The 212,019-nt window shown below is 48.3% G+C and overlaps 9 protein-coding genes across 22 annotated transcripts in view; 4 read left to right on the forward strand and 5 right to left on the reverse strand.

Moving 5' to 3' along the window:
* TAOK1 (TAO kinase 1) overlaps positions 1-18,835 on the forward strand; it is a 70,332-nt gene extending 51,497 nt beyond the window's left edge. Inside the window, exons 16-20 of one of the 2 annotated variants that reach the window (XM_027744466.2) lie at positions 117-320; positions 834-1,073; positions 4,613-4,825; positions 5,897-6,079; positions 9,700-18,835. In XM_027744466.2, coding sequence (XP_027600267.1) covers positions 117-320; positions 834-1,073; positions 4,613-4,825; positions 5,897-6,079; positions 9,700-10,161 — 1,302 coding nt within the window. In that variant the 3' untranslated portion in view covers positions 10,162-18,835. The remainder of the gene's footprint in view (positions 1-116; positions 321-833; positions 1,074-4,612; positions 4,826-5,896; positions 6,080-9,699) is intronic. The other variant, XM_027744486.2, reaches the window with a different exon arrangement.
* Positions 18,736-21,371, reverse strand: ABHD15 (abhydrolase domain containing 15). The gene is made up of 2 exons (XM_027744608.2): positions 20,510-21,371; positions 18,736-19,355 (listed from the first exon to the last, which is right to left on the reverse strand). The coding sequence occupies exons 1-2, from the start codon at positions 21,343-21,345 to the stop codon at positions 18,878-18,880; spliced, it is 1,314 nt and encodes a 437-aa protein (XP_027600409.1). The 5' UTR covers positions 21,346-21,371; the 3' UTR covers positions 18,736-18,877.
* Positions 21,372-21,606: 235 nt separating this feature from the next.
* GIT1 (GIT ArfGAP 1) lies at positions 21,607-30,253 on the reverse strand. Of its 4 annotated transcripts, XM_027744493.2 has the most exons (22): positions 30,138-30,252; positions 27,068-27,201; positions 26,874-26,986; positions 26,685-26,790; positions 26,523-26,609; positions 26,284-26,414; positions 26,111-26,205; positions 25,982-26,024; positions 25,771-25,797; positions 25,426-25,474; positions 25,273-25,345; positions 24,568-24,665; positions 24,349-24,460; positions 24,143-24,270; positions 23,919-24,071; positions 23,613-23,837; positions 23,447-23,500; positions 23,089-23,175; positions 22,914-22,987; positions 22,638-22,820; positions 22,429-22,492; positions 21,607-22,327 (listed from the first exon to the last, which is right to left on the reverse strand). In XM_027744493.2, the coding sequence occupies exons 1-22, from the start codon at positions 30,187-30,189 to the stop codon at positions 22,115-22,117; spliced, it is 2,301 nt and encodes a 766-aa protein (XP_027600294.1). In that variant the 5' UTR covers positions 30,190-30,252; the 3' UTR covers positions 21,607-22,114. The 4 variants fall into 4 exon arrangements, with proteins under 4 accessions (XP_027600294.1, XP_027600303.1, XP_027600314.1 ...); XM_027744502.2 differs by lacking the exon at positions 25,771-25,797 and having other exon boundaries at positions 30,138-30,253; XM_027744513.2 differs by lacking the exon at positions 23,447-23,500.
* Positions 30,254-32,116: 1,863 nt separating this feature from the next.
* ANKRD13B (ankyrin repeat domain 13B) lies at positions 32,117-40,101 on the forward strand. The gene is given in 15 exon segments (XM_027744531.2): positions 32,117-32,286; positions 35,664-35,799; positions 36,038-36,162; positions 36,241-36,286; positions 36,542-36,685; positions 36,808-36,997; positions 37,096-37,162; positions 37,253-37,334; positions 37,403-37,467; positions 37,548-37,678; positions 37,771-37,928; positions 38,009-38,161; positions 38,409-38,569; positions 38,760-38,868; positions 38,871-40,101. Coding segments are annotated over 15 exon segments (1,944 nt in total). The 5' UTR covers positions 32,117-32,175; the 3' UTR covers positions 39,137-40,101.
* A 116-nt stretch (positions 40,102-40,217) lies between these two features.
* CORO6 (coronin 6) lies at positions 40,218-46,510 on the reverse strand. Of its 3 annotated transcripts, none has more exons than XM_039381051.1 (11): positions 46,474-46,510; positions 44,258-44,457; positions 43,499-43,621; positions 42,933-43,062; positions 42,680-42,861; positions 42,439-42,558; positions 41,592-41,696; positions 41,368-41,513; positions 41,233-41,290; positions 40,920-41,150; positions 40,218-40,806 (listed from the first exon to the last, which is right to left on the reverse strand). In XM_039381051.1, exons 2-11 carry the CDS (start codon positions 44,453-44,455, stop codon positions 40,687-40,689), a joined length of 1,413 nt encoding a protein of 470 aa, XP_039236985.1. In that variant the 5' UTR covers positions 44,456-44,457; positions 46,474-46,510; the 3' UTR covers positions 40,218-40,686. The 3 variants fall into 3 exon arrangements, with proteins under 3 accessions (XP_039236985.1, XP_027600355.1, XP_027600390.1); XM_027744554.2 differs by having other exon boundaries at positions 40,218-40,809; XM_027744589.2 differs by lacking the exon at positions 46,474-46,510 and adding an exon at positions 42,094-42,213 and having other exon boundaries at positions 40,218-40,809; positions 44,258-44,976.
* Positions 46,511-52,539: 6,029 nt separating this feature from the next.
* Positions 52,540-143,391, reverse strand: SSH2 (slingshot protein phosphatase 2). Of its 2 annotated transcripts, XM_027744366.2 has the most exons (15): positions 143,249-143,391; positions 113,195-113,238; positions 82,084-82,187; positions 77,384-77,448; positions 73,136-73,257; positions 70,345-70,413; positions 69,493-69,558; positions 68,247-68,441; positions 66,375-66,468; positions 66,119-66,247; positions 63,375-63,421; positions 61,826-61,972; positions 60,997-61,197; positions 55,783-56,626; positions 52,540-54,503 (listed from the first exon to the last, which is right to left on the reverse strand). In XM_027744366.2, exons 1-15 carry the CDS (start codon positions 143,309-143,311, stop codon positions 52,548-52,550), a joined length of 4,146 nt encoding a protein of 1,381 aa, XP_027600167.1. In that variant the 5' UTR covers positions 143,312-143,391; the 3' UTR covers positions 52,540-52,547. The 2 variants fall into 2 exon arrangements, with proteins under 2 accessions (XP_027600167.1, XP_027600171.1); XM_027744370.2 differs by lacking the exons at positions 113,195-113,238; positions 143,249-143,391 and adding an exon at positions 100,848-100,923.
* On the forward strand, positions 143,035-180,179 carry EFCAB5 (EF-hand calcium binding domain 5). 7 transcript variants are annotated; one of them, XM_027744419.2, is made up of 20 exons: positions 143,603-143,733; positions 144,235-144,303; positions 150,558-151,133; positions 155,159-155,315; positions 155,590-155,653; positions 157,423-157,493; positions 160,940-161,095; positions 165,769-165,868; positions 166,567-167,121; positions 168,213-168,427; positions 169,644-169,800; positions 171,836-172,125; positions 172,976-173,154; positions 173,894-174,122; positions 174,831-174,983; positions 176,136-176,227; positions 176,986-177,239; positions 177,791-178,020; positions 178,212-178,305; positions 179,747-180,179. In XM_027744419.2, exons 3-20 carry the CDS (start codon positions 150,568-150,570, stop codon positions 179,872-179,874), a joined length of 3,690 nt encoding a protein of 1,229 aa, XP_027600220.1. In that variant the 5' UTR covers positions 143,603-143,733; positions 144,235-144,303; positions 150,558-150,567; the 3' UTR covers positions 179,875-180,179. The 7 variants fall into 7 exon arrangements, 6 of the variants coding, with proteins under 6 accessions (XP_039237008.1, XP_027600194.1, XP_027600220.1 ...); XM_039381073.1 differs by lacking the exons at positions 143,603-143,733; positions 144,235-144,303 and adding exons at positions 144,344-147,156; positions 147,249-147,555; XM_039381074.1 differs by lacking the exons at positions 143,603-143,733; positions 144,235-144,303 and adding an exon at positions 143,035-143,057.
* Positions 180,180-180,760: 581 nt separating this feature from the next.
* On the forward strand, positions 180,761-195,830 carry NSRP1 (nuclear speckle splicing regulatory protein 1). The gene is made up of 7 exons (XM_027744456.2): positions 180,761-181,011; positions 182,041-182,128; positions 190,070-190,126; positions 190,286-190,417; positions 191,368-191,575; positions 192,152-192,260; positions 194,203-195,830. The coding sequence occupies exons 1-7, from the start codon at positions 180,992-180,994 to the stop codon at positions 195,239-195,241; spliced, it is 1,653 nt and encodes a 550-aa protein (XP_027600257.2). The 5' UTR covers positions 180,761-180,991; the 3' UTR covers positions 195,242-195,830.
* A 1,287-nt stretch (positions 195,831-197,117) lies between these two features.
* On the reverse strand, positions 197,118-208,927 carry SLC6A4 (solute carrier family 6 member 4). The gene is made up of 13 exons (XM_027744445.2): positions 208,285-208,927; positions 207,405-207,539; positions 206,568-206,787; positions 206,044-206,182; positions 205,529-205,663; positions 203,905-204,008; positions 203,086-203,213; positions 202,650-202,762; positions 201,766-201,897; positions 200,623-200,722; positions 200,172-200,272; positions 198,624-198,791; positions 197,118-197,841 (listed from the first exon to the last, which is right to left on the reverse strand). Exons 1-13 carry the CDS (start codon positions 208,745-208,747, stop codon positions 197,767-197,769), a joined length of 2,013 nt encoding a protein of 670 aa, XP_027600246.1. The 5' UTR covers positions 208,748-208,927; the 3' UTR covers positions 197,118-197,766.
* Between the last annotated feature and the right edge of the window lie 3,092 nt (positions 208,928-212,019).

A 212,019-nucleotide genomic window follows, 5' to 3' on the forward strand; every position in this document is an offset into this window, starting at 1 on the left:
GAGAAGAGAGGGTAGAACAGCTTTGAGACATTGTTTATTAGTCAGGTCTGTCCAGTTGCTCACGGCCAAGGAGGTTTGTGTGACGGTTTCACAATTGATTCTCTTGCTGTTATCAGGAGCTGAATGAAAACCAGAGCACTCCAAAGAAGGAGAAGCAGGAGTGGCTCTCCAAGCAGAAGGAGAACATCCAGCATTTCCAGGCAGAGGAAGAGGCCAACTTACTGAGGCGTCAGAGGCAATACTTGGAGCTGGAGTGTCGCCGCTTCAAGAGACGGATGCTCCTTGGCCGCCATAACCTGGAGCAGGACCTGGTTCGGGAGGTAAGAGAACAGGCAGAGATGAGACCTGGAATCATGTGTGTGAAGTGCATCTCACAGGAGCACCTGCAGTCCAACTCCAATCAAACAGAAGTGTTAGTTACCACATCCAAAGTGTTTTGGTAAAACAATGGTTCGATGCTTTGAAATGCCATCTGGTAATCCCTGTGACATTTAGGGATCATGCGGCATCAAATGTTCAGATTAGTGCCCTATTGCAGGAGAATTGTTAGATCCAAAAAGTTATCAGACACAACAGTTACAGTCCTTTCCAGAAAATGCTTACTGTGAATCCTGTTGAGCATCTAGAACAGGAAGAAGAAAAGTGAAATGAGGAAGGAAAAATTACCGGTGGCGTTGCTGTCTGCTGCTGATAAGACGAAGAAACTCTGTGCTCTGTCCTCAAATGCCTTGGAAAGAGAGAAATGCCCTTGTGAACAAAGCGAAATGTCACTTTGTGAACGGAAATCCAAGTAAGTACAAAGAATCTAATAATTCCCTCTGTCCTCCTGTTAGGAGCTAAACAAAAGGCAGACACAGAAGGACCTGGAGCACGCCATGCTGCTGCGTCAGCACGAGTCCATGCAGGAGCTGGAGTTCCGCCATCTCAGTACCATCCAGAAGATGCGCTGTGAGCTGATCCGACTCCAGCACCAGACCGAGCTCACCAACCAGCTGGAATACAACAAGCGCCGGGAGCGGGAGCTGAGGCGTAAGCACGTCATGGAGGTCCGGCAGCAGCCCAAGAGCCTGAAGGTACTAAGGGATGTGGGAACTCTGGGTGCGAGCTGGTGGTGGTGGAAGAGGGGTCTGTTACAGCTCAGTTCTTGTTTGCACTGTGGGCAGGGCCAAGGTACTTGGAAGCTCGTTAGTTTGAAAGGTGTCTGCAAGCACCACAGCAGGGGTGATCAGGGTTGCAGTGTATTGCAGGCAGGCCACGGCAGCACTATTCCCTCCTTTTATTTGGAAAGCTCTTCTCAGCAATGTCCCTCCCTTTTTGGGGTATTTAAAATGCATTTCATCTTTGCAGAACCCTTCCCCCCCCCCTTTCTTTTTCCTACACCATTTTCTGATCCTCTTCTCCCCCATAGACAAGAATAAAATCTATTTTTCTGTAATGAAGCACTATAATTTAAAAACCAAACCCAAAAGCTTTTGTGTTGCTGTGTGCATCGAAATGAACTGCACTATCAGGCTTGGCTAACTCACCTGGTTACTGTTTTTATATTAAGACTGACATAGTAGCAAGTGGGGGGAGGGGGAAGAGAGAGGCTCCGGCCAAGTGCAGTGTCCTCAGGAAGCTCCTGGCACTGACCTTTGCTGTGTTGTCTCTCCTGGGTTTCTCATGCTGCCCTTGTAGCTGTGGTGGCTGACCAGAACTATGAGGCCTCTGTAATTGAGGCTTTTAGTGTTTTCATTGTAAGCCTTCACTTCATCCAAAGAAGTCCAGTGGTTTATTCTGAAGTGTCTGAGAAGGGAGTATAAGGCCTTTCACAAAGCTGCCTGGTACATTCCTTTGAGGAGGCAGACTTCTTCTCTCCACCCAGTGTTCAGCTGTGCCAGTAAAAAGAGTGTATGGCATACTGAGCATGGGGTTTCTTTTTTGTTCTAGGTCTTTCCTCTTCATATTTCCCATCTGATTTAGTTTTTCACCACCTGCAAATTACCTTTTTACAGAGAAAATAACCAACTTGAAAATAAAACTTCAGAAAAGAAAATATTACACCTGATTTGTCAATATTAGAATAATATTAAATAGTGAAAACCTGGCTTGTAAGAACAAGGGACCATCTGATCGCTGTTGAGAATCTCCAAGGATATAGTGTATAAATAGCTGATGACTTCACAGGGAAGCTGTGCTGCACTCTGAGCTGAATAAAACTGAAGCAGCTGTATTAGGTTGATCCTTCTGAGATTAGCATGAATGAGTTCTGCCTCCCCAAGGTGATGCGGTGCAAACACGAGTGGGCAGCATGTCCGTTCTCCTTCCCTGGACAGCAGGATCCGTGGTCTCTCTGGGCTGCAGGGACTTGGCTGCCCTCTCACCTCTGCAGACTCTCCAACCCCTTCCCTTTTCCAGGGAGGACAGGGCTGGAGCGTTTTGCAGGGAGCATGGAAAGCTTGCACTTCGCTTTGCATGGCTGTTCTGTGATTAGTGAAGGATTTCAGGCTTGAGCTGTCAATCCTGCACCTTTGCGTACACACAGTGCTAATAATGCAGCCTGTGGACAACCGTTGGGTTTGTAGCACAATCCCCTCTTTATTGAGGCTGTTCTCTAGCATTAACTCCTTCTCCTGCTTCTGACTAATGCAAGCAAGTATTCTTAATTGAATAGATAATTTGACCATTTGTTCAGTTTCTCTCTCCAGCAACGTTTTCCCTCAAGGGCACATTTCAGGCTTTCCCTTTGTTATTTAGTGAGGCCCTTTGTCCTGGAAGCAGGTTTTTAACGGTCAGTGTCTGTTCTGTGACAGCACCAGAAGGACCCATAGCTAGAATTCACCCTTCAGTGAAAACGGCTGTTATTGTTTTGAGTGTGTTAATTGTGATGCAAATACCCTCTTGCTGGTATTTCACAATAATAGGTCAAAATGATCTTGTCAGAAGTCTGACTGGAAATCTTACCCCTCCCTTCTGTTTCCTGTTGTTAAAGCCTTTGGATTGGAAGCCTGTAAACAGAGTCTGGTGTCCAAGCAAGACTTCACAGAAAATGAGGACAAAATAGGTTGATAGTGTTTTGCTGTGACCAGGTCCCTGATGGGAATGTGTAACCTGCTGACACTTCCCTTAAGGGCAGGGAGAAATAACCTTAAAGGTTTCCTGGAGGGAAATAACTTCCTGTGAAATTTAGAAAGGTTAAAAGCAATGCATTCCTCTCTGTGATACATGTTTTGGTTTGAATGAAACCCGTGTCTGTCCTGTTTTCTGCATCAGGTTAGCAAAATGTTATTGTTCTTTTATGCAGCAAAATGTGCTGGTATCTAAATTGGGCTGGATACCTTTCGAGGTGGCTTCAAGTGCTGTGCTTTCCACCTGCCCTGCTGAGTCTTGCATTAATGCCAGGAGGAGCAGTGGAGGAGCTGATGTGAGGCATGCACAGGTTCATATCCCAGAGCTCCTCCAGCTTACTTGAAGGACAGGAATCTGGTTGTGTATTCTGTTCCTGTCTCCAGTGCTTCAGGATTTGGCAATGGTGGCCAAGGGGAAGGTCCAGTCAGTGTATACTGACTGCCTGGTGTCTGATTTTAGTAATTGGGGGTTATTTATTTATTTATTTATTCTTACCATGGTGAACTTGACCATCTGTCAGTTAACCACCATTGCTCATCACTTCTGGGTTTTGCTTAGTTAGAAGTATCCTTGCCAGCCCTCCTGCAGAAACAGAGAACCCCAGAACACCCTCCTTTCCAGGGTCTTAACATCTTAATAGATGTTAACCCTCACGAGCTGCTCTGGAGGCAGGTAAAAGGAAAAAAGTAATTAATTTCCTCAAGGTCCTACAGCAAAATCAGATCCTGATACCTTTTCTAGGACTGGTGTTTGTCAACCCTGTGTGCAATCACAGTTAAGTCTCTAAACAACACAGAGATGGTAGCAAGTGCAAAGGGAGGAAAACTCCATCTCCAGTAAGCCTCCAGTGGGACCGGGGAATTGTTTTGTTTGCTAGACTCACACAATACTAATGTTCTTGTGGTGTACATTTTTAAGCATCTAATATTTCCCAACTGTTTTTGAGTTTCTTTATGAAAACCAGGCTCTTAATATCAAGGGTTAGAATACATCTTAATTTCATCAAACCCTCAGTGGAAAAAGTGTCATTCTTTTTCCCTGTCCCTTCCCCATGCACCAGATCTGCTGCTTTTCATAACATTAAGTGCTGTTCATATATATGTGCCATACAAGCACAGTCATGTGTAAGTATGGCTTTTGGTGCTAATAAATATTAGTCCTGTCCCTCAAGAACTTTTCTTGAAAAGCAACACACCCAGGACTGGATCCAGTCCAGTGACAAATGTGAGGCTCTTTGTGCAGAGACAGCTGTATTTAGGCTGGAGCTTTGTTATAAAAGTGTCTGTATTGTAATTGTTTCACACAGTAGCAATGTCAAAGCAGCTGCAGCAATAGTCATTGCCTCTTGTGTATTTTGCTTCCCTCCTTGCACTGTAGATGTTAATATACATTTGTGGATTCTTGAACTCATATCCTTAATGTAATCCTAAATATCCATTTGAATGGATATTTCGCTCATTTGAAACATGCTGGTTTTTTCTTTGTGTCCCCTCCATCTTTCCAGTCAAAAGAACTACAGATAAAGAAGCAGTTTCAGGATACATGCAAGATCCAAACCAGACAGTACAAAGCACTGAGAAACCATCTGCTGGAGACCACGCCAAAGAGTGAACATAAAGCTGTCCTCAAACGGCTCAAGGAGGAGCAGACCCGGAAGCTGGCTATCCTGGCTGAGCAGTATGATCACAGCATTAATGAAATGCTCTCTACACAAGCTGTGAGTCGCCTCCGAGGGACCCAGGGTTCCTCAGCCAAAGAGGGATGTTTGCATTTTAACGGCTCTGTATCCTGACAGCAGGCTTTCTGCTTCCTTGCTGCACATGCCATACCCTGCACAGTCCTTCCTCTGTGTTTAAAAAGCAGCATTCAAATGCAGAGGAAAGACACACTACCCTCCCCAGGCAGGCTGAAGCTGAAGCTGCTGTTGCAGAGATGCAAAGTGATGCATCTGTGTGGCCAGAGGACTGCTTTTGCATGAAATGTGGCAACATAAACATCCCTGTTAGAGCATCATTAAATAGTGTGCATCTGGCTGTCATAAGTCATTTAGCTTTTGATTTGTTGATATTACCAACCAAAACATGTCCCACTGGTGGAAGATGCTCATTGTGAGTCATGGAGGAGTCCAGAGTTTTGGCTGTAAATCTGAGGGCAAAATGTTGTGAAAGTTCTGTGATTCCTTCTTTAAGGAATGACCACATGAGCAATGCTTCAAGTCCTTGCTACAACTGAATGTGCACTTTTCTTTGCACTTCCTGCATATTGCATCCTGCTCACACTGCTTTCTACATCAATTTGATGCTGTGAGGCAGGGTAGCTGGCTTCATTTATGATGGGAAGGTTAAAAGTTCAGTGTCCTATTGCTTTTAGGTTTATTTCATTATATTCTTTTGCCCAAGTCCTGCATTGGCGGGACTGTGGTCTTAAGTCTCCTGTGTACAGGTAATTGGTTAATCCGGTTGAACAGAGCAAGAGAGCTTCTCTTTGCCTCTAGCAAAAGGAGAGCTGAGGATGTTTGCACCTCCAGCAGTCTGGTCTCTGCAGTGTGGATCGCAGTTCCTGAGGCGCCACTGCTCATCAGCATCACTTGCATCAGTGCTGTGGGCTCACTGTCACCAGTCTTTGTCACTATAGGTCCTCTGTTCAGCGAAGCGAAGTACAATAGAGACCAATTGTATTGCTGAGAAAACAATGTCCCATCCCATTCTCCCCCTCCCCACGGTCCTTCCCTGGAGTGTCAGCAGTGGTTACCCCATGGTGAAACGTCTCTATTGTCTGTCCTTCCCAGCTGCGTTTGGATGAGGCGCAGGAAGCAGAGTGCCAGGTTTTGAAGATGCAGCTGCAGCAAGAATTGGAGCTGCTGAACGCATATCAGAGTAAAATCAAGATGCAGGCAGAAGCCCAGCATGATCGGGAGCTGCGTGATCTTGAACAGAGGGTATCCCTCCGTCGGGCCCTCCTTGAGCAGAAGGTAAAATGGGCATGTGAGCATCCTTAGCATGCTCCATATTTCAGATCTTAAATTGCACTTATCAGTGAGAGAGAAACTGCTTTTGCCTTGCTGTATATAGTAACACAGATCATTTGGGTATTTGTCTCTCTGGGGTGAAAGCTCAGTGACACACAGACTAAACTTTTTGCCAGCTCAGCCCTCCTTTGTGAGCAGCTTCTGGCTGGGATAGAACTGCCTGAAGTGTGCCAGAGGGAGCTGTGCCTCTCTGGGCAGAAGGGAAAGTGAACTGTTCTCTCTGAGCTGCAGATTAGTTTCCCTGGCTCAACAGAGAACAGACAGTAACAACCTAAAGCTGGGGTGGGGGCTTTGGGAATTAGCATAATATCAGTAGTAGGTCTTTGAGGAGAGGGGAAAAAAGCTAAAATGTATTTGAGACTGTGTGTTTTGTGGTAATAATATTTTACTGCAGATCTACTCCATTTGTCAGTCTGTGGAGACCAGGCTGCAGCTTCCCTATGAAATTTTGTGTCTCTGAAGCAAACTGAAGCAACCAGAACCACAAGCATGGGGGACAGTTGCTCCTTGTTGAAGTTTGTTTTTCTATGCAGTGTCAGACATGTGGTGTGTATGGAAGTGTAAGTGGCCTAGACAAACCAAGGGAAGGGAAATGCATCAGTCGGTGAAAGGAAATACACAATCACCCTTCCTCCTGCAGTTCCTTTCCCCTTGGATTTGCCCTGTGGGTGCCAGCCATCACCATTCACACTACAGTTCCCAAGTTTGTTGACCAGCGATTATTAAATTAGGGCAATTACTCTGTGGCCTCGAGGTTCTTTACACTTCAGTTCTCCCAGAGGCTAATGGATGGGTACTGGGGTAGTCCACATAACACTGCTCCACCCCATGGCCAGCCGAGGGAGCATCCCCAAGGATACAGCACAGTCCTGTTCAGCTTTGGTCTCCTGCAAGTGGACACGACTCTCTGAAAACAGCTGAATTTGTGAAAGAAGAGTTCCCGTGTGACACTGACGTGTGCAATAGCTGTCTTTAGACACCATCTCTAGTTATTTTGGTCCCAGCTCCCGTCACAGCCTGGCATTTGAGCATGGATTTATGCTGGAGGTGCATTGCCCTCTGGTGGCATGAGCTGCTCTGGGAAAGAAGTGTGCCACAGTGAGCCAGTGCTTGTTCTGTGGGAGCAGCATGTGTTGCAGATAGTGTTATGTTAAAAGTTGCAGTGAGACCAGTGACTTAAGGAAACTCACATCAACCAGTAATAAAGTTGTAAGACGTCTTTCATTGTGGACCAGGATTGAAATCTCTGTGCATGGAAAGCCCCTGTGGAGCATTTGGCATCAGTAATGGTGGTAGGAAGCTTGGCAATGCTATTGCATAGAGAGGAAAAAAAGGATAAAAATAAGACCTAGCATGATCTTTTGTGTGTTTGTATTCCCGTATTGCCTTAGAGTAGCAAAAAGTTTGATGGGGCTTCAACTTCCATGGGTTCATTTAGCAGTACGTGCAGTCCTGGCACATGCAAATCACAATCATGGACTAACAGTGAGACCTTGGTGGGGTTACAGTCACTTGGCAGCAACTCAGGGGAAAACATGTGGGTGCAAAGGCAGACACATCCTTCTTTTGCAGGGGTGTTTCTTGGGAGGAGAGGTGGTGTTCTGTTTTTGTAAGAATTAAGAGTTGAGAGTATTCTGGTGTGGGTCCCTCAGCGATGTCACCTGGTATTTGCTGGCATGTGCTAACTGAAGCTGGCAGCCAGAGAAAGGGCAGGTATGTGCACAAGATGAGTGTCTGCATTTATATGCGCAAATAAATGTGTAGCCTGTGGCAAAGTCAGTCCCTGGTGTTCAATAATAAACCAGATTCCAGAAGGTAGTGTGTGCATAGGACTCTGCTTCTTTCTCAGCAGACTACTCTTAATTTTTAGTGGTGCCCATCTCCATAATTCACCAGAGCATAAGTGTCCAGGCCTGGAATAAAGAGGGAGTAACCAAGCCCCATCCATGTGAGTGCCAGAGGCTGAGGCACTGTACAAGCCATACCCTGATGCGTTGTTGTTTGTGTTGCACCAGTAATGAGCATGTCCCAAGAGTGTCTTTAAAAGACTTCAGATTTACTCATTTCCTTCCCACATGCCTCAGACACTTCATCTTCAGTCCTGCATCCCGAGGCCATTTGAGGGATGTCATTTTAATGCAGTGTCAGGCCTTTCAGTGAAGTTCAGTTGCACTAAGTCCTGTGTGTTACCCTGTCACAGAGCCTGAAAACAGTGACATGCCGAAGACATTGAAAAAGGAGAATTCTGCTTAGATAGCAGGAGTGGGAAAAAAACAAGTGGAGCATTTTAAAGAGCTAATGTTAGAGAAGGCACCTTCTTCCTCTTCTGCCTTCATGGCTTTCAGCGGGAATAGTGAGCAAGGCTGCTCCATGCAGAGTCTGTCATTCACCTAGAGCTAAGAAACAGGCAAGTGGAGAAGGAGTTTCTGAAAGCCCCAAATGGCTCAGGAGATGACTCATGCTGGAGCAGATTGTTTCCGAAATTCCAGATGAAATCACTTTGCATATTCCCTGACTCAGGCAAGAGAGCGCTTACAAGTACAAGGCTCTGCCCAGTACCTTCAGCACAGACCAAGATAACACCTCTTGGCCACATTGCTGCTGACAGCAGGGAGATGCCAGTGAGCTGTGCTGAAAGTCTTGGCTGCTGCTTTTTACCCATTTGGTCTTTTTCAACAAGGCCAAAAGTAGCTTTTTCAGTGCTGGCAAGAAGATAATGGTTCTTTGGTTTTCCACCTGACTGCAAAACTTCTAATAAGAAAGGCTTTCATCCCTGTCTGGTGGGTGTCAAGAGGCTGTAGCCCCGTGTTTTTGGTACTTAGAGTGCTGATGCCAGTGCCTCTACCAAAGTACTCTTGGAAACCAATTTGGAACAGTGTTATGGGGAAGAAATTGGAGTTGCCAGCTTGCATATCATCTAGCTAATAACCTGCCACACAACTCAAACAGCACTGCCTACGTCCTTCAGCCACACACCCTGGAGAAAGTACCAGGGTAGTGAAATATGAGAAACCAAATTAGGAAAGGGGTGGATAGGAGGTGATAAATACATGAGCTAAGAAAATCTGGCCAGTGAACATGAGAGAGGAAGCTGAACGTGGGCTTGTGCATTTAATCCTGGAGAAAACAGTAGTCATCATCATCAGATTCAGCTACAAATGGTGAAGGTCACATTAGGGCATTGGCAAGTGTTTGGCTGCACCTGAAGGTGCTTTCCCAGTAGGCTTTTATGGAAGCTGTAGACTTTGCTGTATCTTAAAAGATGAATCTATGTCAAGCTGTTGGTATGAGTGCAAACTTTGTATTCACCTCCCTAAAACTTGTATATTCACCAGGGAATGGAGACCAACACCCTCCAACTGGTGTTCAAGATGCTTTGGGCTGTGCAGGTCTGTGGGACTGAACCCTTTTGTGTTCAGAACGGGTCGCATGCCCATGGACATCTGATCTAGAGCCAGTCTCAATGACAAACACAGGGAGAAGGTCCCTCAGTAGCTGTTACAGGTCCTCCAGAGGCTGTGCCTGTCCTGCTGCTACAGACTGTCTCTTTTTTTCCTTCCTAGATTGAGGAGGAGATGCTGGCATTGCAGAACGAGCGTACTGAGCGGATACGAAGCCTGCTGGAGCGTCAAGCTCGCGAGATCGAAGCCTTTGACTCAGAAAGCATGAGGCTAGGTTTTAGTAATATGGTTCTTTCTAATCTCTCCCCCGAGGCGTTCAGCCACAGCTACCCGGGAGCTTCTGGCTGGTCCCACAATCCTACTGGGGGTGCAGGACCTCACTGGGGTCATCCCATGGGTGGCCCACCACAAGCTTGGGGCCATCCAATGCAAGGTGGACCCCAGCCATGGGGTCACCCCTCGGGGCCCATGCAGGGGGTACCTCGAAGTAGTGCTATAGGGGTCCGCAACAGCCCCCAGGCTCTGAGGCGGACAGCTTCTGGGGGACGGACGGAGCAGGGCATGAGCAGGAGCACAAGTGTTACTTCACAAATATCCAATGGTTCACACATGTCTTATACATAACTTAAACAATAACTGAGGGTGGCAATTCCACTGGAGCTGTCTGCCAACAGAAACTGCCTACAGACACCAGCCCAGCAGCCTCCTCAGTGCGGTGCTGACGTGTGGAAGCTGGGTGCACATGGAATATTGTATTCATTTTGTAAAGCATTACGTTTTGTGTTTACTAACTGGGATGTCATAGTATTTGGCTGCAGGGTTTGGGGGGGTGGTTTTTGGTTTTTTTGTTTTGTTGTTGTTTTTTTTTTACTTTTTGGAGGGGTCTTGGGAGGGCATCTGAGAAATATATGCAATTAGTCAGAAGAGTTGGCTGGTGGTCGTCACACTGACAGGACAGAAGGGCCTCAGACTGCCCTCATCATGCCATCCATGTAGGAAGTCTGAGGGAGAATGGAGACCTCCTCCCATGTCCATAAATTTCGAACTGCCACCCTGCAAAAACCAGGCGAGCTGCCTTTAAACCAACATCCAGGGGAGGAACAGCTGGATCTTCTGTTCCATTTTTATTTGTCATTGAATTGGATAAATTTCTAGGGTATTGCCTCTGCCAAGAGGCATTTTTAAAGAATTGTAGATGAGGAAGAAGGGTGAGAAGAGAGGCCAAGAGACATCAGGGCTCATCAGGGCCCTTCTACCCAAGTGCCCGCTCGGTGTCATGAAAGAAGTGATGTTCTCTCAGAAGGCACTGGTCAGCTTCCCGAGAACTCTGTAGGTAAACCTGTCTGGAGGGAACAGGCTAGGAATGTTTGAAACTGTAAATCTGCTTTGGCACTCCCTGACTGTGCTGCTGGTAGCTCAGATGAGGTTGGGCAGAGGAGCGTAAGTAATGCACTTGTACAGCTAATACTGTGACATCTCATTTTAGCTAAGCATCAGAATAATTCTTGGAGCCCAGCATAGTCCTTTTTGCTCCATTCAGAAATGTTTAGACTTTCAGCCAATCAGTCTCAAATGCCAGAGGTATTCTGAAGGATGCCATAGTCACAAAATGCCATTGATCGGGTTTTTCATTATTACACTACATCCACCAATTTATTACCTTTTTGGCTTGTTGCAATTTCCTGTTTACATGTGGTGTGTAGCCAACTGTTGAAATGTTTAGTTGCCACGGCGTACCAGGAGGAGCTGAGCCAATGACTCTTTCCCAGCTGATGACTAACCCACATCACCACTGTAGATCTTGCTGCATGTGAGGCTCCTTTTTATTATTTTCATTGCTGCAATACTTCACAACTTTTACAGTCCCTTGAGATGCTGTGATATTTTGGCAGCGTATCACACCGTGTGAGAAGGCACTACTTCCAGAGGGCTTGTTGGAGCTGCTGTACTACTGAAAGGAAGCAAAGGAGGTTGTGAAATCCATACAGTGATAAGGGGTCAGGGAGTCTCATAACTGAATGACTTTGTGACATCGTGTCATCCCTTCGTGCTGGGAACCAGAGATGCCCCCATGCTCTCGTGCCAGTGCCAGGGCAGTCTGGGTCAGATAGGACTGTGGGAAGAGCAGGTAGATGAAATTTGGCTTGGGGCAAAGATTTCCGTCTTGGGGACTGACCAGCCAGGGTTCTCTGCAAATGTTTTTCCTTGCACACTAATCATCTTGAAGAAAACACTAGCTGCTAACTCTAGGATTTGCCTTTAATATGTTTATAGGGCTCAAAAGCGAGGTTTTCCGAATGTGTTTGTCCATGTGACATATTTATATAGTAAATACTCCGGTGTCTCGCTGCTGTTCAGTGCTCGACAGGGCGACGTTCTTTCGTTAGCTGAGTTACCATCCACTCCCAATCCTTAACTCTCTGCCAGCGTCCGGTGAATCCAGCTGGGATTTCTAGCATCTTGACGTAGCATATCACTCTAACTGAAGATGGAAACTCTACCAAGATGTTTGAGCAGCCCCTTGGTAAGGAACTCTGTAGTATTAACAGTCGATGGAAGCCTGGGATGAGGCAGGAGTTCCATGGAGGTACCCTCTGGTCACCCCCTAGGGCAAGTGGTGGCTGTGAATTGTCCTGTCCTTTCCTCTGCTATGTTTTTATGTGGAATTGGATGTTTTGGGGTCATTCTTTTGCATTGCAGTGTTGTTGAAATGCAGCAAAACTGATTTAGGAAAGGTACCTGTGTTTTCCTGGTGTTAGAAAGACAGACAGAACCGAAATGAAAGGCCAAAACTGTTTTGGGGTTCACTGTGTGAGTGTGGAGGGTGTGCCCAGAGCATGGTGCTAACACAGCATTTTGAGTTCAGCTCCTTTATCCCAAACAGCAGCAGCAACAGCGGGGACAGGCTATACCTGCAAGTTCAGTGGGTTCATTCTTGCTTCTGTTATGGTTTGAATTTGGTCAAAGTCTCTGGCTTAAATTGAGCTACTTAACAGAATTCTCTCAACCCGTCTCTTTGTGTAATGTCAAGCATGACTGAATGCTGAATCCAAATGATGGCTATCCCATATTGGCTTTTTTGTATTCAAAAAGAAATGTGTAGTAACCATTTTTACATGTATATCATGTGCAGACCTGGACTATTCCAACAAGTTAAGATTTTAATTAAAATAGTTTGCAAAAACTGATTCAGATCAACTGGTCTAAATGTGTGTGTCCCTGTGTGTACGTGGGGGAAGAAAAGCTGTCAAAAAAAAAAAACCTGATCTCAAGAGAAAACACCCCATTACGTAGCTGTAGCCAGAGGGACTCAGGGTCAGGCTGTGCCTTGAAGGTATTTGAGGAGGCCCTTGGTGTTGAGAATTTTAGTGTATCTTGGGCTTATTTCTGAGATACATGAACAACTGTGCACTAGAGAAATGCAAACACTCTGAATCAGTTTGCAAACTCTATTTTTAAAAGTAAGACCAATTACTCCATATTATACTTGTTGCAGTCATGCCCTAACTTTGGTTTTAAAATTACTGTAATCTGTAAATTGTGGAAGCTACTCCAGTACCTCAGCAAAGATGTTCTCTTGCATCTTTTATGTTTGTATTTAACACTGGGGAAACTCTTCTGTGTGGACTACTTTGCAAACTTTATTGCAGTATTTTCAAATCACCAGCTTGACCCCTGAAATCTCTTTCCTGTGGTTATTTTTCTCTCCCCTTTGCAAAGATCTAAGGTTCTGGTGTAGTTTAGCCCAGAGATGGAAAAAACAGAGCAGCCAGCATTTTTACCTCTTTTCTGATTCGAATTTTCTTTGATTTTATTTAAAATCAGTGAAAGGGACCACATTTTTCCTTGTTCTCCATGGTCCCAGGGAGCCAGCAGCCACCTCTCCCTTCCATGTTGAACGTTACCAGCTTTCTTCCTCGGATGCAGCACTGAAATGGAGGCCACAGCCCTGTTTCACCTGCATTCCCTCCAAGCCTGTGCGCTTCAAAGAGGTTGAAGAACTAAATGTGGTGTGATACCAAACTTTCCACAGAAAAATTCCCTGCAGCCATTCCTTGCCTGGCTTGGGGCCAGGCTGGCATCGCTCTGTGTCCCACCCAACCCTCCCACGCCGGAAGAACGTGCGTTGCACACTCGCTGTGACCTGCACGGGGGTGCAGCCTGGGCGATCCCGGGGTGATGCTGTGTTGTTTTAACCCCCCCAGGGCCCCTCGCATCCAGGCTCCCCACCCCTCGACCCTGCTTACGTGCCATTTCTTGAGAGGCAATAAATCCTATCGTACCACTGTCTACCATTACTCTGTTGAATACGCACATCTCTCTGGATATATATATGGTATCTCATTTGTATATATTTATATACTCTGTACGTACGTGTGTGTGGGTATAGGTGCACACACACCTCATGCTGTGCATTTCTGTCAGGGCACTTCAGTTCTGCTGTTCCTTAGCGCTCCTGTTCGTGAGCAAAAGCAACCCCTCAGCAGGGCTCTCAGGGCGAGGGCACCGACATGTGCAGAGGCCGTGCTGGGGCTAAGCACAGCCGAACACCCTCGCTGAGATACAGCCCTGCTAATTGCAGCTTGCTTTTTTCTGGGGCGCGGGAGGGTAGGTGGCTGCTGCGGGTGTGCTGTGAAGGAGAGGAGGGAGCTCCCAGAGGGTACCAGAAAGTCAGAAGGCAGCAGAGAAAAAAACAAGAGGGTTTAGCGATAGGCAAGCAGTGGAGGCACTGTACGGATCTGCTGGGGAGGCGGCGAGTGGGCCGGTGAAGTGCTCAGCAGGCTGAGCTCAGAGTCCCCAGCTGCGTCTCGCCATGAAAGATCACAAGCCCGGCACGGTCTTGGCACACTGCACCGGCACTGGCTTTTGGCATTCCTGAGTTCGAGCCGCCGCCAGCTCTGAACACCGTCTACCTTTGCCTGTGTCTGATACTTAGAGGTTGTTTGGTTATGGGGAGGGGCAAAAGAGAAGCTAAATTGGAAGATTTAAAATACATCTGTGTGTACAATATGTACACGCATATATAGACACACAGATGCTCTTGGTCCATTCTTTATTCTGCTTAGGCCTGCGTGCTTTGTCACTTGAGTCCAGCCAGCAGTGGATGGCCTTGTTCCTCTCCTGGGTGCTTGCTCTGCAGTTCTAGTAAATCTTGGCTCTGGTCTTTCTTATAGTAGAGGGGTGAGTGCCATGCTGGACACCACCAGCTCCTCAAGCTGTGAAGACCCTTCTGACCCTCTCCTTTGTCCTCTGCAGACCCCATCTTAGGGAGGCATCTGGCAGTTTGCAGGATAGATGGTTCTTGCAGGTGTCAGGCCACATATTTACCCCCAGGGATGCCCTGCCAGCTCAGCAACATGCCAACCCCGGGCTCTCTTTGTGCTACCAGAAAATTTGGAGCAATTTTCCCCTCTGTCCCTTCTGGAAGGTCTCCTGCGAGTTTTTTAGGAGAGGCTCGGGTTTGGTTGGGCCAACCTTACGCTTTTCCAAGAAGTAGTGTTGTCTTTAGCTGTGCTCCTGCCTGTGGGATGTTCCCACCCCTGTGCTGGCCGGCAGCGAGCCCAGAGCCACGTGCCAAGGATGGAGGAGCGCTGGATGCCCCGACAGGGATGCCGGTTGCTGTCCCTCTGCTGTGTTTGTTTCAGTTTGCACTTTTACGAGTCGATTGAGCTGGAGTCCGGAGTCTGTTGAGAAATACGTGCAAGGCGCCTTGGAGGGTTGTGGATCATTGTTTACAGCCAGAAAATAAAAAAATCTGATAGATCTAGTGGTTCTAGTAAACATCACCCCACCGGGGAGTGATGGTGGCAGATAACCTGGGTTCCTGTTGCACAACACAGTTCAGCCAGCTGAGCTGTGATGATGCTGTCTGCTGCATCCCTACCCCCTTCTTCGGGGGAAGGAGAGCCTTTTGTCAGCTAGAGAGGGACTTAGTAAATCAGATTTGCCGGCAAACAAGCACCTTAACCACCAAGCTGTGGGTCTTGATACTTGCACTTCACCTAAAGGCTCCCCGGGGGGAGGAAGGCAGTTTGGTACGTGACCATTGGCTCTGCACCTGCCTGGCATCCTCAAAACATCCTAAAGCCATGTCCTAGGGAAAACAGACCCCAACGTCAGCTCCTGCTCTCCTTGCTTTCTCTGAGTAGACACACTGAGTCCAGGAACCAGTAACCAGGAGGGCTGAGCGTTGCCCCCACGGATGTGAACAAACCCAGGGGGATCTTCCCCCCACCTCGCCCCTCCGGCCCCTGCCCCGCTCCCCACCCTTGAGTACGGGTACCTCAGAACATGCACAGTTTGAATTTTCACTGACAATTAGTTTAATTATTGTCAGTGAAAAGAATTGTAATTATCTGTAAATATGTAGTTAACAAATTGACCTAGTTTCTGTATTTTTTAAGTTTTTGTACTAAAATTTATAGATACAGTATGTGCCAGCTAGCAGAAAGCTACTGTAATTGCCAGTCGTAGTTCAGCATGCACCTAATCCCCGAGACTTGTCCAGTGATGCTGTAAGGAATTTGTGCTTAAATATTTCGAGCTGGGGAGGCCAACAGCCAGGGCTTTCGGCTTCCAGCCTTCGGCCGGGTTTTCCGTGTTGGCTGTGTGGAATCTCCTTCCCTTGGGCGTCGTGTGCCGTACGGAGGGCAGTGCGAGGGACAGAGCGGTGGCTTGGAGCTTGCTCTGGAGCTGAACTCAATAGGAACCGAGTTCAGGTTCTTTGCTGCAGTTTAATACCGGCTTGTTGACTATATTTTTCAATCTCTCTAGAAATGATCTGTTTTCCCCTTCCAACTGCTTTTGTCTTTAAACCGAGTTCATCTAAGTCTACTGGAGGAAAAAAACAAAACAAAAAAAGACTTTAATTTGAGATCGTTGCCTGCTTTTAGTGCCAGTATCACACATTTCTATGGCAACTCTGAGCTCAGCAGAGTGCAGAAATCAGTGCAGGGTTGTTGATGAGCTGAAGTCAGTGGCCGCTGCCTCTGCACAGCTCTGTCAGAGCCCATCTGTGGTCGGTGGCAGCCACCAAGGGCAAGTTCGGGGGTGCAGCGCGGTGGCTTGTGGGGGTCCCGATGTCCCTGCCCTGCTGCAGTTGGCTTGCACTGCAAGAGCTGCTGCTGAGTGAGGGGTGGGCTCCTAGGAATGGTCAGGACCTGTGCTCTGTGTCAGGTAGCAGAGGCAAACCTGTGAGTTGAGAAAAGCTATGCTGAACATCCCAGGAAGCTGCGAGCAGAGGAGTTTGAGCGCCAGTGAGGCCGTGCTCTCTGGGTCTGGTTGTCCTGGAGGTTGTAGGGGACAGGAGCTTGTAAGGATTCAAGGATCAGAGAAGGAGAGGCAGACGTGCACGTACGGGTTTGGCTTCTGGCAAGCAAACCACCCGCTTCCTTTCTTCAGCTTTTCTTCCCTCCTAACCCCCCACAGCTCTTCCCCCTGCTTGCTTGGAACAGGATCATTTTTTTTTACCTGCCTAGAAACAGCTAAAAGATGGGGGGGCAGCCCTGATTGTAAATAATTAACGTTACAAAGTGAAGTGTGTATAACATAAAAAGTCTACAGCCCTTTGGTGACTTGTAAATGCTTGAGAAGGTTGTGGTAAAGATGTGGAGGGGCCAAGGACCTGCCCGGCCCCACAGCCATTGCTGCCCCACCGCCACCGCGGGGCCGGCAGGATGGGATGGGGGGACCACCCTGTGCCCCTCGGCCATGGGACCCCCCCTCGGTGTAGTGGATGGGAGGGTAGCGTAACGTGTGTAATACGGATAGGAGAAGCTGTGTGAGGTGTGTATAGTGTATATTTTTTAAAAATAGCTTGCTTGTATTGTGAAGATTTTAAAGACAAACTTGAGAATTCTAGCCTAACTATTAACACAAGTTTAACATCAGTTACCCCACTGGGTTCAGAGCCTCTTGAATGTATATTCCTTTTTGTAACCTAAATGACCTATTCTTCTACCAGTCAGCCAGACATCCTATTTATATTTTTAATTTTATATATTACTTTCCATTTGTTTTCATTATTTCCAGCATGTTTCTGGGTTTGGGTTTTTTGTTTGTTTGGGGGGGAGTTGTTTCTTTTTGCACAAGCATTGTGTGAAGTCAATGAAATGTTAACTCTAACCTGGTATTTTCCGACCTGTTCCCCCCTCCCTTTCCTCTCCTCCACCCCTGTTGTGTTTTTTTTTTTTTCCTTTCTTCCGCCAACAGTTTGGGATTTTTCTGGGCTAGGATGCAGCGGGTGGGAGGAGGGGATGGCTCTTTTCCATTTGCAGCTTTTGTGCAAATGCCAGGTCTTTTTGCCAGTCAACTAAAAAAAAAAAAAAGCTTCACTTGCTGATTGCTTTAAAAAGAAAAAAAAAATAAAATAAAAACCACAAAAATGTAACCTTATCAGTGCATTGTAGACCCCGGCAGGAGGAGGGGAAGTGCACACCTGTAGCCACACACCTCTGGCTTTGGCTGCAAAACAAAAGCAAACCTTTCCTGGCAAGGAGGTGACCACAGGGCAGCTCCTGCCCGACCCCACGGAGGGTTTGCCGGGCTCGGAGCCGTGCCGGGGAGCGCCGTGCCTTGGGCTTGCTCTTCCCCCCTCGGCACCCGCCTGTCCATGTGCACAAACCCAAGAGCTGCCTGCTGATGACAGCAAAGCTGTTGCTGCTTTTCCTCTCCTCCTCCTCTCCCTCTCCCCTCCCTAAGGAGGTCCAGCTCCCCGACAAGAGCTCGCCCAGCGCCCGGCCCCAGCGCCGTGGCCGTCTGCTCTGGGGCATCATCCAGGTATGGCCAAGGCCATGCCGGGGGAAGGCGCCCGGCCCCGCCGTGCTGTGCCACAGAGCATTAGTTAGAAAAAACACACACATATCTGCTGTTTTACTATGAACACTGGTCTGAGGTTTCCATGCCCAGCACCACGGTGATGGGCCACGAAGGATTTAACCAGGGGAATTAAAACTTCCTGCTTCCGTGTCTGGTAGCACCAGCTGGTATGAGTGAATCTACAGGTGTGCGTTTTCCTTCTTGTAGAAAATGCCACGAGCACTAACTGGTAAGGCTTAATGTACAGTATATTGTCAGTATTCTGGTATTCTTCTGGTTCAACATACATTATAGCTCATATATAACCTGTATTAATTGTATAGATTGTGCATTTAAAGCTGTTACCAAGTTGTCAGAAAATAAGAGAAGAGAAAAAAAAAATAAGGTCATATGTAATATTTTGTTTGTAAGTATCCTTTGTATCATAGCAAAGGAAATGTTAAAAAAAAAAAATCAACTGTAATAAAGTAATTTTAGTACACGGAGTGTCTGCCTGCCTTTCTGAGCCCCCCGGGAAGGGGGACTACCGCGTGTAGGACCTCTGCCAGGTGAACACGGGGGGCTCGACGGCGGGGCCCCCCCACCTGCGGAGCCGCGGCTGCCCCTTCCTGCGCTCCTCCGTCCGGAGGAACTCGGCCATGGCCCTGAAATACTCCAGCACGGCCTCGTGGCCCCAGCAGCGCCCCGGTGCCCGGCGGGGGAAGCCGCAGTGCCCCCCGCGCGGGGTCAGCAGCAGGAAGAAGTAGGGGCTGCTGCGGAAGAGCTCCATGGGCAGGCTGCGGGCCGGCGGGCCGCGCACGGGGTCGTCGGCGCTGCACAGGCACAGCACCGGCACGGCCGCCTCGTCCGCGTCGCGCAGGGGCTCGTTGCGTTCCCAGTAGACCTCCCAGCTCGTGGGGCGGCTCCGGGTCCGGCAGAAGAGGGATTCCTCCAGCTCCCGCAGCGAGCGGCTGCCCAGCAGCCTGTCCATGTCCACCGCTTCGGCCAGGGACCCCGCGTACCTGCGGGGACGGGGTGGCCGCAGTGGGCTGGGGGCTGAGGGGATGCCGTGGGGGACTGCGGGGATGTTGCCGTGGGCTGGGGGGACACGGGAATGCCGCAGGGGCTGGCTGACACTGCTGAGGGCCCCAGGGATGCACCCGGGGGCTGGGAGCTGCGGGGGTGCTGCCATGGGCTGTGTGCCAGCCGCGGCCCTGCACATAGGAACTGGGGGTGATCTCAAGCACGCCCCACCACCCCCTACCCCAGAGGTGGTTTGGGGTTCCCATTCCGGCACCTTGCCGAGGATGCTGGAGGGTCCCCACAGCGCAGCCCGGGTGCCATGGCAACGGGAGACAGCCAGCACTCTGCTCCGTTGCCGTGACAGCAGCATTTGCAATGGGTATTGGGAAATGGGGAGGGGGGGCAGACACCCTACTGCCCACCCCCCAATCCTCCATCCCCGCAGTAAACACTGTGCCTTCTTCACCCATCTGAGCCTTGCTACAGCTTGACTTGCCACCTGTTTGCCCCAACATTTCAGGGTTTACCTGCATTTTTTTTGGCTCCCATTTGCCCATCAGCAGGGCCCCGTTGCCCCCACAAAGGTCTCAGCACCGCCCAGGGAGATGCCACTTGCTCAAGGCCTTGGCCCAGGGTGGTGTGTCTCCCGTCCTTGGGCTGCTCCAGCCTGGCTGTGTTGGGCAACAGGGGACCTAGATGCCTTAGGAAGGGAGGGCAGCAGTCACAGCCCCCTATCCAGCTGTGGGTTGACATCACGGTCCCTCCCAAAGCCCTGCAGGGCCAATAAGGCGGTGTCAGTTGCTGGGGAGAAGCGACAGTGCAGGGAGAGTGGCCAGCCCCACTCACCCCCTCGGGGTCCAGCACCACACAGGGGCTTCACCACCCCCCACAGCGGTGACAGATTTCCCAGCCCAGGGACGCTGAGATGCTGCCTCAGCCTCAGAAGGGCTGGGAACACACGTGGTGGCCCGGTTGGCCCCATGGCAGCTGGTTCCAGGCTGGTGTTCATTAACCAGCACGTTTTGCTGCCCTCAGCACCTCTGCCCCGGCGCTGGGGCTCTGGGTGCTGAACTGCACGCACACCCCCAAAGATAAATGAGGGGTTCCCGGGATACCCCCCTCCACCTTCCCAAGCCCAAGGGACCTCACTGACCTGCTTAATCCCTGCTTGAGGTGGAGGAGCAGCGGCCACTCGTAGAGCCAGGGCATCGCAGCCTCAAACCAGTCCCGGCCACGGAAGATGGGGGAGAGGCAGGCGGCGGCAGCCAGGCGGCTGGAGGAGCCACTCTCCCCCAGGTAGGCGAGCAGCAGCCCCGAGCCTGAGCCCTCGCTGACAGCCAGCAGCGAGGCAGTGGGGTGCCGGCACCGCAGGTAGGTCACGGCCTCCCGCAGGTCCCCGGGGTCTCCAAAGGGCTGGAGCCGGGGGGTGGTGAGGGGGCAGCCGTTGTGGCCCCGGCGGTTGAAGATGACGGGGATGAAGCCCCGCTCCAGCGCCCGCAGCCCCAGTTGCAACAGCCCCCCCGTCACCTTCCCAGCAGCGTTGGGGATTAGTAGCAGCACCGGGCTGGAGACCCCCCCACTGCCACCCACAGCCCCCCAGGGTCCCACCAGCCAGTCCAGGGCCACCAGCCCAGCATCAGAGAGCTGCAGGAGCTCCCTGGCCACCACTGGCTCCGGCTCAGGCGGCTGCAGGAGCTGCTGCAGCATCTGGAGCTGAGGCCAGCGTGGCCACGGCCACCGTCCCCCCCGCAGCGCCGCCGACCGCCCCAAGCTCCGCACCAGGTGCTGGGCCAGAGCAGAGGGCTTGCACAGCAGCCGGCAGCGCCCTGAGCCCTCCTCGGCCATGAAGGGGATCCCCTCCTCTTCCTCCTCCTCCTTCTCTGCCAAGTCTCCAGGCACCTCCAGCCTCCCTTCCCAAAGGCACCAAGCCAGGAGGCCCAGTACCACGAGCACTGTGGCTGCGGCCACCAAACCCTCTGGGGACAGCATGGAGGCAGCAGAGCCCCGGCCGGCAGCCCCGGTGCTCTGCGGGTTCGCAGAGCGATGGCAGGGCCGTGCTGAGAAAGCCCAGCCCCGGGGCTGGGCAAACAGCAGGGCTGTGCTGGGGATGGCGTGAGCAGCCGCCAGCGGGGCCAAGGGGACTGGGTGAAACGGGAGAGACACGTGGCCAAGTCTGCCTGGCGCCGGGGAGGGGTGAACCCACGGTCCAGGGGGACGGGACCCTCCATGGGCATGGGAGCGGGGCAGGGGGCCCGTGCAATGCTCACAACTTTATTGATACAAATTTACAAGGACACATCTTACAGTGGGGAGCGCAGCCCCGGTGAGGGGCAGGACACCCGGGGAGGGGTTCAGGACGCCCGGGAAGGGGGGGCCCACGGGCGTCCCAGTCCAGTGTAATGCCGTGGGTGGCCCCGGGGGTACCGGCCACCCAGAGAGGGGCTTTGTGGGGGGTGGGGGTACAAGGCCACCGCCGCCATGGACAGCTACACAGGCTATGTACTGTACAGGATAAGTTAGGCGCGTGCCACGGGGCGGGCAGGGGGCTGTACAGGGGGACACAGGCACCTACCCCGCAGGCCGAGCACCAGCTCCTTTGACAGCGCAGGGGGCATGGTCAGCTCGCCCCGTGCCCCAGCTCCCCAAAAAGGCCACTTGCAGCCACGCTCGCCCCAGGTGGTGGCTGCTGCCAGAGGGAAGGGAGAGAGAGAGAGCGTGGGGGCCGGGGGACACGCGGGGGAGAGGCGCAGGCTGGCGCTCACTGCTTCTTCTCACGAGTGGTGATGGTGACCAGCTGCTTGGCGGCCTTGGCGATGTCGTAGGCACACTGGATGACCTGCTGGGTCAGGAGCTGGTAGTCCACGGTGGCGCCTGGCTCGGGGGGCACAGTCTTGCGGCACTCGCTCTGCAGCCGGTAGGCGCTGGCGTTGAGCAGCCGCAGGGAGCTCCGCACCGTCTCCAGAGCCGGCTTCTGCATCAGGGCACAGGACCAGCATCAGAACCCATGCCCAGGAAGCTGACAGTGTCTGGGTGGGGACCATCCTCAACCCAGGGACACACCACCCCTCTTACCTTAGGGAATAGCGATGCCATCTCTGTCACAGCTGAGTGGATCTTCTCTGAGCAGGGCACGAAACTGGGGGCAAGGAGAAAGGGTAAGCAGTGAGCATTGCAGGAGACCATGACTCCCGACCATAGAGGGTGCCAGGGATGGCCCTGTGTGACCACAGCCCCTTGGTTTGGGGGTCCAGAGGGACCCCAAGGCTGTGCACCAGTCTCACCTGTCATGTTTGGACTCCTGCGCCGCCCGCAGCAGCTCCTGGATGTTCTTGGTGACCTGCTCAGTTTTGAGGATGACGTCCTCTGTGCTGGGCAGTCCAGGGTCCAGTTCCCCGTCCAGCGGGTCCAGCTCATGGGGGAAGTCCTCATCCTTGCTCAGCTCCACAAACCGCTTGCCCTCCATGCTGCAGGGACCAACCAACCCCCTGGGGTCAGTGTCAACTGCATTTCCATGTGTCCCCACGTTCCCTGGCGCAGTCCCCAGCCCCAGCACTGACCTGATCAGGACCTCACCCCCCTGCGTGTTGTCGTAGTCGCTGTCGGTGCCGCTGCCATGCCGGTCTAGCTTGCTCTGCAGGGCAGAAGAACAGTGTCAAGCCCTGCCCAGCCCAAACCCACGCAGGGCCAGGGGTCTCCCCACCCCAAGAGTTACCCCCCTCCCCAGTACATCACCATGTGCCGGGCACCATCCGGTTGGCAGGAGAGCAGCGGGGAGGATGGGGGAAAGGGCACTGAGGAGCCAGATGGACCTTTCCGGATCTGGAGGGGGAACAGAGGGGAAGCCGGTGCTGAACATGGTGCAGAAGGGTTTGGAGCCGACCTCGGTGATGTGCAGGGGAGGACGAGCACAGGGGACACCGCCACCCTGCATGCAGGAACATCCCACAGCCGCCGTCCCTTGGGGAGGTCCCCGGCCTGACCCAGCAGGGTTCAGGGCGGTGGGGGGACAGGACATCCCAAAGGTCACATCCTGGGCAGGCGACAGCCACCACATCCCATGCAGGAGCCGCCCCCGCTGCGGCCCCCTTACCCGGTACACGCTGGCCGGGATGTGCATGGAGTACAGAGCCTCGTCCTCCACCTCCTGGTGACACATGAAAGGTTACGGCCCCGCGGGGACAGGACCCAGCACCCTGCAGGGCTGGGGAGGTGACTGCACCCCAACCCCACCCGCCTGCCTGCCCCAGCACACTCACACCAGGGCCGAAGGGCAGCCGTGTCACCAGCTCCTCCACCGGCTGCCCGAAGGGCTTCAGCACCGAGCCCGGCTCGTACATGGAGAAGGCCTGGCGGTCCCGGCGGTGTGTGGGGGCCGTGCCAGGGGGGTGCCCGTGCTCTGGCCGCTCGCTGGGGGCCGGGGTTGGGTGTGCGGGACCACTCTGCTGCCGGATCTGCGTGTTCTCTGCCTGCAGCTTGTGGATCTGCAGCCAGGAGGAGTGGGGGGAGGCTTCAGCAAGGAGTGGAATACAATGAAGGGGGGGTCCTGCCGGCCCCAGACCCACCTCACGCTGCAGCCGGCGCAGCTCATCGCTCAGGCTGTTGTTCACCTTCATCAGCTGCTGCACCTTGGCTTCAGAGGCAGCCAGAGCCTTCTTCACCTCCAGGTATTCCTGCAGCGTGATGGGGCCGTCCGACAGGTCGGAGGAGTCCATGCTCTGTGGGGAAAGGGGCTCAGCATCGGGATCCCACAGCCGGGGCAGAGGTCCAGGTGGGGTCCAGGGCTCACCCTGGCACGGTTGTTGCGGGAGGCGTTGCGCAGCAGCTCCTGGTCCGTGTCCTCGTCGGACGCGACGCTGTCGTAGTCGTGCTGGTCGTCCAGGTCACTCTGGCTCCGCAGCGAGTAGTCGAGGGCGTCTGGGGGAAGGCAAGGGGGTGCTGAGCACAGGGTAGGGAGGGATGCTCAGCTCCCCCTTGTTGCCCTCTGTCCCTCACCTGTGGGGCTCAACAGACTCTTCCCTTGCTGCCGGCGCTTGGCTTCCCCAAGGATGTCAATGAGCAAGGTGGCAAACTCCCTGGCATTGAACCTGGCCAGCTTCTGCCGGCCCTGGGGGTAGGAGGCAGGGAAAAGGGGGTAAGCAGAGATCTGGGTGCACGGGGGGGGTCACAGGGCCTTGTGGGGGGGAACCATGAGGCCTGAGGGGAAGGGTTCACCTGGTTTCGTGTGGCCGAGTACTCAGGGTTGACAGGGAGGAAGGGGACGGCACTGCGCTCTGTCACCAGCGTGCTGTGGTTCTGCGTCGTCAGCCAGACTGCAGGAAGGCACCTGGTGTCAGACTCCGGGGGGCTACAGGGGCTGGACCCCCCTGGACGAGCAGGCTGCGGGGCCTGAGCTGGCAGGACGCAGGCGCAGGCGCGGGGCCAGCCTGCTGGGGCTGGGAGCGTAGCCCAGCTGGGCTGACAGGAATTGCCTCCCTCAGCCACCCCGCAGAGCTGGGGTCCCCCCCGCACCCCCCAGCAGGGACCCCTTGCTCCTCACTCCTTGGGGCACCAGCTCGCCACCCCGAGCCAGTGGGGAGAGGGTTTGTCATTTCTGTTGGCACCCACCTCGCCATGGAAACGGGATGGCCCCCCCCGCCATCCCCCAGACCAAGGGCACCCCTCCAGGCTGAGTTCCCATCCTGGGGGTCCCAGCACCCACCTCCGGCAGCACCCCAGCCCCAGCACCCAGCGGCGGCCCCTCGCGCTGAGCAAACCTCCCCGGCCAGAGGAATGAAGAAGGAGGGGCCTGCGGTCCCGGCGGACGCATCCAGGGAGGGGGGAGCGAAGGGCTCAGCCACGGCCCCGCCGGCTGCTCCTCCCCGCGCCAGTGACGCCCGCCCCAGCCCTGGGGGGCTGCACCCCCCACCCGCCGCTCACCCGCGTCGTTCTCCCGACGGTCCACTTCGTCGTAGACGTCCATGGCCAGCTCCTCAAAGAGGCGGTTGCTGAGCTGCAGCAGGACAGGGGACGGTGTCAGGCAGGATGGGGGGAGCAGGCGGGACCCCCAGCCCTGCCCCAGCCCCCACTCACCGCCTGCAGCTTCTTCTTGGCTGCCTTGGCCAGCTCAGAGAGGTCCAGGCTGGGGGGTGCAGGGAGGGGGGGAGAGACGAAGTGGGGGTTATTCCTGTCCCATTCCCACCAAAACAGTCCCCAGCTGTACCCCACCAGGACAGGGACCCCCCCTCAGGCACTGGGGGCTTCACCAAGCAGGGCTGGCGGGCAGGCACAGGGGGACAAGGTGGCAGAAGGCGAGCGGGACCCCCCCTCCCCAAGTGCCCCCCAGGTGCTGGGCTGGGCCGAGCGGCCGGGGCTGCAGGGGGGGCCCATGCCAGTGGCATGGGGGGCCCCCGGAGCCAAGAGCCGAGCGGACAATACCTCTGTGCCATGCACTTTGGGCGCACCCTGCGCTCCGGAGAAGGCAGCGGAGGGAAGAACAGGATAAAGGCGGACGTTAAACGCGTGGGCACGCTGACCCCCCCCACCCCACCAGGGATGCTCCAGTGACAGGGGTCCCCCCCTCAGCCCAGCGGGGACGCCGGGGGGGACATGGGACAGGGTGGCAGGGCCGCGGGCACCAGACACTCACCTGTCAGCCATCTGCGGGATGATGTAGTGCCCATTCTTGTGGTCTGTGCAAAGAGAGGGGTGTTGAGCGGGGCCTCGTGCCCCCCTTGCCCCCAGGGTAACCTCCCCACTCCAGGACTCGCACACTCACCTGGCTTCCTGCCGCAGAGGTAGAAGGCCAGCCGGTCGGTCAGCTCGTACTGGCACTCCACCAGCCGCTCTGCCAGCTCGTGCTGGGCTGCCTGCCTGTGGGAGGGCGGGCAGGGGTAACGCCCACCCTAGGTGGGGGTGCAGGCAGGGGTGACCCCCCTTCCCCGCCCTCACCTGGCGTAGTCAATGGGGGTCCGGCCGTTCACGTCGGGTGCCCCGGGGTCGGCGCCGTAGACCACCAGCAGCTCTGCCTGCAGGATCTGCCCGGCCTTGGCGGCCACATGCAGTGGTGTGGTGCCCTTCTCCTGCGGGCATGGGCAGCCTCAGACCCACAGCCTGCCTGTGGGACAGGGCTCTGGGGACCTCTAAGCCCTGCACCACCCCTAGAGCCTCCAAGCCCCACCAGCGCTCACCGGGTGGAAGAAGTTGGCCTGGGCACCCAGCGAGAGCAGGCGCAGGCAGGTCTCCAGGTTGCCCGTCCGCACGCTCGAGTGCAATTGCTGTGGAGGAGAGAGCTGGTAATGGGGCAATCTATCCCCCTGGCCAAGGGGGGGGTCCCTGAGCCCCCACCCCACCTTGCTGAGGTCCTTGGCAGTGACACCGTCGTCATCCCGGCAGGGCAGCTTGTGGACAAAGGCCAGCATCTGGTACTTGGCACGGATGAACTCCGACTTGGTGGGGCTGAGGGGGGCAGCAGGTTTTAAGGTGAGGAGTGGGGTCCCAGACAGTGCTGACCCCCTCCCCACAGTACAGGGGGCACTCACTGCACTTTGTCCTGGGGGTTTGCCTTCCGGCGCCCACTCTGCACCTGCGCCGGATCCAGCAGCGAGTGCTCCCAGATGGAGTTGGCCCCATTGCTCGCCAAGGTGTGCACCATCTGCGGGGGACAGGCAGGGCCCAGTGGGCACGGGGGGTCCCACTGTGCATCTCCTCACATTCCTGTGTCCCCAGAACCCACCTGGAGAAGGGTGGCGGGCCAGGGGCTGTGGCGCAGGTGCTTGACGATGGAGATGTGGCGGCCCAGGCTGCGGTGCACGCTGCAGCACTCGTCACAGATGAGCACCCCGCGGTTGATCGACGCCCAGCCAGGGTCTGAGGGTGGCATGGGGTGTCAGCGGGTGTCCCCTCCCCAAGCAGTCCCCTCCCCATCCATCCATCCCGCAGGGGGGATGCGTTGCCACAGCAACCATTTCCCCGCAGATGGAGAGGGGCTCAGCCCATCACCAGGGGAAACCCACAGGTTTCCCATAGCAACCACAAGCCAAAAGGGGGGCAGGGTTTGGCCCCCCACCATCAGGAGGGTGGCCAGTGGCAGGGACGATGCCAGCATACCCTGAGCAGGGGCCCTCTGGCTCACTGCGATGCCACGCACCCCTGAGCCCCTGGCTGGGTGTTTGGGGGTCCTGGATGGGGGCAGTGTGCCTCCCCAGTAGGTGGGCACCCCCAGTTTGTGGGTTCCCACATAGGGTGGTCACCAAATCTGCAACCTCGGCGCCCCAGTGCAGATCAGCCCCCCAGGGCACCCTGGCTCTGGGGCAGGTGCCATGGCCCCCCACACTGCAATGCCACCCCAGCCCCGCCGCTGGCCCCGGCCGGACTGGAGCCCTTTGTGTCCCCGCCGGGAACAAAGGACCGTTTGAGCAGCCGCGCTGGCCCCGCGCTGGCACCAACCCCGGCACTCGCGGGGGCACTGCTCCCAGCCAGGCGGCAGCTCCTCACACCCGCACTCCAAAAATGGTCCTGGGGACTGCGGGGTCTTACCCCATGGGGTGGTTGTGGAGCTGTAGCTGTCCACAGCAGCATGAGGGCAGGATCTGGGGACCCCCGCGTTGGGTCACAGCACTCCCCTCCCGTGAAACGCAGCCAGGCACGGGGTGATGATGCCGAACCGCTCCCGGGTGTCCCCTCTGCGCCACGGGGCACCACGGGGGAGCTCTGAAACCCACTGCCCAGCCCCACCACCCCTTGTTTCTGTAGGTCCTACACAAACACCATGCTACCCCATAGGAGGGAGATGCCCCAAGCCCGGGAGGTACAGGGCCTGGGGGGGGTGGCAGCAGTGGTCGGTGCGATGGCCCTGAGGGGTGACAGCGGCCCCACGACCCCCCAGAGGAAGGCAGGCAGGCAGGCGGCCAAGCCTCCTCCACTTCCTTCCTCCCTGCGGAGTCCTGGACCCCTCCCCACACACCCCCCAGAGCCCTGAGGACACCGTTTTAGGGGGGCACGGCACCCTGCCATGCTGCAGTGCCCTGGGGCTGGGGTGGGGTGGCCGGGGGAGGGGAGTGGTGGCCCCCCCAGCCTGGCAGCCCCGCGCACACAGATGGCAGCGCCTTGGCAGCCGGTGCGGCGGCATCTGTGCCTTCACACCCGCTGCCCACGGGCACCGCCGGGAACAGGACGCTCTGTGCGGGGGGAGCCGGCCCGCGGCCCCCCATCCGGGAGGGTCCAGAGCACCCCTGGGGCAACAGCCCCTCCCGCTCTGGGGTGGGATGTGGTGGGATGTGGGTGAGCATTGCAGCAGCTGGGGGAGCGCTGGCATGGGGACACCCCAAACCCTGGGGAGATCCTAGAGTTGAAGGGAGCTCCTGGCACCTCCACCCCTGCACTGCAATGTGGACTGACACTGGGACCCCCAGCACTCAGCCCCGCAGTGATGATGGTAGGGCTGGGGCCAGGCAGCATCCCTGCATGGGGCCAAGGGAGCTTGGGCACAGGGATCAGGGCACCCCACGGGCACCCCACCATGCAGGGCAGGGCAGCACATCCCTGGCAGTGACAGCGGGTGCTCCCGGTGTGGTAGGAAACGGCCTCTGGACTTTATAACTCATTTCCTCCCATGGCTGCCAGGCGATAAGAGATTGGAAGAAACTGGTTTCCATTTCCCCTCGGCCGTGGCAGGGAGCCCCGGCACCGCCCCGGGAACCCCTGGCCCCCCGCTTGCCCGCCGGCACGGGGGACGCCCGGAGGCAGGGCAGCCTCGTGCCCACGCGTGCCGACAGCTCTCCTGGCAGGATCCGGCCATTGGCACGTGGCCGGAATAATTTCGGCACAGCCTTGGCCCGCGGGCAGCTTTCCGGGGCCGGCTCAGAGACCCGTTCATTCATTGCCGTGGGGGCCACCTGCACTGGCCACGGGCAGGTTTGGGGTCCAGCCCTACCGCGGGCAGGGTTTGCGGGGGGGCCAACCCCGCCGTGACGCCCACGGGCGCGTGCCCAGCGTGGGGGCTGCGGGCACCGGCACCGCCGGGGAATGGGAATGGTCTTGCCCAGGCTCGGCTCTGGCTTGCAGCGCGGCGGCCGCCCGGCTCATCCAGCCAGCACCGCCAAGTCCGGATCCAGCTGGGGTGGGTGCTGGCTGCGGGGTGCTCGGGGGAGTAGGAGAGTTTCCCCCTCTCATCCTGCCGTTTTCAGGGTCATCGGTGCCTCTAGCACCGACCGGCGCGTCTCCAGCCTGTGCCAGCAGCCCCCGCGCTGGGGTGTGAGCGCTGTGGGTGGTGCAGGGGGGCGGTGGGTGAACGCGGGGTGCACTGGAGCGGCACGGAGGAGGGCATTGGGGGGCATCGGGGTCATGTTTGGGGCGTACTAGGAGATTCCAAAGGAGTAAAGGGGGTGCACCAAGGGGGTCACGGGCTTCGGCAGGGCGTTGCACTGGGGGCACATCAGAGGGTTCCTGGGGGGCAGAGCAGGGGCTCCATGGGGGTCCCTTAGATGTGCAGCGCGGGGTGCAGGGGGGAATCACCGGGGAGGGTCCTGGGGGCACCCAGGGGGGCACAAAGGGCCCTCGATGTGGGGTGCAGAAGGCGAGGCAAAAGGGTTCATGGGGAGCAGACCGGGGGAAAGCACCTCGGGGCGCAGAGGGGGCTGACCGGGGTGCGGGGACGCACCGGGGGGTGCCTTGGGGCGCAGAGGGGGCTCACGAGGGTGAGGGGAATGCACCGGGGGGGGCGCAGGGCAGGCTCCGGGGGGGCGCAGCAGGAGGTGCGGGGGGCTGGCGGGGCCGTGGCGGGGCCGGTGCGGGGGGGCCCTTACCTGGGGCGCTGCAGTCGGCGCACACCTCTGCCCGCGGCGCCTTCCGGGACATCCTCAGCGGCGAGGCGGGCCCGGGCCCGGGCCTCTGCGCCAGCGTGGGGCGGCGGCGGCGCCCCCGGGCCCGCCGGGGGAGCGGCGGCGGGGAGGGGGGGGCCGGGCGGCGGGGCGGGGCGGGGACGGCGGGGCCCGGGGCGGCGGGGCCGGGGGCTGCCGGCTGCTCCCAGCGCCCGGCGGCTCCGCAGGAAGCGGCGCAGGCCCGGCCCCGGCGGAGGAGGGGCCGCACCGCCCCCGCCCCGCCACCGGCAGCGCCGCCGCGGCCGCCCCGCACCGGCACCGGCACCGCCCCGCACCCGGATCCGCACCCGAACCCGCACCGGCGCCGCCCCGCAGCCAGACCCGCACCCGAACCTCCACTCGCAGTCGCGCCCGGAGCCCGCACCCGAATCCACACGGTCACCGGCACCGCTCCGCACCGGCACCGCCCCCGCCCCGCACCCGCACCTGCGTACGCCCCCAGGACAGCCCGCTCCCGGGCACACTACACCTGCTGCTGGGCATCACCCTGGTCCTGTTTCTGGTCCCGGGCGTCCATTAGTCCTGACGCCAATCCCCGTCCTCAGTGCCTTCCCGCTCCCCTTTTCAGTCCAGGGCACTGCCCTGGTCCTCCTCCCAGCCCTGGTCCTGTTCATCCCGGATGGATGGTTCTGGTCCTGGTCCTAGTCCTAGTCCGGGTCCTGTGCACTCCAGTCTCAGCCCTGCCCCCCCCCCCCCCCCTTCACTTGCTTCAGTCCTGCTCTGGGCACTCGTCCTAGATCCAGCACAGCCCTGGGCACTTCCAGCCCATTCCCAAAACCACCTCTGGCACTGTGCACCCAATCCTGTGCACCCTCCCTCCTTGTTGCCCCATCCCGGATACACCCCGGGGTGCAACATGGGCAGCCAGGGGCAGACCAGGGGGCCCAGAACACGGGGGTTACCTGCGTGCTCCCCAGGACACTGCAGTGGGGATGTGTGGGTTGGTCCACAGCCCTTGGCTGTTCAGCAGGGGATTTTGGGGGTGGGTGTGGGAACTGGGGACCATTTGGGGTCTGTTCCCTAACTGTGACCCTATAAGCACTTGGAGCAGGGGGGACACCCCAGTACCATGGGGGCCCCCCAAACAGGTGTGTGGGGGTCAGAGCCCTGCGGGAGCCAGGGAGTGGGGTCAGATCCTGCCCCCCAGCACGGTGGGGCAGGCGGGGTGACCTCACCGTGGGTGACCGAGGAGATGGCTCATGACGTCATGGGGCAGCGGGGCTGGCAGGGGGTGGGGGATGCTGTGCGGGGACCGGGGGTGGGGGGACGCGACCACTGCCACCGCCGTGGCAGAACGGAGAATAATGATGTCGAGGGGGGTTCCCCCCGTGGGAGGGTGGGGAGCAGCGGGGCGGGGGGGCCGGGAGCGTGGCGCCGGCGGAGGCTGAGGCGGTCGCGGAGGCCCAGCCTCGCATTGTTCTCGGGCGGCAGCCGGAAAACGCGACGCCCGCCCGGGAGAGACGCAGGCGGAAAAGGAAACGGGGCTGGGGGCCCGTGCCTGGTGCTGCGGGGGCGAGAATCGGGGTCCCCCCACGACCCCCGCACGGCCCCCACCTGGTCCCCACCTGCCGCCTTCGCCCCTGTCCCACCATGTGCTCGTGCCCGCTGCCCCACGGGGGGAGTGCGGCTCATCTGGGACAGGGAAGATCAGCCTGGGAAGCGGGGGAATTTGGGGAGGATGCTGATTGCCAGCGGGGTGTCCCTTTGCAGCCCCTCTGCGGGGTCGGAGGCCGCGGTGATGGGCTGAGCGGTGCGGGAGAGGGGCCACAAAGGAGGAGGATGAAGATGAGGAAGAAGAAGGGGGCGATGCCGGGCAGGGCGACTACAAGTCCCATGAGGCCGGGCGGTGCGGGGGGGCCGGGGAAGCACCGGGCGGGAGGTGGTGGCCCGCCCCGCCCCGCGCCCCCCCCGCCCCGCGCCGCCCCGCGCCGCGCCCGCCGCGCCGCTCCAGCATGCACGGAGGATGCTCGCGTCTTGCTCGGGCAGGAAGGGGCCGGAGGGCAGGTACCCGCTGCACTACCTCGTCTGGCACAACCGCGCCCGTGACCTGGACCGAGAGCTCAGCGCCAAGCAGGTGGGGCGGCGCGGGGACACTCCCGGCACGGCACGGCCCGGCCCGGCTCCGCTCGGCTCGGGCTGATGCAATGCTCGGAGCCGGGATGAGGATGAGGATGGAGATGAGGGGGGGTGATAGGGATGGCGTCGCTCTCTGCGCTGGCAGAGCTCCGGGAGTGTGGGGTGTGTCCCCACCTGCACCCCGCGACTGTGTCTGCTGCCCCCGGGGCTGGCACGGAGCAGTGGGTACCACCCGCGGCTCCCCTGCATCCTCCGGCACACGCAGCCCCGAGCATCCCTCCACACGTGTCCCCAGCTCCCTGCTAGGCCTCTGCAAACCCCCGAACCCCAACCCGCACCCCACTTCTCAGGGTACTGCCGCCTCCCTGGGGTGCAGTCACCAGCTTGCCACCGTCAGGTTGAGCCCCTCTGAGGGGGGGGACGAGGACCCTGATGCTGCTGGGGTGCAGCCCCCCATCCCCACGAGGCCAGGCAGGCTCTTCTCAGCGTGAGGGGACCCACTATGTCCCTCAGCCCGGGAACCTCCCAGCCGCCTGGTCATGGAGCAGGGTGCGGGTGCATCCCCGGCGGGTTCCCAGCCTCCCTCTCCCCCATGGCGTTGCAATTCAGGTAATTAAAACCCAACCCTGAAGATGCAGGAAACCGCAGGCGCTGGAGGGAGGCTGGCGGCGGGCTGTGCTGAGCATCCCCACTCCCTCGGCCCAGGTCCTTGCACCCCAAGGCACTGAGGGCCATGCTGGGTGGACTCTGGTGGTGCAGGAAACGGAGGTCATTGTGCCGCGATGCTCCCGCCGAGATGCAGGCGATGGCTCCCGCCACACCCGCCTCCATTGTGGGGTCCAGCCGGAGGCTGCGCCAGCATCGCCCCGGTCCCCCACCCCACGGCCAGTGGTTTCATTTCCGTGGTAATGTGGGGTCAGTTTTCCCAGGAGCCCGGCGCGGCAGAGATCAAAGCTGGGCTCGGCAGGCGCGGGGAGATGGAGGGGCTGCGAGGGGGGCTCTGACCCGCTCACCTGCAGAGAGGCTCTCTAACCCCCCAGCCTGGCCAGTGGAGGGGCTCTACCATGGCCCCCATTGGCATTTGCAGGGTCAGAGCAAAACCAGCCCCGTGAGCACCACAGGGGTGCATGGGGGGGCCATGGGTGCTGCAGGCCAGACTCTCTGGCAGGTGGGGGCTTGGGGGACAGAGGTGGGGGCCAGCCCAGGCCCCCTGCTCTCTCCAGGGCATCCAGGGACACAGCTCAGCCCTTCTTACTGCCAGAGCATCCCCTGGGTACGTGGTTGGGGCTGGGGCTGTGTGTGATCCTGGGGGCTGGAGGTCCCCCTGTCTTAGAGCTCTGCCCTTCTCTGCCACCCCAGAGACCCACACAGGGCAGTGGCTCCACACCCCCCCAGTCGAAGTGCAGGTGTTTGGGGTTGGGAAGCACTGGGGCAGCATTGCTCCTCTCTTCCCATAAGAGCCCTGTGTGGGTCACCCCCAAATTGTCACCATGAGCTCCTGTCCACAGTTTCCTCCACCAGGGAGAGAGGGTCAGCAGGTCTCCAGGGCAGGGACATCACGAGGATGTGGCAGGCAGTGACACAGAGCCTGTTGTGTCAGGACACCCCACGCCACAGCCTGCCCCATAATGCATGACAGGGACCCGAAGCTGCACAGGGACAGCAGTGCCTGGCACCACCTCCCCATGCTGGCCCATGTCCCTCACTCTCACCCAGGAGCAGGCACTGGGGTCCTCCAACCCAGGGACAACCCCAGCAGATGGGACGTGCAGTGCCACGTGCCCAGCTGGCACAGGAGGAGTGGCCAAGCTGCCATCCTGCGCTGCTCCACTGCCACCCCAAAGCCACCGACATCCCTGTCCTCATCCCCGGGGGGTGTCACACCCCCATGATGGGCAGCACCTGGAGGTCTGTGCCGCAGCCCCCAAGCTGGAGCCACCCCAGCACCAGGACCCAGGACTGAGCTCTTGCTGGCAAAAACTGGGTCACACCGTGTCCCCTGGGGTGGCTCCAGCGCCGTGTCCCCAGAGTGGGGACCCTCATCCCACCCAGCGCTGGGGCCAGGCTGCAGCTGGGGAGCCCTGCTGAGCCTGCAGCACCCGCCCCCAGCTGGGGGGCAATAGCTTTAATTAGAGTCATTTCATTAACACAATTAAGAAGCAGCAGTTGCCTGGAGAGCGCTGGAGCAGCACATTGACTCCCGAGAAACTGGGGGGCTGTTTTGCTCTGGCAGTGTGGACACACTGGGGGGTCCCCCTGCCTGGTGAGTCCCTGGGGATGCAGCCCATGGGAATGCCCAGCGTGGACAGGAATGGGGACGTTCCTGGGACAGCAGGACTGCAGGACATGCCTGGAGAGAGGCAGGGACATGCTGTGGGTGAGACCCTGGGCACCGGGGAGCCCACACCCCATCTCTGCCCATGCCAAAACACTTCTGTCTGCCCAGTCTCACCTGGCCTCTTTGGGTCCTGCACCCCCAGTTTGTTCTCCTGGAGGTGGCCTCCCCAAAACCCATGATTTGGGGTTTGTCTCACAACCTCCCGCCCTGGCAGCATCGGAGTGCCCCTCTCTGGGCACAAGGCTTCTACACCAGCTGGGTGCTGGGGATGCAGAGGGTGGGCCAGGCCCCCCTGAGCTGTGTCCCCTGCCCTGGGCACGGGTGTGATGCTGCTCCTCACATGGAGAGCAGGGCCCGTGGGTGTTGGGGGTGCCCACCGCCACCGCTCAAGGGATTCCTCGGGGCTGGCTGGGTGCCAGGCTCCGGGTTTGGCACAAACAACGGCAGCCCCAGCGGCGGCTCCCCAGGGCCCCGGGGATCCTCCGAGCAGCCGCTCCGCTCCCGCAGCCGCCCGCCCCCGGCTCAGGCAGGGGAACACGTGCGCCCGCCGCAGCCCACGCCGGCGCCCGCCGCAGCCCCCATCGCCCGCCGCGCTCCCGGCCCCGGTGGAGGGGGGCTGCCGGCAGCTGCTGCCTGGCAACTGGGCACAGCCCCCCCCAAATCCCAGAGGTGCGAGCTTTTCCCGAGCTTGCAGCTGCATCAAGATGTGCAGAGCTGTGTGCACTGCGCCAGGGGCTGTGTGCCCCTGCTGCCATGCCATGCCCCTGCTCTGTGCCTGCGTCTGGGGTGCAGTCCAGCCTGACCGTGCCGAGCTGTGCTGGGTGCTGGCAGCCACCACCGTATGGCAGTGGCTGCAGGGAGCAGGAAGAGGCTTTTGAGGTGCATCTCCTGGGGGGAGCTCAGGGGTGGGGATGTTCTCTGGGATAGCGTCAAATGTTGGCTGCTTTCTCTGTCCGGGAGCTGCACATCTGTGGGAGGCTGCTGGGAGCAAGGTGTGGCCACCCTGGTGATCCCAGAGCCCCATTCCCTCCTGGCAGGCTGACATCGAGCAGCTGGACCCCCGAGGACGCACCCCACTGCATCTGGCCACCACACTGGGCCACCTCGAGTGTGCCAGGGTGCTGCTGAAGCATGGAGCTGACGTGGGCAAGGAGAACCGCAGTGGATGGACAGGTAAGCAGGTGGCTCATTGTTTCTGTCCTCCCTCAGGCTCCCCTGGCACAGGCACAGAAATGGGCATAGGGACAGACATGGGCACAAGCACGGGCATGGTCATGCTCACCTTGGTGCTGCAGCTCCCCAGGGGACCGTTCACATGGTGGTCTGTGCCTGTGGCTCCTGCGCAGTGCCCAGCTCTGCAGTGCCATGTGTGCCGTGCCATGGCCCTGGGCACTGCCCTTGTGCCCCACAGTCCTACAGGAGGCCGTGAGCACCCGTGACCTGGAGCTGGTGCAGCTGGTCCTGCGCTACCGCGACTACCAGAGAGCCATCAAGCGCCTGGCCGGGATCCCCGTCCTGCTGGAGAAGCTGCGCAAGGTACCTCCCTCCTCCCGCGGGGGCTGCGGGGGGGCTGCCAGCCACAGGCTCCTCCCGACCCCTCTGTGTGCTCCACAGGCCCAGGACTTCTACGTGGAGATGAAGTGGGAGTTCACCAGCTGGGGTGAGCTCAGGGCAGAGCGTGGCTGTGGGAGGAGTGGGAGTTTCCCAGCAGAGTCCCCCAACCCTGGCACCCATCCCCATCCCCAGGTCAGGGGTCCCCTGCCCCTTTACGCCCCAGACACCCCAAGCTTGCAGACCCCATCCTGCCAAGGCGTTGGGTTCCCCAGGTGCATCCACCACCCAGCTCAGCGCTGGCAGCCCACTCGGGGGTGCAGGTGGCCCCATCCCTGGCTGGGCTATCGGCATCTCTCCCCAGTGCCTCTGGTGTCCAAGATCTGCCCCAGTGACACCTACAAGGTGTGGAAGAGCGGCCAGAACCTGCGGGTGGACACCACGCTGCTGGGCTTCGACCATATGACCTGGCAGCGGGGCAACCGCAGCTTTGTCTTCCGAGGACAAGGTGAGGTGGCCCCAGGGCATCCCCCCACCCTCAGCGGGGAGCGCTGGCAGAGTCTCGTGGTGCTGCAGCGGGGCCAGGTAATGTGGTGGGGACCGTGGTTGTCCTGACCCTGCTCCCTGCAGACACCAGCGCGGTGGTGATGGAGATTGACCACGACCGGCGGGTGGTCTACTCGGAGACGCTGGCCCTGGCCGGCCACGACCAGGAGGTGCTGCTGGCTGCTGTGCAGCCCACGGAGGAGCAGGTGATGGGGCGGCTGACAGCCCCCGTTGTCACCACCCAGCTCGACACCAAGAACATCGCCTTCGAGAGGTGCGGAGGGGTGGCACCAAGCCCACCCCCAGGGGTGCGGAGCACCTTGGGCTGTCCAAGCAAGCCCATCCATTGCTCACGGTGCTGTGTTGCTCCAGGAACAAGTCCGGGATCCTGGGCTGGAGGAGCGAGAAGACAGAAATGGTGAATGGGTACGAGGCCAAGGTGAGGGGCAGTGGGGGTTGAGCCGCCCAGAGGGGTATGGCCAGTTGCAGGTGGGGGTTACCCACCTCTGCCATTCCCCTCCTCATCCAGGTCTATGGCGCATCCAACGTGGAGCTGATCACGCGGACGCGGACTGAGCACCTCTCGGACCAGCACAAGGGCAAGAGCAAAGGTGCAGCTGGCACGGGCTGGGTGGGCAGGGCCCCCCTGGCTCTGCCCTCACCCCCTCCTGTCCCACAGGCTGTAAGACCCCTCTACAGTCCTTCCTGGGCATCGCTGAGCAGCATGTGGGGCCCAACAACGGGGTGAGTGTCCCGGAGGTCTGGGAGGTGGCCCTGCAGTCAGACCTCCCCTCCTCACCCCACCGGGCTGTTCCCCCACACAGACACTGATCACGCAGACGCTGAGCCACGCCAACCCCACCGCCATCACCCCTGAGGAATATTTCAACCCCAACTTCGAGCTGGGCAACCGGGACATGGGACGGCCCATGGAGCTCACCACCAAGACACAGAAGTGAGAGGGGAAGGAGCAGATGGGGACCCCCTTGCGTCCCCACCCCCAGGGAGACAGGCAGGGATCTGCAGCCCAACGCCTGTGCCCGTCAGGTTCAAGGCGAAGCTGTGGCTGTGCGAGGACCACCCGCTGTCCCTCTGCGAGCAGGTTGCCCCCATCATCGACCTCATGGCAATAAGCAACGCGCTCTTCGCCAAACTGCGGGACTTCATCACCCTGCGCCTCCCGCCCGGCTTCCCTGTCAAGATCGGTATGGGGGGGAACTCTGCTGCTGGCCCAGCTGGCACAGCCAGCTTCCCTCCCTGCTTTTTTTTCTTCCCCTTCCTGCAGAAATCCCCATCTTCCATATCCTCAACGCCCGCATCACCTTTGGCAACCTCAACGGGTGTGACGAGCCCGTCAGTTCCCTGCGGCACAGCCCCAGCAGTGAGGCGCCCTCACCCAGCAGCGACTCCTCCAGCGTCAGCAGCTCCAGCTCCCTCAGTATGTGGGGTGAGAGGGAGGGGTCCCAGCAGGATGAGTCAGACGTGGTTGGTGAGGCGGGGTGGGAACGGGTCTCAGCGGGGTCAGGGGGACACGGCTGGTTGAGAGGGAAGAGGTCCCAGTGAGATGAAGGGACCACGGCTGGTGGGGCAGGAGTGGGTCACAGCAGGGTGAGGGACATGTGACTGCTGGGGTGGGAGGGGGTCCCTTGGAGTGCCCAGCCGTGCCGGCTCCTGTCTCCCCACAGCCTCGTGCCGAGCGTGCGAGATGGACCCGGCGCTGTTCGAGGTGCCGCGGGGGTACAGCGTGGTGGGCACCCACCAGGATGCCCTGAGGGAGGATGAGGATGACCTGCTGCAGTTTGCCATCCAGCAGAGCCTGCTGGAAGCTGGCAGCGAGTACGACCAGGTGGGCACTGCCACCCCCCTGCCTCCTCCTGCCTGCCTTGGCTGGGGGACTCTGTTCCTCATCCCATCCTAGTGTTGCCCAGGGTGTTCACCCCACATTTCCCCATCCCTGGTGGTGGGGTCAGAGCTCATCCTAGGGGGCTGGGTTTTGGGGTGCCACTCTCCAAGCACCCCTCTGCCGCCGACCACAGGTGACCATTTGGGAAGCACTGACCAACAGCAAGCCGGGCACCCACCCTATGTCGCACGAAGGCCGCCGGGGAGACAGGTTGGTAAGGTCCGGCCAGTCCCCCTGGGGGGAGTGGGAGTGGGCACCAGCTCCACAGGGACCCCCGCTGAGCTCCTGCCGCCCCCCAGGACTCCCCAGCACACAGTGGCCCCCCGGCCCCCCGTCGCCCCGTCCCCGGGGGGGGGCAGGGGGCCCAGCGCCCTGTTCCCCAGCTACGCAGAGCAGCTGCGTCTGGCCATGGCCCTGTCGGCGCGGGAGCAGGAGGAAGCGGAGCGCCGGACGCGGCAGGAGGAAGAGGATCTGCAACGGATCCTGCAGCTCTCGCTGACGGAGAAGTGACCCCGCGCCCCCACTGAGCCCCTCTCCCACCCCAGTGGGGATGGGGACACGGCCAGTGGCATGTCTGGGGCCACAGAGGGGGAGCGGGTTGGGGGGAGCCAGTCCAAGAACTGCAGAGGGCAAATGGGGAGGCGGGGCAGGATTTGGCCCTGGTATGGGGGAGAATGTCGCCAGAGCTGGGGCAGCACTGGGTGGGGTGGGGGCACCCCACAGCAGGACAGGTTGGGGGTGGGTGTCAACCCCGCACCTGGGGTGGCAGGAACCAGGGAGGGCAACTGCACAGACTGTATCCCCTCCCCAGGACAGCCCTGCCCCCCCCCAACTGCCCTATGGGGTGCTGCTCAGCACCTCACCCCAGGAAGGTGGTGGGGGCACATCCTGCCCCAGATGGGTGGGGCTGCCAGTTGCGTGGGGTCCCGGGGTGCCCCCAGAGCCAGGGGGCTCTGCCCACTCCCCTCTTCCGCCCCTTGCCCAGGCGCTACCAAGTGCACTTACCCGGGAGCTGCTCTGCCTGCAGAGGGTGGGGGGGCTCAGCCCCATTGCACTCCATAGCCAGTGTGGGGCTGCACAGCTGCCCTCCACCGCAGTGTGGGGGTTCTGCTGGGGCAGCTGAGGGGGTGCCTGTGAGAGGCCGCCCGGTGTCACCCCCCCTTACCCCCTGCTCACACCCCTCTACCCTGCTCAGATGCCCCCCCTTGGCAGCGCTGCACCCCCTCGTCCCGGGCACTGACCCTGAGAGAAACCTTACGTCAAATGGTGCTAACCCCGGCCCCCCGCCCCGGCTGCTCCCCCTTTGCACACGGGGGGCCGGGGGCTGCGGGGTGGGGGGCTGGGCTCACTCCCCTGGGACTTTTCATAGCCCCCCACCCACCCACGCACCCCACAGCAACATCTGGGCCAGGGCCGGGGGAGCCCGAGCAGCTCCAACCGCGGCCAACACCAATAAATGCTCTTTAATGTTTGTCTCTCTTGGCTTCCCTCCACCTGTGCAAGGGGTGTGTGGGCAGCAGATGCTGGCAATGGGGTGCAGGCAGGACCCTCTGGCATGGTGGTCCCTTGTCCCCAGTACCTGCCACGTGGCCAAGGGTGGCTGAGCCCTTTATTAAAGGGGTCCAGGAGCAAAGAGCTGGTTGGGAGCACCTGCCGAGGGGGCAATGGGGCAGGGGGAGGTGAGGGGGTGATGGGATGGGGATGTAGCACCGTACCCAAGCACATTCTGGCCAGGAGGGCCTGGCAGCTCCCCATCCTGGGAGGATGCTGGTGCCCAGCATGCAGGTCCCCACAGAAGGATGCTTGGCAGCCCCAGCCTGTGGGCACTGAAGTGGGACCCCCTGGGGTGCTGCAGTGGGGTGCCCATATGCTGGGGCACCCCAGGAGCAAGATGCAACTGATGCTAGTGGAGGGGGGGTGTCAGGGTCCGACCTCCTCCCTGCCCCTTCGACTCCTGGGGAAAGAACATGGCTCTGGGCTCCTGCCCAATGTGGGGACTTGGCTTTAATCCCCGGCAGGCCGGGGCAGTCCTTGCCCTGCCCGTGGCCTTGGCCACCGCGCTAGTCCGTGCCATTGGTGAACTGGCAGAGTTTGTTCTCCAGGTCGGAGATGCGCTTCTCCTGTGCTTGGACCATCTCCTTCAGGGCACGGATCTCCTCCAACACCTCCTCCAAGGCTGGCTGCTGCAGAGAGGGGAGACACAGGGTCACCAAGGAGTCCCCTCTGGCCCCTCCAACCCACCCTGGACAGGGGGACAGCCCTGCTGCCATGTCCCTGTTCTCAGGACACTCACAGAGAAGTCAGACTCGCAGGTGGAGTGGCTGCGGCGGGGGCCTGGGGGAGGTTTGCTGTCCAGGATGTTCTTCTTGACCACCTTCAGCTCTCGGTTCTTGATGGGGACGTACCCGTCCCGCAGCGAGATAAGGATAGGCTCTGCATCCTTCCCTGACAGCCACTCATCTGCCTCCAGGGCCGGCTCGGGGCCTGGTGTGTCAGGGTACAGGTCATCCTGGAAGAGGTCTGACTGCGGGAGGGAGAGACCAGAGTGAGACATGGAGTGTCCCCCCCCCAGACCTCCCATCTCCCCTGGGCCCCCCCGAGCTCACCTTGCGTGGCACCGTCATGACAATGGGCTCACACTTGCGCTCATGGAGCTTGAAGAACCTGAGTGGGGCAGAGGCAATCAGGGTCCAGCTGAGCCCCTGACCCCTCTGGCTCCCCCCAGGCCCTCTTGCTCTCACCTGGCAATCTCACACTTGCTGACATCCAGCCCACGCTTGGGCATGAAGCCCATGCCCCGCTGGGGCTCCTTGCTGCTGTAGGTGTTCAGGTAGTGCACGTAGGGTGCCTCGTCCGTGATCTCAAAGTACCGGATGCTGCTGTCACCCTGTGGGTGTGGGGATGGGTGTCAGCCAGCCCCCCTGAGGGGGGGTGGCATGGAGGTGCACCCTGGGTGGGGGGTTACCTTCCCGCAGAGGTAGACAATGCTGGAGTCGGCGTCGTAGAAGGGTAGAAGGACCCCGTTGCTCGTGTCCATCTCCTGCAGGGCGATGGGCTCCTCAAAGTTATTCTGCAGGGCCGCAGTGGTGGAGGGGTGTGAGCAGTGGCCACAAAACCCCCACCCTGGTTAGTCACACACATTAGCCACAGCACACTGGGGGACAGGGCTTGTCCCCCTCCCTGGGGTACACAACCCCCGGGCAGGCAGCTTGGCATGCCCCCCCCAGACCCCCGTCCCACTCCTGTTTACCTGCATGGCTGGGTACCCCCCAGCCTGGCTGTACCCGCCTCCCCCAGCACTCCCTGCCTCCCAGCCCCCTCCCCACCCCAGCACAGCACGGCACACTTGGGAACTTGGCATCTTTTGGAGGGGGGATGCTGCAGGCACCCCATCTTGGGGTGGGGGAGGGTGGCAGGGGGTCGGGGGGGCCAAGTTCCCGGGGCAGCACTCCATGCGGCCTCGTTACCGGGTCCCACAAGCCCAGCTCCCGCTGGCTCATTCTGGTAAAGCCCGTGGTAAAGATGTGTCCTTCCCGTGTGAAGATGGCCCGCACGGGCCTCAGCCCTTCGTGGGGGGCAAACCTCTCCTGGGGGGGAGGGAGGACAGTCAGCATGGGGCATGGGAAGGGGGGGAAAATGGAGGGAGTCCAGATCTGTCCCCTAAAACAGCTGCTGAGTCCTACTCCAGGGGAGCACACGATGCTCCTGGGGTACACACGCTGCCGGAGAGTATCCCCAGCACCCAAAGCATTCCTGGCTGGGCTGAGCTCTGCAAGGTCAGTGCTGGCTGGGCGGGAGCCACCGTCTCGTACCAGGTCCCAGAGGCCCAGCTGCCGCTCACTCATCTTGCTGAAGCCAGTGGTGAAGATCTTGCCATCGGCCACGAAGATGGCGCGGATGGGGCGGGTGCCGTCGTGCGGTTTGGTTTTCTCCTGCGCCGGCGTTAGCAGGTTAAACCAAACACAGAGACGCGCGGTGTGGGGGTTAGTAGGGTCAGGCAGGCATCGAGGGGACCCCGCGGCGGGCTGGGGGGGACATGGCAGGAGCACTCACCGCTATGATCTGCTGCTTGCGGGGGTCGATGACACGGACCTTCTTGTCCTTGCAGGTGGTGACGAGGAGGCTGCCGTTGCGGTTCCAGCCCACGTTGTAGATGAGGTCAGTGTGCATGTCATCCAGCGCCAGCAGCATCTCCCCCGTCCCCACGTTCCAGAGGATCACCAGGTTGTCACAGCCTGCGGGGGCACGTGCTGTCACCCCACAGATCCCCTCTGACCCCGGGGAGGGCAACCCGGGACCCCCTTACCTGCACTGAGCAGGACGTTGCGGGCGGTGGGGTGCCAGGAGATGATGCTCACCCGCTTGGAGTGTCCCTCCAGCGTCACCACTGGCTCCGTGATGTTGCGCACGGGGACATAGTCAGGGATCTGCCACACCTGGGGGAGGACAGAGAGCGGGATGTTGGGGATCACCCCGCATGTGAGGGCTAAGCGGATGAGGGCCTCAGAGCCAATTAACCTCATCGTTAATCTCAGCTCAGCCTGCAGGGAGGGTGGCGAGGAGACTCCAGAAGCGCCTCCATCCTGGGGTGCACCCTCAGCATTCGGGGTGCTGGTGGGCACAGGGCGGGGGGCATGGCCGGGGCGCAGCCCTCAGCCCCCCCCAGCTATTCCTGGGTGCTGAGTCGCCAGGGCGGGTATATTTAGCACAAACTGCTGCATCATGGAGCGAGCAGCCGCCGCCAGCGCGAACGCATGGCACCGGGGCTAAAAATAGGCCAGTGACACTCCGCAGGCAGCGAAGGGGGGGGAATGCTCTGCACCGCTCCCCCAGCGCCCGCTGCCCCCCCCCACTCGGGGTCCAGCCCCTCACCATGACGGTGGTGTCCTCCGAGGCACTGGCGATGACGTTGTCGTTGTGGGGACACCAGTCGATGTCCAGCACGGGCGCCGTGTGTCCCGTCACCAGCGGGTGGTTCTTGTCCACCCGTCCTGTCTGCAACGTTGAGGTGTATGATGAATCTCCAGAGGCTGGGGGCAATCCTGCCAGGTGCCCTGGGAAGCCAAGCCCAGCCCAGCCAGGGGTTGTGGCACAAGTGGGGACATGCAGGGGATCCCTGGTGGTGGCCAGAGATTTGCACCTGCCTTGAAAGGGGGAAACCGAGGCACGGAGGGGGAATAGGGTTCACTTGGCATACAGCCCCATAGGAACACAGAGGGGAACAATGTGCCCCTGAGACTGGTTTGTGTCCCTTCTGATGGCCTGGAGGGGGTGGGGACCCCCCTTCCAGTCTCTCAGCCAGGGTTGGCAGGGCAGACCCCACCCCACTGGGTGCTGCTCCATGGGCATCATTTGTCCCTGAGGAACTGGGGAGAAAGCACCTGGGGATTTCCCACATCACCTCAGTTACCCCTGGGATGTTACTTTTCACAGGTGCTGATGATCAGCCAGGCTGTTTCTGCCCTGAGCCCCCACGTGAGGAGGGGCTGTTGTTGGGGCAAAGCTGGGGGGCTCTGGGGTCACCCAAAAGCAACACCCACCATGCAACCCCCCAAAAGCAACACCCCACCAGCATGTCCCCCCCAGTATATCCCAGGGAGGTAGCCAGACTTCAGCATCCTCCCCACTCACCTTGGCAAGGGGCAGGACAATGAAGGCCCCCCCGCCACCAGACTCCACAATGATGGCCACAAACTTGGGGTTGACGGCGCAGAAGGAGCTGTCACATGTCACCTTGGAGACACGGATGTCCTCGTACATCTGGTCGGCCTTCACCGGCTGCCCGAAGACGTGGCGGAACTTGCTCTGGCGCACCACGCGGCGGCTCATGGCTGGGGGGCACAGGGTCAGGCCACCACCTCCCCACCCTGGCACAGCATGGAGGGGTTTTGATCCCCTCAGACCTCGTGCTCCGAGTTACACCCTCTGCCCTGGGCACAGCGAGAAGCCTGGGAACACCGAGGTGGCCAGGGGTGAGGATGCAGGATGGTGCCTGATGTGGCCCTGACCTCATGGCAGGGACTGGAGGCAGCCCTTGTGCAGGGATGTGGGGGTGCTGCAGGTGCTGAGGGTGGGCAGCTGGTGGCCAAAGCCACTTGACACTGAGCAGGGACACAGGTGTGCCATGATGTGCAGGTGTGCCATGTGCTACCACTGTGCCATGTGCCACAGCTGTGCCATAACCCACAGCTGTGCCATAACCCACGGCTGTGCAATGCTCCACAGCTCTGCCATACCCCACAGCTGTGTCGTGCCCCATGGCTGTGCCGCGTCCCTCAGCTGTGCTGTGCCCCGTGGCTGGCACTGGGTTTGGCACATGAGCAGCTGCAGTAGAGAAGCAGGCTTGAGGGGACTTTGGGGTGGACCTGTGACCATGCACCGGCTCACAGCTTGTCCCCTTGTATCCCATCCTGCACTAGTGAGGCTGCCTGGCCTGACCCAGCACCCAGGAGGGAGGCTGTGCCTCCAGCGTTGCCTGCTGGTGGCTCACGCGTCCCTCCATGGGCCCCTGTCCCGCGGCTCCACATGTGCCACCCACTCTGCACCCCCACCTGGGCAAGGGCTGGACTTGGCATAGCCACACAGCCCCGGGGCACACCAGAGCCTGGAGGAGCCCCCCATTCTCAGCATGGCTCTGGTGGGGTCTCCAGCCCTCAGCCACAGCCAGGCACGCTGCCCATAGTCACCCATCACTCTCCACGGCTCTGCTGGTCCAGGGACCTGCCCAGGGTGGGCACTGAGACACTCAGGATCCTGAAACCACTGGAGCTGGGGCTCTGCAGCACTCACCACTGGCTGCCCTGGGGACTGCCCTGGTTCTTTTGGGTCCACAGCCATTGCCAGAGGCCACATCCAGCCACCAAAATGCAGCTGGAGGGCCAGGTACCGCTGTTCCCAGCCCACGGGGCTGGTGTGGGCAGAGGCAGGAGCAGATCTGCTCCTCCTTGTTCCAGGAGGTAGCTTTTGGACAGGGCACATGCAGTGCCCAGCCAAGCTACATCTGCCCAGTCCCTGGGTGTTCCCGGAGTCCTCATGGCACTTCAGCATCATCCCTGGCCCGGCTGAACGGGTTGGAGCTGGGTGCTAAGGGGCCCGGAGCCCAGCTACCAAGGGGGGCTGGACACTGACACCGCTGGTGTCACCCCCATGGTCCTGAGCACAGTCTCCGGCCCTGGGGAGGAGCTCTCCGGGGATTTTGCAGCACGTCAACCACTGCCAGCGGGAGCAGAGTTTGGGGTGTCAGCATGCAGGCTAAGGGGGGCCAGCCAGGCTGGCAGGGCAGGGTGCAGGCAGGGTGTGGGGTGCAGGTGAGGGGTGGATGTGGAGCAGGCAGAGTTGAGCAGGGTGCCGGCAGCGTGTAGGGTGCAGCTGGGTTGGGTGGGGTGCAGGTGAGGTGCAGGCAGGGCTGAATGGGGTGCAGGTGGGGTGCAGGCAGGGCACTAGCAGGCTGCAGGCATGAGAATTGGGTGGGGTGCAGGCAGGGTGCGGGTGGGGTTGGATGGGGTGCTGGCAGAGAGAGATGGGGTGCCGGTGGGGTGCAGGCAGCATGAAAGTGGGGTCAGGCAGGGTACGGGTGGGGTGCAGGCGGCGTGCAGGCAGGATACAGGCAGGGTGCAGGCAGGATACAGGCAGGACAGCCCCGCTCCCCGCTCCCGGCCGTGCCATTACGTTGCCACAATTGAATCCGCAGCGGCTGCTCGGGAACGACCAGAGGTCACTGTCCAAATATAGCCATCTCCGCCGGCGGGTGGCGAGGGGCCGGGGCCCGGGGGGCTCAGCCCCGCTCCCCGCGTCCCCCCGTCCCTTCCCACCACGGTCCCGCCGCCCCCCCCACGCCCGGCTCCCACCTGCGCTCGGCGGCTCCTCCGCGCCCGGGCGCGCCCGGCTCGGCTCCGCGCCCCGCTCGGCTCCGCTCCGCCCGCTCCGGCCCCGCTCAGCCCCGCTCCGCTCCCCCCGGCCCGGCCCGGCCCCGCTCGGCTCCGCTCCGCCCGGCTGGGCTCGGCTCGGCTGGGCTCGGCTCGGCCCCGCGCGGTGCCGCTGCCGCAGAGAACAGCTGAGCCGAGCCGGGCGCGGGGCCGGCACAGCCCCCCCGCGGCGGGCACCGGAGGGGAGGGGAGGGGGGGCCCGGCCCGGCCCCGCCTGCCCCCGCACCCTGCCCGGCCCCCCGCTCTGCCCGCGGGGATGGGGGCAGCCCCCGCACAGCCACCCCACACTCCCGCCCCAAAACCGGGGGGGACCAAGGGTGCCCGCAGACCCCCCGGCGCGGTGCGTGGGAGCCCCTCTGCCCAGCGCTGCGGGGGGCTGGTGGGGCAGGAGAAGCCCCTTGAGTCTTCCTAAAGCACTGGGGGAAAACGAGGGGAGGGTCAGCTTCGACAGCCCCAGGCTGCCAAAATCCCAGGGGTCACCTCTGCCCAGGGTTATGACCCTGCCATGGGTCCCCCCGCACCCCGGAGCCAGCCCAGCACCACAGAGACCATGACCATGGGCTGCCCCTGGGGCTCCCAACACCCACGACACCCCACAGCGTCCCCACCTCCCCCAGGAGAAAGGGATCTGCAAACCCACGGAGTGAGCCCACGTCAGCCCCAGCCCAGGACGGCAGGATGGTTGTACAGGCACATCCAGAAGCCAGATTTGGGATTTAGTGAAGCTCAGCCCCGGAGGGATGCCCTGGCCCAAGGGGATTAAGGGATTGTAGGGCTCAGGGACCAGAGGGAGGGGAGCGGTGGTTCCTGGAAAGGCAGCAAAGCCCTGGACCCTACAAGGGCACCATGTTGAGCTGGACGAGCATTGGCTGAGCGGGCAGGAGGGGGCAGCTGGCAAAAAGGCAGGGAAAACGTGACATCCTTGTTCACCCGGCCAAAGGGGTGGCAGAGAGGGATGGAGGTGCAGAGGCACCCCTTGCCTGCCCCGCCCCACCATGGCCCTGGTTCATTCTGCCTTTGGGGATGGAGTGAGCCCTGTGTCCCCAGCTCCAAGCCACATCCTCAGCAACTGGAGAAAAGGCCATGGGAAGCCTTTCCCCAGCTGGTGCTGTGGGGAGCAGGAAGGAATTGGGCACCCTGGAGACACTGCCCGCCCCACAGCAATGGCCCTGCACCCCTGGCCCCACACCCTGATGCCCTGGCCCAGTGGAAAGCTTCCCGGAAGATGAGGCTGAGCCCGAGGGATCTGGTGCTCTCAGCATTCCCTTGCTCACAGCAAGGGCAGTGGGAGCCCACAGAGACCCTTGTGCCACTTTCTTACCACAATGGGACAGAACAGTGTGCAAAACCAACTCACCCAAGATGGGCTGTTTCCCAATGAAAAGGTCCACTCATGCCATGGTTATTTGGTGCTTGGATTTGGCTCAGCTCCTTGGCCAACCATGATGGGTCTGGTTCGGTGTCTGGCTAAAACCTCACATCCTCCTTGGAGCTTAAACCCCAGGACCCTCCCCACAGCTCTGCCTGCAGCAGTGCAGGGAGGTCACCCACAGCATCCCAACAGCTTTACATGCACAACCCCTGGCACCTGTCCTGCAACTGCAGCAGGATCTGGAGGTACATCTTGCTTGGAAGCACAGCTCCATCACTTGGGACAGGACAGACCCGTTCTCAGGGTCTGTCAGGGGATGTAAGTGAACAACCCCACTCTGGCTCCCCAGCTTCCCACCGCTGCCCCGTGCTCTGAGAGCAGCACGGATCACTCCTCACCCCCAGCCCTGATCCCCCCAGACAAGGCCACACACCCACGTCATCTTCAAAATAAAGTTTTATTCATTCGGTAACAATAACATTGAATCTGCACATCAGTGCACAAGTTCACATTTAAAAACAGCTGAGCACATCGGTCATAGAGTCTTTAGGGGAAAAGGGGACGATCCCAGCCACCAAGGAAGATCCAGGAGGGGCAGACAGAAGCGCTCCCCTCCCTGATTTGCAACCCCACCACCAGCTGCCCGGCCCTGGGCGATCCCTACAAACCAGCGCACGGACGTCACATCTCCATAAAGGAAAATAAAAGGCACTGGCACCTTCTCTTGTGCCAACAGAGATGTCTGCAGCACAGGCTGGCAGCACCTCTGGCGGCACTGCCGGACACTCCTGCGCCAAGCCAGAGCCTCTGCCCCGTGCCAGCAAGGGCTTGGGGGTCCCTCCCTTAGGGAGAAGTGGGGGGGCCTTGCGTGGAGCCAGGACCAGATTAAGGCAGGATGCACCGTGCGGGGAGCAGGGACCTGCAGCGGGTATGGCTTCCTCCTGCCAGTGGGCCGGGAGAGCTGCGAGGCTCTTGGAGCCCCCTGGGCAGGTGCAGTGCACCGGTGCCCACGGATTCCAGGCAGCTCACTCCTTCCAGGAGGTCCCCGGAGCAGCTGGAGCTGGGGCGGGTTCCCTTCCACCAGGCCTTTGCTGGCAGACAGACACGGAGCCAATCCCTGCTCCGTTCAACATCCAAGTGACCCCGAAGCGGCGTCACCTCCTGCCACCCGCCGGGACCATGCCCCAGGAAAGGGCCAAAAGGGGGGAGATTTGTACATGTCACAACTTCTCAAGCAGACCAGACACACACACGCACACACACACACCACCGAGTGCAACAGAACGCAGTGTAGAACCAGTTTCACGCACACGCAGTCCGTTTGTGCAAGGCTCACACGTTACAGTACGGCCGAGACGGGAGGCGATGGCTGGGATATTGTACAGGAGTCAATGTAAACAATAAAGCGTCCTCCGAGAGGCTTCGCAAGAGACCAAAGAACAGTTGCTTTGTACAAAAATGCCCTTAAAACACGTTTTCTCCTAAAACCCCTCCATCCGCGAGGCTTGGCGGCTGCTGAGCACCCTGGAGGTGCAGCTCCTCGTGGTGCTCTGCAGGGCACAAGCAGCTCTCATGGGGTGGTCACGGGAAGCAGGAGCGAGTCACCACCCTCCCATGAGCCACCAGCATGGAGAAAGGGACAACTGTCCCCAGGCAGAGACCTCTGATGCCAGGGGCTTGGTGGCTTCATTGCCCAGACACTGGTCAAGGAGGTTCAGGCCCCTCCAGTCTGCCCCCTTCCTGCCATCCTGCTCAGAGCCTCCAGACCTCCAAGGCCTTCATCACTCTGCAAGAGAACCACCATCCCTGACTCCCTCTGCCTGTCCACAGCCTTCCCAGAGAAAAACCAGTTGTGCTGGGCCAGAGCCCAGGACAAGGGGACAGCAAAGCACCTCCCTGCAGGGGCCTCTGCCCCTTCGCTGCTCTCCCCAGCTGAAGCACCCAGAGAGCAGCTGAGTATTGGAAGGAAGCAGCATTTCTGGTCTGCATGGAAGACCCTTCCTAGAGGGCATTTCTCCTGAGATCAAGCTGGGCAAAGAAACCCAGTCCTCTTCCTCCTCCTCCTGCCTTCTTAAGGGAACAAATTTTACAGAGGGCTTTCCCCTCCCCAGCAGATCCTTGTCACCAGGACACGCTGACAGCCAAGCTTGTTCCCTCCAACGCAGGGCAGGCTTGGTGGCAACCCATCCCTTCCGCCTGCAGAGGGGCAGGCAGGCATGTCCTTGGGGCCAGGAACAGTGGGCAGCAGGGCCTGGTGATGTTTGTGGGGGAGGCAAGGACTGAATCTGTCCTTCACCAGATGACATGAGCCACTTGGCCTTTGCACAGTGTCTGCCCAGCTCCGGAGCCAGCTGGAGCAGGCTAGGAGAAGCCACATGTCTTTCAGTGTCCCAAAGAAGTAACTGGCCTCCCAGGCCAGGGGCTTAGGTGACTTCTAGTGACTGAAATGGCCTGGGGCGACGTGGTATTTGACCCCAGACAGGGCTGCGCTCCAGCCCGCAGCGAGCATGGGCAGCAACATCCTCCCAGAGCTCAAGCTCCACGGAAAGGGAGGGACAGTGCTCGTGGCTGCTGGAGCACAGACCAACTCACAGACCTGTGCCCGGGCTGCAAAGCAGCACAGGAGGATCCCTGGGAGCTACAGCAGGGCAGCAAGGAGGGATTACCTTGCCAACTGCCAGGCTCTCCTCTGCTGCCAGCTGAGGTGTCACAGACACCCCTCTCCCAGGGCAGGCACATGCTGCTTCCCAATACTCCCCAGCACTCCGGTGCCGGGCACTCCTCTCCAGCTCAAGATGAGTTTGTCCCATCAGAGTCTACAAGGCTCTGCAGTATCAGTGCTGCTTTCTAGGCACAGCCTTGGCTGCTGCTCCTCCCACACCGTGTCCTCTCCATGCTGGGCTTCAGCAGCTGGAGCCATTCTGCATCTTCCCTGTGCTTCGTTCCTCCCCGGAGGGCAGGTCTGGGCCCAAGCCAAGCACCAGCTCAGACAGGACCTGCCATGGGACTGCAAACAGGACCCAGAGCTCCCCTGCCATGGCCAAGTGCCTTTCCCTCTGCTCCTACAGCACAGGGACAACTTGCTGATACATGCAGCTGGAAAGGAGGACCTTTGATTTAGCCAAACTGCTCAGAAATCACTAAACAGTTTGCTAGAATTTGGAGCAGACCCTTCCAACGCAGTTTCTCCAGGGAAGCAAGAACCTGAAGAATGGCTTGGAACCTGCTGACAGCTTTCCACATCTGACTGGCACTTCTGTAACCCAGCTTCCAGCAGGAGGGAGACAGGCAGAGACACAGTGCTCCTCCCACAGTGGGGTAGTAATGGGGGTTCACACAGGACCAAAGGAGAAGGGACACATTTGGCAAAGGCTGGCATCGAGGCTCACTTTTGGAAAGGGAAGACAGCTTACAATGTCAAATCCACTCCCATGTCTGTGCAGATCACAATGAACAGCACTGAGTTTGAGTCAGGTGGGTTTGTTTTCCAGTTTACAGAATGCAGTCTTGCCCTTTTTAAAAAAAACAAAAAAAAACATAGAAACAACAACAAAAAAAACCCCCCTCATATAAATATCATATATACAATTTAGGCAAAAAAAAAAAAAAAGAAAAATTCCAGAAAACATCTTCCCTCTGGGTCAAGAGTTAGGAGTGACAGCAGAGAGGACAAAGCTTTGCATTAAGGGCAACAATTGTTGTGTAACAATGGTAACAGGTTGAGGTTTGGGAGCAACCAGAAATGCCTGTGAGCACAGCAGAGGGGAGAGGAAAACTCAGGCAGCACGAGAACAGCTTTTGGGCAGAGGGGAGGCAGCAGGAGGGCAGAGGACAGATGATATGGCCATGAACTTAGAAGGCCCACAGCAGTATTCAAGTAATGGGAGGGTTAAAACCCTAATGAGGTGTTTGTTTTAAAAGAACACGCTGGCTTTGGGGGTAGAGGCGAGCTTGGCAGCTCATGGAGGAGCTCTGCCCTACCTCACCACAGAACAGGGCTCTGTGTGCCCCATGCTAGGTGAGGAGTGCAGGTCTCAGTGCTGCCCATCCCTTGGGAGGATTTACCCCTGTGTGCTCCTTTTTGGGAAGCACCAGCTGAACTGAGCCCGGGGGGGGGGGTTTGTCCTGAAGCAGCTTTGTGAGGGACCTGCCAGCATGGTGGAGTTCCAGTTTGCAGAAATAAAAGGCCAAACAAAGGGACCTTGGCACAGCCTTCACATTTACGGGGGCTCCCACCCCACCAACTGCCCAGCACCATTTCAAGGCATGGGGAGAATTCAAGTTAGGAGCTAGGATCTGGTTCTAAGCAAAACTCCACCTTGCCAAAGCTAGCCAACATCAATTTTCGCATGATAAAGGTGTTCTTTTAAAACAAACTAACAAAAAAAAAAAAAAAAGAACATTTGAGGTTATCTGAGTTAAAAAACTTAAAAAAACCCAAACAGTCCTGCAGTCAGAGTCACACACAGAAGAACCAACCCACACCTACATGCGCCAGGAACAGTAAAATGACAATATATATAAAATTAACCAGTAAAGTGCATGTTCCTTATATTACACCTTCCCCTTGTGTGAAAGCAACACCACGGGTTCTGAGTAAGAAATCACAGCCAAGGGCCCGGGATCACATCGTGTTGTAGAGGGGATTGGTTGTCCGCTTTTTCTCATTGGTCTTTTTGAGCCTCCTCAGAGGGTGAGTTCTCCCGTGCTGCTGCCGAGGTGCGACAGCCAGACCTTGAGCTGGAGACAAGGAGTCCAGGACCTGCACCTGGAGCAGCGGAGGACCCTCCTCGGAGCTAGTCCACGTCGGATCCGTGCTGGAACACAAACTCTGCTGGCTGGAGCCGCACTCTTTGGCGTACTGAGCCAGCGGCCTCTCCACCGGCTTGCTCTGGGCAATGCACTCGGCTGTTCTGAGCTGTTCCACAAAATGCTTAGTGGGCTCCGGGGAGGAAAGGCGATGCTTTCCACACGTGCTTTCCGAGCCCCTCTCCAACCTTCCCTCGCAAAAGCCTCGACCGAGGGCAACGCAGGTGAGAAGCACCGGGTTGGCATGGGAAGAGGCTGAGGCAGACTCCCTCTCGCACAAGTCGTCCTTGGAGAGGTCCAGGCAGTCCAGTTTGGCCAAGGATGCCGAGCGTTTCATGTGGGAGGGTGTGGTGAGCCCCGCGTGCCGGATCCGAGCCTCTATTTCCTTCGCTCGCTGCTTGACCAGCCCGGGGCTGCTGCTGCGCTCCTCCACACTGCGGCTGCTGGGGCTGTGCGGGAGGCTGTAACACAGGAACGAGATGTCCAGAAGGTCCATGTTTTCGGCATCCTGGCTGGTGAAGTCCTCCCTGCTCAGCTGCCTTGAGATGCTGTCACCGCCCCCGCAGAGAGGTTTGGGTCTGTCCCTGAACAGCAGAGTCGTGTCTCCCTCGATGCCACACGGCATGACTGGCTCATCGTCTGTACCCGTGCTCTGCTCAGTGACACCTTCCAGGTGGATTACATAGGGATAAGGAGAGCGGTCGAGGCTGGCTGAAGGTGTAGAGGTCACCTGGGCAGAGGGAGGGGCAGCACCGAGGTGAACAGATAACCCACCACCTTCCACGCTGGGGCTGCCCGCAGTGAGGGTGGCCTGCTCGCGTACCGCGTGCTCCGGCGGGGGGAGATCCGCCAGAGCTCCGAGACAGGTTGGAGCCTCCTCCAAGCACACTGAAGGGTTCAAGTTTTCATCTAAAGATGGGATGGCCGTGGCCAGCCAGCCCTGCTCACAGCTTGTGTCAGGGTGCTGCTCTGCAGACTTGACCATGGGAGTGTATTCGATGATTTCGACTCTCTTTGGGAGGAGGGAGGGCAGGGGTGGCTCCTCCGTCCCATCAAACGAGACCACTGTCCTGTGCTCCTGCACCGCTCCCTCCTGCCTCAGGCTGGGCTCTGCAGCAGGGGGGGTGAGGGGCGCAGGCAGCTCTGCCCCAGGAGGCAGCAGAGGCTCCTCAGTGCCCGGTGTCTGCGCCCTGTCACCCTCCGGAGCCAGCTCCAGGGGCGGCTCCTCACTCTTCCCCCGCGGCAGGAGCTCGGCAGCAGGAGAGTCGTTCCTGGAGTTCTTGCGGGTGGGTAAGGTGCAGACGGGGGATGTGTGCTGGTGCTCCTGCTCCTGTCTCAAGCGCTCCTCAAACTCCAGCGTGGCTCGCCGGACGGAGCCGGGGCACCACTTGGGCTCAGGGTTGGTGGAGCCACGAGGCTCTTGCTGCTCCCCCGCAGAGCCACTTTCCTCCAGCTCTGATTTACCAGATGGCTGCAGGGAGGGGGCAGCTTCTTCCTCAGCCAGCAGAGGGTCCTTCTCCTTTTCCTGGTGTCCAGCACAGGCTCCTTCACTCTGTTCCACCCTTTCCAATGCCCAAATGGCCTCCACTGGCAGGTCATGCACCGTGTTCCTCTTTGGTGTCTGGCTGAGGTTGGCTGAGCCCTCTTTCTGCTGGGCAGGTCCTGCTCCCTGGTTGATTGACTCGATCTCTGTGATAATTTCCTTCACAGAAATGGCATTTTCCGAGTGGGATCTCGTGAGATGACCTGCACTAGGCAGCTCAGGGACCTCCTGCAACACACAAACAGGAAAATTACAAAGTGGATCAGCTCTGCCAACACAGCGCAAACAGCAGCAGCTTAAAGGAGACCGGGGTACACATCCCAAAGGAACAAAAAAGCATGTGCCAGTGTGTGGAGATGGATCACAAGAGCAGTGATCACTAATGTAGATGCATTAGTGCCTCTGGGATTGAATTTAACATATTCTAGGCTGGATTTTGACTAATTTCACTTACACTGAGATTTAAGAACTTCTATTTAATCATCACAAACTCCAAGGAAAATTTAGTCTTTTCTTTTTTTTAATAAAGAAAAATCCAGCTAACAAAAAGAATCCTAATGCTGCTAAAAGTGCAGTTCTGAACTGAAAATATGAGAGATTCTGCTCACGTACAGAGCAAACAGAAGTACAGCAAAAAGAATGACCAAGTGCTGAAACGCTCTGGTTTCCTGGAGGAAAATGGCCAGAGAGGCTCTCCATCCCCACAGACACTGCCAAATCACTGGAGAGAGCGTTGCCCTATTATATTTGGAAGAGCCTTATTGCCTCACATGGAGATGGAAAGGATTCAAGCAATGCAGCGTGGAATTTAAATAAGAGAGGCTCCCAGAAAACGATGGCCCCGGACATCATCAATCCCTGTGAGAGTCCTGGAGGCTGAAAAGCGATTACCTAAATTTAGAGGTTACTAAATTTTGTTCAGGACCATCTCTCTATTCAGGAGAGAAGTGAGCCATGACATGCCCAATGCCATCACTCTAGATCTGGACAGGCTCATTTCTTCCTCCAGCAGTGGAAGCTGTACATCTGCCTTGATTTACTACCCCAGTGCTGGTGCTTCCCAACCAGGGAAAGGCACTAGTTTTGCCCCATTCTTTGGTGGATTTCTCAAGTCAGATAAATATCCGTGCAGGTTTGGGACATTAGCTGGGTTTGGCTGTGCAGGGTCCAGCTGTATTAGTGGGTCAAATCCCACCTTTCTGCTCTCCTGATGCAAAATTCAAAAATAAGTTTCTCACGAGAACAGCACAGCAGGTCAGGTCAAGGTCAGCTCAGCCAGTGCCCTGCCAATGCCAGCAAACTGATGTTTAAGGAAAAAGTGCAGAAAAGGGCAAGTATCTAAAAGTGAAGGAAGAGTGAAGCATCCAGCAATCCTTTCCCAAACAGCCACCCTGTCCAGTGAAAGCAGGGCTAGAAAATCCTATCCACAGCACCCCCTACAACAGGAGAACTGCCCAGGGATAGGTTTGAACAGCAGTTCCTAAAAAAACAAGCACGTTATTTTAACCTTTTGTTGTTCTTCATCTGTGGAAGAGTCATCTGATGCCTGAGGAGAGTTTCCAGGGCTGTTCCTTCGAGCATCTGCACCCCCATCAGCAGCAGGTGGCACTTCCAGCACGGGCACCCTGGAGACCCCGTTCCTTCCACTCCCTTGCTCCTCCGGCCTGGAATGGGAGCAGGTGCGTGACCGGCTCTCCTGGGAAAGCTCCACAAATTTCTCCAAAGCGCTGAAGAAATCGATCCTGTCTGTACTGAGGTCTGTCCCTTCGGGCTGAGGATTCTGCTGGAGACTCGGGGAATTTTGGTTTGGGGATTGAGGAGAGTCTTTTAAGCATGAAGTGAATTCTTCCATGGGAACCAAGTGCACGTTCATATCAGGCTTAAGGGCATCTTTTTCTAGATCGTCCACTGTCAAATCAGGAAACTCCGTTATTTCCAAGGGGTGCTGGAGCTGCATTAAGGCCTCAGAAGAATGGCAGTTATCAGGGGGGACAGAGTCTACACAACACCCCGTCGTACAACCATTGATATTGTTCAGGTTCAGCTTGTCCTCCATCTGCTCAGCGTGGAAGTCTCGGCATGTAAACTCTAAGTGGATCCTTCTCTCCTTTGCACACACATCCTCGATCATATTTGTGTCCTCTGGAGGCTGCTGCTCCCTGTCCAGCTCAGCTGAATAGATGGGAGACATGGGCTGCTGGTTGTCGTTGGTCTTTGCCTCCGAGATCTGGTCGGCTGAGGTGGTGATCTCCTTTTTGTTCAGCTCCAGCCCAGACTTGCAGATGGGCTCGTGGTGATCCGAGAGGTCGCTGTCGGAGTGCGAGCGCCACAGTTTGTTGTGCCGCTGTTTGCTGCGGGCAGGGAAAGCAAATGAAAACACTGAGTAGTTTTCACGTACCAGACCCAGACCCACCTTGTTCTAAGGGGATACAACCTACAGGAAAAGCCATGCCAAGTACTGGAGTCATTAACCACAACTGCAGCTTCACCACAACGGTTCAGGGCCAAACCTGCTGCTGGAGAAGTTGGTCCGATAACGAGTCACTTTCCAGGAGCTAAATCCCATGGCTCTATTCTGTTCCACACCCCCCTATTCCCCGGCAGCGTTGGATCAGTCCATTCTACAAATGCAATGTTTAATCAGCTATTTGGGCCTTTCTCAGCCAGGAAGCATTTCCCATTTTCTAGCAGGTGAGCCATGACCAGAAGAGACAGGATCCCTTGTCCTGGATGCAAGTGGGTGGCGGACATTGAATAAAGTCCAATTTCTCTTATGGTTCCTTCTTTTGAGTAGCTTCAGTGATCAATAACTGGCTCTGGTGACCAAGGGCTAGGGGGGGTGAGTGGGCGTGGGTGTGTGTAAAACGCACAAGATATTCTCAACAGCAAACAAACAGCCCAAACCACCACCCACCTTCTACAGGAAGGAAGCTCAAGAGTTCTCCCGCTCTTGGAAAGCCCCTTTAGGAAGGCCTGAGCAACTGCCTGTGGCATTGCATCACCCTCTTCATCTCCACCTGCCAAAAACCCCAGCCCACACACCCAGGCTTACAGAGAACCCCGGAGGTAACTTCTCGCCCTGAAACCCCAGAGCTACCCCAGTCTACCAGGGTTTGCCGAGTGGCCACAGCCACAGGGATGTGCTTCCGCCCACTGCCCCTAGGAGGAACACAGAAACCACAGAAACCTCCTTGGATCTGCAGGAGACCTTGCAAAACCCCTCAGTACCTTACTGGCGTGAGCAGGCGCTCCCAGACACATCCGCTGGCTGCAGTAAGTTAATTAACAGATGCTATTGAGCTAATTAAAATGTGTCAGTGTAGTTGTGGGTGCCCAACAGCTAAGGAGAATAATCCATTGCAGATTTAGCTTTCCAACCCCATAATCAGTGACAACCTTCACGTGTGACACAGGGCAGAATCAGGTCCTTTCAGAGGAGAAGAGGGTCAAGATCAGAGGCCGAATACACTGCTCTGGGTTGCACGAGCTCTCTGTTGGGTTTTGGAGCACAGTTTGACACTGGCAGCAGGAACAGGCTTCTCCCTGAGGCAGGTTCTTGCTGGGGCTCTGTATGGGGTGTCAAAGATTTCTGCTGATATAACCCCAGGAGCTGCTGATGTTTTTACAGGGCCCTTCAGTGCTCAAACCCAGCTCCCTGTAGCACATCTGATTTCAGAAGTCAAAAGCGCCCTTGTGTGTGAGCAAACCAAACTTGCCTGGCACCAATCTGAGAATCAAAAGAGATGTCAAGCACCACTGGGAGAGGTGTGCTGTGTTAGCTTCCAACCTCACACTTCCTCCAGTCTTACAATGTGCAGGAGGTGCCTGAAGCAGGGTCAGAGACCAGGAGCCCACGTCCCTTCCTAGAGGCCACAGCCACCTCTTGACTTTCCTGGGCAACATTCCTGGTGCTTGTGCCCACACCAGCTTTAGACCAGGAGCCCCCCACACCTCCCACCAGCTCTCCAGGCTCAGATATAAAACTGCTGTTGATTCACAAGCTGCACAAGGCACGGGAGATCACAGACACTGTTTTCCTGTAACTTATCCATAACTAATAACAGAAACAGGCTTGGCTCAGCCTTGCTGTGTTTATCAACAGAGGGAGGGGACAGTTTAACTAACCCCAGGAAGTATGACAGTCCCAAAGAGCAAAACATGCTTGTTGTTGTGACTAAAAGCAGGCAGGGGGTTTTCATTTTACAGCTGGAAAACATATCCCAGTTGCTGTAACCCCAACACAAAACCGTAACCAGATAGTGCGAGCACATGGCTGCCCTCACATACCTTCCCCCTGAAATCGGAGCAGTCACATGAGGGTCAATCTGTTGTGGTTTTTTTTTTTTGTTGTTTTTTGTTTGTTTGGGTTTTTTTTACCTGTCCTGGAATACCACAGCAATAAACAAGGTAGCCAGAGGCCAGAGGGCAAAGATAAATAACACAGAGAAGAAAGATGAAAAAAAAAACACAGTTTGGAGCTGAGAGAGGAAATAAAGAGGGACCATTCCTGCAGCACGTAGGGGCCATTCCTTGCTTCAGCGAAGCTTCATTTACTGCAGCTTTTTCATCCTACACAGATGTAATGCACTGCTCTTGCATTTTTTAAAGCCTCACAAGTAATCCTGTTTGTGCCATTGTACAGGGACCTGCCGAGTAGGTCAGGAGCAGTGGTGTGCTTCAGTGGGAGGGGAGCCACACACCATATAAATGATGGCAGCAAGAAAGATTTACCTCTGAAAAATACTAGAAAACAGGGAAAACAATAATCCTTAATCAAAATGTTTGTAACAGTGTGGCTTTGCAGGTGTGCCAGACTGGCAGATTACCTAAACCAACCCCAGCAGGGTTGAGATCTTTAAAGATCACAGAACATTCTGACTTGGAAGGGGCCCACAAGGATCTTCAAGTCCATCTCTTCAGTGAATGGCCCCTCCAGGGATTGAAGCTACAACCCTGGCACTATTAGCACCAGGCTCTAACCAACTGAGCCAATCTCAGGTCATGCATATGAGACACCACCTGCTCCCAGCCCAGGGCTCCTCACAGGTGTTCACCAACCTGTTATTGGTGTGTTTTTCACACCTAAAAAGGTTCTTTTTCTCCATCCAGTCCATCCCAGTGAGATCTAATTTCCAAGTCTGCTCAGTGCTGGTCAGGTCATCCCTAGCTCAGAGTTAGCACTGACCTTTAGTGACTGGTGCCAGCAGCATGTTTGGTGTCACAAGGCACCAAAGGAGGTGTAGTGTCTGTCTCAAAGGGTTTCAGTCCAGAAAAGCATGATTTTTAAAAATATCTATTCCACTGTCATCTATCCTGACACTTGATAATACTTGGCTGCTTTTAGAGAGAAAGAGGGTCATTATTGCAGTCAGTGTTTGAGGAGCAGGGGGAGAGGAAGACGGGCACAGGAAGAGGTGGGGAATGAAGATCCTGTGGATGCACCTGGTCAGGGAATAAGCTGGGAGGAGCTCTCAGGTGGCTAATCTGTGCAGAGAGGGAAAGAGGAAGCACACTTCAGTGATGGGGGAGATTACACCAAAGGTTTGATGTAAAAATTGAGAATCCAAACCTGTCTCAGCAGAAAAGACAGTTGGATTGCTGGGAGCAGGTGGAGAGCAAAGAAGGAAGAATATGTCATGAGAATGAAAGTGAAAAGAGGTATTTGTAAGTGGGTAGAACAGACATGAAGGGACAAAACCAAGCAGGGGACAGAGGTGAGAAGCATGCCCTAAAGGGAGCACCTGAGTGCCCGAGCTGCTGTAAAGAACAGCATATAAGACATGTAGATGTGGTACTCGAGGACAGGGTTTAGTGGTGGGCTTGGCAGTGGTAGGGTATTGGTTGGACTCCATGATCTTAAAGCTCTTTTCCGATCTAAATGGTTCTAGAATAAGCAGGCACCTTCCAACAGCACCCTGAAGCTTCAACATTTATTATTTACTTTGGTCCAAACCTGCCAAGAGCCACCCCCTGTGGCAAGAGGCTCAGCTTGGGTAACTCTGCTTGCTGCAGATCTGCTCCCTGGAAAAGCACACCAGGATCCCAAACAAAACACCGTAATCTGGCAGAACAGAGTATCACTACCTCCTTCCAGCTGATCACGTGAAGACATTGCTTAACACAGCTTAGAAACATGCAGTATTTATGTCTTTTTGCTAGTCAGGTGATAGGCTTGGGATTACAACACACTTGCCCATACCCAGGCCCAGCTCCAGACCAGCCTCAGGACTCCAGGCAGGAATAAACACCACTGTTGCAATGCACAGAACATCCTGTCCCCTCCCCTCACACCAACACTTACCGAAGGGATCTAAATAAAACCAGACCAGCTGCTGAGGAGGGGCATGTTCAACAGGGAACTGCGAGGCTGCGACGGAGACAAAGCGAGTTCCCTGCCAAGTGATGTTACAAGCAATAGGGACATCATTTATCTCTGCTGGAGTCTGCACAGCTCTGAATGCTGCACTCGGATGGCACTTCATAGGATGCTACTCTCCAAAAAAACTGACATCCCAGAAGTCAGAGAGCCTCCTAAAAGCTCTTTATTACACCTGTTTTCCCAGGCTCGGCTGAGACAACCCATGAAAACAGAACACTGTAATTCCCAAGACGATTCCGAGCTTACACAACACCGCGATGGAATCTCCAATTAAAATAACGGAGTCAGCCATTTAAGCGTTATGCCTTAACGCGGATAATCAGGATCACTCCTTCCACTCACCTGGCCAGCAGGATCCCTTGGTATTCCTCCAGCTGCCGCATGAAGCTGGGGTTGGGCTTGGTGACGGTGCGTCGTTCCTTCACGTAGTCGTACGCCCTGTCCAGGTTCCAGCCGTATTCCTTCATGGCATAGGCGATCACCGTGGATGCTGAGCGGCTCACTCCCATCTTGCAGTGCACCAGGCACTTAGAACCATTTTTCCTGAAGCAGAAGAAAGACAAAAAGAGGATCATTAAACATAAAAACGTGGCTTCTGAGAAGCTTAAGAAAACAGCAACTTCTTTGTCAGAGCATTATCAAATGCATTTTCAACTCTCTGGCCACAGACGAAGTCTGGGATGTGATCTGATAATCCAGTTTACAAACTAGAGCAAGACCCGCAGAGACAGTGAAGAACAAGGTCTTATTAATATTCTTAACAGATTTTTTTTACAACAGCTCTTCTGAAGCTGTTATTGCCAAGTGGACAATCATAGATTTATGAAGGCCTCTAATTATTTCAAATAAAAAGAGCACCTATACCACAAACATGGTGTCACAGTTTAGAAACACATCCCTGGAAGCTACTGAGCAGTTCAAGGAAGCCTCTAGCAGAGACATGTTCTTCTACTGCACACTTCTGACAGCATATTATTAGGTTTGTCAAGTGGCTGAACGAGACCAACATTGCCTTAACCCTCACCCAGCTAGGAGACAGAAAACTACAAAATGAAAATGTTTTGATTCTAGGTAGGCAAGAAGGAAAAGTAGTTATGAAAATTGGCAGGAAAATACAAAATGCTTAGTATACATCTCCTAAATGTGTGGGTTCTGTCTGGAAAAGACTTACTTTGCCTTGGAGATGAACTTGTAGGTGTCATTCCAATAAGCCAGAAGATCTGTTGCTTCTTCATCATAAACCCGAATATTGTGGTATTCAAAGAGCCCAGGGAAGAAGTTGTCTATCTCTCGAGTCACATTCAAAATATACCTCACCCTGCATGGAAACAGAGAGAGAGAAACACAGCAAGTTCAGAGAGATGTCACACTGCTCCACTGCCCTGCCTGGCTTTGCAAGGTCCATTTGAAAGCAGTCTTGAACAAGCTTCCTGGGAAACCAGGAATTAATGTAAAGAAGCAGCAACTAACACAGACAAAAGGTTTTGCTGAGCAGTTTAGAGCCTGATAACAGGGTTGCCGTCCATGCTGGACAGAAACTTCCTCTGCACTATGTCAGGTAACACTGCCCACCACCTCTATTCTTCATGTCAGCAACACCTGTGTCACAGGAGCCCCAGCACAGACTCCTCAATCACATTTTCTTAAAACCCCTTTGTGAATCTCTCCTTCTGCTCCATCAAAAACACAGGAAGATGGAAGACAGAAGCTCTTAAGTAACACCACAGCTAAACAAATGCATAAAATAACTACAGAGAGATGTAACAGACAATAAGCCCTTGGGGAAGATTTATTTCTTATCCTTAAATTTTCTGGAAAGGAAACTGCTTGAGAAAGCACATGGTATTTATGTATACTACATTCAGTATTTTGAGCCCTGAGGGTTACTCGTAAGATGCTTATGAAATGCACTCATGCTGGGATATCAGACAGAACAAGGGCACTTGCAAGGGAGTGACATCCCTTTTTCCCAAGCAGGTATGAGATTGCTGGCAGCCAAGTAGGACCAGCTGGACTCAAGGAAACAGCAGCAGACCCTGAGCTCAAGAAGAGGAGTCACTTTTGCCAGGCTGAATTTCTGTGGTACAGAAGTATGTTATCAACTCAGCAGCACGATTACTTTTTTCCACTGGATTGGCACAAATAAGCCAAACCCATAAATAACGGTTTAATTGTGAAATCTTAGTGCTTAGTTCCACCTGGCCCTAGAGAAGGACACTCTAAGCTTAAGCTTGAAAGGCAGAATGGGCAGGAGCCAGAGGAACCCATCAGTGCTCAGCTTGAGAGCTACAGGACTTTACTTCCCACTGGGCCCCACTCAAAGCAAGGAATGCTCTTTTCCATATTTTCCTTCCTGCCGCAGTCCAGAGGTCCAGACTCCGAAGCACCTCAGTAATCAGTCCAGAACAACGGGCTGGGGCCGAGGGCACGGAGCCAACTGTGTTCAGTAATTGTAGCTTTTTACTACTTATAGCTGTGAGATTGCTGCCTTCCTTTGTTCTCCTTGGGGACGTTAGTCAAGGTCAGGGAGGAAGGTTTTTGTACTTTAAGGGTGCCTGTTTGTGGGACATGGAGCCTGCAGGAAGCAAGAGCCTGTTTGGATCTGTAAACCCCTCAGTAAGACTGAGGTTACACACAGCAGGTATGGAACAGAGCTTGTTGCTTAGACAAGTGTTAAGGCCAGGCTCTTGCTTTTAAGCTGATGGCCTGAAGCTACTTACCCTCTGTTCTGCAAGTCTTCCAAATTGGAGGCGTTCCACTCTGAGCCCTGCAGGGAGAAGATGCAAAGGGATACATCAGGCAGCAGGAAGGCATGGCCAGGCAACTGGTGGAGGGAGAGATTGCCACCACTGAACTGGAGGAGGAAGCTGGCCAGCCAAGTGTTGGATAACTGGGCGTGTTTTGAGTACAGGGGTACACAGAAGAGCGGTAACAGGGCTGATGTTCAGCACCTTCCCTCGCCCCATTAACCAGACCTCTTCTGAAACAAGAAGCAGCTCTGCAAAGCAGGAGCCCAGCACCATTTGCTGGCACTTCCTGCAAACTGCTGACTAATCAACCTCGGCAAGACAAGACACACTCCACCCTTTCCCTGGAGGCTGCTGCCAGCTCTGCCCCACAGAAGAGAAACTGCCTGCATTTAAAAGCAATCCAGGTGCTCTTTATACGTGAAACACCCATCTCGCACATCAAAGGCAGCAACACCATAAGCTCACTTGGGTTACACCTCTTCAAAGGCTGTGCGAGCAGAGAAATGAACACATTTAACCCTGGCTAGCTAACCCCTCTTCTCTGCAGCACACACAGGGCCTCCAAGTTGCTTGCTTCCTGCTCAAACACAAACCTGACTGAGGACAAAACCACTCTTCCTTCAAAATTTAAGGTGCGCAAGCATCTGCTTTCCCAGCTTTAAAATGGCTCCCAAATGGAAAAATGGTTCAGATAGAGCAAGCAACAGGGATCCAGGCAACAATACCATCAGTGCAGAACAGTCCTGCTCATGGTTGCTCCCACGGCACAGGCTTCCACATTGCCCCAGGGCCAGGAGAGGCACAGCCAGACCCTTGGAGCACACCCACCATCAGCCTGAGAGCGAGAACGTCCCAGGCCTGCAGCAGCAGCAGTGTCCACCCAAAGGATGAGTTGCTGCTTGCCCAGAAAGTCTGCACAGGCACCCCAAGTCTGAGATGGGGGAGGCTCCAAGAGCTCTGACTCACAGACACACACTCACACCCCGGGCAGCCCTTGCAGGCAATTCCAAGCACTCACAGTCTGTTCAGGAGAACACACACAGGAAAGGGCCATGGTACTGTTCTGGTAGCTACGGGGGACAAGTCTATGGCTTTTTCTTGGCATTTAAGGAATACAGCAAACAAAAAGCAACTGGTTCTTCCAAAACTGAACTACTTCCTAAGAGAAATCATCGTAATGAAGACACCATTCAAGGGTTCAGCATAGATTTGAGCAGAACAAAGGGGCAAATATTACATGCCATGGTAGCCCAGATTTCAACAGAATCCATTGCCTTCAGCCACAGATCAGGTCAATCCCAGCACAGTCCAGAGCTGTGCTTGATCTGAAGAAGGACTATATGGGTTCTTGCTATCTGCCAACATATTTTGATCATATTTACCCAAGCCCCCCAGACTTCTTGTTGTCTCTTTCTAGACTAGCAAGAATAATTTAATTCAGGCCTGGGAACCACCAGTTTCCACAGGTAAGGAGAACAGTGCTTTAGGGGTGAAAGCCTTTTCTCCTGTCCTTTGATCCACAATTACCAACATCATCAGGTCTCTCATTTCCTGCTTAGTTGTTTCAGCACTCCCAAAGTGGGATCCCACAGGGCTCTTGCCTCCACTTGGAAAGGAACAGCTCCTTGCCTTCCAGAGCCCTCACAGGCAACAGACACGCTCCTGAGTGAAGGTGGTGCCCAGCCCCAGCAGCACTGTTCCTCACTGCAGCAGCTGCTTTGCAAATACTTCTGTTCCACACATTAGCCACAGCTCTTCTCCTTGGTGCTGCCTCCAAGCCTTGTTTTAAGGTCTTCTTCCCATTAAATGCACTCAGAGCCAAGACTCCAAGCCCTGCAAGGGACCAAACTGCCTGTACAGCTTTTGAACAGCACCATAAGCCTGTAACAGGTCTCTCTCTCCTTATAACACATAGTCTGCAAAAAATAAAAATCCATTACATCGTAGGTACTTAAAGTTTTCTGGCTCTACCCCAGCGTGATATCCTGGGAGTGCTCACGTTAACACACACCATCCCTTCTGAGCTGGAGACTGGGAGAGGCCCTCTCCACTTGGAAAGACCAGCTGGTCCAAGAGGAATGGCTTTGTGTAAAGCTGAGCCAACCTCATAGGCTAGACAGCCCAACCAAACCCGCGTCCGTCGCTCCGGGGCTGGGAAATCCAGCGGAGCGCTGACTCACCAGAAGGAGCTGCAGCGATTAGACAGGCCCCAGCAGCAATGAAAGGCAACTAGGCAAGCAAAACATTAAACAGCAAAATGTTTACGTTTCCTTAAGTGACTTATCTCCAGGATTCTTTGTTAGGCTCCTCTGTTCTTCCCTGGATCACACAAACTCAAGAGTTTTCCGTGTTACAAGAGCATCATTCCACCTGAATGTCACACACATATAATGCAAGAACCAGGGGTGTGGGTACCCTGGAGAGTTAAAGCCACACAACTGGCCTTATACCAATGGAAACAGCCCTGAAAAAGTTAGAATTAAGATTTTTTCCCTTCCATCCTCTAGTGACAGGGTCTACAGCTTGGCAAAGTTTAGTACAGCTGAAAAGCCAGGCTGCTCTTGTTCAGCAGCACTAGTGTCTTGTTTACGACAATGTGACCCCAGGATCTACCATCTCTCCTTCAAAAGTCCTTTAACTTCCTCCAGAGGCCCCTGTGTCAACCAAGACACAGAGAGAAGTGTTAGGAGTGTTGAATTCACTGTTAGACTTACCAAAAAGACATGATCAAATATCTGTGTGGGGCTGTCCATCTGCCCGAGGATCACTATCATTTCATTGTCGATGAACTCTTTGAACTCCCGCAGGTTACACACCATCTGCATCTCCAGCTCGGTGCGTATCTGCATGGGGAGGAGGGACACAAGGGAGCCACGTGAAGCTTTTGTTCTGACCTTTCCCTGTGGCATGAAGTACAGAGCTCTCTAGTTTGCACAACAGCGCTTCCAGTGCTGCTCCCTCACCACTCACCTCTTTTGATGTGATGTTCTCCAAATCCTTCTGCATCATGATTTCCCTTAACTTGGTCTTAATTAGCCGTTCCGTGCGTTCCCGCTCAGTTGGGCTAATCAGAAGGAAGCAACAGAGTCACTGTGAGGGGAAACAAACTGGACTCATGGCACTTATAAAATAGGTATTGTACAGACTGGATGCTCTGTGGAGTCTCAGATTCCCACTCTACTTCCCCCCACCATGTTCTCAGCTGCAGGGAATTCAGGTGACTGTAAAACCCGGTTTAGATTCCCAGTTGTGTATGAAAGACACCAACTGAATGCCCCTAATCCATTGTAGTCATCCAGAGAACCTCTGGTATTTGGTAAAATTTAAATTGGGAAGGCTGCATTATACCCTCTGGAGCAATATCTAAGCCTCTCCCTACCTTTCTTGGAAAGGTAACAGCTCCAAAACTCCTTACATGGAGAGACGAGGGCAGCTAAGCCTCTGCATTCCTCCCGCCCCTGCTGCCAGGGCCTTATCACCAGCTGCAAAAATAGCCTGACTAACACCAGGGGAAGCTGCAGCAGAGCAGCACCACAGAGCTGGCTCACCCAGCATCTCTACAAGAGACCCAGCAGTGACATCTTGCACCACCTTTCCCTTTCTCCGGAAGGCTGCCAGGCTGAAGATGGCACGGGCACTACAGAAGTGTTCAACTGGTGGCTCACAAATAAAAACCAAAGTTCCTGGTCCTTTTAACCTCACTCATTATTTCAGGACTCAATTAACAGAATGCTGTTTAAGTGTCCCCAGGAAATCATTCAACTGCTGCCACCAGGGAAAGGGTGGGTTAGATAAAATTTATATATGAAAAGCTACAAGAAAATATTAATCTGACAGCCTGCCAAAGCTTTTCAGCCACCCTCCTTGCACATTAAAAAACAATCAAGTGTGAAGACTTGTTCACAGCTGAACAACTGCTTAGCATCATTATTCACTCACTGAACTCCAGCAACAGGAAATATCTGGGAGCATAAATCAACCAAAGGCACAATTATGCTGGGAAAGCAGCTGGGGCCAGTGAAGTCATTTCTTCTACAAACTGGGCAACTTAAGCCCTTCACACTTGGCATAACATCTGGACACCGACTACTTTTGAGGTTATATGGTATCAGTACCATCAGGAATGACTAATGACACGGGTGGTAAACCTTGAATGTCTACAAATTTTGCCTTTCCAAATTGCCTACCCGTCTAACTCAGTCACTGTTTGGACCATCCTATCAGCAGATATCCAAGCATATAGCTGGAGGCATCTTGGGACCTATACACTGTCCTGTTCCACACTTTCTGAGCTCCTCAGAATCACAAAAAACTGCATTGCTCTTTATCCCCATCCTTAGGTGTACCAGATGGATGCCATGAGGATGTTTTTGAGCTCACAGGCTCAGAAGTTAATACACAAACACTTCACATTACAGCAAAATTACCCGAGTAAAGATAAAAAGACCATGTTAGTCTAAACATGAGCAAAGTCAAGAGAAACCGGTTCCTTCCAGGCCTGGATATCAGAAGACAAATCCAGCAGAGAGGAAGGCCTAGGTACACACACCTCTCTCACTAGGAACACAGGATTTATGCTGCAGAAACAAAGGTCTGGAAGCCTAAAGCCCAAAGTAAACAACTAAACTGAAAACAGAGGCTGAAGAAGAAGCAAGGGAGCCCCAGGAGGGCTAAACTTTCAGTGCTGGGGTTTACCAAACCATGAGTCTGCTTATTACCTCTGGAACAGGAAACCTCTCCTTATTAACACCTAATTAAGAGCAATCTCTTGTGGAAACTGTGTCCTCATTTGGAGAGCTTGACAGTCAAACACTTTGTCTCAGCAGAGCCAAACCAACTCACACGTCTGTGAAGAGGGCAGGCGAGTCGGGCCGGTGGGACTGGACATCTTGCATGGCATTCCACTCGTTGACCGACGACTGGTCCGAGTTGATATGGCTCTCATAGTAACTGACCCACGTGAGGAAGAGGCTCCCTGGATAGTAATTGTTGCTCCGTGCCACTTCACAAGCCTTATGTAAACTCTGCAGGGCAGACCTGGGAAGGGAACAACACCTGCAGGTTTGTAATTTCTTCCTCAGGCTGGTACTGAGCACAAAGCAGCCGCCAAATCCACGATGATGCTCGTGTTCCATCAGTTGGTACAAACCCCAGTGCAAGAGCCCTGGCACCGAGCAGGAGGCTGTTCTGCAGGAGTGTGGATAGCTACACGCTGCCAGAGCTTGCATGTCTTAACTGGCGTATGCCAAGGCAAGCCTGGATAGTGGTGAAGGTGCCCACAATTCAGAGGGCAGAGGCACTCGTGTCTCTGGCTCCAAAACGTGCTGCATCTACCCAAGCCCTAAATAAGACGCACAGAGTTTGTGTCCAAGACAGGGTGCTGACAGCTCCTGCTGTGCCACCAGCTCCCCTGCGTGCAGGGCAGGGACACCCAGGACTCAGAGCTGGACAACCAAGGGCTTAGGACTGTACCGAGGTGTTTAAGTGTCTGCTCTCTCTCACTGCATGAGGGATGTCAGAAGTTTCTTCAGCTGCTGCTGGGAAACAAATCCCCCTCTCCTATTTTTAGCTTATTTTAAATCTTTGACTGTGATCAGAAGGATCCAGGTCAAAATCACTGGGGTGACAGTAGCATGACACCCTGACAGGCAATGTATTTCTGCAATGCAAAGAAGCTCAAGCCAGAAATACTTACATGACCACTACACGAACCACCCTAAAAGGGAAGAGAAATGCAGGCAGCTTCTCTGTCCTTCTCGCTATCACAATGAACATGTCTCAAAATATTTCAAAACATAGACTCAAAGCAATTTTACTTTGGGGAGACTCAAAGCAGCAGCCCTCTGCAAGGAAAATTGCCCTATTCCTTCCTGCCCCCAGCTGAGACAAAGCTGCTGTAGAGCAGCACTCACACAGGGTTTTTTTCTTTTGGTATCAAACTTCCTTCCTTGTCCCTGAAGGAAAATTCTGGCTGCTGGAGTAGGTTTCAAGACACCAGTACCGTAAAGCAGCACCTGCTTTTTAAAAGCTCAAGCAGCCAAAACACCTGGAAAAAGGATCACTGGGACAGCTGATAGTAAGTACTTACCACATTGCTTGTACAGACACGGGCTTGAATATGTGCACCCTGTTATCTGTTGATACGCTGAACCCTCTGGTGAGAAGAAAAAAAGGCACAGTAAAAATGCATCCCAAAAGTCACTTTTTAGTTAATAACTTATAGTCTGCAGCACATTAGAACAGCAAAGGTCTAGCCCTATGCATACACTGCTGAGTTCAGCTAGCAAACAGATCAAAATAGCATGCTAAAAGCTCTAAGATAACTTTTTTAAGCAGCTGCTGTTTGGGAACGAAACTAAGACAGTGGGACAGTGCTGGGCTGTGCTGTTTACCTTGGCAACACAAATTCAGTGCCACAGCTGGGAGCAACAGAGTCTCAGCTAAAGTGATCCTGGGGCAGCTACCAAGGAAAGAAAAGTCATTCCACGCACTGCACTGGACAGCCTGTGTAACTGGCACAAACAGGAGTCTGCAAGTCAGGTGTCTATTTGGCAGAGAAACATCATTCTTGTTTTATGTTCTGCTGAGCGCTGCCTGCTGCAAGTGTGATGGGGGAACACATAATAGGATCCCTTTAAGGAGCTTTCACTACACACCCACTCGCCAGTAAAAGCTCCTTTACTCCAGCTTAAACACACACATAAGCCACGGTCTCAGTGCATGTTTATTCACAGATAAGTCAATTATTGGTGTTCCCTGCCACAACCACTGTGATTTAGGGCTTTTGAGCCTACTCACCCTATACAGGTCAACAGAAGAGGTCTGCTGGACCTGTAAGGGGTCTGCAATCACTGGAATCCTTCCCCATACATCACGCTGCAAGCTCACACACAGAGACTGACCCTCTGCTATCGACCTACAACATACAAAAGACACTCACCCATCCCCGTCCAGGTGGATCAAGGTGTCACTCCACAGTGGCAGCACCAAGCCCATCGTACAAGTGCTACTGCAGTAAGAAAGAGCAGGTCAGTCTATTTACTGTGGCACCATGCTGTTATTCTAATTTCATGGCAATAGTTGTGTATTTTTGTACTCATTAGGAATGAAAAGGAAAAATCTCACTGTTGCTTCAGGGAAAAACAATGCCAGTGTTGTTCTACAGGGGTCTGACAAGGATCACTGATCAGATTCAGGGTACAGCAGTATCCTTTAGACAAGCTTAAAGGGTTAACACACACCCAGAGGAAGAGCAAACAGGATCCAGGAGCATTGAGCTCTGTGCAGAAGGTCAGAGGGGGCTTGCAGTCTTTGGTCAGCTTGAGGCTTTCTTTACAGATTAGTCCCTCTCAGGCTCAAGTGGTTTGGTTCTAGCTCTGATTTTGCAATCCCCAGCTTTGCTTTCCTGTTTGTTCCCCAGCCACAGCTGCTGGCAACTGGGAGCAGTGCAGTGCAATCACAGGGTGACTGGCAGCACGGCAGGTTAGCAATCACTGCCTATCACTGCCTATCACCTGTGGTGACTCCTGACCCTTCTTCACCCTCCCACATCTCGAGAATGAGTCCAACAGCCAGCCCAGACAGACACTTCTTGGCAATCCCACTCCTCTCTCAGCTGCTTTGCCCTCTTTGCCCTCACAGTCACCTGCTTTCTGTAGGGCTGAGCAAAAAGCCAAGTTAAAAGTAGAAATCAAGTGACGGAAAAAAGGCAGGGGAACCCAACACAACCTGCACCAGGTTACAGAATCACAGAATACACCAAGTTGGAAGGGACCCAGAAGGATGATCGAGTCCAACTCTTAACCCTGCACAAGACTATCCCCAAGAGTCACACCATGGGCCTGAGAGTATCATCCAAATGCTTCTTGAGCTCTGGCAGCCTTGGTGCTGTGACCACTGCCCTGGGGAGCCTGGTCAGTGCCCAACCACCCTCCGGGGGAAGAAACTTTTACTAATATCCAACTTAAACCTCCCCTGACACAACTTCAGACCATTCCCTTGGGTCCTGTCACTGTTCCCCGCAGAGAAGAGATCAGTGCCTGCCGCTCCTCTGAATCTCATAAAGCTGCAAAAATCGCTCCATAATCAAAGCAGCATCTTGAAGGAGAACTGAATTCAACCGCCTCCTGCTCCTATGCTTTGCACTAGGTGCTCTCAAATTTCCACCAGCTCCAACGCCCCCGCCAGTCTCCAGCTCATGAGAAGTGGGGGAAGAGGGTGAGACCAGGCTTTGGAGGGTCAGCAGACACGGAGCCCTGGCCATGCACACGCCTCGGAGCGCCTGGTGCCCCGCACAAGGAGACACTGCGGCACGCAGCTATTTCTGTTGACAACATGGGATGAGCTCATGGAAAGATGTGTTTTTAAAAGGCTTCCCAAGGTGGCCGGGGTATTTTTAGTGATACTGTGCAGCGAGCGCTTATCAGAGACCATAGCAACAAGTCTACACTGGGTTATAAATACCGAGTGGGCTCGGGGAGGGCGTATCAGAGTGACCATCCAGAACCTCAGTAACTCCAGCAGAAAGCTGAAACGACCCCGGTATGTTATTAGAGGCTGAATACCAGCGAGCTCTCAGTTATCAAAGGTGGCTGTGCTGCTACATCACAGCCAACAGTGAGCTGCTCCAAGCTCACAGCAACCTGTGCAAGGACAAGTTATTCTTACCCACAGCAAGAGCATCCCTGAGCCACAGCTGTGCACACCCGTGCAGGGAGACAGGAGCCAGGGGCAGCATCAAGCTGGCCCCCTGTTTTAGCAGCAATCACCCAAGCCAAGCGTCCAAACTAAGCCACACCTGAGACAAAGCATGGTGGCTGCTGTGACCAGCACGCTGTTTAGGAGGCAATTTCTTAGCCAAATAGTTCAAAAATGTTTTCTAGTGACCCCGCTAACTACTAAAGTAATTTATTCCAACTACTGTCAAGACTCATTCCTGGAACAGCTGTGCTAGAAGTAAGCATGAGTACGAAAGCTTCCAAAATAGGTTAAATATCCAGGTGATTTTCTCCCCATGTAGGCCAAGATTTACTTAGAGCTCATGTGCTTCCAAGCCCTCTTCGAAGTGCCCAATGTCCCCTTCTAAATGTGAAGCTTCTGCCCCTGAAGCTGCAGGGGTGCTGCCTCCTGGCTCACAGGCCCTCCAGCAGCAAAAGCTGCTTCCCAGCCACATTCTGCAGCCTTGTGGAAAGGTCAGCAGGAATTTAAATGAATGAAGCAGAAGCACTAAACCCTGGTGACACACTGCTGTCTGGGGAGAGCACACACTGTGCGAGATCTGCCATCTCCAACCCTGACATTCCCATCAGGCCTTTTTTGCCCTGACCTTGGCAAGGGGCTGCCTCACACTCATTGTCTTATTACCTGCTCTCCTGAACCCTGACAGCTTCTCTAACTGCAGCTTTTTCTTTCTTTGCATGCAAATTGTCCCTGTCCCTGGTGTGCAGATGCAGGACTTAAAAGACCTAAGAGGCATTTAAGGGCACTGAACACCCTCACACAAGCCTGAGGCTCAGAGGAATCAACAAAATGCTGACCTGCACTGTTGCCTTCCCATTTGCCATCTCCTTTCAAAAAATAAAAAGGGAATTCTGGATCTCAAAAAAGGTATTAGACTGGAAAATCTGAAGCAGTCTATCCCCAGAAAACACGGACACCAGACAGTGATTTCTGCACTTAACTCGATGTGTGGGTGAACACAAGGACTTCCCCCCCTTGGATCCTCCGAGTACCTGTCATTGGAAGAGAAATCCATCCCTAGGACAATGCTCTCTTCGGTGTCTTGTCTGCCATTGGTGGACACCACCACCATGTATCTAGTGCGGTTCTGGTAGGTACTTTCCAGTCTTACAGCCTGAAGAAAAGAAGGGGAGAGATCAGCAGTGCACTCAGCAAAACACACATTATTACCTTCACAAGCCACTTTTTCATGCTCAGTGACAGGTGCAGAAGCAGTGATGCAGTTTGGACTAGTACGGATGTCCCACGCTCCTCAGCTGGGTAAGAAGGGCCTCACTCTTCCACAGTGCCTTCCTCAACAGCTGGGATGTTCCTGGTGCCCTCTGCACACCTGGCTCCAGGCCTGCTCTGTCCCACTAGGGTTGGTTCTGAACAACCTACAGCCCTCTGACTGGTCCCAGCCCTGTGAGCTTCGTGGACCATCACACGTTTGAGCAAGACAGAAGGGTGTTGAACATGCTCTTCACCTCTCCGAGGACTTTGCCCAAAGAACTAGAACTTTCCTTTGAACTACTGTGTGCTACAACAGCTCCAACAAGACCCTTCCACCACCGCCAGACAACCAAGATCTAATTCATAGGACCTAATTCATATGTGGTTTCCTGCTGGTCCTTTGAATTCTCCTGGCAACTTCCCCAGTGCAGATGCAACTTTGCTGCCCTACACACGGCAGGAAAAGATGACTAAGTTGTATCCACCACTGGATTCAGATTGCCTAGAAAAGGTGAAAGTCATTGTGGCTCATTGCTCCTGCCACAACCACATTTATCCCAGTGCCAAAAGAGAGCTCTAGCAGGACTGCAGTTCAGCCCAAACTCCCCCAGATCAAATACTACTGACAGCATTCAGAGAGCAGCTGTGGAACTTCAGCTGTGAATGTCAGACCAACACTGAAGCTCCTGAAGTAAGAACTGAAGTGACTCCAGTAAATCTTACAGACAGGCTGCTGGTTAGCGAGGAGCCTGGGAAAGGGAGCCCTGCACTGCCTATAAACATCTGCAGCAGGCAGCTTTTACTTGCAACACTTTCTGGACTCTGGACTAAAATAATTTACAGTTATTTTAGTCACAGGATCCCAAGTAGAGAAATTAGGACACGCCTAGAAAGGAAGTGTCTTAATTCTGTATACTGAGCCTTAACTTTGGACAGCCCCATCCAACCCCAAGACCCTGCCTGGCCTCAGTGTTTACCACACTGTTAAACTGCTCCTTGAACTTTGAGCGGGGCCTGCAGAGAGCAAACACAGGCGAGAAGGAGCCGTCCCAGTCCAGCCTTGCCCCGTGCTCAGCAGGGAAAGCTTCCCAGTGGAATTGTAGGGAGCAGCAGCTCTAGTGATGGGACAGAACAGCAAGTGCAGGCAGGAGACGGTGTTGATGGAGTCTTCTAGGCTTGTCCAAGGGACCAAAGACCAACAGAAACTACCCAAATGCTGATGCCAGCAGACAGCCGTGCTCTGTACAGAGACTGTGCCCCACCCCATCTCCTTAGGATAAGTCATGCTAAAACCAGCCTTATTTTCCTTCTTGCTTCTTGAGTCACTGGGATTCCTTTGGAAACACGGAAGATCAAAGCGGTCAGTCCTTCAAGGTGTGAATTCTGCCAAAGACAGCTGTTTCTACCACTAACCACTTGTGGGAAAACAGAAAGGTGCTCTTCCACCTAGAAGAGCAAGTAATCATCAAGGGCTTGGTGGTTAAACTTATTATCTACATTAGGAACCAAACCTCAACAAGAAGCACAGACTTGCCTAAAATGGGAGCAGACGGATGCAGCTGCTCCATGTCCGGGGCATCCACACACAAGTTCTGTTCTGCTTCTCTTGAGGACAGTCCATAAGCAAGAGGATTAACATAATCTAACTTACTTTGCTAAACCAATTTGGCTGGCAGTAATGGGAAGTCTTAATGCAAGACCCTTTAGAACAAGGCGAGACAAACAGTGAGCAAAGGTCACGTAGCTACACGTCGGTGGGGTGGGATTTTCAGAGGCCACTTAAGAGGAACAGGGCATGGCTTAGTGTGGCTCTCTGGGCTCAACACTTACACCCTTAGCACAAAGAACCACGAATGGGGTAGATAATGTGTTTTGCTACATTTACTGGAATAATAAACCCGCAAATTTGACACTGTAAATCAGCCAACCTCAAAGGTTACTACTAGAGCTCCAACATGCCCAACAAATCACAAATGAGTCTCCAACCTTGCCATTAAGTGCTAGTTCATACGCTCACCTGACAGCAGGAGCACACCAAGTGCTCTGATGCCTTTTAAATGAAGGTATTTGAAAACCCAGTCACTTTAGAGAGGATGGCCTGGCTTCAGGGACTGTGATGAGATGGGAAGTTCTTTCTCAACAGCTCACCTATATAGAGCTAGCTTTCTCAATTTGGGAAGGTTATCTGTGGTCTGTTCATGAACAAATCATCACCTGTAGTGCTCTCAGGGCCAGACATTTTTTTACTTTCAGGCTCACCTAAACACAAGCCAACTTTATCTTCTGCTGCATTCTTGTTTCATCAGAAGTATGATTTGATATTTCACCAGCCCTTATGAACAGCACATTCCAAGAAGTTCATACTGACCTTTCATCTTTTTCATTCTCTCTGATAGTGTTTCATCCAGGAAGACATTTCTCATTGAGATACTTGATTTAAAGACAAAAAAGTATGTCCAACTTTCAAGTCCCCAGCTCTGCTAAGCTACAGAAACATGTTCAATCACTTTGTACTCTTAACTCCTTTTCCTCCTTTCTACTGATTTTACACTGGTACCGTTGCTCTAATCCTGCTCTCATGGAGGGCTAAAAACCTCTGCCAACAGCTCCAACAGAGACAAGGGTTGTTCCAAATTTTAAGTGTAGGTTTTTAGAGGATTAGATTCCTCTGCTGCCCACTGAATGACAGCAGCCAACGAAATGAAGAGAATGCATTTCTCTCAGTACTGTTTGTATTTCAAATCTCATTTGTATCTACTGTCTTGTGAGAGACTTCACTGCAGCTCTGCACACCCTTCGTTCGTCAAGAATCAATTAAATTCAAGTAGACTATCGAACTTAACCTCACGCTACATTTCAGCATTCCAAATGTAGCTCAGAACAAAAGGGTTTATGTCTCAGCCCACAAAGTCCTTATTCAGCTGTTAAGGCTAATTTGTCCCAAATCACACAATGTAGCCAGTGATATTGCTGAACAATGCCTTGTTCAATGGCTTCCAACACCCCAGCTCAGATTCTGAAAAGCATTAAAAACCCCCATTCCCATCACTTTCAGCGAAATTTTAGTGACAGCAAGGTGTGCCTGAAAAGGTTTAGGAGCAGGTCCTTTAGTTTGCTTATGGCAAATTATTTTCGGTGGTCATTTTGGAAGTTTAAGCATTCCATATCAATCTTGGCTGTTTCCTAGCTATACTCATACAACCAGTCCATCCTCAGCACGGCTCAGGAGGATTCAGCAAACCAGAGGTGCCAGATAACACTTGTGGTGCTGGCAGTCCTTCTTTGGGCAGACGTTGCTAAGATGCACCAAGACAACACAGGGAAGAAACTTCAGGCTACTGAGTGATGAGAGGTGCAGATACACTTGCAGTCATGCCTGGCCTTGTAGAGCACTTCAACATGTCCCAGACAAATTCCTCACTGCTCACATTTGGCTTCTGGAGCTCTTCAGGACTGCATGACAATGCTATGAACAGCAATACCTGATTGCATAGTTGTAGGAGGCAACAGCCCAAAAAAGCAGAAGGCCAAGGTTCAGTGTAGGTGTATGGCTACATGGGGGTCCTACCTGCTCCTTCCTGATAAGCCATGGCTTTTTAGGATGCCACAAGTGAGGAGAGAAGAGTGAGGTACACAACTGAACTACTGTAGGAAGGCAGGTGCTCACACTGGTCAGACATAAGTCATCTACTTTTAACAGGGTACCAAGATAATTTAAACAGGGTACCAAGATAATTTACCCATCTTCTCTGGCAATTGTTACAGGACTTTAAGAGCACAGGTACTCAGTGCTCGGTTCAAAGACAATCTTCCAGCCATACAATTTGTCTCACTGAACAACCAAATAAGCAGGCCTTTCATAATTAGCTGCTTTTCTACCTTTGTGGTTGCAAAGACTGCCCAGACCTGCTGACGATACCACTCAGACACACACACAGCACTGCTTTCATGAGTTCCACAGGTGTATTTGTCAAGTGGCACTTAACCTTTACATTGGTTCCCAGCAGATAAGCACAAAGCCGACCTACCAGTCTGATGTTGTCTTCTGGGCGGAGCAGGATGAACATGGCCTGCAGGTGCTGCTGGAGATCCCCTGCGGGCAAGAGGGAAAGGTGAGTGCACAAAAATAGTTTTAAATCACATGCAAGTTCCTGGCTGTCCAGCCAGAGCAAATGTCCACTGAGAAACCCGACACGTCACCGTGAGTGTCGTCACTCCCACCTCCTCAGAGATGAGTTGTCATCTCTGAGTCAGCTGCTCTTTGCTCCGTGTGCTCACCTGTTCCTCAGTTACTATGCTCTCTCCTGCTAAATCCTGTTATCTTTTTTAACAGAAATTAACAGTGTTTCGGTGTTCTTAGTTCTTTTAATAGACAAGGCAAACTAGGTAGAAATGGACCCCACCCCGTGGCTCAATATCTCATTCTACCATATGCTTCAAACCAGAAATCTGCCACTTCTTTTATACCAACTTCTTTTTATACCAACTTCTTTTATACTCAACTTTTATTACCCAGTGCAGAACTACTACCCAGACAAAAGTATCCTCCATGAAGTGAGATTTAGTCTCACCTTAGACCAGCACGTGCCCACGTATGGTTGTGTACCAACCCCTCCCAAAAGCAGCTAAGAATTGCCACCTGAAAAATCAAACACCTGTAATTTTTCTTCTTAGAAAACACTTGCAACACTTTCACTGGTGAGGCTGAGGAAAAATAAAATAAAATTAAACTTACTGCATGACTATGATTTTGAGTCTTTTTAAAGAGTCAAGTGTCCCAGGTTCCTAAAGCATCAAGTACTTGAAAGACAACTGAGATGCCTTTCTGCCAGCACTGCTGCACTGACTTCTCAGCACTACTCCCTGGCCTGCAGAGAGCCAACATCACCCCGAGTGTCAGTCAGCAGCAGCATCTCCTGTTTCTGCCATCGTTGTATGGAAAATTAATCTGCATTCCCAGAAAGGAGAGTGCAAGGCTGCCAGGTGGGTGGCACCCACCTGGCAGAAGAGGAGCCTTTACTCTCCCACCCTCTCCCACTCCCCCACGGCCAGGAAGCTGAGTTTAGGTAACACTGCAGGGAAGACCATGAAGCAGGAGCAAATATTCAGCAGGAGTGGTTACAAGAGCATTTTCTAGGAAGGCTGGCTAATCTCCCTGAACTCCTTTCCTAATTCATCAGTGGTTCTACAATCCATGCTATTTCACAGACTCTCAGAAACCAGGAAATCTTGGACATGGAGCAGCATCCAGAAATGCCCCAAAAGGGGAGGGAAAGAAAGGAAAAGCTGCCCAGCAAGAGCACAGTACCCAGTTTCCTAATGACTTTTACAGTTGGTGGAAGAGCAGCCCCTCTCTAGATGGGACAGAGGCAAGCTAGTGTGGAGTGGGCTACACAGGACACAGCATTCCCTGCTCTCTTCCTTCCTCCTTGAAACACATTTTAGCACATGGAGAATGACTCAGTGCTCTGGGATTGCATTTTCAACTGGGGGTGGGAAAAACTGAGGCACTCTGCACCGCTGGGGAAGTCAAATACAAAGTACCAGCGGCTGAAGCCGCTTCCTGCCCAAGGACATTGTTCCCAATGCAGGAGTGGCTGGCACGTGCCTCCATAAATAACAACTATTTATGGAGACAGGTAACTCAGGAAAGGCCAACTCATCCATCAGGTGCTTGTCCTCCCAGGGGTGCAGCGACAGGACTTCCCCACATCATCACCAGTGCAAAATCCTGGCAAACACCGCCCAGTTCCAGCAAGTTTCAGCTGCTCCCACAGTGGGAATTGCTGAGAACAGTCAACTCAACAGGTGAAAGTCCCTCTGCACCTCCTGTCCACTGCCTGGAAGAGCCCTGTAAGTGCCTGTCTCATGAAGCATCCACGTCTTAGGCAGTTTGAAATGAAAGATGCTTCACCTCAGCTTTTCTCTCCCCAAAATGTAACGGTTCCCACCTATTGCTGCCAGTAATTCAGGAACCAGCTTAAGAGCCAAAGTTTCCAGAGTTTAAAAAAACATCACCAGGAATACTGGATTATCTCCATACTTAAAAACGAGACAAAGTTTCTACGACAACCCTTTCTGCAAGGCTCAGTCAAGGAGCTCCATTATCCCTCATCCTCAGAAAGTTTACCACACTCCTCCCTGTTCCCCTGCCAGCCTTGGGAGCTCCAGAGCTGGAAAGTAAAGGATTGCTTCCTTGGCCAGCTTTAATCGACTTGCAGCGTTTTCAGCCCCAAACACACAAGGCATTTTGTAAGCTTCCTGGATTAAGAAAAACCAAAGGAAAGGTTTTAACATGCCAGAATCAGCACAAAGATACCACATCCTGTCCTGTGAAGAGCTGTCAGCTTTGCTGGCATTCATGGCAGGGCTGCTGCTTCCTATCACATTGTCCTGCACTGAGCAGATGCTTTTGTTTCCCTGAGCTGGCAGGATAGGTGCAAAGCATCAGAGTGGGATCTGAAAAGTGATTCACAGCGTTCCAGAGATGGCAGAAGCCTCAGGGAAGTTACACTGTTTTCTGGCCTGTGTAGTTTGTTGTGGAAAAGCAAGCCCACCATCCCACAGATCAGTTTTCCAGGTGGCACAGGACCGCCCAGCAAGAGGAGTGTGGACAGGTGGTGCCATATCTAGTCAATCTGCCAATGATTCCATCGCTGGAGATGCAATTAAAGAAACGGGTGGGAGCATTAATTACTTCCTGTTACCCATTTACTCTTCCCGCTGGATTCCAGTGCCTCTGATGAATTAAAAAAGCAGGTCAGGAAGGTTAGTGAAGCTTCCTAGGAAATGCTCTTGGAGTCACTTGAAATACTATTGCATCCATAGGCAGCAATTCCATACTGGAAAGTTATGTCCGCTCTCTACCCTCTTCTAATTTTGTGTGCCAGAGATAAGTCACGACATACAAGGGAATGGAAGCTGAGCATGGAATATCAGTGTCCCAGAGAGGAGGCAGCTGCACACACTGTGCCAGCTCAGTGCCAGCGGCCAGTTCACCACTCACAGCCACGCTCTCTACATCACTGATTTAATTTTGGTGGCACAGATGTTTTGCTCAAGAAGGCGACACATTGATCCCTCGGTCTGCTGATTATTAGAAAAATCCACAGAAAAGAAAGCTGGTGCACACGCAGACAAGGGACCCTCTGCAGTGAAACCTCTAAGCACCATACAGCATTCCCATCACTTGACAAGCAGGGAAAGTGAGGAAAGGACAGTACTGATGCCTCGTTAAATCTCAGGACAGGAATAAAATACACCTTCCAAGAACAAAAACCCCAGCCCTTAGGCAAGCCAGCCTCTCCAGTACCAAACATCTTGCTGTAAGCAATTACAACACACCGGATTTGCTTCCTTGGCAATCTGGCTTCCAAGAGCTCTGGGCTGATTAGACAAGCAACTATTTTTCCACCAAGGTCTCCAGACCTCATGCAAGTCAGCCGGAGCAAGTGGATGAGGGAAGGAGAGAGACTCAACAGCTGTTTGTGCTGCCTTGCAGAGGTTCACAAGGAAAACTATCCAGTGGGTCTTCTCTGGAGGTAAAGCCAAGGCAGCAGCTGTCGGGGGGAGACCTGGGCTTCAGCAATGGTCTTTGGAGAGACCAAAAACCAAGACAGGCCAAGAGAAACTTTTAAAAGACTGCTGACTACTTTCACACTAAAGACAATTTCACTTCATTCTCGACCAGAAAGGCCAGCTTTAAATTAAGCTTCAGAACATTTTCTTTCGACAACTGGTAATTAATGCATCTCACCAAAGTAGTTTGAATCCAAGTATGTGATTAACTGCCTTCTGACTTAAACCTTTTCTATAAATATACTTGTAAACAGATTTTTAGGTGGCCAGACATCAGGTACAGAACTCTGCCAGATGTAGACCTGGATGACAAGTCTGCTGGTCTCAAAGTACAAAGTGATCTACACCTGGAATCAAATCAAATCACGTTTTGCTGGTCACTTCCTGGCAAAGCACATTGACTCCTCCTCTCTGTTTCTATTTCTGTCCCACATGCAAAAGTCTGAAGGTTTCCACGTTTTTTTTCTCCTGTCAATTGCTCAGTGCAAGGGAAAATCCCCACACTATCTGATCCCTGTAAAACACCATAGCCAATGAAAAACAACCTACCCTGAAATGTTTGAGTTCCATTATTCAGGTCAACTTTTCAAAGAGAGTCAAAGCAAAAACACAAATCAAACTTGGAGCAGATAAAGGAGGCGGAATTATAACCGACTCTGTATTACTCACTCTGCTCACACCTCTGAGAAGTCACAGTGACTTTGCTCAGAGGTTTCCTCACCCCCACACAGAGGTAAATATCCTCCCTTCCCTCCATCATAACCGGTTACTTTCAGATTAGAAACAACAATTACTCATCCCATATCACAACCTCAGGTTTCCCAGTGCAATGCCTGAAGGTTTTCATGGCAATCCTCCCATCCCCCCTCTCATACAAAAATTACAGGATGGTATTTTGGTTATTCTGAAGTCTCCATGATGTCATGACTACTGCCTCGATGTCCCTCATTTTCACAGGATAAACAAGAGTTCTGAAACCTTTCCATCTAATCAGCATCAATCAGCACAGCCTTGAGACTGGCAGGTCAGGCTTTAACAAACACCAGGAGCAGACAGAAATGTGTGTCATGAGGTGAAAATGAACTCGAGAAAAGTGGACTTGGAAATTAGAGGGAACAGACAAGCCCCAGTCACCGATACACCACTTTACCTGCATGTTTGTTGCGCCTGTGACTGATCCTGGGAGTGGATGACCCATTTCCACGTGGCAGGAAAAGAGCTGCACCTTTCACAGTGAGGAAGCTTTCGCTGATACTGCAAGGGGAGAGACAAACAGAGAGTGAGGAAAACCGTCTTGTATTTAAAAGGAAAAAAAGCAATGAACAAGAGAAGTTCAAGGCACTGAATGCACGCTCTGTTCTTTTGCAAGGAAGTGATTTAGACCAAATTATTCTGTTGGTAAAGAACTTTCCCCCTCATGTTAAGTGCTGCAAACACTCAAAGCATAACTGAGAACAACACAAAAAGAGAAACACTGAAAAGCAGAACACATGCCTGGTGCCACTCTGCCTGCAGAGGTGGAACCTATGGCTACGTTCTGGATTTGGAAGTCAAGATGAGACATCCACATTTCTGAACGGTGACGAGCAGAGCGAGCCCACGCACCTCGGTAATTACGGACTCCGTTAACCCCGAGCTCTGTGGTTCAGACACAGCTGATGCCCTGCAGAAACAAATGTCTCCCTTCTGCAGTTAGCCAAAAGAAAATTAGTGTACACAACAGACTAAGAAATCACGAAACTACTGTCTATGAGTTGCACGATAATTAACTCTCAATGACTTATAAATTAAAAACAAAACTGTAATGCTGTTGAAATCAGACACCACTTACTGCCCTGATTTTGCCCTTTCTGAAGTCACATGAGGAGAGAAGTTTGTAAAAAAGGGGCAGTAAAGAATTCCCAGATTCTGAGGAACAGCTGGTATTTTAAGCACATCTTCCAGTAGCTTTCTTAGAGATGTTGTGGTTCGTGGAAAAAGCAAGACACACTCCAGGTTTTGCAATTCAGCCATCCTGTTGCATACTTGAGGGTTCCTGCTTTTCTCAGAATTGATAAGACAGTCATACAGGCTTTGAAGAAAGCCAGAAGCAATTCTGTAGTCAACAGGATGGTTGATGAATATGGTAAGACAGAACGGGAGAGTCCCTGGCATTGTGCATTCCAGCAGCTCTCGGCCTTGAAAAAGATGTTGGCTTGTCCTTCAGCTGAGCAAAGCTTAGGAACTTAATTCCTTTAGCTCCTTAAACAAATATCAAACATAATTATTTATTCCCTGCTTTTAAGAGACAAGGACTGGGAAATTACTAATAGAGTAAAAAGCCCTGCCACGTATTTTCATTATTTGGGGTTGACTGCTTTAGCAAAGGCCTTGCCAACTACACTTTTATAGGCACAAGAATTACACAAGCTTGTGTTAAAAAGTTGGATTTCCCTCTAAGCTCAGGCACATTTCTGGGCACCTCTCCATTTTGCTGCTGGGGACATGAAAAAATGAAGTTTTCCAAGCTCCAGCAAAGCAGATGCACAGATTCAAAAAGACCTTTCTAAAGCCTGCAGCATATCCCAATGTTTAGACCGTGCTGTCATACCCTCAGCACTCCTCGCTGACAAAGTTTCTCCCAGAAATTTCTTTCTGAAGTTGAACCAGATGTCAAACATGCTCTGGATGTTTCAACAAAACAGAATTTCAAAAAGGAGAAAATCACTCATCCCAAGTTAAAATGGATCAGAGATCTTTACCTATACTAAAATTAAAACCAAAACATAATAAAGTCATTGGCACACCAAGCACAGATGTTTCCTCAGACTCACATTAAAAAATTTGACTCAGCCTTTCTAGCTTTTGGTGACAAATAAATCCTCTGAAAGCTCTCAAGCTGCACAATTTCCTCCAGCCTGAACTGGAGAAACACTGAGTTATCTCGAAGATACTTAAAAAAATAGTAATATTATTATTAATGATAAAAATAAATTCTTCTCCTCCCTTTATAATCTCACCATAGAAGAAAACTGTTAAAAGATGTTAGGCTGCACAGGAGGAGAAAGAACTCAGCACTCACAGCCACTTTTCACACAGTTTATCAGCAAAGCCGACAACTAATATTAGCAATCCTTTAGCCTGTGCCTGAGGTTCCCCCAGAAGGTGGAATTAGAAACTATTTTTAGTGGATACAGCAGCACGTAGCTGGAGGGCTGGGAGGTTAAAAATCTTCTCAATTCCATCACTTTCTCTTATCACCAGCTCTCAGCCACCGGCCTGGAAAGGAACCAGCGGCAGAACTGAAGAGATTCCCATCAGGTGCATCCTTCCAGGAGGCCACCTTCTCTTCTAAAGCCAGGACAGCCTTGTTTTGGGCCATTAACCACAAGCACTAAGTTTGACTTGGTAAGACTAGGGAAAGGGAATGTGATTTCCCATACAAAGGATTGGAAGAGCTGAAGAATGTGGCAAAGCAGATCGTTCTTGTGGAACCGGGAGGTCAAGCAGGGAGGGCAGCACCTCCCCCAGGGCAGGAGCGAGGGCAGGAGATGGCCATCAGCACTGCTGGGACAAGGGCAAATCTACAGACACAAGAGCCCTGGTCCTTCTGCCAAATCCAGCTCTGGGGACACTCACTGTGCAGATGAGGGCACGGCACACCCTCGGCATGGCCCACCCTGAACTCCCAACACCAAACACACATCGATACCCAGCACAGCATCTCAGCAAAAAAAAACAACAATACACACACACAACACCAAGCCCTTGCCCTGAGATTCAAGCAGCACAGAAAATCTTGGGAGGAAAGGCCACAAATTAATAGGAAAGTCCAAGGAGCTCTAATAATAACTACCAGCAAAGCTTAACACTGTTCTTTCAGGAGATGCTTATTTTGGTGCACAACAAGGGGAAAAAAAGCAATCAATCACCGGCCTGACATCCTCTGTGCCACACAGAGATGGCTGCTCAATTTGGGTCCATCCTGTTTGGACAGTCCCTGCCATGACCTTTCCCAAAAACTCCATATTTCAGGGCAAGATCACCTTTGGATACTACCCCTAATACAAAAGGAGAGAGGATTCCTTGGGTGGGATGCTAACAGGCTCTACCCCAGATGCTTCAGAAACACAGAAGGTAGAAAAGATGTGTGTGAAAAGGGCAATTAGGGCTCAAAACAACCCTCACAATGTGGGACTGTGCTCACCATACCAGCAGAGCTGTGCTGCCATCCACTACTGATTTCACCCTGCTGACAGCTCAACGGCTCCCAAGAGTAACCTGGGCTTTGAAGTACTCCACAAAATCTGGTTTGCCAAAGCCTACAGGAGCTTCAATGCTCTTTGAAACTATCTCCTGGGACAGATTGGGTGTTAAAAGACACTCAACGTGGGAGAAGTTGAGCCCAGGACAGCAGAAGACAAAGAGCCAACTTGGCAGAGGTAACAAAGCTGAGCTGTGTTTTATCAGCACACCAGGCTCGTCATCAGCCCTCTGGACTGCACAAGGCTTTCTTCTGGAGCAGACTTACTCGGGACATGCCTATAAAGGAGTGATTAAATCCATAAGCACTCCTCAGCACTACTGCTGGGGGGAAAAACCCCCTTCTGTTCCATGTTCAGCCTGCTCACTTCTACAGTGAAGCAGTAACCCCAAGGCCACCAGTGATGTGCTATTTGTAATTCCCTGCTCACTGGGAAGAGAACCAACACAAAGTGGAAAATTTAAGGAACTCCTACGGAAATCGCTACTTGTACTGATTTTACTCCCAGGCAGAAAAGATTTTGTAGAAACTGTACAAGTCACATCAGATTATTTAAAGCCTTTTGCACAAAAAGCACGGACATTCCCCTCAGAAGACTCCATTTCTAACAAGCATTAACAGCAGGAAACAGAAGTGATTCCCGTGCTGCCTGACTTGCTGCCCAGGGGCTGAGCTCCTCGTGCACGAGGAAAACACTGCACAGTTCATACCAAATTCTCATTATGCTACAAAATGGGATCCACATAGAACTTACAGATGGCAAACAAACAGCAAATACCTTCCCAGCTGCTACCCTGCACAGCTCCGTTCATGAACTGCAAGGACAAACACCAATAAACTGGTCTGAAGACACAAAAGTGTTACTGGTTTAGGGACTATGCCAAAGTGATGCAACAACAGGAATCACTGGAAGCTTTGCCATGACCCTCCTGGATGATGCCTTCCATCAGAGGGGCTGCTCGGCTGGGGAGCTGCCCCACCTGCCAGGAGACAGGTGAATCTGCACCACCCACCAGTTTCGATGAGAAATTCTCAGTCCTCAGTGTAAATTACTCAAAAAGGAACCTTATAGTTTTCTTTTGAATCTGTTGCGTAGAGGAAGAAGAGAAAACCTTTTTAAGAGCACGGCAAGGAAAGCAAGGAGGCACCTGAGCAGCTGCTGGCAATGTTTTATCCTAATAAACACTTAATTAAGTTATTGCGAGCCTGAGGACGACTTTCCAAAAGTCAGCTCTACATACTCATCAGAGCAGCTCCTTTACAGCAGGCTCTGTCCTGTCCAGCCCAGCCCTTAGTCAGGCACTTGCCAAGTAGCACAACCAGAGAGCTGGCACCATTCCCTGTCAGGAGAAGTTCTTCCACCATGTCCCCCTGCACAGCGCACAGGAACTGGTCAGTGCAGTGAGGAGCAAAGCTCCCCGTGCTGTCACCTCCTCAGAGCCATGCCCACGGCACACAGGCACTGCAGGGAGGTCATGAACTCCTGCCCTGTTCCCCTTTGTCCTTAGAAGAAACAGGGACGTTAAAAAGTGATGGTAGGGGAAATGAAGATTTCAAGGTACTTCACATTTGAACAGAAGTCTGTATTATTTACAGAAATATGAACATGATTTCTGTCAGCTGTAGGTATTTATTAAGCAGAACCCTGCAGAAAAGTGCTCTGAAGCAGCATCCTAACACAGCTGAGAGACTACTCTGGGATTTCAATGCCAACCCTAGCTCGAGCTGCAGCTCCCCATGACAAGAGAGTTGTGGAGTTACCACAGACACTTCCAACTCCAGAGTGAAAAGACATTTCCCTAAAGGGCATCTCTTGGAACACAACCACCATCCAGCACAAGCTCTACAAACACAAGACACTGCCTGGCAGAATTGGGCACCACCAGGAAGGGTCTCCAATCCATTTGCAGGACATACCCTTCCCCCCTAGCAGCTGCTCAGACCAAAGGCAAATGAAAGAAAAGCACTGCACTGATGAAAGCAGACAGGCCTGACAGTAAGGAATTACACAAGTTAACCCTGGTGTTGACTAACTGCAATCATCAGCAGCCCAAGTCCTCAAAATGGGAAGTGTCAATGCAGACTAAAGCACTGGGGACATCAGTCAGGACCCCGCGCTACCAAACGCTGCTCACGTGTGCAGGGAAAGGTGGCCCCTGTCTGAAGAACCAGCAGCTAAACAGGACAGGGAAGAGATGCAGTACAGAAGGTGTCTATCAGGAAGTGAAACAAAATCATGTCCCCAGCTCCCTTCTGTCATTTTTGAGCCAGGCTGCTCGCTCAAGAGTCCCCCAACATTCTGCCCTAACGCGAGCAGCCGATGCTGCCTTGCACATCTTCACTGCCAGCTCAGCTCTATCATCCTCCTTTAATCCACGGGCTGCAAAACACAAAAGCAAGAAGAAGACCCGAATTCCAAGGCTGGCAGGAGCGCACAGCAGGCGTCAATACCGAGCTCATTCCCGAGGCTGTGGAGCCAGGAGTGGAAGGAGGGAGAGAGGGCATCCGGGGCCATGAGAGCGAGCTCTGGAGCAGCCAGGATGCTCCCTGCACGGGCTGCAATTCCCCCACAGCTTGCTGTGCCTGCAGTGGAAGAAGTTACAGGAGGGCAGGCCAAGCAGCCTGCTGGCTTTTTCAGCACCTCAAGCCATTTCCCTCCCTCTTCCTGCTCTCCCTCCCAAACTGGCTGTTTCCTTTCCTCCACAGGCAGGCCCGGGGCCTGGCATCACACCTGCTGCAGGAGCGGCTCTCACCGCCAGCCTCCCACTCACTTCCCCTGCCCACAAGAAAAGTCCTGGTTAATAACCCAGCAGTCCCCCAGCCAAGGGTGCAACAGCAGCTGGGTGCACAGCTGGATTATGTGCAGCCTGGCAGCCCAGGGCACTTCTCCAGCAAACCACCAGACAAGAGCACTGCACTCCTCCAGCATCCCTCCTCTGAGAAGTACCTCTTTCACCTTCACTGTGGTTTGTTTTTTAACAAACAACACCCCTACTTCCCTTGTTTACTTTTTAAAGCACTGTTTAATAACTGCCAACAGCATTAATGAATTAAAAAGAGGGAAGCAATGTTTGGCTTCCAGTTTAAGCCTTTGCTCCCAGACAAGTGCTGAAGGACCGTTTCTCTTCACACAGAGGCCAGATCTAGAGCTGTGTAAAGCACAGTACCACATACTAATAAAAAACCCCACCAAAACCCTACCACAACAACAGGGAAATGGAAAAGGCAAAGATAACTCAGGACTGCCCTACAGTGACATTTGTATTAACAGGGTCAGCTGGCAGCACACACAGACATGTCCAGGCTTCTCTGATACCCAAAACAGAAACAAACCCAGTGCTGAGCAAAACAAGGGCCACGACTTACCGAAAAAGGATTCGGCAGAGGTGACACCACTGAAGGCAGGGAGAGAAAGGGGAAGTGGTTCTCCACCAAAGGCCATCTCTTGCCACTCAGCACTTTTGCAACTTAAGAAACAGCCAGAGGAGAAAAACAAAGCAAGCGTGGGAACCTACTCGGGCTCAGAGGCTTGACGCAAACTGCATTTTTAACAACATCTGCATTTGTGCCTTTTTCTTTTTTTTAAGAAGGAACTGTCTGCAGGCACTTCCTCTGCTCCAAGGTGGGGCTCCCTGGAGAGAGAACTCAGCTGCAGTGACACAGGCAGGCATCATCACAGAAAGATCTGCAATGCCAACCGTTACTCATCTGCATGAACTGATGTACTGATCCCTTCTCATCATCACCAAGTCCCCTTTTCTCTTGCTTCGGGCTTCAATATGGGCATATTCTGAAGCCAAACTAAGACAATAGGAAAAACTCAGAGTTTGCTAGAAGACAGCCAAAGGCAAGGATGATGGGTGTGAATCTGAACTCCCAAAGGCCTTTTACTTGCTCCAAGTGAGGAGAGAATTTCTGGTAAATTCAGAGAGAATTTGCCAACTTGCCAAAGGGAATGCTGATGAGCATGGCTGTGTCTGCAAGTGAAGTGTGTCTGCGTCTGCTTCAGACACGTGAAACAACCACAGTCAGAAAGTTTCAGAGACGGAATCTAACCAGCCTCAGGTCATCCCACCGGGCTGGGGGGAGCACTGATACCCACTCAACACTCGAATGTGTTACCAGCCTACAAGTCAAGCCCTCTGCTGGAACAAACCATCATGCACATGCCATCAGGGCTCTTCTGCCACCAGGAACAATTACTGAGCTCCAGAACCCACTTTGCAAACTTCAGTCAGAGCCTGGGCAGCCTGGGTACGCTGGAGAGAGCAGCGGTGTCCTCTGGAGACCGCACGGACGACGACAGCTCTGGGCTGAGAAACTTATCCCTGCCAGAAACTCATCCCTGCCTTGCTGCCAGCAAGGGGAGCAACAACAGCTGCTGTTTGCAGGCGAAGTGTTCAGCCCACGCAGCTGCACGGTGCCGAGACAAACCCAACCACCTGCAGCATTCCTCTGCCTCCCAGTGCCCCCAGCCTCGCTCTGCAGGGCTGAGCTGACCTTCCTATCAAATGTATTCCCTCACAGGCAGGGCTGGGATCGATTTGTTACAGGCAAAAGAAAGCAGATTGGGTTTTAAGCCGGACAACATTTTATAGTTTCTGATAAAACTCAAAGTCCACACGGGCTTCCTGTTCCCCTCACGTACTCCTGGCCTATGGATGAACCAGCTCAACATATAAACTCCTACAGTAAAGGCAAAGCACGGGCACCAGCTGTCTCCTCTCCATCCCACCTGGCAGAGCTCAGTGCTGCTTCCCCCCCAGCCCTGCATCCATGCCTGTGCCGACAGCTCCGGATTAGGTTTCACTGGGCTGCTGCTGGGCGCGTGCTCATACAGTAACTCTCACACAACCCCCCCCAGTCACTTCATGCCGAGTCCATCCCTGGCGCTTCCTGCCAGTGCTCAGCAGCCTCAGAAGGGACCAACGTGCCGAGGTTGGGCGGCTCTCAGGGTGGGGGAGATGTGCCGAGTGGAGTTTCAATTGCCAGAAACGCCGAAATGCAGCACGAGCTGGGACACTCCACTGACGCCAGATCATCAGGTAATGATTTATTTCAGGGAATAAGAACCTGGGAACAGGCTGTATGAGTCACCATGGCAATGAGGAACAGAGTTAAGCAAGGACGGATGGAAGGTATCACAGAGCATTTTCCAGGCAGCACACTAATAACAAAAAGTTTTATTGCCCATCTCCCTGGCTGTGCAACACCGAGGGAGGCCCAGCAAGCCACGTGTTAGTGGCCCACGTTCAGCCTCCCAGTCGGCTCCAGATAATCTACCCAGAGAGAAGGAAAAAGATTCCAAAAAGCAACAGCAAAACAAGTTGTGCAAACAAAGCTCTGATGTCTCTGGAATTCAAGACTGAAGATACGCGCAAAATCGTCCTTCCTGCAGTCCGACCACGGCAGCTCATGGACTAGAAAGGGGGTGGCTCACACAATTAGGATGCTGATTAAGAAATCCAGGCACTGGGTGTTTACAGAAGAAATCTGATTCTGTGCACTTTTTAAAGCAAGAGACCCAGACCGGAAGCAAGACCATGAAAGGAATTTGTTTTACATGACAGTCCCCAAAGGCTTCCAGGTCTCCAAGTCAAGCCATTCCCAGATTAAAGCTCTACATGACATTCTTGTTGTGCTCTATACTGTTTAAACATTCTTGGGCATTTTTAACGCATACCACTGGGTTCACAGAGCAGGACAGCGATACCCAGGAGAACACTCCACAGTGTTTTACCACCACGTGCCACACTCCTGCCACCTCAGCCTGTCCAAAGCGAGCCAGCTGCTGCGTACCAACAAAATGTTTTCACAAATATGTTCTTAAAAACACTTTAATCGACGTGAGAAAACTTCATAAGGGGAATCTATCGCATCAAGGATCAGAGAAAAATAACCAGCAGCTTTTTGATTAGCTATCCTCAGGAAGAACAGCCCTCCGATTGACATGTACTTATCTTTTTTCCCTCCAAATTAACACAGTCCATGTTGATTATCTCTAAACCACACAGTAATCTCCTCTGCCACCAAAGTTTGAAAGTGTTGCCTTCATCCACAGCACATTTCTTTTTAAACCTTAAACAACAGCTGCCAGACCCTTGAGCAGCTGGTTAGCAACCAGGTCTCTACCCACTACACTGAAATATGTATAAGACAGGATATTTTATAACTAATTTTTACTCCCATCTCCCTGCACGTCACTGTCACAAACCTGACCATGTTTGGCCTGACTGGCAGTGCCCTGCAAGAAGGACCCCTCAGCTTTAAATATGACTGTAACACAAGTCACAGGAGACACTCTGAGGTCAACATACTGTCCCTCCTCACTGTGGCCAAGTCCAGCGTCCCCTATATTTAGACAAAGTATGTCCAGCACTTTACAGATGGAAGGGGATCACTGACTTGCCTGAACCACGGCCAGTGCTGGCCCGTGGAGCAGAACTGTGCCAGGACTCGGCTCTGCAGCCACCCCAACCAGGGCATGGGACAGAGGAATTATGCTGGAGAAGCTGCCTGGCTCTGATCACAGCCTTGCTGCCTGCCCTCAGTAAATACATTAACAGACCCCTGTAAATAGAGCACCAAAACAAGGACCACTCTGTCTCTACACAAAGAAATCAATGCTAAATAATAAGCCTTTTCCTCTGTGCTAAAAAGAAGCAGATGCTTGTTTACCAAAAGCATCAAAAATCATCAAGAGGCTGTTGGATTTGACTCATAAAAATATAGGAGGAAGTTATTTGTTCAGTATTTTAACTTCTGCTGCACTCAGCACTTTCGATTTTCTCTCATTTTTACTGCATCCTCCCCATGCACGAGGGGTATTTGATCCCTGAATGACAGTTTCCAGCAGGAACAGTAAAATCGGTTTAGGAACGACTGTCCCTTTAGATTAGCAAAAAGGACAGTCAGCAGTAGCCAGTGATGTGAGATGGTTTGTGAACTGTTTCAGAGAGAACTGCCACGTCCCAGGTTTCTTTCAATAGGTTTTGATTTGAAATTGGAAGTCACAGGGAGCTTTACCTGTTGTGCTGATACAGCCCGTAATTGGGCTTATTGATCTGCTCCCCCTGGCAAATACATCAGAGACCTCATTTTATGGAACAGGGAAGCTGCAATTAATGGAATACAAAATTTAACATGGTTGTAAATAATAACTTGAAATTTTAATCACTTAGAAGTGAGAAAACATCAAAGACAAAGGATCCAACTTTATAGCTGGAATAGTTTAATGGATTCTGTGTCTTCAAGGCAACACTCGGGACAGTTCTTTGCACAAGCAAGGTCAGTACAAACTTCAGACTCAATTTAAAGCTGCAAACCAAAGAAAAAACACAGTATCCCTTTGGGTTAAACAACCCAGCACCACAGGGGATGAGGTCCCTCATCCTTTAAGGACAGGCTGCTCCCCAGGTGAGAGGCTGCCTGTTCCGGGGGCTCAGAGCACACTCCCCCCAGCACAGCACACCTCCCCCAGCAGCAGCCACAAGAAACAGTGACAATCAGCCTCCAGAGCTATCAGGAAAAGCTCTCCAAATCAGACCATGAGATATAATTATGAGGCCTTTCAAAATGCAAACTCAGCATCACTTTCCAATCCAACTCTTCCCCCCGCGGATGTTACAAGTTCTTCCTGGAGACAACATCCCTTGTGACTCTGCTTTTTCTTTTGGTGCTCTGAATAGGGATCAGCTTACCAGGAGTCCTTTATTCCTGAAATAATTTCCATTAATCACTCACCATACACCACTTTAAACAGAAGCTGACAGACTGTGGGATGTCTAATAGCAGCACTGCATCTCCCAACTTAAATAAAGGCTGAAATGAAGGGCAGCCCAAGAGGCAAAAGGAACTGGGAGATTTCTATGCAGCAGACAAGGAAACTTCTTCAAACCACTCTTGAGAATTGCAATGTTTTTATACAGCTACTTTAAATAAAAGCAGGGAAGCAGTACTGTTTGAACCATCCACTCTTCATGGTATATGCTCACAAGAAAAGTAAATTAAAGGAAACACAGCAACGTGCACCATTTTGAAACATTACCCCACAGTTTTGCGTTTGTGATTCCTCAGCACAGCTGCAAATTAACCAACTCTTTTAGCACCTTAATGCGACTTTCAGTTAAAGGAGATGTCAGTGCTTTACTTCAAAATGCATTTTAAGGAGTTTCAACATAAAAACTCTGCAAAGTTTTGCTGACTAAGACTCAGATTGAAAACACATTATTTAAAGTTTTATTCCGAAGAGTAGAGATTCCAGATGTGTTTATCCCTGCAAAAGAAAGGTGCTAAATTTCAGCAGAATTAGCACTTTAAGCAGTTTGGCAGCCAATTTTCTGTGGTTAACTCAGGTCTTCATATTTCCTAAAAGCATGGAAACTCCTTTAAAAACCACACATTAAAGTAGAAAGACCAACAGAATACTAAATGTTGCTGTGTAACACAGATCCAGAGAAGTCTCTCACAAGAACACAGTGTACTTTAGGGAACAGGCTTTTAAACAGCTTTTAAAGAGGCTCCAGAATAGATATTTGCTGAATTTCAAGCTAGAGAGCCTCTCATAAAACATATCATGATGTACTTGAAGGAACTAAGGACAAAAAAGTCAGGAAGATTACAGTGGTGTCAAGGTTTTGCTCTGGTGACTGTGCTGGGAACCTGGGTGGTGGCCTGTTCCATCTCCTTGATGTCCTGCTGAGCAGACCCTGCCCTCTGAAACGCTGAATGCAGCATCACCCACCCCTGGGATGGACGTTGGTATCACCCCTGCTTGCCATGGAGGCACACAGATAATCCTCCTTTGCTTTCTTGCAACTTTCTGGTTGTGGCAAACCAACAGGAGGGGTAGAAATGGTGCTGACAAATGATTTGTTTTTATTTAGACTAACTGGCTTTCGGTCTTTGCATCACAAAGGAATGCAGCTGTTCCACTTTACATTTGTTTGTTTTTTGTTTTTTTTTTATGTCTCTGTCTCTTTTACAAAGCAAATAAAAGGGGAAAAAAACCAAAACCTAAAAACAAACAAACCAACACTAACAATAACAAAGCTGGTGACAAACTCTTCACACACCACCATGACACGAGCCCTAAAGAAATCCAAACAAACTAAACAACCAAAAATCCCCAATGAACCCGCCCCTCTCCCCAATTCTGGGTTCATTTTAATTCAGCATCGAGTTGCAGAAAGCAAGCAGGAGACTAACAGGAAGACAAAGGTAAGACTAATGATAGCTTTTCCCATCTGGATCGTTGTGCAAATGAGGCACCCCCTTAAATTATGACCTGACAAAGGTAATTTATCATTTGCTAATAAAAGTGACCCTACTCCTGTCCCACCTGCCATTTGGAGTCTCACAAAGCATCAGCAACACACCCAGAGCAGGGCCTCCCACACCCGTCTGTCACCTACAGGTGGCTGAGCCAAGACACAGGTAACAGCCCACTCCAAAGCAACCCGTTGGAACGCTGTAAGAACAGAGGCTGCAGGGCAGCAAGAGGCTCAGGTGAGCAAATTCATTCTCTCCACGCTGGCAAACAAATCACAGGGAGAGAGGAAATCCAGCACAGTCCATTATACACAATAACACCCCAGTACAGACAAGTCCAGGCCCACGCTGGGCACCTCGACACAATTCCGGACCCAGGGCTGAACTTACTCCGATCCAGCTCGGTGCCTCCACAAGAGCCATCCTGCCAGAGCCAGATGTAACAGATCTACACTCTTCCAGTGAAAAGCTGGAAGTTTAACAGTGTGACCCAGCTGCCAACCCATGGCACTCCCGAGGAGATCCCGGGCAGGAGGCAGCCCCGGAGGTGGGACAGTGTGGAGCTCATTGAGCCTTTGTGAGAAGTGTGTGAACAAACCAAGGACTTTGCTAATAAGTGACAAAGATCATTTGTTTAAAAGAAAGGACTAAACCATTTCTGGTTCAGCAGTCTGGGTTTAGCCTACTTGTAACAAAGGTGTTTTGAGCAAAAGCATACTGCTTAAATGGCTTATTGCAAGGAAACCCAGAGAGCCCAAAGGGCTGAATTCGATGTTGGTGAGGGGCAGATGAGTACTGGATAAACAGGAATATGCACTGAATGAGGAGCCCGTGGCCTCAATGTACCTAGAAATGCCCAAATTTAGACAACTGCCAAGGCCAAGAAGTCCCAACCCTACACAGAGATCTCCCCAGTTGGATTCCTGTGTCACCCCCAGCCTTCACCAACTCTGAAGTTTGTCTTATCGTTTACCTCTACAGGCTTTTCTCCTCCCCAGCCTCCCTCCTCCACAGGCTGATGTTCCTGAACCAGAAAACTCCTGTTTGTCACAAAACACTTGGTTAATCCCACACAACCCAGCAGCAGGTGGCTACAGAACAACTACTGCCAGTCTCCAACTCCTTCCCAAGCTGCTCAATTCAAGCTCTGGCCCAGGTGCACATGAAAAGCGAAGGGGTGTCTTCAAAATACTTCAGTAAAGGCACAAGCATTCAGAAGTAAGGACAGGAATGAGTTTTGTTCCATGTGTTTGTGAAAATAAGAGCATTCAACCAGCTGCTATGAAACAGCATGGCTGGAAACTCAAGTTGCAGATTTGCTCTGTACACATTACATCCATTACCCTGGAGAAAAATATTTGCTGAACTAGTTTTAAGCCCATACAGGCTGATAATTTAAATGCTGTTTATTAGACCAATGCAGAGGAGACAACAGCTCTTCAGAGCCTACTGCAGAATGGGATGCAGAATTTTAAACTTTCTCTGACCCCACAAACACTAGTTAGAAGAAACATTTCAAGAAAGTTAGCCTGAAGTTATTTAAAAAACAATGAAGCAATATTTTAACCAGGGGCTCTGTGATAAAGGTACAAGGAAGTACAGTCCTGCAAAAAAATCCCAGCCAGCCCACTCACTAGCCCCGAAAGGTCTTTTTCTGCTGATAATCTCACTGGGGTCCTTCTGCTTTGAGGTCTTTAGAAAAATCCCAAGCATTTCCAGAGACAGGAACATCTGCAGATGTTTCCAGACAACACAGAACCTCAGAGGCAACTCTACCATTCGCAGCCTTTTAAAACATTAATTTGGCAGCCCAGCAGCGTGGGCTTCCTAACTAAAACATATTGCTTGAAAAGGGGTGGTGGTGTGGGGGGTTTGTCCTTGGAACACTGGTTTTGATTTTATGTCCGATAACCATCTCTTGTCTCTCTTCCAACCCCTACCAGGAAGGATCGGTGAGACAAATACCCACAGCTTCCAGGGGAATAAAAGGAAAAGCCAAACAGGAAAAGGAGTTATGAACAATACAGCCCTGGCTCAGTTAATGATCAACTCTGCACACACCATACTACTTTTCCCCAAATACCACAACCTATTTGAATGGAGTTTTTAGTAATCAGTGGGTAGTTAAGAGGCCTCTTAAGTGTTGCATTTGTGTTATCACAAGCAGCAAAGAAATAAAAAAGATGAGAAATCCCCGACGACTCTGCTCTGTCAACAGGAAGCCCATCCAGTGCGCCGGGTGAGCTCAGCTGCGTGGAGGGGTGGGCAGGAAGGGTAAGGGGTCAGGTTCCCCTGCCTGCACATTCCCATCACATCCCTTATGGAGCATGAGGCTGCCTTCTGCAGCCGGACAAACCCTCAGCACACAATGCACGCTTAAATGGAGAACACAACTGCTGCAGTCCATCCTGATCCTGCCGGCCTCTGCATGAGACAAAGAGCTAATCAACTGCTTTCTGTATTGCAAGCACCTCCAACCAGAGCCACCCTCAGCTGTCTTAAGGCAACTTCAGCAAGAACTGATAGCGGTAACTGGAATCACTCTGCTGATCTTCCAGTCCTTTGAGCAGCAGTTTCCAAGCTCAGCTCTTAAATATCATTGACTCTCAGCACAATGGTAAAACACTCACAAAGCTACAGTGCTTTACAACGGCACAGAAGCAATTAAAGATTTCCAATAACACGCTGCTCGGAGGATTGCGGTCTAATTGCTGAGCGGTCAAGGTTTTTGGCAGCAATAACATTGTAAGGAGATAAAAAGGTTTCCCATCTGAGAAATAAATAAACATACAGCTCTCCAAACAATGGCAGCAGCAGCCACACACCTATCTAAGTTCCTGACTCGGCACTTGGCATAATTCAAGATTAGGTGGTCATGAAATTTTCTAACACAGAGGCCACGGCTGCATGACAGAGGTAAATGAAAGGGGTGGGGAAGGACAAGGGCCAAGCAGGCCGGGCACAAAGACAAGTTACAACACTGAGGTGGCAACACAATGAGCCCAAATTACCCGGTGTTGTAATTTACTGCACAGTTTGTAATTACCTGCACAGCCTGGAACTTCCTCTTACACTGTAAAGTGTGGTTTCTTACACTACGCTGAAGGGTTGTCACTTAGAAGAAAACTGATTATGGGAGGGAGCAACAGGCTGCTAAGCCAAGTCTGCAAGGACATTTTGTGGCTACCTACTGCTGAAAATAATTCTGTTTAACTTGTGGGGTTTATTTTTTTTCCCTAAAAAAACCTTATCGTGTTTTTTTTCCATGATAAACCCACAACACTGTGAAGAAACTGCCTACTCTCTCTCTCTCTCTTCTTTTTTCCCCCTAAAGTTTAAAATACTTATAAAAACTATGAGTTAACAGCTTATAATAGAAAACAGACTGGTATGTTGCAAGCACGAGAACCATGGAGAGCAGTGAGCATATTCGAGTTTTTAGATCCATCTGGCTCCCGAGTGTTGGAGGATGGAGGAGTAAACAGTACAGGAAACCTTTAACATGTGCTCGAGGTGCACCCAGGGAGGGCTCGGGTTGGCAGAAAGGGAGCCCAGGCAGAGACAGAAGTATTTAAACACAACAAAAAACGCCCAAAAATGCCAGGAGGATGAGGGCACCAGAGTGAGGTGGTTAATCCTCAGGTTCAAAACATGCCTCTGCACCTCCAGGCCCCGCTCCCTGGCTGGACACAGCCTGGTGGAACTCAGCCACGGTCTCACAGGAAGGATGTGGTGCAGTGGGAGCAAGAGCCGAGCCTTCCCAAATCCCAAGTGAGTGCCCTGACTGCTGCGTCACCCTGCTTTGCCACTGAGATAAAAGAGGAAAACTGGGAGGAATCTGGCATTATCAGAGGGACATGGAAAAACCACTTCAGGGACACCAGCAATGAATTAAACAACTAAAACTTGGCTAGAGGCAGAGGAAGCAACTCTAGGTAGGAAGAACTGATCCATGGCAATTTCTCCACGTTTCTTGTTAAAAAATCTTTGATATTTGCAGACTGCCTAAAGATTTGCTTTTTTCCTTCTATTTTTTCCATCAGCTGCCTTAGAGTTTTAGTAGACCAAATTAAATTTTGAATCCTACATACAAGTAAACTGGTAAATCAGCAGAATTCCCCCTAGGTTCAGTGAGAGCAGCAAGACTTTCTGGAATGGGTTACAACTATAAATTCTGAGCGTTTTGATAAACACAAGTCTCCCGGACATTATTTGAATCCTTGTGAACCTGAAATGAATTAGACCCAGACCAGCTGACTACATTACTGTCTAAAAGCGTCAACACAAGAGTAATTTCTGCTGATCTCTGAAAGTCAGAGCTGATCAGCCAAATACATCTACTAAAGAATACACTGAAACAGAAGTTTCTGATAATGTTTGGGTCACCACTGCCCTTCCCATTCCACAGAGAACACATTTTTGGCATAGCGAACAACTAAATCTGGATTTTTAGGCCTTGCCCACGATGAAATAAGGACATTCAATATTAATCAGCCTCTGTGAACTTGTAACTAGGAGCATAAACTTTAAAAATTGGCCTTTATTACACCAGCCTGAAAGCCACAGCACCGTCCTGATTGAGAACACCAGCAAAATATTAATCCAGTGTTCAGCCTGTGAGAACACTTACGTGTGGGCCAAAAGCTCTGTCATTCTCATGCTTATTAATCTTCCCTTCCAGAAGGCAAAGGACAGCGTAAGCTCCTGTGATAACTCTGTTATCTCTCTCCCCAGAAAAGGAAAGGGTGGTCCTTCCAACCCAGCGCCATTTAAACTACCACAAGATCCTCCACCACAGGGATACGTGCGATGGAGGGAGCAGAGACAAGCATTATTTCCCCTTTCTTTTGATCCCTTTCTGTACAGTCTCCAACTGTGGGTTAAGTGTTTGAGTGGTGTACAAAACAAACACCTTAAAAGCACTTAAACTGTTACCTGGCTACCTGCTCTAGCTCGGCAAATCATCCAGAGCTCGAAGGAAATGTTCCGGCCCAGAGCGTGTTGGGTTTTTTCTCCACAATTCCAGAATTACTGATACTTCCCAATGCCCAGGGTATATCCAGCTTGCATTCTTGCCTCCACAGAACAATTCAGGTACATCCCTGCTAAACCCACTTTATCAGCAACCGCAGGGAAATCCGTGGCGTTTACAGGCAACAGTGCGAGCGGAAAAAAATTACTAACTACAAACATTTTGGGCTGAGTATGAAAGGCTCAGAGAGACTTAACTAAACTGATTACCAACTACAGTAGTGATTGCTAATGCTCACAAAGGAGGCCACAGAGTCCAGGGACTCATTTCCATATCAAGCCTAAGCAGAGATATCTACTAAAGACCTCGTAAGTGCAAGGCAGCTGCAATTCTAGCAGGAGCTTCTTGCGACAAGAACACAGTTCCAGGTGGGACCCAGCATTTATCCTACTATCTTGAAGTCTTTCATGATGTTTCCAAGAGATAAAACAGTCTGCTAGCTTCTTTAAAGAAATATCAAGCATGGCTAGACCACAGCGACTATCTCTCTGAACGCCTTATCTACCACCCCATAGCTGCCATTTCCCTCCTTAATCCTTCCAGCCAAACCCCACGACTCAGGCAGTCGCTGTTAATTGTCTATAAATTAAATGATTATTCGTATCTGCATTTCAAAGGGGGGTGTGCAGCTGGGGAGACTGATTTTTCCAAGCGGCTTAGTGTGGGGCACAGAGACACTCTGCACTTCAGAACTGCCCAAGACTGACAGCACTTAAAAACTGGCACCAGCTCATGTCTCTGCCTTGTGACCCGCAGGTGCTGCGCGTCAGGTCTCAGACCTGCAACACCCCAGCCCCGCAGTCCCTCTCTGTCGCTTTGAGATAAGCCAAGAGATCAAATAAAGGGCCTAATCTCTGCTTTAAGCCCAAAAGACGGCCAGGGCACGCGGGCAGGGGAAGGCGGCACCCCGCTCTCAGCGCCCAGCCCGGCTGAGGGTCCCGCACCGGCCCCGCACGGGGAACCGGCGGCTCCGGCGACAGGAAGCGCAGCCCCGAGCTCCCGGGCAGCTCCCGTGAAACGCTTTTCGAGGCGCTCGGATGGGACCCGCAGTACGTGCAGTGAAAAAAAAGAAATCAGGGGAGCGAGCGGGGAGCGAGCAGCGGCCGCCCCGCGGTGCCGGTGCCTCTCGCCGCCTCCCGGCAGCGGTGCCGGCTCCGCGGGCAGCGGAAAGTTTGCCCGGAGGCAACGTGTGGCTGAGAGAAGTACGGAGAGCGGGGAGAGTGAGGAGATGGGAGAGCGAGGAGAGAGGGGTGAGCGGGGAGAGCGCAGAGCAGGCGGCAACCCCGCACGCCCGGGGAGCCGGGGCAGGCGGAGCGGCACCGGGGAGGGGAGCAGAGGGGAGGCTCGGCGGCGTGTGCCCGGTACTCACATCTGGGCGATGGCGCCCTGCGAGATGACGGCGTTGTCGGAGAAGTAGGGGATCATCGCTCCCCGGCGCGGCGGCCGCCCCTGCCCCGCGGCATCGGCCCCGCGCCCCGCTCTGCCCCGCGCCCGCCGCGCCGCCCCCGCCCCGCCCCGCGCGCAGGCGCGGCCACGAGGGGCGGGGCGGGGCCGGGACACGCCCACAGACACACCCACGGCCCGCACGTGGCGGCTGCGGGGACGGGCGGGACCGGGACAGGGGACACGCGGGACGTGGACAGGCGGGACCGGGACAGGAAGCAGGGATACCCAGAACAGGGACACGCGGGACAGGGAGCAGAGACACGCAGGACGGGGCCAGGCGGGACGGGGAGGAGACGGGGACGCGCCGGACGGGCACAGGGAGCAGGGACACGCGGGACAGGGACAGCCGGAATGGGAACAGGGAGCAGGGACATGCGGGACAGGGACAGCCGGAATGGGAACAGGGAGCAGGGACATGTGGGACGGGGACAGGCGGGACAGGGACACGCGGGCGGTCCGCTCCGCTCAGGGGTGGGGGTTCGCGTGGCGGGTGTGCTGTTTTTTTTGTTTTCCGTTCCCTTTTCCCCCTCGTTTTCTCCCCCCAGATCTAGGCCGGGGAGGCTGCACGTTCCGAAATCAGGTTCGTAGCGGCAGCACATCAAAAGGTGCTTTGCGAAAGGCAGTCAGTGACAACTCGGGTGCTTAGGAAACGACCTTAATTTCTCTCCTGCAAGAGACGGAGGGAAGAGTTCTTGGCAGTAACTTTCATATGCAGAGACTCGACAACTCAGTTTCTGCCAAAGGAGAAGAGAAGCAGCTGCCTTTTAGTGCTGTTTAATCTTTACCTTCATCACCCCTCAAGAGAAAAGGAAGAAAGGAGGATATTTAGAACAAAAATCTTGTCCTCTGGCTGCTGGGAATTCAGATCTTGTAGCACGAGGGAAACTTAATACAGTTTTCCACTGGGGAGAGCCGGGGGCAGTGCACTCGATCCCACCCTGCACTGCCCATCCCACATCGGCATTCTCCAGCCCCTACACCCACAGTGCGGGAGAACAGCCGAGAAGCCTTGGAAGCAAGCTCAGTTTTCTGTTTCCCATAGGAATGCAGGACATCCCAGCACAGGGGAACACGATACACCAGCCCTAAGTCATCTGCTATGGGTGGCACAAGCCCAGTAAGGAGGCACAAGTGAGCTGGCAAGGGAAGATGACAGTTTAAACACATGTACTTGTTAATGACATCTACTGAAGAGCAAGAAAATACCAAGGCATCACTGCAGAGCTGCCCCTGTGATCAGGCAGCAGAACTGGAAGCCCAAAAGCTTCATCAGCTTTATTTCCAACTATTAACTAAAACTATCAGAGAAGCAGAGAGGGGTTGAAAAAAGCAACACAGCGTGATGGCAACTGTTTTGAGTCTAAGACTTGGCAGAAGCAGGACAGACACTTGTCTGAAAGGTCCTGACCATCCCCACTTCAGAGACTCACAGGAAAAGGGCAAAGCAGTGGAACTGGTGATTCTGCAAGATTTGCTAAGATATGGTTTGGTTGCATTAATTTAAGCAACGTCATCTTATATAGCCAAGAGTACAGCTCTGGTAATGGTGCCTCACAGCTGTAAAGAAAACGCAGTGCCAGCTTGCTGCAGTGCCAAAAAAAATCATTTTGTTAGGCAGAAATGAAGTCAGTTGCAAGAAGCAATGGAAAAATCAGGACATTAGAGAAATGGAGGGTAACTCAATCCTTCCAGGGGTCAAGAGACTGGCAAGAACCTCATATTCAGTAGTAACACATACCACACATTCACAGACTGAAAAACAAGCCCAGAACCTCTATTCTATTCTAATTAATAACTTAAGGGCTTTATTCAAGCATTGTAGAAGACTAAATGTACTTAGATACTGTCCAGACACGTCAGATTTCTTACACGCAACATTACAAGGCAAGCCCTTAAAAACTGCTGAAAACAAGTGCAGTGATTAACTACAAGCAGCTACTCATAACATATGGATAATAGATTTGTAAATGAATTAATCCTGGATTAATACAATCACACACTGCATGCCCATATGCCAAGAGACCACATGATAGAAATATCACCAGCTTTTTTCTTTATGAACCTTTGGAAATCAGAAGAAGGAAATCCTCAAAGAAATTCATATGTAGAAATCTGCACTAATAAAAGGTATTTGAACCTGGTTTTATTGCCATAAAGATTGAAAAACCAGCCTGAGACTGGCACTGCCTTCAGGTGTATGTTAGTGAGATTAACATTTCAGTTCCCACTGCCCATCTGTGTAGAATCACAGATTCATTAAGGCTGGAAAACAACTCCAACCTTTGACCGATCACCACCTTGTCAACTAGACCACGGCACTGTCACGCCCAGCCGTTTCTTGAACACCTCCAGGGAAGTGTTCATCATATCCACCATTCCACCACATCCCTGGGCAGCCTGTTCCGATGCCTGACAACCCCTTCTGAGAAGAAATTCTTCCTCATGTCCAACCTGAGTCTTCCCTGGCACAGCTTGAGACCGTTTCCTCTGGTCCTATTGCTGTTTGCCTGAGATAAGAGGATAACCCCTACCTTGCTCTAACCTCCTTTCAGGCAGTTGTAGTGAGCAAGGTCTCCCCTGAGTCTCCTTTTCTCCAGATTAAACACCTCCAGGTCCCTCAGCCACTCCTCACATGACTTACTCTCTAGACCCTTTCCCACCTTTGTTGCCCTTGTCTGGACATGTTCCAGCACCTCAAAGCCTGTGTTATTTTCGTATTTTGCTTTTTAAAACCAGACTTAAGGAACAACGCTATTTCTTTGTCAAAGCTCCATCTTACATTTAGACGTGAGCAAAAACACTGACCCAAAAATTTCATCTCCCAGCACACAGGAGCAAGGAGCAGGCAGAATGAAGGGGCTTCGAGGGGATGAACAAGATGGGAGTTGAAGGCAGCAGGTCACAAGACAGACAAGAAACTGCTCCTTGCTGGAAGCAGGTGCACTCTGCTGGGACACATACATGAAGAATTTAAAGTGCACGAAATTGCAGCGATGACAGGTAGCAGCCTAAACCACCGCGGTGCCGCAACAGAGCATGTGAGCAGAGCCATTAATCACTGTATGACAAGTTGTAAATACGCCTGTCTGGGGTCTCAAGTGCTTCTCAGCCCAGTGCACGAAATTACACTTTGCTGCAGGGAAAAGGGCACTGCCTGTCCGAGTTCTGTCGGCGTTTCACGCTCCCCAGGAGGTCACAGGATCAGCAGGGCCGGGCGGAGCAAGCTGCGAACACACAGCACGGGACTCACAAGGCTTGTGGGGCAGCAGGATTCCATTTAACCTTTGAACACCACACACTAATAAACTACAGCTACACACAGCACACACGCTGTAAAAACACCCATCCCCAAACCTTTGTAACACTAACAGCTACTCCAGCAGCTAGAACCAGTTATGGAAGCAGTATGGAAAAAAACTACAATGAAGAGTGTTAGGGATGTCTGAACAGGCACTTCAGGAGGAGGGAGCAGAGGAAAAGCCACCCGAGCTGCCTCTAGAGAGAAGTTTAAGGGAGTGGAAGGAGAACACATGCACAAACCTCTCCTATGGACTTGCAGTGTTTGATCTGGCAGACACCAAGGCTGACAATATATTGTTTATTCATACAATCATCATCTCCCCCGGTGTCTGCATCCCAAAGCTACAGAGTCACAGCAGCTTGCACCAGCAAGTTCAGCTACTCCACTTTTCATGTGCATCCTAGCACATTTTGATCCTGCAGTGATGTAACAGAGTGTTCTGTGTTCTGCACAGGACTGGCAGCTTGCTAATGGCATTCTCCTCGTACAGCCCAGGCCTCAGTCCACAGGTCACGAGGAAGGGCTGTGGTCAGGTTTGGCACTGACATGCACAGATTTGACACTTGCAGGAGGCATGCTCACAGATGGACACCCAGTCCTGTCAGTGCACATAGTCCACATGCAAAGAGGGCATTAATCAAGCTTCTGTTTCCATCCAAGATCAACAGCTTAAGGCTGAATTGCTGCTTCTTGTCAGACCACACAAAGGTGTGGGTGTCACCGTGTTCCACCCACTCCTATCCCACAGGGGCTTGCTGAGTGTCTGCTCACGCGTTAAGATGATTAAATCTGGAGCATGATTGTCTTATTAGGCATGTTCAATTCTTAGTCTGGTGACCTCTTTTCATTTCAGAGTATGTCTACCAGCAAGACTTTCTCTGGTCCTGTCAGTTCTCTCCTTTTGAAGAGCTCTAATGAACACAATATACTGTTCTTAGTCTCTCTAAAAACTTATTCCAGTGGATATGAAAGGTTGGGCATTATTTTAAATCTGTTTTGACTGAAGTCCAGGTACTCTCTGCAAAAGCAAGGAATGTTCTTCTCTTCTTCCAACTGTGGGAGGTACTACAGTAGTAACATTTGTCATGTTCAAGGTAAAAGGGACAGTGGGAGGCTGTCAGACATAGGAATTTTGCCCCCAATCATTTGCATCAGTGTCACAGATAAGGCAATGCAAAACCCAGACCCATGTTTTCAGGGGATTGTGAAAAAAACTGAAGCTGCTGCGATAGGCAAACAAACCTCCCCCTCATCTCCAGCACATCCTCTCCCTACCGAGAGAGGTGCTACGGCCGTGCCTGCTCAGCCACCTTTACTGCACGTATGGAAAGTTTGTTCTTTACTGTTCAGCAGCTGTTTCCGGCCACGTTTGTGAAAAGTTACCGAATTTTGAAAACAACCCACCTCTGCCCGCAGCCGAGCACTGGAGTCTCGCACAGGCACCGCCGGGGAGCAGAGGTAGCAAGTTCATTTCCGTGTGCAGAGGTGGGGCTTTGTTTTCCTCACCGAAATTACACTCAAGCTTTGCCCACAAAGGCAGCTGTCTCGGCATCAGCTCTGATGGGGAAAAAAAGGTCCTGAGGGGTAGCTTTGAAAAATCTGGTGCCACATTGAGCTGCTTGAGGGTCAAACGACCCGACGCCGCTGCTTTTTTGGTGGGAGGTTAATTCATCCTTTTGCTCTGAGGACACGTGGCTTTCAGCAATGAAGAGTCCACGGATGAGTCTGAATGGATTAAGGTCCAAACAGATGATTGATCTGGGCAGAGCCTTAAATTAGTGCAGCAAACCTGTAAATAGGTAGAAACCGATGGGCTGAGAGCAGCACCTCCTGTGCTCCTCTCCTGCTGCTGCCTCCCCGCCTCGGAGGGAAATCTGTCAAAAGTCTTCTGGATGTTTTTAGCATGGGAGACAAAGCCTCATGTACTGTGCAGTCCAATTTATCAGGACAACATGAAGCCATTTCAGTAGCAGCGATCATAAACAAGCCAATGCATGCAGGGCACAGCGAGATTGAGTACAGTACAGAAACAAAGCTTTCCCAGTGATTAAGAGACATACCACCCACCAAGGCAGGGCTTACATCCACCAGCTGTATTGCACAGAGCCAGGGGAACTTAACCAAGTAATTATAAAGGAGCCCATATCTAGTTAAAACAAATGAAAAAAAAAAAAAGGCAGGGGGAGGCAGGAACAGGGAAAGCACGCAAAACTGTACTCGAATCCTGAAGAACCAGTCAGAACAGGAAGCCACATTCTAAATTTGGTTATTTAAGCTGTCAAAGAGTATTTCTGTTTCCAGTTCCTGAGCAAAGAAATCAGACAAGTACAGGGGTAGGGTGATAAGCATCACTGAAAGAACAAACCCCTGCTTTTAAAGCCCGTTTGGTCAGCTGCCCATCAGGATCGATGATTAGGCTCCTTAGTTGAGAATTCAGCACCTATTTTGCAATATTATCACTTCATTAAACCCTTCCCTCACCAACCCCACATCCAATCATTGTATAGTTTACTTATCAATAAATCTTAGAGAGTCTGACACAAAGAGGTCAGTGCTCAATTACACCATTTTTACAGAGCCCGAAGCGAAGACGACTGAAGAGACCCGAGTGGTGCCACCGGGGGCAGGGAAAGGGACACAAGCAGCGACTGCTGGTCTCAACAAACAACACCAGTGTTGGACAGGGGTAACGTGCTGAGACACATCTTTTGCTGAAACACCTTGTGCCACAGCCACCTTCTCCTGCTTTCTGGAGAGCTGCCTTCCACGTGTATTCAACCAGCTCCAGAGGAGCTTTAAGAAACCAGCTCTTCAGATGAAAAAAAAACTACAGTGTAAACTCCCTGCAATCACCTTGCTACTAAAAAGTTAATCCAGACCCTTGCAAACTGCTACAGCACTGCTCTAAGTCCAGCATGAAGGAAACGTGCCTGAAGGACGTCCGAAATCATAAAATAGGTAACGTATTATTTCAGTGACCTACAGAAAAGACCCCCCCCCAATTTTATAAAGGAATGTTTCTGATGCAAAGATACCAAAGAGCTGAACAGCAATGAGCCCAGAAACCCTGGCTCAGATTATCAAAATACATTTAAGTGCCTGAAATCCATGAAACACTGAAAACTCTGAAGATTCCTGTTTAACTTTGAAGTCTCGTGAAGGTGCCCTACCAGGAAAGATCAGGAAAGGGAATTTTGGAGTTTCCCTTTCTATTTGCAACGGGAAACTTAAGATCCCTCTAGGGTAGAGCACCTTCATGCTCAGCAGGAGACACAAGCACGTATGGAATCCTTATGGCACCTCCTGGTCAGCCCCTCCTTTGTTAACCTTGGAAGAAGGAGCACAAGTGCAGGGGAGCAGCTGTTCTGAACTTTCTCTGTGCCAACCAGACCCTTTTGGTAGCGGAAGGATCAGACCCACCTTCGCTTCTTTTACTTCCCAATTTGTCTTTGCCTTGTTCCCCATTCTCCTCCGTTCATGCGCTTAGAACGACAAATTAAATTAAAACTCTTCTTAAGCATTCCCATTTGGAGCGAGCTCCCTATGTTTATCTGGTAATTTGGTAACTCAACAATACGAGTCTGCTCGGTCCTTCAGCGTGAAGATCACACCTGAAGTCATCTCACACATTATTGTGATCCACAGGTATGTAATTGGACTGGACTGAACCTGTTGCAAGCACAGTTGCACAGACCTTGCAGTGAACTAGCCCTGCAGATACCTGTTACTAATCCAATAAACCCAAATTTTACTGCCAGTTCTGTAGCTTTGCTCACAAGTTTGGTGATAAAAGAGCTGGTATTCAAAAACGAAGGCCACAGACCCGCTGTAATAATCGTGCTGTGTGGCCCACAGAACTTTTTCTGGTGGTCAGCAGAGCTGGCAGATTACCAGAACCGTTCTTTATCTCGGTATTACACTCTCCCCAAGCAGCTGTAGTAAATGCCACAGAGAGGCTGAGCTGTCACTGAAAGGAAAGACAGAAAGATGGATTCAGGAAACACATTCTAAAGATAAGGTTCATACTACAGGAGCTTAGTAATCTCCGGCATGGATAAACACACTCTTTCCTGTACACCGCACACAGTCCCCTCTCACTCAAGATCTGGAGTTATCAAACTGTCTTGCACACCCATTAGAAGACTCAGCTACTGTTCAAGTACCAACGGAGTAAACGTTTGGCAGCTGCAGCAGCAAGCAAAGGCAGCACAAGGAAGGTTTAGCTGCCAGAACTCACAGCGCATGGTTTTGGGAAGTGCCTCTTGTAACACCAGATAGGCTTTAAGGACAACCAGGAGTGTCAGGAGCACCAAATGGTGATGATACACATCTCCAAAAGTCACAGCAGTCACAGGGGGCTGCAGTTCCACACGTCTCAGTGTGGAGTGTAAATGAGCCTTCTGAAGTGCAGTCAATTCGGTATCACAGAATCACCCCCCTCTTCCTCATGGGGACTCACACACATCTTACACCAGGTCTCAGTTCAAAAATCCAACAGGTTGGCTTAGAATTTATTCAGCTGTTGCCCTGTACAAGGCAACACATGCACCCATTCCACTTACTATCTGAAAAACAATTTTTATGCTGTTATAAACTATAAGCTCCTGCATCGGACTGTGGTCTTCCGCTCCTGCAACAAAGGTATTTACTCACAGCTTGAGACCTTGAGGCATCTTGGCACATCCCACTGTTATCATGGCAATAATCTGATTTGCTTTCCTTCCCAGTTCACTCCTGGAAGGAACTATTTTGACTAAAAAAAACAAACCAGAAGGTAAGCATACTTGGGCTGCAAAAGGTGTGGTTTTCTTTTTAAATTGTATTTTAACACCACGCTCTTGCCCCCACTTAAAGAGAGGAGGACAAGGACTTTTTGAGAATATTTTCAGTTAACAAGCCCCAGATTTCAAGCAGGACCTAATTGCTTTCTATGGCACCTGAAGGGAACACAGGCTCTTCACCTTTACCTGAGCAAATGGACTTTAGTCCAACCCAGTGCCAGGCCATAAAAGTTCAAAGAATCCCTCTGAAGGCCCCAGCAGCCTCACTAGGCAGTACAGCTCACCCAGTTTTATATGCAGCAGTTACTGAGCAGCCTCAACGCCACATTTCAGCAACCAGAGCGGTTTCAAGGCACACAGAAGTGGTAAAATCGTGATGGTGTGGAAAACAGAGGCACCATTTAAAACATAAACCCAAAAAGCAACTGGCAGATCCTGACAGCAAATCCAACAGAGGCTGCAGCATCGCTGCTGCCCCGGCCCGGAGATGTCGTTTGTCAGCAAAACAAAGATGCTGAATCCTTAAAACCTTGGCACAGAGCACACAAAACCTGAATGTCAATACCTCAGTGGGTGTAAACACAACTCACAGCTCAATACATGTGCATTTTAGGTAAATTTTAACAACACTGGGATGCTGCAAAGAGACTGTAACACAGATGCTCCATTAAGAGTGTATTCAGCCTGGCAGCAGCATGTCTGGGGACAGGAGAGATGTGCAGGCCAGGCAGCTCTACAGCCTCCAGACACTAATAAAAATGTCAGAAGATAGCTATGAAGGTAATAAATGTAATAAATAGATTGTTGAGGACATCTGCTTATGCAGCACTCAGTCCCGTTAGCCAAGAGTTAGACACCCAACAAGGACTGGCTTGATCAGGGATTCCAGAGCAAGAACTTGGATCCGTGTCAGGGCTTTGGGGATCTCACCCATAAACTGCAGGAATGGTCACAGCTACAGCCAGGCATGGAGACCCCCCTGGGCTTCCCCCAGAGCAGGGCCTGGATAAAAAATATTCCAGCAGCCAAGCTGGTTTTCACCTATTTGTTCAGCTTCAGGTATTTGCAGCATTAATTTGCTGGGATTTTTATTAGCAGATAGAAATCTTTGTAGAAATTAGATTTATGTTCACTATACCCAAATACTTTCCTCATTAGGAAAGCAAACCATCCCTCTTTGCATCAACACAAAAGAGTTTGCCAGGAAATGCCATTTCAAGCATCTTCCAAGGACGATTGCAGAGCACACTTTTAGAACCCTCTTTCTGCACTCTGATAGTGCTTTCCATCTTTTGAAGAAAAGCTTTAGGCACATTCTGCTGAATCCCAAAGCAGAAAGCTCCTCACTCCATAATGGTGCTGGCAAGTGCAGACTTGTCAGGTCATTTGATTGCTCTGTAAAGCAGGTTTAAGTTCAAACAACATTTTCACACAGTCCTCCCTAGTCTGCAAGACCCAAGTCCATGCAATCACAGGCCTCTGTGGTGTTAGATCTTAAACAGCTCCAGCAGGTCAGCAACTAGACAGATCATTTCATTTAGGCATGATGATGTTGATGTACTTCCTGTAAGTTTAAGCTCCTGTTTGGAATTCATTTCTCTGCCTCTCTGGAGGACATGCTGCTCTTCGGAGCCTCAGCTCAACAAGCACTGGTCACTCCTGCTGTCCTGCTGCCAGGCTTTTCTGTGTGTTCCTCTTCACCTCAAAATATATCCCATATCTCATCAGGATGAAAAGATATACAGCAGAAAACTAACACCAGAAGCTATCTAGAAATTGCTAACCACAGGACTAGAGGAACATTTCTTTTGAAACAGCAATCCCTACACTCTGCAGAGATGTGGGAACTCAGGAATGGAAACGAAGGCTCTATGCTTTGGTCTCCGGCTGACTCCCTTGCAAGCATTAACACCTCTGTGCACCAACATCCTATTGAGAAGTTATTTTATTAACCCAAACACACTTTCAGCACTACCACAGCAGCACTCCTGCATTCAGTGTCCAGTTCACAGGGTGAGTCTGGACGTGCCTGACGCCGACCTGCTCCGCGGAGGCAGCGTGGGAGCACATTTTACGGGACTGCAGGAGACTAAAGGTCTCTCGTCAGAAGAATTTTACCAATAGCAAAGATCCCACCCCAAACACTGACCACTGACTGTAGCTGCAGCCAGGTCACCTCAGGAGAACTTCACCAGCCCAGCCTTGCCCAGGCAGGCAGTGAGGAATGTCAGGCTGCTGCAGAGCTCTGCCTTGGAGACACTGCAGCACCTTTCCTTTAAAGCCCAACTCACTCCATTGCCTTTTTACTGTCTGGATTTTTAATAGCTTCTACTTGCTATGTTCCTGGGGATTAGATATACTCAAGAGCTGTTTATAGGCATCTGCTGCTCCTCCACAGCAGGACTCCAGGTTCACTGCTTACCCCGTTTGACTCTATTATTTTTATCCTACTGTAATCAAACACATTTAACACCCACCCCCTTGTTTTGCCCAAGAAGGAGCTTGGTTTCAGTGAGCTTTCTGACCCCAGTAACAGGAGTCAGGGAGTTCAGATCACCACATCAACAGCAGGTTGTCATTTCCTACCGCAGGAAGTTATTTCAAATATATTAAAAAAAAAAAAAGCTCTTTTCAGACCTAACCTACAATTGTTGCTAAGTGCCCACAACAATTAAATAGCTCCCATCCCTTCCAATACATTATGTATACTGAGATCAAGTCATGAGTTGATCTTGTGACTGCTGGAAGGCCAAGAGTGAAATGAAAAATCGGAGTTTAGCCGAGTTCAATTTGAGCCTTCGGGAATTGTGCTTTCCAGCTTTCCTCTCAGTCATGAAAGCTGTAAAATGAAGAAACAGCAATTCTTAAATCATCATTTAAGGGTTTAAGACTGAAGTAAACAGAGCAGTCACCTTCCCTGAGCCACACAATCACAGAACCACAGTGAAATCATGGGAATGTGCAACCAGGACAGCTTTTTCTTTTGCAGATTCATCCAAGTTGGCCCCAAACCCAAAGCCCAAATCTTGTTTAAGTATTTTAAATGCTAGATATTATGGCTTCTGTTACTACCTACTCACACAAACAACATTAAGCAAAGAAATGTAACAGCCAGAGAGCTCATAAAGGGAAAACCATTTCACCTTCACTTCCCCTTTACTCCCTCTGGAGGGAATCTTAAGCCTTTCATAAAATCTGACTGCAACATTTTAAGCCAAGAAAGTGCTCCTGCCATTGGAGAAGTCACTTGATATATACAATTTTTACTTTTATTAAGTTTAGCTGAAATAATTCTTTTGAAGGCTTAGAGGAAAGGAGACAAAGCTTACAAGACTCCAAGAAATCTTACCCTCCAGACTATAATTACATTATAAAAATCAGCATCAATACTTGTCACCCTTCAATCAGCTGAGTTTCAATGTTTGTTTTTCCTGAAGCAACTGAAATCAGTGTTTACAAAAGGTGAACATCTCCCTGCAAAACAACCCCATTTAAAAATAAATCCCTGCAAATTCTCAGTGTTGTCCTAGCTTTGGAGCAGATGTTGGACTACCTGCATCATAGCAAATATCCACACACCCACTGAACATGCTATTTAAGCAGCAGGTGTCCATGTGGCACAGGATCCCCCTTGATGGCAACAGGGACTTTTTAACCAGAGAACAAGAGTTCAGTAGTGTGGTTATGCCTCTCAGAATATTCTGATGATGGACCAAATCCTGAGAAACAACACAGGACACTGGAGGGAGCTAAGGAACACCACAACCAGGATAGAAGCAAAGTCTCCCCATGCACAGAGAAGTGGAGTATCACTGTTCTATTCAGAGCATGTCTGCAGGCAAACACCCCTTTGCTGGATGGAAACAACAGTCTGGAGAATATGTTCAATGACATCTTTGAAAGCTGTTCTGTGTATATATATATATATATTTATATGTGTGTGTGTGTGTGTAATCTGACTTCTTCCATTTCCTGCTGCAGCAACCTCCTTACTGGGAGCATCATTCAGGCCACAGCCAAATCTGTTTTTCAGTAAGGTTCACACAGGACAGTTGTGCAACATCAACATCAGGCAGAAAACGATGGGTGTTTGCAGAACATGCCAGAAAACCACAAAACCCCCCGTGGAACATTTCACACAGGGAGGTATCCTCGAGGACTCTCGTGAGCCTCAAGTGACAATCTTACCTTCTGGGCTGGGACCGGCATTCTTCTTCCCCACTGTCTGCCTCCTGCACACACAAGGAAAGGAGAAAAACATTAATATGCTTTAATATATGCAGGAAGCAACGACTTGCATTTCACTGGTTTGATTGTATAAGGCAAGGGAAACTCTCCCTGCCTCTGCATGCAGCTGTCACTAGAGAAGAACTCACTTTCAGCTCAGCTGTCACTTCATGTTTTCTCAAAACCCTTTTAAAAACTCAACGCTACAGGAATTTTTGCCCCTGCAGGATTTTGCCTGTTTTTGCACGGACTTCCAGTGACCCCTGCCAAACAAGGCAAGCCAAGAGCCAAACACATAGTTCACTTCTGGGCAAAAACTCTGGGTTTTTTATTACCTTTATGGAGATCATACTAATTCATAGTCCAGTGTCAGCAATCAAGTGTAAAAATCCACAAAACCAGCAAGTAATAAACCTGACAAATAGGCTGGCTGAGCACAGATAGACTAGAAAGGCAAAATTTGACACATTATGCTGCTTTAGATGAGAAATTAATATGCATAATCTCTAATGTGCTGTGGAATTTTACTAGGCCTACCTAGCCCAAAGCAATACCTCAGCAGAGAGATCTCAGCAATTAATTCTGCTTCACAGTACATTTACATATGCACTGCCAGGCACAGGAGATGGGGTACAGGATCGATTTTATTAGTGAGAATTTACTATGTATGTGCAGGTCTGCAGAACAAAACCATTTTAAAACACACCAAGGGTTCAGTCAGGGCAGGGGCATCCCACAGAAATCAGAGTTCAGCACAAGGTGACACAGGAAGCAAAGAGAGAATTTTGCTCCTGGTTGCTCTGGGCTTCCCTCCCGCAGGTCTCCTCTCCAGTGGAGTGATCAGCTTTTCAAGCCACAAACCAGCAAGCAGGTGGTTCCAAGAGACCTGTGTCACAACGATGGTGTTTGACACAAGGATGGAGCTGGATTTACACCGACACAGTGACAGGGCTCTCCTCCCCAGAACTGCCCCTGCAGACTCCTCTGCAGGGGGCTCTGATAACCTTCTCCAATGAACAACCCCAGGGGAGACTATACAGCTTTTTTGAGAAGGGAAACTATCCTTTTCTTCCTCTTCAGTTTGCTTCAGGAGAGCGGTTTGGAAGATGCTCCACACACATATGCTGCTGTTTTATGTACCATGGCACACAGACAGAAACTAAGGAAAGGAGTGTAAGGGATCTCATGGACTAGGGGAAGGCTGTGGAACGAGATAAATGTCAATTCCAACTGCAGTCAGTGGAAAAAGGAAATGAGGAACTGCATGTCCCTTGGCCAGTGTTTCAGCCCCACCAAAGAGGACATGTACCTACCTGCTGCCCAGGGCAGGAGGGGAGGGGAAGCACCAGGAGAGGGAGAGATTCTGGAATAGACACATTGAAAAAAAACCTACAGAAACTAACACATAGAAGTGTCAAGCTCAGAAAAGGGGAGGAGTGGAAAAGTTCAGTTTCCGTAAGATAATGGTATCAACAGGTGCTTTTTTCCTGAGAATCTTTTGAACTACATTTTTTGTGCTTACTGGAGACAAAGGTCCCATTCAGTTCACTTTTTAATACAGTTAAATGCAGGTGCTCCTGCTGGATGTTCTATTTCACTCTTATTTAAATGATCTGGGTCTATGAGATATAAGAATGACTAGAAAATGCTGCTTTGCTACTGGTCTTCTCAGAACAGAACTAGAGCCCCACTGCACCATGAAGCTGTTCACTTGGAGCCACCTGCAACCACAAATTCAAGCTAAAACCTGCAGACCATCTACAACAAGCAAGAGCTGGCAGGAATACCTTCTGCTCATCATACCTTAGCATTAGCTCAGCCACTCGATAAGGGAGGCAGCATTCCTGACCCCTTCGAGGTGAAAACACCAAGGAACTCCACAGCCAACAGAGAAGGAGCTGTCACATCATTCACAAGGGTGCAGATGAAGAGCAGCCACCAGAGCAGCAGCAGCTCCTTCAGAGCAGGGAGCCAAGCCCTTGCTCCTGAGATGAAGCACCAGCATTCACTGGCAGGACACTCTCTGGGATCCAGACCCAAGGCTGGCCTTGCTGAAGAAGAATCCCATGGTGTGGAGTCACTTCCCATTATTCCAGCTTTTGCAATAATCACACTGGCTCAGGACCTCTCTGGGCCAGACTGTTTGCTGTCCACAGCTCCAGACACTGGACAGCTGTCCTGGCCACCCATGCTCCCCACACAGCCAAACTCTCCACATGTTTCATCTGTGTTGCTTAACTGACACCCAGGGACAGCAGATATTCAAGATCATGCTGCTCATTCTCCCTTTTGGCCTATTTTGGCCTGACAGACGGTAACAGCAGCGTTTCAGAAGTAAGACATCAAGTACTTCCAAGCAGTTCGACAGTGCTAAATTATCTTGCATGTATGAAGGCAGTAAGTACCTGCATTTCTAGAGCAAGCAAACAAAGTCTACTTCAGTCCCAAATACTTCTCATACCTCCTTGCCTTGCTCCTCTTCTCCTAAATTTGTAATCCTAATTACTGGCATTTCCCAGGAGAGTGTATATTAATTTCTCGCCCCCGTTATGGGAAGTGCAGGCAAGGCTGCCAGAGCACAAGCTCCAACTGAGTTCCTTGTGGGCTGACAACAAGTTGACTTGTGGGAGCAAGAGGAAGAGGTCAGGGGAGGGAAAGAGGTTAGCTAAAGACACGATGGGGTTTGTGAATAAGCCAAAGCAGATCAAAAGTGTGTATTTGACTAGAGAACAAGTTCCTCAAACCCACAGTAAAGCAAAACAACTGAAAGAGCACTTGAAATCTCCACTGTGCTGCTCAGGAACCCAAGCTATGCAAACATTTTTAGTATTATAATGAATGGCCAAGAAAAATCCTGGTCACAGCAACTGGCAAGCCTGGTATGTCATAGCCAAAAGTCCTACAAATGAGAGGAGAAGATCCTGAAATATGCAGATAATTATCTTAGCTCCCCTCAAAATTCAGCCCTCAAGAGCTCAGTGTGGAGGAGGCCAGACATGGCCCAATTAGTCACCATCTGTCTCTGCTGAAGCTCTTACATCTCACGTCTCTTTGATATCAGACATAAATGTAGCAGATTTGTGTGAGGAGCACAAATTTTACTCAGAATATAGCTGACTGTCTACAAAAACAGAACTGTAGATAAGTGACAGTACCTGGGATGCTGTCTGGAGCAAAACTAACCTTCAGCAACCTCCTTCTCTTCTCCTCAGCAACTCTGACCAGCTGCAGCCCACTCCTTCCCTGTGCCTCATGATTTGATCTGGACTTACAGAGTGGTCAGATTCAGATTTCTCCTCTGCAAATGCATCCATGAGAACACAGACAGAGGGTGTGAAAGAAGATACAGCCAATGCTCCTATATTTCATATATCCCACCACCAGTCCATGCTGCCATTCCCATCCTACAACTCTGCGCTGTGCTCTGGTCACTATAAAATTCTGCAGGGACAAAACATCCCCGTAATCTGTGACTGGAGCCCCAACGGGCTGCAATGACTCGTCATCCCGCTAGAGGGGAGGGCAGGACAGGGATGTGCCCGCTCGGGTGCAGCACCAGGGAGGAAATGACTCCAATATAACAAGACTCCAGCACTGACATGACCCCTAAAACCAGCACCTTCATGTTTTCTTGCCATTTCCAGCGTATTTCCAAAGAAGAAGGAGTACTGCTGCCAGTGCGACAATTCACCAGCCAAAAAGCACATAAAAACATTCCTTTCTGAGGACATCTCTGAGAAGGAACATGCTTGGACATCATCCTTGGACACCAAACCCAGCCATTTGGAGGTGTGAACTGTGACTCTGATCCACTCCAACCTTCACGGCTGCCACAGGTGGCGGCAGGAACCTTGGATCCTGCCCCACTCCCCGGTTCCCCGTGCTCCTGCAGCACCCACGCTGCGACCACAGCGACAGATTCAAGAGAGGGCAGCTTCCACAAATGCTTCTTGGAGATTCCTGATGCTGGATTGCTCCAGCCTCAAAGCAGCCTCCTCCACCAGCCTGCACGGAGGAGGAAGCTGAGCAGCACTGATGAGCTCCAGAGGGAGTCATGCCCTGCTTTCCTTGACCAGAAACAGAGGCCTCAGGGGAAATGGAAGGAATGAGTCGCGTAGCTCTAAACTAGGCCACGATATTAAATGCAGTTTAAAGTGAAAGATGAAAAATTCCATCTCTGCTCCTTTCAGGCCATGTAGGACAGAATATGCAAAACATTAATCCTGTTTGTGCTTTGATCCACTGCCAACTATCTGTCATCAAAAGGGCAAGGGAGAGGAGAGAAATTTTGGAGTGCTCTTCTGTTCTATACAATGGGAGTCACTCCATGTCACGCAAACAATTCTGCTCTTATAAATCTCCTTTTTGCAGACTGATGTAATGATAAACAAGATTCAATCTCCATTCTTACGTACAGGGACTGGAGCTGTCTGCCTGGATTTAACATTAGGAACATCACAGCGAGTTCCTGTACTGTAAGATGTGATTATTAGCCTAAGTCATGCGCCTCACAATCACTACATTTCTCTTAACCAAGGAACATTTCACACAGACTACACCCTAAAAATACATCTTCCAAACCTTAAAAGAATTCCCATTTAATAACTGCTTGCTACGTGTGATTTTATGCCAACATACCTGACTGTATAGACAATGCCTGGGAAGTGTTTTCATCAGGAGTGAGTGGTCACAGCCATCAATATCAAGAGAGCACTGACAATTTAGACAGTGTTCACCATAAGTCAACACGTGGCTCGTAGCTGTGAACACTTCAGACATTACAGAACTTCTCTCCCCTTCTCCATTTTCTAAATTTTGACTTCTTATTCATGCAACAGAAGATTAGTTAATATAGATCCCCCAAACCCACAGCAACACTCAGATGTAGCCATGCCTCAGAGAGGCTTTCCACTTAATATGGCCAAACCTCCATCTTGCAGGCAGCTCTAGACCCAGGCTCAAAGGAGGCACTACAAAGGAAAGGACTGTAATTAATGAGCAGTTTCTTAGTTCCCTGCCTGCTCTTTCCTTGGCTAGATCCTGTCCAGTTGTTCAGAAGCACACCAAGTGCCTCCGAGCCGAATGTGACCTTTGCTGGGAAGAAGGCAGCTGCTTCAGTCAAATCAGAGGCTGTGCATGCAGGCACTGATCCAGCTGTTAAACCATGCAAATGCTCCTCTTCACAGTGTTCACCAGTGTCCCAGTGTCCCTTTGTCTGGGCTACAGCCACACAGAGCCCTGCACACTGCTCCATACGGGAGCTCTCCTTGTGTGCCAGCAAGTATTAAGCAAGTCAGTACAAAAGCCACCCTCCCACAAGTATTTCCCAATGCATGGATAACCCAGTCTGGTCGAGTTTTGCAGAGGGTGCCACTGCTGCAGCCACAGCCTCTCCTCTAGTGCAATACAAGGCACACAGACATAAGAGCATCCACCGGACGATCAGATTCCTTAGGGCTCAGCTCAACTCCTGACGGACGTGTGGTGACAGTGGAGATGCCCTGGGGTACCCAACATCTGCACCAAACTGGCACTAGATGCCCAACTGAATGGAGGCCCTCGAAGTCCAAGGGACCAGTATCTGTGTGTGGACATCACACAGAACTGAAGTTCAGCACCTTCCGAGATGAAATATTTGACAGATGCTGGTCCTATCAATAATCTCAAATCTCCTACTGGAACAAAGCAAGACAAATGTTTGAGTCGGATTGCCAAATATCTATTACACATTTCTGTGGCAGAGGGACTTCCCTGCAGAAGTCTGAGTTGTATCAATCTCTTAAATAAACTGTGTTAGCAAAAAGCCCACACATGCTGCATTTGCAGTATGGCTGGAGCGCCAGCAACAACACTGGCTGGGAAAGTGAAACAAGGGCTGACTCCAAAAGCTGGGTTGATAAAAGGTTCCCTTTCTTCCTGCAAAAAGCCCAAGATTACATATAAATTCACCAGTTACTGGGGTTGGAGGGGTGATACAGAACCCTAACAGGTACCATTTCCAGTCTGACCATGTCTAGTAGCAGTTTGGTACTAAAAAGGGTGATTTGATCACAAAAAAAATGGGCAACCAGAGTTTGCAAGTTCCACAGCTGAAATATGGAGAAAAAAACAACTCAAAATCTGCAGCAGTTTGTGTGAACCAATTTATTCAGTGTAATTTGGAAACCATCAACATGGTAGTGATGTGAAGATACTCATTGATAGAGGACAGGTCTCGGAGCTGTGAACTGAAAACCAGTTCACTGCAGAATCCTGCAGTCTCTTGAGATGGTTAACCTTAACCATTAATAAAAATTATGAAACTAATTAATGAAGTCACCTAGCATGCTCTAGAGAGCTAGCTCATTTCTACTTTTTGAAATACTTACATTTGCCATCAAACACATTTTAAAATAGAAGCTTCTACCAGGAAGCCTTTAAGTTTGACTTAAAAGTTCTTCAAAACGCTGAGCTGAGGAGGCCACAAACGGGAAAGGGGAGAACTGTGCTGTGTTTTGCATAGTGCTTTTAGCTCTCCAAAGCTGCAGGGGTAAGGGGTAAACAAGCAGCTTTCTCCAGCCATTACTCTCTCACCCCTCACTATTTGCATGGGATATTTTGAATGGGTGCTGTTTTCCGCCTCACATTTCTTCTGGGTTTGAGGTTCCACACAAGCAGCAGCTTTCTGCAGCCAAGTGTTCATTCAGAGGTTGGCATTCCTTCCGGATTGTTTTCTGTATCACTTTGCTGTGCCAGTAATTGGTATATTTAGGTCAAAGACATTGTGCTCCTGCTCGGGAGAGAGTAAAAAACAAGTTCCTTATCAAAGCTTTCATCTTCCCGCTGGAGCGAAGGGATTTATGCAAACCTTGTTTAGAATAGGCCTCACTAAAAACTGCAGAACTAAAACTCAAACACTTGAAGACAAAAATTACAAGCCTCCAACTGGTACAAGAGTCAGGATGAGAAATACAGTGTGACACAGCCTGCTACACTACACCACAAGAACAGATTAAAAAGCAGATTACTGTCAACTGCATTTGTGCAGTGAAATCAGCCTGCCTGATGGGCAGTGCAACAGCTTTTGCCTTAATCAGAGACGCACCCAACGGGAAAAAAAAAAGAATACAAACATTGTACATACATATTCACATTAAATATTCCTACACCAAAGGTGTATTAATATAACTTCTCTCTAAAACAGTAGCAGCATATCACCCCTAGCCACTTACAGACACTAGGGAAAAGAAAAACCAGCAAAACTATTGTCTCCCTGAATAGACCTTTCCTCTGACTTTCAGAAGGACTTTCAGCACTGCCCGAGTATGACAGAAAAGGCAGGTATTTACCATAATTATGATGCTTTGCTGGATTTAAAGCCTCTCAGAACCCTAAAGGTACCTGCCTAATCTCCTTTTAGGCAAAGTTAATGACACTGTCCACTGGAAATCTTAAAATCTAGGAGCATTTGTTTCCCTAGAACAATCACAAATGCTTATGGTGACGGGCCAAGTGTGAGAAAATTCACTCTCTGTATAAACAGTGGAACTCCAGTTTTCATACTGGGAACTGTCGCTGACGTCAAGGGTATAGTTTGACTAAGACCAAGCCAAAGATATGCATGTGTACACTGGTGAATCTCAGGGCAGGGCTTCCACACCAGCACCACGCTGTGATTAAAATGAAATCCCAGCTCCACAGGTTACCACAACGAGCAGCCCTTCATTATCCACTCATGCAGGCTGACACATCTGCATGCATGAAATTGTCCCTCTGCAATTATGCAGGATGGACATTCACACCTCAGACCCTCTCCAGTCACTACCTGTTAATACACAGACCTTGCTCAACCTCCCGGTGCCCTCGGGAGCTTCCAGGGCAGCGTGGCCACGCACCTCCTCACCCACAGGGCTGACATCTTCACCTCAGAAGCTGGGCCTGTTTCCAGCTGGAGAGAGAGAGTCTCCTCAACTGCTGCATTAAAAAAGCGGCAGCTAGAATTAAACAAGATTGAAGGAGCCAGAAAAGCAAACTGGCTAATGAGCCAGATGCAGAGAAGTCGGAGACCTGGAACAGCAGCTGATAATCTTTTATCATCCATGAGCAATACTAAAGCATTACAAGGAATAAGGAGGTAGATCAGACGTGGCAGATGCACAACACCAGCTTCTGGTTTAAGTCACTTTCCCATTGACATGAACAAACATGAAACGTGTTTTTAAAAAAGGGAAATATTTGGTTTTCACTCCTCATGCTGAAGGGCTATTTTAGGAGGAGGAGGGTGGAAGGAAGGGAGGTACACTGCAAAGGGAAGGGTCTTTGTCTTGCAATCAGCCATTTTCCTGTTAGCATCTAGTTTACCTTGGTGCACGCTCATTTGTATCCCTGCTGCAGTTATCTCTATTAAAAACCAGGGAGTTATTCTGGGCTCTGAGCAAGTTATAACTCCAGAGCTTTGACTTCTTCCAGAACATACAGTAGGGTCACTAAAGCAATGCTGATCCACCTGCAACATATATAAAATACATTATTCCCATAATGGGACAAGAACAGAGCTATTTGGACAACACTCTTGGTTATGTCATAGTTGTGTCCACAGAATAAAGCTGTGCCAGCACAGCCCTCTTGTTAATCAGTGGCTGCAGCAGCAGAACCAGGCACAAGTTTTTCATTTTGACAGCTTGCCTCAAACTCCACCACTGAAATCACACACAGCCATCTCTGAGACACGTTTCAGCTGCACCTTCACCCCACACCGGCTCTGCAGGATGCTCTTAGAGCCCAGGGCTGGCTGTAACACATAAGCATCCTTCTCCCTGCCAGAATGCTACAGGAGACTCTCACCCACTCAGCTCCTCTGAGATCCAATCCCTGCAAGCCCCTGTCAAATCTCCTCTTGACGTAACAAACACACAACACAGAGAATCAGGAGCAGCACAGAAATCTTCGTGACCGACCCGAAATATAAGCCCTGGCAGTCAGGCCACTCAGGGCCCTCGGCATATTGCATCAATAATTAAGAGATGATTTTCTGGATGAAGGATATTCTCAAAGGGGAAAGTTATTTAACACTTATGAAGAGGAAATAAAGATTCTGAAAAGGCAGCAGAGCAACACTCAATCTTTTCAAATTCCACAATGCTCAACCGTTAAGAAGCACTGTGGAGAGGAAGTCATCAATATTTCAGATTCTTTACACTGCTTAACCTGAAACTGTGTTCAATGGTACAAGTTGCAAATTATTACCTAGCATTTGTGAGAAAAATAACAACAAAAAAGAGGTATCCAAGCAACTACACTGTACAGCGTGTCTGGATGCAGCAGCATCTGCGTTGGCACTCACAGGCTGCTATTGCATAACCCTGGATTCAAGCAGGAGCACAGCCGGGGAGGCTCTGCTCTATTGCAGTGGCATACCTAGAACAGAAGTGGCTGGTAGAGCTTTAACAGCAGGAGTTTAGACCCCATATCAGAAGAGGTATTGGCAGCAACGCCTCTTCACCTCTAGCCTCCATTTGGGTAGGGAAAAACCCCAAGTGTTTCAGGCGAAATTTCAAAAGGAATAGCTGGGACAGCTTTCTGTGCATGCAGGACACAAAGCAGAGCCTGTGGAGAGCAGAGGGAAAGGAACGCCTGAAGATATTCCCTGGCAAGACACTGCAGAGAGAATCACAAGGTACAAAGTGTTCTCCTTGTTCACATCCACCGTCCCCGGGGTGCACAACAGCCTCCCAGCCGCCCCACTTCTGGCAGGGGACCACTGCTGCTAGAACTGGGACACAACGGTTATAAACTGCTCAGAATCACTCACTTCTTTACCAAATACACCCAGGTATTAGTCACATGTAGTTGGAGCTTAAGCCAGAGCCATTGTCTTGCCTGACAGGAGCTGGTTTTTAGGCTCTCGTACGCTGTTCCTCCACAGTAGAGTCCTGCCTACGCTCTTCCAGCACTGCACGCCTACGGCAGCTGGAGATCCAAGGGTCTAAGGAGTTTCTGAGGGACTAAAGCAAGGTGGCAAATATAATGACACCTTGTCAACAGGGGTTGAAGAAAAAAGAAAAAAAAGAAAAAGGAACATGAAGCAGAGGAGTAGAACAGGGTTTTCTGGATGAGTCAAATATGAGCAGAACAAACTTGCATAATGAGTGACCCTTGACTTTTGTTATTTCTCCCAGCCAACTCCTCCAAAAATCTATTTGTTATTGTTTATTTGGGTATCAGTCCAAATTGCTGTGGGAGGAGAGAAAAGGAGGAAAGGAAATGCTGTCAAGCTATTAATTCTAGTACTGTAGTCATCCAGCACTCTCCCGCTATTAACGAATCAGTGTCCTGTTTACTGCAACACTCTCTAGAGCCTGAAAGTTAAATACAAAACCAGATCTTAATTAGCCTCTTGCAAAAGTGACTCCAGCACTGTTTCTCCTCGGCCAGGATGAATTCTGCCTTTGCTTATTTGCCCACTGCTCAGTCCAGACCTGCAGTGTCATGTCACGTCCCTCTGGAGAGCAGGCAGGAGCCAGGGAAGCAGGCGTCGGGCGAGCAGCACAGCTGGGAGCATCACTCCTGAAACTTAAGCCTCTGCGAAACATTATATTGCAATAAAGGCCAGGCTGTGTCCAAAGCCAGGAGCGACTGGGGCTGCCATCCGTCCTCCCATTCTCCCAGCACAGAAGTCCCTTTCCTACACGAGTGCATCAGTAATAGGAGAAAAGCTGTACTAAACCAGAATTCAGGGTTACGTTTGGTTATTTCCCTCTCTCAGGATGCAAGTACCACTGGCAGTGGGTACAGCTTGACCTGTCAAAGGGACAGGCTTCCACACAGCCACTTGCCCTCACTCTGTGCCAAACCTGGCTGTTCCCTGGAGCAGGAATGTTTGAGGCAGAAGCCCACTGTCCAGGACAGCCTTTAATGACAGAAGGACAGAAACACTGTGCCAAAGGCAAAGGAACCACATTAGTCTTGGCACAAGCCTGGATTTGCCTGACCCCAGGAAGTTCAGTGGATGTATCAGATTTGTGGCCCTGCAGTACTCGTCTGTATAATCCCAGCCTCCTTTGTGCCATCTGTTTCCCCTTCGGCAGACTGGCCATTCGAGACTCAATGCTAAAACTCGTGTCTCCTTAGTAACAGGTTTTTGTTGATCTCTCCCACGCCTCCCAATCTTTCTATCAATCCGGTAATCTACCAGGATTTTCCCTGCAGGGGATACATAACAGCATCAGTGGAAAAAAAAATATATGGGATGATAGAAGCACTTGAAGGCAAGGGAAGAAGGTGTACAAGGGGAGTGCACGAAGTCAGAAGAGTTACAAGTCTATGGAAACCAGATGTTCTCATTATACTGGAGCAAGCCACCAACATACCTTCTGAGTGCCAGGTTTAAGATCTCATCTGAGCACTCAGTGGTTCACTTGCTTTTTCTTAAAGAGTTGCCAATTACGAACTGTTTTCCATTAATACACCAGTCTTGAGAGAAAACACTCTACACCTGCCCTGCACCCCCAAGACCATCTTCTTTAATACCTCAAAGGTAAAAACACTGCCGATCTCAACGCTGTGCAGGTAAGGAAGGACTGTATTTCCTGTCTGTAGGGACTGGCTCTTTTACAGCAGGTTTTAAGTCAGTGATTGCTGGCTGCTTTTGGTTCATTAATCCTTAAATCCCCACACTCTCTTCTTGAGGTTAATCCAGTTAAAACTCCCCTTTCCCTTTGGCTTGTGCCTTGCATAAATAACCACCTGAAGAGCAGAGCTGCAGAAGCCAATGCTCAGAGTACAGCACTTCCCAGAACTTTGTCCCACTGCAAGAGACAATACAGCATAAATACTTGCTGCTGCCTGTGCCAGAAAGGGAAATCAAGATTAGCTAGGTAAGGGCAAAAGGCACTCCTTATGGATTGCTTAAATCAGCAGGAATCAATCATCCAGTCCAATCCAAATCCCCCAGTTGCTTTCTGCCTGAAGATAACTAGAAACAGGTTTATGCTATACTAAGAAAAAGCTGCCTTAAACCAGTGTAAGCCCTTATGTGAAAACCTCCCTTTTTTGGGAGTAGAGGAGAACTTGCCTTTGAGGTCAGCTCTAAATGAGATACTATTACAGCCATATAGGCCATGTGGGATTTGGAAAAGCAACACTGATCAGCAAAAGAAAATCACCTCTGTAGACTTTGCCTGGCTGGTCTGGCCCAGGCAGCTCCCTTGGCACCGAGCCCGTGGGCAGGAGAGTGAAGGCAGCACTAGGAGCAGGGAGCCAGTCTTCGCCCTCAGCCTGCCAGGAGAGGCCAGTGCTGTACACAGTCCAGCACATGCAGACCAGAGGACTGTCTCATTACACACAAAGCATCAACAGCCTGACCCAGTGAAGAAAACACACCCAGTAACGGCACAGAGGAATCCCAAGAAGAGTCTTGCCCATTCCCTCCCATGCAGAGAAACAGTGCACAGAAAGCTGTGTGAAAGTGGCTGTGTGAAAGCCTGTCCTTTTCTGACAGGTGAGACCATAGTGACTTCCAATGGCACTTGTCCCCTGGGAGGAGGCCCTGGGTAACCTGGCACCCTCCCCTGCACAGGCAGTGAGCAGTTGCTGGAGAAATCCTTAAGCTGGGACAGGTTTTAGGACAGACCACATGGATCCTGCCCCTGCAGCCCCCGCCTGTATCTGTGTATCTTTCATTGTGAAGCTGGGCCAGAGGCTCTGGAGCAGCAGGCATTGCCTGCCAGAGTCAAAACACTGCACATGGGCTCCCTGGTGCTTGCCAAGCTCTCCAATCTATGCACTAGAGCCAGGACTCGGACCATAAGCTCTTTGTGTTCCTGGTCATTCACAACCAAGAGAAAGAGAAATCTGGTTTTGAGGACTGTTTATCAGCCTCATGCTTCCAAGATCCTCAGTCCTGAGAGCAGTGAGAATGAACAGCCCCCTCAGCTTGCTGCCTAACCAGAGAGATAGCAAGCAGGATATGCATTCTGCCTTCCAGGGTAGAACTCACTGAGGTGAGGAGGTGTGGGGTAAGAGGACAGCACGGGGAGCCGGGTGCCTGCCCAGCTCTGCTCTGCAGCACGTTTCTGACTCCATTCGCGCGGATATGGAGCCGCCGCTCGGTCCCTGGTGCATATTTAAATGCTCATTCTGAATGGCCGATTAGTCAGAAGTGGAATGTTTCTGCATTCACGGAGCAGCTATTTTAAGATTACATTATGCTCTCTGCTTCCATTAATAGGTACATCTATAAAAAAAAAAAAAAAGGAAAGGCGTTACACCCAGCGATGCATTTGTCTCAGACCCGAGAGCTGCATGCCCAGACTCCCAGTGCCAGCAGGGGAAAGCTGATGAGTTGTGTTATTGACAGGCCACATTCTTCTTCACAGCCCCAGAGATCACCAGTCACCAGGCTTGCCAAATCTTGATGGAACAAGTCAAATCACTGTGCTCGGCGGCCACCTCCGCTGCAGGCCTGTCAAGCTGCATCTTCTGTGGCCCTGTTAAACCTCCGTGGAAGTCACCAAACTGAGGGAAGTTAAAGCAGACGAGTGCAGCATCTCACGTGTCCTGCAGCTCCCGAGGAGGCTGACCCAGATACTCTCATTCCAGACACCAGTTTCCCTGCTCATGTTGCCCATGCTCCCCAGTGCTGCCTTCACTCAACCATAACCAGTGCACATCTACACCACTCCGGTGCCTCTGGATCCCCTTTGAGTCCACAGATATTGGACAAGCTGAAAGTTCACAGGAACTTGGTTTGGAGCAAAGTGAGAACTCTCAGGTTTTCTAAGTTAACGAAAATCACTAAATGCTGTCAAAATGTTATGCAAAACAGAGGCAATTTTAGGAAAATACACATTTATGTTTGGCCAAGACCAACCCCTCCCAGGCTCTCCTGTGTGTGTTAGGAATGCAGCTGTATCCATAACATTCACACACAACCACCCATCCACCCTAACTTCCAGATTTGTTTCCTTCACCCTCTCCAAGCCTGGGCTGCAATATCAGAGTTTGATCAGTGTGGTTTTCTGAGAGGGGAGACTGGAGGAGCTAAGAGGACAAACATGGACACAAGCACTTTGCCAAACACCACAGAGAAGTTCCATGCCAATGCCACAAGGGAAGTTATTTTAACTCCAAAAATCAATACTCTTAACATGGGGCAGATTCGGTAGGAGTCAATTTTCTGTCAACAGCTTTGCTTTTACTAACAAGTTTATTCAGATCATTTTGAAGATCAAAGCCACAAAATCTAACAGGTACAGGTATAATAAATCTCATTAAAACCAGAGCAGGTCAGCCCTCTGATGAACTTAAGCTGTAGATCCTTCTAATGCTCTTGAAGCAAGCTCGGGTGACCAGCCAAATGAGGATTCCCTCAGCTCACAAATCCACATCTTCTGAGCCAAGTGGAAATACTGTATGAGCTAAGCAAAACAGAGTTTTGTGTGTGGGTTGGTTTTCTTTTTTTTTTTTTTAAACAATGTGAAGAGCAAGCAAAAAGCCTCAAATTATGCAGCAAAAATAATAGAGCTGAAAATAAAATCCAACTTGGAGGAAAAAAGGTGGTATAAAAACATTAACCGATGTTACTTTGATGTTGGATTCAAATCTGAAGAAATGCATTAGCCCACACAGACACAAAAACTACAAAAAAACCAACAACTAATAGTATGTGAACTCTAGAGTACAGCTCTGCTGCAACATGATTTACACCCAACAGCAGTTGCTGTATCAAATGCAGAGGTGGAAATGCAGTAGTAGCAGCACATACATATATATAATATATATATCTCTGCAAAACAGTATTCTATGATGTCAGGAAATTAAATAGAAGAATGCCCAAATGCTTGAAAGCACTGCTTTAAACAAACTTAATATGAAGTCTGACCTTGTGAGTCCTCAGTCCTGGGAGGGCTCCACTTCCACTGCACAGAGGGGGAATGGACACAGACACCACACACAGGCAGGACAAGGAGCTGTACAGGCTCACTAACAGCACTTATAGTGCTCCAAAACTTTGGCCATTGTGGAGAAACAGTAAATTCTTGGCACAAATACAGACATTTCAACTTCGTTCATTTTACTGCAGCAATAAAGATATTGCTTTACAGATGCCACAGCTGATATGTGCAAAAAATGTGGAACAGAAAGATAGTTTCTAACTTTCTCAGTTAAAACACACCCACCCACCCACCAAGGATTAAAAAAATCTCTTCCCCCAAGATGTCAAGATATTTCTTTTACCAAAGCATTGGGTTTTCCTGGATTTTTAACTAGGATAGTAAGAATAAAACCAGGCTTTTAATGCAGAAAACATTTCTGTGAAACTATGGAAGAGGTAGAAAATCCTGGATTGCATTTAACTACTGAGCAAGGTCACAAATTAAGTAGTCTGAGAATTTCTGGTAGCTTAGCCCCGAAATAGTTTCCCTTTTTTCCCCTCCCAACCCCCTCCACTACTTAGCTCAAAATGCAAGACCAACAAGAACACATGATACAGCTGCATTGGTAGGGGCAAATACATGGCTGAAGTCACAGGAGCACATTCTTCAGGGCTCATGAACCATCACATGACAAACATCACAAGAAGTCAATTTACTAAACTCAATTTAAACTTGAAGAAGTTAATAATAATAACAAAACCCACACTGGAAACATCTCTTAGGAAGGGAGAAGCTGCATTTGAAAGGGAAAAATAAACAACAAAGCCAAGATTAGTTCTCATGTTATTTGAAACGTTTGATTTCTAGTGCTACATACACAAGCTACTATTGCTTACTAGTCCCTGATATATACTTGTAGTTATACAGCCTACAGCAAACAAAAACGTTGACCAGCAGCCAGTGAAGACCTTATCAATAAGCCTCTCACAAACATACAAATATTTGAATTCAATTGCACAGACTTGAGCTAAATCCCTTCTGATTCTACATGTTTGAAAACCAGCAGCCTGTTCATTTACCATAAAGCTTATAGGTAAGAGTGACTTCTTTTTCAAAAAGAGGACATGCAATCCAGGACAAGCAAGGATGTTCCTTCTCCTTAGCTGTCACAAAGTACTGACAGCTATTCAGAGCACACACAGGCTTTGCTTCCAGCTCCAACCAGACAAATGGAAATAAAAGCAGAACTACCTGTTAACAAGATGGCACTGTACAAACTGATGATCAGTACACTTTATCTGTACTCGTTTCTGTACCAGGACAAAGGAACGTGGTTTTGGTTTGTTTTTTTTTTTAATTTCATGAGAGCTACTTTCATTGGAAAAGTCTCAAAGCTATACTAACATTTCATCCTGACAATTTAATTAGGGATTGATCCAGTTCTAGTGCTCAACATTTAGAGATCCGGAAGGCTCTCAGCTGTTTAAAAAGGTTGCAGTGATCTGCAGAGCCACCATCAAACAGATCACTGTAGACTCATCCTTGGGATTAAGTCATCTCTGTTTGTGAGCCCTTATGTGATGATCTGTTACAGAGCGTAAGTACTGCATGAAAGCCTCTTCAAGGCCTTCACCACCATCTGTGAATTACATTATTAACAATGGTATGAACTTCCTAAGAGCATCTGGTTCTCTCCCCACCCCCTTCTCAAATCACTGCAAAGAGCTCTTCAGTATCAAAACAGGCTCAGGCAAAGCTGTTTTCCACTTTTCCATCTTTCCCCACCTCCTCCCGCCCTCCAGCAGCAGAGGAGAGATGGGGCTCAGCTCTCCATTTCCGTGCCCTGCGTGTTTTCTGCACAACTCTTGTTATTGTTAAATAAAGATGGACCAAACCAACTCTGTGATGCTTGAACCACAGGCATTTTACTGGGAAAAGCGGAAGTTTATTCCCTCCTTTTGCAGAGGCAGCATCTGAAGAACGCTATGAACTGCTGAGGCACCGCGGGGACTGCACATTCCCACCCCGGGATTCGCTTCCCACCAGCACAATTCCTGACATTAACCAAACCCAGGCAGCAGCCATTCAGCCAACTTGAACAGTTACTGCTGTAGCAGTAACTTCCTACACGCAAAGAGGTATTTTGTCATCCCAATCCTCCTCCCCACCAAGGATGTTTCAGCAGTTTATTCTGAAATCATGCCAGCTTCTTGTAAACAAGAAGGAGGAAGAGGCAGCATTGCCTGGGACACTGGAGCACACTCTCCACTGAACTTTGCACAGAGTTCACACCAACCAGCCTCCTTGGCTGCTCTAAGGGATCATTTACTCTTGCAGGACCAGAGTTTTCCTATCTTGCTCTTCAAACCCAGCTTCTCTTCTTGCTCTAAACATAGGGCTTCCCATCGCCTCAACTTCCTGTGCACTTCAGCAGCAGTTTTTCCACTCTGTTTTGCACAATGTAGTTCTTCAGTTGCACAACAGCTTGCAAATGCAGACATCGTTACAGTCCTGTAACACACAGCATCTTCCTCTGTCTTAAGTCAGCAGCAGCGTTTCTTGAGAGAAAAGAGCCACGCTATGGGCAGCTTCATAAAGACTTGTATTCAGGAGGAAACAGCATCCAAAACTAACAATCCTGCAATGTGCAGTAACAGGCAGAAAATCCTGGGCGGGGTGAGGGAGACAAAACTGCTCCTGCACAAATTCACATGAACCTTTCTTCTAACATGCTGTTTCTCTTATGCTCATGTTTCAAATAAACAATCAGACGTATGTTGAGGTGCTCAGACAGCAGCATCTAGAACATACTCCTGCTGTAATTAAAGGCAAATAAAGAATATCTTCAAGTTTACAAAACAATGGGCAAGTGTGTTTATTTGGGGTCAGCATCACTCCTGTGCTGCCCGAATCCATGCTCTTTGTGTGGGTTGTAACAGGAAGGCTGCAATTACTGCTGACCTCAAGCTACATCGGGGAGGAAGCCTCCAGGGCCCTTCTGCCAGGGTTTAATTTCATATTGGTCCCTCTGCTTTGGATGGTGGGTGAGGCTGAAGATGGACCACTACCCAAACTCCTGGGAAAGGCCACGGCTGTGTTTTAATGCAGCCATTTAAAAAAGTCAAGAGAGCAGTAAGAAAATCAAGCGAGTTTTATGAGTGGCTTTAGAGGGATGGCTTAACGACAGAATCCCACTCTTATTCCCTACAGCTTATTGGGAGGGGTGCAGGGAGAAGAAAAGCCAAGAAACTGGCAAGTCTTGGAGCAAATTAGTGGCAATTAGAGATAGGCTCTGCCAAGCCCAGCTCCCAGCATACAGTGGGAGCACAGCATCTGATCAAGAGGATTTTTATAACATCAGTATCTGGAGCAACTAAATTTGGAATGAATTCCCATCTTCCAAACAGTATGTACAGGTGACCATGTAATCAAATGAACCAATATCTTGCTAAATCAGTGCATTGAATATTACCCGCTGAGCTCATTTTTGGAGGCAGTTCAACGCCTCACTTCTAGGACTGATGTCAGTGTCACATGCTTGGAGAGGATCAGTCTGCAGCTGGATATTTTAAAGCCTTCTATTAGGAGCACAGAAAAGTCAGCGGATTTCAACAGCATCAGCTGAAGAATTTGTGTCTTATCATAACAATTTAGCCACCAGAGCCCACTGTCAATATCTCTGTGAGAATATCAGGCTATTTCAGACAGTTCCCCCTCCCTCCACCTTAAGGCAATAGAGGGAAACTCAAGAGTGCAGCAACTGAGTTGTGTTTCAACAGAGAAAGTTGTGTTTCAACAAAAAAGGAAATCAACAGAAAGACATGGAAACGGGAAACTCTTGCTGATTCTGACTGCCTCCTGATAAAATAATTAACTTTTGAGAGACTAAACTCAGCAGTTGTAAAATACACAAACAAACAAACAATAGCAGGGCAAAGGATGCTGAGCATCAGTAGCACAAACGGTTCAGGCAGCAACATTCAACCCTGAGTTCAAATCCCATTCACTCACAGACCAGCTGTGATGTCATCTTTTATTCTGACATAATGCAGGATCTCACTGAGGTTCAGTGGCAAGTGTTCATGCAGGATCTGTGAGGTCTCCACACTTTGATGCTCTCTGCTTGCACTTTGTACCAACAAGCAGGAACAGATTTGCATTACACAAATAAGCAGTGTCTTCATTGTGCAACCACATGCGACTTTTTTGGAGAAAAACAATGCTGAAATACAAGGAGTGTTGTGTGCATCAGGCTGCAGAGTGGGTGGCAGTGATGTTTCAGAAAGCACTCGGCACTGCTTACCTCCACACCCATTGACTTCAGCAGAAGGCTACATACGAAAAGTCTCTGGAGATGAAGCTGAAGTGTTCCCTAACCCATGGCGCTGTCCATACACTATACTTAAGAAAGAGACAAAACAAAAACCACACAAGTGAAGCAGCTTGAAATTGCAGGTTTTGGTTTGGTTTTCTTTTTTTTTTTTTAAAGACTCCCTATTCCAGTTAAGAAATCAGATTATACAGTTGTGAGCAAGCCCTTCCCCACACCATCGGAGCCTTTTCCATCTCTGGAGTGTAGGATGGGAACCACGGTATTTTACTGCATGCTTACAGTGCTCCCAGAAGACCTTGGATGAAGTTTCCTTAAAGCCTCTTGTTCTGCTCAGCTGTTAAATTGTTCAGTGAGGCTGGCTGGGTTAGTCAGGGGCTGTACCAAAACCCACAGCCCTCACGTGCAACACAGGGAGATTCCCTGGGAGCTTCCCTCCATAAAGTTCACAACCTCCGCCTCTGTTTCCTGAGCAGTTCAGTTCACCCTCACCCAGGCTACAAGCTGCATTCCTAATAGTTTTAAGGAGAGTCCAAGGCAAGAAGCTCTAAATCTCCATGAATGTGAAGCCCATATACAGGATTACAGAGCAACGAGCAGCTGAGGTACCTCCAGAGGAAATGGCACAAAGACCAGGCACTTGAACTTCAGTGTGAAGACCCTCCTGGCATTGTGACCCTATGGGAGCATAAATGCATGTGGTGCACAGGCTGCAGCTGGGGTCGGGGAAGGTTTTTATAACCAAGACAAACTCCCTCACAGTGTTCCAGCAGTTAAATCCCAGACTATTTTCAGACTGTAGTTTTTATCCCGGGCAGCCACTCGAAGAAAGCAGAGACCAAAGGAAATAACAAGATCCTTACATGTACAAGCTCTCATTTAGCTGCTTGTGGTTCAGCAAGACATTCCCTCTCATTTTAAGATGAGGTTTATAAATTCAGTGCACCTCAAAGGTTTTAGAGTGAGCAGAATGCATCCTTCATTCCAAACTATCCCATTTGCAGCCAGAACTCCTCTCCACAGAGCTCAATTTTTTTTTTCAGAGGTTTGAAGCTCTTTGGCAGTTATGTGCAGCTCGGACCAGCCTGCACATTTCTCTCTTTCTCTCTTTTTTTTTTTTTTAATTTTAGACTTAATGTAGCATGTACTCTCAGAAAGGTTTACAATGCAGCCTTTTGTAGTTAACTTGCTCCAAGCTGGGCCACTGCCAGGTTGTTATCAATGACATTTTAAGGCAGATGAATGAAGTTCTTATTACGGTGACAAGCAGAATTGTGATATGGCACATGCATACACTGAAAGAAGAGAGCTTGCTATTAGTTTGTCAGGTTAATAAATAAATAGCGATTTCATGAATAAAAGCCTTTTATTAGGAAACAAATGAACAAAATTAATATTTATAAAGCTTTAGTGCTTTAGAGCACCCTTTAAAATAACATTATTCCATTTCAGTCCGAGCCACCATCATGGATGAGAGATTCTTGAACACAGCTTCCCCTCCTAATTCTCTTATCATAGCAGTGCAAGGCAGGAGGCAAAGCTGTGCCTTCTGAAATGTTCAGGCCAGACTCAGGCCTGTTCCGCTACTCTGTCACAAGGAACTCCTCAGTTTAGGTCTGACAATATCGAAGGCCCACGACAGCAAACATTTCTGTGACATCTTCAGGACTGCAGCTAAAGGCTGCACCTGTTGGAAGAGCTGTTGGCTCCTTATCACAGCAGGAAGTTCTCACGTTTTGCACAGCGAGCTTCCCCAGCACACAGAGCACTGAACCCGCGCCAAGGCACGGAGAGCGAGGCTGCGCCTCAGCCAAAGCGCCCGCGAGCAACTCGGCTGGGAAATCACTCCCCATCTGCCCCCAGAAAAGACTCTCCACTAATGCCCTGTTGATATCTCTCACTGCTTCGGGGTTCCTCAGCATCTCCCACAGCATGTGCAGAGCATGTTCACCACCAGAGTGAAGTTTCAGTGTCCGGGATGTCCCACATCACAGCGAGTACATGAAATTCTGACACATCCAGATCACTTCTCACCTCAAGCTGTCATTGCACTTACTCCCTTCAGCTTGAGGTGTTCTCTGCTCATCTGTCCTAAAACCAAACCTTTGCAAGTTTAAACTCTAAACAAGCTGAGTAGTTTTGGTTTGGGTTTTGTTCCGAGGTTTTGCGGGGATGTTTGTAGGGAGGGGGTTGTTTAATTTTGGTTTTATTGGGTTTTTTAATACTTTACTTTTTAAATGAGGCACTTCTCAAGTTTAGAATCAAGATGTGAACAAGTACTAGAGCTTAAAAATTTATTTTGGCTCATGCCATCTTCTCCTCAAATACTAAAAAAAAAGTTGTCAAACTTCTCCCTTCTCCTCAAGGCAAAGTCAAGTCTGAACTTTCTCACTCATAAGAGAACCAGACAGAAACTGCCCCAAAATAACCATCTCAGCCATCTACAGTCAACATGAACAGATCTAAGTTAAACAGAGCTTCCTCCCTACAAGAGCAGTTTCTGGTGTATGTGTAAAAGAAAAAAAAAATTCCAATTCAAAGACCAGAAGTGTGGGTTGCAGAAGCCTGTGGCACAGTTCTTATCTTTGCAGCATGAAGCACATTGTAGAGATCAGGGATCTGTAAAATGTTTGTGAAAAACATTCATTTCACCCACTGAGACGATGCAAACTCTATTCCAGTCATACTATGAACGTTAACTTGTAATGCCTCCCTTGCCTTAAAGTTTATATAACCATGCCCAACTTTTGGGAAGGCATTTGAAAATATGCTCTCTTCATATTGGTTTGCCCTGACGCTCCTTTATTTGAGATTCAGGAACAGAGAGAAGCTGCACAGGACAATTCATTCCCAGGACACCGCTGAGGCAGTGACACAGCAAAGTGCTGAGGGACACGATGACGGGACAAAAAAGCAAGAGAAAATATATTAATATTTGATTCCCATGTGCAACTGTACTGACAAGTTCATGCAAAATTAGACTCGACCCACACTACAGGGGTAGCTGCTGTCTGAAGATTCATTAGGAGCTGGAATTCAGGCTTAGACATTCTATGAACTGCTGCAGAACCAAAATACTATCACAGAGGAAGAAATGCCACAAAGAACAAAAAAGTCTAAGTTGTCCTGTTTCACTTCACTTTTTGAAGTCACAAGCTTGCTCTCCCACATAAGCACAACTCGGCTGAAAACAAAAACAGAGGAAACTCCCAGTAACGAAACTCACTAGATGTTACATAAGAAAAATATTTGTTCAGAAAGTGAATTAAATCTTTGTCAACCATTCTGCAATGTTAAAGGGCAAACGGGAGGGCTGTCATTTCAAGGTTTGCACTTCACTCAGGAAGACAATATAATACAGCACCTAGGTAGCTGTTCCATACCACAGTTTGAAGCACTGTACTTAAATACTGTGGTTACAGCACCTCTGAAGAACATGCCCAGAGCTGTTTGTCTTTAAACTATTTTAAACTGTTGAGGAGGACTGCGGAAAGGAAAACAAAACCAAAAAGACAACAACAGAAACAAAGAAAAAAACAAAAAAAGAATCAATCCTTATTCCAGAAACACCTTTATCTCCTCACCTAGCATTTCCTTTTGTAACTAGGTTTAGCTCCTGTCTGTAGGTCAGAGAGCTGAGTCATTTCCCTGCCTGCCCCACAGCTACTTATGAGCTAAATTTTCAGTGTGACACCCTGTTTCCTACAGAAGACACTCCAGAACTTGGGACTGCTGCAAGGGAACAGCAGGCACAAAAGGACACCTGCTACCACACAAGAAGCTCACAGACACCTGCTGACTCTCTGCAGTCCTTTCAGTAGCTTCAGAGACCCATGGGAAACTCCATCTTCAAATGGACTGAGCCAAAGGGTTGGTCCTGCAACACTCAGAAGACCTCAAACTACCAACAAAGCTCTCCTTTGGAAAGCAAAGTATTTTACACATGGAAGATATATGCCTTATCCCTCCCTCTCATCACCACTAAAAGGCTAAGAGATGAAAAGCCTAACAGGTTTTGGTTTTTTCCTGAAGAATCCTAATAAGCACATTTCTCAGATGTCAGACACTGAAGCTAAACCAAGCCAGTTGAACAAGTCTTAAAAGCTCTTGCTGCAGTTTTAAATATGATAGTTCTGTACATCAAAACAGAAGGGACACAATAGCAGCAAGTGAGAATAATAGGACAGGCACAGTCCCCTGTGACAGGACCAGCTCTCCACATTAAAATCCACTTCTCAGATATTTAATCCAGTTAAAAGTTGAAGATCAACTCCTGAGACAACATCTCTGGAATTTACTTCTCCAAGGTCTCCTTCACTGCTCTACTTGCAGAGCAGTGAAAAGCTCAAGCATCCAAGCCACCTGCTGAGCTCTGGTACGAACTCAGTACAGGGACAGTGTGATCTGTGATAAAAGAGTTCTTTCCAAATAGGTCAGATGAAATAACCTAATGTCCCTGATTACCTCAATACAAGTAGTTTACACTGTGGCCTCAAGTTCCCCACTAACTTCACCCTGAAACAGCCCACACCGATGCAGTAACTCCATTACTGCCGTGAAGCCCTAGCTCAGGGGTTCCTTGGGAGAAGGAAGAGGACCAGTGCACCCAAAGGCAGGGAGCAGCCACAGCCCAAAGGCATTTCTGTTCAGCGGGGCCATAAGGAGTTCACAGGGCACTGCCAGCGCTGGGTGCTCAGTAAGGGCGCGTCTCACCATGGGAGCACCGAGCTGTTTAACTGTGTGACTCATCTTACAGCAACGTCCTCTGCCTTCCAGAGGAGATCAGCCTGCAGTGAGCAACGCTGATAAGATGCATGTTCAGAGTCATTCTGTTTGGGCAAAAAGCTCTTGACACATTCAAACCCGGCCGTACAGGGGCCTGCCCAAACGCTGACTAAACCACAGGAACACAGGCACTGCAGCACTGGAGTACTGCGATAGTTTGCAGATGGTTGACAGTAATCTAATCAATTCATACGGCCCAACTCAGAAATGCAAAAATGGCTTTTGGCCTTCATAATTTTTTATCCCTTTAAACAGAGCACTCTGGAGGAAGAGCTTCCGGCCAAAAGGTAAGAAACACTGTCTGCCTTGTTTAAATCACTACTTCCAATAGATATCAGCTCTTTCTTCTCCTGCTTCCAAGATTCCCCTCTTACACAAAAGATATGAGCTTCGCTGTCAGTAATAATCAAATTAAAAGAATGCTCAGGCAAATCAATGGCACAGACAGGAGATTTCTTAAATTCACAGGCTGAACTAAACAACTGGAACACTTGGAGCAGGCAGCTGACCAGCCCAGCGCTCTCATGTTGCAAGGCCAGTCCTTAGGAACGAAGAATCGGTCACAAACCAGCAGCTCAGTTCATACTTCTTGCTTTTGGCACCAGCAACAGTCAGACATGAAGACAGTAAAAGCTTTCTGTCAGTTGAACTCTAAGAGGACAAGGGCATGTTTGAAGTCTTCCCTTCCAGCACATTCTTGCAGGGATGGCAGGAGCTCCCAGTGCACAGGCGTTCCCGGGAGCCTGTGAACAGCCCTCTTGCTTCTGCTCCTGGGAGGATGTGGTTTGTTGTGACTGAAGAATGAAACCTTGAGCTGCAGCCTGTGATCAGGGAGCAGCTACACTGAGCTAAGCTGCCCAAAGGCTATTTTTTTTCCCCATTTCCCAAGACAGCAGAGTTGCAGCTACAGATCCTTCAGAATTTTTTCCAGTAACTGGAAATCCTCAGGCATTACCCCTGCATGAGGGCAGCCCTCTTACACTAAAATATTTCCAGCAGACTGCTTTGTGAATGGTACTCTCCACTCAAAATAGCATTTTCCACTCAAATAAATGTGTCATTGGTTCCCAAAATAACTGTAGATGCTACTGTACCCTGCCCTTTTCAACTTACTTTCATTTCTTAAAACAGCAAGAATCAATACTGGTCAGATAATGACTCATTACAGCATCACAGGTTATTTTCATTTTTGAATTACAAGCTCCTTTTCAAAACACAAGAATTTATGTGCTGCTGGAACTCAAGAGGTTAGAACTTAAATATGTATTGCACTCAGTTTGTTTCAATGCAAGTTCATAGTTCCAAAGATACAACTGAGCTGAAGAGTTTTTTATCTAAAATGCAGCAGTGGCATCATAGTTGGTGGATTGAAAAAAGGGTGAAATAAGTAAAAAGACAAAATTTCCCTCTCAACCTAAAAATGGCCATTTTAGGCCAACATTGACACAGTACTACAAGAAGTTTGACTTCTTATTCCAAGAAAAGTAGGCTTCAGTCTCTAGGCCAACTACCAGAGCTTCTGTGGGCTGGACTTCACTGGTCAAGACACAAATACTCCAGAACTGACAACTGGTAAAGCAACACCTCAGGAACGAAACAAAGAGAAGGTGAAGAATGTGGGAGAAGCAAATGCCAACTCTGTAAAGAAACCTTAGGCTGTTTCAAGAAGAAATAAGACAAAACAGAAATCAAGCCTATCACTGAGATGTGCTACAAAGGGACAGTCAGATCCCTTAGAAAAAAAAAAAGGTAAAGACTTTTTTCTTGTACTTTGAAAGTTTTAAGAATGTTTCTCTATGATGCTCCAAGTCAACTGTCACCATCCTCCCTCTCAGCTCCAAATACTGTTCTGACCCCTAAGGAGATCAGATCCTCTGAGGATCTGCTTTCATGCAGATCCCTACAAGAGCCTGCTCAGTGTGTATGCACAGGCAGCAGATCTTCCAGAGAAGGGACAGGTCTTTTGTCACAGTTTGACCATCAAGCTGCTTTAGGAACAGGAGAATATCACCACACGTGAATCCATTTACACACACTAAAGTTATTTGTGCTGCTGGAGAGAAATCTTCATCTTTTAACAACACAGCATCAAGCCCAGCAAGAGGCAGAGGTCTTCTGGTTCCCTCACAGAAGTTTCAACAGAAGTTTGAAAGACAGGGAAGAAGTAACAGGTCACCTCACTGAAACAGTTTTATCTCCCAAATGGTGACAGCTGGCACCACAGGAATCTGAGGTATCTGTACAGCACAAGGTTTGCCTCAAGCAGGAATCAGCTCATCCTTCTGGGCCACTGCCTCCAAACACTTCAGTTTCCAGAATGAGCTCTGGCTATACCTGGAAAACATCAGCTGAGGAAAACCAACGAACAACAGATGATACCATCTTCAAATATCAGGCATTCCTAAATCTACTAAGTATTTCATAAGAAGCTTCTGATCTCCCAGCTACATTGTAGTCCCCTCCAAAAATCAACTCTCCATAACGCTATAAACTCAGCAGCTATCAAGATCTTAATTAATTAGGAAAAAAAGGAAAAAAGAAAAATAAGTTCTATGTGAGATAGACCAGATTTACCAATGATAAAGTAAACTCACAATTACCACATTCTTTAACAGCAATTACAGGACCAGGGGTAGAGAAATGTAATATTTACCTTCCCCATAAATAAGTGGGAAAAGTGTTTCCTGTAAGTTCCACCAGAAAGGAGCTCCCAAGCACAACATGACAGAGACTCCCCAACACATTTGCAGGACTCTGCTTCCTGCTCAAGCTGTTCTCCTGGGATTAAGGAGGGGAAGTTCAATGGCTTAGGTTTTCATTTGCTTTAGCATATTCTTTTTCCAAAACTGTGCATTTTAGAACAATACATGTACAGCATAGCCTCTCTTTTTGGGTCAGTCGGTCCCTTCCAATGAAAGCATATTGTGTCCCTGAGGGTAGGGAAGGCAAGTGAACTGTGAGAGCAGCCAGGGCCAGACTGCCTGCCAGCTTCTTCACTTCTCAGGAAAGAGATATAATAGACAAAAAGAAAACTGCACCCTAAAGAAACTACAGAATTTTTTTTTGAACTGTGCATACAAATAATATAAAAGAGCAAGTTTCAATAGATTATTTTCTGATACAGATTTATTAGTCAACAACTGCCTTGAACAACAATACATCAGCATGAGCACCAAGGGAGCCCCTCTCTGGCTCGTGGTACCTTTACATTTTAATGAAGCACAGCCCTGCCTTGGACCACTTTCTGCCAACAGGGCATGTCAGAAGACAACTGCTCTGCTTTAAGAAGTGAAGATTGCAGTCTGATTTCTCAAGAGTGACTGTATAACCAAAGGCCAAAACAAACAGCAAAAGTCTGGACCGACAATTAAAGGAATTTTACAAGTCATCAAGCAACCAGAGGGCTGTAAATGTATAATGGACACTTTGCATGAACTACCCTGAAATGAATGCTCATGAGATGCTCTATGGCAATGAGAACAAGATAAAAACCTATAAATAAAAGCCATCCAATTTCAGAGTGATTGAGATCAGCTACTCCCCTGAATCCACAAGAGCCAATTATAACAGTTTATAGGGCATACTTCATGCAAAAAATTCAGTCTGAGGACACCAATTTCACCCTTTCTCCTTGCCTGAGAAGTTTATCTCTCAAGTAAAAAGACACTGAGCAATTTTAAAGAGAATCCATTTCTGTCCTCAAAATTCTTAGTGACCTGGAACCAGAATTAGACAGAGCCATATGCTTGCACACCAACAGGCTTCTCCCTTGCCCACAAGCTGGAACAGCAAAGTTTCAGCAGCACCAGAAAATCTTTGCTCCAAAGCAGAGTGTTCCACGCTGCAGGACAGACCCTTATACTACTCATAAGAATTACTCAGCAAGACAAGTTTTCTTTTAAAGTAGTAACTTGGAGATAGTTACTTGGTATAGAAGGAAGCTACCACCAGGTTACAACAGAATGGTAGAAACAATTTCAATTAAAACTCAAAGAATCAAGTCCTCCTGCTGAAGTTGACAAGGATCCATCACAACAGCAAGTGTGGCAGGCCCAAAGCTCTCTTAAGGACTAAAAATGTGTCTGCCCTTGTTCAGGAGCCCTCAGCAGGCGAGGAGGGAACATCATCTGAAATGATACCAAAAGTTCTGAGTAAGAAACAAGAAGTTTGTGGCAGAGGAGGAACACACACGAGCTCAGCAAAACCCTGGCGGAAGGATGGAGAAACAAGCCCAGCTATCTAAGGAGAGGCTAAAAGGGCAGCCAAACCCCTGAAGTGTGGTTAGGAAGCTGCAACAGGAAATGCAGAAGTGCTCAAACAACAGCAGTTAAGGGCAGAATGTGACGAAAATCATTTGCACTTTATACTGCAAGAGAAGTGTGAGAAAGTAGAAGCAATTATGAGAACCAAAAGCAGGCCAGGAACATGGCACACACTTATTTTTGGATAGGGCACCAAGGCTGTACAAACCCCGCTGGCACAGAATACACTCTGAGCTATGGGATGGAAGAAAGAGAATATAGATACATACACTGAAAGCTGCACCTCCTGGGCTTATCAGGCTCCACAGGGAGTTGTTTTTATATTTAAAAACTAGTGTCCAAAAATCAGCACAGCTTCAATTTAATTTAATTGGTTGGGAAACAGCCTGGCTGTTCCAGATGGAAAAGCTTTAAAGAACACAACTAATTGTTCATATTTATATAAAATATTTAAGAAAGGGAGGGGTTATGCATCCAAGTGGGAGAAAGAAGGAAGATGCCAAGAGAGCTCTATCTGTTCTCACAAGGCATCTTAAATACAATAACTGTATGGGAAAAGGAATAGTGGAAAGGATAAAGAAGTCAAAGGGGGAGGCAATCTCTGAGTAAGACAGCACATTAATATTTATAGCAGAGAAATATAAGTGAAATTAATCTGTGTTGCTAAATAAACATACCTTAGGAGAGGCATGGGAATGAAAGAGGGGGGAAAAAAATAAGTGTTCTGACAGCTAAAATGCTGTCAGGGCAGGCAGGACCTGTCAAGTAGCTGATCTAGTTTCTGAAGAGGTTACCTAACACAACAAGAAATATTTTCAGAGTACTTGGCTTTTTCATCCCCCCCCCCTCCACGACGGAAGCAACTGGGATTTCAATTCTTCTCTCCCTCCAAACATTTGCAAACCAGACATAACGCCAGTGTGATAATGCATGAGGTTTTTTAAGGATAAAAGCTAACTTAGAACTGAGCACACAGACGTGAAAGCAAGCTATTTTCATTCTCATCCTTGGTTACATAGGAAACAGGGTTGGCAGCAGCTGAAGGGGTTAACAAACAGGATTTTACAACACAGAAGTACTAAAACAACAGTCTGTCCTAAGTGTAAAGAGCATGGAAAGCCAGAAGCCTGACCCAGGGCAGCGATGGGAACATCTGTCCCGTTCTGCACATCTCACCCGGGGATTTGGAATCTGCCGTTCTGTGCCTGTCCTGGGCTTGTCACAGCCCCGTGAAAATTATATTCACCATTCGGAAGAAGGGGCAGCAAAAGCACCCTTGTGTGTTGGCCAAGGCAGGGCGCTGGGGATGCCCAGAGGTGCTGTCAGATGAGATCAGCTGAGCACGGCCGGAGCCCCAACCATGGCAGGTCTCTTCCACACACGCTTCCCGCCTCTCCCACCGCACACAATGAGCACGGACTAAACCAGGCGGATTTACAGAAACAGCCCCGCGCTGCCCCATCCTTCACAGCGGGGCTGGGTCTGACCGGGGCCCCGCGGTGCCCCGAGGGCCGGTAGGGAACTGCGGGCCTGCTGAGGGGCAGCGGGACCCCCCGCCCGTCCCCCGGGTTGTCACCAGGCCACAGCGCAGGGTGCGTGACCCCCGTTCCCGGCGGACCGCGGGCCCCCCTCGCCCCCGGCCCGGGGCCCGGACCCCGCCGGCACCGGGGGGCGACTGCGGGAGGTGGGGGGGGGGGTGGGGAGCGCATGCGCAGCGCCGCGCGCCGGACCCCAACGGCCGCCGAGCGCCGCGCTGCCCCCTCAGCGCCCGCCGGGGACTCACCGAGGCGCAGGGGCTGGAGGTGGCGCTGGGGGTAGGCGAGCGCTGCACCGTGACCAGAGCCATCGAGGCGCGGCGGGGCCCCCCCGTCCGGCCGTCCGGCGGGGGCCGTCACTCCATGGCGGGCGGGCGGGCGGGCGGGGGAAGGGGGGGATGCGGAGGTGGCGGCGGCGGCCGCAGGGGGCGGCAGCGGCAGCAGCTCCGCGCGCGCCCGCGGCCTCTCGCCGACTGAGGCGCGGCGGGGCCGGGCCGGCCGGGCACAATGAGGCGCCAGCGCGCACGCGCCGGCTGTCAGCGCGCGCGCGGCGCCGCCCCCTGGCGGCCGCGCCGCGTTAACCCCCGCGGCGCCGGCGGCTCCTGAGGGGGGTCCCGGCATCGCCCCCCGGTCCCTGAGGGCACGGCGGGGGTGGGGGGTCCCGGCATCGCACCCCTGGTCTCTGAGCGAGCTGGAGGTCCCGGCATCCATCCCTGGTCCCTGGGGGCGTGAGGTGGGTCCCAGCATCGCACCCCTGGTCCCTGAGGGAGCTGGAGGGTCCCGGCATCCACCCCCGGTCCCTGAGGGAACGGCAGTGGAGTAGGGGGTCCCAGCGTCGCCCCTCCTGTCTCTCAGCCCCAGAGGTGGCTTTTATGAATGTGTGTCAGCTGGGCCCCCTCAGTGTGCTTCCTGGCTGGTGATGGTTTGTGGAGTCCCATCCCACTGGGATCCGTGACAGCGGGCTTGGCACCCACTGGTGAAATTTGGCATTAGTGCTCAAATAATGTAGCTTTTCCTCAGCTGTGGCAGCAACAGTAACTCTTTCCATAATGAAAACAGCATAGAACACCTCTTCATACATCAATGCACAAGCCCAAACAGCAAAAAACGAGTCTGATGAGTACACGAGACATTTTAGGCACTCAGACATCCACAGATGCAGAACTGCTCAACGCTTCGGGGTCTGAGGCAAAGGGTCAAGTGCTGTTAAACTTCATTTGCCTTGCATTTTCAGCCTGGTGCTACCGAATTCATGGGAAGGAGGTAATTTGGATCAAGAATCCACCAAATTCATGGGAAGGAGGTAACTGGGATCAAGAATTGTCTTGAGTATTGAATGACACCACCACAAATGATAACCAGAAGCTGTTCTAAATATTAAACAGAGGAAATTTTTTGTCAAGAGTGTGTATTAACCCATAGATTCCTTTTAAGCACATGGCTGATATGGCTTTGATCTGCTCCTCAGGCTGACTGCACTTTGCCCCTGTAAATTTAAGTGCCAGAGAAGCCACATGGTCGCTCTTAAGGTTATTCCCCAGTTAAAATAATGATCAGGGAGGCTCCTGTAGCTGGGCTTTGCTGCAATGGAGAGGTGAGGATCGCTAATGAAGCATTTTGCCTCCTGGTGGACAGGCGAGGATGGAGGACAGGGATGGAGGGTAGGGATTGAGGACAGGCTCCCTGTTTGTCCCTGTTTGTAGGGTGGGCTGCTCATCCAAAAGACTCCCCAGAGGGATCTGAACACATGGGGAGAATAAGCAAAACCCACTGGGAAATGAAGAGCCCTTGTCCTGCGTTTTACAGCCAAAATGTTGCTTTTTTGAAACACAGTATTTATGGATGGTGTGCTTGCAGCACACTGATTTATGGCAAAGAGGTCAAGAAAGTGCCTTCCAGACTCCTTTTAAATTAAGTAACTAAACTGCATGTTGAGGTGGCAGCCAGGCATGAGGCCATGATGCTGTAAAGTTTTTCCCATGATTTTCTGCAGAGGCAGGAGTTCCATTTGAGGATGGGAAAGTTTTTTCCTCTTCTGGCATATGACTGTTCACCTTTCTCTAAAGTATAATTTGAGGTTTTTTAGTTTCATTCCTTCAAATATAGGGCTGCTACAAGGCACGTAGCTCATCTTCAGATGCCTCTGCACTGGTACAGAGGATGGATGACTGAAGTTCCCAGAGTGTTGTAGCAGTTCCCTCACCTGGGACTGGCGTTTCATTTTGGATTTTGATCAAGTCATGCAGGGATTACTATCGAGAAATGATTATTTACACCAACTTCCAAAATTACTTTTGTGTAATTTTTCATACCCTGTAGCTCTTCCAGGTATTTGAACAGCAAACCCTTATAAAAAACATTTACCACAAGTAAATAATAGAGTTGCTATCTACAGTCCAACATATCAGTTGTTAACTACAATAATCACAGATTGGGATGGTTCTCCAGCCCTTAGAAAGGTATAATTTGCACGTGCAGTGTCTTTTAGCAGCAGAATTTAAATGTGGAGGGGGAAGCTAAAAGGCAGATGTATTGGGATTGAAAAGAGCAATTAGAGGGCAGGTTGTGGTCACAGCATCAGGGATGGTACAAAAAGGAGACTGGAAGCCTGTGGCCTTATTCTTTCCTGTGTGGTCAGCACCTGCAGCTTCAGCCCAGTGCAGCATTTAAAGGATGTGGAGCTGTACATGAGCTGGTTTTGTAAACATTTCCAAAACTGACTATTTAATACACTGCAAACATTTCTCTGGCTAACACAACTTGTTATTACTACATGTTAGGGCTTTTATTGCATAATCTTGGCTGCAAAAGACATCAGAGTGCTCCCAAAATGTATCTTACACAGAAAAACAAAAAAAAGACAGAAGAGGCAATTCCAGCAAAACATCTGTGATGACATAGTCAGCCCATTATTTTGTCAACAGTGCAAGTATTTGATGGCATAATAAAAAGATACACTTTGCTTAGCAAAAACATTAAGGGATGACAGCCAAGTTAAATAGGGTACAATTAAAGGTTTGCTTAACCCACGGGATTCCACTTCCAGAAAAACAAAAATAGAGCCATTTTGATCCCTCCTTCCAAGTTCTATTTGTATACTCTTGTTTGGGGGTTGAAAAAAAATCACTTAGCAAAAGGGAGAGTATCTTCTTAATTTATGTTTCATACTGAAAAAAGTTTTGTAAGTTAATCATAATAAGCAACAGAATTCTGGATTGCAAAGGGGGAAAACCAAGCACACCTGGGAGAAGAGATAACAGGAATTAATCATGTGCAACCCGCTTTGAGGACAAAAGTGCACAATCCAGTTTAAAGCCTCATTTTAAATTAGTCCTGTGCACTAATTTTCTGCTTCATTTTGTTAACATAATTGATGGTAGACTTCAACACGTCTTGGAAATGCACTGCATTTCCTTCTGATACATTTTTTCCAAATAAATAGCAAAGAAATAGTAATTTATTACAGCTATTTTTCACATGAAAGTTGACCTCCTCTATTTCAAGGTTTCTTACAAGTTGTCCCATGAAATGGAGACTAATACCATGCCAGAGGGCAGGGTATTGTGCAGCTTCTCCAATGACAAATACTGTAGATAAATTCACAATTCAGTTTTCCCGCAGGTAGGAAATCCAAAGATTATGCCACTTCCAGCACAAAATACAAATTAAAACCAGCATTAGATAAACCTTGTTTCCTGGCAGAAATTGCCATAAATTTCTCAGCTGGAAGTCCTGCCTAAGCCAAGGAAATCGCTGAAGAGGCACCTGATTTGCATTAGAGTAAATGAGTGCAGGATGGCTGTTGAAGATGTGTTTGTCTTTTCCCTTCTCCTTTCCCTATGTTGCATATTATTCCTCAAAGAATGTAGGAGAAATTATGAAAGGAGATTCATCAAATTCCTTTAGGTTCAGGTTTAAAAGCAGTCTAACAAAATGGCACTGTGCACTTCCCCCTATTTAGTGCTCTGTGTGCCTTTCCTGCAAGGCTGCTTCAAAGCAATGCAGTTCTTCACAAGAAAGAAAGCCTGAAAATGTTTAAATTTGAGTTTGGAATTAATTTTACGTCTCAGATTCTCACATCTGGTTAACACAGTCCTCCCTTCAGCTGGTAATGGACTTGTGACAGTTCTGGATTTCATGATCCTCGAATCTGAAGGTAAACCTGTCACTGGGCACCTGCAGATTCTCTACTTGTGCCCTTAATGTTGTCTGTTGCTATTCCTAGTCCTTTTTGGATTTTATTTTCAGTCATGTGGTGCAATGATCTAAGTTCAGTACAGAAGAGCCTGTTGGGCTGTGCCAAAGCCAAAAGACAACCTACAGCAATCCTGCTCGTGGAAAGACATAGCAACCTTTGGGATTATTGCTTAGCAACTGCAAACACACAGAGGAGTAAAACTCACAGCCCAGCTCCACAGCAGGTCTGAGAAATCCCTAATTCACTTCAAGATTTTTAATGGTGGAGAACAGATGGGCATGTATTAAATTCCTCTTGATTTGCAAAGCCACTTTGAATGCAGGAGGAGTAAGATCTGTTTTGATACCTGCTCCAAAGGTAAGAAAAACAGTTCTTCAAAGCTTCAGAAAGCAAAAAGAAAAATGTTTTAAAATTTTAATTGTATTGAAAAGATCATGTATGAAAAGGGTATTGGGCTCTTTGTGATTGATGAGATAAACATGCTCTGTGGAACACATTAGAGTGTTAGAGTCTCAAAAAGATTGGACTCTGTTTTTGGAAAGATTTTGTGACTCAGACATCTCCAAAATACTTACCTAAACAAACTGTAGTGTTTCCTGGCCCTGTCCCACCCATCGAAATTCCCTAACAGAATAACAATGAAACCATAAGAATCTTATTTATGGGCAGATTTGGGTTTTGTACAGAAAACACAGAGATAATTTTTTTGTACCTGCAGGGATTCCAGCAAGGATATTTTTCTCACAGAAAAGGAGTCAGGAAAGTGGCATCCTGCTAAATAATGGAAAGCTTATCTTGCCTTCAGCTTGAACAAAGGCTTACAGGAAACTTTATATGACCTTTCAAACTTCCTAGGTGTTTCTAAAGTTTGCCTCTGTGCTCCATGCTTACTGTTATTTGGGCTCCATTTGGGAATGCCATAGGCCATGAGAGCTCTCTGTATTTTTATAGAATCATAGACTCATAGAATCATTAAGAATGGAAAAGATCTCCGAGATCATCACGTCCAACTTTTGACCAAAGACCTGGCACTGAGTGCCACGTCCAGTCGTTTCTTGAACACCTCCAGGGATGGGGCCTCCACCGCTTCCCTGGGCAGCCCATTCCAGTCCTGACCACCCTTTCAGTTAAGGATTTTTCCCTTGTGGGCCAAATTCTGAACTAACATAAATCAGCACTGAAGTTTATGAGCCAATGGTGTGTTATCCAAACTGGAGGTGTGTCCCTGTTATCCTCAACAAATTCCAAGCTTCAGGGCCTGATTCTGGCACTCCTTTGTTGTTTATTTGAACAGTTATGTACTGTTTGTGTGTTCTTCCATACCCTCTTAGTCTCCTCCATCTGTACTGCATTAAAGCAGTGGGAACAGTTCTCTGGGCTCTGCTTCCATTCCTGGAGTTATGTGAATGCCCTGGAATTGAGATAGAACAGTTGCACTAGTTGTTTTATGTTTTGTTTTGGACATAGAGATACTTTATAAACATTTACTAATCCTCAAAACCATCCTAACAAAAGGTTGAGAGCAGCATACAAAATGTATTCATCATGTCTCAGAATCAGCCACCTCGTGAAGCAGAGGCCAGTTGTCACTTAACATTGCACAGAAACTGCAGAGGGTTTCGTAAAGGATGTTTAAAAAATAACATAAGTATTTGAAAATGCAAGAACAGTTTATTTTGGCACAACAAAACCAGCTGATTTGGAATGTGACCAGAACATTTGGTTAACACCCTTCTTTGAACCAAGGAGTCTGGTTTTACAGCTCATTGAAAGGAACTCACCTAAGCAAGGAACAATTCAACAGGGTGAACAGGTTTCCCTTTTTACCACTACAAATTCAGACTCCTTTACAGCTCATGTCCTTCAGTGGCAAAACCAGCTACCAACTTAAAACCCTTTGTGTGGGTCAGGCAGGCAGTTTGAGCCATAAATTCATCCCATTCCCTGGCAAGTAATCATCTTTGAAATCAAATTACCAGAAGATGCCAACAAGCCCATGAAGAAAACAGACCTAGAAATGCAATGCTGTGAAGCATCCCACCCATCCAGCAGTACTTGCACTCCAACAGTGGTAATGAACCAGAAGGTCAACATATTAGTAATTACATTTGGGTGCCAGGAGGGCTGTAGATCACATTTATGCATTTCCTGGAAGGTTGAACTCACTTCAGAACAGCTACAAATGCTTAAACAGCAAGAGCAATACATATCAAAAGCAGCAGTATTGCTGTGGATACTGAGAGGCCTCAGTGAAAAGCTCTTTTAAATAAAAACCTGAAAAGGTTAGTGCAGCAGCAAGTTCTGAGTGGAGTTTCATCTTTAATTTGGGAAGGTGTTAGGTTATTTATTAATAGCACCCTTCCTTGCTGTTTTCTAACACTGAGCTGGGGTTTGGCAGCTTGCTGCTGAATTTTCATGCTTTGAATCAAGTAGTAGCCAGCCCTCTGCTCCATCCTGTGTGTGTAAATCCCACTGCAGATGCAGATAGTTATGCCTGGAGACACACAGAAACATTTTTCAAATTGTGCCTTGTGAGCAGCTCAGTTTCTTCCTAATATTTCACAGAAAGAACATTTTGAGAAGAAAACCAGCAAGGTTCGTGAAATTGTAAAGGGAGATGCCTCTTTTACACAATAATCTACAACATTAAGTGCTTGTGAACAACTTGATTACAGAGTTCATGGTAGAGAGTTTCCCTTTCCGTAGAAGCTCTGCTGATCCACACACCTGTGTCCTTGTTACCTTAACAAAACATCCAGAGGGAAAAATAGTTGCCAAAGTTGAAGTTAAGTAGTTTGTGGGACAAGCTTCCTCACTGTTCTTCACAGCTACAGAAAAGCTGAAGCAGAGGCAGCATATAGAGGAATCTTGCTGCTGGGTATCTGACATTTTCCATTACTTGCTTCCTTTGTCTCATATCCACTGGATTTCCTGGAGGCAGGGAATGGACCTAAACAGAAATAATGGTACTGGGGGTAAGAGGATTCCACTGGTTGGAACTGGGGAACAAGTTCTGAGCACTGTTCACCACTCGGTTTCTGAGTCTCCAAGTGACCTGCAATTAATCATTCCCCCTTTGTGTCTCAGTTTCTTCTCTTGTAAGAAAGGAACACAGTAAGTTGCTCTGTCTCCAAGGGCTGTTGTGATACATAATTAATCTTTATAAATCATTTACTGCTCTTTGGAGCAAAGGGGCTGTATTTATTTAAGAGTACAAAGCAGCAGTAACAGAATAAAAAAGGAACATAGAAAAAATATTAGTTAATTCCTAACAATAGACTTTATTGCTGTGTCACCTGTTAGGGCCCTGCTGCATCTTTTGGCATTATATAACAAGCTGCTTTTTTTCTGTGTCACAGTGATTGAGGTATGGCTGCTCATCCAGAAGAATCAGCAGAGTCTGCAGGTCTGCAATATCCCAAACTTGGACATGAGGATGGAGCTGCCACAGAAATGGGAAGCAATCAGGGGAATGATGAACTGCCATGTCTTAGTAATTACGCTTCGTGGAAAGAGTGTTTTTATGAAAAGGTACAACAAAGGTGTCTGAGTCTGCAGGAGACAAAGGCAAGTGTGATTGGAGCACAAAAGGCAGAAGAAAAAAAGATAGAGAAGAGAGAACCCTGTGACTCACTGGCCAGAGAGTGGTACAGCGAAGAGAGAGAGACACTCGATACTCGCATCTATTTGCTTGACAAACTCCTACCTACATTAATCCCAGGAGTAGAAAATCTGTTAATGGAAGTGGAAAGAAAGCATGTGCTTGTATCAGACAAAGACCCAAGCACATTCGACCCCATTAATTATCTTGCAGAATATCTGATGCGACACAACCCTCTGTACAGTGTTTCTACCAAACCAGGCCCCTACGTGAGAGGAACGAGGATGGTGGCGGAGGAGCTCAAATCTTTGATGCGAGGTACAACGTCAGAGAGGTGAGAACGGTGACAGTGGGGCTGGTCACGAGGCCAGAGCTGGTGTCCTGGTCTCTCCTTTACAAAAGGAATGGTGTCACTGCAGCCTGGCTGGTGGGGTGTTGAACAAAACACACCTTGTGGAGTGCAGTGTCTCTCATCAAAACTTGAGAAGCAGGACAAATGCCAGAACATGTCACACAAAATGAAACACTAGTTATTCCTGTTTAAGGCAATATTCTGCCCTTTACAAGTATATAATTCCTCCTTAGACTCTATCTTAATTACATATGTGCAATGCAAACTGTTTCCAAACCGGTCTAGCTTAGTGACAGCAGTTCTTTGGGACAAGTGTTACTATCAAAGGTCCAAGAGACTCCTCAGATCATTTCTTCTCTATTCTTCCAAACATAATAAACATATAACCTTTTTTTTCCCTTTCAGAATGATTTCTCTTGACCAAACCACCAACAACATTGTCCTGGCACATTGTAGAAACTCCTCCTGTGATTTCTACTTAGGCTTTCCTTTCAGATTCTATTTTTCCCTTTAAAGTAGGAACTGTTTTGTATTTTATTCTGTTGCTTATTTCTAGGCTGCTTGCTTTAGTGTAATATTTAATGAATATTGGAAGGGGGTTCCATGTCACCTTACAATATGCTGAGCTTAGAATGTGATAGCAATAGGTGAGCAATAATGCTTTATTTTCGTTGCTCTATTCAGAAAAATATAGAAGTGAACTTCTGAGTTTGCAGATGATCCAGACGTGATTGTGATTGATGTCAAAATTACTCATTTGCTACTAGATCACTTCATTCTGTATCTGTGTTTGTAGAATAATGACTTCTATTTGAATGCCTGACTATTTGCATAAATAGTGCATACAGCTTGAAAATTGGTTTCAGGGTTTCAGTGTCAGGAATTAGGGAAGTAAAATGTTGACATGTCTTATGCATAAACCCTAAATGAAGATAATTGAAGTTCTCAGCATTATAATGCATAAAAGGATATGTTAAATCTCTCTCTGCTGCTCTGAGCTTCTCTCTACATTTCCATTCCACATACTGTTGCAGATCACTGGAACATGCCTGGTGTGAATTCAATAAAGCAGTGTGAGAAGTGAATTTCATACAGTCACCTCCTTTCTCAACATAGATAAAAATAATCATAACTGATTGATGTGGTCAGTGTGCAAGAGCTCAGCTTTTGGGTTTTCTTCATAAGCAGACATACAGTGGTAAAAATAGAGCTGGTAAAAGAATTCCAGGTTTATTTTCTGCTTTTCAAGTGTTGGTCCACTGAACAAATGAGCTGGGGAAACACCTCTTTCAGTGAGTTTTCACTCAAGCACAGACTTTTCTGGGGGGATGTTTAGGATGCCAGCCTTGCGACACCTTTGCTTTAGGACTGTTTCATCACTTATATTGCTTCACAGAGGGACACCTGCATGTAGGAAGTTCAGAACCATATCTCAGTTGATTTTGCAAAGGAAATTGAATTAAAATACAAAAATTTCCTGAGGTTTTCAGTCGGATTTTTGTTTGGTTTGGTTTTGTGGTTTGTTTTTTTTTTTTCTCTGCTAAAATACTCTTGGCTTCCGTTGTGAATCACAGCTTATTTCTAGAGAGAGCAGATTTTCCTGTAGAATGTAAAGTGTTGGCTACCCATGACCTGTGATCCTGACCTTGGCTGTTAAGCCCATGTTTACATTTGGAGGCAGGTTCTCAATTTGTAGCTCTCAGAGCTGATGCAAAAGAAGTGACTATCAAGACTTGTAGAAATAAATATCTCCATAGGCAGCATTGCCACGGGGGTTTCTGTAATCTCACGGCTGTAGCAGGTTTTGCATATCCACTGGTAGTACTCTCATGGGATTTGCATTCACCACAGCTCAGGATTTACATATTTGTGATGGCTGTATTGTGGGATTTGCATGAGATTCTCAAATCACAGCAACACAGAGATTTTACCAACACCATGCAGCACTTAGACTCCTCATGTGAGTCACTGGCTTTCCAAACAGGAAAGAAGTGTAAAAGGAGCAGTGCCAGTCTGTGCTCAACATCTCCCACATAAGCACCAGAAGGGTGAGGAATTGAATTCTGGCCCAAATGAAGCTCCTGGGAGCCTTGGCATTACCTTCAGGAAAGGCAGGATCACCACAGGTTCCCATTTAATGCTTACCCATCCTCAGTGAGCTCACTTGGGCTTCCTCCAGTTTCTCCTGAACTGCACTGAGGCATGCAGGAGAACAGATGGGAGAAATTCCTTATCCACAGGGACTGATACCTGTAACAGATGTGTTTGTCCAGGGATGGCAGTCCTTCAGGCTGAGTCACCCATCCCTGTGTGGGAGGCAGGCAGCTCCCTTCCTGAGGAGACATGTTTGGTTCTGCAGGGAGAAGTCACCTCGCTGCCATCTCATCTTTTCTGGCAATGTCTGATATGAAACGAGCTCACTTTGCCATGGGTGCCCAGTGCTGTTATCCCTGTTTTGCTGTTATAGTCTGGGGGGAAACATTTTGTCCCACCTCAGGGACACCAGGCAGAGGATACAACTGCACAGTGGTTTAGGACCCTAGAAATTAATGCAAAACTGCAGCCCTGTGCAGGTGCAGCACAGAATGTACCTTGTGCTGGACACTGCCCAAATTAATCACAGAGCACCTTGGCAGCTCCATGCACAGCCCTCTCTCTGCTTGTGGCTTGCAGACAGCTCTGGAGGAGGAGCTGCATCTACAAATGGTCTGTTTTCTCTTTCTGTCTGCAGCATATAATGGAGGAGAATCTGCTAGTCCATTTAGGTTGGTACCTGCTGCATTCCTCCCCTTTGCTGGCTCGGGGAAGGAATCAGAAGATGGGAAATTCTTTTCCCCTTCCCCTGGTATCAAAGTGCCGGAGGCTGAGCTGCCTCAGCAGGACTTGTGCAATGCCCACCATTGATTGAGGAACCCAGTGATTCATTAAGAGACCTCTGTGATAAATGGCCACGAAGAGCAAGTACCTGGTGATAAAACTGACTGTGATCAAAGAGTATTGCTGTGACATGTAAAACAGGTCTCTCTGTTCATTAAAGAAGATACTGATGGGTTATAATTTCTGGGATGATCCCAGAGCAACAGAAGAGAGCAGGAATAGGATCAGCCCATTTCACAGCATGTGAAACACAGGGGGAAGAAGGGAGCAGGAATTGTTAGCTAAAATACACGTTTTGGAGTTCTCAGGTACAAAAGAGGAGCAATTCCCCTTTCTCTGAGTAGCTACAGAGGGTGTGAAGGCCATGAAGGTGAGCAGCTGCCTCAGTGCAGAGAGATTCCAGCAGCTTCCATGAACAGGAGCTGTTCTCCCCATATGAACCAATTCTTTGGCTTCAAGCATTTTGACCTTCCTAAAGGCTTTTTTTACCATTTCATAAATTAAAAAAGTCAAAATTATCACAATTCTACGGGATCAATTTTATTCAGTTCTTTTGTCGTGTGAAAGAGAGGATTGGGAAGAACATGGCTGGGTGATCAGGGAAGCAGAGAAAACAAAAGAAGAAAGAAAGGGAGCTACTTTTAGTCCAAACCTGCAAACTCTGTGTGTTCAGAATGATGGAGAGGTTGGGGTATTTTCCATGTCCTAAGGCAGTGAGGGCTCTATTGTGTGAGGCTGCTTCAGAAATTTCATCGAACATTCTTTGCCAGTGAAGTACTTGTGTGAAAAGGTACTTGGGCTTGGAGACAAAGGAGACTGATGCAATTCTGTTGGTAAATCAAGTGTAGCAAAATTATGCACCTGTCTTCCTGCTAAAATTGAAAGGAAATTGAAGGACATCTCCACAATAAATGATGAATGCCGTTATAAATGTGAAGGTAAAATTTATCGTTGTTGAAATTACACAAAATAGAAGAGCTGCACAGATGATTTTCCCTTAAATGTCTACCACGTGGAAAAGAATTTCAGTAAAAAGTTCCCTCCTTTCCTTTTGTTCTTCAGGGTAGGCTTGTCAAGCTTAAGTATGTTTATGATGATATCTTTTCAATCCATATTCCCATGTCCTACAGGCTGGTCAAGATGAAGGCTGAGGCAAAGGACAAACGTGAGGCCAGGGAGGAGATGGAAAGAAAGAAGGCTGAGGAGAGAGAGATGAGAAGGGAGACACTGGCAGCTCTGTTCAAAGAGTGGACAGTGGATGGCAAGCAGAGAATACCAATGGCACTGGTAACTAGGAAAGACCCTTGGTAACACACTGCTGTGGTTGTTCCAGACAGGAGGAAAAGGACATTTGTGGGTGGGTGATGGCTCTGCTGCCCTTAGGGTCAGGGTACAGGTCGTTGTCTGCCTCAGGCTCACCAAGCCCTGATTCCCCACAAATCTTACCTATGTGTAAGACTCATGACTGGCCCATATGTCTGATTATTCAGGTGATTTATTTTGGTAATCACCCACTGCTGTCTGCATGACACAGGCCTTTGACTATTACCCTGATTTGTAGGTTCAGAGCGCCCTGAGGTCTTTTCCAGATGTCACTGATTCTATTCCTGAAAAACTGAGAAAAGGTAAGTTTTCGATGTGTCTTCCTTAGGTTTTATTGCTGCCATCTGAATTCTGGTCTGAGCTGTGGGCAAACAGCAAATGGATTTCATAACAGAGGGAGAATCTCTAAGGGTAGTTACATCAGGATATGAACCACAAATCTACAGACAGATTGGAGGGGCTGAACCACCCTGTGGCTCATTAACATGATCTTGAAAAGAGTGGAAAGAAGTTTAAAAAATCTTTCAGGAGATAGAAAGACCAGATTCAGGCCCTTTCCACTTACATCCTGCATTAGCCAGACGGTGCCACGTACTTATCACTATTTTTAAGAATCACTGAACCAACCTCCTCCTTCACCTGCCCTATCAGGCAGTGTTTGTCTCATGGGAGGTCTTGGAAATACTGGCATACTGGGAGGTATGGAGCAAAGGTAGGATCAACAATATTAACGGAGTTGTTACCTTTTATGGTTTCAGGGGAAATGCTGAAGTTTACCTAATGCTCCACAAAATAGCCCATGTCATTGAGCCATTCCTTTAGCCAGTCCCAGACCATCCCAGTGACAGCCCAGGGCCTCTGGATGGGAACACTTGGCTCAGTAACATTTCCATAATTCCTGTCACTTTATATAGCTCACACTTGACCTCCCTGAATGATGAAAATTGAATAGAGCTGGGAACACTGAAGTGGCACCACGAGCCTGCTGCCAGGCTTTCCTGAGCCTGTAATGATCATCAGTGAAAACAGATCTGCCTTCACTGGTTTGGGATGATAAACAGGGCACTCCAGAGTGCATTTCTGCTGGAGTCACCTCTGCCTGGAGCTCGCCCTTGCTCAGCCCTGTCCGTGTCACAGATCTGTTCCTCTGGTCTTGGTAGGATGTTGTGACTGCCAACACAGCCCCTGCTGTGCTCCTGCTGTGGGACAGTGCAAACAGACCCTGGGACATGAGACTGTGAAGGAAATGCCTCCCCACATGTTTGCTTTGCAGATGCTGGAGGTGCTCTCTGTCCTATTTCACTAATAGTGTGGCTCCATTTCTTAATTCATTTCATCTAATAGCATCCAATGTACATTAACAGAACATTAAGCTCTGTTTATAGTTTAATAAAGATAATGTACAGTTTAGGAATGTCTTAACCAACAAGAGATAAATGCATTCTATGGTGAATTTTCTCATTACTCCTGATATATTGTAGAAGAAAGAAGAGAAAAATGATGCCAACAGAAATAGCATGTCTGTGCTCAAAGACCTCATTCAGAAATCTATGTAGATGTTTGATTTCTCTTCTCAGTTCCATTATAGGAGCTCAGAAGCTGACCAAAACATACTTTTGAATATCATCATCAGTAAAAATATTCCCACAGATATTCTTGAGAAAATTACTATGATTTTCAGATTCTACTCTTGCAAAGCAGAACCCATGTCTCCAGTGTTCTAAGGCAGTTTTATCTGTTTGTTAAATCAAAATTCATTTCCTCCCTCACATAATTAGTTTTAAGTACCGTTAAAATCATTGCAATTTGCACCAACTTATGTCAAGAATAAATATGACTCTACAGTTCTGAATAGCTAAATGCAGATTCTCAGCAAGAGATACATGTAAGGAGCAGATTTGGTTGGTCTCTGTACAGTCAGATGCTTCAGCTACTGTGGGATAACCTCAAAAACATGTTTGAGAAGATGAGAAGAAAGTTAATGTAACAGCACAGTGTGCAAAAAATGTGGACAATATGCAAAATCACAACTGTTGCTTTCTAAACCAATATCCCTTCATTTTTTTACCAGCAATCCAGGACAGGAAGCTGGAAATCTTAAACACATTGGAAGAAACTTTAAAGCTAGATGAGTTCACAGAGGTGAGAAATGAAATAAGAGCATCTGGTTCAGAATATGATGTTTATCACAAAGTAGCAGCATTTCCCTGGGGACAGCCCAGAGGAGTAATAAGGGCTGCCCTTCTCCAGCATCCCAGGGAACTGGTTGTATCGGGACATTTCATGTTCCATCTCCATATCCATCCTCTGCTGCCACATTTCCATTCTGGCCAGCAAAGGGGAAGTGTTTTGCTTTCCTCAGAGCTGCAGCCTGTGCTGCTCTCTGGGAAGTTACTCTGGGAGCAGTGGTTTTTAGGACATCCCTCCCAGTCCCTCTCTGAAATGCCAAAGCCTTGAATCACTTGTGAATTCAGACTTTGCCTTACCCGCTCAGGGGAGGTTTGGTGTCCCACTATAACCATTAGCCAATGGTAATCAGTAACATCCTCACAGTATGGTTGTTTCTGATTAGGTTCCATTAACCAGAGAAGAACCAAACCATGATGAACTGGGATGAGAAGCTCTACCATTTTTGCCCTGAACTATCGCTGGCCTGAACCGTAACCAAACTTCAACAAGTGTCATAAATGTACATGAAGCATAACCAGGCAGTTTTAAACTCAAAAGCTGTCATTGAGAAATATCAGAACTGTGGTTTTAAGTCACCAAAATCATAAATGTAGTTGGAAGTTTCACCCCATTACTCTACTGTTCCTCAAGTTGAAAACAACCAAATCAGTTCAAACTGTATTTATTGAAAATTCTCCAGGCCAAGGCTTTGCCAGCCATTTCTACCTGCAGCAGAGCTGAATTTTATGGCTGAGTAATTGAACCTGCGAAAAGGAGTGTTTAGAATAGAAATAATGACAGACCCTCATTGCAGCAGTGCTAGTGGGTGCTGTTATAATAATTAAAACCAGAGTATAAAGCAGCTGTGCAGAGACTATTTCCAAGAAACCATGTGTGATTTTTGTGCCTTCTTCCCTCTCAGGAGACTCACATGTTCAATATTTTGCACGGAGATGCATTTTTATGATAACTTGTTGAAGGTTTTTTAAGCATGAAATGAGGAATTTTTGAATTTAACCTCAGAATTACTGCATCTAATTAAGAAAGCGATTGTGGATAATGAGAGCCCAGAGAATTGCTTTTGTCACTGCGATGAAGCATCAATCCATAACCTATGGTACATGTATATAATCTCTGAATGAATTCATGCTCCATTAGCATTAGAAAACTGTTTAAAATATGTTTTGTGTACTCTTTATTTTAACTCAATTAAAGATATGACAACGGAGATGAGAAGCACAAAAGACATGGATTGTCAAGCTGTCTGATTTACCAGCAGTGTTCTCTCAGAATATATTCTCTGATGTTTCTTCCAGTCCGGTTTTAATTGAATCAAATGATGAGGCTTTCGTCACTTCCCTGGGGAACTGTTCCATCATTAGGACAGGGCTGCTTCTAATCCTCAGCTACAATTTACCTTTGTTCCTCCCTTTGCATCATCCACCAAACCCAGAAAGAGAGATGATCTTTCTCCACACTGGTCCGGGCCTTTCCCCATGTGGAAAGCATTGCTTTTAATGGACCTTAAAATTAAATAGCCTCTTTTTTTTTTTCTTTCTTGAATTCAGTGCAGCTTTAGGCTACTTCAAGGCCATTAGAAACTCAGTAGAGAGACCTCACACATTGTTTTTGTTGGGCTTGGGGTTTTTTTTTCAGACATTCAAAACAGTGGCTGTTGTATTTTTACATCCTTCATGACAAGCTCGTGGGGTCTTTTATATTAAAAGCATTTAAATCCCAGAGACCAGCCCTTAATAGTTTATTTCACAGGCTTCATACTCTATAACACACAAACCCCCAGCAGTCTGGCACAAAGCTACTGACACCAAGGGAAAAACTCACACTGCCTTTGCAGGGTTAGAATCAGGCCTTAAAGGTGAGATTATTTTCCATGATTTTCTAGTGAGATCAGTAGGAACAAGAAGCAAAGATCCATTGTTATTGATGACAACGTGTTCACAAACTACAGCAAAGTCTCTGGATAGCAAGAAGGAATCGTGCCAGCTTTCTTCAGAGAGGTGTCAAAATCTCTCAGTTAATAATAAATAAATGTATGTTTATTATGTGTACAGTACTTTGCACATCAGCTAAGAAAAGCTTAAGACTATGATAGTGCCTGCTGCCCACATGGCACTTGTAAACAATGTCCTGTGATGCTGGTAGACAGCAGTGTTAGTGCAGGAGCCCTTGGATGTGTCATCAGCATGACATCCAAAATAACAAGCTGCTTGTCCAACCTGCCTCCTCCCATCAGCTGTCACCTTCAAGGTTCCTCTGTCACAGGGCTTTGGGTTGTAACAGCTCTGGAAAGCTGGTGGATGCCCACGGCCCCACCTTCTCTCCAACCACCTACATCCTGTCTTTTTATGCTGCAAGCAGAAACCCCCCACATTGTGTAGGAGTTCTGCTTTCCCACCAGCCACCCCTCAGGCCACTGCTTTTTTTTCTGCTCTTCCTCTTTTCCACTTGTCCCATATATTTGGAAATTATGCAATATAGACATGAATAATTATAACATATATTAATATTTCAGTTTGTTAATGCCTGTGAGGCACTTCAACAAGTCCAAGATGTTGTAGCACTCATATTAGATACCCATACTCTAAAATTGGGCTGTGTTTTGGAAATTCCTCCTTTTAACTGTATGAGTTCCCTGTTAGTGTGGCTGGCTCCAGAAACCTGTTATAATAATTCAGCCCAGGCTTTGGGATTGTGGTTTGTTCTGATGGCCATTATTATTTATGTCATGCACACCACATTTTTAGAACCATATTGCTTTTGCTCATAAAAGCCACATGGCTATAAATCCAAAGTGTTAAAGTGTCTCCAAGGCTGGAACTTAAAATCAATCTCCAGTCAGTAGTATTCCCAGTGTCAGAGGACTTAGGTGACAGTAGGCTCATTTTCAAAAGGATTTTTCATGTTTTTATTGTATCCAGACTGGTTCTCTAAACACTGAAATTGTGGGCAATGCTCATTTTGTGGCATTTGAGAGTTGAGTGACTGTCAGTTCTGCAAAATCTAATGGCTCAAAATGCCTCCTTGGGAGTAAAGAATACTAAATGCTGCAAAAAAACGTGGAGAACTTAAATCCTCCCAGAGAATACCAAGCTTGAGCCATGGCATTCCATAGGAGGGATCTGATCCAGCATCTCTGAACGCTGAGCATAATAAGTGACCTCTGGGCCAGGAAAGGAGCTATTGAGGAGGCATTTGTGCAGTGTCCCAGGCTGGTTAGGAGAATATTGTTTCTTCTGAAAGGAAGAACAAAGTAGGCACCAAGTCTGTGTTATGTTGGCAGATTAAACTACAAGTTCTTAAATATTTAATTGCATGCAATAGGTTTTTAGGAGTTCAAATAAAGGTGAAAATACTTGAAGAAAAGCTAACCAGTGTACACTGCTGCTTTCTCTCCACAGTTTGTCCTTTCCTACACAGAGCATGTTTCAAGTGACACATTCCAAGAAATCATGAAATATCTCCATCAGTGTGGTGAGGACTTCCAGGAAGCAACAGAACGAGCTCTGTGGAGGCAAAATTTTACTGATCTCTTCCAAGATTGTGATTATGGAAAGGTAGGCAGAGCAGCTCAATTTCAATGTGAGGATGCTTCCAGTCTGGTATTTCTCTGGGTCACTGCTTGCTTTTTCTTCTTCCCAACTCTAGATACTCTTTTTGTGCTTATTCAGCAGTATTTTGGAGGACAATAGCTGCAGCATTGTCTTCAAATTCATACTTTAGAGACAGAAACATCCAATTGCCTATAAGCTGATGGCTAATTAGAAAGTGAATGACCTAATGGGATTACCTGCTCCCACAGCACAGTTCAGAACTGGGTCTAATTTATCTATTCAGCCATGTTTCAGCAAAGATAACCTGATGTAGATTGACCTTAACAAATGTGCACATTACTTCAATTATAACATATATTGCATTCATTATGTTGCCTAACTTTATAGATCTTTAGGGCTTCTATCAATAAATCTCATAGTTTAAATTTAAAGTGCAAAATAATCCACCTTTACAGTCTCTCTGTGAACAGTGCTGTGAACTTCAGTCACAGTTTATGGACAGGAAATTAAAATACAGTAAGTCAGTTACAGAGCTGGAAATGGAACTCAAAAGCCATAATTTGGTTTTCAGCAGCTCTGATCTCTGTCATCCTCTGAGTACACCTGCATCCCCTTAAAAAACAAACAAAAAAGCTAGACTTGTTAGAAAACCAGTAAATTGTAGAAGCTGAAGAATCAATGGCATAAACTATTGCTAAAAACTTGGGCTTCATCCAAAAAGTGTGGTACTTGTTATGAGTAGCCTCAGCTTGCCAGTTGCTGGCTACTACAGAGCAAGCAGATGCCATAATCTTACAGTTTCCTCCCCTACAGAAATTATATATTCCACCCAGCACTCCTCTAGTGCTGCTTGCAGAGAGCTACCCAGAGTGAACTGTGCTCTACAGTGTCATGCTAATAATGTCATTACTGCCAAGAGAAAGGAATTACAGAGCTCGTTTCAACACCAATGGAGTGTTTTAAAGAATAGCAGGCAAGCTGCTGTTTCAGGCATGAGGAAAGAAATGTGTCTGCTTCCCAGCTAGAAGACATTTCATTTTCCTACGGCTCTGTCAGAATGGCTGTGATGAATCCTCCTGGCTACAGTGATACATAAAGCCCAGTCCTATCCTTGCCATGCATTTTGAAAAGACCCCTTCTTTCCTTTCATCTTTTAATGTGACTTTCGTCCTATTATTTCTGTGGCAGTAATCACCATCTCCATGCTACTAATCCCAGTGGAATCTCAGAGGCAAAGAGCCAAAAATACTAACACAACATGAGAGAGCAGCTATCAGCACCAACACCATCTGTGCCCAAAAAAAAACTGGTCAGAGCACAGAGTTTTTCTTTCCAGACTCCAAGGTAGCCTTGCTCTGCAAATTGAGTTCACTGAAGTGTCGTGTAGGCCACACAGTTCTTTTTAAACCTGGCCTGGTTTCTTTTGTATGGCTCTACTGTACCCATAGGGGAGATAAAAATGCAAAGTAACCCAAGGACTTCTACCACTTGAATGGGATCCATTACCTGTAGAGCCCATTCTGCAAAGCACAGCAAAGCAGTTGTTTCAGTTCCTAATTTCCATTTGTTTGGTAGCAGGCAGTTATTCTAGTCTGCATGGGGAGTGTGGCTGGCTGCCTCAATGAGCTGCAATTAAGGCCAGGGAGCTGAGAAAGCAGCGTTTAAATTACAGTCAAATTAGAAGGTATCCACATGATCATTATTATGATTTCAAACGAATGCATCCAGAAGGATGGCAGCTCAACAAGGACAGCCTGGACTATACACTGAGGCAGAAACTTCCCCAGACAATCCCACAACACAGTTGGATCACTGCTGTAATACCCCAAAAGGCAATGGCTCTGTGAATTTTAAGCTTATTGTATCTGTGCTCACTTGTATCAGGTATAGTTTCTTTTATGTATTATAACAGAATCTACATTAATTTTCAGGGATGTTTTAAGCCTGAGACCTTTAAATGAAACTGAATTTGGTCAGAGATTAGTTTTCAAGCTAATGACGTCTGAGACACTCCTGATTACCTTTCTTTCAGAACAGCAACGACAAAGTCTGCTTTCTCATGACCTTTTCTGAGTGTCTGCTCTTCCCATCTTGCTCACGAACAAGCACACTGTGGGGATCAGGATACACACATCACATTTCCAGAAAAACAATCGAGTGGTTAAACACTGACCTATCCCTGATTAAATGGCAAGTCTGGTTTAGTCTGTGTTGCTAAAGGAATTACTCATAGGTCACAGAACATTGCTGAAAACAACTGAGAATCATCACCTGCCAATATCTGGGTGACAAGAAAATGAGGCCAACACGTTTCAACTCCTGGGCACTAAAGCTGCCCCAAGTTTTGGGTGGCTGTACAAACACAGGTGTTCCTCTGGGGCTGAGAGGGGAGGCTGGACCTGTCCTGCTCACGAGGTGCAGTACAAAGGGTGGACAGGCAGGAACCTTCAGTCAGCCTCCCCAGTCACACAGGAAGCACAAAGAAAAGTCCCCTTTGCTAGTAAATACAGGAACTCAGAAAGACAGCACAGCTGGGGAGAGGAGCTTTCTGTTAAAACGCTTCTCTCTTCTATAGATGTACTGTGGCATCTTCCTCCCAGGGTGAGTTGTAAGGAAAAGTGTCCTGAAATAACAGGGACCTCTGGTAGAGTGGCAAATCTGTATAAACTGTGAATGCTAAACCAAGGAAATATGACCTAATTCATATTTGGTAATTTCAGCTGTTTTATCTATTTTTATATCTCTTTTAAACAATATATTAAAATAAAGTTATTTGATCCAAATCTCAAAAAAATCTCTTCAAAAATCTGAGTTATCTAAATCCTCCAAGTGTATTATTTTAGTATAACAAAAAAGTGCATCTGAATCCCAAGACAACATCCTTATTTTCATCTTAATGGTACTTCATAATTTTCTTAATATTTGTTATATTCTTAATAAGAATAATACTTCATTTATTGATTCCCCTTTTTCATAAAATAAAGTTTTGCATTAGTGCTGCCAACTTCAAGGCAACCAGCAGATGATTGTGACAAGTAACAGCTGAGAAAATTTGAATGGAAAATTAAGTGTGTGTAATGGAAATACTGAATGGAGAATCCAAATATTCCACAGTGATCTGGTAACGTCTTCAAAAACATGTGCTGTGTTTGTGTGGCTACTAAATGGATGAGAACCAGATCTGATATATTCAATTGAAAGACAAATAGCATGAAGAAATGTTTGCATGGGGGTGTGCAAGGTATTTGTATGTTAATGTCAGGAAGATGAAGATACTGGGAATCAGGGCCTACATCTTGTAAGTTTAGGGACAGAATTCTGTGATGACATTTGTTGTTCCAAACACACTGATGGCTGAAATTCAACCCTAATTTCCAGCATTTTTTTACCAGCAGGAATGAAATTAGCAGAATCTCAAACACTAAAACTGGACTGAATGGCTTCTTACATTTCAGTTCAGGTCCTTTCTTCAGAATTGGCAATAAACTTTCAGTTCCCTGTAGAGGAAGGTCCTGCAGTACCAGCAAATGTGATGTAATTGTTTAGTTCCAGTATTAACTTCACCAGTAGGTGATGTGTATCTCTCAGTTGTTTCCAAACCTTCTGTTTCTAACTTTTGGTGCCATTAATTACAGATTTAGGTTATAAACAATGCAGTCATCTTGAGCTCATTTCCAGAAAAGATCAGCAAAGTTCTTCCTTTATTTCTTCAGCCTAAGGGCAGGTAAAGTTCACAAGGAATTAAAAGCCTGGTGAATTTTCCATTTTGCAGGTTTTAATCTAAGAACAAAACGTGAAAAGGAAATCAATAATTCAGATGGAAAGCTACTCGCTACAAATAATGAACTTAAGTAAATCTGTTCCCTAATTAACTACTTTATTTCACTAATGGGAGGGAGATTACAAAGGTGGCAGGACTTAAACAATGACAACAGGAATTCATCATAAAATGGAAAACTTGCAATCGCTTAGATTTGCTTTACTTTTTTAAACCCACAATTTCCTGGTTGGAAATGACCCGTTTCATTGCCTTTTTCTGGGTTTATCGTCTGTGTACACTCACTCTGAGCAACAAGGACTTAATAAACTCTGCACGTTCCTCTGCACTGGAACTGCTGATGCCTCTCTCACCTCTCTGGTCAAATGTCTATGAATTTTTAAAGGAAATTAGGGAGGTTGTCATAATAGCTTGGATTTTTGGACTAATTATGTTCCCAGGCAGCTGCCAATACATCAATCTTCAAAGGAGATGATGGGGCATAAAAGCAAACTACAGTGTGCAGTCACTAAGGTAATACAGCCCATAATAGGTGAAAATTCTTCCATGGTGCTGTCAGGCAATCAATATCTGTCCTGAGAGTATGAAATGTTGAAGCTTTGATCTTTACATGAAGAACCCCTTTGGCAGAACAGCTACAATTATCTAACTGTAATTTGTCAAGGAAGTGCCTGCAAAGTAATATGTGTGGGGAGGGAGTTCCAGCTGAGCCCAGAGAAGAAGTTTTTGCCTCTATGAAATAAATTTGCTTCTTTGAAATCTGTAGTCGTGTTCTGGTAATGGGTGATTTTCAGTCACAGGTAATTCTTAGCTAATGGTGCCTTTGTAGTGCTGCAAATGTTGATGTAAGACCCAAGAACCACAGGAAAAACCCAATAATTATAATCTTTTTGACTAGGTTGGTGTCTTGGATAGACAAAAAATACTGGCCCTGCTGAGGGAGTTCTATGACAGAAGCCCCGTGGCTGACAAGAGGGAATTGTGGAACCCCAGACAGTGTGAGTACCTGGGAAGTTTTGGTTGTGGTTAAAACACTAGGAGGTCACACAGGGCTGGACAGTTCATATATGTTTTATAAGTGTTACTGGAAGTGAACAGGGCCCAAAAAAGGACCCAAATGAATGCTGTGACCCACCATAATTTGCAAACATGTTTTGCAAACTGTGACGCAACGTTCAGAAATGCTTCAGCATCCAAGAGTTTTCCTTCATACAAAAGTCAGAAGTACTTCAGGATTAAAGAGAGACTTTTACTGAAACAAATGTTCTCTCTTACTGGGCAATGTTAGAAGTTAATTTTGTGTTTGCACTAAAGTTTCTCCAGGCACATGGAAAGATAAAGAAAAAACACGGGGGATCATCTGCATGAAAGTAAAATATTTTTAAGATATTGGACATTAATTAATTGCTAAGATCAAATGCAGGGCAAGTTACAGGTCTCCTTCTTAATAGGGAGAATTATGAAACATTTATTTCAAAAGAAATGTAGTGTAATAAACAGCAAGAAATGCAGATCTCTGCAGGCAAAGACATTATTCTGAAGTTTTGTGTTTCAGAGACGTGTGTTTGCAGAAGGTACCTTCTGATAGTTTGTATTTGCTTGGCAGTATCTTTTTTGTTTCAATTTTCTTGTGCAATTCTAGAGAACATAATACCAATGCAAACTATCAACTTACCCATATTTTTTTCTATTCTAGGGCCAATAATTAAGTTGCAAGAGATTGATCTTGTGGATTTATGGGGAGGCCTTGATGACCAAGCAGCAGAGCCGAGTGATGCTGAAGTGAGCGAGGAAGGTGAGGATGCTGTGTCAGAGGTGAAAGGCACTGGATTTGAGGCTGGTGATTTGGATGGAGATACCACACACAGTGAGGAACCCAGCTCCCAGGAAGACATCAAAACTGAGAAGGAAGCTGAGCCTGGAAGTGCAGAGAGACAGGCTGAAGCTTTCCCAGGATCAGCCTCTGATGGATACAATCTCAGTAGGGATGGAGAACCTGGACCTGAAAAACAGGTGGAGGAAGAGGAATCCAGCCTGGGTAGAGAGCCTGAGATGGAAGTAAAAAGTGAAGGAGACACAGATGTGGCAGACATGGATGTCACTGGCTCAGAACAGGGTGCTCCAGCTGCAGAGGCTGTGGAAGAAACCCCTGCAGGAAAAGGGAGTTTTTCAAGGCAGCATAGCAGCCAGTTTGACCAACAGACAAGCTCCGAGACAAGGCTGCAGGATGACAACCTTCTGCGTGAGCAGGGTAAAGACATTCTCCTTTATTCTGGCAGACCTTAATCTTTTTCAATGTATACATTTGGACTAGTTTAACTATAGGCTATTTTAAATCCATTTCAAAACCATGTGAGTGCTTTCTGAGTAGAGAAGACCATAAGCTTTGATATCTTCTCAGCATGGTGTTTTCTGCCAAGGTTTCAGAGCATGTTCCTCTCACAGGATGGCAGGTGAGTCACTTTGCTGGTGATCTGTATTCAAGGCACTGAGCAGACACTTTAATTCAAGTAGGGACTTTGTGAAGCAGCAGCATTTTTATAATAAGGAGAAACTTTATGTTCTGTTTCACTCTGTAATATTACTGTAGCAAGACAGGAACCTGAGCATGTTAAATCTAGAAATGACTTTAATAATTTTTAGCCTGTTATTGCCCATAGGGAGATATGATATGAGATCATATAGCAGAAACCTTTTATTTTAATCTCTCACTGTGTTTCCAAAGGATGATCATACTTCATTGTGTACAAAGGCCCTTGTTCCAGGAAGGCTGTGATCAGGCAGCTGTGTGTTTCAAAGAGGTACTTTCTTAAACATCCGAGAAGGACCAACCTCCTTGCCAGTGCTCTGTGAACACTCTCTTATGTCTCACAGTTTAGAAAACTGCAAGAACTGGGTCTACGTTGCCCAAGCAATCTAGTGACAGACTTATTATGTAAAGGGTTGTAAATCTGATGGTACAGCCCACTGGTACCTACAGCTTTCTGAGTTAACTTCCAGTGTTATGCAGGATGTGCATCCTGCATTGTTTGGCACATGCAGTACCTCAGATAGTCTTTGTCTCAGACAGCCCCTTGCTGAGTAACAGGAATTTCAGCTCACCTGTGTTCAGAGGTTGACCTGGCTGTACATTGGCATCCATGCCAGACTGGCTCTGAAGAGCTACTATTAGAACAGTATAAGCAGATTAAGGCCTTTACTCAGCATGGAGTCAGTCTGGATTCAGCTGTAATTTCCCTGGATAGGAAGTGCAGGATTGAGGAGTGAGTTGATAGCTGCCACGTGCCTGGCTTTAGGGCAGCGTTTGGCTTTCTGTGACACACTGTGCTTTCTGCCTTTCAGACTCAGGTCCCAGCATGGCACAGATTCAGAACCATCGGGCTTCTTGTACTCAGAGTTCCTTCAGTGCAAGCTGCCTCACCCAGCCACAGTTTGTACAGCTCATGGAGACGTTTGTTGGCCAAGATAGTTCTCTGCCTACTGTGAAGAGGCTTATTGCATTTATCAAAGAAGAGTACAAGCAGACAGAGGAGGAAAAAATGGAACAACTAGAAAAAGTAAATATTGATAAGTTTTGCTGATCCCGTGTCCAAACAAAAAACAAGCAAATGCCTACAGACACTTACAAAGTCAACTGTTAATCTCACACTGGCAGAGTTCTCTGCTTGCAGTCTTGCATCCCCTATTTCTTCAGGAAACCTTTGACCCCTTTGTTTTCATACAGATGCTCCCTCCCTAGCCCTCAGCTCTGGAAGTGATGACAGACTCATCCTGTAAGAGGCTGTCTGTCTGTCCTAGAGCCGGACTCAGTGAGACAACAGTTGATAGTTAATTGTGAAAGAGCCCAAAACATTCCATTCTGCTTATTCACCTTTATAATAGCCAAGAACCTGATCTCTGACCTACTGCATTGGCATGTACACAGGAGGTTGTGGATGTTTGGGGAGGATTTTAAAACAAGTGTGTTTGGGTCTGCTATGTGCATGGCTGGGTGTTAGTGTGCATATGCTTCTCTGTGCTTAAGTTACAAGGTGCTCTTGCCATGTGTTGAAAAAAAAATTCCCCTTCCTCCTGCACAGCATCAGGGTGCCCCATATCACTTCAGGTCTGTTGTGTGTCTCTCTGTGAGTCTTTCTAGCTGTGTTTTCCTCAGACCTCCTTCTGGTTTCCCTCTGTGCTGCTGACCTAATTTGAATGAGATATTGGATCTGACGGCTCTCCAGTCCTCACTGAACACAGCACACACTGCCAGTATTTTGGCCTTTGAGAGGATTCCACTCCAGCCAGTTATCCCTCTGTGCTGGGTTTAGAGGACAAATGGTACATGCATTTGCTTGTAGCCCACACACTTCAGGGCAGCACCAGCAAAATAACAATGTACAGAAATACAAACTGTCACATCTCTGGGTGTCACTGACAAGGCTGTGGTTAGTTCTTGCTAGGGAGACATTTGTATTCTGGGAAACTTGCATTTACCTCAGTTGACCTTACCTTAAATCCAGCACAGGCTTCATTTGTTCCCTGTGAAATAACTCTCTGCAGTGCTGGTCCAGCCTGGTAAACTGAACTGTCACCTGTGTTTAGTGTTTCTAAGTATCTCCCAGGTTTAATGATTCATCTGCAGGTCTGAGCCGTGTATGTACAGATTTGGCCTGGTCCATAGGAATGATGTGAGTGGCACAGCACTGCAGTGCCCACACTGTGTAGACACCCAGCATCAGTGTCCAGGAGTTACCCAAGAGTTACCCAAGACCAGCTGTTCCTCTGTTGCAGGTTCACCACATGGCTCGGGCGGCCCAACAGAAACTGCTTTTGGAGGCACTTTTTGAAAAGTGGGACAGCAATGGACATGGGTTTCTGGACCTGGAAGAGGTGGATGCTGTTCTGAGCAAATTCATGGGAGGCATGAAAAAAGAGGCATTGATGAAGGGTAAGGAGACAGCTCTGCTCTGGGAGAACAACCCAGCAGACCTTCAACCATTCAATGATGGTGCTAGTGAGGTTGCTGGCAAGCACCAGTTTGGTTTTGCAAGCAGTCATAAGCATACATGGTATGAGCTGTAAAATGAAAAGGAACAGTTACCCAGACCTGCTTGTTAATGCACAGCTCCATCTCCTCCTTCTGTGCAAGACTCCCAGGCAGAGAAGTAGCTCAGTGCTTTCATGACACTGGGATGTGTTGAACACTTATTTCAGCCGTAACATGCAATGTATACATGTGATATGGCAGTGAAAAACACACGTAAAGCCTGAGGACATGTTTGCACTTTTAGTCTAGTCCATCTGGGTTATCCAGCTATTTTTAATAGATACATTTTACTGTGCTTGCTGCAGGAATGTACCTCATAGGAGAGAACAGCTTTCCTCATGAGTCTCAAATAGCTCATAGTAATCCACACTGTCACACAGCTCTCATGAATTAGCAACTTCGAGTCTCCCTTCTCTGTTGGTTCATTTCTCTGAATAAACTTAGCAAATTTGGTCCTTGACAAAATAGACTTGGGTCAGACAGAAGCACTGCAGGTTCACCTGAACCTGTCTGGCAGCCTCATGCATATTAACAAGTGGGTATAAGGTGTTCTGAAATACTGTGTTAGCAATTAAGAACATGTCTGCATGTGTGCTTGGGTGGAGAGGACTGTTTTTTTCATCTCCATGCTCATCTTCATGCTGCTTGTTCTGCTGCAGATCACTAAAAATGGCTTGTTTTGGCAAGCACCAAAACCTGTTTATCATTTAGCTCACTGGTGGGGTGGGGAGCACAGCGACCTGTCATGTTTGATGACTGTCTGTCCAGCCAGGAAAAACTGGCACTTTACTGCTCTCTTGTATTCAAAGCATGCCAGAACAGACTATGAAAATATGGAAGGACATAGTCCCTTCCATGAAGGGCTCATAAACTAAAGGACAAATAAATAGAAAGAGAGCATAGCAAAATCAATACCAGCAACATAAAACTATTTCTAGCAGCTTCAACCTAATCTCTCAAAGACATGGAACAAGCAGGTCTGGGGGGAGGGTTCACAGACGTTGCATTGCTCCTGGATGGAAATAGAGTGAAGAGTGAGTAGAATTATTTCATTTTCCTTGTAAATGAAAAGTGTAACATTAGATATAATGGGGAAAATTATGCATTATGCTGTGGCTCAGTAGTGAAGGAAGTGATCATACTGCATTCAACTTCATGCATATTTCTTTCTTCATCTTTTCTGTAAAGAGAGGAGAAAGAGGAGGTGAATATCCAAATATTTTTATACCATCAAAAAATTCCCCATCCTAGTTCTGTCAGAAAATCAGAAATTAAATTAAGAATACTGAATGTTCTTTAGATGATGAGCTGGATAAGACAGCATTAACAGGCAGCTCCACCATGACTGGGCCAGTTAGTACTTGCTACTTCTACAGCTGAAATCGGTGATAATAATGATAGAATGGTTTGGGTTGGAAAGGACCTTCAAAGGTCATCTAGTCCAGCCCCCTGCCATGACCAGGGACATCTTCGGGTCCAACAGGATTTGAAATCAGGATGCAGAAAAAATGATGGAAGAGCTCCCGTGAATCCCGAAGCCAGGCAGGCGCCTGCACCTTCCTCAGGCTGTGCAAGAGCACCCCCGTGAGCCCAGAGCCGGGGCTGGGGAGAGCCTGCGCAGGGCTGGGACAGCTCGGACAGACCGGCCGCTGATTTAACCAACACCTGGGTAGAAACCAGTGCTGTGCAGGGTTCCTTCTCACTAGGAGGGAAAGCAGGCGTCCAGAGGAAAGGAGGAATCCAGTGTGGAAGCTGGAGATTACCTGTCACTGTGACAACCTCCATTTAGGAGACAGCTGAAAGAAACCCAGAACAATAGACTAGAACACCCCATCCAAAGACAGTTTAGAGCTTGATTAATATTCTGCAAAACTGATTAATCAACTAGATTGTCTGTCTTATTTTCTGTTGTTTTGTGTTTTTTTTTTTCTACTAGCAAAGGCACACCTTTGCTCCCGATACCCCCAGCTCAGCAGAGTGGAGATGGTATCCCCAAAGGTATTCCAGACCTTCCTTGAGTTAATTGCTTCTGAGTTAACTGGCAATGAGGATGAATCTATTGATAACTTGGTGAGATTTCTGACCACAAGTGTGGAGCAAAGTCATAGGGAGTCCTTGCAAAGCTTAACCAGGAGGAAATGGCTGCAGGATATCCAGCAAGCGGCTGAGAGCGGCGGAGCAAGGATGGAATCGGTGTACAAAGCAGTGCTTAAGGCCATCTCCCAGGTGGGCATCCCAGGGAGCACAAGAGGTGCTTGTGTTCGGTCGGGACACTGATTCCAAACCCTGGAATTGAGTGGAACTCGCAGGTAGCCTGGGAAGCTGCTCTGAGGCTGTTTCCTTGTGCTTTCCTATACTTAGCTGATGTTCAGGAGAGCCTGTGGTTATGCACAGAAAGGGTCACTGATAGATCAGCAATGCAAGGATTCTTGTCCTTGCTATGCCAATACAGAAGGAATCTCATGAAAACTTATATCTCAATTTGGAAGAACTGACTCAGATCAGATCTGGAAATCCATAGTTATAGTTTTAGAGCTTCTGAAATGAAACACACCAGAGTCAGTTTGGGACAAAGATGGTTAATTTGTAGTGGAAATATTTTCATTTTTAACTTACAGCTGCAACTTTAGCTGTTTGTCCTCACTATTAAAGCCCCCCTCAAAGCCAAACTTCTCTCTGAAGTGTTCTTCTAGTATTGTCTAGGTTTGTAAATGTGGCAACTCTGGCACTTGTTTGTGGTTTTTTTCCCCAAAGAAATCTCCTATTAGGGAAGAAATCCACAGGACTTTTGCTTAGGGATTATAGTAAGGGATTATTTTTATATTATTTACTTCTCCCCATTAAGAGCAGGAAACAAGAAATCCATTTTCCTTGCCAATCAAAATACCGAGTGTTTTTGCTTGTCACGGAGTGCTCTGGGCAGACACGGCCACGTCACGCTGGGGGGGTGTGACACACACACTCAGTGACCCAGAGCAGCACCTCGGCACAAAAGAGACAAGTGCTAAGGACATGAAATAAGTGCAGTGGTCAGTGGCTAATGCCCATAATGTAATGGGAAACATTTGGTTGCTAGGATGCAGAAGCCCATGGGGGTAACAAGAAGATCAGTGCCTACATTGCCCTTTTGGAAGAGAACCAGCTCCCAGCAGAGCAGGGCCAGGGCCAGGTTCTCCTGCGCTACGTGGCCTGTACTGCGGACGATGCTCCGCATGTCCTGAACCAGACACTTCACAGACACATGAAAGGAATAAGGTAAGAAAAGCTGAAAAAAGTGGTCCTTTTTCTCAAAACTATTTGGAATGTAGGGGTACTGGGCAGTGTTTGGGATGCACTGGAAACTGAGGGTCATGGAGTACTCCAGAGAGGAAATCTCCTGAGAGACTGTTGTGGAAGGATCCAATATCCTATAAACGTCCTATACTCTGCACGGTCTTCTTAGAACTGCTCTGTTTGGGATTTCACTCCTTCCCTTGGGGATATTAGCTCACAGTCTAAAGAATCTCATCCTTTAGCAAATGTCTGTGGCATTGGGCCTACATTTCCTTCTTTAAAAATTAATTCCCATACACAATTTTATATCCACAGGATATTTTTTTAGAACAATGCCTTTCCCTCCCTAGTGTTTATGCTATAAACAGCTTTCATGCCTCTTCACTTGTCATTTCCAAAAGCCAGACATACTTGTCTCTTTAAATATTGCTGCTTCTAACCTATTAAATGTAACTGCTGCTTGCTTCTGTATTCCTTTTCATTCCATTCATTAGCTGATGTTTTAAAATGTCCTAAGGATGAAGAGTGACTTATTTATTACCACTATCTTTCGGATACAAGTGGTAAATGTGGTATTGCTGGGTGTGGTCAAAGTGCAGAGCTCACACCTTCCTCCTCTGATGCCAAAAAGCAGGGAGAGATCAAAGCTCTGCAGTATTTACTGTTTCACTAAAGGCTTTCTGCTCCTCCCAACAAACCTCCTCATAAATTTATTTTTCAGCTTTGCAGCTGTTGATGAAGGAAAGCCAATCCATGTTCCAAGAGTTCAGCTCCACGGAAATATCCATTTCTGGAACTCTGAGCGCCCAGTGGAGGAGAGGAAAGGTTCCCTCCTGGTGCTGCCCCTGTATGATGCTCACTGGAGAGTCTTTGGCATTCTAGGACTTGACACTCTTCGGGACCAGTGTGACAAAACCATCTTTCTGACCCATGAGATCATTTTCTACCAGGTGGGCACCATCAGAAAGCAGTTTCTTAGACCAATCTGCAAAAAACTTGTGATTTTTACATGTTTGTTCTGAGTAAACGTAAGATGTACAACTAAGAAAAGATCTATTGGTCCCTTTCTGCAGTATAGGGGGAAAGTGGTGTGAGCAGGACACCTTAATAGTGTCTTACCTGAAACCGACTGAGCTATCACTTCATCAGGAATTTATTTAATCTTCTCCTGACTAGTAAATTAATTGTCCTTTTGTGCAAAGCCCAAAGATAGCAGATTTTATTTCTTGAAGCTCTCGACCTCATTTTTGTGTTCATTTCCATAAAGTGGTGTGAAACCTTACTTTTTACGTGGTGGAATAACAGTAAGCAACAGCAGCCCGGATTTCTTTGGGATGCTCTTTGGAATCAACCTCAGTGCGGGTGCATCGTCTGGACAGCAGGGAGCGCAGCAAGCCAGCCTTACCAGTCCATTTGGCTACTTCCACTAAAAAACGGCTAATCTAGTTTAGGACTTACCAGTCACTTGGCTGTGACCTGGTACTGGGAATATTTAGAGCATTATTTGATAAAGGACATTTCACAGTCACTTTTCAGCTCTACAAGTTCAGATTAAAGTAACTTCTTACAACCATTTTGCTTCATGAACACTTCCCTAGCTTTTTTCCCCCAAATCTTGTGGAATTGTCTGGCTCATATGGAGGATTCTGCTTTCACAGGGAGTTTCCCATGCATTCAGCAAAGCCTACCACCATATCTGCACACGGGAAAATGTCCTACAAATGGCTGTTTATGCTCTGGGCTGGTTGTATCCCAGGACACCCAGCATCCACACCGTCACCATGTACCTGGTGGAGCCTGCCAAAGACAAGGTACTGCAGAGAAAAGGTCTGTAATTGTCAGGGGCTGAAAGGCTGCTTAAGGAAGATGTGCCAGCCCTAATGCCTGTGTTTTCCCAATGGTTTTATTGTTAAAACTGAAGCCTGCCCAAGATTCTTGTGCCTGCCCATGCAACAAAAGGGCTACAAAGGTAGAGAAGGAAGTTTCCCTCTATAAAGGAGATCCTTCTTCATTCTTTCCATCTTCCCATGTAAAACAATTCAAGAGCAGTGCTAGTATAGACCCTTCTCCATGGGAAAAGGGAATATTCTCCTACCTCAGTGCTCACTGCTGCATAGAGCAAAACCCCACACCCATCCATCCATCCATAGCTTTGCTGTCTGGAACCTCCACAAAGGGAGATGCTCTTCTGTGGAGATTCTCTGCATGTCAGAGTTATGGTACTTTATAGGGAAAAAAGAACGTTTCAGCTAATGTATTAGCTCTTTGGTCTGAACTAATGTCAGCAGCCAAGATGTAAATACAGCTCAGGAAGTGGCTGATTCCCAATTAGGCAGCTTGTAAAGGCAGCCCCCACTCCGTGCAGGTCAGATTCCAGTTGTTCAGCAGGCACTCAGGCCCTGGGAAGCTTGTCACTTCATGTACCAGTGAGTTAAGAAGCAGAAAAGTGTATGCAATATTTAGGACCGATCCCATGTCATCCCAAAGTCAGTATGTCATCTGCTGTAGCCATAATTCAGCTGCTTCCTCTGATAAGCATGGTTTATGTTGGCAGTGTTCTGTTGTCATTCCAGGCTCGGCACTGTTCCCTTGTTAGCTTCCTGATAGCCAGGTCACTCACTCCCCTCTGTGCCTTTCACGTGCCAAGGCACACTGACACAAACATGACATGAGAAAGGATGGGAAAAAGAATGGAAGCCTCTAGGTCTGTGGGTGTTCCTCAGTGTGGAGCCTGGGGGTGGATTAAATAGTCTGGCTGAGGGAGGTTCAGGGCACATTCTTCATGTATCTTGAGTGATACAGTGTGGGAATAAAACCAGGCATTGTTGGGAGATGTCTTTAAACCACCCCTTGAACGTACATAGGAGTTTCCTATAAGAAATAAGCCATTTCCTCTCCCTCCAAACTTCAAAATATCTGTTCCTTTCTTGGATGCAGCTAAACCTCTCTTTTCTCTCTGGCAGGCTCTGTGCAAGATGATCACTACAGATAACACAGGACAAAAAGAAATCCATAGCTCTCCTGCTCTTCTCCTCAGAGAAGAAAACCTGCTAAGGTAGGCTCCAGTGGCCAGAGTAGGAATAGCCCCCTCTGCTCTTAGACTCAGCCTACATCAGGCATGATCCATGTTGCACAAAGCCCCTGGTAGTGCAACCCTGTGACAGTGTCTGGCTGTAGCTCTGTCACTATCAAGGCTCCTGGTGTGTACACACGTGACACTGAACTGTGAGGGGTATTTTCTCTTTGAGTTTAGGCTTCCAAAAACAACTTCTGATTTAATACTTAGTAGCTGAGCTGCCAAGGTTTGCAGGATTAAAGCCTACACTGAACCATTTTGCTCTTTAGATTAATCTGTCCCCTTTCCTGGCCACATTAGTCTCATTTCCTTCAGCTGACTGTTTCCTTCCACTGTCAAGATCCTCACAGACTTGTCTTTCAAGCATATCATCCCTGTGGTCAAAGTTGCTTGAACAGCTATTTGCTGTTCCAGCAGCTGTTTTTAATTTTTATAAAACTCTATAGATTTATATTGTCACTGCACTTATAAACAGAAAACTGTTTTTAAAGCAAGGTTTGTTAAATATTTAGGATTTTCAGCAGTCACCTTGGCTAAGCAATATGTGTTCCCAGTGCTATTTTCTCCTTTGGCTGGAATGATACTTAGAGCTGTGCATATCTCAGCTCAAGGAAATAACCTATGATTTAGTAATGTAATACCCTTAGCAGTGAGAGATGAATGGCATCTTATTAAAATATGCTAAGTAAATTACCAAAAGAAACCAGAATGATAAAATCTAGTACGTTTTATTTCAGGGATTACCTGTTTAGGTGCACAGACAGTTTAGAGGCCGCTCTCACTGCTGTCCGTGGAGAACAGCACATTGCAGTACCTCTCCAAGACCTATCAAGACAAGCTCTTGGCATATTTGATATCAGCATTGGGCACCACAAGAAATTACCACCTCAGGAACAGAAAGACCTGCAGAAAATGCTAAAGATGGTCCAAGCCGCCTGCTTGGAGATCCTGTGGAGGTCTCTAGAGGAAACAGAACCAACCTATGTGCTGGGTATTGTGCATACAGAGACAAGATAGGGTTTTTTAGGAGTGAAATTAGGAATCTCAGTAAAATCACATCTAAGGTATCTTTCCTACAAGTATGGAAAGACAAATACAAATCTTTGGTTTATGTAAACAACTTCTGAGTAAGCCTAAGAGCTTAGTGGAGCACAGTTAAACAGAATGGTTAGATTTTAACTCTGGTTCACAGGGTACTTTGTGCTGAAATCAGAGGTGTGAAGCAAGGTGCCTTGTCACCCTCAGGGATCTAGCCTGTCCCCCTCAGAACTGCTCTGACTAAGAGCAAAAGAATTTGAATGTCACAGAATTGTCTGCAGGCCTGAACCCTTCATGGTCTCAGGACCTCTGCTTCCTCTGTGTTGTCCCTTCTCAAGCACATATCCATTTTTAAAGCTTGGTAGGATACTTGGGCTGTAAACAAATCAATCAAGGAGGCAAACAGTTAATCACAAAGAGGGCAGGGCTCGTCAGTCAATAATGTAAGTCTTGAGTAGCAGATGTTTCTGAGCAACTTCGTGGGGGGTTTGTTTTTCATTGCAGAGGCAGAACGGGTGGCAAAGGTGAGGCACCCGGGGTTTCTGTTCCAGCGGTTCATGCTGCAGGACCTGCGCGAGTGTGTCCGGAAACTCGGTGCCGAGAGCTTTGCTGGAGTAAAGAGCTGTGCAGAACCCCCAGCTCTGCTACACGACATAATTAAGGCTGTGCTGTTGCTTTTGCATCCAGACTGGAAGGGCTCAGAGGAGATCGAGAACTGGAGTCAGTGTAAACTGGTGAGACTTCAAATCGCTGAGAGTTTGTTTTCTATTATTACTCCCTCAAGAAGACTCAGTGGAATTTGCCAAGGGGGAATTGGCAGTGAAATAATTCATTACCTATAGATTTCCTGTATGCTTCTCTCTGCCATCTTTGATTCTGTAACCTTTTCGTCACCACCCGACTCTTTCTGTTCTTTGCATTGCAGAAACTTGATGACAATTTGATTCAGGAGATTTATTGCTTTGATCCAACTGCTGCATCTGTGCAAATTCAAGCAGAGCTGCTGGACTGCATCACTGGTAAATATCATAAACTCCTTGTGAGGTTCCCAGGCACAGCTCAGAAATAGTGTCGGTGGCCACCTTCAGCTGAGTACTTTTAAGGTCCTTACTTCACAAATTAACTTTGATTTCACAAGAGATTAAACAACAGATAAAGGTTCCTAAATATCTGCAATCACTAGAAGTCAACCCGTTAAATTTAGACTCAAAATTCACGGCCTTAAAGAAAGGGGAGCAGATCAGCTTTGAAAGCTTCCAGAACAAGTGATCTCATTGTACACCTCCAGACAAACATATGAAGAATGAGAGTTCTTTTGGCAAGTAATACGTGAAGACATATGAAGAATGATGGTTCTTTTGGCAAGCAAATCTACTTCAGACCTCTGTGCCCTGCCCTAGGGACTGACCCAGCTCCAAACAGGAACATGACTGTGGGAGGACAGCATGAGCCCTCCTCTTTGTAAACACCATCTGCCAAGTGCTGAATGTACTCACTGGCCACAAACAGGAGCTGCTTTTCAGCCTGTCTTTCTCTCCTTTAATAAACATGGGCTTTTTTGGTGCCAGGGCACTCAAGAGGCTATTATTATTATTATTATTTGCAATATCTCTGCAAGAGAAATTACTTGTTCTTGTTGAGATCTCTCCCTTGATGATCTGAGAGGCCTGTTAAAAAACAAACCTGGACAAGAGTTATTAATTTAGCTGGAGATATTTATCAACAGTACCTTGCCTGCTGATAAAGAGTAAACACTTGAGGCCGTCATGGTTCCTTTTCATGTGTTCTCATATATATTAAACTAATTCACTGGAAAGAACAAGGCAGGCCTACAGCATCTGATGTTCCTACAGCTATGGACAAAGATGTAACTAGATTAAAGAATACAGCTTTGGCCAATTGCTGGTATGCTAGGAAAGGTTGGTTTCCCAGGATGAAATGCAGGTATAACTCACAGTTACAGGAATTCCTTTAAAATGAACATCAGGTAATACACGTATGTTCCATATATTTGTGCTGTAATATAGAACAGAGCACAAAACAACCTGAATTCTATGGACAGAGCAACCTTTATGGCATGATTATGTGGTGACTTTTAATAGCACTTAGTAAAAGCTTTGAATATTACTCTTAAATCTGAACTTGGATTAAAAAAAGCACTTTTCTCATTGTATTTTTGATTATCAAAAGTTTAGCATTAAAATAGAGCAGAGCACTTTGTACAATAGGGGACCTACCACAATACAGGATAAATTCTAATAAAAAGTCAGCACTTCTGTGCTTGACAGGTCACTGTCACGATAATGCTCGGTGCCTTTCAAAGCATCACCATTCTGCAGGGTGGAATTACTGGACTCAGGGAAAGCACTGCTGATGGAATGACCTCTCTTTGATTTTGGGGCAACACTGCTCATGGTTTTGACTTTCCCTCTTGTAGTTACAGCTCTTTTTTGGTTGCAGGTGTCCCTCGAGCGGCGGTGTGGCAGCAGGGCTGTGCTCCAGCCGAGTTCCTGTACCACTGGGTTCACACCTGCCTGGCACTCGCAGAGATCACAGGGAGCCAACACAGTGAAAAACCCCATCCTTAGTTCCTTTTGGCATCCAGTTGTTGTGTGCCTCCAATTAAATCTCTTAATTCCTCGTCTAACCCTCGTGATTCTAGTATTTCACAAATTTTAAAATTTAAATTAACTGTTGTTTTTCTATTTTTTTAAGCATAGCCACTAAGTATTCGTTGTTAAGATGGTTGAAGTTTGTTAGGGATTACTAGTTAAAATGATAGGAAGTCTGTTAAGGATTATTAAGAAAAAGCAATAAAAACATTAAAGGAAAAAATTTTTCTAATATAGCTACTGAATTTTAAAGGCTTGAATAAAGTTTTGGGTGTTTTTAAGCAGTGACTTTATGACTCCCCAGCTACAATCTCATAAATGATACAGCAAAAATTTTCAAGATTCAGTCACCTTAAATGACTTTTTCGGAATAATTTTAAGCAGAGGTTATTAATCAGCATTTTGTAACATTCTTCTGAACACGCTGCAGAAAAGCCCAACACTGTTAATATAACACAAAAAGCTTTCTTATTGGGATAAAGCTTGATATTACAGCAACTGCACTGTTGGCAGTGAGATTTCATCTTTCCAATAACGTCCCTTTTGGCAGAATCACTTTTTTAATAATATTTTGGGAAATTAAAACTCCTCTTTCAGTCTTTAGCAGGCAACAAGTGACAGGTCTGTGATGACTGGGGGGGGCAGGACGGCTCTGCACCCCCGGCCCGGGGACCGGCGACCACCAGGGGCATAGTCGGGGGTGCCTCAGGGGCTTTTCCCTTCAAGGACCTTTTCCCTTCAAGGGCTTCGCTCCATCAGGGGCTTTCCCCCCTCAGGGACCTTTCTCGCCTCAGGGGCTTTTCCCGCCACTGCCCTGAGGCGCCCCCTGCTCCCCTCAGGGCGTCGCGCGCCGCCCGGGACAGCCCCTTCCCGTATCGGCACTTTCGCCACCCACCAACGGGCCGCTGAAAAAAAAATCGCCCGCCGCCTCCAGCCCCTTCCACCCGCTCTCCGCTCCCTTCCTGGAGCGGGACGGCGGCGCGGTGCCGTGGGGGTCTCCGGGGAGGGCGGAGAAAAGTGTGTGGGGGCGACTCGGCCGAGAAGAATCTGCGGCCGCGGAACGGCAGCGGCTGCGCAGGGGCGGCCGGGCAAGATGGCGGCGTTGGGGAAGCAGTGAGTGCTGAGGGGGAAGGGGCGGGCGGGCCCCGCCAGGGGGTTTTTGGGGCCGGCGCTGAGGGTGGGGACGAGCCCTGGCACAACTCCCCCCTGTGGACTCGCTCGTCACGGGTGTCCGCGGCGTAGCCCCGCAGTGTTGGCCTGAATTTAAACCTGTGTTTATTAAAAGCAAACGAACCCCAAACAGCGGGCAGGCGCTTGAGGCAGCGGCGGTGTTGCCCGGAGGTGTTTCGTACTCTTAGGGAAGGGAATTTCCTCAGTTTTCCCTCACACAGAGCCGCGCTTCCCGCCCCCGAGCGCCGGCCCTGGGGGCAGCCGGGTCGGAGGGAGCTGAGGGGAGGGTTCAGGGCGGTCACAGAGGTGGGGTTGTACCCCCACGATGGTGCGGTGCTCCAGCTCAGAGATACACTCTGACCAACCATTCGCTCAGTGAGGGACTCAGGGAAAGGCAGGCGGGGGAGAAATTCCTTATTTAGAGGTTGCTCAGTACGAAAAGGAGGTATTTTTAACAGAGGTGGATCGTGTCTGCGGAAGAGTTGTCTACATGTGGTTAATCAATCTCTGCGTGACATAAGCAGACTGCAAGTCTTATCCTTTGGCCTTTGTAAACCTGAGGTTTACATCGCCAGCAAAACAGGTGAACTTCTTATTGCACTGCAAACGTAGCTACACAATACTGTGGTGTAGATTAAGGCTAAATCCCTCCAGGTTAAACAGGAATTTCTTACTTCTCTGAGGGAGAAAAGAAAACCCCATGGAGAATTCTGGGCAAGAGGGGTTTGTGCCTAATTTAGGACACAAATTTACATCCAGAAACTTTACATGGAAGAAGACAGCAATAGCTCTGGGATTATCTGGCAGGTGTGTGTCAGGGCCGAGTACTCTGCTGCAAAGGCAGCTCACATCTAACTTCAAGACATTATATTGATACTGAGCTTTTGCTTCTGAAATGGTGAGTGGCAGATTTTTGCTTCGGAACATGCCACGTGTTCTGTTGTAAGTAACTTTTTTTTTTCTTTTCTCTAGATATGGGCTTATTATGCCAAAAAAATTGCCACAGAAAAATCTCGTTTCAAAGAAGCTCTCGGTGTTTGCAGATGAGTCAGATGAAGAGGTCAGTTCAACAATTTTCTTCTGAAATTTTGCCCTGTATTTTGCAAATTGTTTGTGTCCAGTTCTTAATGCCTGCATCAGGTTATGGCAGTGTCACTAGGATTTGTGTCATCATTTTGGATTTGGGTGTGAAACATGATCTGTGTTGTCTTTAGTGTGAGTTACATGGAACTGATGAGTTGATTGTCGCTCTCTGTAAACTTGTTCAAAAATTCAGCACATGTGGCAACCTGTTGGCAGGAGTTAATTGTAGCTTGTAATAAGATTTGTTGGATGTCACTGGTGAATACATTTGGAAATAGAAAGACCAATCAACAGGTCTTCCCCAGATATTAATCTAAAGTGTGGTAATTAAGTGTATTTTACCCTTTAAGGATATTATTAACTGTATTTTATCCTTTAGCTATAATCTTTAATTTTTTAAGTATTACCTTCAAAATAGTCGCTCCCTACCTGCCCCAGTAGAGGGCGGTGTGTGCTGTAAATCCTACCTGGATATGCCTCTGGGAACACGGGAATCATCCAGGAAGGGGCTGTGGAATGAGCTGGTCTGGGGCCCTTAGGAAACCCATCTGCTAAAACAGAATTTGTGAAGGGTTTGAAGCCAGTAGCTTCGTAGTTTGCAGGTAAGAAATAGAAACTCTGGATTGTGGAGTTAACTCTCCACATGGATGGAGCCCTCTGAACGTAATGTTACAATTTTCTGGGCTTTATCAATCTGGAATTACTTGTGGTAATTTAGTCATAATGTCATTATGTACATACTTAGGGTTTTTTTTCCACAAAACCCAGAAAATAAATTTTACCTATACCTATAGTGTAGAATTTTAACATTTAAGAAGTCGAACTTTTGTATAATTTGGACTTTAGAAACAGAACCTGTGTTACAAAGATGTTCTTATTTTCCTAGAGCTTTGCTCCATGTTCATTCTTTTGTGTGGTTGAAAAAACATAGCTAATAAAGCTTCAAATAATTTTGGTCAGTTTTTGACTCGTGAAATATTTGTTTTTAAAATCTTTTTTAATAAACTAGCAGTTGTATTTTTTATGTCAAAGCCTGAATCTGGCAATTCCCAGCCTCTGTGTGCCTGGTTCCATCACAGCATCCAGAGTGTTGCTGTGGAAGGTGTCTGAGCTCCTGTTACACAGGGCATGGAAGGGCTTAGGGCCTTCCTAGTGGTACCCACTCAACCCTCAACATGAAGCTGCCTCAGTGCAGCTCACAGTGAACAGAGACAACAGGGATGTGTTTTAAATCCCATCCCCTTCCTCACTTAGCTGTGGTCCTCAGAGGTGCATCCCTTCCCCTGAGCTCCCAGCTGGCTCTGTGGCTCTGCAGGCTTTCCTTTAACTGCAGCTGATGGAAATGGCAGTGGATCCTGTCTCCTCAGTGGCAGGAGCACTTTCCCTGTCAGTTGGGATTTGGTGTCTTTCTCGACATTAAGGATCTGACCCCACATTTTCCAGATTCCAGGAATAAGCTGGATTTAATCTGTTGTCATTAAACATTACACAGTAGGAGCGGGAACCTTCCCGAGTAGGGGACTGTCTTGTATTCTTTCATTTTCTCTCAATATCTAAATATTAAAGCAAAAAGAATGAATGCTAATAATTCTAGTAAAAATAATGTATGATGCTGTCTGCCAACTTTTAGCTTAACAGCTCAAGTATCCTCCCTTTCAGAAAGGCTGACAGATTCACTGCCAGAGTCTTTATAAGACTCTTAAAAGTTGTCATGCTCAGTATGGTACATACCCAGCAAAAAGTAATAATCTCATAACTGCCTTTATCAAAGAAGATTGTTTTTTTTTAAAAAAAGCAACATTACTTTATTAGTTCTATAATAATTTCAGAGCTTTTCCAGATAAGGAGCAGCATTTGGGAGGGGTTTCATTTCCTGTCTGCTACCTTATCAGTCAGAACTACATCTCAAATGTCTGGAGATCATGTATTTTTAACTGAACTCTAATAAAGTTTGTGCTGGGGAATCTGCACACCTGACTTGGTCTGTGATTATATATTAGATACCAAACTTTTGCTCCCTTTTTTTTTTTAATGTTACTATGCATATTTCATTAAGATTTTGCCTGTATCCTTGCTGGAGGAATTAGGATTCTTTTTCCCCCTGTAGCTAAGTACATTAATGGGTGTTAGTTGCTAATGAAGATGATCTTTGGTTTAGTTCATATGAAACAATATCTAGGGTGGAAATTTTCTTGAAATACAATGTTGACTGGGAAAAAGTAAACCAGATGGTTACAGTCCCTTGTAGCCAATATAGTTCTGAATTATTTGTCTTCATAATGAGGAGTTGTTGAGGAAAAGGTTGTTGCCCCTAGGAAAGCCTGTTGTAGAGAGTAGATGCTACAACAACAAACTATAATATAGAAATGAGTTTCCATTCTGACTTACTGTTATTTGTGATCTATTCATTTTCTCCAAAGAGATTATTCCCTTATTCATGCATTGTGTTTTCAGAGGTGGCTTGTCAGTATTCCCAGTGTGTTGTTCATTGTTCTGTTTTACCTTTGGAGTTTAGTTGAAATTATCTCTGTGGTACAGCAGATAAAATTTCTGTTCCTTGATTGTATCAGAATTACCCAGCATATTCCTGTACCTTACCAGCCTTTCAAAACTGATTTGTTCCTGCAGATTGAAAAGCATTGCTCAAAAAATAACTGTACGGAGACCTCAGTAGGTGCTAAATTCAGGAGAAAGACCATGGAGTCAGTGTGGATAGTTCTGTGAATGTATAGCAGGATTTGGTGGGTTTTTAAGTGACCATCTAAAAGATAAATGAAGTATTTAAGCAGGCAGAAGCTGAAAATAAGCAGAAATTGTAGACTCAGAATTTTGGGTTCGCTTACAGATCCTCCCATTCCCTTTGCAGTTTTGCAAAGGAACAGTATGACTGAAAAAGGGATTCTCTAAGTTGTAATGATTGGTGCTGACCAGAGTTTATGCAACAGTTCCAGGCACAGTAAGACTAAGTAGACTAAAGAGTTTTCTGAGGAGGAAGAAGTGGACAGGAGTAACTCAAGAGGATGTATGTAGAATGAAGAATGGTTCAGAGGAACTGAGGTGATGTTGCCATTTCTCATAATATGAACAATAGCTTATATTATAGAATTACCAAGTAACTGGTGACTGGTTTAATCTAAACAAGAGGAAGTTGGGGATTCTTCTGTACACAGTGTGGAACTCCTTGCCACAGGATATTGTGGCATGGCCAAAAATATATATGGATTTAAAAATGGATTAGTCAAATTAAGGGATGCTCTTGGTGTCAAACAATGGACCAGATGCATCCTCAAGTTCAGGAAGTCCCCGATCTCCTGGTTTCTGGAAGCTAGGAGGGAGTTCCAAGGAAAGCTAATTCTGTGTATGTGACTTGTTTTTCATGTTCATTCCCTTAATCTTCTGGTAGTAGCTATGACTTGTGTGTGAATTGAGAGGAATCTGTTGCCTGATGTGATTTTTATTTTTTTTCCTCATGAAGACTGGAGTCTCCTGTGCATTGAGGGACCATCCATGTGCAGGCTGTAGTTGGATAGTACAGATCCCTGTGAGGGCAAGCATTAAGGATTCCCTCCTAAATACATGAGGGTGTAAGTAGCTCATTTTAAGACCTTTTGGTACCAAAGTGTCACGAACCCAATGATCTCAGAGCCCGAGATGTGAGAAGGATGAAGTGAGCGGAGCCAGATCTCAGCCTGTCAGAGATGTGGCCACATGGGGCACATGCAGGTGGCTGCACTTGAGTTCCCTGAGCTCCCTGTACGGTCAGCAAAGATGCAGATACTTCTGAGGCACAACTTGCCTCATTCTAAAGCAGACACCTAAAATCAGGGTGATGAATTTTTCTCTCAAAGTGCCTATTTCTCGGTCTTTAACAGTGCAGTGTTCTGGGATGACTAGCTCAGTTTAGATGTAAGCTTTGTTTTTTGTGAACTGGCTGATTGTCTGTGCTTCTTTCACTGCAAATTATCTTGTTGTTCCTGTTTGGTCAAATCTTTTTCTGTGCATTCAGTTGAAATTGGATGGTTGTAGTGAGAGATTAAAATCAAACTGCATGTAGTCTATCTGACATCACTGAAGCATTTCATTTCTCTTTAAAATGGATTTCACTTTAAACAAAGGTAATTTATTTTACGTGTCTACTGCAAAGCAGCACGTGGAGAATTCAAAAGGGCAGTGTTAAAGGGCAAAGCCTCCTTATGGATCTTTCATAACATGTTATATTACAGCAGAAGCATCTTCTGGTTTTAAAAAAGCAGTGGAGTGATGTCTTATGTTGTCTATCAATAAGTACCATGCCTGGGGTTTTGGAGCAACCAGAAATGCTTTTCCTTAGGAGGCAGGTTAGGCAGCTAATAGGAGATATTCCATTAATAATAGCTGTTATGTTAGAATTTGTTGGTCTCATACTTCTTGTGGCAGTCAGTGGGGAAAAACAAATGAGACACCTCACATGCACTTTGAGAGCATCTCTTAAAATAGTTGTGACAGTTTTTACAAGGCATCCTCAGCTTTAGATTTAAGGATGTAGCTTCCTAGAAACCACCAGTTTGAATGTCTGTTCTTCTTTGGTCGCTTGGGAGCAACGTAAAGAAAGTATTTTAAGAGAAAATTTACAAGGAGTGTTTGCCTTTGGGATAAAAATAAGAAGGTAGCACAAGCACTAAAGCTGAAACAAGCTATAGGCACCCGGAGGAGATAAGAAATGGAGAGAACAATGGGAAGTGTTAGCAGATTGGGGGAATTTATTGCCTTTTTTTTTTTTTAATAACCTTTTCAGTTGTGTACAAGCTGTCTCCCATGGTCTCAGGGCAGTGAGAACCTCATTTCTAAGAGTCCCTTGCTTTGCATGGATTCTGTGTTGTTTCACAGGATAGGGTTAAAACATTTTCTCCTTCCATAAAATACTGAACTATAAGCTTTGTGCTTCAGAAGAATAGCTTGGCTACAGGGAAAGAGAAAGTATGAGGCAGATTGCTGAGCTTGTAGGGCCTTTAATAAACGGGCAGTTGATAAGTAAAAACAATACAAAGGGACGGGAAGTTCTCATCTGTCAGAGCTCACAGCATGACAGGAAATTGTCCCCCATAAACCACTGGGGAAGGTGTTTGTTTTCTGTACACTCACTACCACTCCAGACAAATGGCAGATGGACTCCTTTGCCATCATATGTCCAGGAGTGAGGATTATATATTGCTTTTGTGTTTGTGCAGTCTTTGGATCAATGCATTTATTTCATGTAGGCAGACAAGGAAAACATTCTAAGCTGTGTTTCAGATATTTTGGTGGAATAAAGCTTATTCTGTAAATACAGCTGCAGAATCTGGTTTGTGTTTTACTGAGCCCCTGCTTTCTGGACTAGCACAGGGGAGATCCTTTGTTGTTGAGGTACCTTTCTGTTAAACCAGTATAAGAGTTTTCCATAAAGGAAACCTTCAGTGATGACCCTCAATGTGTCAAGCAAAGGACCGTTTTCTTTCCCAAGAGCCAAGTCTTCTGGAAGTCAAGTTCCTCTGTGTAAAGCTCTTATGTGTTCTATGCCAATTTAAAATGGGTCTTTATAGTTTATACTGACTCATTTATGGCATTTTCAAAAGAAAGTATATGTCATAAAATTGAGTACATTATTGTAAACTATTTCTCAACGTCAGTTTTTCGGTTTAGAAAGCCAGATGTAAATACTGAATGAGCGAAGCCAGGATTCCTATAGGTTGTTTTAAACTAAATAATGCACTATCTACTTCCCCCAGTCAGCCAACCAACTGGCTACATAAATAAATAAGAGACTATATCCAATTCTAGTCCAAACAATCAGCAAGCTGCAGCAGACAGGGTGTAGTCCCCGAGACCACAGAGGACTTTGTGTGCTCATAATGTTTGCTGAGCTCGGATTCCTAAAGTCTGAGTGTGCCCTGCTTCCTTACCTGGTTACCTGCAGCCAGGTAAGGGAGAGGGAAAGAGAAGCTGCTGTCTGATGATGAGCACAGAATCAGTGCAGGGTTTTTCTTCCAGGCAAGTGCACATCATGCTTTCCCTTTAGCACTGTAGTTTAACCCCAAGGTTTAACGTTTTGAAAGCAGACATGGGATTTATTTAAGTTTGCAGGGAGGAGCTAAAGCACCAGGAAAAGTGAGAGTATGTGCCCTTTCAAATTCCTGTTTTTACTGGTCTGAGTCCTTTGCTTTGAGGGAGCTAGGAAGGAATATTTTGAATATTCTGTGCCTCAGGTTTCTCTGACTGTAGTATTCCTTATAAATGTCAGTACTAGTGTGTTTATGGGAGGTGAGCACAGGTGTAGAGTGCAGTAAATGCTATTGTGTGATACCATATGTACCTCTCCAAATATTGAGTGTTGTCTTAGCACCTTCTCTTGCTGAATTTAGAATTACTTGGTACTCTTCTGAGATACTGCCTTTCTGAAGGTAGTATCTCAGAAGTTTGCAAGTCTTTTTATTATTCATGGTTTGCACAGCAGGAATAAAAATCTGTTAGAGGTGACCTCTGTCTGTACCTGTTGCTTAGTCCCATCCTGGGTGGGTGACAGGTCCCAAAGGTGCAGTGTTCCTGTGGTCTTTGTTCAAATGCCAGCTGGGTAAAGGGACAGATATAGGTGAGAATGTGTGATTTTAGTCTTCCCCAGAGGTGAGGGGGAACTGTTGGCTCAGCACAGGGCCAGGGTCTGCTCTGCCCACCTGCCAAATCAGCAGGGACCTCTGGAGAGGGGACACAGAGAGTGCACAGAGTCACGTATAATGGAACTCCATCCTGGCACCACTCACTGCCTGTTCTGAAATTACCCAGTGAAAAGAGGATTTGTACTGTTTACAGTCTGTCCTGTAGGGAATTGTGGAAAAGCACTTGGTGTTTTTCCTTCTTGAGAGATCTGTTAAAATGTTAATAGGATAAGAAAGAGGGGTCACAACATGTTATTATTTTATTTTAAGCAGCAAATGAATTCAAAAGCCTTCTTGTTCAGGGGATCTGTTTGAATTTAGATGGTGCTAATTCTGATTGATTTCAGAAGATCTTAATCCTGCTGCCAAACTCTCTTGCCAGTTGGTTTTCATTTTTTAATTTTATTAAGAGCAAATTACAGAATCTCTTTGTCTTTTTAAAATGTGATACAGAGCATGTCTTAGTCAAAGTTGCAAAACTTGGGAAGCTGCCAGAATGCAAAAGGATTTTTCCTTCCTATTTCTGCTCTTTGAGATTAAGAGATATTTAATTACATAAACAAATACAAGTACAAGTCCTGTCATTATAGTGGATCTCTTTAATAAACACTGTTATCTGTTGGTTGAGAAAAGATAGATATTTAGTTAGTTCAAGACTAATTAAAAGAAAAAACTAAATAAAATGCAAAGTTTTTATTTAAAAGACTATGATTAGGAAACATTTTCAGTAAGGATCTGTTTCTTCTTAGGGAAGATTAGCTTTGCTATTTTCTAGCATGTGAATCTTGAGAAATTAAATAGTAACTTTTGAAGGACATGCTGTTCAGCACTGTTCTTAGTTCTGAAAATACAGAGCTAATGATACAGCTCAAACTTGAAATAAATACCCAATCTTTTAGGATATTTGGGTTTTACTATGAGTACAGGTTTGTTGTTTTTTTTTTTTCATGTGATTGTCAGTAAGAATCTGCTCATGGCTGCTGCATCTCTGGTGACAAGTCCATGCAGGAAGAATTCAGTATTTTCTGACTCACACCTGTTTCACAGACTGTTTGCATGTGGGAAATGTGAATTCTTTGTATGCTGGTGAATGAACTTACAGTTTTTCCTGCTTACAGAAGATACTATTGAAGTGAGAGACTGACTTATGTAATTGGGCTATTTTATAGTTGTTTGTTAGAATGGTAGCAAAATAATATTAGCTGTGTCAGTGTAATGAATTTTGTTTCTGCAATGCTTCCTTCTCACAGCCATCTGTTGGGGAAAGTCTTCAGAAAGAAGCTTTGAAAAAGCAAGCAATGAAACAGGTAAGGGACTGTTTTTCATTTACTCTCAGTGTTCTAATGGGTAGCTTTATGCTATAGATCTGTTTAAGTTACAATATAGGAAAGAAATATTTGAAAATAGTAGAGGTTTCATTATTGTTTTTGATATCTTTTCTTCTCCTCCCCTGTTTCTTCTTTTAGACTAAATTGGAGATTCAGAAGGCTTTGGAGGAAGATGCTACAGTGTATGAATATGACAGTATTTATGATGAAATGCAGCAGAAGAAGAAAGAAAGTAGTGCCAAAATGTTATCTGGACAAGAGGACAAAAAGGTCAATACCTGGCAATGTGTGCCAACTGTCTTACCTCTGTCTGCTTGGAACACCCATGGGTGGTTAACTTGTAAGCTTTGCCACAAGCATTTCCTTTACATTTCATATAAGATTAGGCTCAAATGCTGTTACATAAGGCAAGAATTTGCAAGAACCTTGGCAAAGCTGTTAATTCATCAGGTGCTTCAGAGTCCCAGGCTGGGATGTTCTCGAGGGCAGGAGACCACACGTTTCCCACCCAGTTTCTGGTGTATATGGGGTGTATCTTTCTGGATGTTTCTGAAGAGAATGTTACAGTGGGATAATAGGATTAGGGGCAATGGGCCCTGCACAACAACACTACTGCTGGTGATAAAGACTTCTGTTTCTGAGCCAGTGGATATAAATTGTCCCTCCTCCTCCATCAGTGAGCTACTGGAGGACTGTCAGAAGACTGAAGTGATTAACTTCCACTGGTGAAATGTGAGCCCATTTGCACGGTGCCTTGTTTCAAAGCACTGCTGAATTAGCCTGACAAATTATATTTTCATTGTTACTTATTCTTTTTCATTTGAATGCTCTTGTCAGGTTCTGTGGGTAAAAAAAGGAAGCTTCCCACTCCTTTACAGCAATAGAAAGGCGAGACTGTTACAGAAGACAGAGGGATGAGAAATTGAAAAACATTTAATTTAATTTAGAGTAAAAATCTTCCTAGTCAAAGATGGGATGACTGTTTTGATTGAATACAGCAACTTCTTTTGTTCCTGGGAAGCATGCCATGTTAGGGATCTAAAAGGGAATGACAGTTTAGTTTGGATAGCTGTCCAACAGGGTGAGAACACCTTAGACTTGCTTTGGTCCATTTTCTTCCATTACCAACTTTCTTCAACATCTCCATCGGTCCCAATTTGTATTTTCTCAGCCACCTCAATTACTTCTCAGCACGGTAACTTTTTTCCCTTCTGTTTTAGCCCAGGTACATCCATAATATCCTCAAAGCAGCCGAGATTAGAAAGAAGGAACAAGAAAAAAGAATGGAAAGAAAAATTCAGAAAGAGCGTGAAATGGAAGGAGAAGAGTTCGCACACAAAGAGGCTTTTGTGACTTCAGCCTATAAGAAGAAGCTGCAAGAAAGGGCTGAGGAGGAGGAAAGAGAAAGAAGACAGTCAGCTCTTGAGGGTGAGAGTCACACTGAAATAATTGTCCTTAAAAAGAAGTATGACCTTGGGCATGATTTACAACATTGTCATCTGGTCTCTTTCTGAGGCTTGAGATAAATGAAATCAAAGAGGACCAGATTAGCAGATCCTGAATCAGATCCTACTTGGTCTCTTATATTCCTCTGTAGAGGTTACAAAAAGAACAGAGGAAGCTCCTCTGTTTGTGTGTCAGTACTATTTAGGTTGATACTTTTAATTTTTGAGGGAGGGTCAGTTGTTGAAGGAAGATGGGGCTACAATGATGTTTACAGCCCTTACCTCAGGCATTCCATGCAGTGTCCCGGGAGTAGATGTAAAGCACAGGATATAGGATCATAACATAAATTGGGTTGGAGTGGACCTCTGAAGGTCATCTGTTCAATCTCCTGCTCAAAGCATGGTCTGCTGAGAGGTCAGATCAGGTTGCTCTGAGCTTTTTCCACTTTGGACTTGAAAAAGGATGGAGATTGCAGTCTTGGTGGTTTCTACCAATTGTGAGTTGTGTGTGATGAGTATTTGTGGCACAGTAAATCCAACCTTCCTTCCTTTCTCTCAGCATACCTGGATGTGACCAAACAGAGGGACCTCAGTGGATTTTACAGACACCTTTTAAACCAGAGGGTAGGGGAAGAAGAAATGCCTAAATGCAGCTTCCGTGAAGCCAGGTAGGATGTGATTCCAGCAGGCTTTTGGATATAAAAACCAGCATCTGGCTGTTTGGGATTCCAGACTCACTGGAGAGTTAGACAGAGAGCACTAAAACACTTGGTAGGTTAAGCTGGTTATTTTGTACACGTGATTAACTGAATTATTTGGTTAAATGATGGTCAGTGATACAGAAATGAAACAAGCAGGAGAGGGATGCTGTTTAAAAAGTATCAGTAGGACAGTCGTGCTTGTAATACTGCTTGGTATTATTCTAACCTACATGTAATTTGGCTTATATAAAATTTACCAAATCTGTATTAAGTTAGACATTTTGAATCATGAGGGGGACAAAAGGTAAATAATGAGCAGAGAGGTAAGTCATAGGAAATGATGTTGGGCTATGAATTTCCTGAAAAGAATGTGAGTCTCTAACTTTGTACTTATTCCACATCTACAATTTCATATAAAATTAATTGAGTGATGATGCTGTGGTAAAAGGAAATTAATCAAATATATAGGAAATCCAGTGGGAATATTTTAAAATCTTAATATATGCACATTCCAAAGCAAAGTAATAAGATGAGACTGAATTATTTAGATAGTTGAGGTGCTAAACTTCTGCCCTGTGGATAAATGTGATGAAGGGACCATGTTTCTGGTGTGCAACAACTGATCATTTGAAACAATTAACTCAGGTTAAACTTCACTTAATACAGGCCTTAAGCATGAATGTCACTAGTTAAATGCTTGCCATTACAAGGAAAATACAGCTTTCACTAAGAGATCATCTGGATCTGAGATTGGGTTATTAGGAAGTAAATTCTTAGCTTAAATAAAGAATATGATCACTGAAGTTACTCAACCATCTGAAATAAGGAAATTCTCCATTATGTCTTCAGGATGGTGTGGTTTTGTTCTGCATAGAGATCATTTGAAATGGTGCTTTCTAAGTCTTGCAAATTAAGGAAATGTTCCTTTTGTGGCACATAAAATTAATTTTTTTGGGGGGAAACAAGTAGTGCTGCAGATGGTGCTCCCAGCAAGGCTTTCAGATGAGCTCAGGTGTGTATTTTAACTTTGGTTTTACTTACGGTGGTACACCAGGAGACAGAGAAAAAACAGCTCCATTTTTAGATCTCAGAATTGTGCCTCAAGTGATTCACCTTTGACTTGTGAGTTTAATTAATGGGATTACTAAATAAATTACCAAACTTTTCAGCCTATTTTTTAGTCATTGTTCATAGACTATCCGTGCTTTCAAGCATGCAGCAAACATTCAAACTAACGAGCTGGTGTGCTTGCTGATTCATGAGAGTCACCACAGGCTGTTCCTGGAGCTGTGTGATTAAAAAGAAGAGAGTGGCTCCTGTGAGTAACATGTATTTCCTCATCAGCCAGAAGAACTTTTCTGCTCTACTGCCCAATTTAGTCCTCCAGGGGTCAGCTTTTTGCATTTAAGAATCTTTGAGCTGTTAAAAGATACTAACTTCTATCTAGCCACGAGTGAGAGCTTCAGAAATACTGGATTAAAAAAAACCCTACTGCTGATGGAAACCATGTTCCTACCTCAGTCAACAAAACATGCAGTCTGCTGCTTCTCTGGATAATTATTTGACATGAATAGAGGAATAAGCAAATAGGGAAACCTGTAACTTCCCAACAGGCTTACACAGGAATACAAATGGATGTCTTTTTCCTTAGATGGAGCCTGCAGATACTTAACCAAAGTCATTCTTTTAGATAAATTCATCAGCTCACATTCACCAATGAACCAGATAAAGATACTTAGCAGAAATCCTTTGTGCTGGATTCCTGGAACCTGAGCCACAGACAGATTTGCTTTCTTAGACTTTTCAGCAGCATCTTTTGCTTAAGTCCTGACCAGAAGTCACTTTGTAGAAAAGTCCAAGATTTCAGGCTTTTTAATGTTGTTTTTCTTTTCTAACATAAAAAATGTAGGATAAAGGAAGAAAAACCTGACAGTCAGGATGAACCCACCGAAAGGAACAAAGGCCCGTCTGAGAGACAAAAAGTGAAACCCTCTGTCAAGAAAGAGAGTAATCCAGATGCTGATACCGACTTAGGAACTGACAGCAGTGATGATGACAGGAGACACAAACACAGTAAAGTAGATTTGAAAAAGAAGAAAAGGAGAGAGAGCTCGGTGAGCAGTGAAGAGGAGGCCAAACATCACAAGAGCCAGAGGCATTCCAGGTCACCAAGTTCATCCAGTGTGGAGGAGGAGCCACGCACCAAAGCCCAAACAAGTCACCTGGCAAAGAGGGGGGAGAGCAGACCAAGCAGAAGGGGGAATGATGAACTGTACAGGGAAAAAGATTATGAGAGAAGTAGGACCCACGAAAAGGATCACCAAAGGGAAAGGGAAGAGCGACACAGGCACGGGGATCACACTAGTAAGGATCACTACAGGAGGAGGGAAGAGCAAGATGATAAGCAAAGGGGGAAGGAAAGAAAGGAGAGGGAGGGACATGGCAGAGAAAGAGGAGAGAGGAGGGCAAAGGAGAGAGAGGAGAAGGGGTCAGAGAAGGAGCGAGAGAAAGAAAGAAGAAATGATAAAGACAGATATAATGACAGAGAGAAGGAGAGAGGAGAGAAATACAGAGAAAAGGAAGATCATGCGAAGGAGAGGAGAGACAAGTATGGTAGTGATGAAAAGAAATACAGAGAGAGGAGGGAAAGTACTCCTGCATCTCTAGAAAAAGATGGAGAGACTGATCTGGAAAAAGAGAGAAAGGGAAAAGACAGACAGGACGAGAAGGGCAGCTCCAGCTCTGGGATTTTGTCTGAACAGAAACGTAAAGCCGGAGAAGAAGGGGAGAAAGAGGAGAAAGAACAAGCACAGAAGCCTCCTGAGGGCATGAGCAAATTTGCCAAACGGAGCAACGAGGAGACAGTGATGTCAGCACGGGACCGGTACCTGGCACGGCAGATGGCACGTGTCACCAGCAAACCCTACATCGAGAAGGAGGAGGATTAATGTCCCTCTGGTGGACAAAGACACCTGGGCTGTCAACCAAAAGGAAAAACCACCTCTGTGTGGACTCTTGTACAGAAGTAAAAGGGTATCCCAGCTATTTATTCCTGGTTTTCCTTTGAGAAATTGTCCCTGAATAGAACAACTTCTGGAATGGATTACTGGATCACTTGATACACCCTTAGTCTGTTTATACAGTTGGAATATTAAATGTGGCTGATTCTGTACACCTCGCCCTTCAGTCCTTGGTACTTAAAAGATTTTGGGCCAGGAAGTGTTAAACATAAGGTGAGAAAACATCCCCCTGGCAGCCCCTGCTCCTTCCACTGGCTGAAACTGAGCTCTGCTGAAACAAAGGTGCTCTCAGCCCTCAGCAGGAGTCATTGTTGCCACATGATGGTCACAAAAATGGGAAGCAAACCTGTAAAAGTGTGGGGGGAAAAGCAAGAAAAACAGCCTGAGTAATAATCTAGATTTCTGTACGTAGTGTGGTTTTGTAAGCTAAATTGATACATGAATTTTGTATTTATGTGTGGGCTTTAGTTTGGGAGCCTGATGTACAGAAACAATAAAGTGTAAGATATGTACTGGATCTAATGTGTGGGTCTTTTTTAATGTGTGAGTTATTTCACCACATCTTTTTTTGCATGAAATAAGGTCTGTGAGTCTTTTTTCACGTATTATGGCTGTATCTGCTTGTTCTGCTGGAAGTGACGTTACAGATTTGTCAATCTTCTGTTCAAAGGTTCAGAATTGAGCATAAAGTTACTTCCAAACCAGGTAAGCAGGATATCTGACAGTGGCTGTAGCTTTTAGAATATATTTTCAGCACTTTCCACAAAGGTTTCTTTTGCTTTGTTTTGTAGTAAAATTATCACTTTCATGCTGGAGCGAGGTGAACTTCCGTAAAAAGGTTTTGAGATGGGTGTTTCCCTAATAATTTGCTCAGCTAACTTAGTAATGAGACAAAATGTGAGTAAAATTAAATGCAAATCCTGCCAGTTTACAGAGACTTGAATGAGTTTCATATGTAAGCTAATCAAGCAGCTGAGCACTTGCTCCAAGTGTGGAGGAGTTTGGTTTTGCTCTTTTGTCTAAACAAATGTAATGAGCATTGGTTCTTCTGCTGGAATGGAATGAAAGAGTGTTCAGCTGTGGGCCAGGGTTCAAACACTGCAGGGAATCCTCTGCTTTTTGTCAGAGGCCTTGTTGATATTGTGAACTCGACTACATATTCTGCTTTTACTTACAAGTGAGATTTTATCTTTGTTCTTCCCATAAGAGAGAGGCACAAGAGACGTCTACAGATGGTTTATGAATATTAAATTTATTACAATAACAGTTTACAGTACAAGGCACATACTGATGACTTACAATCAGCTTGCAACACTTGTAACTAAACAGCTGCATAAATTAATACAGGCGCATCATGTACAAGTTGGAGGGAATACTTAGTTCTGTACAGCTAAAACTCCAGTTTAATTCTCTTTAAAAGGCAAAGATGGTCCTAATTTACCAGTTTCATAACTTCCTTTGACTGTTCAGAACAGAGGGTAGGATATACTCGCGTGATAGATGAGTGGAAGGTGAGCTGAAGAGAAGGAAATTTTTGCCTCAAACATTTGTAATTGCAGTGCAGCCCATTTGGTATCCACATAAGTGGGGTTTGTACAAAACTGACATTTAATATATGGCTACTTGTTGAGCTACCTGATAAATATTGGTTATTTTACATGTTTTCAGGTGGATATGTAAAAGGAAGAAAAAAAGCAATGATATAAGTAAATGAAATCAGTTTCTCAGTATTTCAACCACTCGGTCTAAAGGAAAGTGAAGCCTAAAACATCACAAAAATTGCTTTTGCAGTATTTATGATGCAAGAAACACTAGAAATCGTTACCACTTACAAAATGCAGGAAATGAAAAGGAGGCCAGTGCTGATGTGTGCAGAGCTGTATGTAGTCCTGCTCAGGATTGTTTCCTCTCCCTCTGTCTCCTCCACTACAAACCTCGGGGATTAACTATTTTTTTTTATTCCTAGTTTATAAAACCCTGTGTTGCTCGAGTGATGTATGGCTATCAGAAGTAGTTGTGCATTTTTCCATGTAGTTGAAGCAATTAGGACCTTAAAGCGAATACGACATTGCCCGGGACGAACGACCACACTGAGGAAGGTACGGGAGCACTGCCACAGACTGGGGTTCACACCTAATCCCACCCATCCTGGAGGGGCTGCTGCAGTCCCCCGGTGCCCACACGTGGAGCAGGGATGTTCCCATGCACACAGGCGTCCTCGTGCTCCAGAGGGAGGCAGTTCTCAGTTCAGCCTGGTTGGAAGTGCACAGGAGGTTTCGTTGAACTGCTTGGGTGAATGTGCTGGAGGCATCACGTTCCCAAATGCCTGTTGTCAGTGCTGCAGCCTCCATGGAAAACTCCTCTGTTTCAGCTGGAAAGGGGATTCTTCGGCGGGGGGAGTGTGGGGAAAGTGACATCTTGTGCTCCCCTCTGTCCCCCCAAAGCCAGGGTGTTTATACTGCATTCAGGCGGATGTCTCCAAAGGGAATTTCTGTAGCTGTTTCTGGAGTGATGCTTTTCAGAATACGCTGTTGGAAAACAATCAATATTAGTAATTGATTAATTTTAGAGGTAATACATGACAGCCATTTCGAAAGAGATTTATAATAAAATATGACTTTGAGTTACACCTCTTGAACTACTACTTAACTACTGAACTACTTAACTACTTAAACTACTCTTGAACTACTACCACTTATTACTTCAGGCCTCTGTTATTTCAGCACTATGAAGGTGTAAAGTGCTATAAAAGTACACAGTGGGTTTTTTTAATTATTTGTAACATAATTGAAATCAAAGCTTGGCAGTTGTTGTATTGGTGCTTTAGGACTTTGCAGTTTACTTGGATACCCTGAGTCCACTGAACATATTCTTTATGAACTGGTATTTATTTGAACTTACAGTAAATCCCAAAATTGTCATCACAGGCTGCCACAGGTTTATGGCAGAGAAATCTTATCTTATGGGAGAGAAAAAGAAGCCTTTCTTACAGATATACCCAAGGGAACCAGCCTTTCACTGCCTCTTTGCATGACAGTGTCTGGTGTGATTTCTAGGAAGAGCCTCTAGTTCAGCAGAGCTTAAAAAAATTACATGATATAATATTTATAAGAATATCTCAGTGACCTCAGTAAGACCTGGGGAGACTTTTGAATCCCTCAGAATGGGCAGAAGTCAATTAGCATTCAGCTGGTCAGGGCCAGAACAGCCAAGTCCCAGGTCATTAATCCCTAGAAAAACCTACTCATAATATTTATGGGAATCACCTCCTTCCTAACATCAAATAGAAGCGACAGAGCATCTTGGGTACCTCCTTAAGTGTTCCTGGGGTGATGATCAGCCGATAAACCATGTAGATTGGAATGAAGATGACAGAGGAGGTTCCTATGGAATAACCCACCACTGTGGTCCAGTAGGGATAATCATATTCAAAAAGCCTCAGCTCAGGAGGGTTGGACAGAAAGCTGCAAGTGACAAACTGAAAAAGAGAAAGAATGAAGAATGAATAAGTGGATTTTGGTGGCACACACACACTGGGGAATTCTGTGTTCCTGCCTAGCACTGAAATAAATAAATTAGTAGGACTCAACACATGTTGACACTGAAAAAATCCTGAATTACGTTAGTATGGATTTTAAAAAAGAAACAAAAACCCAACAACAAACCACAAAACAAAAGACCAAAGTGATGCTTTCCAAAGCAGATTCTCTTCACACTGCACTGCTCTCTGTCAATATAGGAAAAGAAAGAAATGTCAGCTTGGTTAATGCTGTTGCATCATTTTCCTGAGCATATCATTCATGGCTGAGAAATGTCCTATGAAGCAACCAATACTTTTAGTTGAATATCACAGGAATAATATTTGTGAATATCTTTGGAAGGATCTCTGACTTGGTTTTTTCCAGAGTATCATCAGAAGCTCAAGATTGCCAGGAAAATATCCATATAGAAATTACATCATTCCTTCTGAGCTTTCCTTATTTTGGGTTAGTTCCCACAGGGAATGCAGATAGCTCTGCCTGGTAACCACATCCCCAGAGCTCTGTGCCTCTGTTTATTTTGCTGGTTTAGGATCACAAAGAGAACAGTTCTATAAAAATTACCGTGGTGTCACATTTTTATTTATAGCCTTTTCATCCCTTCTTTTTCTAGGAGTAATAAAATGAAAGTCTGTTAATTATGCCTTGATCATTACAAGTGCTTTGAATTCACTCTGCAGGTCTTAAATCTACATTCTGTGCTTCATAAACTCCATCTTGACCTGCTCTGCTCCCACTAAGGCCAGTCAGAATAAAAGACAGCGTGAACTAATTTTGAATCAGGAAATGAACACTTTATGTTCAACTGTTATCAATAATACTGCCAAGTCAAATATTTGGGCAGTATTTCCCATTCTGAATTATAGATTTATAAAGGTTGTAATTAACTGCCGTAAAATTTAAGTGGAATATTCTGAAGTTGTCGGTCAGCAGTTGCTGAGACAGTGTATTTACTGATCTTGGTTTTCCTCCTCTGACAGTGTGTTTCATCAGCTCTTATTACTTCATTTTGCTGAGATAAACATAAAGCAACAAAACAAAGTGAGTTTGCTCAGCAGAGGGAAGGAGGAAAGTTATTCAGAACCTAGATGTACTCAGCTAACTCACCTACAGAAATCCTTAAAATCATGATTTAGTAACAAGACCTTGCAGCATTCCGTTGGCTTTATCATTAATTGAGCCTTTTTGGTTCAACGAAAATTATTACTGAAGAACTTCACAAGAAAATTCCAGAATTTAGCTTTTAGGAGTCTAAGGAACTGCATTGCTCAGTGGTAATTTTCTTGTGCTGGAAAGAAAAAGCTCCAAAGAAAACTCACCAGAAGGAAGAGGGGACTAATTGCAACCCAGCAAACTCGCCAGTACCAGCCTGGGGCAGAGCCCAGCATTTCCTTCACGTCGTTGCAGAACTGGGTGATGCCTGTGGAGACAAGTGGGAGGAGAGGGGTGACAGCAGATCTAAGTTTTCCCTAAGTAGATGTTCAGCAGTTTTTATGCCAAGCAAGTAAATCCAGAATCCAGCACCAAAGACTGTTTTGTTCCTATAACTCTTAATTATATTAAATCCTTCATTGGTCTGAATTCTATCTCCTGTTACTTTTAGGTGTCTCTGTACTTCTCTCAGAGAACAATATTAATTCTCACGGATTTAGTAATCAGTGAGTTTGTAAAAAGGTTTTGTGAACTTTTTCTGGAGACATCATTGATCTTTGTCTGCAGAAACTGAGGAAATGCTGCACTGCAGCAGCTCAGGAGTGTTTGTAGACCTACCATAGAACCAGGACACAGCAATTGCTTCCAGGAACACGACGGTCAGGACAGCTGGACCAGTGGCGTATTCCTCAAACAGCTTTACCACGTACGCTCCCCCCTGGAAAGGACATCGAATTGTCAGTGTCCCAGGGATCCAGGGATGGAAATCCTGCTTATTCTCGGGTGGGAAATTCACTCAGTTCTGTCCCTTTGTGGCAGTTCCTGCCAGGGAAATCCTTGGTGATCTGCTCGCTCTCTGTGGACATCCCTCACCACTGGGGTTGCCATGCAGAAAAGCTAAAACCTGCTGGCAGTTCTACCTGGATTTTACTGAACAAAATGGGGTTTGGTGGTAGTTGGCGGGATGGCTTTTGCCTGCCTTCTATGATGGCATCTTTCTCCAACATGAGTTATAGCAACTGAATAGGAAATAAATTAAGTGTTGCTTTACTTTCTTCCCATTTGGGGTCTAGAATCATGAAGGAGGAGGCTCCTTGGGGAGGGACTAATCATCCTTGTAGAGCAAACACTTTAAATGAGAAGGAAGTTACATATAAATGAGCAAGTGGAGTGAAACGTGACAGGAAAGCCAAGTATTTTTTTCTTTTTCCCTTATGGTCATTACACTCATTATTCAAAAAATTCTTATTGTGAGAATGAAATCCACAAGCCCCACAGGAACTCTTTGGTGTGACTAATGATTTCTGGGATATCCAGGAAATTCATTACTAGAAGTTTTTGGAGAACTGTAACAGTCAACTACAGCATTTTCTAGCAGATCATTTTTGATAATTTTTGTAATTCAAAATACATTTTAAACATTGGGGAAGTTATAACAATTCGTGTTATTTTTAAACATGGAGTTTCTGGGAACATGAAGTAAACCACACACAAAATGTGGAGGGCTGTCTGCTGACTGATGCAGCAGCTGGAGCAGCCGTGTCATTTATGATGTGTTGCAGTAGGATCATTTTGCAACACATTTCCTAGTGAAATAGTGTTCACATTTATTCCAAGTAACAGATTTCTAATGTATAAAGATCACAGGCTGGAGATTTAATCTGATGTCTTGAAACTCTCTTGAAAAAATACCACCCTCTCCAAGATGTCCTTTGCAGGAAACTGCCAGTGAGGAGGGCTGGGAGTGGGTGAAATACTCACAAATGTCAGGGTTGCCAGTGACCCCAAAAAGCAAACAACGATCAGGCCAAGGACGAACAATTCCCTGCGTTTGCCCCAGACATGTGGGAATTCATCCAGTACTCCAGTAATCACTCCCTCTAGTCCTGCAAACTGAAAAGCATGGAAAAATCACTGGAAAATAGAGGGCAGTGTTACCTGCTTGAAAGTGTTTCGATACTTAAAGGAGCTTTACAGCACAGAAACACTGGGGCTTTGTTCTGCTATAGAGGTGGTGTGGCTGCTGTTTAGACAAGTCTCTCCTCAGAAAGCTCTTTAAAGCTCTTTAGGGTGGGGATTTAGTCTTCCAAGTATCTGCAGGAATGGACTGTCATCCAGAGGCAGTTCTGTGTTACAGGCACTCGGGTGGGGACAAGTGGGAGGTGATTCAGTAGAACCAAGATCGTTAAATCAGCTGAGCTCAGCCTTGCTGGAAGGAGCTAATTCTCCATCTGTAAAACCAGGCTCACATCATAAGCTTTTAGTGTTATCTCCTTCTCACAGTGCCGCTGAGAGTTCCCACCTCCAGTTCCCACCTTTTAAATCCAATTTGTGGGAAAAACTTCCAGAATTTAATAATTGCTTTGTAGGTTTACAAGCGAGAAGGAGCCTGGAAGGCAGCATTCAACCAGGGGTTTGTGCATCAAGTGCTTTGGTTGTGTTTCTGGGCCTGTTAGGAGTTGTCACAGTATGACAGTGACAAATCATTTAATTATATTTAGGCAAAAATTGGTGTAATAGTTGCACCTGGAGTTGCCAATCCTGCTGTAAACCCCCCAGTGACAGTGCAATGTTTGCAGTTCTGTTTCTGTGCTGTCGGGGGGGCTGAGGCCATACATGGAGGGTCTGGGAGCCCCACTACTCACCGTGCTGTCTAATCCCAGCGTGAGCAGCATCAGGAAGAAGATGATGGCGAAGAAGGTGGAAGCTGGCATGTTGGCAATGGCCTCGGCGTACGTGATGAAGAGCAGGCTGGGTCCTGGTGTCAGAGAATTGGGATAATTGTCAGCAGTGCTGCTGCAGGGAGGGCAGGCTGGGTCACTGAAACATGTTATCTCCCAGGGGAAAACTCCCCACAGGCTGTTACCACCACGTGTGTGAAGCTGCAATATGACTTGTATGTGCTGTATTTATGGGCTAATTTTTTAGCTCTACTGGGTAACAGTGCCCATATCATAAAGTCAGTATCCTGAATCAACACTAAATATTTCTCATCACTTGGGCTGTTCTCGATCTAGAAGGTATCACACAAATACATCCTTTCTTAGAAGCAGTTTGAGGTGTGTAAGAGCATTAACCTACCGGTGTCTTTGGCAACCTCTGACACATCCTCGTTCCTCATCTCAGCCATGTATCCCAGCACAGTGAAGATGACAAATCCAGACACGAAACTGGTCACGCAGTTCACGGTGCTGGTAACCAGAGCATCTCTGCAACAGAAGACCTAACTCACATCAGGGAATGTGCATCTGCTGCAAAGAGTAATTTACAACCAGATGGGGTGAGTTAACAGTCTGGACAGACTCCTAGAAAAACTAGGAGAATACAGGGAAAAAAACAAGCAGCAGGTTTGAAAGAAATTAAAAAATAAAACAACCCATGACTACTTTTCCTTCTTCAAATTCAAACAGGTGCTGTAACATTAGTCTGACACTAGATTGAATGCTGGCTGTTTTAAAAGAATAGGAATTACTATAGGAATATTAAAGAATTGAGAATTTTATTTCACAAGTTAGAAACAGAATTTTTTCAATTTAACAAGGAAACAACTATAAATTGCCTTTCAGCTCAAGAACATGAAGTCATTTCCTAAGATTAAATAATTACAGTGTGATGGTTTGGCAGGGGTTTAGTCCATTTTGTTGCCACAGTTTTCTACACTTTAGACCTCTGCTGTAATTGGTGAAAATGATTTCTCTTTAAGGTGGGCACAACAGAGGAGAAATGCTTTAGATTGCAAGTTCTTGCAATAAGGATTTCTGTTGTTACACTTCTGTCTCATTTGTATGTACACAGGTCTGACATTTCAGTGCCTTTCACCAGCACCGTGTTTCTTTTTCATCAATACCCACAGTTACATTTTTTAACTCGATTTTACTTTTAGAATAAGGTAGAACTCACTGGTAGCAGTTGTTATGGAATTTGTTGTAGCTGGCATAAGCCAATAGGACCCCAAAACCTGGTCCCAGGGAGAAAAAAATCTGAGCTGCTGCATCCACCCAAACCTGAAAAATATTGAAAATCAAGAAAAAAATGACGTGAAACAGATTGAATGAGTTTGGCATATTCAGAATATCACTTAGGCCTACAAAAGGGTTTTTCAGTGCTCTGCCTGTGTCCTAATCCTGGTCTAACTGACACTTTGTTAGGAGAGATGTTGAAATATGAATGATTATTATAGGTCTGTGAGAGCTGTAAATATCTACTCTAATTTTGGTGCCTATGGGTGCTTCTTTTTTCTCTGCACTGTTGTGGCAGTTTCACTTCTGGCAGCATTTTAGATTAAGTCAGTGATTTGCCTCGTAATCAGTTTAACGCAAGTTTTGCACACTTTTGTATAGAGAACTTTCTATCCATGATTTTGCAGTCTGGAGTCCTCCAAACTCTGTGTGCTGTGGAGTAGTCCCGTGTTTGGCTTTGTGTCCTCCAGGCTAAGTAGTAGCTGAACACTGTCCAGATTTTTCCTAGATTTGTGGAAATCCATTTGACAGTGTGGGTGCAGTTCTGGTCCTTAGGACTCAATTCAGCTTTGTTGTAGCCGTGACAGATGCAAGTGTGATGATCTTGTTATGAAAAGCCTGTTGTACTTGAAAAGTGGCCACAGCCCTAATGAGTAATGTTCTAAAGTACAATATCAGTTCTCTTTCTGAAGGTGAAAGTCCTCATTCATTTATCCTCTTTTGATTGAAACATGGAGTTCATTACAACTCATTTCTAATATTCTCTTCCATCGTGTGAGGCCATCCTGTATCACCCAGACAGAGCTCTGTCATCGTCCAGCACACAGATTGCAATCTGCTGTCCTCACTCCAGATACATCCAATACAATATCAATGCCCTTTATTGCTTTTTCAGAAGATGTGGGTCCTTATTGGAGATGCTGCTTTATCAGAGACTGGTGTCTTTTCATTTCCTCTTCATTCAAAACTCTCCATATCAGCTGGGCAGCACCAGACTTGCAAACATTAGAAATTTTTAATCTATGTGTTTGTAGTATTTATTGCTTTGGGGTTTTTTCCATCACCCTCCTCACTAGACACTTTCACAGGCAGTGAAGTAAGTGCAGCCTTGGACCTGATGGACTGTTTGTCATCCACGGAGTTCAAGGCTGAATCAGATACTGGAGTGCCTGGGGTTTGTTGGTTCACTCAGTCTTGTCCTCATTCCTCCTTTCCTTCCAGATTTTGGAGGTGTATGCAGGCCTGTCTGATTTATTCCTCCTCCACAGCCTGTTCACCATTTTTCTAATGAAAAACTGGTCATTTGTTTTCTTTCAAATCATATTGCTAATTCTATTCACACACTGTATGGGAATTCTGCCACTGATGGTGGACTCTCATCTTTAAAGTTCTTCATAATTATGGAAGGAGTAGCAGGACTGTTTAAACAAGAGCATGGAGTCAGGCTTTTAAGCCTGTGCTGAGACATCTGTTCAATCATGCTCTTTTGGACACTGAGCTATGTATGTGCTGATACACACAGATAGGCTAAAAGCAAATCTCTGCCCTCTGATGCTGTTTCTTACCTCAGTGGCCAGGAGTTTCTGCCAGTCGGGTTTCAAGTAGTAGAGGACACCTCTCCAAGCCCCAGGCAGAGTTGCACCTCTCACTAGCAGGACAAAGAGGATGATGTAAGGGAACGTGGCAGTCACCCAAACCACCTGTGAGGGAAAATGGTAACACAGCATTTGCCACAGGTAGAAATTTAACAGGGGTAATAAGAATGAGATATTTATGTTATATCTCTTAGGATTTATAACATCTTCACATGAGCTGTTCTGAGGGTCTGCAGACAGGCAGTGTGCACATCTGTACCCGCTTTCCTTGGCAGGGCTGTTCTTGCCCAGAGAACAAGGGTGTAACTTACTGGTGTCATGTATTACTTGGATAACAATAGCAGTCACTCTACAGCATTCCCAAATAATCAGCCTATAATCCCTGTCATGAACACTGAGACAATTCCCTGACAGTTAACTGGCTCATTTAGAACTGCCTCTAGACTGTCCTGTACCAAGTTGATTTATCCTACTTTTGCATTCACCTTGCCAGATGTTTTGACCCCTTTCCAGATGCTGAAGTACACAATGGTGAAGATTAACAACAAGCAGAGGGTCAGTTGCCAGCTGATGCCCCCCAGGTCATCCAGCCCCTCAGACCTGTGCACCTGTAGAACTTGGCGGCTGAAAGAGGAAAGAAAAACACAGTAGAGATATTTTTTTTTTTTAATAAATGCTTACCCTAAGTTTGCTTTGAACAGTCCCATACCGTGGTGTGAGCATTACAAGGAATCCTGAGGCCTTGATAAGTAGCCTTCGGAGTCTTGTAATCTCAGATTTATTTTGTTTTAGCTGAAAGTTTGACGTTAATGGTACGTCGGGGATAATAAGTGATGACAGCTGAGTACCCCCATACACTCTAAGCTTACATAACCTACAAATATTCAGTGATTTTAATGGTTCAGAAGAGGGCACCATTAACATTAAGCCCTGCTCTCCTCCAAGGAAGAGCTTGCTCCCTGCTCCACCAGACTGTCTCCTATCACCGTCCTCACTTACATGCACTTACGTATAAAATTCTTCTGCGGGAGAGACGGAGTGCACGGACCAGCTGACGTTGTCCTTGCTGAAGTAGTTGGTGCAGTTGCCTGTGTTCCAGGGGTTTGTGCAGCTGGTCCAGGGCAGCTCCGCCGTGAAGGAGGATATGAGGTAGTAAAAGGCCCAAGCCATGATGGTGTTGTAGTAGGAGGCTACGTAAAGATCTATTATACAGATGGCAAAGCCAATTCCTAGGGAGGCAGGAAATAATTACATGCAGTCAGTGTAAAGTTTAGGCCAAAAATAAAAGGAATTGTTTGTCACATCAACTACCATTAGTGACTTTCTAGGGCAGCTCTGCAGGACTTAACCATACCCTCCCAGGTGTTTACAATGCTGGAATTTCATGTGACTTCAGAAACACTCAGGATCTGATCCCACTAAAACATCATTAGACAAGACAGAACATGCTTATAGAGATTTTTTTGTCTGTTCCTAAATTTCTGGAATTTAGAAATAGACATCTTGCAGTCTCAAAAAAGACAAGACCAGAGCTATAACACTGGGAACAACAGTAAATGAGCATATAGAACTCCTTCTTTTCTTATCTTTTATTTATATTTTCAGGCTTGGGTCAGAGAAGTGGACTGGCCTCTAATCAATTTGAGAGTTGCATATTATAGGTGTGTACAACAGTACACACGCGTGCAGATGTACATAGAGTTTTAGGAAAGCTTTCTTTGTAAAACCAAAATCTTGTGTAGAACAAGCCTTAAGAGTTTTATGAGATTTTCCTTTTTTTCCCAGAAATTTCATCTTTATAGGAAAATTTTCCAGTTATTCATAAAGTTCCATTTCCCTTCTTTACCTTTGAATATAGGACATATTTTTCTCCAAATGGAAATACACCCATTCCTGTGGTACTGTCCTAGTGCTAATTCCATATAGAAGAGGGGAATCCCTCCAAAGATGGCCATGATTGTGTAAGGAATGAGGAATGCTCCTGCAAGAGAGAAAGCACATGATTGTAACTCTTCATAGGACTTCTCTTCCAACAGTACCAGCACTCCAGAAACAGGAGTTCCTTTTATCCCACAGGGAAAATGCATATCCCCTCTGTAGCCAGTGCTCCACACTGAATTACTGCGGGATTTCTTGTGAGAGTAACTACTTAACTGTGTGAACAAGAAGCAGCACCCAGGCCAAATTTCTCACATTTCTGTAGTGAGTACATGTAGGATTCACCAAGACTCCACTGGCTACAGTGGGTACAGCTGTGAAATGGGCTGCAGATAAAATAATTTATTTAGCCAGTAAAATGCCTTTGTTACATCAAGGAGACAAAAGTCCTTTCCAAGATCTCCTTGAGTAGATTTTAGATTTATATTTTGTCTCTTGTGCCAGTCTAAGACCTCACCTTCCTCATGAGTTGGTTTTGACATGTTGGTTTATCTGACTTTAAAATACTCCTTTGGACAGGGATTGAGTGTTTCCTGTTGGAGGGTGATTCTGCACATAGCTTGCTCTCAGCTTCTAATTGTATACTGATTTTTTAAATCCTGCTGACTAGTTTTTCTTTCATCTTAATGTTATCCTATCCCAATATTTAAGTTTTCCAGTCTGCTTAAAAAGTAAGTCATTTCCCTCTGGTTATTTGGTACACATGATAATTTAAAAGCCACTGAGTCACCCATTTATAAGCAAGGAAGTTCAGCATTAGGAAACACCCGACAGGGCTGGGCACTGACCTCCTCCGTTTTGGTAGCATATATAGGGAAATCTCCACACATTTCCCAGATCCACTGCATATCCAATGACAGAGAGGAGAAAGTCAATTTTTTTACTCCAGGTCTCTCTGTCTTCCAGCTCCATCAGCTGCTGCTGCCCTTCAGCTCCACAGGTGGTGGATGTGGTGGTTGTGGTGGTGGTTGTGGCTGCTGGGGCCGTGCCCTGGGTATCCTCCACCTCTCCCATCCCATTGCAGGGGGCCGAGCTCTGAACTGCTGAATAACCATTGGAGATCTGAGCGGCCTCCCCTTTATCCCCCTGGCTGGGATGGACCTTATTGCCATCCTCCACCAGCCGGAGGGCAGATTTAGGGTTCCTGACCAGAAGTCTGTTCTCTTTACAATCTTCTCCTTTGTTACAGTCTGAGACGTCTTTCTTGGAAGTCAGTGGCTCAGTCTCATTGCTTGTTGCCTGTTTTTCCATTTTTTCTGGGATTTGTTCTGATCACTTGCAGACAGGCAGCAGCACAGAGTCCCCTCGTGGCTTGTCTTCCCACACTTTTATTCCCACCACTTTTAGAATTCCTCTTCCATACTTAAATCCATCAAATTGAAGGCACAGGCACCATCTAAGAAATTAAAAGAGAGTTACAAATCCATGATTCTGGTGACTTTCAAGTTACAACTGACAGATTCTGTGATTAAAATACCGTCGGAAGGAATTAGCCATCACAGCATGCAATGTGAATCACAGAGCTGATAATCCATCCAGGATTTTGTCCAGAGAAAGGAAGGAAACAGTCATCCTCTTCCACAGCAGAGGTCGGTGTACCTGCATTGCACCCTCTCAGGCAGGTGTGCGGGACTTTGGGCATTGTTGGACACCTCACAGGCAGTCACAGTCCTGCTGTCTTCTGTTCTCTGAGCACTGGATTCACACCCAGGGAGCTTGTGGGACTCCCAGTTTGCAAACTGAGGTCAGAGTTTAGTGTGACTTGGACATTCATTTTCATAAGCTGTGACTGATCCACTCATCCTGTGGCAATTTCTAGATTCACCCAGTATGAAGGGAAAAGAATTATTTAAAGAAATATGAGATAACCATGGATATAAAAATTACATTTCATGACTACCTTTCTTGAGAATCCCACAGTGTCTGCTATGTTTAGCAGCAGACCTAGAAGGCTTGAATGAAACTTCAGAAAAGTATTTAAATCTCACTGGTTTTGCATCAATTAACACTTGAGGCTCGGTCAACACTAATAGCAGGAAGAAAAGATCATAAACTTCAATTTGATTCTTTTGATTAAGAACTAACACGTGAGTCTAAAGGATAAAACTTGTCCCTGGTTTTATTTGACTCCTTGGGCAGATAAAAGCATCTTTCCTTCTGTTTGGATCTGCTGACACTGTGGTTCCAGCCCCAGGAAGGGTAGTGGGCAAAAAAACAGGCACTGGGAGAATCCCTGGCTTTACCTGCCCTCTTCATATGTGCTAAAAACAGAATCCAAGGGAAATAAACCATCCTGAAATAAAGAAAAAATGTGACACAAATAACTTTTCCTTCAGAACAAAGAGAACAGAAAAAGAGTTGTGATTCAGCAGGTTATGCTTTGTTTTCTGCTCATTCGTTCAGATAATGTAAATACTCAACTGCCTTTACCCAACAAAACCCTGGCACAGGAGTTGATCCTCTGTGCTGTAAATTCCCCGGGGTAGTAACCCTGCTTTATAGCCAGCAAAGAGCCACACAATCTACACCACAGATTAAATGCCACCACAGATTAAATTATTACAGTTACATCTATTCTTAACTTTTCAAAGCATTTTACAACAGTAACTACTATTGTCACATCCTAGCAGAACAATAAGCATTATTTCATTTTTAACTGGAGGAAAAACTAAAGCAGAGAAGGGATATTACTTACTTATTTCTAGAATTTGCTGATTACCAGTGCTATTAAAACTCAAGTTTTTCCCAGCTTTGAGCCTTTTGCAAAGACAACTTGTTAAACCTCTTCTAAACATTTCTCAGTTCAAGTAGAAAGAGAAGGAAAGTTATCAAACTGCAGAGCAAAGGGGAGGATGTTCTCGAGATAAAAGTCACTTGAAGGTGTTGTTTATAACTTGCAGGAATCTCTAATTCTCCAGGCTTACCTTCTGTCTTTACCCAAATAATGCAAGCAATGCATCATTAATTTGAATTTTTACAGGAGCACGTACTTTGCTACCATTAGTTAATCATCCACAAAGATTGAAACATCGAGAACAGGAGTTTCTGTTTTACCTGCAGGACCAGAAAACCCGAATGTCTTTGGAGTCCAAAACCTTCCAAATGTCCCAAAGGAGCTTGTGTAGATGGCAACAGTCCTACCACCACTGGTGTCAACACAGAACTCCTCGGAAAGGCCACAGCCAATCCTCCCCTCGTATAGAGCATATGAAATATAAGGTAGGAATATGGAAAAGTAACCTGAGCCCTTCTGGACTTTACACCTCTGATCCATAAATGGGAAAGCAGTAAAGGATGTTGATTCAACTGCATTATCTCTTGGGACTGATTTTCCCATACCTGAGGCTTAAACACTTACTGTGTTTGCAAAGCCCTTTGTTTCTGCACAAAGATATTTCTCTGTGCTTTCTTCACTGAGGGGAGGTCCTCTTGTCACAAGATCTGTGACAATCAGGATCATTGTCTATCCAGATCTAAGCTCCTTCTGGTCTTCTGCAGACCACAGGAAAGAAATGGAACATTATTTGAAATATTTTTGTAGAATTTTCAGTAGTTTGAGCCTCAAAGATGCAAAATGGCATGTGAATTTTCAGGGGTTTGAGATGGAACTATTTTTTTTTCTGAAACAGAACTACAGCTTGTCAGTTATCCTGGGAAATCTCTGGAGTGACAGACTCCAGGGCTATGCAGTGGTGTTCACGGGGGCATGGTTGGCACATGAAAACAGAACAGTTACAGAATCAGAAGGTTTCCTTACGCTGTAAAAAACTCCGGGAGAATGTACTTTTCCCCCTGATTTGTTACAACTCAAGAAAAAAAATACTTGAAGGAACCGTAACAACTACAAACAGTGAACAGCTGCAGAACTGGAGCTCTTGGGGTTAGGAAGTATGCTAGGACAGCAGGGAGGACATCCAGGGAAATTTTTGCCCACTTCAGCCTCCATTTCTCTGTGCTGATGTCTCAGTACTTCAGGTGCTTGACTGATGACAGTGAACGATCTCAGAAATGGCAGTTTATTACCTATTTTCAATCTGAGCTGTTGCAAAGGTTGCTCTTACATAACTGCACCTTGGCTTCTTATCACCCATAATTAGCTACAGAAGAGAAAGCAAAGCCAAGAAGAAGAAGAGGACAGATATCTGTGCCTTCATTTCGGTTTGATCTGTGTTTGGTGGACGTGACTTTGCTCCTTCGGGAGGCCCTGAGTGCTTTGTCTCCCTTCAGTAGCTCTGCCCAGAGATTATTCTGCAGGGCAGTTTTCACCTCAGTATTTCCATGCCATTCAAGAGCACGTGGAAGGTGCCAGGCTGGGAATGGCACCCTCCCTGTGCAAAGAGTGACTAAAGAGGAGTGACCCTGGAACATGTAGCGTGTCCACCACAACTATTCCCTGCTTTGCTTGTTTGTTGAAAACACCCAGATGGATAATTGAAGACATGTGTTTGTACATGCTTGGCTGGAGCCACCAACGCAGTTCACATCAGCCAAATATTAATTAAATTATATTTATTTATCTCCCA

Source organism: Pipra filicauda, unplaced genomic scaffold, assembly GCF_003945595.2.
Source record: "Pipra filicauda isolate LSUMZ 115617 unplaced genomic scaffold, ASM394559v2 scaffold211_size2331000_pilon, whole genome shotgun sequence".
NCBI lineage: Eukaryota > Metazoa > Chordata > Aves > Passeriformes > Pipridae > Pipra > Pipra filicauda.

What these genes read in the sequence shown, in the direction of transcription:
- ABHD15 (XM_027744608.2), bottom strand. Translation starts at nt 21,345, where the DNA reads ATGCTGTCCCCAGAGGGTTTGGTGGCCGCAGCCACAGTGCTCGTGGTA. An exon ending in CTCAAGCAGGGATTAAGCAG is followed by an intron (nt 19,356 to 20,509) that starts GTCAGTGAGGTC and finishes CCGTCCCCGCAG; the next exon opens with GTACGCGGGGTCCCTGGCCG.
- GIT1 (XM_027744493.2), bottom strand. Translation starts at nt 30,189, where the DNA reads ATGTCCCGGAAGGCGCCGCGGGCAGAGGTGTGCGCCGACTGCAGCGCC. An exon ending in TGCGCCGGCTGCAGCGTGAG is followed by an intron (nt 23,838 to 23,918) that starts GTGGGTCTGGGG and finishes TCCTGGCTGCAG; the next exon opens with ATCCACAAGCTGCAGGCAGA. An exon ending in CAGGAGTCCAAACATGACAG is followed by an intron (nt 22,493 to 22,637) that starts GTGAGACTGGTG and finishes CCTTGCCCCCAG; the next exon opens with TTTCGTGCCCTGCTCAGAGA.
- CORO6 (XM_027744589.2), bottom strand. Translation starts at nt 44,455, where the DNA reads ATGAGCCGCCGCGTGGTGCGCCAGAGCAAGTTCCGCCACGTCTTCGGG. An exon ending in CAACGTCCTGCTCAGTGCAG is followed by an intron (nt 42,862 to 42,932) that starts GTAAGGGGGTCC and finishes GTGCCCCCGCAG; the next exon opens with GCTGTGACAACCTGGTGATC. An exon ending in AGCTGGGCCTCTGGGACCTG is followed by an intron (nt 42,214 to 42,438) that starts GTACGAGACGGT and finishes CCTCCCCCCCAG; the next exon opens with GAGAGGTTTGCCCCCCACGA.
- SSH2 (XM_027744366.2), bottom strand. Translation starts at nt 143,311, where the DNA reads ATGGCTCTGGTCACGGTGCAGCGCTCGCCTACCCCCAGCGCCACCTCC. An exon ending in CAGAAGACAACATCAGACTG is followed by an intron (nt 73,258 to 77,383) that starts GTAGGTCGGCTT and finishes TCTTTTCTTCAG; the next exon opens with GCTGTAAGACTGGAAAGTAC. An exon ending in AAGTTCATCTCCAAGGCAAA is followed by an intron (nt 61,198 to 61,825) that starts GTAAGTCTTTTC and finishes CTTCTGCTTCAG; the next exon opens with GAAAAATGGTTCTAAGTGCC.
- EFCAB5 (XM_039381074.1), top strand. Translation starts at nt 150,568, where the DNA reads ATGGCTGCTCATCCAGAAGAATCAGCAGAGTCTGCAGGTCTGCAATAT. An exon ending in AAATGGAACAACTAGAAAAA is followed by an intron (nt 168,428 to 169,643) that starts GTAAATATTGAT and finishes CCTCTGTTGCAG; the next exon opens with GTTCACCACATGGCTCGGGC. An exon ending in TGGAGCCTGCCAAAGACAAG is followed by an intron (nt 174,984 to 176,135) that starts GTACTGCAGAGA and finishes TCTCTCTGGCAG; the next exon opens with GCTCTGTGCAAGATGATCAC.
- NSRP1 (XM_027744456.2), top strand. Translation starts at nt 180,992, where the DNA reads ATGGCGGCGTTGGGGAAGCA. An exon ending in CAGATGAGTCAGATGAAGAG is followed by an intron (nt 182,129 to 190,069) that starts GTCAGTTCAACA and finishes TCCTTCTCACAG; the next exon opens with CCATCTGTTGGGGAAAGTCT. An exon ending in AAAAGCAAGCAATGAAACAG is followed by an intron (nt 190,127 to 190,285) that starts GTAAGGGACTGT and finishes TTCTTCTTTTAG; the next exon opens with ACTAAATTGGAGATTCAGAA.
- SLC6A4 (XM_027744445.2), bottom strand. Translation starts at nt 208,747, where the DNA reads ATGGAAAAACAGGCAACAAGCAATGAGACTGAGCCACTGACTTCCAAG. An exon ending in AGAGGTTGCCAAAGACACCG is followed by an intron (nt 202,763 to 203,085) that starts GTAGGTTAATGC and finishes CTCTGACACCAG; the next exon opens with GACCCAGCCTGCTCTTCATC. An exon ending in TTAGTCCCCTCTTCCTTCTG is followed by an intron (nt 198,792 to 200,171) that starts GTGAGTTTTCTT and finishes TCTCTTTTTCAG; the next exon opens with TTTGTCACTTGCAGCTTTCT.